A 249,467-nucleotide genomic window follows, 5' to 3' on the forward strand; every position below is an offset into this window, starting at 1 on the left:
ACCTGAAGCAGAGTCCATCTGTATTTTGCGTAGTACCCGACTGATGAGGCAGAAAGGGGGAAAGGCATAAAATAAATAGATCCCCCAGTCCAGTGCGAATGCATCTATCGCTGCTGCATCAGGGTCTGGTTCCCAAGCGACATACATTGGTACCTGGTGATTTAGTCTGGATGCAAAGAGATCGATATCTGGTGTGCCATATTGCTTTGTAATTTTAGCAAATGCTTTAGGATTTAACATCCATTCGGTGTTATCATTGAATTTGCGTGACCTGGTGTCTGCCACTGTATTTAGCTTACCTGGTAGGTAAGTTGCTGATAGCCAAATATGTTTATCGACACACCATTGCCAGATTATGTTGACCAAATTGTCACATGATATCGATTTTATTCCGCCCATATGGTTAATATAGGCCACCACCGTGGTATTATCAATCTGTAAACGAACATGCAAGTGGTGCATATTCGTAGAATATGCTTTTAAACCATAAAACGCACCCAACATTTCCAAATAATTTATGCCCAGTGTTTGTAGTAAAGATGATTCTAGGTTAGTCCATCTACCACCTGTGCTGGATATGGTATTAGTTGCTCCCCAGCCTTGAGCACTGGCATCTGTTTGTATAGTTAACGTTGGGTTATTGATGATGATAGGGCTGGAACTATGCCAAATGTTCTCTATCCACCATTGTAACTCTGATATTGCTTAAATGGGTAATTTCATGGTTCGGTCAAAGTGACCTGCATGTTGTTTTAACGCCTGCACTTTTGCCCTTTGTAGGTTTTGATAGTGCAGAGGTCCAAATTGTGTAGCTGGAAATGCTGCTACTATTTTGCCAATTACTCTTGCCACTTGTCGGATGGTTGGTTGATCGCTAACCATTAAATTGTTACACGTCTGTGCTAATTCTGCTGCTTTATCTTTTGGCAATGTTACAGACATGTGGACTGAGTTAATTGTGAATCCCAGATAGTCCATAGTTGTGGATGGCGTCAACTTAGATTTATCTGGATGCAAGACAAATCCCAGGGTTTCAAACAATTGTTTGGTAGCTAATACAGCTGATTTAGCTAATTCCATGGTTTTGCCTACTATTAAGATATCATCAAGATATGCCATGACAATATGTTTCTGTTTTCTTAATGTTGCCAAGGCTGGTTTTAATATCTTGGTAAATAGTGTTGGGGCTGATGTTTAGCCATTAGGCAACGCTTTAAACTGCCATAGTTGCCCCATCCAGGTAAATTTCAGGTATCTGCGATGATCCTTTTGAATGGGTACTGAATAGTAGGCATCTTTTAAATCGATGCTTGCCATAAAGTAGCCTTTGGAAATCAGTTGTTTGGCAGTTACAAATGTTTCCATTTTGAAATGTATATACTTAACAAAGGTATTTAGTGAGGTTAAGTCAATGATGATGCGACATCCACCATCTCTTTTGTTTTTGGTAAATATATTTGAGACAAATTCCAAAGGTTCATGTTTGGATTTCTCAATGATACCCTTTGTCAATAACCTCACCAGTTCTGCTTGACCCTCTAGTTTTTCTTTGACTGAGAGGGTAAAGACCCTTTGGGATGCATGCTGAACTGGTGGCATATTTTCTTGAATGAATTCTATTTTGTATCCACGAATACTGTTAAGTATATAACTATCATTCGTGATAGTCCTCCATGCTTCCATGAACAGGTGTAATCTCCCCCCTGTTAGTACAGTTCCCCCACTTTTTATGTGCTGGTAGGAACCAGGCCCACCTACCTCCATAGTTATGGGAGTGTTCCTTTCTTCTGTTTCTTCATCCGTCGTTGTGCTGCTGGATTTACTGCTGGTTGAGGGTGGCGCATTTTCCATGGGGTCCGCTCTGGGCCCTGGCCTAAAAAAGGCTTTCGGGGATGGTATGCGGACCCCGAGCTTTCACCAGTCCCATGAGTTTGACGTCGACTGGTGGACGCGGTGGGGTACTGCCGTCTGGGTTGTGTGGGTCTCCTCGTACCGGGGCCTGCCCTCATGAGGCCGAATACTTTGGACTCTTCCTCTAGGTTTTTTACTTGTTTTGACAAGTCCTTACCAAATAGCAGGATCTGTGGCTCTGAGGCCGGTGTTTTGCACAGTCCTGCAAATGTGGGATTGAGGGCAGGTCTTATTATCTCCTTGCAGAGGTTGTTTATTTCATATTGGGTGTTACACAGCAGAGCCAGAGTGTCTTATTGGTTGGTGGTCATGTCCACCCCATCCACGGAACGAGCATAGGATGTTATGGCTGACGTCAGGACCTTGAGGATATGCTGCAATTTTAGTTCCTGGTTTCGGATACTCTGCCCAACGTACCCCCAGATTTGGCTGTTGACAGCCAGTACGTTGAGCGAAATGCAGTTCTCCGGAGGCGAGTAGAGTTCTAGTGCCTCATTGACTACCTGTTCTTGTAGGGGTTTGAAGGACAGGTAGTCAATGTTGGCCGCCAGTTTTGGCTGCAACGGCCGCCCTGCTCGTGGTGTAGCCACGTAGCGATTCAGCACACCCAGCAGCTCTTCCTGGTCCTGTACCCCGTGCGTACTCCCGACATCTTCGGCCAGTGACCCCAGTTCCTGACCAGCCCAGTCCTGGTCGCCAACGCTGCCCTCGGCTGAGGGGGAAGCGATGGCCAGTGCATTGTAAGGCACTGGTGCGGGAGTGCCTGAACTCCCTTGGCGAGACTGCTCCAGCTCCCGAAGCAAGTCTCGCTGGAGCATTTTCTCCATGAGCCTTTCCATGCGGCTCAGGCGGCTACCTCTGCCGCTCTGAGGCAGCGAGTCTTCCTCGTCAGAGTCATCAGAGATTACCGGTCGGTTTGTTTTTCTTTTTGATTTGCCTCCAGTCCGCTGCTGTTGGTCAGGCTGCGCTAGCGGTACTGGGCTCGGCTCGGTATCAATGATTGTGGACCGCAGCGTGTGCAGTCCAGGTGCCGCCTCTCGCCCCCCACTGATGGAACGCTCCTGTTCTGTTGGAGTCGAACGGGGGGCGGTCTTTTTTCCTTGTCTTGCTTTGCTCATTTTCCAGCTTTTCTCGATCTGGAGTGTACAAAGCAGAGCAAAGTTTTGTAATTATGACCTCAGAGTAAGTACTTACCTGACGGTCTGCCTTTTTAAGCTTGTAGCGTGAGCGCCTGTACTCCCGTTCATCGCTGTTGCACTGCGTGAACGCTCATGTCGCGCATGCGTGCTGGACGGGTTCTTCACGTAGTCACTCACGTGACTCCGAAGTAAAATGATATTTTTACTCCAGCCCATTGCAATACTTGGACTTCTATTCCAAATGAAAACTTTTTAGTGGGAAACCCAAATCTTTTGCCAGGAGTAGGGTCAGTTTCATATTAGCCAGTTACTAGACCAAGTGGGACCCGGTGGGTACCGTCCCACAACGCGGGGGCGGGAGGGGGGCGTGCGGCGTCACAGGGAAGGGCTGGTCCCTTAATGCAGAGAGGGAGGGGGGGGTAGAGAGGGTGGGATGGTAGAGAGGGAGGGGTGGGAGGGGTGGGTAGAGAGGGAGGCTTGGCCACTGCCTGGGCTCCAGTCCAGGCCCAGGCTCGTCCTTGGTTCCAGCGGCAAACTCCAGCCGTCAGTTCAGCCACCGCCTGGGCTCCAGTGCAAGTCCTGACTTCACCATCCCTGTCCCTGGACCCAGGCTCGTCCTTGTTTCCACCGGCGGCTTCTTTCTCGGCCCGTCATGGCCCCATCCCAAGCTCAGGGCTTGGCCCTCACTCCAGCTCCAGGCTCGGTTCCAGTCCAGGCCCAGTCGCCGGGCTCGGCCCCGATGGTAGGGAGGTCAGAGCCAGTGATGGACTGAGCAGTCATCAGTAGTCAATTGACAAGATATTACAAAGTTGATATTACAAAGGACATTTATTGTCACATACACCAATTGGTGTAGAGAAATTTGAGTTGCCATTGCAGCACACCAATAAAAATAAAACACATTAAAGAATTTGACATTAAACATAAAAACATCCCCCCACAAAGGTTCCCACTGTGACGGAAGGCAGCAAAGTCCAGTCCTCTTCCTCTTGTTCACCCTATTTGAGGCCTCCGCAGTCGCCGCGACGGCGGCCTGATGTTTCAGGCCCTCTCGCCGGATGATTGAGCTCCGGCATCGGTAAAACACTCTCAGCGGCCTGGAGTGTCTGGAACGGCCGCTTGCTGCCAGAGACCGCGGCTCCCGAAGTCCACAGGTCGCGCTGGTCGGAGCTCCAACACTGGCGATCTCGGTGAAAGATCCCAGGCTCCGCAGTGTCTGAACTCAGCGCCACCCGCGGCTGGATGCTCCGCAACCACAGCTCTGCGATGTTGGAGTCCGCGGTCTCAGCACTCCGGCGCTGCCGCTGAAGCTGATGTTCTGGTCGGTCCCGACAGGAAAACGCCGCTTCAGTCCAGATGGTAGGCCGCGACGAGAGGGCGAAGATGCGGCTCGGAGGAAAGACGCATCTCTGACCAGGTAGGCTGAGAAAAGCAGTTTTCCCCCCACCCCCCCATATAAAAAGACTAGAAGACCTCCAACACAAAACTTTTAACACACTAAAAATAAAAAAGGGTGAAAGGATGAACAGCTGCAGGCTGAGCAGCCATTCTCGACGGCGCCCCCACTCGACTTAGTTGATATTACTTAGTTGATATTACTTAGTTAGTTTGCACACCAAGGTGCTTGGGGGTTGAAGGGAAGTTTGCTCACCTCTCAACTCCTTGTCCCAAATTTCCCTTTTAACTTTCAACCCCACCTCACCCTGGTTCTACATTTCACAGCTCTTGTCATCCAACATGAAAGAACAATCTGTGGAAATCTCTTGTTAATATTGTGTAAATGGGTGATATCTGGCAGAGATGCTGCCTCACAGCACCAGAGACCTAGATTCAATTCTGACCTCGGGTGTTGACTGTTTGGAAATTGCATATTCTCCCTGTGGTTTCCTAGTTACCTCCTACACCCCAAGGATATGTGGGTTTGTAGATTAATTGGCCTTCGAAAATTGGCCCTAATATGTAAGGAGTGGATAGGAAAGTGGGTTGACGTAGAACTGGAATGAAGAGGTAGATAGACACAAGAAGGGTCTCAACCCGAAACATCACCCATTCTTTCTCTCCAAAGATGCTGCCTATCGCACTGATTTATTTCAGCATTGTGTGTCTATCTTTGGTGTAAACAAGCATCCGCAGTTCATTTCTACACATAGAATTTCAGCACACATGTGACTCAGTGCTGAAATGCCCGCTTCCATGCTAAATCTTTCCATCAATCAAGATATCTCAATCCAAATTCTGATTTAACTTTTACTATCACATTTACTGCAAAAAATGATTAAATGTTTTGATTCCAATATTTTTGTATGCAAATATTTAAAATAACAACACAACTCTTTTAATTTTAAGACACAGTTTGTTTATGAAGGCACAACAATGCAATTCCTGGAGATACGCTTTTGTCACAAGATGAAAATTCAAACGATAGACAAATTGGTTGAATATTCAAAATGATTTGGACATTTAGAGTTCATATTTATCCGAATCAATCACCGTATCCATTTCTTTTATTTTCAGTTCTTCTGCCAATTTCTCTTTCATTTTCCTTTCACCATCCTATTGTGAAATAATTAAATGCAAAACTTCAAGTTTTAGTTATCAAAGTCAACACAACTTCATTGTCCTAGAAACAGGTGGGCAACTAGAAACAAACATGAAATTATGTAGTTCAGTACTGTACAAAGATATATAAATGTGTGTGTGAAGAATTACTTTGGTTTAAAAATGTTAGGTAACCATGATCACCAAGTTGTTCTACCATCAATAAAAATTAGAAATGCAAACTGCATTTGTACAATACCTTTCCTGTGAATTACCCTTGGGTTATTTTTCCAATGCTAAAATATACTGTATAAATGTTATAATTAGAATAAAAAATGAGGAACTAGCAACAAATAATTCCACCCCAACCCCCCCACACAATAAAACAGCTACCTTGGTTATCCCCCATGTTTGATTGGCATATTCCTCTGCATATTTGGCATCATTTGTAACAAGAAAGTTGTCAAAGATTGTACCAGACTCCACCTACGATACATAAAAACATCACAAAAAACAGCAATACAATTTCTAGGTATTTCACTTTAAAATATTTGTTTCCCTGATTCTTAACATTCTATTACCTGCCACAAATCAAGACCAAGAACTCCAATGTTATCATACTTGTACAAATTGACATCTGGTGTGTATTCAGGATTTACAGTTTTTGGATGGACCCAAATGCCTTTGAAATTAGGGTTCTTAATCTTACGAGATTTCCATTTACCCTGTTAAAAAAATGTGTTAAAATCATTTCAATATTCTCCCATCATTTGATCATTAAGAATATCTGCAGTTGATACAAATAGCAAATAAAATTAAATGAATCCATTAATATGTTATTAGTATTGATATTGCTTTATTATTGAAACATGTACCCAGTTACAATGAAAAAATTTTTTTTAACGTATTATTCGCAGATATGGAAGTATTTATCCAAGCGTAAAAGGACGCAAGCAATTTTGTAGAAATAACATCTATCATTGAATTAAACAGCACTGAAACTGGCTCTTCGGCCAAAATTGTCTATGCATATTTTGATAATTAGGCCTGACTTTCAAACTGCATCACACTAATTTAGGACAGTAATTGCCAGGTGGTGACATTTCTATCAGATCTAGTCAATGTGAATTATTTACAGAAGATGCTTTATAAGCATTTTCTCAGAAGGATTATGTGAAGGCTTAGATAAATAAAAGCTACGAAAGAATTATTAAGCCTGAAAATGTACAAATCCATCTCTGGATTGCAGATCATCAGGTCTTTGGGATTTATATATTTTCAGCCTTACTGCCACCTATTGTTCCCTATAGATCTAGATTGGTGAGTTGAGATTCAGATTATCTATCGTCATATATACCTGGGTGCAATGTAATTATTGCTCACATGAAGATTAGAGAACACAATCCAGATTATAATGATAGATATAACCATGCATACAAGGATAAATGCAAAACAGCAGATATGTGCATAAACTGTAGCACAATCTGAAATAGTGAATCATGTTTATCGTATTTCTAAATTTGCTTAGGAATGTAAATATTGCATTGGTTTTAATTGTAAGATTAACTCTACAAATATATCCTTCTCACCTCCCAAGTAATCCTCATCTTAAAATATTGTTTCCATTAAATTCCAGAGCATAAAGTTGCTTCTAATGCAAACTAAGACAATCAATGTTTGACTGATCTACAGATTTAACATTGAATGACTTCCCCACATTGGCTGATGTAACTAAATTGTTCACCTGAAGGCCGTTTATTCTCTAGTAATAAAGTATTATTGGATTGGTTCACATATCTGTATACATTTGTGGGGCTGCTACAATATTTTCTTGGATGAATATATTCCCCTGAACACCATTTTCATTTTCCCTGTGCAGGAAAGTTCTGAATGCACATAAAAAGTGTTTTCTCATTACAAATCATTTAGTTCTCTTTTGAACGCGTAGTAATTATTTATTCCCAAGAATACAAGAAAATAGGAGGAATAGTAGGCCACCTGGTCCCTGAAGCTTGCATATTCCATATGATCATGGCTGATCAATGCTGGCTTCAACTACACTTTTGGTCCAGCTCCACATAACTCTCAATTCTCCAAATCTTTCAAATATTTAGCTATTTCCTTTAATATATCTCAAGATACAATTAAATATACCCAATGACCTGACCATCACGTGGGTAGTACATTTCAGAAATTCACTACCACTGGATAAGAAATGTCTCCACTCCCCAGTTTTAAATTATTTATATTATGATCATGTTCCTCACTCTCCCACCAGTGTAAACATCCCTGTGCACCCTGAGGATCTTAAATGCTTGAACCCCTCATTCTTCAAAATGCAACTCCCTGCAATTTTTTCAAAAGGTCAGTGATCCTCTCATAAAAATATATTGATAATAAATTGTAATCTCATAAGGAAAAGACAATTCCATGTTCACCTTATACTCTATATTCTGAATCAACGGATGTTCCCATTCACCATCCATCTCAGTGTCCCAGTCATTTGGTTTTGTAGCATCAGGGTCTGGAATCTTTTCTGGTTTGTCCCAATCCTGATTACATTTTAAGAGGCAAGGCAAATTAGAACAAAGAATTAATATATTACAGAAGGCTGCGTGTTCGTATCACGTCGGGGTCACCAATGTGGTGCGTGGGTCTCGAAAGGAGGCACGAAGTCCAGAGTTTCGAGAAGCACCTTTATTATATTCCTCCCGGTTGTAGGGAGGACGAAACTAGAGGAAGATGGCACCCAAACCCCTGCCTTTTAAACCCTCCGGCTAAGGGCCGCCTCCGGACTGCACCAGTCCTGTGCCGAGGGGTTCGGCAGTATGATGGCACGACCCTTAGGAGCCGCCACAATATATTCCTTCTTCTGGGAGTGTTACCAGACTTAAGATGAAAATCTGCCTTGATTTAATTACAAAGGCTTTTGAAATTAGCTATTTTCCTGCAATAAATTTTCATTGGTCTCTAAAGCACTGATTGACATCACCAAATTCAGATGACTTACTATGGTTTATTAAATTATCAACTCCTACATTATACTCTTTCTGCTCTCTTTTGCATGTTTAAAGTATGCATACCCTGCATAAGCCAGCAATTTGTTCGAGAGATTGATTACCCAATTATCAGGTCTAGTTTAGTCTAAATTGACACATGCATCCCTTTTCTCTTCCAATTCAAATTAGAATCAACATTGCATCTCTTCAGTTACATCAAACAGAACATGGAACAATACAGCACAGTATCAGACCCTTTCGCCCACAATATCTGCACTGACCGTGATGCCAATCTAAAGATACCACTATCATCCCAATGTCGAAGAAAAGCAAGATTTCATGCCTTAACAACAACCATCCAGTGGCCTTGACATCCATCATTATGAAGTCCTTCAAGAGACCCTCGGACAATATTCAATTGAACTTTACTGGACATTATCTTGCACTAAATGTTATTCCAATTATCATGCATCTGTACACTGTGGATAGCTCGATTGGAATCTTGTAAAGTCTTTCTGCTGACTGATTAGCATGCAACAAATGTTTTTCACTGTACCTCGGTACACGTGACAATAAACTAAACTAAGTAATAACATCTGCCTGCACAAGGTGCATCTCCATCTATTCCTTGCCTGTTCATGTATCTGTCAGTGAATACTTTAATTTTGTATCCCAGTCCAACTATTGCAACATAAAGTGTTCCAAAAAGCTCAAATGCAAGGCTGAGGGATGACAATCCAGGTTCTAGCTTCAGCTTATACCACCCCGCCCCGCCCCCCCTCCACAACCCCTCTCTACTTTGGCATTTTATTTATCATGATCATTTTGTTATTCACAAGCTTTTACCACAATATTTGTTGATCAAACTTTCATGGTTCCACCCTAACACGGATCTTTCCTTATATTCTATACACCCATGCCCTTGTTTTCAACAATTTCAGGTCATCAGGCCAAATCATTAAATCAATCTACCTGCCTGACTGACCTGCTGAATGTTTTGAGCATTTTACGATTTATTTTAGCGGTCAAAAGAAAACCAGAAGAGGTATTTTGGAGGGCTAACTTGGAAGAGAAATAGTGCGTGGCATAGTATATTGAGGAGATTTTAGAGTTTGAGACTTGATAGATGATGGTATGACTGTCGATAGTAAAGTTATTAAAAGGAGGGATACACAATAATTTAAAGTGCTGATATATGGAAGGGTTGTGGTGCTGGAGATCAATAAAATAGAGAGTAGCAATGGCAGGGAGGCTGGAAGCAGGAACAAGAATTTTAAAACTGAAACACTGCTAGAAAATCATCTGAGAACCTATATGAGAGCCAATCTGAAACGTGAACTAAAGATTCAGTCCTATAATGAAGATGCTCAAGAAGTGAGTAAATCATTAACTTCTAATAACTATCATCACCCAAATTACATATTTAACAATTGAAAGGGCAAATCTATAGAAGGCTGTTACATTTCTAAAATTGATCATTATGGTAGTTTCAAGTTTGTTTTAAGCTTTGTCTGCTTACTTCCGGTTTTACATCATCAGGGTCATCAATCTGCTCTCGGTCATCCCATTCATCAGGCTTCTGAAAATTTGGGTCTTTAATCATTTTAGCAGGCAGCATGTCCCAGTCATCCTCCAGAGAACCAGATTCAACTTTTTTGTTATCCATCTTCACTTCATAAGTGTTATCAGAATTAAGTATTAGAGTGTAGAGATGAGTGTATTCGTCATCCTGTGGAGCAAAATATTAAATTTAGCATCAGAATCATAAATCCATACAGCATGGATACAGGCCCTTCAGCCCAACTCACCCATGCCGGGCAAGATGTCCCCATTTAAGCTACTCCCATAGGCCCAAATTTGGCCCATATCCTCGTAAACCTTTTCCATCCATGTACCTGTCCGAGTGTCTTTTAAATGCTGCACCTTCCTCAACTGCTTCCTCTTGCAGCTCGTTCTTTACCCACCATCCTCCGAGTGAAAAGGTTGCCCCTCAGGTTCCTATTAAATCTCTCTCTCTCATCTTAAACCTATGAATTCTGGTTCCTGATTCTCTATCCTGGGTCGGAGTTTGTTTATTCACCGTATTGATTCCTCTCATGATTTTGTACTCTTGTATAAGATCACCCTTCAGCATCCTGCGCTCCAAGGAGTAAAGTTCTATCTGCTCAACCTCTTCATACTGCTGAGGCCCTCAAGTCCTGGCAACATTCTCGGCCATTGCTTTGTCCACTTCCCCGTCGACTGCCGCCGCGTCTCCTCCTTCTCCTGTCTCTTGAAAGATGCTTCACCTTGGAACATGTTGGCAACTCCGGGGGTGGAAGAAGAGGGAGCAGCAGAATGGACAAGGCGACCAGAGGAGGAGGAAGAGGCGGTGGAGTGGACAAAGCAAAGGCTGACAGGAAGAAGCAGCAGCTGGTGAGAGGGGAGGGAGCCCCACGGCGACAAAGCGCTACCTGTCGGTAGCAGCAGCCTGAAGAAAGCACTGATGGCCAAGGGCTACAACATGAGCCGCAACAACAGCCGCGTCAACCGGACGGTGTGGCAGCTGGCGAAGAAGTTTCGCTGGTGCGGGACAGCTGCATTTTTAATTAATTTTTTACCAAAAAATAATTTTAATTAACTATTTACAAAAAATACACACTAAAATATAAACAAACCCACCACCATAATACAAAAATAAACAAATATTCTTAAATATTATATTACTATTTCCCCATCCTTATTGAGGCTACCCTTCATGCAGTGCCCAATGGTCCCAGAAATACCCAGAGGGGTGGGGGGGGGGGGGGGGGGGGGGGAGAGTTGTTACCAAACTGAACTCACTGTGGAATGAATCCATTAACGGAGCCACTCTGCTGCTGGATTGTAAGTTGTCTGCCTTCCCTCTGGAAGCCTCCTCGTCCCCATCAGATGCCGAGTTCCCAGAGCTCTGGTTAAACGCGGGGGCTGCTCACAGTTAAGTCTGTGAAAGCGGCCCCATCAGAGAATGTGAGCAGCAGCAGGGTTCACTATAGGAAGGACTATTGCGCCTTTACCCCGCCCACCCGTCGCCTTATCTCTTCTCCACTGAAGCAGGTCGGTTGGGCACAGTTGCCAGAAGCTGAAAACTAAATATCGCAGTGGGAAAGCTGCGGCTGCGGTTCTGGCAACAGCCGGCGTTCTGCGCTGTCTGGAGGGGAGAGGGTGAGTGGGGGGGAAGAGGGGGAGAGGAGAGGGAGAGGAGGTGGGAGAGGAGGGGGAGAGGAGGGAGGAAAAGGAGAGGAGGGGGAGAGGAGGGGGGAGAGGAGGGGGAGAGGAAGGGGAGGATGGGGGAGAGAGGTGATGTGGGGGGGGTTGGAGTGAGCGGGCAGGCGGGCGCGCGTTGGAGTCCAGCTGCGGGAGGCGTGGCGCGAGGGTACTTGGAGGCATACTGGAGGCAGGTGGGCCTGGATTGGTCGGCATGTGGGCATTGTGACGTCAGCAGCTGGAAAGAGCCGTTCAGATTTTAAAAATTGAGTTTTGTTTGAGTTTTGTGATCAATTTTACTCAAAATCTGGGGAAATAATTGACCAAGGAGTGGATGTGCGAATGTAAAAGTAAAATCGCGAGCGAAATGGTAAACATGTCGCCATTTTTGCGTCTGGTTTTCACGGAGTAATGAATCAAAGGCAAAATGCCTTACACCCACACACACAGAATTTTTAAAGTATATAGATTACCTTGCATTTAATATCTTTCTTAATCAAGTGATTCTTCCCTTTGTAGTTGAAAATCACATGGACTTTTTTGGTTGCTGCTCCACAAATATCTGGGCCTGATGAATATAATGGCTTGAAAGTTTATACATTTTTTCTTAAACTGTAGAGTTTCTTAATCTAAACACCACACTTTACTGAAGCTTGATGATGACCGTTTATATCTGCTCCATTAACAGCTTCAAAAATTGCACATCAACTGAATAACAAAGCTCACTGCAGCTTCTGTTCAGTCCAGTAAGTATTATAGACAAAATGTTGCATGTTCCTGACAGAATTTGCATTTCCAAATAAATACTGGGCCATGAATTTTCTATTCTTGGCCTCATACCAACCACTACACACTCTGGTAGCAATGGAAGCAACCCTATACCTACATATTTTGAAAGGCCTTGGCCAGCTATAAAAGCTGCAAGTGTTTTTAATAATTTAAATTGAAGCAAATGATTAAAACACTTCTTGTTTACTGAAAATTTGATAAATTCTTAAAAACAGAACTTGCATTCATTATCCTAATCACCAGCCCTACATACATGTAAAATTAAATTGATTTAAGGGACAATTCCCATCATAACAGGGAATCTCTGTAAGTCTGTTTTCAACTGCAAACAGGATCAGCATCCAAATCAGAGTTCTAAAAATTAATATAGGCGTGAGATTTACGGGTTTAAAAAAAAAGAGGCCCAAACTGTATGTTAGTTTTCATATTCCAAAAGGGTTATCAAATAACTTCTATATATACACAGGTCCACCTCCGGTTTTCCAGTAACTGGTGGTCTGGCATCACCATTAAGGTCATAAGTGACAGGAGTAGGATTAGGCCATTTGGCCCATCAAGTCTACTCCACCATTCAATCAAGGCTGATCTATCTCTCCTTCCTAACCCCATTCTCCTGCTTCTCCCAATAACCTCTGACACCTGTACTAATCAAGAAGTATGTATTAATCAAGACAGAATTACGAGAACGCACTTGAAATCCTCCCCAGAAGACCTCTCCAAGTGGCACCTAGACCGGTTGAGGCTGCCGATCTCGACCTCATCCAGACTTCCATGGCCAACCGGTGAGGGTTCTAGAACTCTAACAACAACCTAAAGTTCACAATATGTACTTGGTCATAGTGCAAAGGAAAATAAAGAGGGCAAGGGATAAAGTGCTTTTCCCCCCACATGCATTGGTGCAAGAGATGTTCATGGGACAACTGATGCAGATGCTTGGTGGTAAATAATAAAAGCATTTTGGCTCCTCAGCACTTCCTGCTCATTTTAAGCATGAGATTAAATTTAAAAAAGTAAAATTGACAATTAATTCTAATTACTACTTACCAAACATTATGTAGTAAGGGGAATCTCCATTCATATCCTCTTGGTTCAGATCAGTCGGAAAGAGCTTAATGTATCCTCCACCACAGTCAATATTTTGCTCATGTTTCACAGTGAACTGTGTAACCATAGTTTGTCCTTCATTATTGAACTTTTCAAATTTAATTGATCTTGCATAGAATTTTGCATCTTCACTTGTCTGAATTCCTGGGTTGGGATAGGAGTCAAAGGATGAAAAAATATACTATATATTTTATGATCTTTTGGACAGCAGACTACAATAAGCACTACAAGGAGTTTTAGCACCATTCAAGATTTCTGCCACATTAATTTACCACACTGTCAATAGCAAGCACACAATGTGATGGCAAGAATATTAGAATTAGTAGTAGTAGTTTATACAACTCCTTAAACCTGCTATGCATTTCAGCATCAATTGATCCTGAGTTTAGAGCTATTCAGATTATTCACCACACAAACCAGGCATATAAACCTACTAAAATGCAAGCAACAGACCTAACAATAGGTGAAATTCTTTAAAAGTGTAAAAAATTAAATGTTCAGTACAAGTTGTTACCTCCTGTGTGTCAAGGCAAGGGATGCCTCATTAGGGCTAGAAAACATTAAGTTAAGAATAAAAAAGTCAGGAAAAGAAAAGGTGACAAAAATGCTGGAGAAATTCAGTGGGTGAGGCAGCATCTATGGAGCGAAGGAAATAAGTAACTTTTCGGGTCGAGCCAAAACGTTGGCTATTTCCTACGCTCCATAGATGCTGCCTCACCCGCTGAGTTTCTCCAGCATTTTTGTCTACCTCCGATTTTCCAGCATCTGTAGTTACTTCTTAAACAAGAAAAGAAAAGCATAATTTTTTAATAGCACATAAATTGTTTGTAGATAAAGTTAAACATATAAATCAAAAGAAAGGACTTACAAAATTAAAGTAAAGGAATAATAACCAGAACAATATGTTTAACTTGACGAAAATGAAAGGTAATATTAAATAACAAAAATAAAATGAATGTAATATGTTTAGGATTAATTGAATGCATAGATGGAAAAGCAGTATCAGCTGGAAGTTGGGAGTGACATAAATCAGCAAGGATAGATTATAGATTTTAAAAAATTACCATGTGCAATTTTCCAAACACATGATCTTTTTTGATGGGATTGGAGAAATAGAAGTGGAGAAAAACTAAAAACTTGACACAGACAAGTTAGTGTACATTCACTTTTGCTTATCCTACAATCATTATTTACCTTTGTCCTTCTCAGAATCCCCATAAAACTTTCCAGCATTGAGTATGAATTTACCATAGTCCAACATGTGTTTTGATTCTATCCATCTGCTTTGCCAAACATCTGAAAATAAGTATTTGGATACTCATGATAATGCATCTGAAGGATGATGCGTGTATTATTACATAATCTAAAAAGTTACAAACAGATTCAACAACTAAACTATAATGAAAAATTATTTTCTCCGTGTCGCAATATGGCAGATTTATCATCATTAATGGCTGAAGAATGAAGACTATTTTCAATTTGGTTATTCAGCAAGCCCACTGCTCTAGTGTTACAACTAGCCTATTTGACTTTTTTTCCCCCTTAATTTATGGGAAAAAGTCTCATTTGATGATGATTTATTATGCATCCTTAAATCCTTTGGTTTATATTGTCACGTCTACCGAGATAGTGAAAAAATGTGTTTTGCATGCAATCCAGGTAAATCATCCCATAGGTGTACATTAGGTGGCACAAAAGAGAAAATGAGTGCAGAATATAGATTACAAGTACAGAGAAAGTGCATGTTAAAAAAATGTGCATTGGTCGCAATAATATTGGCAAATTAGGAATTCATCCGGCAAACAAGAAGTTCATTTAAGAGCATGACGACAGAAGGTTAGAAGCTGTTATTGAATCTAGTGCTGTGTTTTTCAAGGTTTTGCTCAGAGAGGGGAGAAGAGAAAATGACTGGGGAGGGGACGGGGGCGAGTGGTCCTTGATTATATTGGCTGGTTTCCTGAGGCTACCTGAATGGTATATAGAGTGGATGGGGGGGGGGGGGGGGGGCAGGGGTGTCTGGGGCAATGGCTGGTTAGCATGATGGACTGGGATGTGTTCACAACTCTCTGCAATTTATTGTGGTCTCACACAGGGCAGTTGTCATACCAAGCTGTGATGTATCCAGATAAGATATTTTCCTTGGTAGATCTGTATAAATTGGTAAGAATCATTGAAGATATTCCAAATTTTCTTAGTCTTCTGACAAAAAAAGAGGTAGTGGTGTTCTTTCTTGGCCGTAACAATGTGGTTGGACCGGGTCAATTTGTTTGTGATATGTACACCAAGGAACTTGAAGCTCTCAACCATCTCCACTTCAGCACCATTGATGTTGACAGGTGTTTGTATTCTACCTTGCTTCCTCAAGTTGATGACAATTTCCTACATTTTGTGGACATTGAGGAAGAGGTTGTTGTCTTGATAATCATGCTACTAACCTGTCTTTCTCCAACCTGTACTTCATTTCATTGTTGTTCGAGATCCGGCCCACTATAGCAGCATCACCTGCAAACTTATAAATGGAATTAGAGCAGAATTAGGCTGTACAGTCTTGAGTATCGTCTTGAAGGCAGATCTATAGTCAAAATGAGTCCAACATGAGTGCCCTCGTCATCCTGATGTTCCAGGGATGAGTGTAGGGTCTTGAAGCTGGTATATGCTGTGCACTTTTTGCGGCAGTAGGCGAATTGCGGTAGATCGTGGTTATCTGGGATGCTGGAGTTGATGTGCGCCATATCCAGCCTTTCAAAGCCTTTCATAATGCTAGTGGTCTTCTTACAGCAGGTGGGAATCTCAGATTGGAGTAAGAGAGGTTAACGACACCTATGCATACTCCTGCCAATTGGTCCAGCTGATTCTGAGAACATGGCCAGGGCTCCATTTGAGCCTTCTGTGAGTTTGCTCTCATTAAGGTGATCTGACATTAAGATAGTGAACTTGGACACAGCTGCACCCAAGGCTATTGGGGTGGGTAACGCTATTCCACTGATCTGCTGTTCAAAGTGAGCATAGAATGCATTGATCTTGTCGGGGAAAAATACATTGTCGCCAATGATTCTGATTGTAGCCCATTATTGCATGCGAGCCTAAGTTACCATTTTCACACAGTTTTCACCCAAATTGAATTGTTTTACAAGATAACAGTTTAGAGCCTACCTTATTATCACGGGTCTTAAACTCGTTCAAATCTGTATCTAATTCACATCTAAGAAGAGTCTCATCATCTTTTCAAGTCTCTCCACATAATTGGTTCTGTCATCTCTGGTTACATTTTGGGAATTTCCTAACGTAAAAGTCATTGGAGCCATGCCATATTTCCTTGGTCTTCTGAGAGAGAAGAGGCATTGGTACACTTTATTGGCCAAAGTAATGGCCTACCTGGTATTTTAGAAACAGTCCATTAAATTTCCTTGTTTCTATCCCAGCATGTTGTTTTTCCATTCTTGAAGGTTATAGGTTCAGAATTGTTTTTTATCAGCTTGCTCTATACCTTCAGAGATTTGTGTATCTGCTGTACCTAATTTCTCTGCTGTTTCACACCCTTGAAACTTTTATCATTTTGTTGCCTTATTTTTCCAATCAAACAGCCAATTTACATTTTTCGACAATTAACTTAAAGATCAATTTCTGAGGTTCATTGTTTGTTATATTTCTATATTCCAGGTCAATCACAAGCTTTGAAATACAGTAGTTCCCTATGTGCCCAAGACCAAATAATTAAAATAAAACCGTTCACTTTACTAATTATTTTCTTCACTGCGGCAACGTTGTATCCAAGCTGACGATATCTTTTTTAATACAATAGGCTTTATGTTTTAGGATTTCCCAGCTCCCGGAGAAAGTCCGGAGGCTGAACATAGCTTGAAAATATTGAAAATAAAGAAGCATCCGTAAACTTCCAAGTTATCTTTATGAGTTTTGTTAAAATTTAGGAGCCAACGCCGATAAAGTTACACATCACGAATGGAAACGTCAAGGTAATGATTGCTTTTCGCACAAATAATTGTCGGTACCTATAGATCAATAACCAAATCCGTGTTACCACCCTACATGCAGTAAAGGGGGCGACTCGCGCTTCTTACTTGTAACCTGAAGTGCAAACTTTGCGCCTTACCGCCATCCGTGAACTCTTCCTTCAAATAGATCAGGGTGTCTGCTAGCGACTGGACGACCAACAAAGCCAGCAAAAGAACTACTAGCTTCATATCACTGGGGTTAACAGATTGTTTCGTGCAGTTGTTATTCTTATCGTCAGTTTATCGTTTAGTAATTTTGGGAAACACAAAATCTTTCCAGCTACCTAACACCCAGTCTGCTGCACACTGGCAGTAAACCATTGGGTGGGCGTTAATACCTGACGGTGACCTGACAAGGCCAATGGCGAGAAACTACGCAGTGGGTGGGCTCTGTGAAGTCAGAGAGCCACACAGACCTGTCATCGTGTCTACACAGAAGATCAGGTTTAAAAAAAACTAGAGCACATTTCTAATTTGCCAATTACATTAAATTAGTAACAAAAACACTCAAATACATTTTCAAAAGACTCGACAATAAATTATAAAAGCAATAAATGGACTATTCCTTAACACCCACACGACATGTCCACATATGTCAGAATTGAGGCAACGCTAATATACCTGATTCCCACCTCTGATTTTACTGAGAAGCTATGCTGAACATGGAAATTCATTATGATCGACACAAGGAACTGCTGAAGCTGGTTTGCTAAATATAAATAAATGCTGGAGTACCTCAGCGGGCCAGCCAGCATCCCTGGAGAACATGGATAGGCACTAGTGTTCAAAAGGGAACTGCAGATGCTGGAATTCGAAGGTACACAAAATTGCTGGGGAAACTCAGCGGGTGCAGCAGCATCTATGGAGCGAAGGAAATAGGCGACGTTTGGGGTTTCAGACTGATGGGGGGTGGGAGAAAGAAGGAAAAGGGGAGGAGGGGGAGGAGCCTGAAGAAGGGTTTCGGCCCGAAACGTCGCCTATTTCCTTCGCTCCATAGATGCTGCTGCACCTGCTGAGTTTCCCCAGCAATTTTGTGTACCTATGGATAGGCACTAGTTGTCTTAGAGAAACAAGAAACCAGGAATCCCAGCAGTTCTTCCACATGAGACAGGGGTTCACGTGCACCTCCTATAACCTTAACTACTGCATCAAGTGTTCCTGATGGGGCCTCTTACATTGGCAAGACCAAGCGTAGACTTGGCGACCATTTCGCTGAACACTTATGCTCGGTCTGCCATACTGACCTTTGCGTTCTATCCCTCCGCCATTGCCAGAGTGCAACTGAAGGAACATCACCTCATATTTTGTTTTGGTAGTTTACAATGGTCTGACCATTGCCAATCAACCCTGTCTCCTCACCAGGGTGTGGGGCGAGCTGGTGTGTGGGCGGGGGGAAGGGGGTAAGAGAGCTCGGAGAAAAGACGGGGGCAGAGCCATGGGGGAGAGGGGGGTATCACGGGGGAGGGGAGGCAGGAGCCAGTGAGGGGGACCAGAGGGGAAGGGGCTGTAGCTGGCGGTACGATGGGGACTCGCAGCGGGCGCTGCTCGTTGGTCGTTCTCCTCTGCCGGGATCAGAGTCTTTGCTTTCCGTTTGGCGACATCGGCGGCATCTCCGACACCGCGCCGTTTACGGTCACTCCAAAAATTGTGTCCGATTGGAGTCCTCTGTTGGCCATCCTCAGTTCCAGTAAAGACGCGATGGCGTAGGAAGGGGCGGACCGTCCCGGTGAGTGACAGAAGATACCAATCCGCGCGCCGCTGACTGGCAGGAGAGGAGATCGATCTACGCACGCGCGGTTTTTAAGATTTTTAAACGTCGCTAACTTTTACAATATACCACCGATCGGAACTAAATTTTTTGCACTCGCAGCACAGGAGAACGGTGAGTGAGCTGGCGAAAAATCGTATCGCTATTCTGTACCATTTTTGTGCAAATGGAAATACCACGTAAACCGGAAGAGCACAAGATCAGTTTTAATTATGTATAGTTAGATATACACATTAATGTTGTCAAATTGCTGGAGTAATTTTGTGGCTCAGGCAGTATCTCTGGAGGACATGGATAGGCAACATTTTAGGTTGAGACTGAATTGATTGAGGGAAGGGGAATGGGATAGGTGGATGCAGGTGAGGTTGGTTTAATTGGCAGATGGGTGAACAAGGGCTAGAGTTGAAAGGAGGAAAAAAGGGTGTCAGAAAAGGAGAGGAATGGAATGTAAAGCCAGAGGATGAGGATATAGGTGGAAGTGATGAGGTGGGCAGGATAATGGGAGAAAATGGTGTGGCACAGGTAAGAGATGGGAGAAAAAAAAGAGAAAGTTATTGCATAAAATTGGAGGATTGAATCTTCGTGCCATTAGGCTGTAAGCCACCCATGCAGAATATGGGGTGTTGTGCCTTCAGTATCTTCTTCTCCCACTATCCTGCACCCCCCTTTCCCTTTCCCTCTAGTTCCCTTCCACCTATATCCTTCCATTAGGCTTTACATTTCACTCTTCTCTCTTAAATGTTGGGATAGTCCCTGCCTCAACGATCTCCTCTGGCAGCTTGTTCTATACATCCACCATCTTTTGTGTGAAAAGTTTACCCCTCAGATTCCTATTAAATCCTTTCCTTTTCACCTATGTCCTCTGGTCCTCAACTCACCTACTCTGGGCTAGAGACTCTGTGCATCTACCTGATCTATTCCGCTCATGATCTTATAGGGTGATTTCACGAAAGGTCACTGGAGCGTAGATCCGCACCCACGTGACTGAAAATTTTAACTGGGGGACAAGCGTCACTTCCGGTACATGTTAGTGAATGGGAAAACACGCACTTTCACACCCGTTAAAAACATCGAAAACGGCCAGGTTTTGAGCTGCAATTTACTGAGCCAGTCGGGGTGACCGTGAGGCACAGCTACCTAAATTTACAGTATAAAAAAAAGATAGAAACTAAGGTAAATACAAGAGGGAGCTGAAGGGGCAAAATAAGCGGAAGTTGTTAGCGGACATTTTTCGTGGAGATTTAAACATCCAAAATATCGGGAATTATCGCGTTTGCTCGCTGCATTTCATCAAAAGTAAGGCATTATTGGCTTTGTTATCTTTATTCATTTGTTAGATGAAAAGTATTAAAAGTTAGAAATCCTTCAGTAAAATTGCAAAATCGCCCATGGTTCTTGGGTGGGTTTTAACATGCAAAATGAAAACGCTTCTGAAGCTCCATTCACCATTTAAATATCCGTGAATCATAAATGCGTCTTGAAATAAATTTTACTCAGATGCAAGCTAAGGAATGGTATAATTGTCAGCTGTTCATTTGACAAAATCAGGATATTTCTTGGCTAATAATAAAATGTCCGCCACTCCACCGCCCTCCAGCAGCCCGCAGCCATCGCCTTACCTGCAGCCTGGACTCAGCACCGGGACTGAAGCTTCCATGCTGCAGACTCACACTCCCCTGGGTTTGACTGCGCTGGGTCCTAGTGCCAGTCCCTCCAACCCTGGTAACATCAGTGGCTGTTCCACTGGGTCTTCCCCATCCCCCTCAAACCATGTGACCGTAGCTCTTCCCCACCCACACCACAGTCCTCATACCCCCTCCTCCCTGACCACCCACCACCCCCCCACCAGACATCGCCTCGGTCTCAGTCCACTCACCTGCCTTCCTCCGGCCCCAACCCCCATCCTTGCCATGTGTTCACCATCCCCCCTGACCTCCCCCTCTCAGACACCGAACGGTCTGTCCTCAGCAGAGGCCTCACCTTTGTCCCCCTCCGTCCCCACCTCAATGAGTTCCGCGCCTGCTGCGATTTGGAGCTCTTCTTCCGTCGCCTCCGCCTCACAGCGTTCTTCCATGGGAAGGAGTCCTCGCCCCCCATTGATGATCCCTTTTCCCATCTCCAATGGGCCCCCTCCTCTCGAGCCCCCCACAATCGCCGCTACGGGCGGCCTGATGCTCAGGCCCTCTCGCCGGGATGATGGAACTCCGACGTCGGAACGGAAGAACACCCTCAGCAGCTTGGACTTCCGAATCGGCCACTTCCTACTGGAGACCGCGGCTCCCGAAGTCCACAGGCTGAGCTGGGCGGAGATTCACGCTGGCGGCCCTCGGCAAAGGGGTCCCAGGGTTCCGCGATGTTGAAATCAGCGCGGCCTGAGGCTGGGAGCTCCGCAAACCACAGCTCTGATGTTGAAGCAGCAGGCCCAACACTCCGGAGCTTCAAACGACGATCCAGGTAAGCCATCACCCACTCCGCGGTGAATCGAATATGTATTTTAAAACGTACTGTTTAATGACAACATACAATAGGTTCTAAAAGTGTCACACTGTCACTTTTGGGTAGGCATGGTCCTCTAGTTGTGGGGGTGCGGGATTGGGAGGGGGGGCCTCACACGTGAAATAGCCTAAGATCACCCCTCCAAGGAATAGTCCCAGACTACACAACATCTGCCTATAGCACGAGAACATCGTATTTATTGTCCACTCCTAATTGCATTTGAGAAGGTGTTGAATAGGGAATCCCAGAGTTTAGCCCAGGTGGATAGATGGAACAGCAATATATTTCCAAGTCATGAATATTTGTCATTTGTAAGGGATATTGTAGATGGTGGTATTTCCATGCATTTGTTGGTCGTGGCTTCTTTTGCTAGTAGAGATTGTAGGTCTAGACTATTTTTGAGTAGAATTTAAATAACAGCAGTACATTTTGTAAATGGTACAAACTTAGCCACAGTATGCTTATGTAAAGAATTCATGAAAGCGATTGATGGCTGCCAATAAAGAAGGCTGCTTTATCCAGCATAATGTCAACCCCTTGGATGTTGGTGCATCATTCATTCAGGCAAATGAACAGCAATCCATCACACCCCTGCTTTGCATTAAAACTTTGGAGAGTAAGGAGTCAGCCATTGCAGATATACTCCCTAACATAGTCATAATGCACGGAAACAGATCCTTCGGCCTAACTCATCCATGTTGTCAGAGATTATTATCTTCTGCCATCTATGTGGCAGAAATGTAACTCAATTTTAAAATCAGTATATCTAAATGTTGTCACCAAAGTTAGACACAATGTGCTGGAATAAATCAAAGAGTTAGGCAGCGTCTCTGAAGAAAAAGGATGGATGATGTTTTGAGTTCTTCAGAATCAGCCTGAAGGGTCCTGACACAAAACATCATCCATCCTTTCCCCCCCACAGAAGCTGCCTGACCCGCTGAGTTACTCGAGCACTTTGTACCTCTATTTGGTATAAACCAGCATCGCAGTTCTTTGTTTTTACATTTAAATGTTGTTAATGTATTATTGCAGACAAACATAGCCTGCTTTAACATTATTGCAGACAAACATAGCCTGCTTGGTGTACAGAATAAGGAAAGATGTTCCAATTCCGTCCATAGGTCCTCTAAAAATAGGACCTATGGACGGAATTGGAACATCTTTCCTTATTCTGTACACCAAGAAGAGTCTTAGTCATTGAACATAGAAACATGGCCTTTGTTTGATCATGTTTATGCTGACCATTAGCACCCATCCATTAATCCCTACAAGTAGTCTCTCACCTACTATGCCTTGGTGACTCAAGTACTCATCCAAATGCTTCTTAAGTGTACCTGCCTCAGATTGTACCATTCCAGATTGCAACTACCTTCTAGGTGAAAATAAATTTCTTCCTCAGATGTTCTCTGAACTTCTTGCTCCTTACCTTAATCCAATGTCATCATGGCACCTCTTCCAGGGGGAAATGTTTCTTGCTATCTTCCTATCAATGCTCTCATAATTTTGGTTGGCTATAACAGATCACCCTATCAACCTCTTCTACTCCAGTGGAAACAAACTCAGTGTCAGTAGCAGCTGTAAAATTCCATCCCAGTCAAACATCCTTGTGGATCTCTTCTGTGCCCTCTCCAGTGCAATCTTGTCCTTCTTGTAATGTAGTGACAAGAACTACATACCATATTCTAATCATGATCTGACCAATGTTTTGTGAAACCAAGTCAAAGAGCCATGACAGGAAGCCAATGTTTGGAACGTGAGTCACAGTGCCCTCCATAATGTTTGGGGCAAGCCCATCATTTACTTATTTGCCTCTGTACTCAACAATTTGAGATTTGTAATAGAAAAAAAAAAAAATCACATGTGGTTAAAGTGCACATAGTCAGATTTTAAAAAAGGCCATTTTTATACATTTTGGTTTCACCATGTAGAAATCATAGCAGTGTTTATACATAGTCCCCCCCCATTTCAGGGCATCATAATGTTAGGGACACAGCAATGTCATGTAAATGAAAGTCATGTAGTCATGTTTAGTATTTTGTTGCATATCCTTTACATGCAATAATAATAATAATAAATTTTATTTAATGGGCGCCTTTCAAACATCTCAAGGACACCTTACATAGTATATCGGAATAACATATAATCGGAATAAAACAAGTAATAAAGACATCACAGAGACACAAATTAAAAACAGGATTCAATCCAAAAACAGAAAATCAAAAACACAGTGTGAAGAGGGAGCAGCGGCAGCCAAAGCGCGCCAGCGTTCACTCTCTCTTCACGGCAGCCATCTTGGACACAGACCTACAAGACTACAATTAGACAAAAAAAATCATCCCCCCACAGTGGGTAGCACTGTGGAGGAAGGCACAATGTCCAGTCCCCACCCCATGTTCACCCCAAAGTCAGGCCTATTGAGGCCACCGCAGTTGCCTCTACGGAGGCCCGATGTCCCTGGCCGTTCTCACCGGGTGGTCTTGCCCCGGCGTCGGGAGAGTCCTTTCGGCGGCTGGGCCACCTGGAACGGCCGCTTCCTGGTTGGAGCCCGCGGCTGCCGAAGCCGACAAGGCCGCGCCGGTTTGGAGCTCCCAGGCTCCCGATGACAAAATCGGCGCCGCCTCTCCGCTCCGCAGACCCGCAGCCCGGAGTTGTTGCTCTCGGCGGTCCAGCTCGCCAAGCTCCAGCGCGTCGCTCCAGCGCGGCGACCCAGGCAAGGGATCGCCCGCTCCGCTCCAGCGCTCCAATGCTGTGCCGCCGCCGAGGCCGAGGTGCTGGGCGGTTCCCGCCAGGAAACGGCGCTCCAAGCCCGCAGGTAGGCCACGAGGACGGGTCGACGGGCAGCCCGGAGAAAAGGCTGCCACACCGACCAGGTAGGGACCTAGAAATTAAGTTTACACCTACCCCCCACATTAAAAAGACCATATCCCCTACAAACAAAAAACAGGACTCACTAAAAACTATAAAAAAAACTGATTTAAAACGGACGGCTGCTGGCTAGCAGCCGTTCACCAAGATGGCTCCTCCTCCGATGACTGCTTGAAGTCTATGATTCATGGACATCACCAGTTGCTGGGTGTCTTCTCTGGTGATGCTCTGCCAGGCATGCATTGCAGCCATCTTTAGCTTATACTTGTTTTGGGGGCTCGTCCCCTTCAGTTTACTCTTCAGCATATAAAAGACATGCTCAATTGGGTTCAGATCGAGTGATTAACTTGGCCACTCAAGAATTTACTATTTCTTAGCTTTGAAAAACTCTTTTGTTGCTTTAGCAGTATGTTTGGGATCATTGTCTTGCTGTAGAATGAACCGCCGGCCAATGAATTTTGAGGCATTTGTTTGCACTTGAGCAGATAGGATGTGTCTATACACTTCGGAATTCATTATGTTACTACCATCAGCAGTTGTATCATCAATGAAGATAAGTGAGCCAGTACCTTCAGCAGCCACACATGCCCAGGTCATAACACCCCCACGACCATGTTTTACAGATGAGGTGGTATGCTTTGGATCTTGGGCAGTTCCTTCTCTCGTCCATACTTTGCTCTTGCCATCACTATGACAAGTTTTGCTCTTTTAAGCAAAGATTATAGAGGAGCAAGATAGACCACTCCTCGAAAAACGAGTAGTATGACGTGTGTGATTGTCGACGCCATTTTATTGAGCATTTTATTGGGTTGTCATGGCGTCCTCATCTAAATCTTCATCTCACTGCTCCGCTATCAATTGTTCTAATCGTAAATCTAAACGACCAGACCTGTCATTCTTTAGGTTCCCCGATAAAAAAGAAAGGAAAGAAAATATTATTATTATTTTTTGTCGATATTCTGTCGTGAAAATGTTATTTTCTGTTCTCCCATCAACGGCCATTGTGAAACTAGGTTTGTCGGTACATTAGAAAGTTAATAGACTTATTTTTAATAGATCTTTACTTACCACTATAATAAAGACAATTTTAACACTTCTGTATGTTTTTGGTTTTGTTCTTGTAAGGGATTGGTCTCCAAAATATGGCCCGCGGGACACATTAGGCCCAGTGACCACGAGATTTTTCGAGCTCAGATTCAAGTCCGAGAACGCGGCGGCTGTTACCCGTTATAGCCCTCGAATTGTCGAGACATCACAAGCAAAGATCACAAGCCCGCCGTGAAGAAGGGTGCAATCAAAGATTATACAACTCTGCTCTATCATCTTTGGGTGCAATGGTGGGCCGTGGCGTTCGGCGGCGGTTGCAATCAAAGATACTAGAGGAGCTCTGCTCTATAATCTTTGGTCGGAATGGGACGGCTGAACGTTATAACATGCTATCGTTCCACCCTCCCTCTCCCCCTTCTCCCTCTCCCCCCTTCTCCCTCTCCCCTCTCGATCCCTCTCCCCTCTCGCTCCTCTCGCTTCTCTCGATCCCTCTTCTCTCGATCCCTCTCTCCCTCTCCCTCTCCCTCTCTTCTCTCGATCTCTCTCTCCCTCTCTTCTCTCGAATCTCTCTCTCCTCTCTTCTCTCGATCTCTCTCTCTCCCTCTCTTCTCTCAATGTCTCTCTCTCCCTCCCTTACGCTTAAAGAAATGGCGGCCGTGACGTTCCGTCACGTAATAATAATAATAATAAATTTTATATTTAATGGGCGCCTTTCATACAAAATCTCAAGGACACCTTACATAGTAATCGGTATAAAAACATATAATCGGAGTAAAACAAGTAATTAAAGACATCACAATGACACAAATTAAAAACAGAATTCAATCCAAAAACAGAAAATCAAAAACACAGTGTGAAGAGAGAGCAGCAGCAACCAAATCGTGCCAGCGTCCACTCTCTCTTCACGGCAGCCATCTTGGACACAGACCTACAAGACTACAGTTAGACAAAAAAAAATCATCCCCCCACAGTGGATAGCACTGTGGAGGAAGGCACAATGTCCAGTCCCCACCCCATGTTCACCCCAAAGTCAGGCCTATTGGGGCCACCGCAGTTGCCTCTACGGAGGCCCGATGTCCCTGGCCGTTCTCACCGGGTGGTCTTGCCCCGGCGTCGGGAGAGTCCTTTCGGCGGCTGGGCCACCTGGAACGGCCGCTTCTTGGTTGGAGCCCGCGGCTGCTGAAGCCGACAAGGCCGCGCCGGTTTGGCGCTCCTAGGCTCCAGATGAAAAAGTCGGCGCCCCGCTCTCCTCACTGCCGCCTTGCCGCCTCTACGCACGCCGTCTCTCCGCTCCGCAAACCCGCAGCCCGAAGATGTTGCTTACGGCGGTCCAGCTCGCCAGAGCTCCAGCGCGGCGACCCAGGCAAGGCATCGCCCGCTCCGCTCCGCTCCAGCGCTCCAATGCAGTGCCGCCACGCAGGCCGAGGTGCTGGGTGGTTCCCGCCAAGAAACGGCGCTCCAAGCCCGCTGGTAGGCCACGACGACGGGTCGACGGGCAGCCCGGAAAAAAGGCTGCCACACCGACCAGGTAGGGACCTATAAATAAAGTAACACCTACCCCCCCACATTAAAAGACCATATCCCCTACAAACAAAAAAACAGGACTCACTAAAAACTAAAAAAAAAACGAATTTAAGACGGACGGCTGCTGCTAGCAGCCGTTCACCAAGATGGCTCCTCCTCCTGTGGACTGACGTACTACACGTCAGTCCATTGGATTTCGGAGGAGTGGTCTATCTTGCTCTGCTATAAGATCTTTGCTTTTAAGTACTTCTTGGCAAACTGTAACCTGGCCATCCCATTTTTACTGCTAATCAATGGTTTGCATCGTGCAGTGCAACCTCTGTATTTCTGTTCATGAAGTCTTCTGCAGTGGTCATTGACAAATCCGCACACGACTCCTGAAGAGTGTTTCTGATCTGTCAGACAGGTGTTTGGGGATTTTTCTTTATTATAGAGAGAATTCTTCTTTCATCAGCTGTGGATGTCTTCCTTGGCTTGCGAGTTCCTTTGCGATTAGTAAGCTCACCAGTGCTCTCTTTCTTCCTAATGATGTTCCAAACAGTTGATTTTGGTAAGCCTAAGGTTTGGCTGATGTCTCTAACCATATTATTCTTTTTTCTCAGTCTCATAATGGTTTATTTGATTTTCATTGGAACAACTTTGGTTCTCATGTTGATAAACAGCAATAAAAGTTTCCAAAGGTGATGGAAAGACTGGAGGAAAGACCAGGTGCTGAGAGCTTTATACCTGCATGATGGAGGCAATTAAACACACCTGAACAATTACAAACACCTGTGAAGCCATGTGTCCCAAACATTATGGTGTTCTGAAATGGGGGGGAATATGTATAAACACAGCTGTAATTTCTACACAGTGAAACTAAAATGTATAAAAACTGACAATGTGCAATTTAACCACATGTGCTTTTTTTCTATTACATATCTTAAATTATGGAGTAGAGGCAAATAAATAAATGATGGGTCTTTGTCACAAACATTATGGAGGGCATGTATGAGGAAAAAGTACATATGTATTGGAAATCAGAGGAGATGCAGCCTGGAGTGCTGGGCATGATGTATCACTCTCCATTTTATGATTTTTATGTTCCTTTGTCTGTATTCCAACCATTTAACTGAACTGATTTTATGGCTATTGTTCTTTTGTTTGTCTCTAACTCCTGCCATCACTCAGATGATTTCTATAACGTGTGGCTTTGAGCAACCTCGGCCTCATCCTATCAGTGATCTTCCTTTGTCTTATCTCTCCCCACTATCTCTATAACTTAAACTAACTTGTCTTCTTTCTTTCCCACACTTGACAAAGTGGCTGAACCTCTCTTACCACATATATTACCAAACTTGCTGGGATTTCCCAATATTTTGTGGTCTTGTTTAAGATTTCCTGTATCTCGATTTTCATCTATCCTTCTTTCTTTGTCCTCCCTGAACCCAGATCCATCTACATGACAATTATTATTCTTTAAATTAATTTGTGAATCCCATATATTACACCAACATCATTAGGTTCAATGTCTTATTGTAATTGTAATTTTATCTAAACCTTTTATACATTAGTTGTAATTTTGGTCAATTTTTGGTCGTCAGAACCTCTGTACGTCTTATATAAAAATAATGAACAGATAAAAGTGTCTTTCAAGTGTTTGGGGTCCAGGACAACAACATAAACGTTGAAGTTAATAACAAAACTGTTGTTAATGTTTGAATGCCCAATGACGGTTTACTTCATTATCCACCCTGATAATGCGCACGTAGAGCCGCAGCAAGAATTGCCTTGTTTTGTTCCCGGTGCATCTGACAATTAAACACTATCAATTCAGTTATGTATAAACACAATTAAATTCTAAATAGGGGGCCCGATCGAAACGTCCTCTATTCACGTTCTCCAGAGTTGCTGCCTGACACGTTCAGTTACTCCAGCACTTTGTATATATATATATATATAAAATACTCTCTCACCAGCTGAGAGAGCAGAGCAGGTCCAATTCACTCCAAATATACAAAGTTTCATGGAGGCAGTTTAGCAACCGAGGGGTTAAGAAGGAAATAATTTGCTCACATTATAACATACATTAAAATGAGTCGGCGTTCCCGTAAATACAGATTTGTAGGTGTGTAAACCTGACCTCTTTAACAAAAAAATCCTCTAGCGATGATAACATTTGGGTCTCCTCCCCTCTACCCAGCTCCGTTCCCAATGAGCGGGCGGCGCTGACGTAACTGTGGGTTTGTTATCATTCCCTGAAGATGGCGTCGATCATGGAAGGGCCGCTGAGCAAGTGGACCAACGTTATGAAAGGATGGCAGTACCGCTGGTTCGTGCTTGACTACAACGCGGGCCTACTCTCTTACTACACGGTGAGTGTATTCGAGGTGACTTAACAAGGTCGGTGGGGGGTTGTGGTGGAAGCTGTGGTTGACTAGGTCTGTGTGCGAGGTTTATTTGGTTTCTCCCCTGTCTGCCCGCCCTCCCTCACGGCGGACTACATTCCTGCATCGTGAGCGCGGCGGGCGAGCGAGCGAGGGCCCGGGCCCGAGTGGGCGGCCACGGAGCGTGTGTGTGACGCCGCTATTGTCCAATCACATTCCCAACTCCTCAAGACGACCTGTGAATTCAGTTGGACCGGCCAATCAACGTGGTAAATGGGCGGGACCTCTAGTTAAAGGGGTAGTTAGGCTGGTAGGTGAGGTGAGGGCAGGTTCTGCTTTATGATAGCGGAGTGGGCCCATTAGGTGATGGCTTTGTGAAACAAGGATCGGGTTTTTCATACGAGTGTGCAAGTGCGCTGCAGAGTATGGTCATTCCACAAGAAAACAATATTCACCCTTTTGAAACGAATGACTTGTAGTCCAAGGATGTTATCAGATGTTCGTTATTATCGGAACCCGATATTGACGCCAAAATGTTTGCCAAACCCTGTTCCCTTTGTTTATAAATACATTATTACATATTTATCGTTTTCCTTTGGTTATGTCCATAATAAAAAAGTTGGATAAATATTTATAAAAGCAGTGTTATTATAACTTAGCGATTTATATTTTAACGTATCTCATTTGTAAACAAAATGTAATTTCACTGAATGCGAACACAATGCTCCCAACAATCCTGCAAAATACACAGCATTCTGAAAAGCTAAGGAAGAAGAGATTATTGATCAATGGAATTGTTCTTGTGATGTTGCAACAGCCTTTGTGTTGCAGATAGTCACAATAGTTGATGGATATCACAATTATCTTAACTATCACAATGGATAGTTAAGATATAAAAAGCCTGAGTTATTTAAAATTACTACATTTTCGTTTTAGGTTTTGATTAAAACGCTACATTGATTCTTTTTATCCAAACTGGTGCAAGATGAACACACAATTAGAACAAGCGATATTTCTTCATTTACAGGCGGCCAGTATTTGACATTCAGTGGAGATTCAGTTATTGCTGACTTAACTCTGAGATTGTTTGATTTCTGGATACTAAAGAAATTGATGTATATTAGCTGCTTTGATCTTGTTGAAGGCAGAGTTGCTTTGAGAAAGAAGGGGCTCCACCTGGTCCAGTTATTTGTCTCCCCTCTCCAGGAATTGTGATTATTTTGGCCTTCAATAGCTAAATGATCACGCGTTATCAATAAATCTGATTTATCCCTCTTCTTTAAAACCTTTGACTAGCAATTATTCCATGTTCTGAAAAAAAACCCACATCTATTTGGTGTTCAGCTAATTCCATATTTGTGTGTGTGTGATTAAATGTCTGAAATCTTCAGATCATTTAGTGATTATGATGATTGTAAATGATGGTGGGTATTATTTTGCATGAGTAGGTGCTACCCTCTCCTTAATTTAGTATGTTGAGTCCTAAATGGATCTATAACTAGACTAACTGAATAACTAGACTAAGTGGGACCCGTTGGGTCCCATGCTTACACGGGAGGGCTGGTCCCCTAACGCAATATTCCACTTCTCCACCAAATCCAATATTGGTGGCCTGTGGGGGGAGGGGAGGGCTTTCTGGAGTGCTAGTATGGGTGTTGTGGACCGAAGGGATTCTTGGGCTGGCGGCTCAGTCACTCAGGCCTGGTGGGCTGGCAGCTCAGTCGCTCAGGCCTGGTGGGCTGGCAGCTCAGTCGCTCAGGCCTGGTGGGCTGGCAGCTCAGTCGCTCAGGCCTGGTGGGCTGGCAGCTCAGTCGCTCAGGCCTGGTGGGCTGGCAGCTCAGTCGCTCAGGCCTGGTGGGCTGGCAGCTCAGTCGCTCAGGCCTGGTGGGCTGGCAGCTCAGTCGCTCAGGCCTGGTGGGCTGGCAGCTCAGTCGCTCAGGCCTGGTGGGCTGGCAGCTCAGTCGCTCAGGCCTGGTGGGCTGGCAGCTCAGTCGCTCAGACCTGGTGGGCTGGCTGCTCAGTCGCTTAGTTGCTTAGACCTGGTGGGCTGGCTGCTCAGTCGCTTAGTTGCTTAGGCCTGGTGGCTGGCAGCTCAGTTACTCAGGCCTGGTGGGCTGGCAGCTCAGAAACTGCCAGAAATTCTGCCCAAAACAGGTGAGAGACTCTGTGTGTGTGTGTGTGTGTGAGAGAGAGAGAGAGAGAGAAGGGGGAAAGGGTGGAGAAACATTTTTCATCCTTTTTCTGCAGATCACAGAAATGAAGGAGGAAAGTCTATCCTGACCTGGATCTCACAGGGAGCAAATGAAGGGAGGGAGAATACTGGTGTGAGGTTTAATACTTGCAGGGGAAATACTGATGGGCTGAAGGGACTCCTGGGCTAGTACAGGCCTGATGGGCCATAGGGACTCTTTTATAAAATAAATTAAAAAAAGATCTGTGAAAACGGAGTGAAATCTCAATCTTTTTCTGGACTTTTCCTGGCCTGGCACGGGCCTTTTGGGCCAAAATGCTCCTCCTGGGCTAATAAGGGCATTTTGGGCAAAAGGACTGGTTTCTCGGCTAATAGCGGCCTTAAGGGGCGAAATTAATGGTACCAGGCAGGTCAAACAACTCATTTCATTTCCAATTGCATTGCAGTTTCAAGCACAGGGCAGACCGAATAGCTCATTGCATTTTCATTTCACTTCCATTGCCATTGCAATTTCAAGCAAAGGGCAGGCCAAGCAGCTGATTGCATTTTCACTTCATTTCCATTGCACTTTCCAGCACAGGGCAGGCTCAAGCCAAACAGCTGATTGCATTTTCACTTCATTTCCATTTCACTTTCAAGCACAGGGCAGGCTCATTGCATTTTCACTTCATTTCCATTGCACTTTCAAGCACAGGGCAGGCCCAAGCCAAACAGCTTATTGCATTTTCACTTCATTCCCATTGCTATTGCAGTTTCAAGCACAGGGCAGGCCAAACAACTAATTTCATTTTCATTAAGGGTTAACAAATAATTTATTCAAGTACATTGCATACTCGGTGTTCTGTAGTTTTCCAGCTCAGAAAGAGAGTCGTGACCTCTCCTTCGCCATCTTGCAGACAGACTGAGCCACTTCCGGGTTTTATAGTCCCTCCCACCGGAAGGGGCGTGGCCTTCATGGTGGTGATTGACAGGAGAGAGATACTCAAGATTTTTTAAACACTAAAGTCTTTTATTTTTCATCCTCGGGGCCTGCGCAGCGGAGGAGGACTGAGTAAGATGCCAAAAAAATCACAGCCATTGTGGTAGCGTTTTTTCTAAAACCAAAGCACAGTGCAAAGAGGAAGTGGTTAAGATGAGACTTTTAATTATATAGATAACTTTTAATCTGAAGTATATACTGTATGTTGGAGTTGGGTTCCTTCATAGCAGTGATTTTGATAAATATTTGAAATATAATGGGTGTAAAAATGGCCGTTCTTCTAGGTCCTCAGCTGTGTGCTGGATATGCGATTGGTATAGATGGGTACTTGATGGTCAGTATGGATGTGGTGAACCCAGGGGTTTGTTGCCATTTTATGTGACATTGTTCATGTCCGAGACTAATCTATTCATGAGTGTGTAAGTGTGATATGGATTTAATATTTTGGTGGAGGATAATGACTTCACTGTCTGAGGAGGGAACTAAAACTCGCAAAGTGATGGATGCTGGCACGTGAGATGATGTAGTCAAGAATAAAAAGTCATAGTATGGCCCAAATATTTGTGCCTAAACATGCAAAATTGCCATTTGGTTCTGTTTCCTTGCTCCTGAAATGTATGATTCAATATCTCCAATGTTTCATATAGGTTTAATTAACTACTTGCTCAATTATATTACATCTTCAGTGACTCCCCACTTTAATATTGTTCATTTATTAGTCACAGAATGATATATAGTATTTCAGATGTGGTGAGAAACATTGTTCACAGAATCAGCCGTTACAGCAAGGGTGAGACCATTTGGTGTTTTTGAGTCCATACTAGTGATACGCAAAATAAATTGATTTCGTCCCTCTCACTAACTTCAATTATTTTCTTTCCAGTACCTATCCTTTTCATCAGTACAATTGAATCTGTCACACTACTACCCCTGGCTATGTATTCCAGTAGTAAATGACGAGCTCTGTTAAAAGTCAAAATTTGTCTTTCTCATGTTACTTTTGGTTCCTTTACCAATCACCTTTGTTCTGCGTGGTCTACCTTTTGATCCCTTTATCAATGGGAACTGTCTTTCTGTCTCTGCTCTACCTATATATCCTTCAAAAATCTTTATCAAATTGCCTCACAACCGTCTCTATTCCAACCGTCTCTATTCAGCACATCACTAAAATCTGAGCCTTGGAATAATTTTGATAAATCTCTTCTGCACTCTTCTACCTAACACCTTCAAATTTTCCTAAAATGAGCAGAATGTGCAGATTGTGTCAAATGCAATGACATTTTTGCTTCTCTCTTCAGCATGTATTTGTGTAAAACAGTGTACCATTTGCCTCCTATTTCTTTGTTCTATCTGCATTTGCTTCTTATGTAAAGGTTCATATTTTGCACACTAAACCCTTTTGGTTCTGCACTTGATGATATTGATGACTTGGGTTTTTTGTACACTTCTTTACAAATCGTAATATTGGTACTAATCTATCGTTGGATGATTGACACAAAGCTGGAGTAATTCAGCTGGACAGGCAGCATCTCTAGAGAGAAGGAATGGGCAACGTTTTGAGTCGTGATCCTTCCTCAGACTTTACTATCATTGGATGATGCATTCTTATTTATAACTAGACTAAGTAGGACTAGTTGGGTCCCAGTCATACGGGAGGCCTGGTCCCCCAACACAACTCATTCCCCAACGCAATATTCCAAAACTTACCCGTTCCCCCAACACAATATTCCACCACACACCCATAGCCCCTAATTGTGCAGGCACGGCTCATTTCCCCTCATCCCCCAGCACTCCCTCCCCCTCCTCTTCATAGAAACATAGAAAATAGGTGCACGTTTAGGCTATTCGGCACTTCGAGCCTGCACCTCCATTCAAAATGATCATGGCTGATCATCCAACTCAGTATCCTGTACCTGCCTTCTCTCCATACCCCATGATACCTTTAGCCACAAGGGCCATATCTAACTCCATCCTAAATATAGCCAATGAACTGGCCTCAACTACCTTCTGTGGCAGCTGTCATGTGTGGGAGGGAAGGGTGTGTGGGGTGGGAGGGGGGGAGGGAAGGGGGTGGGAGGGGAGGAAGGAGTGGGGGTATGTGTGGGCAGGGGGGTGTGGGGGGGGGGGAGAGTGTGGGGGGGAGATGTGGCGGGGAGCTGTGGGGTGGGAGGTGATCGATCTGCGCACGCGCAGTTTTTAATATTTTTTAAACCTCGCTAACCTTTACGACATTCAACCGATCGTAACAAAACTTGGTGCAATCACAGCATAGGAGAACGGTGAATGAACTGGCGAAATGTCGTAGCGCTATCGCAAACCGTTTTTGCGCAAATAGAAAGACCGCATAAACCGGAAGATAACAAGATCAGAGTTTTAGTTATGTACAGATAGATAGAAGTTGAAATATAACTTCATATACCAGGCACTAGATTCTGATGAGAGGTACCACACCCTTGCTTATCTTGTTGATAGTTTTATGCTTATTAAATGCATGGCTTTGGTACCCATTATTAAGTGGGATTTTTCATTATATCTGTCTTTGATTTTTCACCAGTACATATTCAAACTGATTTTACATCTTCCACTTCAAAACCTCCACTGCCTATATCCTGGCTCATAGTAAGCTTCAATCATTGTCACAAATCCATGTTGTATCCCAGTCCAGATTTGCATTTTTTTTAATTCTCATCATGCTTTTGCTCAAATCTGTCCAATGTTTTGTCACATCTTAACTTTGTAATTCCCTCAACTCTGCTGCTTTTTGAGAATTCTGCTTTATAATTCTCCCCATTTGCACATTCCCTGCTATCCTTTAAAAAAATCTTGTGATAGTAGCAGAATTAGGCCATTCGGCCCATCAAGTCTACTCTGACATTCAATCATGGCTGCTCTGTCTCTCCCTCCTAACACCATTTTTCTTACTTCTCCCAAAAACACCCTACACCCGTACTAATCAAAAATCTATCTCTGCCATAAAAATATCCATTGACGACCTCCACAGTGTTCTGTGACAATTAATTCCACCGATTCATCACCCTCTGAATAAAGAAATTCCACCTCATCTACTTCCTAAAGGAACATCCTTTAATTCTAAGGCTATGACCACTGGTCCTGGGCTCCCTGAAACATCCTCTCCACATCCACTCTATCCAAGCCTTTCACTTTTCGGTAAGTTTCAATGTGGTTCACCCTCATTGTACTATACTCCAGCAAGTAAAGTGCCAGTGCTGTCAAACGTACATCATATGTTAACCCATTCATTCCTGGGATTTTTCTTGTAAACCCCCTTCTGCACCCTCTCCAGAGCCAGCACATCCTTCCTTGGATATGGGCCCAAAATTGTTCACAATATTCCGAATGCGGCCTTTAGAGCCTCAGCAGTACAATCCTTTTTTTGTCTTCCAGTCCTCTTGAAATGAATGCTAGCATTGCGTTTGCCTTCCTTACTACCGATTTGACTTACAAATTAACTTTTTAGGAATCCTGCACCAGCACTCCCAAGTCCCTTTGCACCTCCAATTTCTGGATTCTCTCCCCATTTAGAAAATAATCAACGCCTTTATTCATAACACCAAAATGCATGACTGCTACACTGTATTCCATCGCCATTTCACTGCACACTCACCCAACCTGTCCAAGTCCTTCTGCAGAGTCCCTGCTTTCTCTACAATACCTGTCCCATCACCTATTTTCGTATCTTCATTATCTGATAATTAACGCTATTGGATGTATTACTATGTTAATAATGATACTCTTAGAGATGGCTGAACTTTAATTTAAGTTCAGTTTTAGAGATACAGCATGGAAACAGACCCTTCGACACCGACCAGCGATCCCCACATATTAACACTATGCTACACACATTAGGGACAATTTACACTTATACCAAGTCAATTAACCTACAAACCTGTACATCTTTGGAGTGTGGGAGGAAACCGAAGTTCTCGGAGAAGTTTATCAACTCCACCATCAACAGTGTCACCTCCCTCAAACGGATTACCACATTCCCGAATCAGAAGCCATGGATGAACAGCGAGGTCAGGCTACTGCTGAAAGCACGGGACACCGCTTTCAGGTCAGGCGATGCTCGAGCCTACAGTTCATCCAGGGCTAACCTGAAGAGGGGCATCAGGAAGGCCAAGCATTGCTACAAGCTAAGGATTGAGGAGCACTTCAATAACAACTCCGACCCCTGACGCATGTGGCAAGGCATCCAGGCCATGACGGACTATAGATCCACCAACATCACCCCCACATCCAGCGACGCCTCCTTCCTTGAGGAGCTTAACCACTTTTATGGCCGCTTTGACAGGGACAATCAAGAGATGGCCATCAAGGCTGTGCTCCCTGCTGATCACCAGCCCCTCACACTCACCCCCTACGACGTGTATGTGGCACTGAGCAGGATTAATGCATGTAAAGGCTGCTGGCCCTGATGGCATCCCCGGGCGCGTCCTCAGGGCCTGTGCTGCGCAGCTGACAGACGTCTGGACTGACATCTTCAACCTGTCACTTGCCCAAGCAGTTGTCCCCACGTGCCTTAAAACCACCTCCATCGTGCTGGTGCCAAAACACTCCACTGCGGCGAGCCTCAACGACTTCCGCCCAGTTGCACTTACTCCCATCATCACCAAGTGCTTCGAGAGGCTGGTCCTGGCACACCTCAAAGGCTGCCAACCTCCCACACTGGACCCCTATCAGTTCGCCTACTGCAAGAACAGTAGTACGGTGGATGCCATCTTAACGGCACTTCACTCCGCCCTCTCCCACCTCAACAACAGAGACACCTACGTGAGAATGCTGTTCATCGATTATAGCTCAGCATTTAACACCATTATCCCCTCAAAACTGATCACCAAACTCAGCGACCTGGGCATCGACCCCTCCCTCTGCAACTGGATACTGGACTTTCTAACTAACAGACCCCAGTCTGTTAGGTCAGACAACCACACCTCTTCAACCCTCACCCTGAACACCGGCGTTCCACAGGGATGTGTGCTGAGCCCCCTCCTCTACTCCCTCTTCACCTATAAATGGTACTAACACCATCATCAAATATGCATTATCAGCAACAACGACCTTGTTTGGAATACTTAATCCTGGGTGCAGATGCGGCGTAGACGGAGGAATTGGTAGGGGATGGAGTCCTTACAGGAAGCAGGGTGTGAAGAAGTGTAGGCCAGATAGCCATGGGAGTCAGTGGGTTTGTAGTAGATGTCGGTCAGTGGTCTGTTATCTGCGATGGAGATGGTGAGGTCTAGAAACGGTCGGGAGATGTTGGAAATGGTCCAGATGAATTTGAGTGCCGGATGGAAGTTAGTGGTGAAATGGATGAAGTCAGTGAGTTCTGCGTGAGTGCAGGAGGTCGCACCAATGCAGTCGTCAATGTAGCGGAGGTAGAGTTCGGGGATACGGCCACGGTACGTTTCGAACAAGGATTGTTCTATGTACCCTACAAAGAGGCGGAGGAGAATATTAGGACATTACCTATTGATGCATTTGAGAGAATGGACTGCGGAAAACATGTACAAAATAAAGGTCTTCTGCCAACCTGTTTCTGCTGCACAATGACCGCTTCTGACAATAAAAATCCTGGAAAATCCTGGAAATCCTGATATCCTGGAAAATATATACCACTTCACAACATGGAAGGGGTGGGGTAGGAGGCCTTTGGTATCATGAAATGTTGCATAACAAAAGCATTCATTGAGCATGAAATTCACCTTTTGGTTTCATGGGCATTGAATGAGTGTTAAATGTCATGAACGCAAACTGAATATAAAGCACATGGTTTATATGCCGCAGCAAACACGGTTGTCCTCTTTCTGAGATGTGAACTGCCTAGAGTACTGAAGAGAGAGTATAAATGTTGTCTACATATGATTCTATGCCTAGATCCATTATTTGTCTGGTAACTCGATGCCTCAAAAGAACCAATTCAAGAATGTTGGCAAATCATCTCTGAAAAAAAGGTATAACATCCCCATCAAGTGGTGTGGATCCCTGGCCCATTATAATTAAAAATGGAGGAATATTTGGGATAACTGAGTTTACTTGCTGGAGGTATGCAAAATCAAAGCAATGGGAAGAATGCACCACCTAGATATATCCTTTTTAAACAAAAAATCCTTAAAATTGCTGTTGCATACGTTTACAGAGGCTAGTAAAGTCTAAAAGTAACATAGACATGGATTATCGAATTACTGAACTCATAAATTAAGGGTATACCCTGATCTCCCAACCTACCTCAAGGCCCTTGCATTTTAATAGTTTATCTGTATTTTCTCTCTAGCTGCAGCACTGACACTGCAGCAGTATATTCTGCACTGATTATTTTTCACTTTGCACCCCTTTGCTCCTCTTGTGTGCAGCTTGATTGTACTCATAATGATGTAATTTCACTCAATAGAACACAAACAAAGTTTTTCACTTTATGCAAGTACTGATGCCAATAGTAAACCAACACCAATGCTTTGCTTGCAGTTGACAACATATTTGGATGCAGTGGTATTGCCCTTTGCTATGCCTTAGAGTCATAGAGTGATATAGTGGAAACAGGCCTTTTGGCCCAACTTGCCCACACCAGCCAACATGTCCCAGCTACACTAGCCTCGCCTGCCCACGTTTGGTCCATATCCCTCTAAACCTGTCCTATGTGATTGTGAATTTGTTTTAACTGGTACAAAGTTGCTTGCACCACAGGTTTATAACAAACTTTGCGATACATTTTTGGCAAAATTCAGATTATCTCTGAAAATCAAACGGGTGCTACAAGATATGGCAAATTGATGCTTGCTTATACCTCTATAGCACCTGAAGAGTGTTAAGCAATACTAGACCAAGTGTAGATCCGTTGGGTCTGCTCCCCCAACGCACCCGTTCCCTACCCGTAGCCTCCATCGGAGGCGTGGTCCTCCAACTCAAGCCGTTCCCGAAAGTAAGATTCCAGCACTCCCCTGCCTCCCTCAGCAGTGGGCTTGAAAAAAAATTCCATTTGCACTTCCCCTGCGTGTTGCAATAGCAATTCGCCCTCCCCTCCTGTGAGGTGAAATGTTCAGAGTGTTCCTGTGTTGCAACATTGTGTCGAAGTGTTGGAAGCTGGCAGGAATGATTTTAATGAAAAATGTGAATCAGAATATGTCTGCTCCCCAATGGTGTGGTCTCCCAATGAAATATTCCACCACTCAGCCGTTCCCCCAACACAACTTAACCCGTTCCCGAACATAAGATTCCAGCACTCCCCTGCCTCCCTCAGCAATGGACTTTTCAAAAATTCCAAATTCCAACTGCAATACCTATTGGCCCTTCCCCTCCTGTTGAAAAATCCTATTGAGGTGAAAAGTTCAGAGTGTTTCTGTCTTGCAGCTTTGTATCGAAGTGTGTTGGAAGCTGGGAGGAAGGATTTTAACAGTAAAAATCTTGTAAATGTTGGCATTTTTAAAACTTTAATTGTGAATAACATGAAATATAGGACAACATATTCAGTGAAGCTGATCACTGCTAACCGAGCCATTGTGACGTCATCAGTTGCTGGTCATTTTAAATTCAGTCTTTTGATCTTTTTAAACTTTAATCAGTAATAAGTCGAGAAATAAAGCATAAAATGTTCAGTGAAGAGGCTCTCTGCCAAGGGTAAAAATGTGAATCAGAATATGTAAAGATGTAATTGTTACCACGTAATGTTTTTGCGAAGATGTGACAACCACATATACACACATATACGCGCATACAAGATCAAAGTTTTAATAAGTATATGATCATATGATATATAATAACAGAATTTCTTAATATCATTAGATTATTCAACTGCTTTTGAAAGCTTGTGATAACTATTAAAATATGTTCTCAAAGCCTTATAAAATGTTCAAGTGTTTTGTCATATGCACGAGTATGATGAGGTATGGGCACCATTAATAATCTTGTTTGCAACAGCATGTAGATTGAGACAAACACAAAAACAAATTATACATAAATTTATATATATACTTGACCAAGTGCAGACCCGTTGGGTCTGCTCCCCCAACGCAGCCGTTCCCTACCCGTAGCCCCCACGGGAGATGTGGTCCTCCAACTCAAGCGGCTCAGGAATCAGCAGTGCGGCTGTTTTTAAATGGCATCTTTGAGGCGAGATGCGGGCGCCAGCAGCCGTTATGGTCGCTGGCCAGCAGGAGGCGACAAAATGAGTGAGTTGGTGGGGGGGGGGGGGGGTGGGTGGAGAAGGATTTTATTTAAAAATGTGTACATAAACACGACGACATTTAATGAGGAGTGGATACTTGGAATGAAAAGTGAAATCTCTACCGAAATGGAAAAAATCAGGGCGTTTGTGGGTCGGGTGTTGGCGTAGCAACGAATCAAAGGCCGGCAGCCACAAGTCAGAAACATACACAGCTACACAGCCAGACACACACAGAGTTTTAAATATAGATAGATTACACGAAATTCTAAAAAGATAGTTTAAAAAAAAAAAAAAGAAAGATTTTAGGGCAAAAACATAATTTGGAAAAAGAACAAGTCCATATTAGTTCAAAAGGTGGACTGCAGTTTTTCATTATCGAGGTAGAATTAAGATGGTGTAGATTGGTTCACGAACCTGGTGATTGTAGGAAAATAGCTGTTCCTGAATCTATGGCGTGAGTTCAGGCTTCTATATTTCTTGCCTGATGGTAGCAGTGAGAAGAGAGTATGACTGATGGTGGAGGATCCTTGATGATGGACTGCTATTTGGAAGAATGTTGGGGCATTAGGATGTGAGAAAAGGGAGATGGTGAGAGAAGTGGGAAGCAACTGTACTTTGAGTAATTTTATGGGAGTTGCAATACGTGAAATGCCTGCTGAAGCTGAACATCCAAAAGGCAAAATTTCCTTCAGGAACCTTTATTTCCGCATCAAAGAATTTCATTTGTGTTTATGAGGCACTTTAACATAGCTGTTCTTGCTCTTCTCTTTTATATAACTTGAGCTGTTCTTTGTTGCTTCAATTGGTATTAGAAACCAAGGTAAACAGTAACACAGGTACAGGGGCAGCACATTGGCGCAGCGAGAGACCTGGGTTAGATCCCCACTACAGATACAATACAATACCTTTTATTGTCATTTGAACCTCACATGAGGTTCAAACGAAATTTGGTTTCTGCAGCCATACAAGAAAAGAACCAAGACACACACCAACACAATTCAATTCACATAAACATCCATCACAGTGAGTCTCCTCCTCGCTGTGATGGAAGGCAAAACTTAAACATATCTCTCCCCTGCACTCCCCTCTCCCCCCCATGTCAGAGTCAAAGACAGTCAAAGCCCCCGGCGGGCGATGTTAAATGTCCCGCAGCCATTAAAGCCACGCCGGGTGATGCAAGGCCACGCTTGGTCTTGGTGTTGGAGCCCCGGCGGGCTCTTGGTGTTGGAGCCCCGGCGGGCGCTCACAAAGTCCCGCGGCCATTCCAAGTCGCGCGGGGCGGTGATGTAGGCCCCGCTCCAGGTAATCTTCAACCCCGCAACTCGGGCGGGAGAAGTCGCCGTTGCGGAAGCCCCGAAAAGCGGTCTCCCACCAGGGACCCACGGGCTCCCGGCATCATTGTCCACAGACCTGCGGTTGGAGCCTCCGAATCTCCGGGTGTCGGGTCACAGCAGCGCTCCACCACAGCTCCACCCGCTCCGGACTCGGCCAGCTCCGTGATGGTGAGTAAATCCGCAGCTCCGCGACTGGAGCCCCAGGTCATTCCTCCAACAGGTCATTTCTGTTGGAGGCCGCTCCACGTTGCAGCCCCAACGACAACGGAGACCCGACAAAGAAAAGGTCGGGCCATCGTGCAGGGGAAAGACCTTATGGAAAAAGACTACATGGAACAAGACAGAAAACAATAAAAAGACAGACGGACTGCAGAGGCCGCTGCTGACAAGAGTCGCGCCGCCCAATGGATGCAATCTGCGCAGAGATTGTATGTTTTCCCTGTGACCATGTGGGTTTTCTCTGTGCTCTGATTTCACCCACGTTCCAAAGATGTGCAGATTTGTAAGCTAACTGGCTTCTGTAAAATTGCCTCTTGTGTGTAAGATGCGAAAGTGGGATAACATAGAACTAGTGTACGGGTGATCTATGGTCAGCGTGGACTCGGTGGGCCAAAGGGCCTGTTACCACACTATCTCCAAACTAAAGGTACTGCATTGTGTCTGTAAACATGCAGAAAAGCAGGTAGAGAAAGCAATGTGCAGGATCTGTTTAGTACACAAATCCTGATACTTTGAATAGCAACTCCAAATCCTGCTTTTATGACAACTGAATGAGTTTTTGTTTTCAAGTCCGAACTGCTCTTTAAGGGAAGTGTTAACCAGATTGATATTAAAGTATCAGATGGAGAAATGCTTTACAGGTTATCATCTACCCATGTGCTCCACATTTCAAAAAACAATAATTGCCAACAAACATGCTGGTAAGAATTTGAATTGTGTGAATTTGATCTGCTTTATTTGTTATTGTATTTTAGAATCAGATCCGACATTATATTTGTTTTTTTCCAGTCCAAGGACAAAATGATGCGGGGTTCCCGAAGAGGCTGCGTCAGACTGAGGGTAAGTATAACAAATTTCACTGTTGGTACATCCTTGGAATCTGATTGCTAATATCTTTTTTTTAATTAATGTAATATCGTGTCCTTGTTTTTTTGCTTGTATATCTGTCATGGTTTCTCTATAATTTATTGCCCATCATTCTCCATGCTGTCTTTGGTTTCATCTTGTCTGTGAGATTCTATTTCCTTCAAAATTGTTGTCTAATTAGTTTGCCTTTGAAAGGTCAGTATCAGAAGGGGAGTTAAACTGATTAGATGCCGGGAGATCCAGTAAACCTTGGTGGACCGAGCACAAGTGTTTGGCAAAGCGGTCACCGAGCCTATGCTTGGTCTCGTCGATGTACAGGAGCCCACATCGGGTATACGGGATGAAGAAGATTAGATTAGAGGAGGTGCATGTAAATTTCAGTCACTTGGAAGGACAGCTGTGGTTCTAGATGGAGTCGAAGGAGGAGGGACAAGGACTGCTATTACACCTGTGGTTGCAGGGGAGGGGGGTGGTTTAGGTGGGAAGGGATGAATGAACCAAGGAGTTGCGGAGGGACGTCACCTATCCATTTTCTCCAGAGACGCTGCCTGACCCGCTGAGTTGCTCCAGCATTTTTGTATCTATTTAGGAATAAAACAGCGTCTATAGTTGTTATTGCATATAACAAAGCAATTGGATATCTGTAATTCTATCTACATGAGAAGTTTGCAAAAAGGATGAAATGACAAAATGATGCAGTTATTGAAGTGGTGGATAATAAAGCAAGCAATCAATTAATAGTTGCTGCAAATCGATGGAATAGTACAATGGAAGGAAATAAATTCAGTAAAATTCCAATAATGCAGTATCCAATTTTTAAAAATAAATCCAAAAGATTTGGTATCTGGTGCACTGGGTTCAGATCATCATGGACTACTTCCGTGATATTCCCCGTGATCAATAAAGCAACTCCCACATCTATCTTGCCTGCAGCACCTGTACTCTGGAACATTACACTGGCAGTCTTGTAACTGTTTCTCTGTGAGCCAGGTTTTTTGCAATAGCTATAATGTCCTGGTCAAATATATTTATCCACACTCTGTTCTACTTTACCTGTCATGCCTCTAGCATTGAAATAAATGTAGTTTAATATAACTGTCTTTCTTCGCTCCCTGCCATGCTCCTGCCGAGCCTGTCTTTGGACTTGTTATCATTGAAAATCTTCTACATAGAAACATAGAAACATAGAAATTAGGTGCAGGAGTAGGCCATTCGGCCCTTCGAGCCTGCACCGCCATTCAATATGATCATGGCTGATCATCCAACTCAGTATCCCGTACCTGCCTTCTCTCCATACCCTCTGATCCCCTTAGCCACAAGGGCCACATCTAACTCCCTCTTAAATATAGCCAATGAACTGGCCTCGACTACCCTCTGTGGCAGGGAGTTCCAGAGATTCACCACTCTCTGTGTGAAAAAAGTTCTTCTCATCTCGGTTTTAAAGGATTTCCCCCTTATCCTTAAGCTGTGACCCCTTGTCCTGGACTTCCCCAACATCGGGAGCAATCTTCCTGCATCTAGCTTGTCCAACCCCTTAAGAATTTTTTAAGTTTCTATAAGATCCCCTCTCAATCTCCTAAATTCTAGAGAGTATAAACCAAGTCTATCCAGTCTTTCTTCATAAGACAGTCCTGACATCCCAGGAATCAGTCTGGTGAACCTTCTCTGCACTCCCTCTATGGCAATAATGTCCTTCCTCAGATTTGGAGACCAAAACTGTACGCAATACTCCAGGTGTGGTCTCACCAAGACCCTGTACAACTGCAGTAGAACCTCCCTGCTCCTATACTCAAATCCTTTTGCTATGAAAGCTAACATACCATTCGCTTTCTTCACTGCCTGCTGCACCTGCATGCCCACTTTCAATGACTGGTGTACCATGACACCCAGGTCTCGCTGCATCTCCCCTTTTCCTAGTCGGCCACCATTTAGATAATAATAATAATAATACATTTTATTTATGGGCGCCTTTCAAGAGTCTCAAGGACACCTTACAAAAATTGAGCATGTATAGGAAAAACATGTAAGGGGAATGAAATAAATAGTAGAGACATGACTAGTACACAAAGTAAAGACAGAATTCAATACAAAACACAATATGAGGCAATTAATCCACAGATGAAAAGGGACGGGGACGTGGGGCTAAGGATAGGCAGAGGTGAAGAGATGGGTCTTGAGGCGGGACTGGAAGATGGAGGGAGTTCCAGAGCCTGGGAGCTGCCCTGGAGAAGGCTCTGTCCCCAAAACTGCGGAGGTTGGACTTGTGGATGGAGAGGAGACCGGCTGATGTGGATCTGAGAGACCGTGAGGGTTGGTAGGGGGAGAGGAGGTCAATGAGATATGTGGGGGCCAGATGGTGGAGGGCTTTGTAGGTGAGGACCAGGATTTTGTAGGTGATCCGGTGGGAGATGGGAAGCCAGTGAAGTTTTTTGAGGACTGGAGTGATGTGATGCCAGGATTTGGTGTGGGTGATGAGTCGGGCGGCTGCGTTCTGGACCAGTTGGAGTCGGTTGATGTAGGTGGAGCTGATGCCAAGGAGAAGTGAGTTGCAATAGTCCAGTCGGGAGGAGATGAAGGCATGGATGAGTCTTTCAGCAGCAGGCGGTGTGAGAGAGGGTCTGAGTTTGGCGATGTTGCGGAGATGAAAGAAGGAGGTAATAGTCTGCTTTCCTGTTTTTGCCACCAAAATGGATAACCTCACATTTATCCACATTATACTGCATCTGCCAAACATTTGCCCACTCACCCAGCCTATCCAAGTCACCTTGCAGTCTCCTAGCATCCTCCTCACAGCTAACACTGCCCCCCAGCTTAGTGTCATCCGCAAACTTGGAGATATTGCCTTCAATTCCCTCATCCAGATCATTAATATATATTGTAAATAGCTGGGGTCCCAGCACTGAGCCTTGCGGTACCCCACTAGTCGCTGCCTGCCATTGTGAAAAGGACCCGTTTACTCCTACTCTTTGCTTCCTGTTTGCCAGCCAGTTCTCTATCCACATCAATACTGAACCCCCAATGCCGTGTGCTTTAAGTTTGTAAACTAATCTCTTATGTGGGACCTTGTCGAAAGCCTTCTGGAAGTCCAGATACACCACATCCACTGGTTCTCCCCTATCCACGCTACTAGTTACATCCTCGAAAAATTCTATAAGATTCGTCAGACATGATTTACCTTTTGTAAATCCATGCTGACTTTGTCCAATGATTTCACCACTTTCCAAATGTGCTGCTATCCCATCTTTAATAACTGACTCTAGCAGTTTCCCCACTACCGATGTTAGACTAACTGGTCTGTAATTCCCCGTTTTCTCTCTCCCTCCCTTCTTAAAAAGTGGGGTTACGTTTGCTACCCGCCAATCCTCAGGAACTACTCCAGAATCTAAAGAGTTTTGAAAGATTATTACTAATGCATCCACTATTTCTGGAGCTACTTCCTTAAGTACTCTGGGATGCAGCCTATCTGGCCCTGGGGATTTATCGGCCTTTAATCCATTTAATTTACCCAACACCACTTCCCGGCTAACCTGGATTTCACTCAATTCCTCCAACTCCTTTGACCCGCGGTCCCCTGCTATTTCCGGCAGATTATTTATGTCTTCCTTAGTGAAGACGGAACCAAAGTAGTTATTCAATTGGTCCGCCATATCCTTGTTCCCCATGATCAACTCACCCGTTTCTGACTGCAAGGGACCTACATTTGTTTTAACTAATCTCTTTCTTTTCACATATCTATAAAAACTTTTGCAGTCAGTTTTTATGTTCCCTGCCAGTTTTCTTTCATAATCTATTTTTCCTTTCCTAATTAAGCCCTTTGTCCTCCTCTGCTGGTCTCTGAATTTCTCCCAGTCCTCCGGTATGCTGCTTTTTCTGGCTAATTTGTACGCATCATCCTTCGCTTTGATACTATCCCTGATTTCCCTTGTTATCCACGGATGCACTACCTTCCCTGATTTATTCTTTTGCCAAACTGGGATGAACAATTTTTGTAGTTCATCCATGCAGTCTTTAAATGTCTTCCATTGTATATCCACCGTCAACCCTTTTAGAATTAATTGCCAGTCAATCTTGGCCAATTCACGTCTCAGACCCTCAAAGTTACCTTTCTTTAAGTTCAGAACCATTGTTTCTGAATTAACAATGTCACTCTCCATCCTAATGAAGAACTCAACCATATTATGGTCACTCTTGCCCAAGGGGGCACGTACAACAAGACTGCTAACTAACCCTTCCTCATTACTCAATACCCAGTCTAAAATAGCCTGCTCTCTCGTTGGTTCCTCTACATGTTGATTTAGATAACTATCCCGCATACATTCCAAAAAATCCTCTTCCTCAACACCCCTGCCAATTTGATTCACCCAATCTATATGTAGATTGAAGTCACCCATTATAACGGTTTTGCCTTTGTCGCACGCATTTCTAATTTCCTGTTTGATACCATCTCCAACTTCACTACTACTGTTAGGTGGCCTGTACACAACACCCACCAGCGTTTTCTGCCCCTTAGTGTTTCGCAGCTCTACCCATACCGATTCCACATCCTGCAAACTAATGTCCTTCCTTTCCATTGCGTTAATCTCCTCTCTAATCAGCAACGCTACCCCACCTCCTTTTCCTTTCTCTCTATCCCTCCTGAATATTGAATATCCCTGGATGTTCAGCTCCCAGCCTTGGTCACCCTGGAGCCATGTCTCCGTGATCCCAACTATATCATAGTCATTAATAGCTATCTGCACATTCAACTCATCCACCTTATTACGAATGCTCCTTGCATTGAGACACAAAGCCTTCAGGCTTGTTTTTACAACACTCTTACCCCTTATACAATTTTGTTGAAAAGTGGCCCTTTTTGATTTTTGCCCTGGATTTTCCGGCCTGCCACTTTTACTTTTCACCTTGCTACCTATTGCTTTTACCCTCATTTTACACCCCTCTGTCTCTACGCTCACACATTTAAGAAACCCTTTCCCTTTAACTCCATCCTCCACTAGCCCATTCGACACCCCACCCCCCTTATTCAGTTTAAAACCACCCGTGTAGCAGTGGCAAACCTGCCTGCCAGAATGCTGGTCCCACACCTGTTAAGATGTAATCCGTCCCTTTTGTACAGTTCCCCCTTACCCCAAAACAGATCCCAGTGATCTAAGAATCTAAATCCCTGCCCCGTGCACCAGTTCCTCAGCCACACGTTCAGGTCCCGTATCTCCCTGTTCCTGCTCTCGCCAGCACGAGGAACTGGAAGCAACCCGGAGATAACAACCCTGGAGGTCCTGCTTTTCAGCATTTTTCCGAGCTCTCCAAAGTCACGCTGCAGAATATTCATCCCCTTCTTTCCGACATCGTTTGTGCCGACATGCACTACCACTTCCGGATGTTCACCTTCGCCCTTGAGGATTTTCTGCACTCTGTCCGTGACATCCTGGATCCTGGCACCAGGAAGGCAGCACACCATCCTCGCATCCCGTCTGTTGCCGCAGAAACCCCTGTCCGTACCTCTCACAATGGAGTCTCCTACTACAATGGCGTTGCCTGCCTTAGGCCTTTTTGGTTTTGGCTCAACAGCCCTATTCGCATCACAAGCCAGTCCACCGCCCAGTGTAAACACCTCTTCTGTCCCGACAGCTTCTAAGTGGGTGAACCTGTTCACAAGAGGTACAACCCCCAGGGACGTTGGCATTCCATGCTTCCCTCCCGTTCTCACTGTCTCCCACCTTCTCTCTTCCAGTACCTTAGGTGTAACAATCGTACTGTAGGACTTGTCAAGGAACGACTCCGTTTCTCGGACGAACCGGAGGTCATCCACTTGCTTCTCCAGTTCCCCAACACGGCCCTTCAGGAGCTCTACCTGGATGCACTTTTCGCATTTGTAGCAGCCAGAGGCACCAGCGGTGTCCTTGACCTCCCACATACTGCAAGCATCACACTGAATCAGCTTGCCTGACATCTCCTTCTTTCGTCTCTCCCTCTGCAGTGTTTTGCGTAGTCTCCTCTCCTCAGCCTCCAAGCCAAAGACTCACAGGGCACTTCACTCACAAGGCCGCTCACTCACTGCCGCTCCCTAAGAGCAGTCTTACTTAAATTGACTGATAAATTGCCTGATTTACCAATTTACAAACTTCTCTCCTCCCACTTGGGCTAGAGCCAATCAGTCGTATCTCTTGCTAATCTCCTCCTGCTGCTGCTGCTGTTGTTGCTCCCAAAGCTACAGCAGTTCTGAGTCAAGTCTGCCTGTCCTTGACCTGTACTTAAACTGTTTTCACTTCTCTCCTCCCACTTGGGCTAGAGCCAATCAGTCGTATCTCTTGCTAATCTCCTGCTGTTGTTGCTCCCAAAGCTACAGCAGTTCTGAGTCAAGTCTGCCTGTCCTTGACCTGTACTTAAACTGTTTTCACTTCTCTCCTCCCACTTGGGCTAGAGCCAATCAGTCGTATCTCTTGCTAATCTCCTCCTGCTGCTGCTGTTGTTGCTCCCAAAGCTACAGCAGTTCTACGGACGTCTTGCCTCCTACCTGCCTCACTACTGCCTTGGATCCCACCCCTTGCCAATCCAGTTGAACCTCCCCCCAGTGTAGCACCAAAAATAAATGCTGCCAGGATATTGGTTCCCAAACCAGTTCAGGTGCAACCAGTCTATTTTGTGCAGGTCACCTCTATACCAGGAAGATCCAATGGTCCAAAAATCTAAATCTCTGCCACCTACACCAACTCCTCAGCCATGCATTCTCCTGTCCTATCTTCCTATTCCTAATGTCATTAGCACCTGGCACCAGGAGTGATCTGGAGATTACTACCCTTTAGGTTCTGCTTTTTCATCTTTTGTCTAACTCCCAATTTACTCTGCAGGACCTTGTCCATTTCCCTACCCATATCATTGATGCCAATGTGTACCCCCTAATTAATGAGTTTTGTTTCACAATAGTCCTCTCTGATCTTTCCCAACCCCGGTTGCCACGTATCCAGGCGTGGTGCCACAGACCAGAATGCTGCTGCTTTCCCCTGAAAGTTCATCCATCCCTCCCCCCTCCCCCTCCTCCCAACAGTTTCCAAAAGAGTATGCTTGGTTTGGAGGGGAGATGACCAATCCTGCATGGTGCCTACTCTCTTTCCTGAAAGTCCACTTTCTATCTGCACCTTGAGTGTAACTTTCTCACGGTGGCGCAGCGGTAGAGTTGCTGCCTTACAGCGCTTGCAGCGCCGGAGACCCAGGTTCGATCCTGACAATGGGTGCTGCCTGTACGGAGTTTGTTCTTTCTCCCCGTGACCGCATGGGTTTTCTCAGAGATCTTCGGTTTCCTCCTACACTCCAGACGTATATGTTTGAAGGTTAATTGGCTTGGTATAATTATAAATTGTCCCATGTGTGTGTTGGATAGCGTTCATGTGCGGAGATCGCTGGTCGGTGCGGACTCGGTGGGCCAAAGGGCCTGTTTCCGCACTGTATCCGTAAACTAAGCTCCTAAGCATGATGTTCTCTTTCTCCCGGATTATCCCAAGGCCATCCAGTGCCAACTACAGTTCCTTTGTGCAGTCAGTCAGGACCTGCAGCTGGATAAACTTCCCACAGTTATCTAGTCCACCTTCAGTCTCCCTGACTTCCCTCATCCTGCAGGATAATACTAGTGCCCCAACTGCCATCTGTACTGCACTAAGACCAAGGAAGAGTTGTTCAAAGCAAAAGACGTAACCTATCTTGCCATTACCCTTGCACGCAGCTACTCCATACACGGCAGCTCCCAATAGACTGCTCCATTCGTGCCTGCCTTCCTTTTATACACCACTAGGAGCAGTCACTCCCAGATGCTCATGGTTGCTTTTAAATTTCCCGCGCGGCTCCTCCTTTCAGCTGCTCACTCGCAAGTATGGCACTCAGTCTGCAATTTGTCTTATTGTATTCAGGATGGCATTGGTTGTTTCAAAAGATTTCAGTTATGACATTACTCTCAAACTCTCCTTACAAATGCCACTTAAACTGATAGGGTGCTATTTGAGTAATGGCGAATGCAGTAGATCAAACTTCCACAGGGTGGCAGAGCAGGAGAGTGTTTTCTTGTGGGTACACAAAATTGCTGGGGAAACTCAGCGGGTGCAGCAACATCTATGGAGCGAAGGAAATAGGCGACGTTTCGGGCCGAAACCCTTCTTCAGACTGACACAAGTGTTTTCTTGTGTTCTTAGACAAATAAATTAGTAACAATTGATTCAGTCCAGTGTTTATTTCGTTCAATAAATAAAACTTTTGGCAATAGATTAAATTACATTGCAATTCTATAGATGGTCTTCCTTATTTCCGATCTCCATCTGACTTTTGGAACAGTACCTTTTCACACAGTTCTGGGTGTGAAATTCTCTGCCTCGGAGGGTGGTGGAGGCCGTTCTCTGGATGCTTTCAAGAGGGAGTTAGATAGAGCTCTTAAAGACAGAGCTGCCAACATTGAGCGCGAGACTCGTGCATTTTGCCCAGTTCTCACACTCTCAAGCTGATCACAGAACTTCTCACGCTCTGTCGTGAGAAATTCTGTGATCAACGAGAATTTCAAATCTAATATCAACTGCATGGGCAGCGGGTATTGGAGAGCCGGGGCGGAGGGAGGGATGGAAGCAGAAGCAGCGGCGGGGGCAGATGTGGATGGGGAGCCGGGGCTGGCGAGTGTTTGCCGGGATGGCGAGCCGCTCGCTGCAGCTCCGGCCATGGATCAGCCTCAGTGCAAGAGTCCCGGGCCGCCGGAGGTGTCGGAAGCGTTGCGCCGCTGCGCGAGAGTCTCTGTGCTGAATTCGCCCTGGTATCCGGCATGGATCAGGATGCTGCTCGGTGCATCCTGGAGAACAACCAGTGGCTGCTGGAAGTAGGTACCAAGCACTAGGTAGAAGCAGTGGAAGATAGTGGCCTTCAAATGGGGGTGGTCGGAGAAAGCATCTGCTTGCCTACTAGATTTTCACGTACTGCAACTGCAGGAAAAATGTTCCCGATGTTGGGGGAGTTCAGAACCGGGGTCACAGTTTAAAAATAAGGGGTAGGCCATTTAGGACTGAGATGAGGACAAACTTTCTTCACCCTGAGAGTTGTGAATCTGTGGAATTTTCTGCCACAGAAGCAAGTGGAGGCCAATTCACTGGATGTTTTCAAGAGTTACATTTAGCTCTTGGGGCTTGTGAAATCAAGGGATATGGGTGAAAAAACAGGAAAGAGGTACTGATTTTAGATGAACAGCCATGATCATATTGAATGGCAGTGCTGGCTCGAAAGGCCGAATGGCCTATTCCTGCATCTAATTTCTATGTTTCTATGCTTGAGTATATGGCAATAAAACATGACCACTTAATTTTAGCAAAATACTGAAAATATTGGGGGTGAAAATGACGTCAGGACAGTTTGTTAGGAAAATGAAGGAAATGGTAACAGAATACTTATACAGCTGATTGAGTATTATTTTATGGATGAGAAATTGTGTTCAATCAATTGATGACTTATTTGGCAAAGTAACTAGCATGTTAGATAACAAGGAAGCCAATGGATGTAGCAAATTTTGTTATTCAAAATTTGGTCCGTGAAGTGCCCCATAAATGATTACCACATTAGATAAGCACCTGTGGACTTGAATATAATAGGTTAAGTCCAGGGGGTCAGATATGGGGCTTTATGTGTGGGCCAGATATATTGTCAGTGCAGAGGGGTTAGGAGCAAGGCCAAGTGTGCAATGACAATAAACTAACTTGAACTTGAACTTGAGAGTCAAGGTCCGGAATAGTACTAGGTGTGCAGTCAAAGCTGGGACAATGGGAGTGTTCAGCATTGGGAACCTAAGCAGGTAAGCAGCTATGATCAGGGTATGAAATAATTCTCACTAGTAGGAAAAATAGAAAATAAGGTGTTTAGAATGATGGGAGAACTTTTGGTTTTTGGAGAATCCAGGATATTCTTGTGCACGTTTCACAAAGTTTGCATGCAGGTTCAGTGATTTACTTAAGCAAATGGAATAATGACTCTCTTTTATAAAGGCATAGGAATGTAAAAGTGACTGTCTTGCAGAAGTGAGCTTTAATGGGTCGACTGGGCTTGTATTCACTGGAATTTAGGATGAGAGGGGATCTTATAGAAACATATAAAATTCTCAAAGGATTGGACTGGCTAGATGCAGGAAAAATGTGCCCGATGTTGAGGGAGTCCAGAAACAAGTGTCACAGTTTAAGAATAAGGCATAGGCTATTTAGGACTGATATGAGGGAAAACTTTTTCACCCAGAGAGTTATGAATTCTTTGCCGCAGAAGGCAGTGGAGGCCAATTCACTGAATGTTTTCAAGAGTTAGATTTAGCTCTTCGGGCTTAAGGAATGAAGGGATATGGGGAGTAAGCAGGAAAGGGGTACAGATTTTAGAAGATCAGCCATGATCATATTGAATGGCGGTGCAGGCTCGAAGGAACGAATGGCCTACTCCTGCACGTATTTTCTATGTTTCTAGTGAGACCGTATCTTGAAGTTTGTGCTGACCTGAGGTCCTTGCTTAAAGAAAAATATTGAGAGAGAGTGTAACAGAATGTTCACTTGACTTATTCTTGGAATGATTGTATTGTTCTTTGAATGATACTATTCTATGAAATTAGATTAAAGAATATTTCCACACCATAGTGAAGGTTGAATGTGATATCAATGAAACATGTTAAATTCTTAGAATGAGGAAATGCTGTGAGGATATTTTTCCCAGCTGGTCGTGGGATAAGGGATAGGCCATATAATATCGAGATGGGAGCAATATGTTTATGCAAGGGATATTAGTAAACTCCTAGAATGCTGTGGCTGTTGGACATGATGGATTATTAGTCCCAAGTGCATTGGTAGATTTTTTTGGAAACTAAGGGATATGGGATACTGCACATACAGTGGCTTGCAAAAGTTTTCATACCCCTTGAACTTTTCCACATTTTGTCACGTTACAACCACAAACGTAAATGTATTTTATTGGGATTTTATGTGATAGACTAATACAAAGTGGTGCATAATTGTGAAGTGGAAGGAAAATGATACATGGTTTTCAAATTTTTTTACAAATAAAAAACTGAAAAGTGTGGCGTGCAAAAGTATTCCGCCCCCCTGAGTCAATACTTTGTAGAACCACCTTTTGCTGCAATTACAGCTGCAAGTCTTTTGGGGTATGTCTCTACCAGCTTTGCACATCTAGTGACTGAAATTTTTGCCCATTCATCTTTGCAAAATAGCTCAAGCTCAGTCAGATTGGATGGAGAGCGTCTGTGAACAGCAATTTTCAAGTCTTGCCAGAGATTCTCAATTGGATTTAGGTCTGGACTTTGACTGGGCCATTCTAACACATGAATATGCTTTGATCTAAACCATTCCATTGTAGCTCTGGCTGTATGTTTAGGGTCGTTGTCCTGCTGGAAGGTGAACCTCCGCCCCAGTCTCAAGTCTTTTGCAGACTCTAACAGGTTTTCTTCCAAGATTGCCCTGTATTTGGCTCCATCCATCTTCCCATCAACTCTGACCAGCTTCCCTGTCCCTGCTGAAGAAAAGCATCCCCACAGCATGATGCTGCCACCACCATGTTTCACAGTGGGGATGGTGTGTTCAGGGTGATGTGCAGTGTTAGTTTTCCGCCACACATAGCGTTTTGCATTTAGGCCAAAAACTTCAATTTTGGTCTCATCTGACCAGAGCACCTTCCTCCACATGTTTGCTGTGTCCCTCACATGGTTTGTGGCAAACTGCAAACGGGACTTCTTATGGCTTTTTTTCAACAATGGCTTTCTTCTTGCCACTCTTCCATAAAGGCCCGATTTGTGGAGTGCACGACTAATAGTTGTCCTGTGGACAGATTCTCCCACCTGAGGTGTGGATCTCTGCAGCTCCTCCAGAGTTACCTCTTGGCTGCTTCTCTGATCAATGCTCTCCTTGCCCGGCCTGCCAGTTTAGGTGGACGGCCATGTCTTGGTAGGTTTGCAGTTGTGCCATACTCTTTCCATTTTCGGATGATGGATTGAACAGTGCTCCGTGAGATGTTCGAAGCTTGGGATATTTTTTTATAACCTAACCCTCCTTTAAACTTCTCCACAACTTTATCCCTGACCTGTCTGGTGTGTTCCTTGGGCTTCATGATGCTGTTTGTTCACTAATGTTCTCTAACAAACCTCTGAGGCCTTCACAGAACAGCTATATTTATACTGAGATTAGATTACACACAAGTGGACTCTATTTACTAATTAGGTGACTTCTGAAGGCAATTGGTTGCACTGGATTTTATTTAGGGGTATCAGAGTAAAGGGGGCTGAATACTTTTGCACGCCACACTTTTCAGTTTTTTATTTGTAAAAAAAATTTGAAAACCATGTATCATTTTCCTTCCACTTCACAATTATTCGCCACTTTGTGTTGGTCTATCACATAAAATCCCAATAAAATACATTTACGTTTGTGGTTGTAACGTGACAAAATGTGGAAAAGTTCAAGGGGTATGAATACTTTTGCAAGCCACTGTATGTGTAGTTAAGGGAGATCAGCGATGCATTTTTGAATATAGAGAAGGCTTAGAGCAAAGTGCTCTATACCTGACCCTTTATTTAGATTCCTGCCTATGTCAATGTAACTCTCTCGTATTGTGAGCTCTATTCAACAGGCTAAATGGGTTTTAAGTACTCTCTACATGACCTGCCTCATTGATTTATATTCAATTTTGGAAGGACAGGACATGCACAGTTCATAGTAGGGGCCTGGAAAATGTTGTTGAGCAGAGAGTCCCCTAAAAATGATGACATGGGTAGATGGGGTGATAAGAAGGCTATTGATGGGGTGATAAGAAGGCTATTGAATACAGACATTGGGATTTCATATTACATCTGTGCAATACATTGGTGAGGTTACATCTGTGTACAGTTCTGGTTGTCCTGCAACAGGAAGGATGTTATTAGGTGTAGAAAAGGTTTGCAGGGATATTGGCACCACTTGAGGGCTTGAGTAAGTAGGCTGGATAGATTGACTGATTTAAAGATACAACATGAAAATAAGCCGTTCAGCCCACTGAGACCACGTCAATCATTGATCAAGCCTTCACACTCCCTATCCCTCCTCCCTGCCCCCCCTCCTCCCTGCCCCCCCTCCTCCCTGCCCCCCCTCCTCCCTGCCCCCCTCCTCCCTGCCCTCCTCAATTTAACAGCTGCTTTGTCCATGCTGTGTCTTTGTTGTATTTAAATTGTATATATTCACACCCCTATTGTGTTCGCTAGCTGAAAGGGAGGCTACAAGAAATATGTTGTTGCCAAATGTTGCAAGATGTAAGAACATCTAGGTTGTTCATTAATAATGCAATGAAAGGCAACCTCATGGCATTCCATTTTCATGAATGGATAAAACGTTAAATAATTCAATTTGAACTTTAAAAGTTCTCTTTAACCTTGTTATATAGCTTATCTTTGGTTTTCTATTGTTTTCTGGTTTATTTTTCCCTTTCTTTTGATTTTGAAGGCTGTATATATTACTACAAATAGAAAGGGAAGTGAAAGCGATCTGATTATTTTATTTACTTGTTGTTTGTTACGTATTATTAGTTTAAATAATGTGAAAAACAGTATACTTCCTTGCAATGTGAAATCAAATCATTTGTTCCACAGATACGACTTTTAGATCTGTACAAGGGCAGGTGGCATGATGTAGACCAATTATTTTCAGAAAGTCAAACACCTTGAATTATAAACTGAAATTGTGCCAGCAAGCCTGGAAGTTTCTGTTGAGATAAATTGAATATTTTGTATTAATGACCTTTGTTATTAAAGTAATCAGACTTTAAGCAATTGCAGATTCCAGGGAATGTAGAGGGAAGAAAAAGGGTTCTGTTTTAGCATGGAGGGAAGGAGAGATTGAAGTGACAAGGTTAAGAAGATACAAGATGAAGTATAAAGAATCACTAGATGGGTCGATAAGAAATGTAAATGCAAGAACCTAATCATTACCTACAGTAGTTTTCCAAGTAAATTGATTGACAATATTCATCTGAAATTGTTAGGTTAAATTCCTAATATAAGACTGTAAAAGTATCTATCTGAAAGATGAGATACTGTTCATTGAACTTCTGTTGAATATCCTTACAATGTAAAAGGGAAGGGTGGGGGAGTTCAGGGACAGGAAGGTTGACAGGAAGGATAGAGAGTTGACATGACAGGAAGCTCTGATCCAGTTTGTAGACTGAACAAAACCTGTTTCACAGTAAACGTATTATAATTAAGCTGAGAAGAGCTTAAAAGTGGAGGTGCACAGTAAAAAGTGATATATAGCAGGAAAAAGGCAATTACTAACTTGTTCATGCCAGATAAATTTAAATCATTCAGCCATTTGAGCTACTTCTGTATATTCTTGTACACATTTGAAATATGGAAGGTTTTTCTTGTTGTTGATGATGGATTTAGTTAGTCTTTGTAAATAAAGCATGAACTATACCTTTTATACAATACAAAATTTGCATAATTTCTATATGTGCTAAATTTACAGCATGGCCAAGCATGTCATTCTATCTTAAACAATCATTAAAATACAATAACACTTTTGAGATATATACTGGAGGATTTCTATTAGCACTGATCAAACTTAGGATTAGTCAATTTAGAGCGCCTGTCTGGACATAATTGCAAACTCCCCCATATTTATACACAAGAATAAATGCTAAATTGGGAAATTATCCAACTGATGGAAAAGCAGGAATCTTGCTTAAACTTTCTCAGGCGATATCTGATACTCTTTCAAATCCTCTGTGTATTCTCATGAATTTGATTGAATATTTTGATGAATTAACAAAATAGATCAATGAAAGCAGGGTGGTGGACCAGCTCGGGCTTTGTTAAGGTTCTGCGAAGTAGATTACTCTGGAAGATAAGATTGTATGTGATCCAGAGAGAGCTAACTAATTGGATACATAATTGGCCTGATGGTAGGAAGCAGAGGGTAATGGTCAAAGGTTGTTTGCAGACAGAAGGTCTGTGACTAGTGGTAAACCTTGGGTCAATGTTGGACCCATTGATATTTGTCAACTATTTTGATCATTTAAATGTGAATGTGTGAGGCATGGTTAGTAAGTTTACAGATATCTGTGAAATGGAGGTTCTTGTAGATAGTGAAAAGGGTTATCAAGTATTGCAATGGGATCTTGATTAGCTGGGTAAGTGGGCCAATGAAAGGCAAATGTAGTTTGGTACAGATAAATGTGAGGTGACGTTTTTGGTAGTCAAATCAGGGTCAAATTTTCACAATAAATAGTGTGGCCCTGGGGAGTGTTTTAGAACAGAGAAACCTAGTACATAGTTCCCTGGAGGATAGCGTGGACAGGATGGTGAAGAAGGCATTTGGCATGCTGGTCTTCATCAATAAGGGCACTGAGTAGAATTTAGGATGTTCAAGAAGGAACTGCAGATGCTGGAAAATCGAAGGTATACAAAAATGCTGGAGAAACTCAGCGGGTGCAGCAGCATCTATGGAGAGAAGGAAATAGGTAAGGTTTCGGCCCGAAACGTTACCTATTTCCTTAGCTCCATAGATGCTGCTGCACCCGCTGAGTTTCTCCAGCATTTTTGTGTACCATAGAATTTAGGATGTTCTATTGCTGCACATGAATTATTGCACAGAATATTGCGATCATTACCTGTTATACATGTGTATGGCTTGATTATACTCGTGACAGTATGATTGGTGTGGATAACGTGCAAACAAAGTTTCTCACTGCATTTTGGAATATATTTCTATAATAAATCCACACCAATTTCAGCACTGTGACTGCAGAATGGCCAAGAACGTGTTTTCCATCCAACAATTGGCTCAGTTCCTTTCTCTTCAATTACTGTTCACCATATTTAAGGCTGAATTTGTGCTCTGATTGGTTCCCCGGTTGATTTCTTCAATATCTTCAGTGCCTCTCAAACCCACAAACTTCAACTCAACAAACATTTGAATTTTTAAGCACCGTTGCTTGTCCTACAACTCTGACAATAAATGATTTAGAATGGTTTGGATGCAAATTGTTGCAAAAGCAATGGGGTTGTAATAGTTACACTATATTAATAAAAAGCTTTGCTGTCGTATTTTGGACAATAAAACATATAAGAATGTAAATTTAAAGAAAAGTTGAAGATTCTGAAAATTTAACACAAAGTACCAAACAGATATAGTGGTCAGACAATGCACATGAAGAGAATGTTTTGTTTTGGGCACGGTCTCATCAAAATTCCATCATAAACTCATTGTTAATTGTGATTTTAACCTTTCTCTTATTGTGCAATTGTTGTGAATATTTCTATATTTTCTATTTTTAGTTTAACAATGCAATATTTTAATATGTATACACACACACGCTCGCACATGCACACGCACTCGTAGGTGCACTCACTCACGCGCACTCACACTCTCGCACTCACACTCTCGCACTCACTCACACGCTCGCGCGCACGCTCACTCTCACGCACACGCACGCTCTCACTCTCACGCACTCACTCGCACACTCACTCACTCACTCACTCACTCACTCGCACACTCACTCACTCACTCGCACACTCACTCACTCGCACACTCACTCACTCGCACACACTCACTCACATGCACACACTCACTTGCACACACACTCGCACTCACTCACGCACTCACTCACTCACGCACTCACACGCACACTCACACGCACACACTCACTCACACGCATATATATATTATATATAATATATATATATATACACACACACATATATATGTGTTTAAATTTCTGCTGCTATATGTTTTGCTGATATTGATCATAATTGGATGTCTGCCAAGAGCATGATAGGGAATAAAGTTGGATGTTATTTGCAGGAATCTTGATTGATTAGGAAACATTTCACTTTCATTCTTTTTATAATAATTCAATTTTAAAATACTTGCGCATAATTGCAGGAATACTGGTTAATTTGACTGTCCAGATTTTGAATTGCGCAGATTATTATTTTATTAATTAGGAATGTGTTTGAAATCTGCAGTGGATGTGCTGCAGATGAATCTTTCAGCTTTATTGTGCATTTTCCATTTCTAAAACAAAATGCATGCAAATTTAAATTTGCGTTCGGAATTCCCTGTGAAATCTCAGGAATGGTAGCCACATGTGAAGCTTATGCCCTGCAATGTTTAGATTCTCTCTCATTCGGTTTCTTAACGTTCCTGTGCAGTAGGCTGGTGATGTCACTGCTTGCTTCACCAGGCTTTTTGGTCTCTCTTTCACAGGGAGCTGTGATTGGTATAGACGATGAGGATGACAGCACCTTCACAGTTACAGTGGATCAGAAGACATTCCATTTTCAAGGTGAGAGCAGAGCAATTTTTACTTGCATTTGAAGGGCCAAAAGCACTGATTGTGGAAATGTTGAATAAAAACCTGGGCTTGAAATTTTGTGCCTGAATGTGAATTTTGAATTTAGACTCGTGAACTGAATATCTGCTGAACATTCTAGATCTCTATTATCGAGCAGAGTAAATATTGGATATTTGACTTCACTCTGTTAAAATGTGTTAATTGAGGATTCATCTTCACCAGAATTTGGATATTATGTAAAAAATGAAGGAGGAGTTTTCAAGAGAAAATAATGCTGCTATCTGTTGACGATTTTTGTGAACTGCTGGATGCTCTTTTAACTGCTGCTATACAGCCAGAAGACTGGCAGCACAGGCAGGACAGCGACCGAGCCAAGCAGGGTTGTGCCTCTGACTACTGCAGATGTGCATTAACAAGGAAAGCTGAAAGCAGCATTTGACTTTAAGGTGGAGATTTGTGTTCTGCAAACCTACAATATCTTCCATCGGCATTATTTGTCTCTTCATTCATGTGCCATCATTGCTTTCTCTTACTGATTTTAATACTAAGTTGATCAGCTTTTTGTCATGTTTCGTCACTGTATGCTGTGGTTCACCGGTAGGAAGGGTAAGACATTGTCATTCCAATTTTCTGTTCTCACTTGAAATTTTGTTACATCATTTAACATTTTTACTGAGAAAACCAGGATTTATGGAATGAAGAAACAGTGTGGGGGAAAATATTAAGCTCGGACTAGTTTGTAATTTAGATAACAGTAGTGAATATGGACAGCTTCCTTGTGTTAAGAAAATGGGCATCAGTTGTAGTTGCTTTTCAGATATAATTACCCTTTTCATTTGCCTTAAATTTAAACCTTTATTGATCGACATTACTATGATTATACTTATCATGAAGTTAAGATATTTCTTCAGATGTACAACATATTGGACCTAAAATTTAACTGGAAAAGGATATGGTAATTGCTAATTTATTTCCAGCCACAAATATTCCATGCTTGTATGTGGAAATAGTAACAGGTCTTTGATGCTAATTTTGCAACATTTATTAGAGTGGATGTTAATATTTTGAATCTGCACCATCTAATTGTATTGAAAACTACAGTACTCAGTATGCACTGCTTTGTAAAGTCAGTGCTATAGATGCATTTAGTTTGTCTCCATTACCAAAGAAGCCTCAAGCAGAATTCTATTCTAAAATCGTTCCACACTTATTGCTAGAATGCAAGGTTGCATGGATAGTTACCTTTTCTCAGTTTTGCTGCGCTTGAAATACTTTGGAAATTGAATTTTTATTGTACAAATTGAAAACATGATCAGCTAACCATGAAAATTAAGAAACTGCCATCCACTGAGATATTGCATTAACATGGGAAGTATTCTGCAAGCTTTAACATGAATATGAAGGATGTGAATGAATTGGAAATCATGAAAAAAAAGATTTCTGTTATGGAACTGAATGTTTAATTACCCAGAAAGGTCTGACCATTGGGAAAGCCTTATTGTAAATAAGACTGCCAATCTTGCAGAGCAAGAAAAGGTATGGAAGTGTATGATAGAGTTTGCATGGATACTGGGTGTCCACCTGTGGGAAAGACATCAATATATACAAGATGCTCATTATTCTGGAGCTATTTTGCCCAAAAGAGTGCTAAATGTCTAAAATGCATTACCAAAAGGAGTATTTGGGAAATAAAAATACATGTACAGGTATTGATTTAACGAGAGATGGATTAGGGAGAAAGTAAAGGATACTAATTGTCTGGGAGAATGTTTGTGTGGTGTGTAAAAACTGACATTTTCAGTAGTATTGTAAACTACTTCATCAAGTAATTTGCCTTTATTACCTAGCTGTTGGTGATTTGTTCTGAATAACTTTCATAACTTTCTTTTCAACAACTGCTTGTGTACTAGCTCTTGTATAGGATTGGAATGTTTTGGTGCAACTTTGATTTATTCAAGTTTAGTTTTTTTTTTAAATTAGCACCAAGCATGACAAAGAATGGAATGCTGACTTCATAGCCAGCATGCAAAGGGGTGGGAGAAGTAAAACAGCATGGAAAGGCCTGGATTTATTATTTCTTTGACTGCAATGACCAGTTTTGAATGCTCCATCTTTAGGATGATTTATTGGTTTGAAGGGGCTGCACTGTGAGATATCCTGACATAAGAAACATGACGTTACCAATCTTGCCAATTGTTGTGCTTTCAGTCTATTTTTCATCCATAAATGAAGTGATGAAAAGTGTCATCAGCTGTTTTAGTGAACAGCATTTAACCTCGTTTCAAATAAAGGCAATAATCGAATTCCAGAGGCTGATTGGGAATGGGGCAGCATTTGACCAAGGCACTTTTAAGGAACCCTATATTAAAACTATAGTTCATGAAAATCAAGAGGGAAGCACTTCAGTGTTGCACGTGAGTTTATTGGAGGTCAGTTATCTTAATCCAGGATATTTACCATTTGAGATCCTCAAAGCAATATGTTATGTTTGACCAACTACGACTTCAGTCTGAAGAAGGGTTTCGGCCTGAAACATTGCCTATTTCCTTCGCTCCATAGGTGCTGCTGCACCCGCTGAGTTTCTCCAGCACTTTTGTCTACCTTTGATTTTCCAGCATCTGCAGTTCCTTCTTAAACACTTCGCAAAATAACTTCCTTGCATTTACAACAGATATTCCTCTGACATTTTCGCCACCTCCAATGGGAACCCACCACTGGCCACATCTTCCCATTTCCTCTCCTTTCGGCTTCCCACAGAAACCGCTCCCTCCGTAACTCCCTGGTCAATTCGTCCCTTCCCACCCCAATCACCCCCTCCCCTGGTACTTTCTCTTGCAACTGCAGGAAATGCTACACTTGTTGCTTTACCTCCCCCCCCCCCCCCCCCCCCCCCTTGACTCCATCCAAGGACCTTTCCAGGTGCGGCAAAGGTTCACCTGCACCTCCAACCTCATCTATTGCATCTGCTGCTCTAGGTGTCAGCTGCTCTACATCGGTGAGACCAAGCGGAGGCTTGGCGATGGCTTCGCCCATCACCTTCGCTCAGTTTGCAATAACCAACTTGATCTCCCGGTGGCTCAGCAATTCAACTCCCCCTCCCATTCCGAATCCGACCTTTCTGTCGTGGGCCTCCTCCATGGCCAGAGTGAGGCCCACTGGAGGAGCGGCACCTCCTATTTCACTTTGGTAATTTACAACCCAGTGGAATGAACGTTGACTTCTCCAATTTCAGGTAGTCCTTGCTTTCTCCCTCTTCCCCTCCCCTTCCCAGCTCTCCCACAGCCCACTGTCTCCACCTCTTCCTTTCTATTTCCCGCCCCAACCACCCCCACATCAGTCTGAAGAAGGGTCTCGACCCGAAACGTCACCTATTCCTTCGCTCGATAGATGCTGCCTCACCCGCTGAGTTCCTCCAGCATTTTTATCTACCTTCCTTGCATTATAATGTCAAATGTCAATCCCATTCTTATTTCTCCAGTAAATGAAGCAGCAAGACCTGAAAAACAGTGATGGTCTTGTAAGTGGCAGGCGATATTTGCATGGCACTACATGAATGGCAAATGGCCATTTCTAAAAAGATTATATCTAACCATCTTCTCTTAATTTACTGTAATGTTACCACCTTCTAATTCCCTCATTAACTTTCCTGGTGATTACCATTGACCAAAAACATAGTAGTCTGACTTCAAGAGTAGTCAGAGGCTGGGTATCCTATGCAAATGACTCGCCTTCTGACTGTTCAAAGTCTCATCATGTCCTTTGTTATCTTTTCATTATTTATGGGTCAAATTCTTGGCATTTCATATCTACTGAAGAAATAACGTTCACTGCAAGGACATAGAAAGCAGAGGAATTTAGATATGGGCTGCCAAACTCGTGTTCCAAGAAAGATTTTAAAAGCAAAAAATGAATGATGGATTAAAATAAAATATCTAAGTGAAGCATGCTGACTTTTAAATCTTTATGTAATTATTTATCCCCTTATTGACTTATCTAAATTTTCTGGCCTCATGTCCTTGACTCCAGCTTTATACATCCTACTCTGTTCCAAGCTTACAAGGTCCTTTTTTACTTCTTGTTGATTTGTATCCTTTAATCCATTCCACTTGCATCTTTAAACCTGTTTTATAGCATCGTCGTAAACATCAGCTCCAATTATCTGTTGAGCATGACTGTGCAGAAATATCTGCAGCTCAGGCTGATCCTCAGTTGTGCAGAGGGTGTTTTGAAGGAGGCTGATATCAACTTGTAGAGATGGTTTGTTAATTATACCCATAACAAAAACCGAGAAATTGCACTGTCAAAAAGTTGTCTTTGTTTTTGCTTTATGCCATGTTTTTTCTTAAATGTCTTTGTTTCTTTACCTTTTCCCAGAAGCAAAGGTCCAATAACATTTGGATCACCTTGACTGCATTTTTAAAAAGTGTACTGAGATTTAAATATTAAATAGCATCCTTTAAGTTGATAAATTCTGATGGCCTTGTTTCTTGAATTTTAAATTCCACCCATTAGCGTTTGATCCTGAGAGAAGTCCCAAGATGTATCTTTTCTTATGTCACAACATACTCATGCATTGGGCAATAATGATTTCAAAAAGGCATTGTAATGGATCTCTTGGTTATGGTCAGAATTTGGAAAATCTTACTTTTCCTTCCCCGCCCCCCTCCACCTCCAAATTCATTAATTTGCAAGTGTCTGTAAATTCATTGATTGTAAAAATCAGTATAATTTATTGGCAAATGTACACTTAACTGAATGCACTTAACTGAATGCAGTGCATGGTAAGGCTTGGACATAGAAGGCTTAATTATGCTGGGTGTGGTTGGTAGTTCCGAGTAGAACCAGTGGCATTAGACCATTCACATTGAAGGATGCCCCCGACTTAATGCAGACCTGTTGTAAGTTTGGAACTTAACAAATGACAGGTGCAGCTGCACTATGCTGGCCTCTCTAATCATAGGCTAGACAAACCCTTTTTCCAATAAATATCAATTTTATGCCTGGTAAGTAAGTGATTTTTAAAGTAATTTAAATTCGACAATGTTAATATCCTGTTTAAGTGTTTGTTGATTTCAATGAATACTCATTTTTAATTTTGAAATTTCCTTTAATTAAATGTTTAATACTATCTGTATGGTCAGATATTTAAGAAAAATGCTTTATTTGCTTGATCTGAGATAAAGCCATTGTCTCGGCATTAACTTCAGTGATAAGCCACAAACCTCTAGGCTGCATCTCCTGAGGTGTGGGCACCCTCCCTGTGCCCAATAAACAAGGGCCTATTGTGATTGAACCGTTCCATCCATACCCACTAAGTCCAGGCGTGTGTGACGATACTGACAAGAGGGCCCAGTCCAAGATGTCCAGTCACCCACCCACTAGTAACACCCGATCCACCTTCATCCAGTCTTCTGTTTCTCATTTTGTGTCAATTGCCATAGCATTTATCCATGACTAAGGGGATCAGCTTCAGAGCTGCTACATAATTACAGCCAAGATTATAGAATCATCCAGTTTTGAAATAGGCAGCAAGCACAGCATCCTTCACTACATTTACTGTGACATGTTTTGGGGTTTGTGTTAAATAGAGATTTTAAGTTGGATATGGAAAGCACAGAAGGCTAAAAATCAACGAAGGCTAAACAGAGACTGAGTGAAGATTGAGCAGGAAATTAAAAAGTTAGAGTATTACTTTGAAGGCCGGGGGATGAAAAATGATTAGAGAGAATTCAATAGTGACAGAATTGCATGAAGATAGATACACTAAAGGCCAGAGATCATGCGTGGAAAAACTAGAGATTGATTGTTGCAATATTTCAGAGAACTCCTTAGGCAAGCTAAGCTTTTAAAGGGGATTGGGGAATTCAAATATAAATGGAGCAAAAATATAAAGATTGATATTTAGAATATCATTTGGGAGATTTGGATTTTGTTTTGGGGATCACATGACAGCATTGAATTTTCCCTGAATATTAATTTTATTGTACTGAATAGTGTATAGGTGAGACAAATGTTAATTCTGTAGCTATTTATGATCTGTACATAATCTGGTGTTTGATGTTTTAATGTGTAATAATTTGTTACTTGGATGTAAAGTGTGCAGTACCTGTAGTTTGAAAATAAAGCTCTTTAGTCTTCAATTTTTGGTCTACGTAAACTTATTTGCATTAAATTTCTGTGTCTCCTACCTCGACAGTTAATTAATTGAAAATAAAGTAAATGCATTTTTTTCCCCTCGGGGGGGGGGGGGGGGGGGGGGGGACTGCGATTTGCCACCTTTTTTCTTCATCTTGGATGTGAGTGGCAACAACTTTTCCTTTTGGATGCTGGATTAAATACCTCACTTAACAATCTCCTTTGTGTTGGTTTGTAAATGCATAGAATTTGCACCTTGTAAACCAGTCATATACCTAAAATAGGTTGTGTCAGTGCTCATTCTCTTGATGTGCCTGTTGCTATCTAGAATTATCTAATCATATTAGCATATTCTTTTACCCCTATCTGGAATACTTTGTATAATATTCATTGAAGTATGTTGCTATGAAAAATGTGTCATATTGTGGTTCCCCAGTATAAAAGGAAGATCCCACATTTTGCCCAAAAATTAAAAACAATTAAGTAGAACAATTCTTTTGTTGGTTCTGTGAACATAACATAATTAGACAACTGTTAAATTAAATTGATTTCATCTTGGTTATTTAAAATATTTAGCAATTTAACCAGTACAATTATTAAGGACAAAAGCACATGGCAGTCATCAGTATCTACACATATGGCCGAACTTCTACACAAACATGGAGGTTATAGTACTAAAGAGCTAGATACTGTAAGTAGCTGTTGGATTATTCATTCAAACAAAATTGATTTCAAATGCTTTTAATCTGAGATTTGAGAACATTTAAAACTTTTTCAAAATTATAACAACTATAGAAAGAGTTCGCAAAATTTAATTTCCTCTTTGCTTATCACCACTCGTTAGTTGGCGACGTGATGGAAGATGGCTTTAGTGATGATTTGACATTGGAATTCCTCATCAATAGACATTGGCATCAATACCCTATTTGTTTTGCATAAAGGATTCAATTCAATTCAATTCAATTCAATACCCTATTTGTTTTGCCTGTACCACTTTGCCCCAAACCTTGGTACAAACAGGGAGGAAGTGGGGGTGATTGCTCATGACAACTGATTAAGCAGGTATCAAAGAGCATTAGTAAAACTCTTTAGCATGAGCTTGATGGGCATCAAAGGGAAAACTCTTCACTGGTTTGAGTCATTCCTCATGTTTTTGAAGGCTGTGACTGTTAAAGGTCAATCATTTCACCCCCTTGACTGCAGAAATTCATTGGGGCATTTTCCTTGGTCCAATCATCTTCAGCTGGTTCATCAATAGTTTCTATCTTAAGGTCAGAAGCAGAGATGTTCACTGATGATTGCAGTGTTCAATTTTGTCTTTTTTTACTCGGCAAATGAAGCTACTGCAGCATGACCGAGACAAAATTTGGACTCAAGCTGATAAATGGCAAGTATTATTGTAACCATAAAAGTGGTAGGCCATTGACCATATGCAACAAAAGAGGATCTAACCATGCCTGGCATTGCTATCACTGAGTCCACATTCCGATATCACAATTGGCCAGATATTTAGCTGGATAAACCGCATAAATATTTTGACTGAGTAGCTCACTGACTGTGTGTCCTGTAGCAGGTGAATCACCTACTAACACCCCAAGGCTCTTCAACTACAGTATCTGTCTCATTGTCTGGGAAAATGCAAGTCCAGCAACACTCATGAGGATTGACGCCAAAGCAGCCCACTTGATTGGTACCCCATCCACTATCCTAAGACCTTTATTCTCTTGACGACAGAGGCACAGTTTCTGCAGTGTATAACATCTACAAAATGCACTATAGGTACTCGTCTAATATGACAGCATTTTGCACACTCTGGACCCAACTGTGGAAATTCTTTTACAAGAAGATTTGCAATAGTTTAAGAAGGCAGTTCATCATCTTTTCAAGGACAATTGGGAATGAGCAATTAATGCTTTCCTTGCCAGTGATGCTCAGATCTAAAACAAAATTAAAGCCAAATACACTTTAAACATTAAAATGTATAAATAAACATAACAGCTTACGTTTTTGCATTTGTTGACAATATTTCTAATTTGCAAAAAAAAATCAAAGTGCCAGAAAACACAGGTTAGGCAGCATTGAGGAAGAAAAAGGACAGATGACACTTTGGGTTGGGACTTCTTCAGACTGATGGAGTAGAGATGAGAAAGTTGGGAGAGAGGTGAGGGGAATAGGGAGGAAAGAACTGGAAGATGCTAGAATCATTGGCGAATAAATGGAAACATAGAGCCAGGTGAAGGGTATTGGGGTGGGGTTAAGAGAGATTCAATGTTCATACCTTTATTGACTACCCAAACAGAATATGAGGTATTGTTCTCCCTGTATGAATGTGGCCTCACTCTGGCAGTGGAGGATGCCAAGGATATAAAGATGAATAGAAAGCAGAACTAAAATAGCTAGCAGACGGGAACTCCAGCAGGCTCTCGTCGACAGAGTACGACTATTTGTGAAAACAGTCACCTAGTCTACGCTTGGTCTCACCGATATGGAGGAGGCACAGCAAAAGCACTGAATGCAGTAGATAAGGTTGGAGGAGGAGCAAGTAAACTTCTGACTCACTAGGAAGGGCTTTGGGGACCCTGAATGGAGGTGAGGCAGGAAGTATAGTGATAGGTGTTGCACCTCCTGTGGTTGCAGGGAAACATACTTGGCGGGGGCGGGGGGGGGGGGGGGGGGGGGGGGTGGGGGGGGCATGTCCGTTTGGAGCATTTTGGTTATAAGGAGCAGTTGGATAGACTGGATTTCCTTTCTCTGTAGCAAAGGAAGCTGAGGAAGCTTGATGGAGGAATACAACATTTATGGGGATAGATAGGGTACATAGTAAGCAGACTATGCTGGAGAAACTTAGCGGGTGAGGCAGCATCTATGGAGCGAAGGAAATAGGCAACGTTTCGGGTCGAAACCGTTGCCTATTTCATTTGCTCCATAGATGCTGTCTCACCCGCTGAGTTTCTCCAGCATTTTTGTCTACCTTTGATTTTCCAGCATCTGCAGTTCCTTCTTATACATAGTTAGCAGTTTGTTTGTTTTTTCAAATGGTGGGGTATCTAAAACAAAATGGTGTGTGTTTAAGATAAATTGAGGAGATCAAAAAAACCCATTATTTTTCACAGAGATTGGAGTCTGGAATATAGAGTCTGGTAAGATGGTGGAGGCGGATATTCTCATGACAATTTCACAAGCATCTGGGCATGTGCTTGAGTCATCGAGGCACAAGATTGTGGACCTAAGTTGGATAAATGGGTTTAGTATAGATGGGTGCATCTTGACGGTATGGACATAGCATGCTGAAGGGCCTGTTTTTCAGCTGAAATTGTTATTGGAATCTTGCTGTACTTTGGTTTTACCACATTACCACACATATTGTGATTGTTTAAGAAGTCTGCTCACCTCTACCTTCTCGTGGCAATTAGATTCACTTGCCTGTGATTCACACACCCCATAAAGGAATTAAAAAAGTACTTTGTTGCCTGTTGTCCTTGGAAAGCCCCAAAGCTTTGTCGTGAAGGATAAGATAAATGCTTTTCTACAGAGAGTTGTGTGCCAGGTACTGAAGGGCATTTCTTCAGGGCATCGTTTGATCCATATTTAGGAGGATTATAGGCATTTTTAATCTAATACAGCATATCTCGAAGAACAAGCTGAAGTCCTTTCCTCTTGTGCAAGTTTTCTTTAACACTCACACAGAATTAAGCCATCCGGTTTTGTGCATTTCAGTTTGAAACTTCTGGAAGTGAAGATTAGCAAGCAAGGAAGGAGAAGTTGCTCAAAGTAAACCGAGAAGTGATAGAGATATGGCTAACAGACTTGGCAGAAGTTAATATCATGGTCATGGGTGATATAAGATATTCAAATGAATAATAAGGTGTACATTTTAAAACTCTCTGGAAACATCCATCCTTATTTGGTCATTGCTGAGTGTAATACGGTGAATTCAATTTGAGATTGGTGGGGGAAAATGTCAGCAATGGACTATTTATGGAAAATAAATATCCATGCTTAAAAGAGCAAAAAATAATGGGATTTAATTGCAAATACAATTAATTATTTGGCAATGTGGATGCTGGTTAATGGTAAGTTTTCCATTTCTATTGATTCTATTATTGTTTTATAAAAATTTCCAATAATGTTTATTTTCACAGCCCGTGATGCTGATGAGAGAGAGCAGTGGATTCATGCATTAGAGGAAACTATTCTGCGTCACACTCTGCAGATCAGGGTGAGTCTTTATAGTTATAAATTGCAATATGTCTATGGGAATTAATTTCTAGGTCACTTTCAGGAAAAACGGGTTTTGGCAGTTAGATGTTATAGCTAGTTCACTGCTCGTGTGCATTATCTATAGAGTATAATAACTGATGAGCACTTTATAGGTTGACCCTTTGTTATTGGAGTAATGTGAAACTCAGCAGGATATTGCACAGTGAAGGTAAAGGATTCATTTGGAATATTTTGAAGGGTGAGTTTTTATTCTTTGGTATTCAAAGTGGACAGTTCACAGAACCGACCATGTTTTCTCAAGTTGGTGATTTCTAAAGGAGAAAAAGTAAGGCTTCCATCTCACAACATTTTCAATCAATTTGGTTTTAATCTACTTGCACAAATCTGTCGTCTAATAAAAATATAGGCCTAGATAATGCTGTAAAATCTGAAATAAACAGTTAGGTGTTGGTCTTGCTTAATTTAACGGCAGTGGATTAGGAGGTCAGATGCATTCCGTTTGATTCTAGTTCCTTCCTCACCTCTACAAAGAATTGGTTCGGAAGTCGGAGAGAAGCTGATCAGCAAGGAGATCATTGCCAACACTTCTGTGGACAACTACCAACCTGAAGTAAATGAGTATCTTTGGGTAGCTAATGTACACATTGTGATTTTTGGGTACAGTTGCCTCACTCACTGCATTGGTGGGACCATTTGCTGGTATGTGCAGTCAATGCAAGGGAAGGCACATGTGTTGTGGGAAATTATGATGTCCGTCAACTGGCAAAACTGATTTGGCATCAATCCAGGCTTTTTGGAACTGGATGCTCTGGCTAAGGCTTCCGTTAACCTTGCAGTGCTGTAACAGAAAAAGTTTCTCACTCCTGCACTAGCATCATTCGCTATCCATCCCCCAACTTCCATTCACTCATCCCATTGCCATTCAAAGAGATTATCTATATGCATTGTTGTTAATTGTTGATTTATTTCTACTGATTGTATGTTTATACAAGTGTTTCTTTAAAGTTGCTGAAGTCTACAGAGAGTTGTGAGCCAGGTGCTGTAGAGCATTTATTAACTTTGTACGTCAGTTGCTTCATATTTAGGAGAATTATAGGCATTTTATGTTGAATACAGCATATCTCGAAGAACAAGCTGAAGACTTGCAGCACAGGACCAGCTGCTGGACGAGGGAGTAGGAATAGTGGGAGGTGCAGGCCATATTTTTTCAGGGAATGTGTTAGATATCTGTGCTTCAGTAAGAGTATCCTATTGAAATCTCTCCCCCCCCCCCCCCCCCCTCCAATCACATCTACAATCTCAGAGTGGGGACAGTAATGCTAGTAGCTCTTAGGTTGCCATGGCAATGAACTTTGGTGTCAGTTTTTTTGGATTGGAGCTGGAGATATGTATAAAGACTCATGATATGGTTGAGCCAGAGGTCCAAATCAGCAAGTTATAGAAAATATCACATCAGTTATTCGTTTATAATCACTTAATGGACATGGACAACATTTATGAGCATTTATCACTCATCCCAAACAAACCTCGAAGGTGAAGGTAAGCCTTCTTCCTAAGATACTGCAGTCCATGTGATGAAAGTATTCATTCAGGGAAGGGAATTCTAGTTTTGGTATCTTTGAGGGGATGACATTATATTTCCAAGTCAGATTAGTGTGTGATTCGGAGGAGAACGGGAGGTGATGGCTTTGCATGCGCTTGCTGCCTTTGCTATATGCGTTGGTCACAGTTTAATTTAGTTTAGTTTAGAAATATAGTATGGATACAAGCCCTTCGGCCCACCGATTCTGTGCTGGCCAGCTATCCCTGTACACTCGCACTATCCTACACAATAGGAACAATTAACAGAAGCCAGTTAACCTACAAACTTGTACATCTTTGGAGTATGGGAGGATATCGGAGCACCCGAGGAAAACCCACACAGTTGCGGGGAGAATGTGCAAACTCTACAAACCGTAACCTTAGTCAGGATCAAACCCGGGTTTCTGGTGCAGTAAGGCAACAACTCTACCGCTGCGGCACCGTGTCGCCCCACAGGTTTTAGAAGCCTTCATGAGTTGCAGTACATTTTGTAGACAGAACACATGATTGCACTGGTGAAGGTGGAGAGGAGATTTACCAGGATTTGTTTGGGATGAAGAAGAGCAACTAGATCATCTGAGTTTGTTTTCCTTGAAACCGAGAGGAAACTTGATTGAAGATACAAAATTGGGGGAGCATAGATAGGGTAGATGGTTGGAAACGTTTTCCCTTTAACAGAAGTACCTGAAACTATAGTTCATAGATTAGGTGAAGGGGATCTGAGGAGGTGGTTTGTATGTGGGCTGACTACCTGAGTAGTTGTTGGGGACAGGTACTCTTGCAGCATTTAAGAAGTATGTAGAGGAATATTTCAATCATCATGACAGAAAACTAAGTAGCAAGAGATAGTAAATGGAATTAGTACAGATGAATATTTGTTAGTCAGCATGGTCGTGTGGGTCAATATCCAAGAAGAGAGTGTAACTAATTATCCTTGTCATTCAGTGTTATTACTGTCACCTCATCTGTGTCCTGGAGGTTGCCATTGACCAGAAATTTACACTAAAACCACCTACTAATAATAAGAGTAACTCAAAATATTTTAATCATCTTCAAGTGGCATGTCACGTGTGTGATATGTGCAATCCAATCCTTGGGGACATTTCCAGAAATAGGGATATTTTGGCAGACTCCAACAGATCTCTGTAGTCACCATTTGCTCTTAATATACCTAAGGCAACTTTTCCATTGCACATATTCTAGTGAAACATCATATACTTTTGGGTAGATTCTAAATAGATACTCTGCTAAAATGTATTTGTCCATGGTATTTTTGTTCACCATTTAGTTTATTTCAAATCTATATTTTTGGAAGAATACATATTACCTTGCATTAAGCACAAGAGAAAATTTACAGATTTGTTACCGGAAGCCCCTTCTGAAAGTAATTGCCACATTTAAGTAATTGTCTTGCCATTATTACCTGTTACCACTAACAACACAATTTGTTAGTAATTGATTAAAACTGTATGTTCTAAATACGTAATGACTAAAGCTGTTAAAGTTCTAAATGCTAAACTAAATGAGTTAACTCTCTCACCGAATTCTATGCTGGATGGAATGTTTTGAGAGATCAGAGATACAAAGAAAACGTTTAATAAAAAAGATTAAATTTAAATTTAAAAAAATCAATTTCATGTTGAAGTTAATTTAATTTCCCATTGAGGTTGTTGTGCATAAGACTTATCACATCGCTAGAAATTCATTCGTAATTTTAACAGCCAAGGCCCTAAATTCTGGTGATAATGGGTGTGTCAGGTGGATACATTTTTTAAAGTATACATTCTTAAGATTGGATGTGTATTTCCACAGATACTTTATGATTCCAGCCTTTCTGTTGATTGCATGATGCCGGCACAAAATAAAATGCAAGTTGGGAATTAAAGACATTAGTTTTCCCTGATTAATAAGTTGGGGGCAGTTGGCGGGTACCCGCAAAGGAATTTCTGTTGACTATGATCGAAGGTCAACATAGTTGGGCATAAAGATTACATACCTTAGCCTGGCGGCATTCAAAGGTTCAAAGGTTATTTATTTGTCACATATACCATAGGTGTAGTGAAATGCTTGTTGCCAACTCAATTCCACTCAGTTACTAGTACAATACTGTAGTCTGGTTACATACAATGAAAGTACAAGATTCTAATATACTGTACCACAATTTTTTGACCCATATTTGATTTAAGATTATTTTAATATTTTTTATTCCTGAGGAATCAGAAGCACAGTGTGAAAATGCAGTAGAGAACCAAATCAATGTTAAAGAATGAAACGTCTCTAATTGTACAGCCCCTTAATGTTAGTACAGGTGCACAACCTTTTATCCGGAGTTCCGGAAACCGAAAAACTCCAAAAACCGGCCATTTTTTCCAGGATGTCGTCTGCACACCAAAGCTCGCGTTTGGCGCCAAACTTGACCCGAAACAACGCACGGTCAACCCAGGTCTGTACTACTGTAGCGGCTGCCTCCTCCCCAGAGACCGGGGAGACACTTAAACATCTGTAAATCATTGCTTAAATGTTAGTCAGTTAGTTTGGAGGGCTTTTATGTGAAGGGGGCGGGGGGTGAAGGGGGAAACTTTAATTCTTAGTCCCCTACCTGGTCGGAGAGGCGGGGAGCGGTCAATGTCTTACCGGGTCGCCGTGCAGTAAGCTCCGGAGCGCTGTGGCCGCCAACTCCCAGCTGGGGCTGCGGGCGTCCGGCCGCGGGCGGCGCCGGTTGTAGCTCCGACCCCGGCAACTCTACCCGTGGCTGCGCGGCGCTCCAAATCCAGCGCCGCCCGCGGCCGGACGCCCGCAGCCCCAGCTCCGCGATGTTGTGTGTTGGCGGCCACAGCGCTCCGGAGCTTACCGCACGGCGACCCGGTACGGCATTGCCCGCACCCCGCTGGTATCCCAGCGCTGCGACGCCGCCGACTAAGAATTAAAGTTTCCCCCTTCACCCGCTCCAGACTTTTCAAGCTGCCTGCGCTACCTACCTAATCTACGCTAAAAATCTTCCATTCGGAAATCCGAAAAATTCCGAAATCCGAAAAATTCCGAAATCCGACAAGTGTCTGGTCCCAAGGCTTTCGGATAAAAGGTTGTGCACCTGTAATTGGTTTACCGAAGGGGTAGATTCCCTGTAAATGTTCTGATATGTGTAATATTGTGCTGAATACATTATAAGAATGGGTACTTTGTAACAGTGCACAGTATTTCCCTGTGTAATGAGTGGCATGCTTTTGGTTATAGTGAAAAATAGCTTTGTAAATCAAAAAATAGATCTCAAAGAGTTGATGGTGTTATCATGAAAATTCTTAAAATGTGATAAATTGAGTTAGCTGGACATGAATATCCTGTAATGCTTTCCACACAGAGTATAAAAGTGACAGTGGACATGTCTACTAGAAAACTGGTTCCAACCCCACTCCTGACTTGCAAGGAGCACTAGCGAGTCCTTGAACCACCGAAAAAAACAACACAGATGTTGAAGAGCCCGCCCAAAACCAGGCTTTGAAAATTTCCCAATTTTAGATGCAGACCAAATATCACATGATCAGCACATGTCATTCATGAGCTTCAACCACATATGGGTGAGGCTCTCTTTAGCCAAGGAGAGAACTGCTTCTCACAATTAACCACACATGATTGCTTATATATGATAGGAGGAGAGGGGGTTGGGAGGCCTTTACACGTCAGTTGCCAAGTCCAAAATGTGCTTTATTGAATTTTATGTAAACTTGAGACAGATCCGAAACGTTGCCTATTCCTTTTCGCCAGAGATGCTGCCTGACTCGCTTAGTCACTCCAGCATTTTTTGTCTATCTTCAGTGTAAACCAGCATCTACTGTTCCTTCTTGCACATTATTTCTTATTCTGGTATCCTGATGGCTTGGCAGAGGCATACCCACGATACACAAAGAAAAAACACATTTTATTTTTGTGGAGCATATATGGGGACAAGTTTTATAGATTTGCTGTGGCATAGATCCTGTCAATCTTCATTGTTCTAGATTCACATGGAACTGAAATCAAGAGTCAAGAGTGTTTTATTGTCATATGCCCCAGATAGAACAATGAAATTCTTACTTGCTGCAGCACAACAGAATATGTAAACATAGTACACTGTAAACAATACGCAGACGCACATGCACACAGACCAATAGCAGTTCAATAATAATAATAGTCTATTGTAGTTCAGAGCTTATTTGTGGTTGTAGAGTTTAATACCCTGACGCTGGAGGGAACAAGCTGTTCCTGAACCTGGACGTTACAGTTTTCAGACTCCTGTCCCTTCTTCCCGATGGCAATGGTGAAATGAGTGTGTGGCCAGGATGGTGTGGGTCTCTGATGCTGGCTGCCTTTTTGAGGCAGCGACTCCGATAAATCCTTTCGATGGTGATGAACTGGGCAGTGTTCACAACTTTTTGCAGTCTTTTCCGCTGCCGGACATTCAGTTGCTGAACAAGCCCATGATGCAACCAATCAATATGCTCTCTACTGTACACCTGTAGAAATGTACAGTGATCCCTGGAATCACTATAATATGTTTTTATGTACACTCTGTTTACTCTACATTCGCTACTACCTTGCTAAAAAGCAGTGCTTAAAATTGAACATCATATGCTAGTTGCAGCCTAACGATTGTTTTGTTTTCCTGCTGTTATATTCTCTACCTCTATGAATAAACTGCAGGATTTTGTTTTAATTTCTGTCTAAACAGATGCAATCAGAATGTTTGCATCCATATGCTATCTCTCTGTTCTTGCACCACCTATTCTTCCAGCAAAATCTATCACTTTTCATGAAATTATATATCTTTCTTATTGTGCCTAGTGCGGCCAAATATTTAATATATAATAATAATGGATGGGATTTATATAGCGCCTTTCTAATGCTCAAGGTGCTTTACATCGCATTATTCATTCACTCCTCAGTCACACTCGGTGGTGGTAAGCTACTTCTGTAGCCACAGCTGCCCTGGGGCAGACTGACGGAAGCGTGGCTGCCAATCTGCGCCTATAGTTCAATATAGTTCAAACACCAGTTCCTGGAGCTTTAAACAAAACGCTGTCGGCCACAGCGCCATAAGCCATTGAACACAGACATCAACCTATCCACGTTCCTGGCCCCTAGTGTTCTGGACTAATCCTGGCTCAGCCCACTCTCCAAACACTGGATTTGGCCACATTTTGGACCCATGGTCACATTCTGAACTAGTGACTAAGCCTGACACTGAGCAATTAGAGATTCCAAACAATCGTTATTAATATTATCATATTTTTACTGTGTTTAGTGCTAAAGACCTTGATCAGGGTGTTGTCCGTGCAGAGTTGTACCTGTGCGGGTTTCCTCGGGTGCTCCGGTTTCCACCCACATACCAAAGACGTGCAGATTTGTACGTTAATTGGCCTCTGCAAATTGCCCTAGTGTGCAGTGAATGGATGAGAAATTAGGATAAATAGAACTAGTGTGATCGATGGTCGGCGTAGATTTGGTCAACCGAAGGGACTGTTTCTATGCTGTATAACTAAACTGAATTATAGATACCCATTCAAGTCTCACAACTTAATATGTCCAGTTATTTGCATCTAGCTAAAAGTAATAGCTATTAATTTCAATTTAGGACATGCCAGGTCTCACCTATTAAGTTTAGTTTTGAGATACAGCACGGAAACAGGCCCTTCGGCCCACTGGGTCCGAGTCGATCCCCGCATATTAACACTACCCTACACACTAGGGACAATTTTTTACATTTACCAAGCCAATTAACCTAATTGGACTGTGGGAGGAAACCGAAGATCTCGGAGAAAACCCCATGATGGTCACGGGAAGAACGTACAAACTCGGTACAGACAGCACCTGTAGTTGGGATCGAATCGGGTCTCCGGCGCTGCATTTGCTGCAACTTCACCGCTGCGCCGTTGTGCCACCCTACTAAGTGCTACAACTAGTTGAGACAGGAAGAGCTATTTAGTAACAATTAGTGTGCGGCACATTGGTGCAGCGGTAGAGTTACTGCCTTACAGCGCCAGAGACCCAGGTTTGATCTTGACTACGGGTGCTATTTGTACGGAGTTTGTACGCTCAGCTGGTGACCGCGTGGGTGTTCCCCGGGTGCTCCTGTTTCCTTCCACATTCCAAAGACGTGCAGGTTTGTAGGTTAATTGGCTCCTGTAAATTGTCCCTCGTGTGTAGGATAGAACTAGTGTACTGGTGATTGTTGGTTGGTGTAGACTCGCTGGGGTGAATTACCTGTTTCTATGCTCTCTCTCAACTAAACTGAACTAAACAGCTGTATTCACTCGTTGAATGACAGGAAATCTTTATCTTTAATTCCAGACATGTTTAAAATCAATTATTGAAGCTGCTGAGATTCTCTTTTCTGTTGGTCTAAATGTATCTTCTATTCAATTTGATAATCAGGAAAAACAGATACATTTTGATTACCCCCCCCCCCCCCCCCCCCCCCAATTACAGGGGGTTTCTGTTTTAAAAGCAGTTGACACAATTTTGCAGGTAATCTTATTTGCCGTATAATAGTCATGTTGCTTACACACTTTATGATACTGGTTTAGTTTAGTTTATTGTCTCGTGTACTGAGGTACAATGAAAAGCTTTTTTGTTGTGTGCTATCCAGTCAGCAGAAAGTCTAGACATGACTATAATCAAGTCAACCACAGTGTACAGATACAGGATAAAAGGAAAAACGTTTAGTGCAAGATAAAATCCAGTAATGTCCCATTAATGTTCCATCTTGTTGGCGATAGGATGCTTTGAGTATGTGCCTAATGACAGCTGGGAAGAAACTGTCCCTGAATCTGGAGGTATGCACTTTTACACTTCTGTACCTGTTGCTTGATGAGAGAGGGGATCATTGAGAGTGTCTGGGAAGAGACTCATCCTAGATTAAGCTGGTGGCCTTGCTGAGGCAGTGTGAAATATAGATGGAGTTCAGGTAAGGGAGGTTGGGTTGCGTGATGGTCTCAGCCGCGTCCACAACTCTGCAATTTCTTGCAGTCTGGATGGAGCTGTTCCTAAACCATGCTGTGATACACCCGATAAAATGTTTTCTACAGTGCATCTATAGATGTTGGTAAAGGTTGTTAGGGACTTGCCGAACTCTCTAAGTCTTCCAAGGAAGTAGGGACGTTGGTGTGCTTTCTTGGCCGTTGCTTCGATATGGCCGGTCCAGGACAAGTTGCTGGTGATATTTACTCCTCGGTAGACCTAATCCAGGTGGCTATATTGTTGATATCTATATTACTAAAACTCTGTTCTTGACCGGTTTTGGCGATCTGTGCTGCGATTTCCGGTTAATATAATATCAAGCGGGGTAATTAGCGTGAGTGCGGGGGGGGGGGGGCGGGTGATTGTTAGTGTGTGACGCTGCATGCCGACTCCCCCCTCCCACAACCGCACGTTGGGGGAACAGACCCAACGGGTCAGCACTTGGTCTAGTAACATATAAAACTTTGGCGACCACACATTTCACTGTACCAATTGGTACATGTGACAAATAAATGTATCTTGTAAAATATTGTGTGTAACATAACAATGCTGTTAAGGCTTTGGGCTAACAGGCATATATTATAGCGAAAGTATTCTTGTAGTGAAAGATTAACTAAAATGTTGTTTAAGATCACTCTTTAAAATATTTATTCTAAGCATGTGAATATCACCGACTAGGCAGCATTTATTGTCACCTATTCCTTTTCTCCAGAGATGCTGCCTGACCCGCTGAGTCACTCCAGCATTTAGTGTCTATCTTCAGCATTTATTGTTTATCCTATTTCGCTCTGAATAGAAGTAGCTCAATATTTCTACAGTTACCCCGGTACATTGACTAGACCAGCTCAGGTTGGTTGATTTCCGTTCCTGAAGGACAATGGTAAACCAGATGGATCTCTATGACAATCAATTTGTTTCACAGTCGCCATGCTATCAACATTTTCTTTTGAATATTTGATCATTAAATCTACTGAAATGAGTATAATAAGAACCGAAATTCCTACATTCGATATTAAGGGGTTAGCGATGTGGTGAAAAGTGGATCAGAGCTTCAGCTATGATCTAACTGCATGGCACAAGGGATTGAATGACTGTTCAAGTTCTTATGTTCTTATAAGATAAAAGATACATTTATTTGTCACATGTACCAATTGGTACAGTGAAATGTGTGGTTGTCATACAGCCATACTAAGGAAGACGCCTTAAATTTGTGGAATACATTGACAGCATGGACTGAAGTTAAAGCATCCTAGGTGCAAAAGGTGGTAACAAGCGGCAGTTGATGCTAGGGGAATTGGAAATGTGAGTTTGATGTACTGTGATAACTGGTAACCAATTGTCTTGCAGTCATCAACATTCTGTATTTGAATAAAAAGGTTAAAATGTTTATCAAATAGGACTCTGGTGTTGAGGGTTCACTTCAGGTCCTCAGCCTTTATTTTGTACTTGGTACTACAGGGACCATGATAACAGTTGTACATTGCAGAGCATATTGCTAAGTGCAGTGAAATGCATTCATACTGAGCAAGTGTGCGACTGAAATTTGAAAGCTTTTAAAAAAAATGTTTTTTTTGTTATTACATACTGATAAAATTGGTAAAATTTAGCGCGGTGCAATTTTGTTTGCAATAAGATTAGTTTTTGAAACGCTTGTTTAAACGAGAACAATGCTCGCCTCCCTAAAATGTAAACAAATAATAACATGATCTGATGGAGCGATCCTAGACCAATCAGCGCAAACTCTTATAATGTACAGGTTCTTAAACCAATCGGGAAGCTGCTGCCTGCAGATTCTTTAATTAATAGATTAGCAAATAGAGGAAGTACTGTTTTGTGTGGCCTCTAGAGCAACGGTGTTCAAAATGTTTATGCACAGAGTTCTTTGTTGAAAGAGAGCAAATAATTTTACTTTTGGAAAGACTATATAAAGGAACAAGGTAGTGTTAACTCTGGATTGAAATAGGTGAAAACATGGCTGTGAAAGGATTCACCGGTGTAAGTTGCAAAGACCTCCGACTGGGAAGTAGGCCACGTTGCTTTCTGTGTTTGATTTAGTGCCTGTGGTTATTCCACAGCGTCTAATTCTTTTGGAACTGTAAAATGGCTACAGTTTTGTTAGAGTAATAATGATTGTAGTTTTGCGTGCACCTTGCCTGTATTTGCGTGCTCTCTAAATTAAGGATGTGGCAGTGCTGTTGTGCATGTTGAAATCGCTGACTAAAGCCTTTTCTAAAGAAATGTTGTGGTTCACGGAATTTTAATCACTGTACTCTTTGTATCGGTGGGAAATAGTTGCTCTCGTCTTGCTCCTCCCACTTCTATATAGTTATTATGACACCGGTGGTGTGTATAATCTGGCTGTAATTCTATAATTTTTAAACATTTCAGTTAACTATTTATATGTAATAAATTCTAAGCGGGAATGGTGTCATCTAAGCCTTTATTTGACAGATGTGTTTTAAGCATACGTAGGTAATATTTAGTTTTGATGAATGTATTGTTCCCCTTGGAAGTATGCATTTAGGTAAGATTATTTTGAAGTTATATTTACTGATCTTCACTTACATGAATCTTTTTCTAATACTTGCATGAGAATTCTAATGAAAACACGTTTTTTCACTCCATTTGTTTGCAGTCTGCTGGGAGAACGCAACGGGTAAGGTAGCATCTACGGAGAAAATGACAGGTGACATTTTTGGTCAGGACCCTTCTTCAGATAATTCAATCTGATGAAGGGTCACTGCTGAATGTGTCTGTCTATTTCCTCCACAGATGCTGCCTGGCTCGCTGAATTCCTCCAGCACTTTTTTTTGCTCAAGATGCAGTTTCTTGTGTCTCCAACTTGTTTGTGCTTGTGGTGCAAGGGTACTATTTACTTTCAGATATCTTCCTTACTACCCATTGTCCATGTGTTGATCTTGACAATTAGTATTGAGAACAATTACTGCCATGCTTGATCCTGATTTCAGGAAATTCATAAACTGCATTTCTAGCTGGAATGACTGGTTGCTGCATAGGAACAAAAGCATGTGAATATATGAGGTAACTTTTCAGCTACTTCATCAGTGCAGTAATCTACAAGAACATCTTCCTATGTAGTTTAGAACACAATCTAATTTTCATTCCATTAAGTTTAATAAGCGAGTTTATTCCCACTGTGCATGCCCAGGTCTTAGGTCACTAGCTATAAAACAGTCTTGGCAACGGTGGTGCTGCATTGTGTGCAGGCTTGCATTTTGACTGTAGTCGGGGTCGGCTCTCCGTCGTTGTGGGTGCTGTTGGGTTGCTGTTGGGACGTCCCTGTCCGGAGGTGTCCGGGGTGGCCCTGAGCTGGCGGGGCGGTCCTGGACTTGCAGCTGCTGGTTCCAGCCCGGCTCTGCCTATGGCCGGCAGCCCTCCACCTCCACCCCCCCCCCCCTCAGTCCGACACAGAGATCCTGCTGAAGATGGGCAGCCGCCGGATTGTGGGTACTGTTGGTGATGGTGGTGCTTGCGGCAGCAGCAACCTCCTCCCCCTCCCTTGCCCAGTCCCAAGCCCAGAGTCCAAGGCCAGCTCTATCTCCAGGTCGGGGCTGAAGGTAGTCCGCAGCACGGCACAGTCGAGTGCCAGGCCGGAGGAGGCTGAGCCCAGGCTGCCGCTCTAGCGCAGGCAAGACCGAGGCCCACACCCCTCCTCGGGGTTGTGGATGAAGTGGCAGCGGGTACCCTACGGGCATAAGCCGGTGGTGTGCAAGGTACGGCTTGTACTTGGGGTAGCGGCTGAGGCCGTGGGCGAACTGGCACTTGTCGCCGTAGCAACCCATCGGAGCGGGTTCCTCTGGAGTTGGAGTGGGTTAGACGCTGGCTGTGGGTCTGGGGCCGCTGGTGTTGTCGGTCCGATCTGTCAGTTGGCCCGGTGGGAGAGGCGGAGGTGAGCTGGGGTTTGCACTTCTCCACCCTGGGCCTTGGGGCCATTGTCCTATCGGTCTGGATGCCACTGGGTGGGGATGGGACACTCGAGTGGGGGGGGGGGATTGGAACGACGACCAGGGACGGTCCAGTGGCGGTTTGGCAGCGCTTGCGGGTCTCCCTCCGCCCGGTCTCCCCCCGGCCGGCCGGCCCGGTCTTACCCCCCACCCCCCACCCCCCCGGTCTCCCACTGAAAAAAGACAAAAAAACGGACCAAAAGTATACTCACTGTATCTATAGCGCTGAGATCTATTTACCATTATAGACAATAGGTGCAGGAGTGCCCTGTACAACTGCAGAAGGACTTCTTTGCTCCTATACTCGACTCCTCTTGTTATAAAGGCCAACATGCCATTCGCTTACTTTACTGCCTGCTGTACGTGCATGCTTACTTTCATAGACTGATGAACAAGGACCCCCAGATCCCGTTGTACTTCCCCTTTTCCCAACTTGACGCCATTGAGATAGTAATCTGCCTTCCTGTTTTTGCTACCGCAGTGGATAACCTCACATTTATCCACATTAAACTTCATCTGCCATACGTCAGCTTTCGACCTTTGACAAGTCCCATGATTACTTGCGTTTTTCGGAATACCAAACTCGCTTATTGGAATGAAAAATATGTCAAATGTTCCTTTCTGCCAGAGGGTGATGAATGCAAACAAATCACTCTGTCTTTTTTTTACGCTCGCCCAGGGTCCACATGGCCCTAATAAAATGACTTATTAACTTACTAATAAACACTGAATTTTAATCCAGATTTGAAATAAAACAAAAATTATAGTTAGTTTTTCATGGTATTAATTAAACTCATTTTCAATAACAATATTTAAAATTTTTACCCAATTGACATCAGGATGCCTGTTTCACAATGAATGATTCTTGCGGTATTTAATGTTTTACTGTTTCAGTTCTGTGTGGGGTGACTGAAACAGAAGCAGTTCCAGTAAAAATAGTTTTGTTCCTGCTTTTTTATAGACAATAGGGTGCAGGAGTAGGCCATTCAGCTTTTCGAACCAGCACCGCCATTCACTGTGATCATGGCTGATCACATTATCCACAATCAGTGCCCCGTTCCTGAATTGATGATGTTGGAGGAGGTGCATGTGAACCTCTGCCGCATCTGGAAAGACTGCTGAGGCCCTTGGATGGAGTCAAGGGGGGAGGTAAAGCGACAAGTGTAGCATTTCCTGCGGTTGCAAAGGAAAGTTCCAGGGGAGGGGATGGGAAGGGAAGAATTGACCAGGGAGTTACGGAGGGAGAGGTCTCTGTGGAAAGCCGACAGGGGATGAGATGGGAAGATGTGGCCAGTGGTGGGATCCTGTTGGAAGTGGCGAAAATGTCGGCGGATTATCTGTTGTATATGACGGCTGGTAGGGTGGAAGGTGAGGACTCGCCTTCATCCCCACTCGTAACAAGGGGGACTCTGCCCTTGTTATGAGTGGGGGGGGGGGGGGGGGGATGGGGAGTGAGTGCAGAGTTACGGGGTATAGAAGAGAAATCTGCAACCAAAAGGATACAGACACAAAATGTGAGTTGCAAACAATCTGCTGGAGGAACTTGTCATGTCAAGCAGCATCTGTGGGTGGAAAGAAACATTCCTTTCCACCCACAGATGCTGCTCGACCCACTCAGTTAATTCACCGGATTGTTTGTTGCTCCAGGTTCCAGCATCTGCAGTGTGTGTCTCAAGAGAAAGTGAGTTTTCTGAAATTTATTGAATTTGATATTGAGTCTCAAAGACCACAAGGCGCCAGATGAGATGCTGTACTTAAAGCTTATGTTGTACCTTGTTGGAACACTGCAGGAGGCTACAGACAAGGTTGGAATGGAAGTGGAATCCAGACTTAAAGTGGAAGATCAGGGTAGTCCCTGCAGGCTGAATGGAGATGCTCCATAGAGTGAATGGTTCGGGAGGTGGCATTCCAAAGCCTCCGGAACTCGGCCTCAGATCTTATTATGAGCAGCAAGCCATGCCATTCTTTGAAATCTTGAATTGATGTACATATATCTGAAAACATAACAAAGACCAATGCTACTGTTGACTCAAGACTTGATGAATTGAGTGGCTGACCGATTTACAGTGGGAAGGTTGCATGTTAGTTCATTGGCCTGTGCAGAATTATATTTCAATAGAAATGATGGCTAGGCATTGTGATTGGTCTTAAGTATACCAAGTTAGAGAGATGATAATCATTCAGGTCTTTCTACATTTGGCACACGGTTTGTTTGAGCTTGGCATGTTCTGATATGGCAGACTATCTTGTTAAACCCATGATGAGGGGCAGGAAGGTGTCGGCAAAGAGTGGACCAGTGTCACATTCTGCGGGGCTCTCCCCAGAACATGCAGTCAGACTTTGACTTGAGGACAAGCATTATCTGGAGCTTTGGATTCTATCGGGCCAGTAATACAGTACAATCATATGTTGCCTTTTAAATTACAAGATATATAATTTCATTTTCTTACAAAATTTACGTTATAAAGGGTCCATTCCAATTCTTCCAAATATGTGAAAGTTCAAAGGATTTGTGTTGTCAACATGACTACTTATGTTCCTTCCTACGAATGGCAGAATTACTTTCCTCTATCTCGCTCACTCTCTGTCACTAGTTTTGTTTTGGTCATTATTCGTTCTTATCAGTCTTGTGCGCCATTTGATGCCATCATTAGAATACTGTAGAGATGTGGTTAAACTATTGAGTTTTTTTGTATGTTCTCTGATTTATGAGCATCTGTAAAAGCAGAACTCATTCATTACCCATGGATGGGAAATGGGATTAGTGTGTGCAAAAGGATTTGCATGGATGTTGTGGCCCAAAGGGCATGTTTCTGTGCTATGACACTGAGAAAGCAAAAGTTCCTGCCCTACGTGTAGGAGATTGTACCCCTGAGGTGCACAATTCTGAAAAGGGAGAATTCCAGAGCAAAGTACCTCTATTGACAATGATCTTGGACTGAATCTTAACATACTTTGAACTAAGATGATCAATTTCTGACCTCATAACTACTCCCACTCTATATTAGATTGGAGTGATGATGATCTTCCACATGATTGGTGCCTGCATGGTGCTGTACACTTTCATCACACCTCTGCTGATCCACTCCCACTGAGACAATTACAAGTCAGCAGGCAAGCAAGCACATCCACAAGTATTTGTACCTGTCAGGTCGTGCAGAGTTGATAAAATGTCTAGCTTCTCTAATAGCACCATAATAGAGGGAAAATTGTCATGTCTGTGGCTTCCAAATCATATTGTCTGTCACAGAAGGATTTGCTGATCCTTAATATTTCCAACTGTGAGGATATTACTGAGTTTATCCTCTAGCTTAAGGCTACCAATTGCAGAAATCCCTCTGAGCTCTTTGGATGAAGTGGTATATGCTTCATCTTGCTTCAGAATCTCTTGATATTCACAACCATACTTCAGGGTATCAGAGAGTTTTACCGTTATCTAATCTGCATTGTCCCATTTAAATGCCTCTTGGGTCACTGGTTTCACGTTCATCTTCTATGTCCTCCTGCCGTACATTTAACCTTCCTGCAGGTGTCAGTCAACCAGCAGGAGACTATGGACCAAGATGACTATCAGTATATGTTTATGGATCTGACTGATCAAATTTGGGCCACATGTAGAAAGGCTGTCCCGGACTGGACTAACCTATTGATCTTCACCAGGTTTATTGCCATGGTGCTTCATGTATTGAAGATGCTGCATAGCTTGATACCTTTTACTGTTTCAGTAAGTCTGGAGTTTGCTGTTGATGATGCAGTTGAAGTCACCACACAAAATGACATAGCAGGAGGTCACCAGCAACATTGGGAACCCGTGGAAGACAGACAGCCTTTTGTTCGTCAGAGCTGGACTATACATGTCCATAAACCAAAGTGGAGTGATAAGAATGTAATGTCTACTCTGATGAAACAGATATAAATGGTTGACATTTAGAAAGATCTAAAAAATTAAACTAGGCCATTGAGTTTATTAGCTCCCATCTCTGCCATTGCAATTGATATAAATCATATGTTATGGCATTTTATTCAGTGAACCTAATCTAACCGTCCATATTCTTCCCACACTGAAGAAATTATGGATGTTTTTATTTGAATAAAAAATTAATGTCAGTATTGAATAAACTATAATGGAAATAATAGGTTTTAAGAAAATAAATTATGATGATTATTTCTATTGATCTCTGATTTGGAATTTAGATGATATAATGCTGAGATTAATATAGTGGTTGGGAGTATTCTTTAAAATTGTGAATTTATGTTCTGGTCATTGGTAAAACAACTTATCTGGTTAATATTTAATTTGCAAATTATAGAACTTACTGCCTTCAGTTTGGCCACCATGTTCCTCTATGTTATAATACAATACAATACAATACAATTCAATTTATTGTCATTTGGACCCCTTGAGGTCCAAACGAAATGCCGTTTCTGCAGCCATACATTACAAACAAATAGACCCAAGACACAACATAATTTACATAAACATCCATCACATTGCTGTGATGGAAGGCCAAAAAAACTTATCTCTCCACTGCACTCCCCCACCCCGATGTCAGAGTCAAAGTCAAAGCCCCCGGCGGGCGATGGCGATTGTCCCGTGGCCATTAAAGCCACGCCGGGTGATGCAAGGTCGCACACCGGGTTCTAGATGTTAGAGCCCCCGGCGTGCGCTCGCAGTCCCGCAGCCATTCCAAACCGCGCGGGGCGGTGATGTAAGGCCCCGCTCCAGGAGCTCTTCAACCCCGCAACTCGGGCGGGAGAAGTCGCCGTTGCGGGAGCCCCGAAAAGCAGACTCCCTCCAGGGTCCCGTGGGCTCCCGGTGTCACTGTCCGCCAAACCCGCAGTTGCAGCCACCGAATCTCCGGGGGTCGGGTCGCAGCAGCGTCCACCACAGCTCCACCCGCTCTGGACTCGGCCAGCTCCGCGACGGTGAGGCGAGTAGTCGGCACCACAGCCCCCGGTCTTCCTGTTGGAGGCCGCTCCTCGTTGCAGCCCCAACGACAACGGAGGCCCGACAAAGAAAAGGTCGGGTCTCCCGTGCAGGGAGAGATTTAAAAGTTACCCCCTCCCCCCCACACCACCCCCACACCACCCCCACCCCCCCACACACATACCCCAACAAAAAATAACAAAAACTACATAAAAACATAGACATAAAATAATAAAAACGCAGACGGACTGCAGAGGCCACTGCTGACGAAAGTCGCGCCGCCCACCGAATTGATAACTAAAGAATATTTTGATTAGTTAGCTTGGTTGTAGAATACTTTGGAACATCCTGTGTTCATCAAAAATGCTATACGGCATTGTTTTATATGTAAAAGTATGATTGTCGTAAATTATGTTGTATCTTGTATTCCGTTATCTGTGCATTTTAAGTGAATATGTGGAGCTCCTGTCTCAAGATAACTTGTATTTAAAAGTCAAATCAGTTTTAAAATTAGTGGCTTGGTATTTAGAGATTTATATGCTTGAATTATACTCCACCAATGAAAAGACTAACATCGTGACTAGTGTTGATCTTATGCCTCTTACTTTAATTACATTGGCATGTTATTTTCTGCATATAATTATTATGAATTATTCTATTACTTTTGCATTGGTTCATGTCTAAAACCAAAACACAAATGGTAGTTATTACTTTATTATAAAAAAAGGTTTAATTTCCTCATCAGTAGATTAATCTGTTGGTTTATCACAGTTTCCTAAAATATGTGGATTAATTTTGTTGGCCTTTAGGATTAATCTCTGAGGGACCAGAGAAGAAAAAATAGTTAGATTGAAATAGGGACCAGAGAAGAAAAAATATGGTAGCTCAGTGGCACAGCAGTTAGTGATGTTACTTCATGCTTCTCATGCCTCAGTGACCCAGGTTCAATCCTGATCTTGTGTTGCAGTGTTGAGTTTTCAAGTTCTTTTTCTGACTGCATAAAATTCTGTTCTGTTTTCCAGTTTTCTCCCACATCCATGTACATTGATTAGTCAGAGGTTATGGGGAGAAGGCAGGAGAATGGGGTTAGGAGGGAGAGATAGGTCAGCCATGATTGAATGGCGGAGTAGACTTGATGGGCCGGATAGCCTAATTCTACTCCTATTCCTTATGACTTTATGATCACTAATGTGCTTGTAAGTTACTAAATTTTCCTTGGTGTAGGTAATTGAGAGAATAGTGCTATTAGGAGCCAGTGTGGTTGGCCTTCTGTGTGATAATAACAGCCAAGAGCAGTTTGATACATTATTCTTCTCGTTTTAATCATATTATTAAAGTGTGTTAATTATAATGATGTCAGATTTATTTTTAAAAAAAGGTTAAGCAGCGGTCTATCCACTCCTGATGCAATTTCCAGTTTTGAGTATCTGCTTGAGCAACTTTTACAAAATGATGTTTAACAGAGGAAATTATACTGCATGGCTTTTTAAGTTAAATGTTTTCTTCTACTGTCCGAAGTTGCCACACTGCTCACTATAATCTCTTTTGTAGGGTACTGATACAGGATTTGTTCCAAGTGTTCAAGATTTTGACAAGAAGCTCGCTGAAGCTGATGCCTACTTACAGATTTTAATTGATCAACTGAAGGTAAATGTTCAGTCCTGTAACCTATGGGGAAAAAAATGCACATTTCCAAAAAAGACCAATGTGATATTGCATTGTGGGGTGAAGGGCCTGTTCCAGTGCTGTACTTTTCCATTTAAGGCATAAATGTTTTTGGCAATTTGATCTGCAAGGACCAAATTCCACTCCTAGAATTGGAAATCTGCCAAATCAATTTCCTGACAGTTTTACCATAATTAGCCTCAGGTTTTTGTTAAATTTGAATACTATAAACCATCTCAGCTCTGAACACTACATGAATTAACAAAGGAGTAATCAATCATGATTCTACTATGACTTGGTTGGTAGCGCACTAACTTGTGAGTTAGAAGTTGGGTATGCATCTCATTTGAGATGCATTGATCGAAACAAGTGAGGTTGGACACCAGTACATGGGAAATATGACACTGCAAGAGGTGCAACCTCAAGTGGATGAAGTGATTCCAGAACATTATTTTGGAGATGAGAGGGTTTGTTGCTGGAAACTATTTGCCTTACAACATCACAAAGTGTATAATTAATGGATTATTATTGAATCTTGCTGTGCATAATTTGATCAGCTCATTTTCTTCTTCACTGCAGTTCTGCATTTTAAAAGTACTTCATTGGTTATAAAGCTTTTTGAAATATCCTGAGATCATGAGGTGATTTCCTTTTTTTCTTTGTCGGTTCCCCTTTCTGTTTTCCCCTACCTTTTCTTCCATAGCTCATTGATGGCAACATCTTGGTGAGTCTCTTCTGCACCCTCTGCAGCAGAATCACATCCTTCGTGTAGTGTGGCACCAGAAGTGTGCAAAATACCGTAGCTGCAGGCTTGCCAATGTTATGTAAAGTTGTAACATATCCCAACTCTTTCATGTTCTACCATGGCTTCTGAATGCAAACATCCCAAATGCCTTCCTCACCACCTTTTCCTCTTGTGCTACCAGTTGTAGGCATATATAGACTTCTACCCCAAGGTCCTTCTGTTCATCTATACTGCCCTTGTTTGCCTTCCCTAAATGCATCATCTCACACTTGAAACATAAAACATAGAAAAAACATCCACAATGAAGGAGATCCATATTGCTCCATTCCCTGCCTAACCATGTGCCTATCCAAAATCTGCCGTAATGCCTCTTTCGTATCTGCTTCCACCACCACCCCTGGCAGCACATTCCAAGCACCCACACCTACTGCGTTTATAAAAATAAAAACAAACTTTTCCCATACATCTCCTTTTAAACTTTGTCCCTCTTACCTTAAAGCTGTGTCCTCTATTCTTGGACAGTTCCACTCTGTGGAAAATAACACAATTTTCCCTATCTGTGCTTCTCATAGTTTTATATTTTTTTCAGTGTACTATGTTTACATATTCTGTTGTGCTGAAGCAAGTAAGAATTTAATTGTTCTATCTGGGACACATGACAATAAACCACTCGACTATTTATTTTCATCAGGTCTCCCCTCAACCTCTGGTATTTTGGAGAAAACAATCCAAGATATGTCCAATTTCTCCTTGTAGCTGATCCCCCATAATCCATGCACCATTCTGAAGAATCTCTTCTGCACCACTTTTCTCCCATCATTCCTGTAATGGGGTGACCAGAACTGCACAGAATAATCCAAATGCAGCCTAGCCAAAGTCTTAGTGCTGCATCATGACTTTCTGGATCTTATACATAATGCCCAGAGAAATGAAGGCAAGCATAACATGTACCTTCTTTACCTACTTGTGTTGCCACTTTCAGGGAACTTTGGACTTTGCCCCCAAGATCCCTCACTGCTGTTAAAGGTTTTGCTATTAACATATACCTCCCAAAGTGCAACAACTCAAAATTGCTTGGATCAAACTCCACCTGCCATTTCTGCCGCTTGTCAGAATAAATTCCATTTGCCATTGCTCTGCTCAATTTCCAGCTGATCATTATCAAGCAATGTATTATCTTATCACCTGCCAGCCTCTGTCTCAACATTCCAGCTTCCTCCACCTGACTCCAATTGAATTAAATTAAAATTGGGATCTGGGATGATAGGCAGATGGAACCAAGTGGGGGAGGTGTCTGTTGGACAAGGTGACCCCATGTTCTGGTCTTTCTGGTTACAGAAAGGTGCCCTTAATGAAGTTACAAAACGCTACCTGAAAATTTGAGATATAGAATAACATTTGCTCTCTCAAAATTTGAACGGGTGAAAGAGTCAATAAATCAACACTATTTTCATTTTGCGTGTCTTGACAAATGTGCAGATGACATGGCTGCACATAATGGAAAATTAGAAAACTGACCATTATCTGTAACATACCCTGCTATAACATGGGGATTGCCTGCTGTGTGCAGTAAGGACACTTGTCATTTTTCTGCCCTTTTATTATCTTTATTTCCGTTGGGGCTTTATTTATTTATTTTTGCCATATTTCTACTTAAATCCTCAAAATTCCACTTTGCTTAAATGTATTATAATTTACTTTTGTACAATTATCAAATGTTTTATCACAACCGGAATTGTGACTCAATTTAATGGATAAACTTGATATTATTTGGAAATAAGTAATTCTTCACATAATGTGCATGCATTTGTATGTTAAATGTCTAATTATTTGAGTATGCAGAAGTGGTTTAAAAAATTCAGAAAGCGTTTAACATGTGTATGAGCCTAAAGATGGAACATTTTTTCTCCCAACCCTATAATATATTCCTAATTTAGCAGTTGGTATATGTAGGAAGAGACTGCAGATGCTAGTTTAAACCGAAGATAGACACAAAATGCTGGAGTAACTCAGTGGGACAGGCAGCATCTTTGGAGAGAAGGAATGGGTGATGTTTCGGGTCTGAAGAAGGGTCTCAACCCGAAACGTCATCCATTCCTTCTCTCCAGAGATGCTGCATGTCCCGCTAAGTTACTCCAGCATTTTGTGTCTATAGCAGTTGGTGTAGATCAACAACATGATATCCACCTCAAAGCCACCTGCAAGAGCTTGTGCAAGTGTTTCTATCCTGCCACCTACCTGTGGCCCTCTGGTTCCGATCCCTGTTTCGGATTGACTGTTGTTTACCTATGGAAACCCATGGGGCTTTTCCCCTCTTATTTCTAGTCATCTACATGACCACATGACCAATTGTTTTTTTTTTCCTCTAACCTTCCACTATCTGCCTCAAGTTTCAGGCACGCTGTCCACTCAAAGATTACTGATAACACCTCCATTGTTTGGATTAAATTCTTCAATTTTCTTGGAGATTAACGTGTATTTAACGTGCTATGTTTGCACACCATTCCCAACTTTTTAACATTAATTTCTGTTCTACATTATGTTTGCTGTGTCCATAGGATTACAAGTAATTCAGTTACACCATAGGCAATAGGGTGTAATTACAAATTGAAAAATATAATTCATCAAAATAGGGACGTAATTAAAAAAGCATAAGTGCATTAAAAACAAATCAAGATCGTAAATAAACTATAACCAGATAATTTGTTTTTAATCTTGGTCTAGATACTGAAAGATAAAAAGTCTTGCATTGCTGTTGTCCTATTGCGCTTAGTTTTTATCATTTATGTTGTTCCAGTTTATCGTATTTTTCATTGTTCAAAGAAAGAAAACCTAATTATAAAACATCATTTTGTTTTTGCATTCAAATTTTTCTCTTGTGTTGAGTGGTTGGTTGAGGCATGAATGGTTGCGAAAAGGAGTAGTTATTAAAATCTGGTCTATGTTGAAGTAACTTGGATGAAGGCTCGCACTGTTGATTACTTCCGTTGTAATTGTATATTCCTTTTTTCACGCTTTCAGTTGTTTGATGAAAAAGTCAAGACTTGCAATGATGATGAGCAGAGAAGGGTAAGTTCTCAGTTATCGATGCGTTGTAACTTGAATGATTTGTACGTCAGCAACAATATGTGATAGTCATAGAGTGATACAGTGTGGAAACAGGCCCCTCGGCCCAACTCGCCCACACCGCCAACAATGTCCCAGCTACACTAGTCCCACTTGCCTGCGCTTGGTCTATAGCCCTCCAAACGTGTCCTATCGATGCACCTGTCTTAACTGTTTCCTAAACGATGGGATAGTCCCAGCCTCAACCACCTCCTCTGGCAGCTTCTTCCATACATGATGTCCAATATGATTATTTTTTTAAACAATAGAGAATGCTTTAAACAATGATTTTGAGGCTAATTGCCTTGATTTGATGCATAATTGAGAAATTAATTAACATCAATGAAATGAGGAAGAAGAAATACAGCAGCTTCAGAAAGGGGAATGTGTTTTTGAACAATGTGATGAATTGAAAAACAAGTTCATACTTTTGATTTTCATTCCCACAAAAGATGACTTTAAGTAAAGAGGAGAAATGGGAAATGCGGGTACAAAAAAAGACACACAGTGCTGGAGTAACTCAGCAGGTCTGGCAGTATCTCTGGAGAACATTGTTAAGTGATGTTTTGGGTTGGGACCCTTCTTCAAACTGATTGTGGTTGTGGGAGGGGGAAAATAATGCCTGGCGAAAGATAGGTGGATAAAGGTGAGGGAGTGTGTAGGAAGGAACTGCAGATGCCTGTTTATACCAAAGATGAACACATCTTGTGCGTATCTTAAAGGTGAGGGAGGTCCTCGATAGGTAGATCGTTGGACAAAGGCCAGAGATGAAAAGACAAAAGGTTTGAGATAATGATAGAAGAGTTTCAAATTGTGAAGCAAGAGGAAGGAATGTAGGTGGGGGGTGGGAATGGGGCGCCAGTCCAGGTGGGGGGTGGGAATGGGGCGCGAGTCCAGGTGGGGTACAGGGAAGTGGTGGGAGAAAAGGGGTATGGGCTGTAGGTCACCTAAAATTGGAGAATTCAGTATTTATGCCGTTAGGTTGTAAGCTACCCAAGCGGAATATGAGGTGCTGCTCCTCCAGTCTGTGTGACCTCACTCTGGCAATGGAGGTGTCCAAGGACAGAAAGCTGAGTATGGCAAGGGGAGTTCAAATGGTTTGATAAGTGAGAGATCCAGTGGGCCTAGGTGGACCAAGCGCATTTTGCATTCCCACACTGACTTTTCTGTCCCGGGACGCATCCATTGACACACACACGCACACACGCAGACACACACACGCAGACACACACACGCAGACACACACAGACACAGACACACACACACACACACACACACAGAGACACACACACTTCCATGTGAAAAGGGGTAGATTTTCTTTAATCATTCTGTTTCTGTATGTTCGCGATATTAAAAGGGTTTTTTCTGAAGTGACGTACTAGAACCTCCTAGCCTTCTTACATTTTTGTGCTTCAATTGTGGCTTGGGAAATTTGAGATTATTCATTTCATTGAAAGGATGGGAAAAGCAGTGCTGTAATACAGAGGCCTAGTGTCCTTGTACATGAAGTGAGCATGCATGAACAAGCAAGTAGTACATGCCACACAGAGCAGTACACCCCAGGGACAGGCCCTTAAACCCGCATTGTCTGTGCCAAATTAGAACTGTAAAGGAGTGTGGACCTTAATTTGCAAAGAGGATAATGTATAAATGTATGGTTATCCACATGTGGATAAATGTGAGGTTATCCACTTTGGTGGCAAAAACAGGAAAGCAGACTATTATCTAAATGGTGGCCGATTAGGAAAAGGGGAGATGCAGCGAGACCTGGGTGTCATGGTACACCAGTCATTGAAAGTAGGCATGCAGGTGCAGCAGGCAGTGAAGAAAGCGAATGGTATGTTAGCTTTCATAGCAAAAGGATTTGAGTATAGGAGCAGGGAGGTTCTACTGCAGTTGTACAGGGTCTTGGTGAGACCACACCTGGAGTATTGCGTACAGTTTTGGTCTCCAAATCTGAGGAAGGACATTATAGCCATAGAGGGAGTGCAGATAAGGTTCACCAGACTGATTCCTGGGATGTCAGGACTTTCATATGAAGAAAGACTGGATAGACTTGGCTTATACTCGCTAGAATTTAGGAGATTGTGAGGGGATCTTATAGAAACGTACAAAATTCTTATGGGGTTGGACAGGCTAGATGCAGGAAGATTGTTCCCGATGTTGGGGAAGTCCAGGACAAGGGGTCACAGCTTAAGGATAAGGGGGAAATCCTTTAGGACCGAGATGAGAAGAAACTTTTTCACACAGAGAGTGGTGAATCTCTGGAACTCTCTGCCACAGAGGGTAGTTGAGGCCAGTTCATTGGCTATATTTAAGAGGGAGTTAGATGTGGCCCTTGTGGCTAAAGGGATCGGGGGTATGGAGAGAAGGCAGGTACGGGATACTGAGTTGGATCATCAGCCATGATCATATTGAATGGCGGTGCAGGCTCGAAGGGCCGAATGGCCTACTCCTGCACCTATTTTCTATGTATCTATGTATCTATGTAAGAAAGTCTTGCTGCAACGGGACACACACCAGAGCTGGAGGGCTACATATGGTTTTGATCTCCTTTTTTAAGTAGAAAGTTCCATTGGAGGTAATTCCGAAAAGATTCACCAGCATGATTCCTGGCAAGAATAGATAGTCTCTGATAAATGGTTGACCGTTTACTTATTGGAATTTAGAAGAATTAAATATGGCTTTATTGAGGTATGAACCATTTTTATGGGGATTTGAGGAAATGGATGCTGAGAGAAATAAGAATTGAAAATGCTGGCAGTTCAGGCAGTAGCTGTGAAGAGGGAAAGAGTTAAGGTTTCATCGATGACCAGAGATCAATAGATAATATCCTTAGATATTAAAGGATATGAGATTAGTGTAGGGAAGAGCTGCTGATTTAAGAGATTACCCATAAATAATTATATGGTGCAGGAGGCACAAGGACTTGATGGCCTACTTTGGTTTTGATTGCTTATCGTTCATCAATGTATATTGCAGATGCATCATCTGCCATTAACATGCCTTCACCACCCACTGTTATTCAGTACCCTCAGTATTTGCATCACTCAGTTCCTTTTGCTCGCCACATTATTACAGACATTCCTTTTGTTCTTGCCACAGCTTCCCATTCTTTGCAACTAAAATGTTAACACTGTTTCCTTCTCTACATGTTGCCTATTCGAGTATTTCAATATATTTTCTACTTTTCCAGATTCTTAGCATCAGCAGTTTGTTGCCTTTTGAGATGGTGAGAGCATAGTTTTCCTCATGAGGAAATCTATAGCTATGAAGTAGTGTGTCAGAAATGTGTGTTCAGGAGAATCTTTTTTTTCTCAGTGGTTCATAAATCTTGAGAATTCTTAATCCCAGAGAATCATGGCAGTTGAATTGTTCATTATCCTCAAGGCCAAAAGATTTATAATCTTTTGAGGAATTTGAGTTATTGGAGCTGCCAGGAAAATAGAATTGAAGCCAAGATCAAGCTTTAGTGAACGGCAGAGAAGGCTCAAGGGGCCATATTCTGTACTCCTGCTCCTTCGGTGGCAACTATTCTTGCAAATTCTAAGCTCTGGAATTTTCTTTCTAAGACTCTCCTTCTCCATTAAGATAGTCAGCTAATTCAATTTTATTTTTAATATGTTTTATTATTTATTATTTATTTATTTTTATGATACTGCCTGTAAGGGAAATTCATTTTGTTGTCTCTAATTGAGACAATGACAATAAATTTGAATACAATAATACAAAATACAACAATACAATACAATAAGCTGTCCTTCTGTAATTATCTTTGGCTAGGTGTCAATAAAAAATCGTCAGTATCGCAATAAGTTGCACATTGTTTATGCTTGCATCACTGCAGATCAAAAATGGTAGTGTTTATATACTTAGAAAAGCACAGATTCCCTCCGTTTTGTGTGTATTGTATGTGGGATAAGATTTCATTGGGTCAATGTGAACTGGTACAAGTTGTGTAGGAAGGAACTGCAGATGCTGGTTTAAACCGAAGATAGATACAAAAAACTGGAATAACTCAGTGGGACAGGCAGCATCTCTGGAGAGAAGGAATTGGTGACGTTTCGGGTCGAGACCCTTTAAATTGTTTCCTATTTTAAAGTTGTGCATCTTCCCTGGTCTTTATATTTCCAATACAAGTTCCTGTGTGTGTCTTAATAAGGACTGTTTGTGCTAACACACTTCCATGCAATATTCACACTCCCCTGATGACATTGCATCACCTTTTGTGGTGGGATGATCTGAATACAACATCACAAATTTGCATTCACAGCACTTGTCATGAATAGGGACATGAACATTTCAAATCATCACTTGCAAAATTAATCTTGATAATTTGTTACGTTGATTTCACATGATGTTCCCTTTAATAAGACAAGAACATTAGTCCTGAATTTCTGCCTTGATTGATTAAAACCCTACAGTAGATCTGCCTACGTTTGAATGCAAGATTTGGATGTTTATACAATTCTTCTGCCTTTGGCATTGTTCTATGCGTTCTGCTCTTGGTTTGGCCTTTTCTGAGGCTTTTTCTTTCCAGATATCGTTCTCTATCGGTTGAGAATTGATGGATGTTATCTTAGAGAGAAGTGATGATTGGCTGCAATGGCTCGCTGGATTTTCAATAGCTAAATATTTATAAATATATTTACTTGTGTTGCGCTACTGTCTCGGCCTGTTGATTGAACTTGTAGAATAACTTCATCTTTAAGACCGTGAACTAATGAAGCTGCTGATGGAGTTTCGTGATGAACCATTGGAATATTGTGTTCTAAAACTCCAAGTGCTATGCTCATAAACTTTCCCAGTGTTTCCTAAGGGAAAAGAAGTACTTTTTAATGTTTCTGACATTTTTTTGTTCTTTTAAATATGATTGAATTAACACCTACCTCTGAATTATTTCATTTAACAAGCAGTAAAAAAAATGCTTTAACTGCACTTCGGTTTGGATTTGATTACTAAAGCTGTTGTTTGCCCAAATTTTTAGTACTTGTAAAATATTTCAAATTTATCTCCACTAGAAACTATTTTTTCCCTGAATAATAAAACATCAACAAAACCTATTTGTTACATTTTTTCCAGAAAGTTGAAAGTCTCAAGGAAGTAACAAATGTAAGTACATCCCTATGGTTATTTTTTACTTGTTCACTAATCAGAGTTAAATTTCAAAAATTAAATTTTGTATTAAACTGCGAAAAATGATTTTGACCATTGCCAGTGCTGTATGTTCTTTATTTTTGCAGAGCATGGTTGAATCTATTAAACACTGTATAGTGTTGCTGCAGATTGCCAAGGTAAGATGGCAGCCAACATCATTATTATTTTTTGTGCTTTGGTAATCAAAACCTAGTTGAGTGAACTAAGAATTTTTATTTGTGAAATATTTTAAAATAGTTTACTAGGACATTGCTGTATTATTTCTCGTATCATTATAAAATGAATGCAGCAGGGAACTTGCAAATATTAGTTCAGCAATGAGTTTGTTTTGGGCATAATTACTACAGTTTCAAAAACATTTTATGATCAATATGGCATCAGATTATAAATGGTTTGTTATCTTGAGATTGCAATGGATCACACGTATTTTTAATTGTTTGATTTATACACAGGCCTATGTGGTAGGTGACAATAATGATAAAATTGACATGACACAAATGCAACCCGGATCAATTCAGTGACAAGTTGCTGGCCTAGAATTTGTGGTCATTGCTGAAACATTGGCACTCTCTGCTGACATCAAAGAAAGAAACCCACAAAGATCTAGTCGTCTCTGTATGATATGGATTTCACCATTCATGGTGTTGCTGTAATGCTTTTGCTTTAAGAAGTCTCTGGTGTCTGGTAACTGGTGTTGTGAGCAGGCAACTCAAAATTGGAAATCCCAGAAAGTTTTTAAACTATCTTTCAAAGTACAGAGCTACAAATAAAATTGGTAGAAAGTGAAATATTAAGATTTTTTTAAAAAATACATGCAATTTTAAAATATGCAAGAGAAATCATCCAAAAAAACAAACATTTTTTTGGCAAAGCCTAAAAGATTGTTATATAATAATTGAAACATTTTAAAACCTCACCTGAATCTCTTACAACAAAGCTATACAGTTCTTTATTTCAACCTTTCAATTTGAGCTCCAAATGAAGAACAACCTGAAACATGTACTTACCCCAGTTCAGAGCAGTTGGTGGGACAGATTTTAAGGAACCATGTAGCTACTTTCAGTTACTATTTGAGCACTGTGGCTTCTTGTTTTGTTATGTAGTGCCAAGTTTGTGGCAAGATGTTATCCTGAGGGGAAAGAGAACACTTCGCTGGAAACCCTGAGCTGCAAATGTTGAAATAGAAAATTCTGTGCTGCTGGTCACATTTAGTTAGCATTGGCTGCACAAATGCTACCTCAAAGCTCCAGTGACCAGCTTGATTCAGATCTTGGCTGCTGTTGAGGTGGTGTTTGCATACTTTCCCTGTGACTACATGGGCTTTCCCTGGCATGTTTCACTTCCCTTTTGCATCCCAAAGACATGTTATGGAGTAATTGGCAACTAGATTATTGTTGGTAAAAGGCCAATAAAAGGATAGCCATGTATGAGCGACCAATTAAGTTGGTACTGGGGAAATATGGAAAGGAACAATGGGACTTGTGTGATTGCTCTACTGATGGCTGGTGTGGAACAGATGGGTGGAATGATCACCCTGTGTAATGTAAGATTTAATTTTAAATATGTTAATTTCTTTACTTGATCACTCCTCTCTTTATATCAGTTGCTATCAACATTGCTGTGTCTTTTGTTAAATCGAGATAAATTGATAACAGACACCAAGCAATTGTTTAGGGAATTGACGATTAAAACGTAGGGTTTAAAATATAGGCTTTTAATTTGTTTAATCTCATTAATTAACACAAAACACGAATAATTTTTTTATCGTGTGTACGATTTGACTTATTTTGAAGTTAAGAACAATTCTCGTGCATGACGTTTTCAACTTCATCAATCTCTTATGCATTTTTTGTCTGTTCTGGATATTTGATTAAATAGAGCCAAATCAAATTGTAGATTAAGTTACAGTTTTTACTTTTACATCTTTTAAATAATTATTTACTCAATTTGATTCTTTGCTGCATCATCGAGTTTAAAGTATTTGCATTACTTTATTCTGTACGTTTGAAATCTTGATGAACTCGTTCTTCATTTCAGTGTACTAAGCTTATGAATGTAAAGGCAAAGAATCTTTTCTGTTAAAATGCTTGTTTTCTACCTGACATTCAGCAGTTCCATTTGATTTGAGTTGAGTTCCATTAATTTTAAACTACTTTTATCTGGATGTCATTGGTGTTTAGGTTTTTTCTGTTTTTCATAACTGCCAAATTCTGTAGTTCATCAGCAAGAGGTTGTTGTTCCATGGAGCATCATGGGGATTTTTATTTCATAGATTGATGGATCGGAAATTACATTGAGATCTCTCTGATAAATAGTATCCAGTCAGAGAAGATTACACTTCTAGTTTGTATCATCCTTCTCCTAGTTTGCATTTTTCTCTTTTCTGTGCCTAACATCCTTGTTTTCATCCTTTTTATTCCTCCCCAATCAGTGCATAGTTCAGAGAATAAACAAACAAAATGCTCTTAACTCCTGACAGCATCTGGTTATAATATACTGCTGCACAAGTTTGTGGAGGCAAAAATTGCTATATTTTCACTGTTTGACCAAGTTCAGCCATGTCAGGAATCATATACTACCAGATCCTGCATTTTGTTACATTTTCTGACTCAACTGATATTCAATTGATTATTTTTGCACAAGTTTCATCTTCATGCAGAATGAACAATGTTGAGAATTCAACGGCATAGTTCATCTGGCAGAAGAAATTAGTGTCTTGATCCAAATCTCGTCATATCCCGTTTGCCTCCACGGATGCTGCTTGACCCACTGAATTATGGCAGCGGTTGGATTTTTTTAAATGTAGAAATTTGCCGCTTAAATTTCAATTCTGCATGTTCTAATAGTTCTAACAGCGAATACTGCTATAACATATATGTATTTTTTATTTGCTGTTGGGAAATACCCGATTCTGGCAACGTCTCCTTTTCTGCTTTTTCTTTGATTGTCCTCAAAAGTATGGGATGACTATTAAAGGGAAGGTGTCGGACAGAAAATGTGAAGACTTTCAGCCACCCATGATAAATAAATGGTGCTATAGGTTCCAGTCAGGAAAGGAATTGATTTGAAAGCGTTCCCACAATATTGCTATATTTGACTTTATGATGGCTTCGCCCTTCAAATAGGTACAGATTGTAGGCCAAGCTGATGCTGCATGAGGCCCCTGAGAGGGATAAACCATTCTTCTCATTCCATTGGTCGGCCATCCATTATGGAAGCCAAGTTTCAGGTTATGCCTGACTATTATCATTTTTCTGCCATCCCTTCACTACTAACAGTTGTAGTTGAGAACGTGGTTCTCTGCTTTGCTATTTGTTCTTCCTTTAGTTCTGGTCAGAATTTTCCACACTAAATGACAAGGGAGCATGTCACAACCTGCAGGTATGTTTGGTAGACAAAAATGGAGCGAAGGAATAGGTGACGTTTCGGGTCGAGACGCTTCTTCAGACTGATGTGGGGGTGGGGTGGGGGGGGGGGCGGGAAGAAGAAAGGAAGAGGTGGAGACAGTAGGGTGTTGGTAGTAGCTGGATGGATGCATCTCTTAATCACCATGACACCTTGGATAATTGTTCATTTTCACATACTTGTGATGCTCATAGTCTCTTGTTTCCAGTTCCATTGGAAATAAAATACACCCTTTGTGAGCTCCAGTTGCTGATGAAGGAGAGTGTGGAACATGGTACATCTAGTATTATTTACCTGATAATTGCTGTTAGTTCCTATTTTTGTCTCCTAAAGTAACAGATTCGCGGTCAAAATTCATGGCTACCCAAATTAGATAATTTCCCCAAGGGCTCATACTAGGCATTGCCTGAATTAAAAACAATTACCCTGCTCAAAAATCTTGAAGAACGTCCAGAGAAAACATTGCAGATTCAAGTTGGTTATATACATCTTTTGAAACTGCATTCATCACAATTGTTGGCCAGAAATTGTGCCCAATGAGGTGGAATTTTGGAATAGTGTGCAGAATATTAAAATCTCCCTGATTCTTTCACAGTGGGCTCTTTGATGATCCCATGTTTCCCATGTCTTTAGCAGTGAATGCTGACATTTTCTCTGATGCTGACATTGTTGTTGGAAGTGAGATACCAGGGTTAGCCAGCTAACCCTAAGTACAGATAGACTCAAAATGCTGGAGCAAATCAGCGGGTCAGGCAGCATCTCTGGAGAAAATGGATAAGTAATGTTTCAGGTCAGGACCCTTCTTCAGACTTATTGTCGTTGGGAGAGTGGGAAAAATTCTGGAGGCGAAAAAATAGATAGCAGGACAAATCGGGGCTGCCAACAGATGGCCTCAGGTGAGCAAGTTTGCTGATAGACAGATTGTTGGATAGAGACTGGTGTGAGCTCAAGTGGGATATATAGTTGAGAACTGTGAAGCTACATAATGGACTTTTAGTGGAGGAAGAAAATTGGTGCAGGGGAAGGGAGTGGAGGGTAGAAAGTAGGGGGGGGGGGGGGGGGGGGGGGAGGTGGAAGGGGAAGGAGGAAGGAGAAGGGAAATGTTTGTAGAAGTTACCTAAAAGTGGAGAATTCGATGTTCATACCGTTCGTTGGGTTGTAAGCTGCCCAAGTGAAATATGTTGCTGTTTCTCCAATTTGTGTGTGGCCTCGCTCGGGCAATGGAAGAGGCCCAGGTCAGAAAGGTCAGTATGGGAAGGGGAGTTAAAGTACTTAGCAACCAGGAGATCCAGTAGGCCATGACGGATTGAGCACGTGTTCAGCAAAGCGGTCGCTGAGTCTACGTTTGGTCTTGCCGATGTACAAGAGCCTACATCAGGAACACTGGATGCAGTAGATGAGGTTAGAGGAGGTGCATGTGAACCCCTTTCTCACCTGGAAGGACTGGATGGAGTCGAGGGATGAAGAATAAGGATGGGTGTTGCATCTCCTTCGGTTACAGAAGAAAGTACCTGGGGAGGGGGTGGGAAGGGATGAGTGAGCCAAGGAGTTACGGAGGGAGGAATCTGCAAAAGGCATAGAGAAGTTGATGTAGGAAGATTAGTGGTGGGATCATGTTGGATCTGATGGAAATGTTGGAGGTTGATGTCTTGGAGCTGGGGTGAAAGGTGAGGACCTGGGGAACTCTATCCTTGTTTAATCTGGAGGGAGATGGAGCAAGAGCAGATCTCCGGGACACAAGAGGCTCAGATGAGGGATCCATCTATAATCAATTATTACCATTGATTCAAGATGTGCGCAGCCTGCAGCAGCCCTCTTGCTTAGTTGCCCGGTCCAGTCATTATTCCCCGTATGCAGAGAGAAAAAGTACAGTTTTTGTACTTTTACCAATTGACACTGACCTTGAGCACACGAGGCCAGAGTAGCATTTGGTATCATTCTGATTATTCTCCCTGTGGGGTAAACACCAGAAATTCTTGCTTGTCCCGTGGCAGCACAGCAAAGAAAATGACTGCTACATGGAGAAAATATCTAAAGTACAGAAAACTGAAGCTTAAACACTATTTATCATGGTACTGTTCAGTCATAAATTTCAGCTTAAGCTGGTTGTTTCATATGTTTACTTGTTTGTCATTTAAAAAATGCAAAGTAAGATAATTTCTTCTTTCAAAACACGCTTTGTATCTGGTATAATGAACACTTTATCCTAAAAGAGATACATAGAAAAACAGTAATATGATACCTTGCTCTAAACAGTTTGACGTATTTTCAAAGCTGGTTAGAGTCAGGACTTAACTAATTGGGTGATTCATTTCAATGTAGCTATTAAATTACAGCTCCAGTTTTTTTTTGTTGAAAGTTCTTAAAATGGGAAACATTTAAATTCTGGGCACGTTTAGTTCTACGTATACTAATGATTACCAAAGCTTTAAATGGGGTATTTTAGACTTTGCCCAGTTGTTTAACGGTATCTTGAAAACATTTTTTCTTTCCAACATTTTAAGGACCAAAGTAATGAGGAGAAGCACGCAAATGGAATTATAGTAAGTTTGTAAACCAGTCTGATACTTTATTACTCTTTTTCTTTTATAGTTGGGTATACACTACAAGGAATAAATTGTGACATGCAATGCAGTTTAAAGGAAATATCTCCGTATAATTTTCTGGATGTTTGATTACTGATTTACTGCTATTTACTTTTTCCTCTGGTTGCCTCTGTCTCTCATATGTCTTCTCTAGCTTGGCATCTACAGTGATTTGTAAATGGCAAGACAATTAATGTTCCTGCCATAACATAATTGTACAGATCTATTCATGACAGATTTGAAATTGTGCCTTTAAATTAAAATTGTATAGTGTTGCTGCATTATATTGCTTCTCAGGTTTTTGGATTACAGTAATAATGCAGGCTTTCATTTTGAGATCCCTTGCCAAGGTTTAGCTTGACCTTAATCAGTTGCTGGACTGCAGTTTGCAACCAAACAGGAAATATCTGGTGCGTAAGCTTATGTAAATGCTGGGTTATGGAACTCTCAGTCTGATCTTTTTGAAAATCAGTAATGCTGGGTTTCTGGCATTTTTAATTCTCTATCCAGCTCCTGGACTTTCTTTAATATTTGCTTTATACTTGCTTGGCATTCATTTGCCTGGTTGTAGAATTAGATGCTGTTTAACTCATTAAACCCTGCTACGGTTTAAGTGTGCTGCTTGCTGGTATTTTTGTTGAATGTCGTGTAGCATCATGTAGTATACATTGCAACGTGCTGACGATGAATGAATTCACATTTCAATAAGATTCATCTGTGACATATGGTAAGTTTTACATATATGATGTTCATCTAGCTTTCAATTAATGAATGCACCAGTTTCATTTTTCAACATCAGATGTTGAAATGTTAAAGTCAGTTCACTTTATTTAAATGTAGTAAAGAAAATACTTTATGTATTACAAGCAACACTCTTGAAATATTTTACTTCTATTGGCGAATAGTAAAATGAGGATAGCATAAATGTTACCTGTAAGATGTTTTTTTAATAGTTGCAGGTACATCAATTATATAGCATATTTTCTCCTTGATGAAATCCATACTTTTACATATATTTGGGGTTATTCGCCGCTTGGCTGCGAGCCGTTTATTTCACATTGAATTCTTTCTGCAATGGACCATAGTTGTGAAAAATAGACTGCTTTTTAAAAACTCCAAAATTTGAGTATTTATTCACCTTTTAAAATTTGGATATAATGTCACAAATGCGTATTGTTTCAAGATTGTTGCCTGGCTGTTGCTTCATTAATGTTGTAACGTGACATTTTTGAGTACCTATTAAAATGTTGTATATTTTGTGTACTTGAAATTTTGCTGGTACTTCTAGCAACAATCAAACATAAAGTTGATACGTACAAATTTCTACCAATATCTTTAAGGAATTTGTATGCATTCCAAAATTGCTAATGTTCTATGAAGTTGTGTTAAAGTAAACCAGACATGGCATGTATGGGAAACTGCTTTCATAATTGAAACCACTGAACAGCAAAAATAATTCTCAAATATTGCACATCATAAACTACAAGACATGTATTAACATGGGTTTTCAAGCTGCTAAGTGCTCCAATAGCTAACAGGGTTATATAATTGATCACTGTGTTAATTCTTATAGTTTATAATATTTCCTCTTCGTTAGTTTAAATTTCTCCTCACCCTTCCCTTCTCAGGTTTCAGCTGACTTCCATTCTGGATCTGTTTCTGTACCCTGCTGATTTCCATTATAACTGTGGTGATGCAACATTTTTTTACAATTTCTCTTTTTCTGATCTCTCTAGAGTACCATCAATCCAGTGGATGGAATTTTTCTGCCTAATCCTTTGGATTCCGCTGTTATTAGCACTATGCCTACCCAGACTGTATTACCACCAGGTATCTAGTTACTTCCTCCAATTCATTCATATGATTGTAATAGTACTATTATAAGTAAGTAGTCTAATAATGAATGCATTTAGGAAAAACAAGTAAAAATCACAGAAAAAACAAAGTGCTCGAGGAACTCAGTGGATTAGACATCTTTGGAGGGAAAAGGACAGTCAATGTTTTGGTTCTGGACTCTTCTTCACACAGGAGAACTACTTCGAAGTGGGCATAGTTTGAGGAGATTTTGCAGTGGAGCAGTAAAATGGAGACATGAGATTTGTAGATGCTGTTATTTTGAGCAAAAAACAGTGCTGGAGGGACTCGCCATGCACTGTGAATAAATGACCTTGTCAAATCAATAGTGTGGCTATTGCAACGTCCTGTTATCTTTGTATAAGTACCATTCAGTGACTTCAGGCAAAGGAAGATGCATAATTGAAGTAAAAGTTGAGAAGCATCTCTCAAGTAGATAGAATAGTAAAGAAGGTGTATTTTATGCTTGCCTTTATTTGTCATAGCATTAAGTTAGGAAGTCATGTTGCAGCTTTATAAAACTTTGGTAAGACTGCATTTGGAGTATTGTGTGCAGTTCGGGTTGCCCCATTCCATGAAGGATGTTGAGGATTTGGAGAGAGTTCAGAAGTTCTAATCTCTGGATTAGAGGAAATATCCTGGATTAGAGGATATCAGCTATAAGGAGAGTTGAGCAAGCTTAAATTGTTTTGTATGTAATGTTGGAGATTGAGGGGAGACCTGGTAGGAGTTCCTAAAATTATGAGAGGCATTATATAAGGTGAGAGCATTTTCCCAGTGTGGAAATGTCAAAGACAGGTCAGAGAGGGAAAGTTTTAAGGAGATGTGCGGGGCAAGTGGTTTTGCATTGAGAACGATGGGTGCCTGACCGAGCTGCCAGTGATGGCAGCGGAGCAGATATAATAGTGGCATTTAAGAGGCTTTTGAATTGAATTTGTGCATAAATATCTGGGGAATGGAAGGATGTGTTCATGTGGCGTTATGTTCGGTGCAGACATGTGGGCCATAGGGCTTGTTTTTGTGCTGTGCTGTACCATGTTAAGACTATGTTCTATGCACTCGGGGATCATGTGCCCCTCTGTTGGCAGTAAAAATAACAACTACTGTCTGGTTCACCATTTACATTAAAGATAGAAAATAAATTTGTAATAGGAAAAATCTGGCATTTTACATCCAGCAATATAATTTTCGCAATGGTTATCTCCCCCTCATCTGTACCTGATGTATGAATGGACCCACCCACATTAACTTGAACTGTCTCCTCTGTTTATGTATTGACATTTTAACATTGCATTTCCTTGTCAGACCAAAGCTCAGTTTCTTGTTCTATTCACCCAGATTCCTGGAGTCATTTTGCTATTCCTTGGTCATCGTTGACTCGTTGAGGCCCAATCTAATTATATATCTCTAAGAGCAGCAATTTGTCTTGTGGTAATTAGTCCAAGTGAAAGTTATTGCATATGAAGCTTTATTTAAGTGCTGAAATTGGGACTGAGAACCCTGCTGCATCAGTATTGAAACTTGAAATATTGTGCATACTTCCGGTCACCACACACTAGAAAGGATGTGGTCGAGCTAGATCAGCATCTCAGTCGGCATGGACGAGTTGGGCCAAGGGGCATGTTTCTATGCTGTGCAATTCTTCGGTGCTAATGGCTGGAAAATTAAGCAAAATTTGCCTTGGTTGTTTCAGGATGATACTGTAGTGCAGTGATTATGTTAATGAACTTGTAAGCTAGAGACTAAGACTAATCTTGAAAGATGAATTTGGATCTCCCCATGTTGGCTCGAGGAAGTTAAATTCACTTGAATAGAATCTGAAAATAATAATCGAGCATTATTGGGCTAAACTACAAATCCATTTAGTTTATTAGTGTTCTTTGGGGAAGTAAATCTATCATGTTTTCTAGAGTTTTGCTGTTCAAGGAGGCAGCTCACTGCTTAGATCTGATCAAAAGCATTAGAACAGATAAATATATGTTGGGTCTTACCAGTGTTGCTATGTGAGAGTTAAGAAAAAAAAAGGTCCTTCTATGGCAGTAAAAACATTTGCAGTGGATTTCCTTTGCTGGGCAATAAATAGCATTTGCTATTGGTTAAGAGGTTTTTAAGAAGGAACTGCAGATGCAGGAAAATCGAAGGTAGACAAAAGTGCTGGAGAAACTCAGCGGGTGCAGCAGCATCTATGGAGTGAAGGAAATAGGCAACGTTTCGGGCCGAAACCCTTCTTCAGACTGATGTAGGGTTGGGGGGGGGGGGGGGTGCGGAGAAGAAAGGAGAAGGAAGAGGAGGAGCCCGAGGGCTGAGGGAGAGCTGAGAAGAGGAGGAGACAGCAAGGGCTACCGGAAATTGGAGAAATCAATGTTTATGCCGCTAGGGTACAAACTGCCCAAGCAGAATATGAGGTGCTGCTGCTTCAATTTCCGGTGGTGCTCACTCTGGCCATGGAGGAGGCCCAGGACAGAAAGGTCGGATTCGGGAATGGGAGGGGGAGTTGAAGTGCAGAGCCACAGGGAGATCAGGTTGGTTAATGCGGACCGAGCGGAGGTGTTCGGCGAAACGATCGCCAAGCCTACGCTTGGTCTCACCGATGTAGATCAGCTGACATCTAGAGCAGCGGATGCAATAGATGAGGTTGGAGGAGATGCAGGTGAACCTCTGTCGCACCTGGAACGACTGCTTGGGTCCTTGAATGGAGTCGAGGGGGGAGGTGAAGTGACAAGTGTAGCATGTCTTGCGGTTGCAAGGGAAAGTGCCCGGGGAGGGGGTGGTGTGGGTGGGAAGGGAAGAATTGACCAGGGAGTTACGGAGGGAGCGGTCTTTGCGGAAAGCAGACAGAGGGGGAGATGGGAAGATGTGGCGAGTGGTGGGGTCGCGTTGGATGTGGCGAAAATGACGGACTATTTGTTGTATGTGACGGCTAGTGGGGCGAAAGGTGAGGACTAGGAGGACTCTGCCATTGATACGGTTGGGGATGGGAAGAGAGAGCAGTGTTATGGGGTATGGAAGAGACCCTGGTGAGAACCCCCGTTCCCTGAAGAATGAGGACATTTCCGATGCCCTGGTGTGGAACACCTCATCCTGGGAGCAGATGCGGTGTAGAAGGAGGAATTGGGAGTAGGATGGAGTTCTTACTGGAAGCAGGGTGGGAAGAAGTGTAGAAGAGTTCATTGTCACATGTATATAAAGAAATATAATGGAAACAGAGTATAAGAAATTGCGGCGCAGTTGGTAGAACTGCTACTCCACAGCACCGGGGACCCGGGTTCCATCCTGAGCTCGGGCGCTGTCTGTGTGGTGTTTGCACATTCTCCCTGTGATCATGTGGGTTTCCTCCGGGACCTCCCTAAGCTGTGTGGGTTTGTAGGTTAATTGGCCTGTGTAAATTTGGCACTATTGTGTCGGGACTGGATGAGAAAGTGGGAGAACATGGAATTGGTCATGGACTCAGTGTGCCGGAAGGCCTGTTTCCATGCTGTGTCTTTAAACTCTAAACTAAAGGTTCAAAATTGGATATTGAAGGAAATCCGTAAATTAATTTCCATTGCAAAGAAAACAAACTGGCTAACTTACACTAAGGATATATTGAGGTACAATATTGTAGACATTACTGAATGGCAGCTTGTTAATGGAAGGGTTGGACAAATGGATTGTTTTCATGGAGGTTGAGGCTGGATCTGACAGAATTGTATAAAATATGAGGCACAGATAATGGTATTATGTTGTCTTTTACTTGGGTCAAAATTATACAGCAAGGGTTTAAGATGAGACAGGCAAATTTTAAAGAGGTTAACGGCCCAATTTTTTTGTTTTTAACATCAGATCAGATTCAGATTCAATCTTTATTGTCATTGTGCAGTGTACAGTACAGAGACAACGAAATGCAGTTAGCATTTCACCCAGAAGAGCGAACATAGAATAATGGAACAGTAAAATATATATATACATATGGTAGGTTTTTGTGTTGAATTATTCTATGTTCTTGAGGGGTGTTCAGGCTTTTTTCTTTTGGTAATGGAATTGGGATTGTCAGTGTTGGTTTGAAGCAAAGTTCGGAATTTATTGAAAATGTCTAGAAATTGAAGCCACGTGGATTCAAACTTAAAAACAAAAGGGGGAAAATTATACTATTGGGAGTCCCCTAAGAATGACCAAACAATAGGCAGGGTAAGAAGTAGAAACTAGAACCTGCAGATGCTGGTTTATAACAAAGGTAGACACAAAGTGCTGGAGTAACTCAGCGGGTCAGGCAGAATCTCTGGGAAAAAAACCGATGGATGACGTTTTAGTACGGGGTGAGGGGGTGGGTTGGTAAAAAGCTGGAGGTGAGAAAAGACCAGGACTAATCAGGGTTGGTCATAAATTTCCTCTGGTGATCCCATTGATGGCTAGGGAAGGTGTGATCTCCAGAGGAAAACAATATGGAGTACCGTGGAACTGGTAAAACTTCTAGGATGGAGGCAGGGGAGAAGGACAGAAATTATGGTGGGGTCTTCAAATGTATTTTGACTAACATATGTAGAAGATGCAAAATCCCTAGAATACATGAAATGCAGCTTTATCAACTTGAAGCTGTTGACTCTCTCCAGCACCCTCCCACAGATGAAGACGGGTGCATGATTCTTCGGCTTTCCCGTCCCAATGTTAGACAAGTAGAATGGGTATCATTGGGCAAAAATGGTACATTGCTACTGAGACGAAACAAGATAGAATTAGTATAGTTATGGAAAAGGACAAGTATACCAGCTATCAGATGGGGCAGAGTAACTTTTGTTTTTAAAATAAAATTATCAGGAGGCAACTATTTAATTGTAAATCCGCTTCAGACCTAAGAAGAACTACCATTAAAAAAAAATGAAAACAATGCCTTTTACAGACAGAGGGCTAGGGGATTACAAAAGAAAGCGTGGTACCTTTGAGTTCAAAAACAGTGATATTTCTCCTCAAGATAACGGTGTTGCCCCAAAGGTAAATTTACAGTTTCTCCATATATCTGCCCTCACCTCCGTTGTTATGTCATACAGTTATAAGTAAGAGGGAGCATTATTAGCCCTTTCCGTTTTATTTATTGCAGTTTTTAAAATCTGATATGACAACTAGCAGCCCCTGCAGTATTTTATTGTGCGTTGTGGACTTCAGTTAAACCAGCAGGCTGAATGATACAAGGTGTTAATATTTAATTGTCTTTCGTAAAGTTTTGCAATTGAATAAATACGAATAAGTGAAATATAAAATAAACAGAATAACTTCCAGAGAATGCAATTGGTTCTGGTCAATGCAATAGGTAGCAATGTTACAAAATTTTGAGATTTAAAAAATCAAGTCTGTAATTTATCCCATCAGATAAAGCATAAAAATAAGTTTCATTTGACACCTAATTCACTTTCATATCTCAAGTATTTAAAAATCCTCCTTTTCCCATAAGTCCAGAGGAGTTGCAATACTAATTCGTAAAGGAATACCTTTTAAGAACTCTTCAACAATAGTGGATATTGATGGTAGATATATTATATTAGTTGGAGAGTTAAATGGAGAAAAAGTGATTCTTCTTAATGTTTATGGGCCTAATTTTGATAACCCCAAGTTTTTTAATAAAACATTTAATAAAATTCCTGAATTTACACAATATAAATTAATAATTGGAGGAGACTTCAATTGTACATTAGATCCATACTTAGATAGATCATCAAGGCAAAAAAAGTAAAATCTCAATCAAGTGTATTTCTAAATTCATTTATTAATACCACTAATATTAAGGATGTCTGGAGAATAGAAAACCCAACTGGACGGGAATATTCATTTTACTCACCAGTGCACAAAACATACTCAAGAATAGATTATTTTTTAGTTGACTCTACGTTTATCCCATTTATTTATAATTCAAAATACCATAACATTATAATCTCAGATCACGCACCTGTAACATTCATGATTAAATTAAATGGAATGTCCGAGAAACAAGCATATTGGAGATTTAACCCACAAATTTTGAACGAAAGATCATGCCAGGAATATATTATTAAACAGATTCAAATATTTTTTGAGGTAAATGACAACCCTGACACACCTACCTCTCTTATGTGGGAAACGTTTAAAGCGTATGTTCGAGGTACATTAATTTCTGCTCAAGCATTTTATAATAAAGAGAACAGGATTAAGCAACAAACATTGGAAATTGAAATCAAGCAACTAGATATAGAAAATGCGAGAATGCCATCTACTTTAAAACATAATAAAATTGCTGCATTGAAATATAAATTAAATAAAATGTATTCAGAACAAGTAATAAAACTTTATCAAAAAACCAAACAACTACATTTTGAATTTGGAGACAAACCACAAAAATTATTAGCACGTCAGTTACGAAAAATGGAAGGGGAAAAAACAATTCATAAAATTAGAACAGAGACAGAATTATTAAAAATGCCCAAGGACATAAATGATAGATTTCTCCAATACTATCATAACCTTTATTCAACTAAAACCGTAGCACAATCAGAAGGAATAGCAGATTTTTTAATAAAATGTAATTTAAAAGGTTTAGATTCAAACGATAGAGAATTATTAGAAAGGGAGATAACGATAAAGGATATTGAGGAGTCTATTGGCTCTTTAAAAAATGGTAAAGCAGTAGGACCAGATGGTTTAGGTTCAGAATTTTATAAAAAATTTTATGATTTGCTTAGCCCACGTTTACAAAGACTGTATGAGTATATATATACTCAACAGAAACTTCCAGACACTTTAAATGAATCAATAATAACACTTATTAGATAAAGATCTGGAAGACCCGGGATCATACAGAGCAATTGCACTTTTAAATACAGATCAGAAAATTCTAACTAAAATACTAGCGCATAGATTAAGTACAGTGATGAATAAATTAATACACCCTGACCAAACAGGCTTTATTCAGAAACGGTACTCATATTATAATCTAAGAAGATTATTTAATATTATATATTCCAAGAGAATTATTAATGAAGATCTAGCAATAATTTCACTTGACGCTGAAAAAGCATTTGATCAGGTTGAATGGCCTTATTTATTTTCGGTGATGGAAAATATGCAGCTAGGGGAGAAATTCTGTACATGGATAAAACTGTTATATACAAATCCCACGGCTAGAATATTTACAAACCAAAGGTTGTCACCTAAATTTAGCCTATCTAGAGGTTGTAGACAAGGATGCCCATTATCTCCATTATTATTTGCGCTTGCTATTGAGCCACTGGCAGAAAGAGTTAGGGGGCATCCGGAAATACATGGGTATAACACAAAGGACACAGTGAATAAAATTTCTCTATACGCAGATGATGTATTAATTTACATTACAAAACCAGAAATTAGTATTCCAAACTTATTAAAGCTAATAACCCAATTTGGTTCACTTTCAGGATACAGAATAAATTGGAATAAAAGTGAAATTATGCCAATAAGGGAATATAACAAACAGACAATACAACAATTTCCATTTAAAATAGTAAATGAAAAATTTAAATATCTAGGTATTTATGTAACTAAGATATATACATCATTATTTAAAGCAAATTTCCCCCCATTACTGAACAAACTACATAAGAATATTCAATACTGGAAAACACTTCCTATCTCAATGGTAGGCAAAATCAATGCCATAAAAATGATTTTTTTACCGCAAATATTATATCTTTTTCAGACAATTCCGATATATCTGGCAAAAAACTTTTTTTTTAAATTGGACTCTATTGTTAATGATTTTATCTGGGATTATAAGAATCATAGGATAAACAAAAGACACTTGTGTAAATCAAAAATAAATGGAGGCTTGGTTTTACCCAATTTTTTGTTTTATTTCTGGGCAGTTAATATTAAAAATATGAATTTCTGGTTGGAAGAAATAGATCATCAACCAGACTGGTTAAAAATGGAAAAGGAAGATTGTTTACCTTTTGATATCGGTTCGATATTATTTGCTACGTCTAAATTAAACAAAAAAATTTATAGGGAAAACCCTATAATATTTAGTGCTATACGAATTTGGAAACAATTAAAAAAGACATTAAAATTAGATAATTTATCACTTTTTCTTCCAATTGTGAATAATCCTTTGTTTAAGCCTTCATGGTTGGACGGGGGTTTTACACAATGGAAGAATTATGGAATTAAAAATATGGGACAACTTTACAAGGAAGGCACTTTTCTGACATTTCAGGAATTGCAACAGACTTATGGACTTAGAGGAAATGATTATTTCAGATATCTTCAATTTAGAGATTATGTAAAATTGAACTCCCAAAATTTTCGAATTAGAAATTCAGAAATTCTTGATGAATGTTGGAACAAACATCCTAATACAGAAAAATTAATATCTTATATATATAATATCTTATTAGACAGTGACATTCCTTCGACGGACTTACACAGACAAACATGGGAAAAAGAATTAAATCAAGTAATAACGAAGGATACTTGGGAAGAAAGTTTGCAACACATACATCAGTGTTCACTAAACGCCAGACATTCTCTAATACAATTTAAAGTAATACATAGGTTACATTATTCAAAAGTATTTAAAAAGTTATGGCCATTTTCATACTCGGAAATGAGCATCTTGTTCCCTATTGATTTTCTATGGACATAACAAAAAAGTTGTGATCGTGAACAGTCAAAAGCCCATAACTTTCTTAAAAATTAAGAGAACTGAATGAAATTTTCAGTTATCATAGATTGAAGCATTCTGAAACAAATATAAAATAATCTTACTTGGATGACCTGAAATTAAAGCATATAATTAGTTAGTTACCTAATTGTAGCTAATTTCAGACTTCAATTACTAGATCTAAACATCTATCCATTTCTTAATAAATGATGAACATTTTTAAATAGCCTAAATGTCCAAATAATATTCACAAATAATTCACAATAAAACATGATTTTTAAGTCTCATTTACATTAATTTATAGGCCAAATGGAAGGAATTCAGTGTTCAATTGCTGTAAATAAATGCCCATTTAAATCAGCTTTCCAGTGGGTCTCTGTGGAACGCGCTGGTTTAGAACGTTCACATTGCGGTAGATTTGTGCCCCAAATGCCCAGAAAAATACTGCGCGATATAATGGGCCCAAAATGAGCTACTCGCAATATTAAACTTTGTATAAAGGGATCTTTAGAAGCCCTTTTTAATGTAAAAATATACAACTTACCTTCTGTGGTTTGCTTTATGAGACCCTGCGGTTGCTGGCGGTCGCGGGTTTAGAGATTGATTTTTAAACTACTATAACTATTATTCAAGGCCTTTAAACCTAATAATAGCTTTTGCGACGGGGTCTTCCAGCGATTTTTCGTTAATAATTAACTAGGCTGAACATCTTCGATTTGAACAGCCTAGAGAAAATCGCGTTTTAAACCCGCCCCCTCTAAACGGCGCCAAAATCGCGCACACCCGCAGCGGCAGATTTTCAAAGACGCTTCAGGCAGGCTTTGCAACATACCTACAATAGGTGAATGACTTCTCATTATTCATGATGCCTCGCTGCAGATGGTGTTACATGCTTACAATTTGAGCACTCATGTTGAAAATGACGCATGAATGCTTTTGTATCACAAGCCAAGTGTTACATTTGCTAATTACCGCTATGTTTTAATAGAATAGGAAATATTAACGTGAATCTTTCCAATGCTGATTCAACCATGATAAAATATTGCTTTTTAAGAATTGATCCTGTTGTTTCTAGTATTGAAATGTTGTATTACATTTTGAAATGAAAAAAAAAAACGGGATGTGTTGTAAACATTAAGTACAGTGTATACTGTTGAAGACTTTGGGTTGGTCACAAAAGAACATGCTGTACTTTCTTTTGATTCCAATCTGGAACATTGTATACCACAATGTTTATTGTTCAAGCGGCTCTGTAATCAAGAGTTTACAAGATGCTTTTTTTTTAACAGAGGCTGCCCAGTTATGCAAAGCAGAACAGCGTCCATCAACTTTGGCTGTGGGATCTAATGTTAATGCAATGGGTAATCACCAGACACCAACTCCTAACAGTACAGGTTAGATACATTTTATTTTTTCTCTTTGTTATGCAGACTATGTACTGCTGCTCAGATATAGATTACATCTTAATTTGCTTCATTAAAGTTTGACCTTTCGCAGTGAGTGGAATTAATAATATGTAATACGAAATAGGGAATCGGCATTCATGAGTGAGACTGACACATGGCCAGTTGCTCTTAGGAATCCCTGCCTTATCCTACCCTGCTCCACTCAGGAGATTTAAAGGAGTGAAAGCTGTTCAGCTTTTGCAGCGCTCCAAGAAAATTACTGAAAGCTTTCATTTGACAGGGTTTAGAGAACAGGTTCTTTCTCAGTTTGATACTTGACTGCTATAATAGGAATAAATTGATTGTTACAGTGCCCTCCACAATGTTTTGGATAGAGACCCATCATTTATTTATTTGCCTCTGCATTCCACAATTTGAGATTTGTAACAGAAAAAAAATCACATGTGGTTAAGTGCCCATTGTCAGATTTTAATAAAGGCTATTTTTATACATTTTGGTTTCACCATGTAAAAATTACGGTTGTGTTCATACATATTCCCTCCCATTTCAGGGCACCATAATGTTTGGGACACAGCAATGTCATGTAAATGAAAGTAGTCATGTTTAGTATGTTGTTGCATACCCTTTGCATGCAATGACTGCTTGAAGTCTGTGATTCATGGACATCACCAGTTGCTGGGTGTCTTCTCTGGTGATGCTCTGCCAGGCCTGTATTGCAGCCATCTTTAGCTTATGCCTGTTTTGAGGCTAGTCCCCTTCAGTTCTCTCTTCAGCATATAAAAGGCATGCTCAATTGGGTTCAGATCGGGTGCTTGACTTGGCCACTCAAGAATTGACCATTTTTTAGCTTTGAAAAACTAATTTGTTACTTTAGCAGTATGTTTGGGATCATTGTCTTACTGTAGAATGAACTGCCGGCCAATGAATTTGAGGCATTTGTTTGAACTTGAGCAGTTAGGATGTGTCTATACACTTCAGAATTCATTATGCTATTACCATCAGCAGTTGTATCGTCAATGAAGATAAGTGAGCCAGTACTTTCAGCAGTCATGCATGCCCAGGCCATAACACCCCCATCACCGTGTTTCACAGATGAGGTGATATGCTTTGGATCTTGGGCAGTTCCTTCTCTCCTCCATACTTTGCTCTCGCCATCACTCTGATGTAAGTTAATCTTCGTCTCATCTGTCCACAAGACCTTTTTCCAGAACTGTGGTTGCTCTTTGAGTACTTCTTGGCAAACTGTAACCCGGCTAAACAGTGGTTTGCATCTTGCAGTGTAGCCTCTGTATTTTTGTTCATGAAGTTTTCAGCGGACAGTGGTCATTGACAAATCCACACCTGACTCCTGAAGAGAGTTTCTGATCTGTCGGACAGGTGTTCGGGGGGTTTTCTTTATTATAGAGAGAATTCTTCTGTCATCAGCTATGGAGGTCTTCTTTGGCCTGCCAGTCCCTTTGCGATTAGTAAGCTCACCAGTGCTCTCTTTCTTCTTAATGATGTTCCAAACAGTTGATTTTAGTAAGCCTAAGGTTTGTCTCTAACAGTTTTATTCTTGTTTCTCAGTCTCATCATGGCTTCTTTGGCTTTCATTGGCACAACTTTGGTCCTCGTGTTGATAAACAGCAATAAAAGTTTCCAAATGTGATGGAAAGACTAGGTGCTGAGAGCTCCCTTATACCTGCATTAAGGAGGCAATTAAACACACCTGAGCAATTACAAACACCCGTGCAGCCATATGTCCCAAACATTATGGTGCCCTGAAATGGGGGAACTATGTATAAACACTGCGGTAATTTCTACATGGTGAAACCAAAATGTATAAAAATGGCCTTTATTAAAATCTGACAATGTGCTCTTTAACCACATGTGATTTTTTTTCTCTTAGAAATCTAAAATTGTGGAGTACAGAGGCAAATAAATAAATGACGGGTCTTTGTCCCAAACATTATGGAGGGCACTGTATAGCCTTGGAATCAGATTTAATAGTCCATATTGATGTATTGTTGCTATTTTACATTTAACATATTTATTCCCCAACTGGTTATTTTGTAGATCAAGATAGGGTTAGTATGATAGTCTAATGACTGGAACAGATGTTCATATTTGCAACATCTGCATTTAATCTGCTGGTTTTGAGAATTTCGATCCTATTGTACCTCCCTTTATGGCTTACCAAACGTGGAAATGGAAACTGTTGCTTTTCATTTAGTGGTTGGCAATTTTAGCAAACCGTGTGAATTAGCTTTTGTTTTGTCTGAAAGAACAAAATATTGATATTGGTGTCATTACCGTACTTGAATTCTGGAGATAGTGTTGGCAAAGAGCAAGATAAAAGTCAAATGTTATTAAATATGTCGTCTTGGGAGAGGGAAAAATTAAATGCTTTTGGTTTGAATTTTACGTACTCATGTTGTTAAGAAGCTAATGCGTGTACCTAGGTCTGTGAACTGCATTTTGGAATGGGTTAGGCGGTCTCTTGTTTCCCCTTTGTGTAATAGTTATCTATTTGTTTTTATAATGGCTTTTATTAAAGAACAGTAGAGCATGGGAACAGCCCCTTCAACCCATAATGTTTTGTGCCAAATATGATGCCAAGTTAAACTAATCTCCTCTGCCTGCATATTTCATATTCCTCCATTCCATGCATATTAATGCACCTATCTAAAAGCTTTTTAAACACCACTTTTGTTCCTGCTTCCACCACCACCCCAGGCAGCGCACTCTAGGCACCCACCACTCTCTGAACGTCCCGTTTCCATGCTGTGTGACTCTGACTGTCAATGTGGACCCCATGCATCTTAATTATCTGGACCAGCCTAGCATAAGGGACTTTATCCAATGCCTTACTAAAATCCATGATGACAACATCAATGACTCCATGCTCAAAAAAGTTATTAAAGATATTAAAGACATGACCTGTGACGGACAAAGACCTGCTGACTGTCCCTAAAAAACTAATTCCCAAATGCGAATAAATCCTATTCTAAAAGTTCCCGATCAGTAGGTTCCCTACCACTGACGTGTGTTTTACCCGCCTATAATTTCCTGGATTACCTCTACTTCCCTTCTTAAACAAAGGAACAACATTGGCTCCTCTCCAGTCCTCCAGGACCTTGCCTCTGGCTAGAGTGGATACAAAAATCTTTGTAAAGTCCTCTGCAATCTCCTCTCTTGCCTCTCTCAATAACCTGGGATAGATCGCATCAGGCTCTGGGGATTTATACACCTTGATGCTTTTGAAGAGGCCCAACATCATCTCTTTGTAAAATTTCTTATGTAATCTAAAAAAATCTATGTCGGGTTTAATTCAGTGCAAGTGTTTAATAGAATAGTAGAAATTGTTCGATTGACCTAGGTGTAAGTTGGGTTTGGGACAGAAAAGGTAATGTACTTTTGTTTCTATGGTTGATGAAGTTGTTTGGAAGGTAGGTGAGGACAGGTAGGACTTCCTGGGAGAACCTGCATTATAAAAGTCATGAGCATAAACAAAATATTTACATGATTTTTAAATACAATTATTATTTTTTAATTATATATTTTCCAAAACTGATTATTATCAAAAATAAATAACTTATTTTATGATTCCAATAAGGAAAACAAAAATCACCCGTCACAGTGCAGAAACAAGAAATTGCAGATGCTGGTGTACAAAAAAAGACACCGTGCTGGACTAACTCAGCGGGTCGGGTAGCACCTATGAAGAACAAGGATAGGTGACGTTTCGGGTCAGGAACCTTCTTCACATTCTAGTCTGAGCCTAAAGAAGGGTCCTGACCCGAAATGCCACCCATCCATATTCTCCAGAGATGCTGCTTGACTTGCTGAATTATGCATTTTGGATATTTTTAAACAAATGTGTGCACTGGATGAACAAATGATCTTTATCTATTGTGTGCAAAGATCTATTTGGGGACTGGTGGGGTGGTTGTTTGCTTGTTATTCCTCCAACTTGTAACCTGAAAGAAAATAATTACGTACATGGTGCACACTGCATTCCATTTGGAAAAGAGGACACATGTTTTTGTCAAATTCGCCTTAGCATTCAAGTAAAATAGCTAACTTTAGCTATAGTTGGTAACTGTTACAACAATAAAGGGAAGTAAAGTGCATGTTGCAAAGCAGCTGAATGTTTTAGATTATCCAACAATCAGCATACTATTTTTAACAAAATTGCCTATTTTATGACAAAACACAGTTTTAAAAATAACAGATCTTAACTTGCATCTTTGATATTGGGGAGGGGGAAGAAAACTCCCAGTAACCAATCTCATCCAAAGTACAATTGGGTATTTGTATTGATTAGGAAGTGGGCAGTCAGCACCAACCAGCAGCATCACCTCACCCAGCCACGTAAATCTGTCTCCAAACACCGTGCCAGATTTTTCTTATTCCAGTAGTGAGGATGAATTCTATGATGCCGATGAATTCTACCAGAGCAATTCTTCACCGAAACGTTGCTTGGAGTGAGTATATTAAAAATTACATGAGTATTTTTTAACTATTAAAAAGAGCAATGGCAAATTAAATGTTATCTTCCAAAGTTTTGTTAGCTATATTCAAAATGTTTTTTTCTTTTAAAAATGCTTGGTGTTATTGCCTTCTGTGAAAAATTTTGCAGAAGATTCAACTTTTTACTAACTGTGAAGTGGTGTGTGCTGTTCTGAGACTGGTTTAAGGTTGAAACCTGAGAGAAAATAAAAATCCATTCTGCATTTTCCCTGCTTTTCCCTGTTGGTACCGTTGTTTTTTAATATGAGAAAGCAAGTTCTAGCTTTGGATCCAATCTAGAAGAAACTCACTGAGCTAATTCCTGGAATAATAGGATTACCCTGCCACGAAGAAATTAAGAAAAAAACAAGGTATTTATTCTTTGGAGATTAGAAGAGATTAATCTTATTGAAACATACAAGATCCAAAGGAGATATGAAGGGAAGATGTTGAGATGTTTCCACTAATGGGGAAAGTTTTAAACGAGGCATTTAGTGACATAGTTACATTTAAAATTGATGTGTCAGAATTTGTCTTGCAGTGGGGGGCGTGGAATTCTCAACCCCTGAAGGTTGAGGAAGTCAGAGGAGGTGAATAATTTTATTTAAAGGTCAGGGAATTGAGGTATCTGGAAAACTGGCACAGAAGAGGAGAAGCAGCTAAGAGAAGAACAATTACTATGGCCTCGTTGAATGGTGGGGCAGGCTTCAGGGGCTGGGTGGTCTTCCCCTTGATTTGGCAGGACATGATTAAGGTTTAAATGATAAGATTTCTTCTCAGGACATGGCCTGGTTTTATTCCTGAGACTATTTATCACCCAAGTTCGCAAGTTTGAAATGTGGCCGCCCAACAATGTATTTTTAAAAAACAGGCCAAACAAGAGGTGTGTAGTTAAACCAGGGCGTTTAACTCAACCATTCAGGTACTGCCGTGATCTGAGTTCCCACATGGCAGGAGATGCTTGCACTCCGTAGTAGACGGTAAATCCATCCTGCTAATCTATCAAATGTTCCTTTGTTTGTTTGTGCTGTACGGGCTGTTCATAACCCAAGGAGGACGTGATGGTATTCTTAGGATAACGAGAAGAACATTTCCCCAACAGCCTCTTCCCAAAACTCAGCAGCATAAAACATGTTCAACAAATGCACTTCAGTCTGTCATTTCACTCCGTGTTAAATGAAAGCAGGTAGTCACTAAGCATACGTAGTTTAATGTGGGGAAATGTGAGGCCATCCTACCCTGAAAATATAAATTATCATTCCTTCGCTTTTCTAAATTCTAATTCTGATTTGTGTAATAATTTATCTAACTTTAATCCTTGGAGTATAGGTATCATTCTTGTGAACAAATGTTGCACACCCATATATCCAAGTACAATCCCAAGATCACTTGATGTTGTTCAAGTTTTTATCAATTATAGTTGTAGTGCTAAACGGCGCAGAAGCAGGCCCTTTGGCCTAACTCATGCATGCCAAATAAATTGTTAACATATCATTCCAAACCTTTCCTCCCTAAAAACTTTGTATTATTGAAGTATTACTTCTTTGCACATCTGTCCTTTTTCCAAAGAATTTGATTACTTTCTGCACCACTGTGACATGTTATTGATTGATCTACCTGTACACTCAAGTCTCTTTGGCCCTCTACTGCTTCTGGTGCGTCACCATTTAGCAAGTATTTCTATTCTAAACTTTTTGGGTGCAAAATACCCTGTATATGCTTACCCCAAAACTTATTTGCTAGACTTTTTCCTCTTCTCCTAATCTATTCATACTTTTCTGATTTACACCCAAAAGAGGACAGAACAGAATACTTTATAAAAGAGAAACTTTGACTGCTGGAAACTATTTCTGCTGGATTGATCATTCTAAGACTAAGGAACATGATTTAAACCCCAGAGCTAGGCCCTTCATGAATTAATTTATAGCTTTTATCTGCACCAGTGTCCAATTTTATCTTTCACTGTCATTTACAAGTGGATATATGGCATTTCATTCCATCATCCAAGGCATTTATACATATTGAGTATAAATGCAGCCTCAACCCTGTATTTTGCAGGACATTGTTCGTTACATTCGAGGAAAAAGCCTAGCAAATAAGTTGAGTATTTGAAACAATAGATCTCTCTCTGTCAGCTGTTGTCTATAGCAGTGGTTCACAACCTTTTTTAGTTCATGGCCTCCTTGGGCTCTTTTATGATAGATTTTTCTGAATAATTTTTCTGTGCCCTCCTCCCCGACATTATTAGCGGAAAAAAAGTGGCCCCCTTCATTGAACCTGTGGCCCCCTAAATCCCCAATTTTTTCTGTGGCCCCCCTGAAATTTGCCATGGCCCCAAATCACTGGTCTATAGCATGATAAATTAGGTCCCAAAAACTACAAGCAGATTAATGGATGCATGAAAATACGATCAAAGATGCTCATATGGATGTTCATTCTGGTAAACACAGGTATGTGCTGGATTGTCAATGCCTTGGGTGTGAACGTAAAAACAGAGCGTGCATCTCTGGAGAACATGGATAGACGATGTTTTGGGCCAGAACCATTTTTCTGACTGATTGTGGTAGGGGGAGAAAGCTGGACGAGAGGTGAGGCGGGACAGAGTTTGGCAGGTAAAAGGTGAGGGGGTTTTGGATTGGCAGATGGTTTGACAAAGGCCAGAGATGAAAAGACAAAAAATGTGAGATGAGTTAGTAGAAGCGTAAAACGTGTAGCCCAAGGAATGAACATAGATGAAAGGGGAAAGGGACACATTGGTGTACATCCAGGTTGGTGTTTGTAGGTAGAATTTAATGTTCATGCCATGTGCAGGAAGGAACTGCAGATGCTGGTTTAAACCAAAAATAGACACAAAAAACTGGAGTAACTCAGCGGGTCAGGCAGCATCTCTGGAGAAAATTAATAGGTGACGTTTTGGGTTGAGACCCTTCGCTCGACCTGAAACGTCACCTATTCCTGCTCCAACTTTTTGTCTATCAATACACACCCAGAGAGTTGTGAATCTGTAGAATTCTCTGCCACAGAAGGCAGTGGAGGCCAATTCATTGGATGTTTTCAAGAGAGGGTTAGATGTAGCTCTTAGGGTTAACGGAATCAAGGGATATGGGGAGAAAGCAGGAATGGGGTACTGATATTGGATGATCAGCCATGATCATATTAATTGGCGATGCTGGCACGAAGAGCCGAATGGCCTTCTCCTGCACCTGTTTTTTATGTTTCATACTGTCGGATTGTGAAAATGAGATTCCATTCCTCCAGTTTGCATGTGGCCTCTGGCAATGGATGAAGCCCAGGACAGTAATATCAGTATAGAAATGGGAAGGGGAGTTAAAATGATTCCTAAATCTCCTCCCTCATCACTGCAGGGATAATGTTCTAGAGAGATGCGGCCTGATCAGCTGAGTTGCTCCAGCACTTTGTCGTTTATTCAATTTAGACTCTGTTTTGTAACAGAACACATTGATATACCCTGGAAGGGCTTGTATTTATCTTGTGTTTTAAACATGCATTCATGTTTACTTTGGAATAATTGGGTTATTCCTCCTTATTATGTATCATTGTTAACAGTTCCTTCGGCTCGGGTTCTGTTCATCTCTTCTTCAAGTTTCCCCATCATAACACATGGAGAGAAGGCAGGTACAGGATACTGAGTTGGATGATCAGCCATGATCATATTGAATGGCAGTGCAGGCTCGAAGGGCCGAATGGCCTACTCCTGCACCTATTTTCTATGTTTCTCTGAAAGACCCCCTACCCTTCTTTCCCTGCAAATACCCTTGAATGCCCCACCTCGAATATCCAAATATCCACCTACACCTTGAATGTATTAAACCCTTAAAATTCACATAAATCTAATCTAGAATTTGACGTTTTAATCCCTATAATTTGCCATGATCTGAATCCAGAAATCAAGAAGACTGAGAGTATCTGAATAAGACTGCAGTGTTTCAGGAAAACAGCACACTATCATCTTTAAGTGCAAATTAGATGGTTAATAAATTAAGCAGCTTTGATGAAGGTCACTGAATCCATGTGATTGCAGCAGAGCTAATCGATTCCACAACTGCAGCTTTTGAATAGTTGACCTTTCCGTCCCACCCTCCTGTATTGCCTCTTAATTCTCATCCTGCAGAGTCGGACCACACTTGCCTTGTTATATTTGTACATTTCAAGGTTCAAGACAAGAGAATTGCCAATAAAGGTTTCTCCTGCTGCCTTAATAGTTCTTTAATGATATGAAGATAAATGCATTCACCTTCAGGTTTAAATCGAAACTTCCATATTTGTGCAGCTCAATCACTAACTTTTCTTCTCTATTGGTAGAGACATATTTTGTTTGTATGCAATATTTAAATTATAAAGTGGGGCAATCTTCATTTGTGGACTTTCAACATTATACAAGAATTATTTGCAATTTAATGAATTCCATCTTTCCAGTCATTATCATACAGCACGGAATTGGGCGCTTTAATCCGTTGTGTCTGCAAATCACCATTCACCTAACAAGACTGATTCCACACTAAATCTGCTTAATTCTCCCGCAGCTCGCCCTGCACCCTTTCTGTTTCTATCACTCACCTAACCCTAGATATAATTTATAGGAGCCAATTAACCAACCAATCCCCACATTTTTGGAATTGGGGAGGAAACCAGAGCACCCGGCTAAACCAATATGATCACGCTGAGAACAAATAAACTCCACACAGACAGCAATGGAGGCCAGGATTGAACCTGGGTCATTGAACCTAGGTCATTGGAGCTGTGAGGCAGCAGTTTTATTGCTATGGCGCCGTAAAATCAGCCTATGTTTATGAAAAATCTAGTTTGGTGCCCTATTTTTTCCAGTACGCAAACCACAAGAGTATATTATCACAAAAGAATGTTGCTATGCGAAGGTCATTCAAACATTGTGTCAAACATCACAACTTCAATGATTGTAATTGGTATTCTGGGAAAGCATTATTTTTGTAATAAATTCTAATGAACAAAATTATACCAACCTTAGGTTACACAAACTTTTTTGATAGTGCAATTTTTTTTTCACCAAGAATTTGGAACTAAAGAGTATACAATGCTTAAATTGAGATGTCTAAAATACTTTAAAAAATCAATGTGTAAATGATTATCTGAATTTCTATCGGATTTGTTTTGTTGATCTACAGTTATTATGATTTTTTTAAATTCATGGCAGAAATTAGACATTAATGAACCACTTGACAATTCCTGCTTCCATCCTTGACAATGGTTACTGGAACAACATATGCAGCACCTGTTTCCGTCAGGAGAAATTTGTAATATCTATTTTAAGGTCCTATGCCATATGATTTTGACCAGATCGATTTTGAGCATTCTGTGACTAGGTTCATTGGAGCATGTTGTCCTCAGAGTCCCTACATTCTGCCCAGGAAATACCTCATCAATAAATATGCGCTCATCTATGAGGTGGCTTTTGAAAGCTATAATTTCAGTAAAATATCCACCATTTCCAGCAGATTCGAAATGCACAATCTGATGAATGGTAATTGGGCAAACCTTTACTATTAGGTTTTTGATCTAGTTTTGATGGTCAGTTTCTCAAATATTAAATATGATTGCGGGTATTATCTGCCCCTCTTAAGTCAATGAAATGGTAAAGTGTGGGCAAAGTTAAAACATTAAAATTATAAGCTTAAAATTAAACCTAAAATTTCCAAGTATCATCCTTCGAATCTCCAACAGACCACATTATGGGTGTAGTCCTAAACACATGCACACCAAAACTAACTGTTCAGTACAGTCATCTTCCAAACCATGCAGAAAAATGCTCAATTATATGTTGCGCACTGAAAGCAGGACAAATATAATCCAGCTAATTACCACCCAATCTGTTTTATCAATCAGATATGTCTCATACATATGATTGTGGTAATTGGAGGTCAACCCTGCCACAGGAAATCACCATGGGATTTTTTCTGGGAAGTGTCTTAATCCCAACCAATGCAACGTTGAGTTCTATTAATCTTCTTCTTGCATATGGCACAGCCTAAAGTTGTAGGACAACTTGTTCTATTTGATCTTATTTGATTGTGCACGCCAGGTTGATTGTATTTGTCGAAACAGGGCAGACCATGTGAAGGTTGCAATCTTCCATCCCAGTTCTATTAATTATTTTCCCGCAACCAAAACAGTTCATGCAGTAAGACTTAGACAAATTCAGGCATGGGCTGATGTGGTATTATTTGTGCCACAAGATTACCTAGATGTGAAACAAGAAAGAGCATGCGACAACCTACCCGTATCCTCGGCGGCATTACCATCACTGAGCTCCCACCATGGCCAGAAGCCTGACTGAAATGTGAAAGAGTCAAAGGCCGGGTATTCTGTAGCAAGTAACTAGTATAGCTCTAGCTGTCTGTGGAGTCTGCATGTTTTCTCTGTGACCAAGTGGGTTTTCTCTGTGTGTTCTGGTTGTTTTCCGTATCCCAAAGACATACAGGTTGGTAGATTAACTGGCCTCTATAAATTGCCCCTGGAGTGTAGGGAGTGGATGAAAAAATGAGATAACATAGAACTAGTGTGAACAGGTCGTTGATGGTTATTGCCTAATTGCTAACCCATGTTGTGTCATTAGTAACAGTAATTGTTGATTCCTGTCTTTATGTTCATTTTCATTGTTGGCCTTGCCTTTGTAACCTAAGAAGGATGACAGGATATCTTATTGAAACATATAAGATTATTAAGGGTTTGGACACGCTAGAGGCAGGAATCATGTTCCCGATGTTGGGGGTGTCCAGAACCAGGGACCACAGTTTAAGTATAAGGGGTAAGCCATTTAGAACGGAGATGAGGAAACACTTTTTAACACAGAGAGTTGTGAGTGTGTAATTCTCTGCCTCAGAGGGCGGTGGAGGCCGGTTCTCTGGATACTTTCAAGAGAGAGCTAGATAGGGCTCTTAAAGATAGCGGACTCAAGGGATATGGGGAGAAGGTAGGAACAGGGTACTGATTGTGAATGATCAGCCATGATCACATTGAATGGTGGTGCTGGCTCGCAGGGTCCGAATGGCCTGCTCCTGCACCTATTGTCTATTGAAGGTACTCTCGTGTATGAGGGTAGACAAATCTCCAGGGCCTGATCAGATATATCCGAGGACATTGTGGAAAAGTATTGAGGAAATTACGGGAGCCCTGGTTGAAATTTAAGAGTTGTCTTTAAATACAGGACAGGTGCTGAAAGACTGGAGGGTGGCAACTGTTGCGCCTCTGTTCAAGAAGGACTGCAGGGAAAATGCTGGGAACTATAGGCCAGTGAGAGTAACACCTATGGTCGGAAAGTTACTAGAGAGTATTCTGAGGCTTGGGATATACAGGCAATTAGATGGCCAAGGGCTCATTAGTGATAGTCAGCATAATTTTGTATAATAATAATAATAATATCTTTTATTGTCATTGCACGTCAGTGCAACGAGATTTAGTATGCAACTCCAACCGATGAAAAAGAAAAGTAAAATAAATAAATAAGCTGTGTGTCATGACCATCCGAGGGAGACAGTCCAGGGGGGGGTGGGGGGGCACTCAGCAGGGCCGGTTCAGAGCCGCTATAGCTCTTGGATTAAAGCTGTTTCTGAGTCTGAAGGTACGGGCGTAGAAGGCCTTGTAACGTCTGCCGGAGGGAAGTAGTTCAAACAGTCCGTTACAGGGGTGTGATGAGTCTTTATGGATGCTGACGGCCTTCCTGAGGCACCGTGTATTGTAGATGCCCTCCAAGGCTTGTAGCTCTGTCCCAATGATCCTCTGCGCTCTGTGGACGACGCGCTGAAGAGCTCTCCTCTCCGCCTCCGTGCAGCTGAGATACCACACAGAGATGCCATACGTTAATATGCTCTCTGTGGTGCAGCGGTAGAACGTTGTCAGCAGCTGTTGGGGCAGACCAGTCTTTTTTTTAATGTCCTCAGGAAGAACAGTATGTGGGAGGTTAGGTTGTGTCTCACAAGTCTGAGTTTTTAAGACGTGACCAAAATGGTCGATTAGGGCAGAGCTGTAGATGTGGTATATGTGGACTTCAGCAAAGCACTCAACATTCTTCCTTCAGCATGGAAGGCTATTCTGGAAGGTTAGATTGCGTGGGATCCAAGGAGAGATAGCGGAATGGATAGAAAATTGGCTTCATGGAAGGATGGAGGAAGGATGGAGGGTGATGGAGGAAGGTTGCTTCCATGACTGGAGGCCTGTGACTATGGTGTGCCTCAGTGCTGAGCCCGTTACTGTTTGTCATCTATATCAATGATTTAGATGAGAACCTACAGGGCAAGATTAGCAAGTTTGCTGATGATACAAGAGTGGGTGGTTTTGCAGATAATGAAGATGGTTGTGAAAAATTGCAGCAGGATCTGGATCAATTGGACAGGTGGGTTGAGGAATGGTTGATGGAATTTAATACAGAGAAATGTGAGATGTTGAATTTTGGGAATCCTAACATAGGCAGGACCTATGCAGTGAATGGTATGGCTCTGGGTAGTGTTGTCCAGCAGAAGGATCTAGGAGTGCAGGTGCATGATTCCTTGAAGGTGGAGTTGCAGGTAGATAGGGTGGTCAAAAAGGTTTATGGCACATTGATCTTTATCAGTCGGAGTATTGAGTATAGAAATTCAGAGGTCATGTTCATAGAGTAATACACTGTGGAAAGAGGCCCTTCGGCCCATCTTGCCCACACCGGCCAATAATGTTCCATCTACCCTTGTCCCACTTGCCTGTGCTTGGTCCATAACCCTCCAAACCTGTCCGATCCATGTACTTGTCCAACTGTTTCTTAAACGATGGGATAGTCCCAGCCTCAACTACCTCCTCTGGCAGCTTCTTCCATACACCCACCACCCTCTGTGTGAGAAAGTTACCCCTCGGATTCCTATTAAATCTTTTCCCCTTCACCTTGATCCTATGTTCTCTGTTCCTTGATTCCCCTACTCTGGGTAAAAGAGTGCATCTACCCGATCTATTCCTCTCATGATTTTGTATACCTCTATAAGATCTCGCATCATCCTCCTAAGCTCCATGGAATAGAAACCCAGCCTACTCAACCTCTCCCTAGGCTCACACCCTCTGGTAACATCCTCGTAAGCCATTTAGAACGGGGATGAGGAAAAACATTTTCAACCAGAGAGTTGTGAATCTGTGGAATTCTCTGCCTCAGAAGGCAGTGGAGGCCAATTCTCTGGATGTTTTTAAGAGAGAGTTAGATAGAATATCCGTTCTGGGCACCATGTTATAGGAAAGATATAACATGGTGCCCAGAACTGATATTCTAAATGCGGTCTCACCAACGTCTTGTACAACTGCAACATGACCTCCCAACTTCTTTACTCAATAGTCTGATTGATGAAGGCCGAAGTGCCAAAAGCCTTTTTGACCACCTTATCTAGCTGCGACTCGACCTTCATGGAACCACGCACCTGTACTCCTAGATCCTTTTGCTCCACAACACTACCCAGGGCCCCACCATTTACTATGTAGGTCCTGCCCTTATTCGACATCCCAAAATGCAACACCTCACACTTCTCTGTATTAAATTCCATCAATCATTCCTCCACCCACCTGGCCAATCGATCCAGATCCTGCTGCAATCGTTCACAACCACCTTCACTATCTACAAAACCATTAATTTTTGTATCATCAGCAAACTTGCTAATTTTGCCCTGCATGTTCTCATCCAAATCATTGTAGATGACATACAGTAACGGGCCCAGCACCGATCCATTTAGCACACCACTCGTCACAGGCCTCCATTTTGAGAAGCAACCTTCCACCATCGCCCTCTGCTTCCTTCCAAGGAGCCAATTTGCTATCCATTCAGCTGTCTCCCCTTGGATCCCATGAGATGTAACCTTCCAGAGCAGCCTACCATGCGGCACCTTGTCGAACGCCTTACTAGTCCATGTACACAACATTTACAGCTCTGCCTTCAATCTTTTTGCTCGTCTTCAAAAAAAATCATCAGATTTGTGAGACGGCCCCCCACGTACAAAACCATGCTGACTGTCCCTAATCATCCCTTGCCCATCCAAACGCCTGTATATCCTATCCCTCAGAATACTCTCCAGCAACTTACCAACTACAGATGTTAAGCTTGCCCGCAGCCCTTCTTGAAAAGAGGCACAACATTTGCCACTCTCCAATCCTCTGGCACCTCTCCTGTATTTAAGGACAACATAAATTTCAACCAGGGCTCCCGCAATGTCCTCGGATATATCTGATCAGGCCCCGGAGATTTGTCTACCATCAAACACAACTGTACCTTCAATACTTCCTCGACGGTAACCCTGACTGCTCTCATGACACTTCCAGTGACTGCTTCAATTTCCTCCATCCTACTATCTTTCTCCTCGGTAAATACAGAGGAGAAATACTAATTGAGGACGTTGCCCATCTCCTGTGGCTCCACGCGGAGGTGACCGTTTTTATTTCTGAGAGGTCCCACTCTCTCTCGTTGCCCTTTTTCCCCCTAATGTATTTATAAAATCTTTTGGGATTGTCTTTTATGCTACCCGCCAGGGCTGTCTCCTGGCCCCTTTTTGCCCTTTTGATCTCCTCTTTTAGTTTGCACCTTAGTTCCGAAACTCCTTCAGGGATGCACTTGATCCCAGCTGTCTACCTGTCCCATGCATCCTTCTAGTTTTTGACTAACATCTCAATTTCCCTCGTCAGCCAAGCTTCCTTATGTTTGCCTGCTTTGCCTTTCACTCTAACGGGGATGAACGCATCCTGAGCTCTCTTCAGTACACTTGCATCCCACTTGGCCGATATTCCTTTCCCCTCGAATAACCTGCTCAGTCAACTCGAGCGAGACCTTCTCTCATACACTCAAGGTTGGCCTTACCCCAGTTGAGCATTTGAACACGTGGACCCTCTCCATCCCGATCCATAGCTATCTTAAACCTTATAAGACATTGGTGAGGCTGCATTTACAGTGTTGTGTTCAGTTCTGGGCACCATATTATAGGAAAGATGTTGTCAAGCTGGAAAAGTTACAGAGAAGATTTACGAGGATGTTGCCGGGACTAGAGGATCTGAGCTATAGGGAGAGGTTGAGTAGGCTAGGACTCTATTCCTTAGAGCGTAGGAGGATGAGGGGCGACCTTACAGAGGTGTATAAAATCGTGAGAAGAATAGATCGATAGATGTAGAGTGTCTTGCCCAGAGTAAGTGAATTGAGGACTAGAGGACATAGGTTTAAGGTGAAAGGGAAAAGATTTGATAGGAATCTGAGGGGTAACTTTTTCACAGTGTGTTGGGTGTATGGAACAAGCTGTCAGAGGACGTGGTTGAGGCTGGGACGATCCCAACGTTTAAGAAACAATTGGACAAGTACATGGTAGGACATGTTTGTAGGGACATGGACCAAACACGGGCAGGTGGGACTAGTGTAGCTGGGACATCTTGGCCGATGTGGACAAGTTGGGACGCAGGGTCTGTTTCCACACTATTACTCTACGACTATACTCCTTAAACACGCATTTACCTTCCAGAGGTGCGTGTGTTGAGTCTTTTTCTGGAAACTCCTTGGAGAGATTTACTGTATTACTATAAAAGCAAATTGTTGTTTTGTCATAAAGATGCTTCAGTGACAGGAATGTGGCTTTATGACATCGAACAAGTTTGTATGCAGTAACAATGCACAGTGATGTATTCACAACATACTGTTGTGGTATGTGACGAATTTAATAGTTTGATGATGCATTACGATTCTCAGAAGATATGTCCATGAAAAGAAAGGAGTTATACTGTTGTTTGCTGAGCATGATGATGATGATCCCTTTAATTTGTTCAAGCTAGAATGAATGGAAAAGTAAAAAAGTGAATTTAATTGTTTACAAATGAATAAGATGAAGATGGTTTAACTCAGCAGGAGAGCGTACTTACTTGCCAATGTGTGTAGAAAAACTGTAAGTTTATTAAAACACAAGTTCATTTTATTATGCAACTTATTTTGCAATTTTTAATCATTCTTACACGTCTATAATCTGCATGCAGAATATTTCATCTAGATACTTTTTTTTAAATGCATATTTTAAATGACATTTTGTGTTGCTTTAGTTGCCAGGGGATATGAATATCAAATCTAAATCATATAATTGAGATCATTATTTGCACATTCACGGACATGGCTATAGTAACTTAGCTTTGTCATGCTTATCTTTGTACAACCCAAGATCAATCATTCAGGGTATAAGGTTACATACAAATTGGGACACTGGATTTAATTTCATTAAAGTGTTAAAAGTTTGATCTTCAATTGCATCCTGATTTTCCGCATAACATTTTGTGACCTTTGTTTCTATATATTAATAACTGCTTTCACCAAAAAGGTTTCCTTTTTTTGGACATTGTGCAGATTAGAATTATTATACTGTTAACTTCGGAAACCAGTTGCCATTCATGCCTTGCATAAGGTGTGAGTATTTGGTGTTGCTTTTCATGAATGGTGTTGAGGATGTGGTGAGCACCTGTAGAGAATATGTGCAAATTGATTTATCTTGTTTAAATGCCCATGACAGTCTTGGTTTTGAAATTTAGCAGACTATTTAACCTTTAAATTGGTTTCTTGGCTGACTCCACATCCGTGAGGGTTATTTTCAGCAACATTCACTGGATAATCATCAGCTTTTCTTCCCCTACTTGTTAAAGAGGAACATCTACAATTGTCTTTGCTGAGGTCAAATAAATTAACACTTTCTTTGAACAAAACTTGATTGTCAATTTGGATCCACTTCTCAGAGCAGCATTCACCTAATTTCACTTTACTAAGAAGTAAATAGAATTGTAAATGTTCAACAGAATCTAAAAATGTGTATTAAATGATCGACTCTCGATAATGATTTTGAACATGGTTAATCATTTTAATAATGTAAAATGGAAGTGACATTTTAATTTAGTTTTTCTCATTTGAAGGTTGTTTTTGGTTGCTTTAAGCTCTGAGCAGTATTATTGTCCTTTTCAAGATGTTAAGGAACTTTTTCCCCGATTCTTCTGCAACTGTGACTTTGTGCTCACCAAGAAAATAACTAAAAGCTTTACTCATGAAATTACGTAATCTTGGAGTTTAAGTTTAGAAATCGATATTTACAATGTCACTACATGTAAGTTTTAATCTTACATATAAATATTATAGAGTTTTATTTTGTAGTGCAACATCTCCTGTGATCACACACAGCAGCACAGGCGGAAGTCTAAAGCGCCCAGACACCACAGAATCGCTGAACTCATCTATGTCTAATGGAACAAATGATGCAGGTATGGTTTTGCTAAATCATGGGTATTTCTTAAATTGAAAGGAATTAGAAACTCTTAAAGAAGGTCCCCTAATAATTATCCATTATTTAAATCAGCCGAGTTTCTTCCTTCTTGGAGGTGAAAAAATACTTCCAATCCTTTTGTCAAAAAAATACTATATTATATTTCTTCATATAAGCTTTGTAATAAAGACTAAAGTTCATTGCCTATAACATTGAATAGAGAGATTTCTTCCAGGTCATCATAGGGTGAGTTTTGTTGTGAAGACCCAGACATGCAAATCTTAGATTAATTCCTATGTTTTATTTAAATAAGCAATGGTTATGTTAGCCATAAAGTTTCTGTAAAAAAATAACCATGCTTATGTTCATGATTTTAATTTAATAGTATTTTGTTTCAATCTGCTGAATGTTTGGCAGGCTGTATGTAAATATTCACATAAATACCTTATGGATACGTAATTTTATTATGTATGCATATTTTTAATCTATATTGGTGATGCCAGTTGACAGCTAATAAATGGATCTTATCGCTTTATAGATATTTGTAGATATTAATAGCGTTGAGACTATTTCAAAATCTTTCTTTGCATGTGGGCAAAAGGCTTTGACTGCATTGTAGCTGTTGAATTTTGATCTAGCAATTTACAAAGTTAATTGGAAAGTATGACTAAAATCTTACCAACAGAATACCAGGTTTTTAGAAAGGAAATCTTTGAGCAAAGCCAGATTTTAATTTGTCTTTTAGTCATGCATGTTTAGTAACCATATAAAGTTGAAATATTTCAGTGTAACATTTTATTTGCCATATATGAACATTCTAGGCTTCATTATTCACCAGCTCATCTTGAAATTTCACACAGATCTATGACATATACGGGATATATGATTATTAATTGCTTTATATCATTCCAAGAGCTGTTTGATACGCATGATGAGAGAGATGACGAGGGTGAAGGAGAATCTGTGGAAGAGCACAAGAGCGTCATCATGCATCTCCTATCCCAGGTCCGACTGGGCATGGATCTGACAAAGGTAAGAATGGTGGTCCAATTTGTTGTAAAAGCGGGTAACAATTAATTTTCTGATAAAACTTCTTTGCTTTACCCTGTCTTTTAGGGTAGTTAATCTGTGGAACTCATTGCAACAGGGTGACTGTGTAGACCGTCAGTGGATATTTTTAAGGCAGCGATAGACAAATTCTTGATTAGAACAAGTGTCAAGGGATATGGGGAGAAGGCAGGAAAATGGGGTTAGGAGGCAGCGATCAGCCCTGATTGAATGGCGTAGTAGACTCAGTGGGCCGAAAGGCCTAATTCTACTCCTATAACATTAACTTTTATAAAATTGGGGGGGGAAATCAATGTTTAATCCTTTTCTAATATAATGAATCATCAATTTTATCCTTGTTCATTTAATTAGCAACATGCTGTTTATTAATTTTGATGCATTTTCAGATTCCCTTTTCTTTATTATATACTTTCTTATTTAGTTCCGTTGTTTTGGACACCTAATGCAGTGCCACTATTTTATTATAGTTCTGAAAATAACTGTTTGGAATTTTTGTGCCAGTTAACTTAATACAAAATGATGATCCTCTTGCAGGTGGTACTTCCCACGTTTATTTTGGAAAGGCGGTCTTTGTTAGAAATGTATGCAGACTTCTTTGCACATCCAGATTTATTTGTAAGGTAAATAATTTCCTTGTGTGTTAATCTGGAATTACTGGAAAATCTGTAATCATGCTGCTAATAATGTAACGTAGGATTGATATGTGGATTTAATTTTAAACCATTTTCTTCAGGATTGTTTCTATGTTAATTTCTCATAATCTTTTAATGTTGACATGAGCCTTCATAACAAGAGGAGTTGAGTATAGGAGCAAAGAGGTCCTTCTGCAATTGTTCAGGACTCTAGTGAGACCACACCTGGAGTATTGTGTGCAGTTTTGGTCACCAAATTTGAGAAAGGACATTCTTGTTATTGAGGGAGTGCAACGTTGGTTCACGAGGTTAATTCCTGGGATGGTGGGACTCTCATATGTTGATAGAATGGAGCGGCTGGGCTTGTATACTCTGGAAGGAGTATACTTTTGTATACTTAGAAGGATGAGAGGGGATCTTACTGAAACATATAAGATTATTAAGGAATTGAACACACTAGAGGCAGAAAACATGTTCCCGATGTTGGGGGAATCCAGAACCAGGGGCCACAATTTTGTAGGCCATTTAGAAAAGAGATGAGGAAAAACTTTTTCACACAAAGAGTTGTGAATCTGTGGAATTCTCTGCCTCAGAAGGCAGTGGAGGCCAATTCTCTGGATGCTTTCAAGAGAGAGTTAGATGGAGCTCTTAAAGATAGCAGAGTCAGGGGATATGGTGAGAAAGCAGGAACGGGGTACTGAATGTGGATGATCAGCCATGATCACAGTGAATGGTGGTGCTGGCTCGAAGGGCCGAATGGCCTACTCCTGCACCTATTGTCTATTGTCTAATCTGCATTACATCTTTGTGAAGGTAATACTCGTGAGTTTTTAAGTGATAAAGTTGAAAACTGTCATTAAAAACAGAATCAGATGATTATAAACAATTTTCTCTTGCAATGTACATTATTGCACTTCAGGATGGAAAATAATATAGACATAATGTTAACGTGAGACTAGTTGCAGTAATCTGGATCAAAATAGAAATTGCTGCCGGAACTCAGCAGGTTAAGCAGCATCTGTGGAGGCAAAGGGATAGTCAACATTTAGGGTCAAATGAGCCAAATCAAGACCCTGAATCAGGGCTGAGATTGTATAGGAGGGATAGTTTGTGTAAAGAGATGAGATGCTGCTTGACCCACTGAGTTCTTCCAGCAGTGTTTTATATCATTGCCTGTCTGAGCCCCCCAATCCTTAAATCACCTGCTAATAGGATCAGCTTCTCTCTACTTGTCCTATCTAAATTACGTGCTGCTTCTCTGTCAAAATTAAAGAGGGCATATTGTACGACTATTTACTTTTATGCACAGCAGTGCATTGGTCTGGGAGCTAAAGACAGCATTGTCATTTTTTTCCTACATTGCTCTAGTATGTGTTTGATTCATCTGCAGTTTGAATAAATATACTGAAATACATTTGTTATAAAGTATTGTAGACCAAATTGACCCAAGGGACCGAATGGTGCAGGTCGTCAAATGGTACCTCTCAGCCTTTCATGCTGGTCGCAAAGGATCTGTAGCCAAGAAACCATACAACCCTATTCTTGGAGAGATCTTCAGATGCCATTGGCTAGTGCCTGAGATTGAAACTGAAGAAAATACAGTGAGTTGCTTTTTCTAATAATTGTCTTTTTAACAATTCACTTTGCTCTGTTTTGGTTTGGTGCAATAATAACTTTCTAGTCATTGTTACCTTTTGATTGTTGTGATGTTGATCTGTTTCATCCATAATCAGTGCACCACATTGAATGATAAGGAAGGTAAACTTAATAATGAGAAAATAACACTAACTTGTAAAACTGCTGCACAAAAACTATCAATGGTTCAAATTTGCGTCTACTGTTATTTTCCTTCTCATTTTTATTCCTCATTTCCCTTTCTGTTATTTCTTTTCAATCTTCTTTCTTTTAAGGGCTTGTATCCTTTAGTCATTAATATTCTGTTGCTATTCTTGAAAATCCACGATGTGAAGAAAAAAAACACTCTGCAGCTCCTTCTCCCTTCACAATCTATCAATTTTTTGGATGAGGGGACCGCTTGTGTAATATATTCAAGTTAGGTCATGAAAATAAGCTGAGTGGCAGTGTGGGCTATGAGAATATGGTAGCGAAGTTTCAGAAACAGAGAGGCTGAATTAATGAGCACAGCAGAAGAAATGTAATGTGAAAATGTGAGTATCCATTTTGGTACAAAGAAATAAAAGCAGAGTTTTTAAAATGTTGAGGGGTTAAATTGTATTCTCAGAGATGGATTTACTTGTATCATTCAGCACAGTTACAACAGGCAGTGTTGTAGGCAAACATGTTGATCTTTATTGGAAGAAAATATAAGATCAGGAGTAAAGATGTCAGTTTCCTTGTATGGTGCCCAAATTAGACCATACCTGGAGCATTGTCTACAGATCTCGACTTTGCATAAAGCACCATATACTTGCGATAGCAGAAGTGCTATGAATATTCATCAGATTGATTCCTGGATAAAGAATTTATGCTACCAGGAGAGATGAAGCACCCTGGGCCTATACTCTCTTCATTTTAGAAGAATGAAAGGTGATCTTATTGAAACATACAACAACTAGTTTGATAAGGTAATGCAGAAGTGATTGAAAATCAAAAACCTGTAAATGCTAGAAATTTGAATTAAAAACAAAGTGCTAGACACATTTGACAAGTTTGTGGAAAATGCATTAACTTTTCAGGTTGAATGCCCTTTGTCAGAGTCTGCTGAGTTTCCAGCTATTTCTATTTTTAATGCAGAGATGATGTTTCTCCTGGCTGTGCTGTCTATAAACAAAGGTCATCTCAAGATAAGCTATCAACAATTCACAATAAAGTTTAGAATAATCCTCAACATCTGTGGAAACTATGGCATAGATTGACTGATAGATTATTGGATGCTGAGGGAATCTAAGAGCAGAATGTATTGAATTCCATCCATAACCTCAGAAAGGTTCTGGATTAGCAAGATTTTCATGCTTCAAAATAAAGAGGGCATGGGTTTAAGGTGAGAGGAAGGCGTTTTAAAGGGGTTTTGAGGAGAAAATATTTTACACAGTGAGTAGTTTAATATCTGGAACTCGCTGCTGGAGAAGGTGGTGGAACGATACATTCATTATGTTTAAGAGAAATTTAGACAGGCATTAGAATGACCAAGGCGTAGAAGAATGTTTAAGAAAGAACTGCAGATGCTGGAAAAATCGAAGGTAGACAAAAATGCTGGAGAAACTCAGCGGGTGAGGCAGCATCTATGGTGAGAAGGAATAGGCGACGTTTCGGGCCCAGACCCTTCTTCAGACTGATATCGGCGGGGGGGGAGGGGCGGGAAAAAGAAAGGAAGAGGCGGAGACAGTAGGGTTGTGGGAGAGCCGGGGAGAGGGAGGGGAAGGAGGGAGAAAGCAAGACTATCTGAAATTGGCGAAGTCAATGTTCATACCACTGGGGTGTAAACTACCCAAGTGAAAGATGAGGTGCTGTTCCTCCAATCTGCGCTGGGCCTCACTCTGACAATGGAGGAGGCCCAGGGCAGAAAGGTCGGACTCAGAATGGGAGGGGGAGATGAAGTGCTGAGCCACCGGGAGATCAGGTGGGTTATTGCGAACTCAGCGGAGGTGTTGGTCGAAGCGATTGCCAAGCCTGCGCTTGGTCTCGCCGATGCAGAGAAGTTGACACCTGGAACAGCGGATGCAGTAGATGAGGTTGGAGGAGGCACTGGTGAACCTCTGCCTCATCTGGAAAGACTGCTTGGGTCCGTGGATGGAATCGAGGGGGGAGGTAAAGCGACAAGTGTAGCATTTCCTGCAGTTGCATGGGAAAGTACCCTGGGAGGGTGTGGTTTGGGGGAGAAGGGACGAATTGACCAGGGAGTTACGGAGGGAACGGTCTCTGCGGAAAGCAGAAAGGGGAGGAAATGGGAAGATGTGGCCAGTGGGGGGATCCCATTGGTGGTGGTGAAAATGTCGGAGGATGATATGTTGTATGCGACGGCTGATAGGGTGGAAGGTGAGGACAAGGGGGGACGCGGTCCTTGTTACGAGTAGGGGGATGGGGAGTAAGAGCGGAGCTGCGGGATATTGAGGAGTCCCTGGTGAGAGCCTCATCTATAATAGAGGAGGGGAACCCCCATTCCTTATAGAATTAGGACATCTCCAATGCCCTGGTCTGGAACACCTAATCCTGGGTCCAGACGTGGCATAGACGGAGGAATTGGTAGTAGGGGGATAGAGTCCTTACAGGAAGCAGGGTGGGAAGAAGTGTAGTCCAGTCAGCCATGGTAGTCAGTGGATTTGTCGTAGATGTCGGTCAGCAGGCTGTTAACTGCGATGGGGATGGTGAGATCTAGAAATGGTTTGGAGATGTCGGAAATGGTCCAGGTGAATTTGAGTGCCAGATGGAAATTAGTGGTGAAATGGATGAAGTCAGTGAGTTCTGCATGGGTGCAGGAGGTAGCACCAATGCAGTCATCGATGCAGCGGAGGTAGAGTTCGGGGATAGGGCCATGGTACGCCTCGAACAAGGATTGTTCGACGTACCCTACAAAGAGGCAGGCATAGCTGGGGCCCATGCGCGTGCCCATGGAGCATTGGATTTGAAGGAAATGGGAGGAGTCAAAGGAAAGGTTGTTGAGGGTAAGGACCAGCTCCGCTAGACGGAGGAGAATATTAGTAGATGGAGATTGCTTGGTTCTGCGGACGGGGATGAAACGGAGGACTTTAAGACCCTCCTGGTGGGGGATGGAGGTGTAGAGTAACTGGACATCCATAGTGAAGATGAAGGAATGGAGGCTTGGAAAATGGAAGTCATGAATAAGACGAAGAGAGTGTGAGGTGTCTTGGATATAGGTGGGGAGGGATTTGACCAGGGGGGATAGGGTGGAGTCGAGGTATGTGGAAATAAGTTCGGAGGGACATGAACAAGCAGAAACAATGGGTCTGCCCGGACAATCAGGTTTGTGGATTTTGAGGAGAAGATAAAATCGGGCCGTGCGGGGCTGGGGAACTATGAGGTTGGAGGCTTGGGAGGGCAGGGAGCCGGAAGTGATGAAGCCAGTGATGGTGCTTGAGATAATGGCCTGGTGCTCCTCTGTGGGGTCATGGTTCAAGGATAAGTAGGAGGAGGTGTCTGAGAGTTTGCGCCTGGCCTCAGTCCGGTTGAGGTCAGCGCACCAGACTACCACGGCACCTCCCTTGTCGGCAGGTTTGATCACCCAATCGGGGTTGTTGCAGAGTGAGCAGAGAGCTGTACGTTGAGGGGGCGAGAGGTTATTGTGAGTAAGGGGAGTGGAGAAGTTGAGGCAGTTGATGTCCCACCGGCAGTTTAAAATGAACAGGCCTAAAGAAGGTAGATGGCCATGAGGGGGAGTCCAAGAGGATGGGGTCCATTGGAGACGGGAGAACCGGTCATCACTAGGGGTTGAGGAGTCCTTCCCATGGGGGAAAAAAGCTTGGATGCGGAGGAGAATGTGGGCAAATGCGGGCAAGTGGGATTGGTGTGGATGGGCAATAAGGTTGACATGGACATGATGGGCCAAAGGACCTGTCCTGTAAACTTTTTGTTTTATGTACAGTCAGATTTATTCTTTCTAGTGTTACATGATTCAAATAATGTACAACAGTGTTCATAAATGTATATTTCTGCCTGTGTACATTAGGAACGTTGCATTCTCGGTAAATATTTTCAAATGAACCTTCTTTCACCACAGGAACCTGTTGCGGAAGGGCCAATTCCAGAGGCCAGCCAGAACAGCGTAACCTTTGTGGCAGAACAAGTGTCGCATCACCCTCCAAGTCAGTGTAATCTCAGTAATCGTGTAGAAGATATCTGAATGTGCCATGGAATCTCTTTATTTTTGACCATTTTTCTATCTATTCTAGCGCTTCCTTGTTTGATGGTTTTGTTACCTTTGTTCACTATTTTTGGAAGGTCCACTATTTAGACTTAATGACCCGAGTAAGATAATAGCAGGGGGCACATTGAAACATTTTTAACAATGAGGACAGTGATGAGGGACTTTGGATATGTGAAAAGACAGGTGAAGCTGGAAATGCTTAGTGCAGGGAATGTTAAGATGTTCCATTTTCTAATGTTTTGATTAAACAGAGACATTTGTTTCTGCTTGTAGGAGAGTTGTAAAGTAGAGGACACAAAGTTACAGTGATTGTAAAACAGAGAGTAACAAATAATATTTTTACACACAATGGGTTATTAAGATCCGGATTGTACAGCCTAATCGGGTGATACAGGAGATTCGGTAATAATTTTTCAAACAGAATAGGATAAAAAGAATTGAAATGGAAATAATTGAAATGTTTTGAAGGAAAAAAACGTGGGGTGAAACCAGTTGATTGCACTTAATGGAACAAGCTGGAATCGTGAGGTGCGGAACGTATCAATTACAGTAATGTGAGACGAAAGAGAGTGTTTAAATTGGGCAGCATCTTTGGTGAGAGAAAAACTGAGCTAATATTTGGTACATTGGCCTTCATCAGTCAGCGAATTGAGTATGGAAATTGGGACTATGTTATGGTTGTACAAGACATTGGTGAGGCCACATCTGTCCTGTTTTGGTCGCCCTACTATAGGTAAGATTTATTTATTTATTTATTTGTTTATTTGTTCCGAACAAGTAAAGACATAAATAGGAATAAATAACAACAACAAAATCGAAATAGTCAAACATTTGGACATTCCAGGCAATATTTGCAAAGCAATGAAAAGCATAAAGCAAAATTTAAATGTCCAACACTTTTTCTTTACAAGCTCGAAAAGGAGTGAGAAGAAGAATAACTTATTTAATCTCACCCCTTCTCCCTAAACCCTTCTTCCATATTTAATAATTAAGTAATTAATAATAATAATACCCCAGACAATTTTTAGAGATGCATACAAACATATATATACATACAACTGATATACACATACAAGTAATATGTATGAAGTAACCAAAAAACATAAATAAATAATAAACAAAATAATAAACAAACATTAACCCCTGTTTGTCAACCATCTCCTTCATCCCTGTACCTTGTGAAAAAAAGTTTTTTGTATGTCATTTTGAACTGGTTCATGTTTGGACATTGCTTTAACTCCACATTCAAACTGTTCCACAATCCTACTCCACAGACCGAAATACAAAAAGCTTTTCTGGTCATGCGGACTCTTTGTACCTTAAAATTAAATATTCTTCTTAAATTATAACCCCCCACTCGCTCATTGAATAATTTTTGTATATTTCCAGGTAAGTTTTTATTTTTGGCCCTAAACATTATCTGTGCTGTTTTAAATGCAACCAAATCTGCTAATTTTAATAATTTTGACTGTAAGAATAATGGATTAGTGTGATCCAGATACCTGACATTGTGAATAATACGTATTGCTCTTTTTTGCAGAATAGTTAATGAATGTAGCGAACTTTTATAGTTATTGCCCCAGACTTCTGCACAATAATTTAAATAGGGTAAGATTAGTGAACAGTAGAGAATGCAGAGTGATTTGTGATCCAGAACCTGCTTAACTTTGTGTAATACAGAAATGCTTTTTGACAGTTTGGATTGTACATGTTTAATATGTGATTTCCAGCTGATTCTAACATCCATTATAACCCCAATAAATTTATTTTCATGAACTCGTTCAATTTCAACCCCTTTTATCTTTATATTTGCTTGTGTATTTGTTCTGCAATTACCAAATAACATTATTTTGGTTTTGCTCAAGTTTAATGATATTTTGTTCCTGTCAAACCATGTTTTCAGTTTGCCCATTTCTTTTGTTATTTTATCCAGTAGTTGTTTTAAATTCTCCCCAGAACAAAAAATATTTGTGTCGTCTGCAAACAAGACCAGCCTCAAGGCATTGGACACATTACAAATGTCGTTTATATACATGGTGAATAGTTTTGGACCCAACACTGACCCCTGGGGCACACCACAAGCAATGTCCAAGCATGTAGAACTGTAGCTGCCCAGCTTCACAAACTGTTGCCTGTTACTTAAATAGCTTTTTATCCAATCCAGTACTAGACCTCTGATGCCATACCTTTCTAATTTTTTAAATAAAATATCATGATTGATCGTATCAAATGCTTTCTTTATATCAATAAATATCCCAGCTGCATATAGTTTATTGTCAATAGCGTTTGTGATATCTTCAATTGATTCTATTATTGCAAGTGATGTTGATCTGTTTGATCTAAATCCATATTGACTTTCAGTGATTAGTTTATGCTTTTCTACAAATATGTCTAGTCTATTGTTGAACATTTTTTCTAGTATTTTGGATGGCAGTAAGCTATTTCGATTTCTATTAAGCTGCTCTAGAAGGTTAAATCCCTTGCGGTCCAGGGAGAGCTAGCCGACTGGATAGAGAATTGGCTTCATGGAATGAAACAGCGGGTACTCATGGAAGGTTTTTGTTTGGACTGGAAGTCTGTGACTAGTGGGATGCCTCAATGATCGGTACAGGGCTCATTGCTAGTTATGATTTATATCAACAATCTGGATGGGAATGTACAAGGTATGATTACTAAGTTTGCAGATGGCACTAAAGTGGTTGGTATCATAGATGGTGTAAATGGTTATTGAAAATTACAGCTCGATATGATCAGCTGGGCAGGTGGGCTGAGGAATGGTTAACAGAGTTTAATGCAGATAAGTGAGAGGAATCAAACCAGAGCAGGACCTTCACAATGAATGGCAGGGCTCTGGGGAGTGTTGTAGAACAGAGGGAGCTCAGTACACTGATACATAGTGCCCTGAAAATGGCATCCTAGTTAGATATGGTGGTCGATACATTGGCCTACATCAGTCAGGATATTGAGTATAGAAATTGGGATGTTATATTACAGTTATACAAGACATTGGTGAGGCCACATATGTAGTATTGTGTTTAGTTTAGGTCACCCTGCTATAGGATGTTATTAAGCTGGAAAAGGTTCAGAGAAGGAGATTGCCAGGACTTGAGGACCTGAGCTATAGGGAGAGGTTAAGCAGGCTAATAATGTATTCCTTGGAGTGTAGGAGGCTGAGAGATGATCTTGCAGAGGTGTATAAGATCATGAGGGAAATGGATAGGGTGAATGCACAGTTGTTTACCCAGGTTAGGGTAATCAAGAACAAAAGTACATTAATGAGAATCTGAGGGGCAACGTTTTCCAATGAGCTCCCAGAGGAAACAGTTGAGGCAATGATGACAACATTTAAAAGACATTTGGATAGGTAAATGGTAGGCATGGGCACAGGCTGACGGACCTGTTTTCATGCCGTATGACTGAAGAGTATCACGTGATTACATGACTGATCATAGAAACATAGAAATTAGGTGCAGGAGTAGGCCATTCGGCCCTTCGAGCCTGCACCGCCATTCAATATGATCATGGCTGATCATCCAACTCAGTATCCCGTACCTGCCTTCTCTCCATACCCTCTGATCCCCTTAGCCACAAGGGCCACATCTAACTCCCTCTTAAATATAGCCAATGAACTGGCCTCGACTATCCTCTGTGGCAGGGAGTTCCAGAGATTCACCACTCTCTGTGTGAAAAAAGTTCTTCTCATCTCGGTTTTAAAGGATTTCCCCCTTATCCTTAAGCTGTGACCCCTTGTCCTGGACTTCCCCAACATCGGGAGCAATCTTCCTGCATCTAGCCTGTCCAACCCCTTAAGAATTTTGTAAGTTTCTATAAGATCCCCTCTCAATCTCCTAAATTCTAGAGAGTATAAACCAAGTCTATCCAGTCTTTCTTCATAAGACAGTCCTGACATCCCAGGAATCAGTCTGGTGAACCTTCTCTGCACTCCCTCTATGGCAATAATGTCCTTCCTCAGATTTGGAGACCAAAACTGTACGCAATACTCCAGGTGTGGTCTCACCAAGACCCTGTACAACTGCAGTAGAACCTCCCTGCTCCTATACTCAAATCCTTTTGCTATGAAAGCTAACATACCATTCGCTTTCTTCACTGCCTGCTGCACCTGCATGCCCACTTTCAATGACTGGTGTACCATGACACCCAGGTCTCGCTGCATCTCCCCTTTTCCTAGTCGGCCACCATTTAGATAATAGTCTGCTTTCCTGTTTTTGCCACCAAAATGGATAACCTCACATTTATCCACATTATACTGCATCTGCCAAACATTTGCCCACTCACCCAGCCTATCCAAGTCACCTTGCAGTCTCCTAGCATCCTCCTCACAGCTAACACTGCCCCCCAGCTTAGTGTCATCCGCAAACTTGGAGATATTGCCTTCAATTCCCTCATCCAGATCATTAATATATATTGTAAATAGCTGGGGTCCCAGCACTGAGCCTTGCGGTACCCCACTAGTCACTGCCTGCCATTGTGAAAAGGACCCGTTTACTCCTACTCTTTGCTTCCTGTTTGCCAGCCAGTTCTCTATCCACATCAATACTGAACCCCCAATGCCGTGTGCTTTAAGTTTGTAAACTAATCTCTTATGTGGGACCTTGTCGAAAGCCTTCTGGAAGTCCAGATACACCACATCCACTGGTTCTCCCCTATCCACGCTACTAGTTACATCCTCGAAAAATTCTATAAGATTCGTCAGACATGATTTACCTTTTGTAAATCCATGCTGACTTTGTCCAATGATTTCACCACTTTCCAAATGTGCTGCTATCCCATCTTTAATAACTGACTCTAGCAGTTTCCCCACTACCGATGTTAGACTAACTGGTCTGTAATTCCCTGTTTTCTCTCTCCCTCCCTTCTTAAAAAGTGGGGTTACGTTTGCTACCCGCCAATCCTCAGGAACTACTCCAGAATCTAAAGAGTTTTGAAAGATTATTACTAATGCATCCACTATTTCTGGAGCTACTTCCTTAAGTACTCTGGGATGCAGCCTATCTGGCCCTGGGGATTTATCAGCCTTTAATCCATTTAATTTACCCAACACCACTTCCCGGCTAACCTGGATTTCACTCAATTCCTCCAACTCCTTTGACCCGCGGTCCCCTGCTATTTCCGGCAGATTATTTATGTCTTCCTTAGTGAAGACGGAACCAAAGTAGTTATTCAATTGGTCCGCCATATCCTTGTTCCCCATGATCAACTCACCCGTTTCTGACTGCAAGGGACCTACATTTGTTTTAACTAATCTCTTTCTTTTCACATATCTATAAAAGCTTTTGCAGTCAGTTTTTATGTTCCCTGCCAGTTTTCTTTCATAATCTATTTTTCCTTTCCTAATTAAGCCCTTTGTCCTCCTCTGCTGGTCTCTGAATTTCTCCCAGTCCTCCGGTATGCTGCTTTTTCTGGCTAATTTGTACGCATCATCCTTCGCTTTGATACTATCCCTGATTTCCCTTGTTATCCACGGATGCACTACCTTCCCTGATTTATTCTTTTGCCAAACTGGGATGAACAATTTTTGTAGTTCATCCATGCAGTCTTTAAATGTCTTCCATTGCATATGCACCGTCAACCCTTTTAGAATTAATTGCCAGTCAATCTTGGCCAATTCACGTCTCATACCCTCAAAGTTACCTTAAGTTCAGAACCATTGTTTCTGAATTAACAATGTCACTCTCCATCCTAATGAAGAACTCAACCATATTATGGTCACTCTTGCCCAAGGGGGCACGTACAACAAGACTGCTAACTAACCCTTCCTCATTACTCAATACCCAGTCTAAAATAGCCTGCTCTCTCGTTGGTTCCTCTACATGTTGATTTAGATAACTATCCCGCATACATTCCAAAAAATCCTCTTCCTCAGCACCCCTGCCAATTTGATTCACCCAATCTATATGTAGATTGAAGTCACCCATTATAACGGTTTTGCCTTTGTCGCACGCATTTCTAATTTCCTGTTTGATACCATCTCCAACTTCACTACTACTGTTAGGTGGCCTGTACACAACACCCACCAGCGTTTTCTGCCCCTTAGTGTTTCGCAGCTCTACCCATACCGATTCCACATCCTGCAAACTAATGTCCTTCCTTTCCATTGCGTTAATCTCCTCTCTAATCAGCAACGCTACCCCACCTCCTTTTCCGTTCTCTCTATCCCTCCTGAATATTGAATATCCCTGGATGTTCAGCTCCCAGCCTTGGTCACCCTGGAGCCATGTCTCCGTGATCCCAACTATATCATAGTCATTAATAGCTATCTGCACATTCAACTCATCCACCTTATTACGAATGCTCCTCGCATTGAGACACAAAGCCTTCAGGCTTGTTTTTACAACACTCTTACCCCTTATACAATTTTGTTGAAAAGTGGCCCTTTTTAATTTTTGCCCTGGATTTTCCGGCCTGCCACTTTTACTTTTCACCTTGCTACCTATTGCTTCTACCCTCATTTTACACCCCTCTGTCTCTACGCTCACACATTTAAGAAACCCTTTCCCTTTAACTCCATCCTCCACTAGCCCATTCGACACCCCACCCCCCTTATTCAGTTTAAAACCACCCGTGTAGCAGTGGCAAACCTGCCTGCCAGAATGCTGGTCCCACACCTGTTAAGATGCAATCCGTCCCTTTTGTACAGTTCCCCCTTACCCCAAAACAGATCCCAGTGATCTAAGAATCTAAATCCCTGCCCCGTGCACCAGTTCTTCAGCCACACGTTCAGGTCCCGTATCTCCCTGTTCCTGCTCTCGCCAGCACGAGGAACTGGAAGCAAACCGGAGATAACAACCCTGGAGGTCCTGCTTTTCAGCATTTTTCCGAGCTCTCTAAAGTCACGCTGCAGAATATTCATCCCCTTCTTTCCGACATCGTTTGTGCCGACATGCACTACCACTTCCGGATGTTCACCTTCGCCCTTGAGGATTTTCTGCACTCTGTCCGTGACATCCTGGATCCTGGCACCAGGAAGGCAGCACACCATCCTCACATCCCGTCTGTTGCCGCAGAAACCCCTGTCCGTACCTCTCACAATGGAGTCTCCTACTACAATGGCGTTGCCTGCCTTAGGCCTTTTTGGTTTTGGCTCAACAGCCCTATTCGCATCACAAGCCAGTCCGCCGCCCAGTGTAAACACCTCTTCTGTCCCGACAGCTTCTAAGTGGGTGAACCTGTTCACAAGAGGTACAACACCCGGGGATGTTGGCATTCCATGCTTCCCTCCCGTTCTCACTGTCTCCCACCTTCTCTCTTCCAGTGCCTTAGGTGTAACAATCGTACTGTAAGACTTGTCAAGGAACGACTCCGTTTCTCGGACGAACCGGAGGTCATCCACTTGCTTCTCCAGTTCCCCAACACGGCCCTTCAGGAGCTCTACCTGGATGCACTTTTCGCATTTGTAGCAGCCAGAGGCACCAGCGGTGTCCTTGACCTCCCACATACTGCAAGCATCACACTGAATCAGCTTGCCTGACATCTCCTTCTTTCGTCTCTCCCTCTGCAGTGTTTTGCGTAGTCTCCTCTCCTCAGCCTCCTCTCCGAAGACTCTCGAGCCAAAGACTCACACTTTGCTCTCGAGCCAAAGACTCACACTTTGCTCTCGAGCCAAAGACTCACACTTTACTCACAGGGCACTTCCCTCACAAGGCCGCTCACTCACTGCCGCTCCCTAAGAGCAGTCTTACTTAAATTGACTGATAAATTGCCTGATTTACCAATTTACAAACCAAATTCCTCAGTTTTCAGCTGTTTTCCCAGCACTGACTCACTTCTCTCCTCCCACTTGGGCTAGAGCCAATCAGTCGTATCTCTTGCTAATCTCCTCCTGCTGTTGTTGTTGCTCCCAAAGCTACAGCAGTTCTGAGATCATGTGAAATTATTGTACTCAAGTGCACTTTCACAAGATTTGTTCTTTTTTTTATGCAAACTAAAAACTAAAAGGGGCAATGCAGTGGCACAAAGATAGAGTTGCGACTATAGACCTGGGTTTGATCCTGACTACAGGTGTATCTGTGAGGAGCTTGTACGTTCTCCCTGTGACTGCATGGGTTTGCTCAGGGTGCTCCGATTTTCTCCCACACTCCAAAGACGCACAGGTTTGTAGGTTAATTGGCATCTGTTAATTGTAAATTGTTCCTAGGGTGTTGAATAATGCTAATGTACGGGATGATCGCAAGTCAACACTGACTCGGTTAGTCAAAGGGCCTGTTTCCATGCTGTATCACTAAAGTCTAAATCTTCTCTGTGAATAGTTTGAGCAAGGTACCGGATTAGCAGTTTGTTGCTTCACCATAACTTTGTAACATGTTGGGCAGTACCAAAATGAATTGTATTCTAAAATTTGTAATGGGGAGTACTGATCCTGTCCATTCTTGGTTGAGGAAACTACATGGGAAGCTGTATGGGAGCAGGAACTAGTTACTTGCAAGGCATTCAAGCATAGACTGAATAGTTTGTGCTTAATGGCCTGCTTTGGTGTTGTAACTTCTTAATTTCTTTCTGTATCTAATGCTTCATTCTACTATTAGAACATTAATTGATTAAAGTTTTCCCCCTTTGTTATAGTTTCTGCATTTTATGCTGAGTGTTTCGCAAAGAAAATCCAGTTCAATGCACACATTTGGACTAAATCTAAGTTTCTTGGAATGTCTATAGGAGTGCATAACATAGGACAAGGTGAGTTTATTTCACAAACGTCCTCCTGCACTAACATTCTATATTTCCATTGCAATAAGCCACTAGCACTACTGCATTTAAGTTTATGTTCTATACATTTTTCTCCCCGCTCCTCTGCTAATGATTTTTGTTAGCGATGCATTGGACAGGAGTCTTACTCCCTTATTTGTTGAACAGTCTGATACACTGGAATCTCTAACAACAATTGATATAACAATTGGGCTGTAGTTTCATTACTGCCATATTTGCAGTGGAGGTAATTATACATGATACCCCTGGAAGACCTCAAGGGCCTTTCTAACCAACAGACCCCAGTCTGTTAGGTTAGACAAGCACACCTCTTCAACCCTCACCCTGAACACCGGCGTTCCACAGGGCTGTGTGCTGAGCCCCCTCCTCTACTCCCTCTTCACCTATGACTGCACACCTGTACATGGTACTAACACCATCATCAAGTATGCAGATGATACAACGGTGATTGGCCTCATCAGCAATAACGATGTCGGCCTACAGGGAGGAGGTCCAGCACTTAGCAGCATGGTGCACTGACAACAACCTGGCCCTTAACTCCAAGAAGACCAAGGAGCTCATTGTAGACTTCAGGAAGTCCAGGGGCGGCACGCACACCCCCATCCACATTAACGGGACGGAGGTGGAACGTGTTTCTAGCTTCAGGTTCCTGGGAGTCAACATCTCCGATGACCTCTCTTGGACCCACAATACCTCAACTCTGATCAAGAAGGCTCACCAGCGTCTCTTCTTCCTGAGGAGACTGAAGAAGGTCCTCAGATCCTGGTGAACTTCTACCGCTGCACCATCCAGAGCATCCTTACCAACTGCATCACAGTATGGTATGGCAACTGCTCTGTCTCCGACCGGAAGGCATTGCAGAGGGTGGTGAAAATTGCCCAACACATCACCGGTTCCTCGCTCCCCTCCATTGAGTCTGTCCAAAGCAAGCATTGTCTGCGGAGGGCGCTCAGCATCGCCAAGGACTGCTCTCACCCCAACCATGGACTGTTTACCCTCCTACCATCCGGGAGGCGCTACAGGTCTCTCCGTTGCCGAACCAGCAGGTCCAGGAACAGCTTCTTCCCAGCGGCTGTCACTCTACTCAACAACGTACCTCGGTGACTGCCAATCACCCCCCCCCCCCCCCCCCCCCGGACACTTATTATTATTTATTCAAATCATTTGCTATGTCGCTCTTCCAGGGAGATGTTAAATGCATTTCGTTGTCTCTGTACTGTACACTGACAATGACAATTAAAATTGAATCTGAATCTGAAGGGCCTGACCCACTTACGCGATGTTTTCGGCGACTTGCCGGCACCCGTCGTAGCCACAGCAGGTCACCGAAAATGTTCAAAATGTCGCGGGGTGACGCCAGTATGGTCGTGAGTAGTGGCCCAGAGTCTGATCTTTTTCTGGTCGCCAATGGATTTTCAACACTTTTAAATTTTTCGGCAACCTGTTGCGACTATGACGGGTGCCAGCAAGTCGCCAAAAAAATTGCGTAAGTGGGACTGGCCCTTCACTCTCTGAAGGAGGCCAATTGTAGAACATTGATAACCAAGGCTGATTTGTAAAAGCTGATGCAGATTTGACACTGACCCTGGATCCAGGTTGGGTTGGGACTCTAATGAGTTTATCCTTGAACTGTTTGGGAAATAGTACTCTTATTTATTTATTCTTAAAAATACAGGATTATTTTTCATTGTAACTTTCACAAATATAACTCAACTTTCTCTCAAATTCAAATTTTTTGAAAAACAAACTGTTTAGTTCCTTTTAACTGGCTAGTTTAAATCGAGCTTACTCTAAATGTCAGAATTTGGACGTTTTTAACTCAATTCATTTTCACCTGGTCGTCATACTTGCCTGATTTATGTTGAACGTTCCTGTTTCACTTTGTACAATTTAATGCCTGCTGGTTTTGCATTTGTTCATTTGAGCATATTACTGTAAAGAGAAGTCAGTGGGGTTAATTTATTTTATATTTATTTATTTTTTAATTATCTGATAATATTTTCCTCACCATGACCACTTACAAATTCTGACTAATTCACCATTTGTCTGTTTCTTGTATTTTGACAGGATGCGTCTCTTTGCTCGATTATGATGAGCATTATATTCTCACTTTTCCAAATGGTTATGGAAGGCAAGTATTGTCCAATACAGTGTCACTTACCATTTCCATATTGTCAATCAGTATGTATTAAGAGAAGCTTATTATTCGAAAGACATGCTAAATATTATGATTCATTTACTTCTCAGGTCAATTCTAACAGTTCCATGGGTGGAACTAGGAGGCGAATGCAGCATAACCTGCGCAAAAACAGGATACAATGCCAGCATTATATTTCATACCAAGCCATTCTATGGAGGCAAAAAACACAGAGTAACTGCAGAAATCTTGTAGGTTTATATTACATATTTTATTGCCATTTTTCATTACCTATACTCTCAATGAAAATACCGATTAATTTATTTTGCTATTTCAGTTCTCCAAATGACAAGAAGTCCTTCACCTCAATTGAAGGGGAGTGGAATGGAGTGATGTATGCTAAATGGAGTACTGGGGTAAGTTTTGTTAACTCTCTCTCTGTGTAAAATGCTGTCTGACATGCCAACAATGCATCCATGCCAACCTTCAAGTACCCAGTTACACTAGTGCTGCACTAATGCCATCTCATTCAACCCTCATTTCGATCAACTGAATCTGCCACCCATATGACTTGGGGATCTGGGAAAAAACTGGCTCACCTGGGGAAGGCCACTAGAAATACATGCAAACTCCACGCTGACAGAACTGGTGGCAAGCAAGTACTGAACCAATTTTGCTGGAGCAAATAACAGTTCTATTATCTGCACCACTGTGCTGCCCTGCTGAGTATCTCCAGCATTGTGTTTTCATTTTTGATACCCAGCTTGCAGGTTTTTTCAAATTTTGATTAATTTTTATACATTTTCAATTCAATTGTGCTATCTTGATGTTTCTCATAAAAACTGAAGATATTGTTCAGTTTGTCAACAATCCTTTGGCTGATTTCACTAGGTAGTTAAGATAACTTAATTATTGTTAGCATTGTTGGAATTCAATGTTATTGAGATGTTAATTATAAATTTGTATAAAGTCATTATAACCTTTTTAAGATACGCCTGCCATATTTAGATGGACACCTGTGGCATCAGGCCGGTCCCATATGAGTGGCAAGTTAAAGTACAAGGAAAGTAGTGCTGGGGGTCTCTATGTGAGGAGATTTTTGAATTGTGCCTGGTATCTGATAGTAAAAGAAAGTATAGTGTGCAATTACACTGTTTTATGATTATAAAATTAACATCTGACAGTAAATGTGGTTATAATGTCTTCATGGCTTAGCTAATATTGACATGCGTTTCTAATGAAGGAGGGCAGCATATTTGTGGATACAAAGAAATTGCCCATTATCAAAAAGAAAGTGAGAAAACTGGAAGATCAAGATGACTTTGAATCTAGAAGGTAATGATCTGTAATCTTTGTATTCCAAATAAATGTGAATTTAAAAGAGATGGAAGGAGTGGGGTGACAATTGTACTTGCTTTCTATAATGATTATTATAAATTTATTGGAGTACACTGAAAGCTCATTGTATTAGATGGCTTCGAGACATCTCAATTTTCACCAATTAAATGCATTTCCCTACATTTACATCAATTTCAAGAGCTCTAGATTTATTTTAAAGTTATGAACACGAGTGCTTTCTGCACCTGTATGCACCTTGTTTTAATGCCTTCAATGCCTAAGTGAAGCATTAGATTTCTCTTAAAGAATAAAAATTACTCAAATGGAAATTGCAGCCTGTATCTTACCCTTTGCTCTATCTATTGTAATTGAGTTTGACTTGATTTATTTTTATATATAGTATTATTTGACGTGATTGGATAGTATGCAAAACAGAGCTGTTCACTGTACCTCAATACACGTGACAATAATAAACCTAAACCTAATTCATATTAGTGGGAGAATAAAATATGGCCATAATGATTAACAATGTGGTATACTGAAATGGAGAAATGACCCTAATTGTTTTCATGTAATGCGTCTAAATATGGCAAGATGAGCAAGAGCTTGCCTGTTGTTTTATTTACATGTGTTCTTGCAACAGAACCGATGGCTGTGGGCACAAAGGGTTTGGTACATGTAACTCAGACCTTGCACACTCACTAAGATTTCGCAAAAATCTACCTGTTTCCATTATCATTTTCTGCTCTTCGCTGCATGTATTCAATTAATTTTAATAATGAGAGTGAATTTCTTAAGAATTTTAGCTTCAAAATCAGTCTTGCCACTTTGTGCTCTCTTTTTAACACCCACTTCTCCAGTGAAAACACTTTGTAAATGGAATAAATATTTGATATCTTTGTAAGGTGTCTATCATGAAATGATTTCTTAGTGTTGATAGCTTGTCAAATAACATCAGGGAAGAATAAGAATTTCATTTGTGGTTTCATACAGACTTTGGAAGGACGTAACACACAACTTAAAAATAAAGGATATTGATGCTGCCACGGAGGCAAAGCACAGACTTGAAGAAAGACAAAGAGCTGAAGCAAGGGAGAGAAAAGAGAATGAAGTTCAATGGGAGACACGGGTATGTTGTTTCTGATTCCATTAAAGACGAGTGTGCAGTTAATATTGTTGGTAAAGGTGGAGACAGTGCAAATGAGAAACACTACAATTTGTTGAGGAAAGAGAAGGTGGAAATTGCAACAGTGGCCTAATTTTTCCATCCTGGGATAATCAGTAGAGGATTGGAAGTTTCAAATGGCACATCCCATTTTAAAAATCTATTTAAATCAGCCAAACTACTGTTAATGGTAGGCAAACGTTTACTCGCAATAATCCAACATTAACTAACATTGGGAAGAACATGGGTTTGCAAATCTAAAAGCAAAATGCTGCCGATTCTCAATCTGAAGAAACAATGCTGTAAATGTTCAGCAGGCCTTGGTAGCATCTTTGGAGAAACATTCCAGGTCCAGAGCTGTTCAACGTTTTAAATTGCAGAGAAAGTGAACAGGGGTGGAAAGAAATTAGAGATGATTTTTGATAGGTTGGAGACTAGGAGAGATTATCTTATGTAATGGGTGATGGTGTTGCTTAAAGAGCATCTCAGAATTACAGCTGGTAAGGGCTGGTGAAAAAGATGTCTGGAGGAGGTATAAACTAGGAGGTGGAAGATGAAATCTTAAATACCGTAAGAACGAGAGGAAATAACTGAAAGAAACAAGACCAGAATGTCTGATGATAATTTGTTGTATCCTGAAGGCTGTATTGTGCCAACTCTGAAAATGATGTACCGGTATAATAAAAATCTTGCATGCAGTAGCGGACTCTGACAATACACGAGCATATAAATTATACACAAATTATCCAACCCAGCAAAATGAAAAAGTCTATTATGATAAAAATAAGCTGGACCTTAACACAAAAAAAACAATTAGAAAATAAATCCATCCTAATCCAAGGTAGCGGTTGTGGGCGATAGTGTTCCTTTGCTGAGGTCAAATTAGGATTGGGCAGGTCAGTTCAAGTGGCTAATAGTTGTAGGATAGTGGCTGCCCCAGAACCTGATGCGGTGAAACTTCAGGCTTCCATACCTCCTGCCCAACGGTCGTGGTAAAATGAGGGTATGGCCCAGATGGTGGGAATTCCTGATACTAGATGCCGCCTTTATGAGGCAGCACCTGTGTAGATGCATTCAGTGATGGGGATGGTCCAGGCTGAGTCCACTGCCCTGCAGCTTCTTGTGTGCCTGTGCATTGGAATTGCCATACCAGGCCATGATGCAACCAGGATGCTTTCTACACTGCAGAGGTTTATTTGAGTATTCAACAACATGCTTCTAAAATTAGAGGAGTTTGCAAGCCTTCATTGTGGTTACATTATCGCCAGCCCATTAACGAAAACTGGCACCTGGTCTCCCGACTTCCCATTACTGAAGTAAATGAGTTCCTTGGTCTTGCTGACGTTGAGCAAGAGGTTGTTGTTACAGCACCACTCGACCAGGTGTTCTCTCTCCTGTACACTATATAGCTTTGCAACTAAATGTATGAGTTCTATTCCAGTCTTTCATTTCCCTAATGTCGAGGTGATGACAACAGTTATAATTAGTGGCACCATAAGATTTCAATTTGTACAATTGTAGTCTGAGAGATATAGCACAAAAATACTCCCTTCAGCCTGTCAAGTCCACGGCAACTGTCAAACATCCATTTATACTAATCCCTAACCATTTTATTCTTCTGACACGCCAATGTCCTTATTCTATCACTAACCTGTGCATTTGGGGCAATATATACATCCCGTTTTTGAGATGTGGGAGACAACTGGAGCACCAGTAAAAACCTACATAATCATAGGGAGAATGTACAAACTCCACACATACAACACAAAAAGGCAGGAACTTGAACCATGAGCTGTGAGGAAGTAGCTATATGAACTGTACCACTCTTATTGTGTGATTTTTTATGTGTTTTTCTAATTATGATGGAAATTACATTTGATCTCTTACCTCCAGGTGTTCCACGAAGATGGAGAATGCTGGATATACGATTATCCACTGCTGAAGAGGTTGGGTGGCAATAAATATTAAGATAATGCTTCAAAAATGACTGAACTGAACACATTTAAAGCCTACAATTGAAAAATACTTTCTTTTGCCTAACAGAAAATTTTGTATCAAGATTCATAATATTTAATAAAACACTATTACTTTGTGGTTACTTAAATGCATTCATTTAAGAAATGCATTGTTTAGATTTCATCCGGTAAATTTAAAGTGGTTCGTTTCTCAGGGAAATTGGACTTCAAAGAGATGTGGTTGAACAATTAACATCCTGCAAGAGTTGTGAAAATGTTCTTCCTTTTTAGTGCTGTACAATGACTTGGAATGTTTGCTCCTGCTCCACATCAGAAATTTATAATTTTTGTTGCAATTCTCCAAGTATACAATTTCATCTGCCAAATTTGTGTAATCTCTGAAAATCTCAAAAACACAGCCCGAGAAATAGATCTTGGATATCTGTACAACCTATTACACTTTAAGTGCACTGTCTGTAATGTCATTTACAGATATAACAAATGTATCACTTTCATGTATTGTGTTTTTAGGTCCTCTGTTTACAAATGTAGGGCTCTCCTAGAATGATTCATTATTGCTTGAACCTCTTTTCATTGATATGTGTACATATATATAGTATATAAATATATATATATATGGAGAATTTCATTAATATGGTGTGTTTATTAGTGAACTGGAATAAATGTTTATAGATAGCAGATATAAAATGAAGCCAATGACTGCTTTCTAATTAAACACACTTTGAGGCCTTCTTATTAATTTCAGTGTTACATTTGATTGAAATCTGTATATAATTTTATTCCAAGAATGAATGATTGCAGCTAGTTTTCATTCTGTTTATTGTAACAACATAATAAACCTTCATAATATACATCTTGCAGTGCTCATCATGAATTTGCATAAGTAAATTTGTACTGCGCTACCTGTACTGTTGAACTGTTAAAGAAAAACTTATTTTTGGGTGTAGGGCAAGGGAAAGTATAATGTGAAAATTAATCTGAAAACTTTGATTTTTAATGTCAACAATTTGAAAATGTAAAATATTTGTTAGCTCATTATTATATATTTGGATCCCTATTTTCTACTTGTTGATATTTTAGCCTCACCGTTTTATGGTTTGGGCAAAATACACTTCACTGGCTAAACCTAGATGGCCAAAATTAATGTTTCTTTGTTAATGTGCAAATACAGATTCTTGACTGTTCTCAGTTTTAAAGAAATGGTTAATTTCACATGTTTCAATTCCAAAAGCTTTAAAGTGCCCTCCTCGAGCTAGAGTAAAGGTTATCTGATCATAGTTATCTCTAACTATCAGCAATTTGTTTAAATTTTAGATTTTGGTGGTCTCTTAAAACCAACTATCACAAAAATTATTACTACAAAGGCAAGATGCTCGGAAAGAGCATCATAAGTTTTACATGCCTTTTAATTTTCAGAATTTTTGACATCTGTATTGCTCTGGAGATATTATATTTAGACTGCAGCAAATGACTTATCACCGCATCCTCAAGAACAACAAGGCAATAATTATTAGCTCGTGGAAGCAAATCCCAAATCTGTATTTCTCTAGTTTCATTAGAACGGTTGAGATCAATTTGTATGTGATTATTCATTTAAAGCAGGAAGAATTAGTAGCATTTGGCGTAATGTACAATTTTTCTTATGCTCCCTCTCCAAGTATGTGGATGTGCTGTCATAATTAGCATCTCAGAATAATTGCTCGGTGGTGTATAAAAGGAAGGCGGGCACCAGCAGAGCAGTAGGTTTGGGAGAGGTCGTGTTTGTGCAAGTGCAGTGTTTTCAAGAGAGTTTAAGGAATCAAGGGATTTGGGGAAAAAGCAGGAACGGGGTACTGATTTTAGATCAGCCATGATCATATTGAATGGCGGTGCTGGCTCGAAGGGCTGAATGGCCTACTCCTGCACCTATTTTTTCATATTTCTATATGTTTGAGGGCAAGTACTGAGCCTTTGGCTCATAAGACTTCAGCATGGAGGCTGAGGGGGGGGGGGGGGGGTGATGGCAAGATAAGGTCAACAATTTGTTTTCAACTTTTGCTTGGTCTTAGTGCAGCAGGGATGGCAGACACTGGTATGCTCCTCCTGCTGGATGTGGGAAGTCAGAGACGTGTGCCACAGTTCTATTAGCTTCAACTTGTGAACCACCCCTGTGCTTATCCATAACAATTTTAAAGTTCTAAATTGCAGTACGGATAGTTTTAATGGTATCAGACAGGAACGTGCAAAAGCTGATTAAAGTAGATTGTTGACAGGCAAAGGAACATCTGGAAAGTGGAATGCTTTTAAGGAGAGGTGCTTTAAGACCTGGAAGGTGGCTAATGCTGTGCTTCTTTTAAGGAGGGCTGCAAAGGAAAACCTGGGATCTATCGACCAGTAAACCTAACATCAATGATAGGAAAGTTACTGTAGAGGATGCTGAGGGATAAGGTGCACTCATCTAGAAAGTGTGTGAATGATTATCTCTCCTGAACTTGAGTTTTAAGAAAATGATGAGGCCAAGGTCATGGATGCTGTCCACATGAACCAGCAAGGCCTTGGGTAACTTTTCCATCCAGTAGGCTTCTCTGGAAGGTTAGATCGCATGGGATATAGGAAGAGGTTTCAGAATTGGTGGAAAGTGTTTTTTGGACTGGAGGCCTGTGACCAGTAGTGTGTCTCAAATGTTTTTAATGTTGCTTTTTAAAACAGCAATGCTGGGTCCCTTGCAGGTTGTCATCTATATTAATTATGAGAATGTGAATATTAATTTTGCTGATGTCATGAAAATAGTGGTCTTGTAGTTATCCAAACTAAAGCTGATCAATTATTGATTAACTCATCGGTAAGGTTGGCCAGTTAAGTTTATAAATGACCATTCATTCCCATTCTACTGAAGTTTTCAGTGATTTGTGAAATAGAATGTAGATTTCTTAGCTCAAACTTTCTAATACTATATTCATATACAGTTTGTGGGAGGAAAAATAAAAATTTTCAAAGAGCGTTTCCAATATGAGTGCCCAGCAGAAGCTTATATTCTCAGTCATGAATAATCAATTGAAGTAAAAAGAAACTGAACAATAAAATCCTAACCTCTGCACTTCTAGATATTGGCCATCTTTCTATGTAACCCACCCTACGATTGCAGGGTTTAATTCTGAGATATCCACACATTCCTTTTGCTGCCACCAATGCTGACCTGACCCAGAATTCTACTAGCAGTTTTTTGCTTAAAACAATCAATAGTTTGTTTATATTAATATCTACACACAATATATTTTATTATGTAAGTGCATGAGAAAACCACACAGATTTTCTGTATCAGTTATTTTTTAGAGAATCGATACTTTGCCAAATTGCTCTTCACAGAAATTCTAACCTTTTTTTCACTAACTAATTGCGCTCCTTGGCATCAGCAAATAGAACCACAATGCAAAACCTAACAGAACTTTCAACTGTCAGATAACAGTGAGCAAAGCAGCTGGTGGAATGAAAATTTGTTTCTGATGAATGTTTAAATTCATAAGGAGCCCCCTTATAAAGTCACAATCCAATATCTCAGATTAAAATGATGAATAAGATTTTCACCACCTCCATCTCCTGCAAAAAATCCCCAGTACAATCTATTTTTCATCTCAGTATTTTAAAATATAAATGATTTTGAATTAAATGTGTGGATTGTATTTATTCTGATTACAGAATCAGAAATTTACAGGAAATTTAAAATGTCCCAACTCTCCACCAAACCTATAAAGCATTAAAACAAACAATACAGGTCCATGACAATTCACTTATAGCTTTTGGGGTGGGAGATTGCAACCTTCACCTGGTTCGCCCTGTTTCGACAAATACAATCAACCCGGCGTGCACAATCAAATAAGATCAAATAGAACAAGGTGTCCTACAACTTTAAGCTGTGCACACCATACGCAAGAAGAAGAAGACTCACAGCTTTAATTAAGGATTAGTTTTTTTTATTCTTTGCACAAATATCAATTTATTTATTAAGAACACCAGTCAATTGGAGATTTAACCATGGCTCAACAAACTAATGATTACCTCTCTTGCAGAACTGGTATGTTCTAAATAGGCAGGTTTGTACATGGAGATTTTGTTTTACCTCCTCACAAAAGAATCCATTGCCAAACTGGTGACATTTTCCCCAAAAAGTGAAGTAATGGCAAACCAAAGTGCAATATAATTTAAATATTTACCGATATTTGTGGCTCAATGAATTCTGATGCAACTACATCATTATTGGATGATCAATAAAAGCACAAATCTTAAAATACACTCTCAGATAGTTATATTAGCACACTTATGGTGGAATGCCTTTTTTTTTAAAGCAGAAGCATTAATCAGGATTTCATTTTACGTGTAAATGCACATTCTTAGCAACACACTATATGTTATTGTGGGTCATTTCCAACTGACGGATGTCATTTCAAAACTTTATGGTAGGGATAAAGCTTTAGATTTGATGTGAAAGCAGAGATGTTGTTAATGGGAATTGCAGTTTTCATCAGCGGAGAGACGGCTACAAAGGAGAGCCAGAGTTCTTCCCCACACGCAGACTGATATTCATATTTGGAGCTATCGGTGACCTGATCCAGTTCGTGTTGCCCAGATCCAATCACCTATGAAACATAAGCAACAAAAAAATAATACAAATACAACAGAATCACAACCATTTCAGCATGAAAGTAAGCCATTCAACCCTTTCAATCCATACTAGCTCTATACAAGAGCAATCCAGCTAGCATTGTTTCCCTGTCAAGAGCCCTGCAATTTTATTCTTTTTCAGATTCTAACTAATGACTGCATAAAAACATTTTCATCCCATCACTGCATTATTTTCCTAATCACCTACATTCTGCAACCCCATCAATCTCAGTATCATCTGCATCTAACCAATCTAAGTTTACAGCCCAAATTATTTATCAATATCACAAACAAAGAACCCAGCATGAATCCTGGTTGAACTCCACTGGTCACAGACCTCCAGCCTGAATATTGTCCTGCTACCACAATCCTGTCTTTTATCAGTAATTTTATGAATCCATAACAATGAAAGATAATAGCAATATGTCTGCAATTTCCATTCTTCCTTCAGCAAATAAAGATAGATATAGATGTGGTAATTTAACTACTCTGTTCAGCTTTTTAAAATCTCATTCTTACTCATTTTAGCCATCAGCCTCTTCAAGATATTACAAACCTCTATCTGATACAAACACTGTTCATTGCTGAGATTCAAATGGCATTATCATCCTTGGTAAATACCAACATAAAGCATTCATTTAGCATCTTGAACATGTCCTGTGAATCAGATCTTTTTGAAAGCAGAGGTCAGAGCTAAGGTGTTTAATGAGTATGTTACATTGATTAGGAGGGGAAAGGGGAAACCCCATTTACTTAAATATAAATAGTTGTTAAATGTCTCCGAACATCAGAGCTCACAGGAGCATTGGGGTTAGGGGCAGAAGGTGCAAGACCTTTTAAGTGCACTGCTAAAATCCCATCCAGCCCATGCTGCAGGTATTCGAGCTGTATTGGACAAGGTAAACCCTCTGCGTCCAGACCAGGGAAGTTCAGGCATGGGGGAAGCAAGCCATCACAATCTACCCATTATTGATTCATGAAAGGTAATTATAATGGCAGAGGTCCAGAATGTCACATAAAATGCTCTTACCACTGATTAGACTAAAACCAAACATGAAATTCATCCTAAATCATTTCATTAACAATTCACATAGAATACTGAAAAAAAAAGACAGCAAGGGACAAGATTTCCATGAATTAAATTTGGGATTCCTCTAATTGTATAGCAGAGAAACCACTAAATTATTAGGAAAGTGGGTTTTAAAAATTTAAGATAATAAAAATTTAAATATGTTTTGCATCTCACACAAAACAATTTCATGGCAGACCTTCTACATATGAGGGAAATATCCAAGAAGTCATTTATTGTTAAGGATAAACCTACTGGGTAGGCTGTACTTACATGAATACTAAGTTTTTTACTCTTCTGCCCCTGGTGCCCTGAGAACCAAACTACCAAATCTGCTTTGGTGAATGATTTAAGGGCTTGAATCTGTTTAAAACATAATAGGTATGGTATTAACATATTTGTTGTATTTTTCTTAATGCGATAATTTTGACAAGACATCAAAAGTACAGAATAAAAAATGCATATTCTTTCTCTCCACTGTATTATAGAAAACAAGGTACCATGCAATACAAGCACGTCCAGTTACAAAATTAAATAATCAGGAGGAAAGTTCCCCACTCATCCTCAGTTTATATAGATTTGTACAAAGCATATCCACATGCTTTATCTATGATGTATATTAGAAGGATGGGCCTTCAAGGCTGTTCTGCCATTTAATAAGATCATGACTGACCATGCTGTAACTTCATTTCTGCATTCCTACCTACTTGTGGTAACCTTTTACCTTGTTGCTTAATAAGTATCTTCTGGTTCAAAGTATTCAAATACTTCACTTGAACCACAATTTCAGGAAAAGATTCAGATTCAGATTCAAGAAGTTTATTGCCATGTCAACAAGTTGATAGGAATGTGTCTTGGTTCGCTCTCAGACAGATACAATACAGTACAATACAACCACTGCATACACCACAATAAATAATACAGACAATACCGTACGAAGGACAATATATACAGGAAGGACAGTACCCAGCAGCGTCATGTTAAGCGTAAGTGCAAGTGCAAAAGAAAGTGCAGAGTGATTAGTGCAAATTCAAATATCTGATGGCTTGGAGGTAGGTTCTGTCTCTGAAGCGAGATGTTTTACTTTTAATGCTTCTATATCTCCTTCCTGATGGGAGGAGATTAAAGAGGTAATGTGCCGGGTGAAAGTGGTCTGCTATGATTTTTTTTGGCCTTTCTGGTGAGTCTTGTTGAGTAAAGTGATGTCACTGAGGGAAGTCTGCTGCAACCGATGATCTTAGAAGCTCGGCGCACTATTCTCTCCAGCCGAATTTTATCCTGCGAGGTTGTGTGACCATACCAGACAAGCATGGAGAATGTGAGTATGCTTTCTATGGTAGACCTATAGAAGTGGGTCATGGCTGGTCGACTGACCCTGAATTTTTTGAGCTGCCGCAGGAAGTAGAGTCGCTGGTGGCACTTACTGATTATGAGACTGGTGTTGAGCTCCCATGATAGGGATTGATGTATGATGGTCCCGAGGAACTTAAAGGAGGTGACCCTCTCAACCACCTCTCCATTGATGAAGAGAGGGAGGAGGGGGGTGGCCTTCTTTCTGAAATCAACAACCAGCTCCTTAGTTTTTGAGATGTTAAGTATGAGACTCTGAACCCTATGCAAGAAAAAAAGTTTCCACACCTCCATATAAATGGTGACACCTTATTTTAAAACAGCAACCTCCAGTTCCAGATTTTCCCACAAGAGGAAACATCTCCAAATCTACCCAGTTAAGTCAACTTCACTAAACTGCAGCAAATACAAGTCTAGCCTATCCAATCTTTCCCACTAAGACAATTCATCCATTTTAAATATTGGTCCGGTAAATCTTCCCTAAACTGCCTCCAATGCATTAATATTCCTCTTTAAAAACAGATTAATACTTTACACAGCACTCCAAATGTGATCTTACCAATGCTCTACAAGGCTGAAGAATAACCTTAGATAGACACAAAAAACTGGAGTAACTCAGCAGGCCAAGCAACATTACTGGAGAAAAGGAATAGGTGACGTTTTGGGCCAAGACCCTTCTTCAGACTGAGAGTCAGAGGAACAGTGGATACAGTAGATGAGGTTGGAGGTTGTACAAGTGAACCTCTACCTTACCTGAAAGGACTATCGGGGTTCCTGGACAGAGTCGAGAGAGGAGGTATAGAGACAGGTGTTGCATCTCCTGCGGTTGCAGGGGAAGGTATCTGGCGGGGGTTGATTTGCCTGGGAAGGGATGAGTTAACCAGGAAGTTACGGAGGGAATGGTCTCTGCGGAAAGGGGTGGAAATGGGAGGATGTGACTAATGGTGGGATCCCGTTGGAGGTAGAAACCTCCTTTCTGTGTTCAACTCCTCTAACATCCTGTTAACTTTACAAATTATTTGCTACACCTGCATACTATAGCCTTCTCTGGACTAAGACACCTAAATTCCTCAGCAATCTCTTCACGTTCTAATCAAAATATATAGGTCCTCATGCTGGTTTTAATACACCACTCCTATTAACATCCAGCATTTCATCCATCTATGTAAGATATATCTCACAATATTCACAAGACTAACCAATTTAGTGAAATACATGTCCAAAATAGCAGCTATTATAAATAAACTAAATGTCATATGGATAAATAAAGGTGAACAAAAAAAAAGTTTTTTTCCTTTTAAGCAGACGATAAAACAAATCACCTAATTCATCCTCCACGACTTAATGGGGTTTTATCCCTGCTTGTTGCCAGTGAATCACAATTGTGGGCTAGTTGTGGATAATATTTGTTTCTACTGCCATTCACTGGTTTATGCAGAGGTGACTCAGGCATGGGGTTCCAATCAACCACTTGTCTAAGTATGTTTTTTGATGATACTAAAATATGCAGCATATACAGAGAGACATTCTAAAACATCTGTGAGTTAAGGAATGGCCTAATGCCAGTACCTTTATTGATAGTGTTGATCTTTGAAACAGAGAGTAACAAATTACACACAGGTATATAAAAGTTGGTGTTTTTATGTCTGTCGCTGTTGGAACATTCTACAGCAGCGTAGCCTTATTTTCACGCAAATTATTCTCTTTCACATTTGCCCATCACAGCCCACTCTTAGTTCTTTTTGCCCTTAACCTACAAGCATGTTTTGTGGGACGAGAGGGGAAATAGGAGCATTTTGAAAGGAAACCTACATGGTCAAGGAAGGAATAAATGCAAACTTTGCACAGACAGCACCTGCACTAAGGATCAGACCCAAGAGGCAAACAGCATTAAATGTTGTACCATCCACCCATGACTAAATTGCATAAATGATCCTATTATCCCTCAGGTAGACACAAAATGCTGGAGTAACTCAGCGGGTCAGGCAGCATCTCTGGAGAGAAAGAATGGGTGACGTTTCGGGTCTAGAAGGGTCTGAAAAAGGGTCTCGACCCGAAGCATTTTGTGTCTACCTTCGATTTAAACCAACATCTGCAGTTCTTTCCTACACTATTGTCCCACAGTATCTGTTTCACTGCAGAAGTAGGTATTCTATACCAATTCTACCCCACTCGGAAACAAATTTATACAAGGTCATTACTGTTCCTAGTTAGATAGGGAATATGCCCAACTAAAAGTACAGCGCATTTTAAAACAGCATTATCTGACTGCAGCATACATGAGTGTGGATTTTGGTTAGGGATAAAAATTAAATTAATTGATTAAATAAAAATAATTAATTAATGTGGGTATGGCAGGATAAGGGATGTTGTAGCTTTTGTAGGAAATGATGAAAAACCATGTGTGCAGCCAAAGAAACATGGGCTCAGAATTAATGTGTTAAGAGTCTGAGATATCTTTTCTCGTGACAGATAAATTGGCCACTGTAAATTTCCCGTAGTATGTAGGCGAGCAGTAGAATCAAGGTGGTTCTGGACAGATAGAATTGAGATTAAAATGGGATCAGTAAAGCGTTAGTGCTTGTAGGTCGGTGTGGACTTGTGGGCTGAAACACCTGATAGCAGGCAGTACGACAATAACTAGATTGTATTAAATAATTTTAAAATGGTTTGGTCTTAAACAAAGATGATAGAATATTCTCACAATCATTGTTCCGATATCTTTAAACTGCAAACATTTAAACGCACTATGTATTAAAGAAAAGAAAATTCACTGCTTAGTTAAATATTGTTGCATTAGCTAGGTTGCATGGAATGTAGCATCCTCCTTTCTTATTTTTACTTAGCTTAATAATACCTCATGGGTAAGCCTGTCAAACAGGTATTGCTGTGTAAAAACTTCATCCCAGTTTCTGTCCACTTCTTCCCCTAGATGTGTGTCTTCACAAAGCTTAAGCTTAATCAATGCAGTTACCTGTTCAAGTAATAAAAATGATTAAATATTTAAAATATATTTATAAAGTAGCAAAAACCTGTCTTCGAGTACAACATTCCCCAAATCAAGTAATCATCAACATAAATGTAGTAGAATAACAACCACAGGTGTACTTTTCCTTTAATAGTTTTAATAATACATTTCATGAATATATGAATTAGTAAAGGTTCAAAGTGGCAGTATTTTAATCAGCTTCCTAAACTCAGTTACATTTACTTAAATGAAACTGAGTTTCAAAGTGCAAAATACAGCTGCTGCCAAAACCATAGTTCAGCTACAAGATGAATTTCTACAAAACAGATTTATAGCAGAAGAAAACTATTCTAACAACGCTCAACAAATTTAGAGCAATGCAGGGAGGTCCACTAAAAAAAAAAGATCAACGTATAACAAATTCACTTTGGAAAGTGGCAACTGAACATATAAACACCACACCCAGATCATAAATTACTGCATTTAAAAAAAGCTTCTTCCTCATGTCACCTCTGGATCTTTTGGTAATCTTGATCCTTCAATTGTCTAAGTCTCTTAAATAACTAATGGAAATAAAATTTCTATTTACCATATCCAAACACCATCATGATTTTGTATATTATTAAATCTCTTTTTCAGTAATGCCATAGAATAATTACCGATGGAAGTCAATTTATTTGGTATTTTCAAAAGGATTCATGCAGCAAAGCAAAATTATTTATTAATGTCATAACGGACTTGGATACAACTTGGTTCAAAGGGTCATTTGCTACCTCAGCGTTGCTTGGTTTTAAAAGGACATTATTAATTGTCCATGTGATACTGGATATCACTCCATAGCTTGTTTTACTTACTAAACAGATCTTAACCAGGCCTTGGGTTTTATGGCTTAAGTACATCTTTAAAAACAGATATATTCACAGACACATATTGGAGGAAGGGTTTAACTATATTGTGATTAGTGGTGTTCTAAATTGTTGGGTAAATTATGTCTTTAACTTGAACTCTTATAATAGATATACAGCAATGGAAACGGGTGCTTCAGCCTACTAAATCTATTCTGCCCGTGCACAAATATTTCTCATTTCATTCCATTCAACAATTGTCCTTTTGTCTATCTGCAAACTTCTGCTGAGGGTTGAAAAAAACGGAATGATTTCCAAAATAAGCTAGGGTCAATTTGTGATTATTTGTTTTCCATAGAAGTGAATATTCACTGCTGTGGTTGCTAACTGGATTTTACCTCCTTTTCTGGAAATATAATAATAATAATAATAATCTTTATTACGGACTCAAGGTCCAGACAAGGGGCAACATTACATTAAAAATGCATTGCATATCAAATATCATAAATACATATAAAATCTTGGTATATCACTTATAAAAACATCATAATTTATATATTTAAAAAAACCCCACAATACATAAGTTAAAAATCCAGTTAAAAAGATGATCAATGTCCTACAACGAGACAACGATACCAGTGTCTCCACAGCTGGGATTCGTAGCGTGTAGTACTAACCCTTATGTTTGACAAGGCCACAATAAGCACATTTTTAGAGTCATTTATCGTGCAAATGAATTTACACATGTGGTGTCTTAGGATAGCTTCTAAGGTACTGACTCCTGCAGCCACAAACATATTACTGGCACTACACCATCTAGGTTGCCTTAGCAGTGTTCTCATGGCATCGTTATATGCCACCTTTAGTCTCTGCATACTTGTCTTTAAATAGTTCGACCACAGGTGCGCAGTGTAGAGTGGTGTGCAGTATGCTCTAAATAGCGACATCTTCACCGCATCTGCACACGCACCAAATTTATGCAAGAGAATATTCGCCTGTACATACAGCATGGGTCGTTGCCTATAAATATCCTCATCATCTGTCATTTGTTCTGTAATAACATGCCCTAGATATTTTATCTTATTACAGACACTAAGATTATTGTCAGACAATTTAAAATCAGGATATTTTAGACATTTATCCTCTTTGGTTCTACAGATCATAACAGCACTCTTACTAGCATTATATTTAATGTCATGTTCCACACCATACACAGAACATATAGTAAGGAGCTGCTGGAGACCAGCGCTAGATGGACTAAAGACCACAAGATCATCTGCATACATAATATGGTTCACTAAAATATTACCAATCACGCACCCAGTGTTACAGGTTTTCAATTGTTTAGACAGATCATCAATATATAGATTAAAAAGGACTGGGGACAAAATTCCCCCTTGTCTAACACCATTGCTAACCCCAAATGGGGCTGAGACCCTATTGCCCCATTTTATTTGCATAGTCTGGTGGGTATACCAGTAGGCCAGAATTCTAACAATGTATTCAGGCACCCCTCTTTGACTCATTTTACCAAACAGCTTTCTGTGATTAACACGGTATATTCACCACCCTGCAGTGAGGTACACTACCAAAATCCTCCAGGTCCATGAAGATTTTTGATGTCTCACAGATGGTCAAATACAAAAACATATTTACTCAATGCTACTGTAAACAAATCACTCTTACAAATATTTAACACTGCGGATGCAAGGACACTTGTTTAGGATAGCTTGTTGTCAAAGGTGTGTGCCTTGCTGATCCACAATGTGTCCACAATTGGTAAAGCAATTCTGCACATGGCAGCATCCTGGATACCTTGAGATAAGCCTGTTCATCCACACCACATCATACATTGATGACAGATTTATAATCCAACCCTTTATGATAGCACGGCAAAATCTGTTCATGATGTTTGTTCGTCAATTTGGGAACAATCACTACAACTTCATTGGGGAGGGAAGGATCAGTAAATAGGGCCAATGTTATGGCATTGTAAATTAGAATAGGGACAAGAGAGCTTTGGATGATGTTGAAGTTTATGGAGGATGGAAGATGAGCAACTGATCTGCAGTACACTCAAATGTCAACATGACATAAGCAAGGATGTGTTTCATCAGCAGGGCTAAAACATTAATGACTATGAGACAGAGGCAGAACCAGTCTTTGTGGTGAACAGAACAAGGGTTTTGAATTTCAGCTCAGAATAAATAGGAAGTTCAAAAAATCTAGTTTCACACAATCTAGTTCACCATAAAACAGTGACCCGATTGAGGAGATGGAATTGGGACTGAGGTAAACGGAATATAGCCGAGGGCAATAGTATTGGGGATTTGTCAAAGTTTAATTGGAGTAAGCAAAAATCAAACAAAAAAAACTGCAGATGCTGGAAATATAAAACAAAAACAGAAAAGCTAAAAATGCTTAGCCGATAAAAAGAGTTTTAGACCTGAAACATTAACATTTGTTCCTTTCCACAGGAACTGCTGTTATTTTTATTCCAGCATTTACAGTTTTTGTTTAAGTGGAGTAAGTATATCTGTAGCAGGATAAAATGCAGTGCAAGCTGACAAAACTAAAGAGTTGTAGGTTGAAAACATAAACATACTTGTGGAATAGATGTATTTTCTAATATTTAAGCAAGAGCAAATACACTATAGAGATGTGTTTTTTGTCATTTTGCTGTGATGATTTTGTTTTCATTTAAAAAGTCCAATGGATAATGAGAACCATTAAACCATGAAGAAAACTGGTCTTCAAAGCTTTACAACAATATTTTATTTGAATTGTTTGTAATATTACTTACCTGAGTATTGAAGGAATCTTGAGTCATTGATGTTAGTTTTTTATGAAAACTGCTCAGAAATTCTTCTATTTTCTTGTCTACTACTTCGGTACTGTTAAGAATTTAAATGTAATTAACAACAATGGAATCAGAACCCAGTACATGAAACTATAAAACTTTATTAGAGGTGGAAGTTTGGGTTCCCCTCAGTCCTGATCCATCTTCAATAAGATCCTGGTTATTGCTCTACCTAAAGGCCATTTTCACCCCAATCCCCCAAATTCCATCAATTACTTGAACATACATCTGCACCCCTTTGGATTACAGATTTTCAAAGATTTGGAACCCTCCAAGTAAAGAGGTTCTCCTAACCCCACTCTAAGTAGCTGATCTCTATTCCCAAGGGTATTCCTCAAGTTCTAGACTCATCATCCAAAGATTACCATTGCTTTATCTTCATCAATTTCTTAGAATTACTAATGTTTCAATCGATAAACCATTCACTCTTCTGATTTCCATGTAGCTTAGGGCAATCCTCCTCAATATCTATTGACTGCAAAATCTCTTCAACACACAAATCAAGTGAATCTGCACTGCAACATTTCCAAGGCAAGTATATCTTCTTAGGTACTGAGACAGAAACATCTCAGAGCAAAGCAAATAAGATGTGATCACACCAAAAGCCCTGCACAATTACAGCAAGATTTACTTGCTCCTGCGTACCACCTTGTTTGTAATAAAGGCCAAGATATAATTTGACTTTCTAATTACTCTTGTTTCATGAAGCAACACACAAAGATCACGTTGTATATCCACCAATACTAACTCAAAAATAAAATACGACTAGGAGTTAAAATCTGAAATGAAAACAGAAAGTGAAGTGAATTGTCAACATCTGTTAATTTTCCAGGGCACCATCACCATAATTGGGAAAAATTAGAAGTAAAGCAAATTTTAAGAAGCAGAAAAACAAGAGTAGGGACCAAAGAATATAAAGAAAGCTAGCTGTGTGATAATGCAAGAAGATATTAATTGACAAAACAGTATGGTGGTGGAAGAAATTGGTAAAGAGATTAGTGAACAACAGGCAGGTTTAGAGAAAGTATAAATGGGAGACAGAATCACCATACAGAACAGTGGGTTTACTAAAAATTGCAGTTACTAGCTTTGGCTCTTCTGACAAAACAACTATAAGTTCACATTATATTCTAACTGCCACTTTCTTGACCTAATTATGTCCTTTTGAAAACTTTATATCTTTCCTCACATCTCACTTATTCACCTCAAATCTGGATACACTACACTCTTTCCTGCCCTGGGTATTGCATGGCCAACAACATGAGCAATGGCAGAATAATGTTCAAGATTTACTCTACAATCTCAGCCCAGCTATCAACTCAAGCCAAATGGTTACCCACACACAAAAAAAGAATAATGATAATTCAAATTCATTGTCAATTACAATAATGGGGAGATGTTTGAGATTCTTGCATATTCATCTTCAGCTACTGAATTAGCATGACACAATACACACTAGTGTATCCCTAATGTAGGGACAAAAGAAAAATGTATTAAACAGATCGTCTCTTTGTGCAAAATGTCCTACATAAATCTTGTCTGGTGCGTTTACTTGCTCACGCGTCCAGTGCAATCAGCTGCTTTTCTTAACTCTGTGATTGCTTTTAATTGATCCACCTATTAGAATTTAAAAATGTGAAAAAAAATAGAAATTGCTTGGAAATTAGATAGGTGCCAAGAATGTAAACAAATTGTGATTGGGGGAAAAAACCAGGGGAATGGGGTGTCTATATTTAAAATTAGTCAGGTGTGGGGGAGGAACAGCATCCCATTTGGTAAATAATGGAACAAACTTTGAACCAAATGAATAATCAGCATCAGTACAGTTCTCTAATGTCCAAAGCTAATTGCTACACACTTCCCTCTGCCCACCCCGAAGATTTGATAAACAGAACGAACCAAAAACAAAACATACCTAAATTTTGTTGCCTGTGTTTCCACTGTGATAGAGAATCCCAAGACTCCGGAAGTATTTCGGCAGGTAGGATACACATGGTACCTGACGTACAGAATATGAAGAAGAATATTTCAATTAATGAACTATATACTACATGTTTTGATTATTACAGTGATGGGCATTTATGGACTGAGCAGTTAATTGTATTATAATCAGAGAGCAAATTTCAAGAATCTCTCCCAAGCAACTCATGTCATTCTTTAGTTTTAACCAAAATATAAGATAAATTCAATTGGTTACAAAATGTTTTTCCATCCAATTCAATTTAATTATCACATCCAATGAGCCAACATCTCCTGTATGTTCTACGAGGCACCAAGTGGAAAGATCTTGAATGCCCAGCGATTAACAAACATATTTCTGAATTAGTACAATATTATTATGTATAGGGTGATTTCACGAAAGGTCACTGGAGCATAGATCCGCACCCACGTGACCGAAAATTTTAACTGGGGGACAAACGTCACTTCCGGTACATGTTAGTGAATGGGAAAACACGCACTTTCACACCCGTTAACAACATCGAAAACGGCCAGTTTTTGAGCTGCAATTTACTGTCCCAGTCGGGGTGACCGTGAGGCACAGCTACCTAAATTTACAGTAAAAAAAAAAGATAGAAACTAAGGTAAATACAAGAGGGAGCTGAAGGGGCAAAATAAGCGGAAGTTGATAGCGGACATTTTTCGTGGAGATTTAAAGATCCAAAATATCGGGAATTATCGCGTTTGCTCGCTGCATTTCATCAAAAGTAAGGCATTATTGGCTTTGTTATCTTTATTCATTTGTTAGATGAAAAGTATTAAAAGTTAGAAATCCTTCAGTAAAATTGCAAAATCGCCCATTGTTCTCGGGTGGGTTTTAACATGCAAAATGAAAACGCTTCTGAAGCTACATTCACCATTTAAATATCCGTGAATCATAAATGCGTCTTGAAATAAATTTTACTCAGATGCAAGCTAAGGAATGGTATAATTGTCAGCTGTTCATTTGACAAAATCAGGACATTTTATTATTAGCCAAAAAATGTCCTGATTTTGTCAAATGAACAGCTGACAATTATACCATTCCTTAGCTTGCATCTGAGTAAAATTTATTTCAAGACGCATTTATGATTCACGGATATTTAAATGGTAAATGGAGCTTCAGAAGCGTGTTCATTTTGCATGTTAAAACCCACCCGAGAACAATGGGCGATTTTGCAATTTTACTGAAGGATTTCTAACTTTTAATACTTTTCATCTAACAAATGAATAAAGATAACAAAGCCAATAATGCCTTACTTTTGATGAAATGCAGCGAGCAAACGCGATAATTCCCGATATTTTGGATCTTTAAATCTCCACGAAAAATGTCCGCTATCAACTTCCGCTTATTTTGCCCCTTCAGCTCCCTCTTGTATTTACCTTAGTTTCTATCTTTTTTTTTTAACTGTAAATTTAGGTAGCTGTGCCTCACGGTCACCCCGACAGTAAATTGCAGCTCAAAAACTGGCCGTTTTCGATGTTTTTAACGGGTGTGAAAGTGCGTGTTTTCCCATTCACTAACATGTACCGGAAGTGACGCTTGTCCCCCAGTTAAAATTTTCGGTCACGTGGGTGCGGATCTACGCTCCAGTGACCTTTCGTGAAATCACCCTATTATAAAAATAAAGTCCCCTTTCTAAATTTTAACTTTTGTTTTCCTCTTACTTATTTTCACTAAATATTTAACATTGCAGTGTTCTTTATAATCTACAATCAACACAATTGGCTACCTCTCATAAATATGGAGCCAGGACCCAAATGCATAATGGGTTTTTTTAACTAGCTAAAATGGTCTATTTCTAAATAGGTTCATTGAAATCTAACCTGTCCTTCCAATAACCAAGTTAATCTTATTACTCGAACCAGTGAAAAAAAGTCTCCCGAGGGAAATTCACAGCAGCCCAGGAGCCAAGCATGAGCATTAGTTAATCTACAGACCACCTTCAATCATGCACTCTGATCAAAATGAAGCTTTCATCTCTAATGGAATATTTTAATAAAATAAATCTAAAAATAGATAGCTATTTTGATCTTCAATTTTATTTTTGATAAACCTTCATTTCATGTCAACAAATCTTTCAGATCATTCTGGAAATGCCTCTATATTGTTAGGACAGGATTTATATTGGTTTTAGAGTTAGAGAATTCTAGTTATACAGCACGGAAACAGGCCATTTGGCCTAACCTGTCCATGTTGACCAGGGTGTCTTCCTGAGCTAGTCCCACTTGTCTGCATTTGCCCCACATCCCTCTAAACATTTACAATTCATGAACCTGTCCAAATATACTTTCTACAATCCTGCTCAACACTATGGAACTTTCCCCATTAGTACCTTCAAGTCATGTGGTCATAGAGTTATGCAGGGAAACATGTATCCAGACCAAGTCATTCATGCTGACCAAGTCACTTCACCAATCTAGTCCCACTCGTCTACACCTGGCCTATATCCCTACAGTTTCTATCCATATATCTGTCTATATAGTGTCTTTAATGTTCAAATGATGTCTTTAATAAAAATGAATCACATCACCTGCTATTCTCAGCTGTTGAAACTTTCTTTTTTTCAATTCTTACTCTGCTATAAATCCAGAGCGCAATGTCGCTCAATTATATCTATATTTACTCTTTTCAACTTTAATGAAATCCTGGTTCTATTTCACTTTATTTTCAAGAAGGATATTGCAGGGAAGGGCCTTGAATGATATATATTATTAAGGAAATGGAGAAAAATATTTACCCAAGTGTTTCTTTCGTCCTCAGATAATCAAAGCAAGGTTCTTCCATGTGCATCTGAAATCCAGGATAAAAACCTATCTCAGCATAAACAAAAATCTTGTCCCCTGCCAAGTAACAAATCGCCCCATATAGGGGATTTGTTTTAAATAACATACAATACCAAATGGTTGAAATATTTGGACCATTTTGGTTGAGATTGTGTATACTCTTGTTGTCCTTTTAAAATTCAATAGTTTCAAGACAGTTCCTCCAGAGGGAGGAAAAAAGGGAACTGTATAGGAGTTCACATGACCAATAGTAAGGAAGTTTCAAGAACCTGCCATGAAGGAATATGAAAGTTTGACAATAATAACAGAATTGAGTAGAGGGAAATGAAAGGGAATGAAAAGGAAAATGGTGTTTGACAAATGTTTAGGAATTTTCTAAGATTGTAGCTAACAAAATAGATGAGAGCACGCAAGCTGCTGTGATGCAATTGGACTTTCAGAAGGCTCCTAAAGGTACCTAACAGATACACAATACAAGGTATTGGAAGTAACATACCAGTGTACCCAGAAGATTGGTTAACAGAGAGTAGGAATAAATGAGTTATTTCAGGTTGGAAGGTTTTGACATGTGAAGTGCCATATACATTGGTTCTGGGACTGCTGCTTTTCACAATTGATATCAATAAAATGTGTGAAGGGAATCAAGCATAATTTATCCAAGTTTGAAGATGATATAAAGATAGTTGGCATTGAAGGCTCTCAGGAGAATGAAGGCTTCAGGAGGCGGGCATCAAGAGTAGGGGTCAGGGGATATAGACAAGTTAGGGGTATTGTTCATGTAACATTTTGTGAACAAAAACCATGTTAATTAGTGTACAAAGGAATAAGGATATGTAGGGTTTCCAACTTCAACAATGAAAAAAAACCTAGTTATCAAAGGAGCAAAAAAAGGAAAGCTGTTATTGGCCTGATCCACTTAGGCGATGTTTTAGGCAACTACAGGCGACTAGTTTGTCGTCACATGCTCGCCGGTGGTCGCCGGGAGTAGTCTCCTCAGTCGCGCAAAAAGTTGTAGCATCTTTCTGGTCGCCGTTAAATTTTCAACATGACTTCTCCTGTCGTAGGTTGTCGCCGTTTTTTCGGCGACCTACTACGACAGTCGCAGCAGTTGCCTAAAAGAATCACCAAGTGGGACAGGCCCTTTAGATTTGTCATCCACTAGAACAAGGAATACATTTTAAGAGGCAGGGATGTAATGTTCAGACTCTATAAGGCGCTGGTAAGGCTGAATTTGTGATATTGTGAGCCATTTTGGGCACCATATCTGAGGATGTGCTGGCTCTGAAGAGGGTCTATAGGAGGTTTACAAGAATTATCCCAGGAATGAGTAGGTTAACATATGATGAGCGTTTGACGGTACTGGGCCTGTACTCGCTGGAGAAAAATGAGGGGGGACCTCATTGAAACATACAGAATAGTGAAAGGCTTGGATAGAGTGGATATGGAGAGGATGTTTCCACTAGTCGGAGAGTCGAGGACTAGAGGTAATAGCCTGAGGATGTTCTTTTAGGAAGGAGATGAGGAGAAATTTATTTAGTCAGAGGATGATGAATCTGTTGAATTTTTTACCACAAAAGGCTGTGGAGGCCAAGTCAGTGGATATTTTTAAGGCTGAGATAGATAGATTCTTGATTAGTATAGGTATCAGAGGTTATGGGAAGAAGGCAGGAGAATGGGGTTAGGAGGGAGATATATCAACCATGACTGAATATTGGAGTAGACTTGATAGGCCAAATGGCCTAATTCTACTCCTATTCCTTATGATCTTATGATCTAGTTTAGCAGACCTTGTTCAAAAATGTAATTTGAATAGTAAGTGACAAATATAAATAGGGTTGGAATATGAGTACACTAGAGAGATAATTAATTTGTAACAGACACAAAAGGCCAAATGGATCACATCTGTGCTAAGCTTACACTACCATTATATCCACATACCATTTGCGCATACCATCAAAAATGAAGTGCAAAAATTGAGACACTGTTCAATAAGATGAAAAATTCCAAAGAACTTCAAACAAATATTAATAAATCTCAATTATTCTTTCAACAACTAGTTATTTATTAATTCTACAATTACTAATTTTGCACAAGGGTATTGTTTATCATTTACTTACAACAAGTAGTTCCAAGAGGGCATTTTCTTTTACTTTGCAACAACCTGACTAAAATGTAAAATATTAAAGTTAATTATTTATTCTTGAAAGAATATTTTACTTGTTCATAGCCAAATTAAGACACACAACAATGTTAAAAATGAATGTCAAACAACTCTGTACAATCATGTAATATAAATTACGTTTATATTTTCATAGAGTATATTCATATTATATTGTGCATTTTTAAAGTTTATGGCAAAATTAAGATGGCATTAGAAATATTCTCTGTAAAAGTTCAAGTTCCAAAAAAACATGCAAAGATTTTCATGGGCAATTTGGCCATAATCACAATTGCTTTGAGGGACAAAATAAAAAAGTTACTGAAATCTTTCTAACTCAGTTACATTAATCGTTAGAAAAAAATGATTATGATTTTCAAGGAAGAGAACTAAATATTAGGAGTCATACAGCACAGAAACAGGCACTTCAGTACATTAAATATGGATCAACCATCAAAGAAAACAACTAAAATTGGGTAAAAAGTAAATTATATTGTTGTTTGTGACCCACCTGATAGTAAACAGTGACCTCAGAATTGGGATCATTTTTGTTTAAGGACTTAATTTTGCATATATGATGCTTCTGAGGTAATTCCACAACCCTGAACTGGACAGGTACGTTCTTCACCAGTGGCTTACACTGCAGCTTCCTGTAAAGTAATTAGCATGTTTTTTTTGTGTAACAAGCAGTAACAATGTTATGATTTTTAAATAATATAGCATGAAGGCTATCTTAGTAGAGAAATCTCAGGGATTCTCAGATACTATAGTGATATTTAAGAGACTTTTAGACAATAGGCAATAGTGCAGGAGTAGGCCATTCGGCCCTTCGAGCCAGCACCGCCATTCAACGTGATCATGGCTGATCATCCACAATCAGTACCCCGTTCCTGCCTTCTCCCCATTTCCCTATCTTTAAGAGCCCTATCTAGCTCTCTCTTGAAAGTATCCAGAGAACCGGCTTCCACCGCCCTCTGAGGCAGAGAATTCCACAGACTCACCACTCTCTGTGAGAAAAAGTGTTTCCTTATCTCCGTTCTAAATGGCTTACCCCTTATTCTTAAACTGTGGCCCCTGGTTCTGGACTCCCCTAACATCGGGAACATGTTTCCTGCCTCTAGCGTGTCCAAACCCTTAACAATCTTATATGTTTCAATAAGATCCCCTCTCATCCTTCTAAACTCCAGAGTGTACAAGCCCAGCCGCTCCATTCTCTCAGCATATGACAGTCCCGCCATCTCGGGAATTAACCTTGTAAAGCTATGCTGCACTCCCTCAACAGCAAGAATGTCCTTCCTCAAATTAGGGGACCAAAACTACACACAATACTCCAGGCGTGGTCTCACTAGGGACCTGTACAACTGCAGAAGGACCTCTTTGCTCCTATACTCGACTCCTCATGTTATAAAGGCCAACTTTCTTCACTGCCTGCTGTACCTGCATGCTTACTTTCATAGACTGATGAACAAGGACCACCAGATCCCGTTGTACTTCCCCTTTTCCCAACTTGATGCCATTTAGATAGTAATCTGCCTTCCTGTTTTTGATACCAAAGTGGATAACCTCACATTTATCCACATTAAACTTCATCTGCCATGCACCTGCCCACTCCCCCAACCTGTCCAAGTCATCCTGCATTCTCATAGCATCCTCCTCACAGCTCACACTGCCACCCAACTTTTGTGTCAACTGCAAATTTGCTAATGTTACTTTGAATCCCTTCATCCAAATCATTGACGTATATTGTAAACAGCTGCGGTCCCAGCACCGAGCCTTGTGGTACCCCATTAGTCACTGCCTGCCATTCTGAAAGGGACCCGTTAATCCCTAATCTTTGTTTCCTGTCTGCCAACCAATTTTCTATCCATGTCAGCACTCTACCCCCAATACCATGTGCCCTAATTTTGCCCACTAATCTCCTATGTGGGACCTTATCAAATGCTTTCTGAAAGTCCAGGTACACTACATCCACTGGCTCTCCCTTGTCCATTTTCCTAGTTACATCCTCAAAAAATTCCAGAAGATTAGTCAGGCATGATTTCCCCTTCGTAAATCCATGCTGATTCGGACCGATCCTGCTACTGCTATCCAAATGTGCCACTATTTCATCTTTTATAATTGACTCCAGCATCTTCCCCACCACCGATGTTAGGCTAAGTGGTCTATAATTCCGTTTTCTCTCTCCCGCCTTTCTTAAAAAGTGGGATAACATTAGCTACCCTTCAATCCACAGGAACTGATCCTGAGTCTATAGAACATTGGAAAATTATCACCAATGCATCCACGATTTCAAGAGCCATTTCCTTAAGTACCCTGGGATGCAGACCATCAGGCCCTTACATAGGCACATGGATATGCAGGGAATAGAGGGATATAGATCAGGTGCAGGCAAAGGAGATTAACCTGGCATCATGTTCAGCATAGATATTGGGACCAAAGGGCCAGTTCCTGAGCTGTACATTTCTATGTCCTATGTTAGAAAGTTATATTTTATTTACCAAGGTGAATATCTTGCTTCTCTTTAGAATTCAACATCAATAAATCATTACGAATGTCCCCAAACTAAATGCTTCATATGATAAGAAGAAAGACTTACTTCACAATATAATTTAGAAATTCAACAGATTCCTTGGAAGAGGAAAAAAAAATTAGTTTCATGCCACAATTCACAATTTTTGATAAGAAATAACAAATAAAAGTAGATAGACACAAAAAGCTGGAGTAACTCAGCAGGTCAAACAGCATCCCTGGAGAAAAGGAATAGGCGACGTTTCAGGTCGAGACCCTTCTTCAGACTCAGACCCTTCTCAATCCGAAACATCAACTATTCCTTTTCTCCATAAATGCGGTCTGACCCGCTGAGTTACTCCAGCTTTTTGTGTCTATCTTCGGTTTAAACGAGCATCTGCAATTCCTTCCAAAACAAATAAAAGTAATTTGAATAAAGAAGATTTACTAATCGAACGTGTTTACATTACAACGTGTGCCCCATCAGAGGCTTTTTCCTACAATCATGTATAACTCCACATCTATACTTCTACTTGTAGTTCCTCAAACCATTTTGGCCTTAAATGCCAGATCATAATAGCATCATCAGCTATCCTTTACAAGATGTCAGTATAGAGAAAGAAAAGCAAAAGCAACAATAATAAAACTTGTATTTATATAAAACATACATTTTTAATTAAAAAAGAGATTATTTTACATAGAAAATGTTTCCAAAAACATACTGCAGATATTTGAGGCTACACCAAAAGATGACAGTGGAGGAAGGTAATTCAAAATGATTCTTCGTGATTCTAACGTGAATTTTACAAAAGGATTTTTACAAGAGCAGTAGGGTTGGAGAAATCGCGCAAACAAAACCGACCACAGTTTACATTCCCCTGAGGGAGGCAAATAAGGGAATGTACACAATGTTGGTGTAAGATAAATGAGAAGAGATTGGTAGCTTTATAGGAGTTATAGAGACAGTGAATGGCAAGTTCCTGGGTATTTGACTGTAAATAAAAGATGATTGATTTAAAAAGTGAAGTCTTAGAAATAGGTGAGATCAAAAATGAGTGAGCAAGCCTCAAATCAAGTTGAATTTTTATGAAGGGTTCAAGTCCCAACATTTAGATGAAGTGAATTGCAATTCAATACAGGAGATTTAACAACGCAGAGGCACTGGTGAGCTTGACAAAGAAAATGGGGAAGAAAAGCAGAGTACAATTATTGTTCATGTGGTGTACCCACACATATATTGATGTTATTGCTAAGGGCAAGGATGTGTTAGGAGCTTAATTGCCTCGGTGTAATGGAAATATGTGGGGGAATGGGGCTGAGGGGGACAAGGCTGAGGCATAAACTCAATGACCAGAACCGCCCCCTATATTGCGAGAACATAAATATATATTAAAAATATGGCAAAGTTGGAGCTTCATAGGCGAAGATGGCCAGCCTATAACGTGGCTAACTCAATGTCATGCCTCACTGAGAGGGTCCAGGAGGATTTCATCCATAAATTCTTCAACGTGGACACAGGCACAGTGAGGAGAAACTGTATTATCTCAACTGTAACTTCTTGATAACCTTTCACTGATTTGCTAATCACATATTGACCTACTTCTACCTTTAAATCTTTCAAAAACTACATCCATTACTCTTTAAGGAAGGGAGTTCCAAAGACTCTCAACCCTCAAAGGAAAAAAACTGCCTCACCTCTGTCTTAAATGGGCAAATCCTTTTTTTTTTTTAAAGCGACACCTGGTTGTAGATTTTATGTTATCCAGAATAATAACATGTTAGAAAATGTTTCTGCACTCTCCTCCAACATCCTTTACATTTTTGCTTTAATCTCAGAAATTTTCAATGTTAACAGAAACTATCATTTGCTGGTTAACAATTTTGCGCTAAAACATTTACTTTGCTTGTGAAATTTCCTTGCACTAATCCTTCTACAAAAAGGTTGCATTTTAAGTTCTTCACAAATGACATCAATGCTTCGATTGTGATTCCACCTTTCATCAAGGTCTGGTACTTCTGTGTCAAAGACCACCGTTCGTGTTCCAGAATCAAAAGACGTATATCTCTGCAAAAAGAGAGGCAAAATGAAAAATCATCTTGCTGATGCATGGATTTCAAATCTGCAATTTAAAATTTAACATATTCTGGTGCAATTATAGTCAGCATGCACTGGCTTTCTCAACCCCATCTTTTTGTTAGCATGAAATAAGCTCTGCAATATCCAAGTTAGGTTGCCATACAAATTTATGTTTGTAACTTTAAGGGACAGCATGGTGGCGCAGCAGTAGAGTTGCCAGAGACCTGGGTTCGATCCCGACTATGGCTGCTGACTGTATGGAGTTTGTACGTTCTCCCCGTACCCGTGTGGGTTTTCTCCGGCATCTTCGGTTTCCCCCCACACTCCAAAGAATCACAAGTTTATAGGTTAATTGGCTTGGTATAAAAATGTAAAATTGTCCCTAGTGTTTTAAGATAGTGGTATTGTGCAGGGTTCACTGGTCGGCACGAACTCGGTGAGCTGAAGGGCCTGTATCTCCAAACTAAACTAAGTAGACAATTTTTATTCATGAATAAGACAATTAATAGTCAAGGTAAAGAGGCATGGGTTCAGAAAACTCCATGATTAAACAGTGCATAATGTTTCAATTAAAAAATTTCAAAAGTATCACATGAGATCATTAAATAAATAGCAACTTTTCACATGTCATAAAGTGCTTAAGAGTTTTTTTATGTGATATCTTTGAACTAAGCAACATGTGCTGCATTTTAGATCAATTACACTGCCACTTTTACATGGTATTTGTGCTGTGATAAAACCCACTTGTGGGTGCATGGTCACACTATATATTTAAGTTAAACTCAGCAGAAATCTTTGTTAACTGGCTCCCAACTTGAATAAGTTGTTTGTGTCAGTCTTCACAGTGGAAAACACCAATAGCGTGCCAGAAATTCAAGAGTCAGAGAGCAGAAGTGAGTGCAGTCACTATTACTAAGAAGGTGCTTGGGATGCTGAAAGGTCTGAAGGTGGATAAGCCACATGGACCAGACAAACTACACCCCAGCTTTCTGGAAGAGGTAGCTGTACCGATTGTGAAGGCATTAGTAGTGATCTTTTAAGAACCTCTAGAGTGAGGAATAATTCCAGAGGGCTAGAAAATCACAAATGTAACTCCACTGTTTAAGAAGGGAGCAAGGCAAAAGAAAGGAAATTATCGGCTGGTTAGTCTGACTTTGTGGCGCCACCCAGTGGTTAGGCCACCTGAATTCGTACCCTTGGCAGTCGGGGTTAGGGTCACATGACTGGGTGATGGAGGGAAGCAGTTGTCACGAGGTTTAGGGGTGTGCCCTAGTATAAGAATGGATACCTGGGTCAGACCTCCCCCATTCACGTGTGTGTTGATCTCTTTACCTGAGCAATAAAGTTCTTTGTTTTCTCCACGCGTGGCTCGTTTATTCGCCCGCCATATTAGTGACCACGACTATCGAAAACGGTCATTTTGGATTTCAAACATATTCGCAGCCAACGACCAACCTCAACAGCCCGAGGTTGCCGACATTCCAGCCCAGCAGAACGCTGTCTCCCTGAATCCGCCCGTGTTTTGGACATCGCAGCCCCAGGTGTGGTTCCAACAAGCCAAGGCCTAGTTCCACATTCGGCGCATCACAGCTGACGACACCCGGTACTACTATGTAGTCGGCGCGTTGGATCAGGTCGGTCGCCTGGTCCCTTTCCCTCTGAGCGCCGCCAGATCAGGACAAATATGAGGGCCTTAAAGCGCTGATTTTGCAGACCTTTGGGCTCAGCCGCCGGGACCGCGCTGCGCGGCTCCTACACATGGGCGGCCTCGGCATTCGCAAGCCGTCAAGAGCTGATGAGCGAAATGCTCACCCTAATGGACGGCCATCGGCCCTGCCTGCTCTTCGAGCACGCCTTCCTGGAGCAGATGCCAGATGACATCCACCTCCTGCTCACCTGTGAGGATTTTGCAGAGCCTCTGTAGCTAGCAGAGCGAGCCGATGAGCTGTTGCAAGCCAAGCAGCAGGGCATTGGCTCGAACGATCGAGTAGCGGCGGTACCTTGGAGGGCACAGAAACCAGGCCCTGCGCCCACTGGGAGTCCCGCTGCGCTGCCCGTGAGGTGTTATTACCACCAGCGCTTGGGCACCGCAGCCTGTCAGTGCCGCCCGCCCTGCTCGTATCCGGAAACGCGAGGGCCGGCCCCCAGTAGTTGCTACGGCGGTCAGCCTAAAACATCGCCTCTACGCATGGGATGACGGTTCCTGGTTGACACGGGTGCAGAAGTTAGCGTTTTACCCCCGTCAGGGATGTACACTCGTTCCGGCAAGCGGGGGCCCTTCTCTCACTGCAGTCAACGGTTCTCGCATGATCCCGCTCATCTTTGGCCCCTGCCATTTCACCTGGACCATTACGGTGGCCAATGTCTCCCAGCCGTTGCTGGGCGCAGATTTCCTCAAGGCTCAATCCCTGTTGGTGGATGTGCAGGGGAAATGCCACGTTCGTCTACCCTTTCAGTTTTGTGCTTCGTGTTCTGGGAGGGGGGGGTCCTGTGGTGTTACCCAGTGGTTCAGCCACCTGTATTCGAACCCTTGGCAGTCGGGGGTAGGGTCACATGACTGGGTAATGGTGGGAAGCAGTTGTCACGAGGTTTAGGGGTGCGCCCTAGTATAAGTATGGAGACTTGGGTCAGCCCTCCCCATTCGCGTGTGTGTTGATCTCTTCACGTGAACAATAAAGTTCTCCTTGTTTTCACCACACGTGGCTCCTTTATTCGCCCGCGTTAACTTCAGTGGCTGGTAAGATTATAGAGTCCATTATGAAGGTTGAGGTTTTGGGTACTTGGAAGCACATGATAAAATAGGCCAAGGTCAACATGGTTTTGTTAAAGGGGAGATCTTGCCTGACAAATCTGTTGGAATTCTTTGAGGAAGTAACAAGCAGGATAGACAAAGGAGAGTCAGAGGGTGTTGTTTACTTGGATTTTCAAAAGGCCTTCGATATGGTACGGCATGCAAGACTGCTAAACAAAATAGGAGCCCATGGTATAGGAGGACAGGTACTAGCATTGACAGAAGATTGGCTGACTGGCAGAAGGCAAAGAATGGGGATAAATAAATACTCCATTTTATCTGTAGTTGTTGAATTTTAACTCCCCTTCAAAATAATTTAGCAAGCCGATCACCACACTTATTCAAGGACTTGGGTGCGGCAATAAATGATAATCATGGCAACAATATTCACATCCCATAAATCAAATAAATTTATATTGTCAATTAATTCATATTAGATACAATAAAGATTTTTCTGAAGATATGATTAAAACATTGGGAATGCAGGAAGAGGTCACATGTGCCAAACTCTTAAAAATGACAAAAATCACTCAAAACATAAATGAAATCACTTACTTTCCCAGTTTTTCAGGTTTGATTAGAACATTGAAGTAACTTTTTTTTAATTGTTCCACAATCATTCCAAACACATCTGGAGTGGTTGCAAAGTCAGCCAGATGATCAACTATGAGTTGAAACAGAATCTGGAGAGAAATAATTTAAATGATTTAGCTGTGGAATTTTGCAAATATCATGCACTTTCATGAGCAATACAATCTACTTTTGCAGTTACATTATTTGATAAATTGGAATGAAGGTTTTTCACAAAGCAAACTCCACTTGATTTGTTTATATTATACCCTTTTCCTTAGTTTACTGTCAATTCAATGCCCTTCCTCTGCAGGAAGGTTGCCACCCAAACTCAAATGAGAACTCAGGCCTCAGCAGCCAATGTCAAGATTCCAATCTTCATTATTTATATTCCATGTGCTATAACAAACCCTGTTGCATTGTTTGTCAGTTCTCAAATCTATGGAACCGCTCACATCATTCAACTTTCAAACTCCAAGTCACAATTTCCAATGCTCCTTTTCAAAGGGTGGGGGTGGGTAGTGGTGGCAAGGGAATGCAGTAATCAGTTTTTTTTGTCTGCGGTAAACTTCTGATGTTCCTAATTTTAAATCCAATTAGTACGCTATGTTAATAGACCATCAATTCCCAAATGGAAAAGCAATGAAATATTTAGTTACCAGAAATATAATATATAATAATGGTACCATAATAACTGTTGTAACTTGCTACAAGCTTGGGTGTGGTACAATATGGCATAGCACCTGAAAATATTTGGTACTCCCAAAATGTGGAGAGCATTCTGTTTCCCAACATTAACAAATTCATGAACATAAAATTCACCAAAGAATTTAAGTAATATTTGGGCAATCCTCATGTTACAGAGGGGTTGCTTTCCCAGAAAAATGACCATATCTTGATATTCTGTAAAGGGAACATCCTTAGGCCACTGAATCCCATGATATATGCAGAAGTGCACTCCAACAGGATGTATTTTCCCCATGTCAAAATGACTTACTGCCGATATTTTATAGCCGAGGCCAATGTTGGACTCGGGGGATAAATAAGGCGCATGCACATGAAACAACAAACTTAATATTTTTTTATTTTTAGTCACTCGATACAGTAGGGCAATAATATTTGAATACGACATCACTGTGTTGATTGGGTTGGCAGTCACGACTGATTCCCTCCTTTACCACACCTCTCCAGTCCGAGGAAACGTGAACAGACTCTGCAGCTCTACTATGCTCTTCATCTGTGAGGCATTTCCTCTGATATGCAAGGCTCATGAATTAGAAAAAAGTTACAAAGTGGGGATATCAGGGAAAAGAATGGGATTAGAGTTCGTAGCACAAGGGTGGTATAGGAGGAGTTCAGACCTTGGCTATTGAGGCTTCTCACAATGCTGAACACGGAAAATGTCTCATAGGTGATTAGCACGATAGTGCTATGTTCTGGGATGCCTGTTCACACATCCTGGGACTGGAGCGTGTGTGACAATGGAGAGATTCAGCTGTGATTGCCAGCACAATCGACGTGGTGACATCATACCCAAATTTGATCAGCCACACAATGCAGTGACTAAAAACAAATATTGAGAGTTTGTTCTTGCTTTCATATTTTGTGTTTATTTTTTCCTACATAAATTCTAAATGAACAAATTTTTTTCATCATCTCAAATCTCTGCAAGGGCGAATTTCCGTAACCCAATGACTAATGCAAGGGTCACCAAAACATTTACACAAACAATATTGTAGCTAAAATATCAAATTGTTATTCCTTTCACTTGCGAGTTTGTACTCAAAATAAGGAATTACAGTTGAGTGAGAAACAGTTTGTGGTTAAATAAACAATGCAATCAATGAAATTCAGATTGAACCCTACATACCCCAAGTTTGTGGTTAAATCCTTTTACTTTGATGACCAATCCATGCTCTTCAGCCACTAGTTTATACTCCAACTGAGCAACATCGGCTTCATATGCAGGTTCGGCTAAGTTGTGAGCCACTATGTTGACAAATAAGTCAAACAGCACCAAGCTATGGGCAAATAAAGGGATGTGTAGAGTTAAACAGACAGGCACAATCCACAAAATACCTTAAATCTCTAAAAATCTGTGCACAATTACTTCTGTTAGTAACCTTTTCAAATTGGCTTCTTGAGCACGTAACATTAAGCCATGAGATTGAAAATAGTTTAAACCCATGAAGCCTACTAATGTAGGGAACATAGATGCAGCATAAAATTTTCATTTGGACAATTAGGGGAAAATATTACATTCTCCAAGCAGGTACTTTGAAAGGTACTCAAGAAACGTTAAAGTGTCACCATTATGGGTAGCACAGAAACAAAACACTTAGTATTGCTGCCTCGCAATCTCAGTAACGTGAGCTCAGTCTTGACCTAGGATGCTATGTGTAGTTTCCACATTCTCCCCACGATCATAAGGGTTCCCCCAATGGTGCTATCTCACATGCCAGTCATGCTGGTTGGTAAATTAACCACCCCCTGTAAACTACCTCCCATTTAGATGGGTGGCAGAAGAATCATGATGATGGTATAATGGGAATGCAAAATAAAAAATGCAATTACTATGGGTAAGTGCGTGATGTGTCAGCATGGACATGGTGGACTAAAAGCCATCTGTGAAGCAAAGCAAATCTAACTAAATGCTTTCCACCCTAAACCTTATAGTACAGCAAGAATTATTATCATTCACCAAGTATTGATTTCATAACTATTATTCCCTTAATCTGTATATTTATTGTTCATATATTCAAACCAGAGAACTATTGAGTTAACTACACATGCCCTGCTCTTAGACTGTGGGCCAAGGTACTTTTTCATTTCGTGACCCAACTCATGTATCTACTGTATTTATAACATATTGTGTAAAATTATTATAGAAATCATATCTGAAACTCGTCAAGACCAAAACTTGCACATATTTTTAAAATGTTAGAAAAACCTCAAAGTTTCCGAGTAGTAATTGTCCAATCAATGCACATTTGACATTGAGTAGGACGCCAATTGACCAATCGCGCGCTTTGTTTCATGGTAGCTAGGGATCATGGGATCATGGCTGCCTCCTAATTACATCAAAACAATAGCAAGGTTTCGAAGGAATCTGGGGATCTGTAATAACAGTAAGCAAGCTACAGTGGATCAAGGCTGGCTGGGAGGCTAGAGTTAATGTGTACCATCAACTGTCACTCATAGCACCTCATGATGGTGGATGTCAGAGTCATTGAGCAGGAGTCATCAAGGTAAACTTCCTCACCTTCCTTAGCAGCAGAAGAATATGAGAGTGATGAGATCTACAAGATTGGAAGCTTGGAAATATGCACTGAACAGTGAAATACCTTTTTTGTATAGCTCACATATGCACAGTCGCCATACTTTGGCACCATTTACAAAAAGAAAAAGTCCAATGTCCACAGTCCTGTTCACATACTGGATGTACTGGAGCGCCCCTGATCCAAGTAAGCCCAAGTTGCTGTATGGTCTCCTCAGTCTCCCACGACCGGCTCAGTCTGTGAACCAATGTCCCTCTCCTCGCGTAACCGCCTTTGTGTCCAGGGAGCACCTCCTGCAGCCTATGTTGAAGACGCTGAAGGCAATATCCTGATCCCTCTCCCACTAGCCCACTCCTCTCGTCCATCGTTGCCATCAACTCCCTTCTCCTCGACTCTCCAGTCTGCAGGGCTGAGCTCGACTACTTCATAGCATCCCCTGCAGGCAACTGCCCGCTTGGTTCTTGGTCCTCCAAAATATTCCAAATGGAATTTAAACTGGGTCCTTCTTCGTGGCAGCGAACCAGGCCGGCCACCACACATGGCCACGGGCGGCATGCTGGGTCCATCTTCATTCTCGGCAGCTGCTAGATTAGTTTTGGCTCCCTTCATTTTGCTTTGTTTGGTGGAGAGTATCAAATGCATGGAGGAACTTGATAACAAGCATGAAGTCAACAAGCACAGATGCAAATAGTGAATACAATTGTTGTGATGCAAGGGATTTGGGGAGCACAGGTTAATAAAAAATAAAGCACAGGATTTCTAACTCATGGGTTCCAAATGCATTGGAATAATGTAGAGTAGAGTCAAGCTACCAAACCACACGTCATCCACACATGGAGTATACATTTCAATAAAATATTCTAGTTTAGATTGGGTCAGGCTGGGCTTGCCATGCTAGTTTAGTACTTTGCCCAAGTTAGCTTAATGTTTGTGCATTTTTGTTCCCCTTTTGCTCAGTATTTAATCTTCAAACCTATCAATGGCACATTTAATGTTGTTATAATTACAACTAGGAGCTAGTCATCGACTTTAGGAAACATCCCATCATGCTCTCTTCTCCCTTTTCTGGTCAGGCAGAATATATAACTTAAAAACATAGACCAACAGATTCAAGAACAGCTTCCCCTTTACCATCAGACAAATGAACAGATCTCTCACAAGCTAAGGGTGTAGTCCCGCTCCCCCAGCCTCCCTCATTGTGGCCCTTGCAATTTAAAAAAAATCTGCACTTTAAAAAAGCTTCCAACTGAAATCTAGAGAACATATATCATCCTTGAAATATACTCAACATTCATAACCTCCAGAGCAAGTTAATATTGATGGAAACTTGGAAAGAAACAGTGATATATGACAATTACATTTCAGAGAAAAAACACCTGGAATAGTCAAGACTGACACAAAGGGAACGCAGAGGATGTCAACATAGATAAGATGGCAGTAAACATGAAAACACATTTACAGTTAACGGAGATCGTTGTAATGTCACATTACAAAAATGCAGCTGTGATAGGTCCCTCCTTTTATTAACGATCTCAGTTAACTATAAATGTGTTTTCATGTTTACTTCCAATAAATCAATAATTATTGAATTATTTTCAATTAAATACATTTCTACAATATTCTGTAATTGTAAATCTTACATGATCTAATTTGTGCCGCATTTATGACAGTTTTAATGGTCACTCTTATTTCTTTAGAAGTTGTGTATATTTATACATTGGTTAAACTCTTACTTTTCTGAAGACTTATGAATGTGAGGCGATATCAAATGGAAGCGGGTGTAACCTGTAAAATAATAATCCGATCATGAAAGCAGTAATATACAAACTAATTGTTGTAACAAGCATTTCCAATGCCAGATAAATGAAAATCTAAAAAAAATACCTTTGTTATCTTCCAAAAGGTATTACTAATGAGATTATATGCTTTAAATTAATTGTTTTAACACCAAATAAAAATGACTATTTTACAATGATGTACATTATACAAAAACAATATTACAATATAACCTTGAAGATGCTTTGCAAGCAGGGACATGATTAGACAGGAAACATGAGATACTCAAATGCTGAAATCTGGAGCAAAATATACATTGCTGGAAGAAGTCAGCATCAAGGCCAAGCAGCATCTGTGGAAGCAAAGGAGTGGTTGATGTTTTGGGCCAGGATTGAGAGGAGTGTAGAGGGGAGTTAGCTAGTACATAGAAGTGAAAGGGTGAGATAGTGGTTGGTAGATGATAGTTTGAACCATAAGTTAAAACAAAAAATGGCAGGTGGGGGAGGGGAGAGAATGGAGAAAGGTAGAGACAGGAACATGTCGATGATTCGTGGAATTAAATAAGGAAGGGATGGTGAGTTGATGGGGTAGAAAATTAGAACGGTAAACCAAGGGAGAAGAAACAATGAACTTGGGTTTGATTGCAAGTGAGGGACGATGATGTTTAGGTATTGTGGGGAATAGAGATGGAAACAGCAATCAAAGGGATAGAAGCCTGGGTGGACAAGTAGGAGTGGGAAAGAAGCACTGTGGAGTAAGTTAACTGAAATTAGAAAATTCAATGTTCATACCACTGGGCCATAGGCTATCCAAGCAGTGCTCTTTTTCTAGTTTGTGTTTGGCTTCTCCGCGGCACTGGAGAAAGGCACGATCAGTGTGAGAAGGGGAAGGTGAGTGGTAATGACATTCAATCAGAAGCTCAAAATGTCCATTGCGGACAAAATGCAAGTGCCACAAAATGGTCACCCATTCTACACTTTGGGTCTCACCAATGTGGAGAAGGCCACATCCACCACATCTTAGTCTACACTCAAAGTCTAGACTGAGATGTTCTCAACCCTATGACCAGGACATATTTATTGATGCACCTTTCATTTAATATAAATTAGGAATAAAACTAAAGAGGTAACTTACCTTTAGGAATTTCAAACTTAGTATCTTTTTTGTACCACAAGCATCCACACGGATTATTTACAATTTTCGCAGGATATATAGTATCATTGCAGTCAGAGCTCTTTAGTGTAAAATCAGTTGCTGGAAAACAGGAAACCATTATTTCTACCGTTAGCTATGAGAAGGTTAATGTTTACTGGCTTAAAACTTTTCTTAAGATTTTAGTTTGTACTAGACTAAGTGGGACTCGTTGGGTCCCTGTCACAAGGGACTGGTCCCCCAACGCAACCCGTTCCCCAATGCAATATTTCACCACTCACCTGCTCCCCCAATGCAACCCATCCCCCCAACGCAATATTGCACCACTCACGCATAGCCCCCAACTGTGCAGGTACGGCTCATTTCCCCATATCCCCCCCAGTGCTCCCTCCCCCTCCTCTTCTTTCCCCTCTCCACCTCCTCTCCCCACCTCTCCCTTCTCTTACCCACAGTCACTCCCTCCACAACTCCTCTCCCCTCGCTACCCCACTATCCCCCACTCCTCACCTCCCCCTATCCCTCCACTATCCCTCCTGACCTCCCCCACGGCCCTCCTCTCCTTCTATTCCCCACTCCCTACCTTCCCCACTCTTCTCCCTCTATTCCCCCTCCTCTCCTCCACTCCCTCCCTACCCCTTCCTCTCCCTCAATCCCCCCACGCTCCCTCCTCCCCTGGATCTTTCCCCTCTCCTCCCCCACCCTTAGTGACACCCTCCATCCATGAAAAGCAGCATTTGCAGGTGTGTGTGTGTGTGTGTGTGTGTGAAACTCCTCGCAAACTGCTCAGCCACCCTGCAACTCAACTCTCCCTCTCTCCCTCCGCCCACTCCGGCTCAGCCGCCGCTCAGCCCGTCCCCACCATGCCTGCCTGCTCGCTGCTGCCGCTGCCGGGAGTGGGGGGAGATGGAGTCTGTTTTCGTCACGGTGGGCACCACAAGTTTCGATGAGCTGGTGGAGAAGATCTCCTCCGAGAAGGCCATGAGGGCAAGTTACCGCAACGGCGGCGGCAGAGGAGACGGACCTGGGGAGACGGGTAGACGGGACTGCCATTGCCGCAGAGGGCAGGCGGGGGAGAGGGGCGAGTGATGAGGGTGAGAGAGACGGGACCAGGGCCTCCACTGAACCACCCCCGCGGCCGGTGGTGGGGGAGACGATGGACAAGTTACTGTGAGGAGGGCAGAGAGGAGTTTGTGACTGAGGTGGGAGAGGCCGCCGCCGGTGATGCAGGAAGGGTCTTCGCCATCCCGGCCGTGGCATTGACTGACAGGAGAAGAGATCAATCTGCGTGGTGCTGATTGAAGGAATCTGCGCGTGCACAGTTTTTAAGTTTTTAAACCTCGATAACTTTTACAATATACCACCGATCGGAACGAAACTTGTTGCACTTGCAGCACAGAGGAACGGCGAGTAACCTGGCGAAAAATTGTAACGCTCTAACGTACCGTTTTTGTGCAAATAAAAAAAACCCACAAACCGGAAGAGCACAAGATCAGAGTTTTAGTTATGTATAGATAGAAGTTACCTGTAAATCGAAAGACAAACTTTTTTTTAAAGAAAAGACACGACTCACCTATGTATTTATTCTTTTCAGGCAGATGAAGGACAGGATTCAATTCGAAGTCACCTGCCCATGTTTTAGTCCAATCTTTGTCAATATCTATCAAATAGTGAAATGAAGATAGCTTTTAAATTAATCACTTGAGGAAAATGACTATTTTTCCCCTCAAATTCGAAAAATAAAGGACATAATTTGTGTATCCATGAGAAAATTCCCATAGCTTGCCTCAGCAATAAACCATATAGTCATACATGCAATGTTTTAATTGGTATCAAAACAGAAAATAATTTTCAATTACTTAAAATTACTCATTGGACATGTTTAGCACCATGAAATTAAATAGAACAGTCCTATCGGTATTCTAAAACAAAAGTTAACTCTCACTAAACACCTCAACGTTCGAGTCTGACACCTATCAAGTCTTTATTCTGCAGGAGTTACTAAATAGACTTCTAGTAGATGACAAGAAAACAGATATCACGAAATGCTGCTGGCAATTACACTATGGCTGCTCATGGATACCACTTCTATTAAGTTGCAGCCTTGCATTCCAGCATATGCAAGCTGAAACCAAGCAGTTCAATGGACATATTTGGACCCAGCTCTGACTGGAAACTACCCACATTTCTGATCCCAGTGTAACCAACGTCTATGTCATCTCTGGTTCCAGCTTGAAGGGCATACCTGGCCTACATCTAGGGTCCATCTGTACATTGACTGTTAATATTAATACCACTTGAACATAGATGCAGCTGTAGTTAAGCGGGCAAAAGGCATATTAGCCAAATGAGGTTGGAGCTTCGAAATAAGGATGTTTTGTTACAATTGTACAGGATGCTGGTAAAGCTGCAGTTGGAGCACTGCACTGAAAGATATGGCAGCAACGGAGGCAGTCCAAAGGATATTCCTGGGATGAGGAGATTGTCTAATCTGGAGAGGCTACACTAATTGGGTATGATTTAGTAGACTGAGGATTGACCTTATTGATCCTGAAGGGGAATGTTTTTTACTTGGGGGAAGAGTTTCAAAGCAGTTACATAGTTACCCCAAGAGGTAGGTCGTGTAAAAAGGAGGTGCATAGAAATTAGTTTTCAGAGTGAATTTCTAAAATTCTAGATCCCAGAGAGCAGCTGGGGCCAGATCATTTGAAGTATGTACGGTGAAAGTAGATACGTTTTTGAAAGATTGGGGAGATGAGGGCTCATTTCACTCATCCCTCCCCTTCCCAGGGAAGTTTCCCCTGCAACTGTAATGGTGTAACACCTGTCCCTATATCTCGTCCCTCAACTCCATCCAGGAAGCTAAACAGTCTTTCCAAGTGAAACTGTTCATCTGCTCCTCCTCCATTTTTGTTTATTGCATTCGGCGCTCTCGAAGCGGCGTCCTCTGACTCAGTAAGACTAAGTGCAGACTAAGCTACTACTTTGCCGAGCACCTGAGCTCACAGTCCGCTGTGGGTATCTAAATATTCCAGCCATTTCAATTTCCACACCACATGTCTATCCTCAGCGTCCTTCACTGTCAGGGTGAGATCAAATGCAAATTAGAGGACAAGCCCTTTAAATTGCATCTGTGTAGTTTACAACCCAATGTCAAGAACATTGAATTCTCCAATTTCAGGTAACACGCACCTCCTCTGTCCCTTTCTCTCTCTCCTCACTATAGTTCCCACCTGCCACACCCTTCATTCAGTTCCATTATTTACCTTTCTTTCTGATCAGATTCCAAAATCAACAGCCTTTTGTTTTCACCTACCAACCTCTGTTTCTATCAAAGATCATAGAGTGGAGCAAAATAGTCCACTCGTCGAAAAAGCCGTAGTAAGTCATGGGTAATCCTCAGCGCCATTTCCGTAACCGGCTTCCGTCTCCGCTCCAATCTATGATCTTTGGTCATGGCGTCTGCTTTGGAGTGGACTATCTTGCTCCGGTGTATGATCTTTGGTTTACAACGAAGATGGACACAAAAAGCTGTAGTAACTCAACGGTTCGGGCCAGGCAGCATTTCTGGAGAGAATGAATGGGTGACGTTTCGGGTTGTGACCCTTCTCACCCAGGTGTTAGATAAAGTTAATTATTTTTATTTTCTTATTTTTCTTATAATTGTGCCGTGCTCTAAAACTGCAGACGCTAGCTTCAGCTCCTAGCTCAATATGTATGAAATTGTTGCAATGCAGAACACAGTTCTGAATCGCTAAAGACCGATGCATTTCATTTGCCCAAGTGCGTGCCGCATGCAGAACTGTCGCGGTTCCTAATGGATCGTATTGCGAGTCTAAAATCAAATTATAATCCGATGTTTCTTGATACAGTTTCTTGATTGTGAATTAGGAATTTATCCACTCGGGACATTTTTCCTCGATTTTTGTTTGGGGAAAATATAATTGGTTTCTATTTCAAATGGTTTACACCGTTAACTAATCACAACTGAAGTAAACTCTTTTAAAAACACGTTGTTCCTGCAATTCATCATTTAGGCGGTTTAAAAAATATATATGAATGCCAATTAGCAGAATATAGGGTAACCAGCTATAACCATGTGTAACTATTTATTTTACAGCAAAGAAATATTTAGATTTTAAAACGCAGGCATTTTAATCGTCGGATTACAGTAACGGTGCCTCAACATTAAGTAAGATTTCTCTACAAATCTCAAATGCTACCCATAATAAAAAAATATTTCAAATTCGTGTAAACGTCTATCACTTTTATTTATTCGATCCAAAATAAAAAGACGAAATGTTAATAAAATGCTAATCATTACAAGCTTTTTTGGTTGTTTGTGGCAAGAATCTTCATGTTGTAGTAATTTGCATTTAGGCGGATTGAAACGAGTAAAGAAAATAACTCTACTGGGCTAAGTGCAGCGAGATTCGGAATTGCTGTATTTTTCACCCATTCAAACGGGCCCCAAAGCATTGTGCGCGCCGATTTTAGAAACTGTCATACAAGTAATGAAAAGAGAGGAATGAAACGTGAATTTACTGGTGATTAATACATCCCGGGATCGGTTTCAACCAGGGATGACGTTAAGTACATAAACTGGAGCCAAGTGCATTAATCATCCTTGAACACAAAGATCAGCTCCGCCTATATTATCTTTGCTTGAACACTCGCTGTTGCATTTCGATCACCAATTGTATCCTCGACCCGACAGATTGTGTGTACAAGAAGGAACTGCAGATGCTGGTTTAAACCGAAGATAGACACAAAATGCTGGAGTAACTCAGCAGGACAGGCAGCATCTCTGGCGAGAAGGAATGGGTGACGTTTCGGGAAAGGGACTTTCAGTCTGAAGAAGGGTCTCAACCCGAAATGTCACCCATTCCTTCTCTCCAGTTCCTTCCTAAGCATTGCCCTCTCCTTCATGCCATTTTTAATGTTCGAATTGCAGATAATGCACGTCATTGAAATATTGCTCTGACAGCAAGCAAACATTTGTTAAAATTAATGCCATCCTGGGCTGTAAGCCAAAGCTCTCATCCATTTGTTGCTTCGGGTGTGATAGAATTGGAGGGGCAAGAGGTGGAGGTGTTGCATTGCTTATCAGGGAAGATATTACAGCAGTGCTTTGGCAGGATAGATTAGAGGGCTCGTCTAGGGAGGCTATTTGGGTGGAACTGAGAAATGGGAAAGGGGTAGCTACACTTATAGGGGTGTATTATGGACCGCCAAATGGGGAGCGAGAATTGGAAGAGCAAATATGTAAGGAGATTGCAGATATTAGTAGTAAGCACAAGGTAGTGATTGTGGGAGATTTCAATTTTCCACACATAGACTGGGAAACACATTCTGTAAATGGGCTGGATGGGTTGGAGTTTGTAAAATGTGTGCAGGATAGTTTTTTGCAGCAATATATAGAAGTACCTACTAGAGAAGGGGCGGTGCTGGACCTCCTGTTAGGAAATGAGACGGGTCAGGTGGCAGAGGTATGCGTTGGGGACCAGTGATCACAATACCATTAGTTTCAATATAATTATGGAGAGGGTCAGAACCGGACCTAGGGTTGTGATTTTTGATTGGAGAAAGGCTAACTTTGAGGAGATGCGAAAGGATTTAAAAGGAGTAAATTGGGACATTTTGTTTTATGGGAAAGATGTGGAAGAGAAATGGAGTACATTTAAAGGGGAAATTTTAAGAGTACAGAATCTTTATGTCCCTGTTCGGTTGAAAGGAAATAGTAAAAATTGGAAAGAGCCATGGTTTTCAAGGGAAATTGGACATTTGGTTCGGAAAAAGAGGGAGATCTATGCTGCCTATACAATAATTATAGGCAGCATGGAGGAAATGAAGTGCTTGAGGAGTATAAAGAATGTAAAAAGAATCTTAAGAAAGAAATTAGAAAAGCTAAAAGAAGATATGAGGTTGCTTTGGCAAGTAAGGTGAAAGTAAATCCAAAGGGTTTCTACAGCTATATTAATAGCAAAAGGATAACAAGGGATAAAATTGGTCCATTAGAGAGTCAAAGTATACAGCTATCTGCAGAGCTAAAAGAGATGGGGGAGATATTGAACAATTTATTTTCTTCGGTATTCACCAAGGAGAAGGATATTGAATTATGTGAGGTAAGGGAAACAAATAGAGTAGCTATGGAAACTATGAGATTCAAAGAAGAGGAAGTACTGACACTTTTGAGAAATATAAAAGTGGATAAGTCTCCAGGTCCGGACAGGATATTCCCTAGGACATTGAGGGAAGTTAGTGTAGAAATAGCAGGGGCTATGACAGAAATATTTCAAATGTCATTAGAAACGGGAATAGTACCGGAGGATTGGTGTACTGCGCATGTTGTTCCATTGTTTAAAAAGGGGTCTAAGAGTAAACCTAGCAATTATAGACCTGTTAGTTTGACGTCAGTGGTGGGCAAATTAATGGAAAGGGTACTTAGAGATAATATATATAAACATCTGGATAAACAGGGTCTGATTAGGAACAGTCAACATGGATTTGTGCCTGGAAGGTCATGTTTGACTAATCTTCTTGAATTTTTTGAAGAGGTTACTCGGGAAATTGATGAGGGTAAAGCAGTGGATGTTGTATATATGGACTTCAGTAAGGCCTTTGACAAGGTTCCTCATGGAAGGTTGGTTAAGAAGGTTCAATGGTTGGGTATTAATGGTGGAGTAGCAAGATGGATTCAACAGTGGCTGAATGGGAGATGCCAGAGAGTAATGGTGGATGGTTGTTTGTCAGGTTGGACGCCAGTGACTAGTGGGGTGCCACAGGGATCTGTGTTGGGTCCACTGTTGTTTGTCATGTACATCAATGATCTGGATGATGGTGTGGTAAATTGGATTAGTAAGTATGCAGATGATACTAAGATAGGTGGGGTTGTGGATAATGAAGTAGATTTTCAAAGTCTACAGAGAGATTTATGCCAGTTGGAAGAGTGGACTGAAAGATGGCAGATGGAGTTTAATGCTGATAAGTGTGAGGTGCTACATCTTGGCAGGACAAATCAAAATAGGACGTACATGGTAAATGGTAGGGAATTGAAGAATGTAGGTGAACAGAGGGATCTGGGAATAACTGTGCACAGTTCCCTGAAAGTGGAATCTCATGTAGATAGGGTGGTAAAGAAAGCTTTTGGTGTGCTGGCCTTTATAAATCAGAGCATTGAGTATAGAAGTTGGGATGTAATGTTAAAATTGTACAAGGCATTGGTGAGGCCAATTCTGGAGTATGGGGTACAATTTTGGTCGCCTAATTATAGGAAGGATGTCAACAAAATAGAGAGAGTACAGAGGGGATTTACTAGAATGTTGCCTGGGTTTCAGCAACTAAGTTACAGAGAAAGGTTGAACAAGTTAGAGCTTTATTCTTTGGAGCGCAGAAGGTTAAGGGGGGGACTTGATAGAGGTCTTTAAAATGATGAGAGGGATAGACAGAGTTGACGTGGATAAGCTTTTCCCACTGAGAGTAGGGAAGTTTCAAACAAGGGGACATGACTTGAGAATTAAGGGACAGAAGTTTAGGGGTAACATGAGGGGGAACTTCTTTACTCAGAGAGTGGTGGCTGTGTGGAATGAGCTTCCAGTGAAGGTAGTGGAGGCAGGTTCGTTTTTATCATTTAAAAATAAATTGGATAGTTATATGGACGGGAAAGGAATGGAGGGTTATGGTCTGAGCGCAGGTATATGGGACTAGGGGAGAATACGTGTTCGGCATGGACTAGAAGGGTCGAGATGGCCTGTTTCCGTGCTGTAATTGTTATATGGTTATATGGTTATCCTCCTCAAAAAAGACAATGGTTGCATGCTCCGATTTCATTCTAAGTTAGTATTTCAGAAATTTTTCAATTACCATACCAAATCATTCCCTTGATAGTTTTCCTCATTTCTATTTTCATATAAAGAAACCAACCCAACCCGACTCCGCTCTATGATCTTTGCTGCTTACACATTCCACGGAAGTCGGGTCGGCTTTGCTAAAATGGTGGACATCCCGCCCCGTTCTGTACTACTCGTTAGTCCATTGGATTTTGCAGGAGTGGACCATCTATGATCTTTAGTTTCCATCTCCACTCTTCCCTCCTCCATCTGAGTATTATTTGCCAATCACCCCTCCTGACTTGCATCCACCTATCACTTGCAGGCTCGTCCTACCTCTTTTCTCCAACACTTTACGCTGGTCACTTCCTCTCTACACTTTGTCAAGACCAAAGGTCTTGACCCAAAATGTCAACTGCCAGTTTCTGCAGATTGTGCTTCAACTGCTGGATTCACCAGATTACCGATTAAGAAATATGTTACACTAACCAACATGCCCAGTAATACATAAACAATCTTAAGGGTACACAGACCAGTGTTAGCAAATCAGTGAATAACAAGGACTTAGTATTAACAAACAGTTGGAAATAAAGAAAATTGGCAGATTGACATATCTACCTATGGGACGACAGATGGCACAATGGGCTAAGTGTTCGGCTGGCGACCGGAAGGTAGCCGGTTCGAATCCCGCTTGGAGTGCATACTGTCGTTGTGTCCTTGGGCAAGACACTTCACCCACCTTTGCCTGTGTGTGAATGTGTGTGAGTGATTGGTGGTGGTCGGAGGGGCCGTAGGCGCAGATTGGCAGCCACGCTTCCGTCAGTCTGCCCCAGGGCAGCTGTGGCTACAGAAGTAGCTTACCACCACCGAGTGTGACTGAGGAGTGAATGAATAATGCGATGTAAAGCGCCTTGAGTATTAGAAAGGCGCTATATAAATCCCATCCATTATTATTATTACCTACTCCGAGTTGCTGTGTGACCATTTTTCATTACATAAACTAGCATCCAATATTAAGTTACAAAATTGAAATTAAGAACAATTGCAATAATGAGATGAGCTTAACAGAATGGACTTAATCAAGAAAAATTCTATTTAGATAAATCTATATCATAAATCAATGTAGAATCCAGTACACTGTCAAAATTGTGTGCAAATCAATCACCATTTTAGGAGCTTGAATTTTAGGCATATAAATTTGGTGATGATTCCCCAAAGACGCAAAAACTGGCTTCTTTCTATGTAACCAAGAACAGACATTTTTTCCCACCCCCCAGAATACACAGTTCCTTAAATATATATATTTTTTAAAGTCTGCAAAGCAAACCATAAATGTTTCACCTTAACTGCAACAGCAAGTACCACAAACCCTCAATATCAAGACCGGGAGTGGATACATAACTAAGGGGCAAAGAAAAACTGAGAGGAAGGGCAGTCAGGAATCAGATGAACAGTTGTCGTCTGGAGGAAAGCAAGAAAAGAGACAAAAACTGAAGAGAAATTTAGAGATGGTGTGTCAAGGTGGGGTAGGAATTGGGGAAAAGTGAAAAAAGAGTAGCCTTTGAAACATTGGCCCCATAGCAGACGCGTCCACGTCGCGGGGCTGGAAACTAAAAGTATCCTGAGCTACCACCATCATCTATTGCAACACGTGATGGCTCCCACTGATTACGACAGACGATGACAGTGATGTCAACATTTGAAACATGGAAGATGGACACGAAAGAAGAAGACCTGAAACATTAACTATTTCTTTCCATAGTGCTGTTGAACCTGTTGAAGGTGTCTTAAATTTTCTGTTTTTATTTAATTTTCAACATCTGCAGTTGTTTGTTCTTCATTGATCCTCAAAAAATCTATTTCCAGACTTCCCTCAGTCAAGTAGCTTGATAAATAAGAAACCCTGTGAGTAAGCAGGTCAGGTCAGTGAAACACGCACAACATCTAAGCAGGAGGAAGGAGAGGAGTGGGGTCCAAGGCCCATCATATGTTCGAGGGGCAGGTGGTGGGCGGGGGTTCCCGGAGAACCAAGCCTACATGGAGCAGGAGGAGGAAATGTGATGGGATGAATATCGTCTTGGGTGATGTTGCAAACAGTGGAGGAAGAAAGACCATAAAACACTTCAATATAACATGGTCTATCTTTTTAGACTCGTCAAAAATAAATTGGGTTACACACTAATTGATGATATACCTGATTTTTCTAAAATATTTCCTATTTCACTGGTTCAAATCGTACTGCCTCCAATTACACATGCAATAAGTAGACTTCAGATAGCCCTTGCTTTCTCCCTCCATCCCCTTCCCAGCTCTCCCACGAGTCTTACTCTCCGACTACATTCAATCTTTGTCCCGCTCCCTCCAGACATCAGTCTGAAGAAGGGTCTCGACCTGAAACGCCACCCATTCCATTTCTCCAGAGATACTGCCTCACTCGCTGAGTTAGACAATGTGTCTACCTTCAATGTAGCCTATTTCCTTACTGATTTCTAGCCTTCGTCATGGTACTGAATATTTACTGAGCTACATTACTTTCATTAGCCATTTTACCTTCAACGTCATACAACGTCCCAAACCACCGCTCTGTTTGACGACATTTTCCTTCATTGTTGGGAGAAAGGAGAATCAAATTTGCGTTCTGTGGGGCCAGTTGGTTTAAAGCAGCAGCAATAACCTGAAAAGAAAAGATTTAAACAGACACTTTCCAACAAAGAGAGACCAGATCTACTGTATAATTAAGAAAATGCACACTATATTACAACAATATGATGTCAAATTAATTGAAACAAAGCGGTTTGTTTTGAGAGAAAAGCCAAAATGGTTCTTTTTTTTATAATTCTTCCAACATTAAATTTATTGGAAAACTTTCATAAAAATGTGTTCTTTCCAATTTTTCTGTTGACTTTTTCAAAATGGAAATTGACTCACCATTCTCTATGTGCACTTACAATAAATGCTATTTTGAAATAAAACATACACTCTATAAGTTTTGAAATACTTGTGAGGTCCTGGCACAGCAATCAGCACACTTGGACATCAATCTAATAGGGATGATAACCCCAATTCTTTAAACAACTTAGACGGGTAAAGAGCAACAACACAAAGTAAAGACAAAAGATGTCTCAAAGTAACAAAAAGATCTCCCCCTCTCTCCAATCTCAAGCTGTAACACATTAATATTGTACTCTTACATAATGTGCAAATGACAACTATATTACAATTATTGAAGGAGTTCTTCAGCAAATAGAAACAATTTATAGTAGCTCTGCAAGGAAAGCACTTTACTTAAGGTGTCTCCCAACAGATAGATGAAGTCACAGAAACACTCAGTGAGACATTTTCCTGAACAAATTTAAACCTTCAGCCTCAGAAGAGCAAACATACTGTATACACCAATTAAACTAATCTTTCTGCAAAATTATTTCTGATATTTCCAAGAAAATTGGAAAATAATTTTACTCATAATGGGTGTTAAGAAAATCATTTTACTCAGTGGGCATTAAGAAAAATTCTGATTGGTGCAAACAAAATATATCCTTCATGATAAACAGTGTATAGGTCACAATCAATTACTTAACCTGAACCACATATCTTCTGTGTATTAACATAATTGATATATTAATTTGAGTCTGCCAGATGGAGGAAAAATATTGCCTTATCCCATAACAACAATGTTAATCTCACAGAAAGTTCTCCCAATAGTTCAGTCCTGCATTATTATCGAATAATCAACTTCATAATATTTACCTCTGGCTTGTACTCAAACAGCAATTGGTCTCCAGTGAGAAAATCTTCTTTTTTAAAAAGCTGCATATTTTCACAAACATTTTCAACAAAATCAATGGGATCAGTCTAAGGAAAAAATATCAAAGATGAGGGATATTATCTCTATTACTAACTAATTAGCAAAAACAAAGATTGTGAGGAAGAGAAATGGCACACGCTATTACCTGCTCCAGGTAATGGAATTCATTATCTTCAATCTTCTGAATCTCTTTATAAATTCTGGTTAGAAAAATACAAATAATCAGGTATTTATCAAATTATTTATTATTCCAAAGAAAATAAAGTAAAAGAATTCCAAATGTTTAGTAGATAAAGACAGCTCGAAATGTGTTACTGAAGTATGTAGACAGAACATTTGAGACAGTCCTTTACCTTCACTGAGTTAAAACTGGACCAGGGAAGAGGGTAGCAATCATGGTTCTTGATTGCTACCCTCTGCTAAAAGGTCGTACAAAGGCAAATACATATTCAGGCTCAGAAAAGATAACCAATATCAGAGCTTTAAATTACAAGAAGTCTGGTTATTTTATTCTAGAAGGCTATGGACAGTAAATTTCGGATGCATTCAATAAAGTAATGTGGAGGGAAGGTAATTCTAGAATAGTTTCAAATTAAAACTGGGACAACAAAGAGTGTGACAAAATGCTCTTAGAGTAATAAACGCCCTTAGATTCCTAAAAAGCCTAGTAGATCTCACTCACTCTGATATTATTCAATGGACTATAATATTGGAAGTGAGTGGCGCACAGCTTAGTGCTTGGAATGGTAGATTAACAATTTTCTACAAGCTAGGATAGGGTACAGGACTTGATTGTTCAAGTGATTGAGACTTTATTGTTATGTTCTCTGTTTTGCATACACTACACAAGTACGCAAAGAGTTGCCTCAAATAGGGTGCCGACAAAGTTACAACAGTATTCAATATAGTCCCGATGGTCCCTCTTCCTTTCTAGCCTCCCTCACACCTCCGACCAGTCCCTCTTTGTTCTAGGTGGCTCCCCCACGCTGGGTCCCTTTTGGTTTTCTCGAAGGCCCCTCCACACCAGGTTCCTCTTTGTTCTTGACGGCACATCCCTGAACTACCGCCGCGACTCATACGGCCCGTCCTCGACCAACCATCAGTAATGTTTGTAACTACTGCAGTTCTCTCCTCTTGCACGCATGAGCATTGCATCTATGTTTGCCATAAAGATTGACACATTAAGGGTCATTTGAAAGAATAAAGGGGTTACCAGCAATGACAAATGGCACTGCAATGTTATTTTCAGGAAGGACAGTCTAAGATTAGTGGGGACGAAATAATATTTTTCTACCCTTTGATAATAAATCAAGGTTAATTTTCATACTGCATAGATTTTTTTTTCCGTATATGGAAGAACATTAGAAATGGCATGCAGAGCTTTCCGTGCTTGTATAATGAGCTTAAATATAAAAAATATACAAAATAAATATCACCTCTCCTGAGGGCCAAGGTTTTGTAACATTTTCATATACTGAAACACAATATGTGCAACCTATAATTTAAAAAAAACCAGATATCATCATAAAGGAAACCAAAGGTCCAAAATTTGTGACTGGATGAAATTCTCAAGACATCTCTATTACAACTGACCTCAACTTCCACACAGTTAAATGCCAAAATCTGGAAATTGTAGTCAGACTCTCTTACTTTACAGGTGAGCAACTACATGAACTGTTTCTGTAATCAACGTGGAATTAATTTGATGAGCACAAACATTATCAAGAAATACTGAAAACATTGACTGTAAAACATTGAAGGAATGAAACCAATTTTTTAACAAACAGCAAACAAAACCATTATCACTGCAGAACACCCCATCTGACCTGAAGACCTAACTTTCCACCTGTGGTATGGAATTTTTTTCAAAATATTGTTAAAAATATATCAATTTTCGTTCATTATTCCTTATGCATCTCCCATTCACTAGTGTGCTTTCTGTCAAGTGATTTAAAATGTGAATTATATTCTATGGTTTTTAATTCCAACTTTACAGTCTTCAATCACATCGATTGATCAGTTGGTACAATTTCTTCACTACTGTCGGATGCTGTAGATGGTGTCAAATTGAAAGGTGATTTTGATGAAATAATCCTCCAGACCTTCCAAATCTATCTGGCCAGCTTCTCCCAATATGCACCACACCCCTAACCCATGCCTACCCTCAAAAAGATAGAAGTAAGGAACAAGCTAATCACAAAACATGGGCAGTGTTCATAGATTGACAATGAGAATAATTTGACTTGGATTTGAGAAAATTAGGAGACTACTCAAAATAAATTCAACAAGAAAAGACAAAGAGATTTTGCATGTGATATTAACCGGAATAGAAGTTAATAGTTAATGGATTACCACTGTCCTTACCTCATAGAACTGCCGATAGCCATCATCAGTTAATGTAATTGAGATGTTGAACACAGAATATGTTGCATTTTGTTCAAATCCAGTTTCACCATTTCCTCCAAATAAGGCAAGAGCTAAATACCTAGAAGAAACACCAGTTAAGTATATGGAGACTGAAGATATAACTAAAACTATTTGAACAAGGGATTGAAACAAATAGATTAGGATGCTTGTCAAGTATGGCTTTGTTTGCTTAATTCACAGGACTATATATAACCAGACATGGAGATTAGTATTCTAAGGTCTCCAGTTTCCACTGGGCCAAGATGTTAGAAGGGAACTGCAGTTTGAGACATGACATCCTAATGCCTCCTGAATCAATCTTCAGTCCCTAAACCTGTAGAGTGTTGAACATGTAGTTCAAAGTTGCTTTAACTTTGTAGGAGCTGTCCTAATTCACTCATTTGCCTTTACTTTTTTTTAAGATAGATAAAATGTTGTTAAAAACATACATGACACAACATTGGCTCTAAAGTTTAAGGATGAATGTAATCCTTGGTTTTGCATCTTGAAGCAACAAAGTAACAAAACCATCAGGATTATTGGAATAGACGGAGAATGAATCATTGGCAGCAGATTTGGGCTATCATAGGAAGAGAACTAAAAAAAAGATAGATAATTGGTTGATTCGCTAGAATATTTCCAAAGATTAGGGACCTTCTCTCAGGTTACCCTCTTCTTTTTAATGTAGATACACTAAACCTTGTGATGAATAAAACCGTATTGTATTGTATTGTATTGATTGTCTTTAATCTGAAATGGCTTTGGGAAGTTGGATTAAAGAAAATCCCACAATTTTTTATACCCACATTAAAAACAAGAAGATAACCAGGGAGAAGGTAGGACCACTCAAGAATAAAGGAGGGAATTTGTACCCGGAGTCAGAGGATGTAGGCGAGGTACTAAATGAGCACTTTGCATCTGTTTTCGCCATGGAGAAGGACATGGAGCGCAACAAGATCAGTGTGGAGAATACTAGTATGCAAGGGCAGTTTGAGATTACAAAGGAGCTGGTGCTGGGGCTCTCAAAGAGCATTAAGGTGGATAAATCACCAGGATCTATCTGATGGAATCTAACCCAGATGATTGAGAGAAGCAAGAGGAGTTTGCAGGAGCCTTGACGAATATCTCTGTCTCTTCTCTAGTTAAGGCAAGGTCCTGGAGAACAAGATAGCAGGTAATGTTGTGCCTTTGTTTACGAAGGGAAAGAGAAAAAAAAACAGGCTAATATAAGCCGGTGAGCTTCAGATCAGTAGTATGGGAGGTATTGGAGAGGATTCTTTGGGAAGGATCGAATTGCATTTGGAAAAGAATAGATTAATTAGGGGCAGTCAGAAAGGCTTTGTATGCGGCATGTTATGACTTACTAAGTTGATAAAGTTTTTTGAAGAGTTGACTGATTGATGAGGGTAAAGCAGTGAATGTTGTCTACATGAATTTTAGTAAGGCATTTGATTAAATCCCCCATGGTAGGATGATCCAGATGCACGGGATTAACAGTGACCTGGTCACATGAATTCCGACCTGGCTTAATGATAGAAGACAGAGGGATGTGGTGGAAGGACAATATTCAGGCCGGAGGACTGTGACCAGTGGAGTTCCGGGGGATTCTGCCCTGGGATCCATTGTTTGGGATATATATACATGACTTGGATTTGAATGTAGATGAGTTGTTCAGTAAGCTTGCAGAAGACACCCAAATTGCCGAGGTCACGGACTGCAAGGATGGCTGTCAAAATATACAGCAGGAAACAAATCAGCAATAGAAATAGGTGGAGAAATGGCGGATGAAATTTAACCCGAGCAAACAGTTGGGAAGTCAAACACAAAGGGAAAATACACAATTAATGGCAAGACCCTTGACAGCATTGATGTACAGAGAGATCTTTGGTTCCAAGTTCATAACTCCCTGAAAGTGGCAACACTACTTAAGTGGAGTACTAAAGGTATGCTTGCCTTAATTTGTTTGGGCATTGAGTATAAGAGTCAGGGAGACATGATGAAGCTTTTTAGGCTTTGGTTAGGCCAAATTTGGAGCATTGTGTGCAGTTCTGGTCACCCCTATACAGGAAGGATGTGGAGACATTGGAGAGAGTGCAGAGGAGATTTACCAGAATGATGCCTGGATTAGCTACAGGGAGAGGTTGGACAGACTTGGATTGTTTTCTATGGAACACCAGAGGTTGCTGGGACACCTGATTGAAGTATATAAAACAAGAGAAATAGATAGGGTAGGCAGTCAGAACCTTTATCACCAGGATGAAAATATCAAATGTCAGAGGGCATAGCTTTAAGATGAGAGGGGCAAAGTTTAAAGGAGACGTGCAAGGCAAATTGTCTTTCTTTTTCCCAACACAGAGCCTGTGTGTGCCTGGAATATGCTGCCAGGGGTTGTGGTGAAGGCATAGACTAGTGGCATTTAAGAGATTTGCATACAGGGAATGGTGGAATCTGTATTATGTGCAGACAGAGAAGAGTGGTCTTGGCATTATGTTCAGCACAGATGTTGTGGGCCGAAGGGCCTGTTCATGTGCTGTGTTGCTCTATGTTTTCATTGGTGATTACAATTATAATATAGTTGTTTACTATAAAGATTAAGGGCTGACCAATTAAAAAATCTTTAAAGTTACGCGAGATGTGGCAATAAATTGTTTCAAAGTTGCAAGGGAGCACACAATTTAAGGTAAACAAGAAAGGAGAGATCAGAAAAAAGCTAGTTGCCTAGAGAGTAATTCAAAAGTGCAATTCTCTGTATTTTAAGAGTACTTTACACAGTGCACAGTATAAAATTATCTCTTTAATTACGCGTTTAAGAAGTTTCAACTAAAAATTCAATTGTAATCACCATGATTCTACTGGCTTCATTGGAACTATTCTGCAACAACTGCAACTCCTCAGATAATGAAGCAGTCCACAACCAAATGCAACAAGACTTAGACAATTGGCAGGCCTGGGCTTATAAGTGGCAAACAACATTCGCGCCACACAAGGACGATATCCAACTAGAGAAAATCCAGCAATCACCCTTAACATTCATTGGCATTACCATCACTGAATCATCCACTATAAATATCCTGGGAGTTTGCCAGTGATCCAAACTAAACTGAAGTAGCCACAGACCCAATGTCTGGATGAGTGCAGGTTCAACAAGACTCAAGAAGCTTGACACCACACAGGAAGCATTACCCCCCATGAGAAGCATTCAATCCACTGCCATTCCCTCACTCCATCACCAACACATCAGCAGCATTTTGTACCGTAATAATAACAATACACTTTATTGTCATTGTAAATACATACAACTAAATTTCAGGTGCGCTGTCCAACGTATCAGATAAATAATAACGACAATGGAAACAAAAACGGCAAGAAAAATGTCAAGTCAAGTCAGAATGTGCAATATCTACAGTATAGTGTTGTAGCAGTACAAAATATTGGCTATGGGGGGGGGGGGGGGAAGAGTGTTCAGTGCAGAGTTCAGAGTGCTGATGGCCTTGGGGTAGACACTGGTTGTTAATCTTGTGGTGTGTGATTTGATGGACCTGTAACACTTTCCTGAGGGCAGAAGGGATGTGCGGGATGAGATGAGTCCTTTAGTATGCGTGATGCCATCTACAGGCAACATAGAAGCATAGAAACATAGAAAATAGGTGCAGGAGTAGGCCATTCGGCCCTTCGAGCCTGCACCGCCATTCCATATGACCTTATGATCATGGCTGATCATCCAACTCAGTATCCCATCCCTGGCTTCTCTCCATACCCTCTGATCCCTTTAGCCACAAGGGCCACATCTAACTCCCTCTTAAATATAGCCAATGAACTGGCCTCAACTACCTTCTGTGGCAGAGAATTCCACAGATTCACCACTGTAAAAATGATTTTCTCATCTCGGTCCTAAAAGACTTCCCTCTTATCCTTAAACTGTGACCCCTAGTTCTGGACTTCCCCAACATCGGGAATAATCTTCCTGCATCTAGCCTGTCCAACCCCTTAAGAATTTAGTAAGTTTCTATAAGAGAGCTATAGATCTCTTCTAGGGCAGGCAGATGTGTGTTGGTGATCTTCTGGGCGGTATTGATGACTCTCTGCAGAGCCTTCTTGTCAGCCCCAGAACTGTTGCCATACCACACCAGGATGCCATGTGTCAGGAAACTCTCTATACGCGATGGGAGTCTGAGTTGTTTAAGTGACTCGATCTTTCGCTTATAGGCTGCTTTGGCATTCTTGATGCCCCTCTTCAGGTCGGACCTGGCCGCACTATACAGCTCTGTGCTGCCGCACCGAAAAGCCATATTGCGGGCTTTTAAAAGGAGTCGGACGCCTTTGGTCATCCATGGTTTGTTGTTGGGAGGGATACGGATGCGTTTAGTGTTAGTGACATTGTCTACACAGCTTTTTATGTAAAAAAGTAGTGGAGTTATAGGTGTCACTGTCCTCATCCTGAAATCTACAGGATGCACAGCAGCAACTCACTAAACTCCTTTATCCGCAACTTCCAATCATGTGACTCTGCCAGCTTGAAGGCCAAGGGCAGCAGAAATGAAAGAACATCACTCTGTGGAAGTTATCCTTCGCGCCACACACCATCCTGACTTGGAAAGATTATTCCTTCACCGTAGCTGGGAAATAATCCCAGAACTCTCTTTCTAACAATTTACCAGCACCAATTGAAGGGCAACCAGGGGTAGGCAATTAAGTGCTGGCTCAGCCTGCGAAGCTCAAATTGTTTCAATGAACATATTAAAAAGAAACCATTTCAGAAGTGGAATACGGCATACAAACTCAACTCTTGTAATGTAGGCCTTAAACAAAGGAACAACATTGGCTACTCTCCAATCTTCCTGGACCTCTTCTTTGCCTAGAGAAGTTGCAATAATTTTTATCGAGGCCACTTTAATCTCCTTTCTTGTTTCCCTTAATAACCTGGGATAGATCCCATCAGGCCCTGGGGGATCTATGCACCTTAATGCTCTTCAAGAGCCAACACCACCTCTTGACCACTGCTTGATCTCAAACCGCCCTTGCATATTATTATTCTCCACACTGATTTCACAATAACCCTTTCTGGCTTAAGCCCTCCCTTCACCACCTCCAGTTTAAATTCCATTTGGAATATTTTGGAGGACCAAGAAACCAAGAACCAAGAACTGTCCAAGTGTTTCTCATTTGAGAATACAGATGTAAAGTTTTCCTTTGGTACCTCAGCTGCATCCTCTGACTCAAAGCACAAATTCTTACCTTATCTTTGAGTGGTCCTACATTCTGCCTCGTTACATGTTCATTTGATATTACTCAAGTGCTCTTCCCCCATCGTTGATCTGAATCATCAAAACCTGCTTATATTTTGTTAAAACTCGAAAAGCATATTTTATGCTTGTGACCAGAAATGAGTCTCTTTTTTTCAAATCACTTCTTCCAAACCCATTTCAGGATTATATCACAGTATCTTGTGATGCAGAGCAATGGTTTATTAATTTTGATATGGGAACCAAAAGCATTCTGAACCACGTGACATATGGGTAGATTTACCGTTCCACAGCAGTAGGTATGAGAGCAATAACATTTAATTATCCACCAAGCATCATTAATCATCTATACTAGTGCAATGCCTCACAATGCCTAATACTTACTTTGAGCGAAGCAGGGACAGGATACTGCCTTTACCTTCATGTCCTATTAGCCATGATATATAATGGAGTGGCTTTATCCTGAAAATAAATTTTTTTAAACTGTAAATGTTATAATAGAGGAAAGCATATTACCAAAACATGGCATAAGTAGCAGATATTCCCAGGTGCAAGATTTTCAGATAAAATAGTGACGATTAAAAAAAGATGGCAATACTGATTAAATATATAATTCAAACAATGAGAAGAATTGTTAGAATAATAATCTAATGAACTATATGGATTGAACTGGCAGTGAAAGCCCACTAGTCTCAATAATCAGCCCCATATAATATAGGAAGTATAATAAGATGATTTACAGAAGATAAAAAACAGCCATAATGTGAATTAGAATCTAAAGCTTTAAACTCCAGGAAGATATAGTTGATCATAAGAACACAAGGTTTTCACTGCAGATACTCTAAGGTACTCAGCTATATCAGATAAATGAACCACCATAATGTAATACAAAAATGAATATTACAAGTTTTAGTTTATTCATCTCATTACACCAACGCTGCATTGAACAATGCATTAAAAAGGATATAAAATACAAGCTATAAAAATTGAAAACCATAAATGCTAAAAATCTGAAATAAAAGTAGAACACATCAAAAATAAACAAGCCATCATTTAGTATCTAAGTCATAGGAGCAGAATTGGGCCAGTCAGCCCATCGAGTCGACTCCGCTATTCCATCATGGCTAATCTATCTTTTCCTCTCAACCCCAATCTCCTGCCTTCGCCCCATAACCCTTACTAATCAAGAATCTCCATCTTAAAAATACCCAATGACATACTACAGCCATCCATGGCAATGAATTACAGTTTCACTGCCTCCGACTAAAGAAATTCCTCCTCATCTTCTTTCTAAAGGCAAGTCCTTTTATTCTGAGGCTGTGCCCTCTGGTCCTAGGCTCTTCCACTTTTGGAAACATCCTCTCCACATCCACTCTATCCAGGCTTTTCATTGTTCGGTAAGTTTCAATGAGGTCCCCTCCTCATCCCTCTAAACTCTAACAAGTACAGGCCTTGTGCCATCAAACGCTCATCATATGTTTACCTAAGCATCCCCGGGATCATTCTTGTAAACCTCCTTTGAACCCTTCTCCAATGCCAGCACATCCTTCCTCAGATATGGGGCCCAATACGCCAAATGCAGTCTGACCAGTGCCTTATAAAGTCACAGTATTACATCCCTGTTATTATATTCCAGTCCTCTCAAAATAATTGCTAACATTTCATTTGCCTTCCTTACTACCAATTCAACTTGCAAATTAACCATTTGGAAATCCTGCACCAGCACTCAGATGTCCTTTTGCGCCTCCGATTTCTATATCCTCTCCCCAATTAGAAAATAGTCTATGCCTTTATTCCTACTACCAAAGTGCATGGCTGCACACTTTGCTATGCTGTATTCCATTTACCCAGTTTCCCAACCTGTCCAAGTGTCTTAAAGAAAATTGGCAGGTTTATAAATTTCAGGCAGATGCAAGTCCTCAGAAATATGTAAATAAATTCAGGTACAGGTATTCTATAATGCAATTGTTGCATTCCTAAGAAACCTCATGTTATTTTAATAAATGCACTATAAAAACAATTGTTTCAATGGGGATCAGGCTGTATGTTACTCCCTGGTCAACTTGTTCCTTCCCACCCAAACCACCCCCTCCCCAGATACTTTCCCCTGCAACCGCAGGAGATGCAACACCTGTCCCTTTACCATCCCCTCGACTCCATCCAAGAACCCAAACAGTCTTTCTAGGTGATGTAGAGGTTCACTTGCACCTCCTCCAACCTCATCTACTGTATCCGCTGTTCCAGGTGTCATCTTCTCTACATCGGCAAGACCAAGCGCAAGCTCAGCGATCGTTTCGCTGAACACCTCCCCTCCGTCTTAACCTACCTGATCTTCCGATGGCTCAGCACTTCAATTCCCCCTCCCATTCCCAATCTGACCTTTCTGTCCTTTGTCAGAGTGAGGCCCAGTGCAATTTGGACAAACAGCACCTCATATTTCGCTTGGGTAATTTAATAATAATGATAATAATGGATGGGATTTATATAGCGCCTTTCTAATACTCAAGGCGCTTTACATCGCATTATTCATTCACTCCTCAGTCACACTCGGTGGTGGTAAGCTACTTCTGTAGCCACAGCTGCCCTGGGGCAGACTGACGGAAGCGTGGCTGCCAATCTGCGCCTACGGCCCCTCCGACCACCGCCAATCACTCACACACATTCACACACATTCACACACAGGCAAAGGTGGGTGAAGTGTCTTGCCCAAGGACACAACGACAGTATGCACTCCAAGCGGGATTCGAACCGGCTACCTTCCGATCGCCAGCCGAACACTTAGCCAATTGTGCCATCTGTCGTCCCGTGAACACCCCAGCGGTATGAACATTGACTTCTCTAACTTCAGATAGCCCTTGCTTTCTCTCTCCATCCCCTCCCCCTTCCCAGTTCTCCCACTAGACTTACTGTCTACATTCTATCTTTGTCCCATTGTAATTTTATACCTGTAATACTGCTTCTGAGGTGGAAGTGCCCAAGTTATATTCAGAGAGTGAACATTCTTCACAGGGATAACTGTAAAATAAAATGGTGGTGATGTTTTTTCTAAATAAAATCATGTTTTGCATAAAACCTTAAACATTTATTTCTACTGCATCAAAGGGATACACTTGCTGTGTGATTGAGCATATCACCACATTAAGATTTGTAGCTATTTAACAATTGCTTTTTGAATACAGGTTCAATGAAAGCCTTCAAAATAGAACAAGCTCATTAGTATGGAAAAATAAATTCTGTAAGGCATCAAAACTTAAAAATGTGTTTCAAATGTAACTTCAAGTTAATTTGTTGTAAAATTTATGAATTATTCTTAATTTTTGCTTCCTCTTGAAATGGCCCCCTTAAGCAAATTCAAACGCATCAACTACGATGTTAATACCATAGAACACAAGCCAAAGGACACAATGCACAGCATTTTGGTGTACAACACTTTTTGTCATGCCTGGAAAACACTGCCAGGGATAGTAATGGCAAATGGAACTAGTTAGATTAGCATCACGTGTTTAAGAAGGAACTGCAGATGCTGGAAAATCGAAGGTAGACAAAAGTGCCGGAGGAACTCAGCGGGTGCAGCAGCATTTATGGAGCGAAGGAAATAGTAGGAAATAGGCAACTATTCGGGCCGAAACCCTTCTTCAGACTCATGGAGCATAGGAGGATGAGGGGAGATCTTATAGAGGTATACAATGAGAGGACTAGATCGGGTAGATGCAGAGTCTTTTTCCCCAGAGTTGGGGAATCGAGGACCAGAAAACATAGATTCAAGGTGAAGGGGAAAAGATTTATTAGGAATCCGAGAGGTAAAGTTTTCACACAGAGGGTATGGAACAAGCTGCCAGAGGAGGTAGTTGAGGCTGTGACTATCCCATCTTTTAAGAAACAGTTAGACAGGTACATGGATAGGACAGGTTTGGAGGGTTATGGACCATGCGCAGGCAAGTGGGACTAATGTAGCGGGGACATTGTAGGCTGTTGTGGGCGAGTTGGGCCGAAGGGCCTTTTTCCACACTATTAATCCATGACTCAATAACTCTATGATAAAAGAACAGTAAATTAGTTTCCAATAGTGCACATACCTCTGTAAAGTTTATTAAAAGCAGGTGTATCAAAGGGATCCCTGACATCGGAAAAATCTGGTTTGGATAAACCACTTCATGCAGAAAATAAAGATAAGAAAATATTTCAGAAATCTGCACAAATAATTACATTTGTCTGCTTTACAAATACAGTTCAAAACCAAAAATTAATTTATTTTACCAATATGTAACTAATAATACTATAACACAATAATATGATAAAGATAAATCAAGAGCTTTGGATAGGAAAGGTTTTGAGGAAAATGGGGCCCAATGGAACTAGCTTAGATGGGGCATCTTGGTCGGCATGGATGAAATGGGCTGAAGGGTCTGTTTCCATACTGTATGACTTTAGAGCTTAAGCCATTCTGTAAACTAACATAAATGTTTTATTAGGCTTTCCAAAATAGCTCATCAAATCCAATGACAAAGCAAATGATGCATACCAGGAAAATCTCTGATTCGGTAATTAATAACATTGATTTTGCTAATCTCATCCCAGGTGATGTTAAACTAAAGCTGCACAACATCCCGGATGAATCAGACCAAATTGCTTCAGTGTGTACCAAACAGCAGGCTGTACATGATCACCATTTCCCTACCCACAATAACCTATACACAGCCCTTTCATCAAAAGTCACGTCAAGGAAATAACCACAGAACAGTAGATAAAATTAACATTGAACCAATGGATTATTCAGCTACTATTTAAAAGACACTGTGAGGTCTGTTTTTTTTTTTTTAAATAGTGTGCTATTCCTGGATACATGGGTACTGAGATAATCCCATATTGTCCAGAGTCTTGACAACAAAAATGCACACCCTGCCCCTTGAAATACTCAACATTCAGTGAAGGGACACTCCAGTCACCAAAAGTTGTGCCAAAAGCGAATAGCAGTGGTGAGACTTCTCAAGAAGTTGAGGACTTTTGCATTTGTGCAAAGTGGGGAGAAAAAAGAGAACCGTAAGCAACGTTCCTTTTACTGATCATGTATTGACCCATTCATCAAGAATGTCCACAAGCAAGTAGCTAGAATAAGGTCACTATCAATGTTCATGCATAAATATAAACCATGTGACTAAAATATTAAAGGGTGACTATTACCCAAATGCTGTCGGAGAGCGGCCTTGTCGAGGGAAGTGCTTTGTGAGTCTTTGGCTCGAGAGTCATGGGCTCGAGAGTCTTTGGTGAGGAGGCCGAGGTGAGAAGACTATGCCAAAAGTTGAAGAGGGTGAGACGCAGTGAAGAAATGACAGGCACGCCAATTCAGTGTGATGCTTGCAGGATGTTGGACGTCAGGGACACTGATGGTACCTCTGGCTGCTACAACTGTGGAAAGTGTGTCCAGGTTCAGCTCCTGAAGTACCGTGTTAGGGTACTGGAGAGGCAACTGGATGACCTCAGGATCACCTGGGAAAATTAGAGATTCCTGGACAGGACCTACAGCGAGGTAGTTACACCGAAGTTACCGGAAGAGAGAAGGTGGGTGACGATGAGGAAGGGAAGGAAGCTTGGAGTGCAGGAGACCCCAGGGGTTGTACCCTCTTGGAAGCCGTCGGGACAGAAGACACTGCCAGTCTGAGCGGTGGACAGCTCTGCGAGTCAAAACATGGCGCTGAGGCAAAGCCGAAGAGACAGACGTCAGGCAGAGCTGTGGTAGTAGGGGACTCCATAGTGAGAGGTACAGACAGAGGTTTCTGTGGCAACAGGTGGGATTCAAGGATGGTGTGTTGCCTCCCTGGTGCCAGGGTCCAGGACCGATTGCAGAGCATCCTCAAGGGGGAAGGAGGGCAGCCGGAAGTGGTAGTGCATGTTGGCACAAATGTCGTCAGGAAAAAGTGGAAAGAGATTCTGCAGCGTTACTTTAGAGCTCAGAAGAAGGCTGAAAAGCAGGACCTCCAGCGTGGTTATCTCCAGTTTGCTTCCAGTTCCTCGTGCTGGTGAGGGCACAAACAGGGAGATAGAGGATCTGAATGTGTGGCTGAAGAGCTGGTGTAGGGGGCAGGGATTTCGATTCTTAGATCAGTAGGATCTGTTTTGGGATAAGGGTGAATTGTACAAAAGGGATGGGTTGCACCTTAACAGGCAGGAGACCAGCATTCTGGCAGGCAGGTTTGCCACTGCTACACGGATGGGTTTGAACTAAATAGTGGGGGGGGGGAGGGGGTGGAGGCAAATTGGAAATACAAGGACAGAGTTAAACGGAAAGAGAAAATAGGAAAAGTTAAGAAATACACCAGAAAGCTCACAAAGGCATAGGAGAGTAAAGCCAAGTGAAGTAGGAATCGATGTGAAAGGCGAGGCGAGTAATGGATTAAAGGTATGAATGTCCCAAGTAGAAGAAGTAAAGTGGATGAGATTGAGGCTCAGTTAGAGTTTGGTAGATATGACATTGTGGGGATTACAGAGACATGGCTGCAGGAGGATTGGGTCTGAGAACTGAATATTCAGCGTTATACAGTGCCCTCCATAATGTTTGGGACAAAGACCCATCATTTATTTATTTGCCTCTGTACTCCACAATTTGAGATTTGTAAAAGAAAAAATTCACGTGATTAAAGTGCACTTTGTCAGATTTTAATAAAAGCCATTTTTATACATTTTGGTTTCACCATGTAGAAATTACCGCAGTGTTTATACATAATCTCCCCATTTCAGGGCACCATAATGCTTGGTACACAGCAATGTCATGTCAATGAAAGTAGTCATGTTTAGTATTTTGTTGCATATCCTTTGCATGCAATGGCTGCTTTGAAGACCGATTCAGGGACATCACAGTTGCTGGGTGTCTTCCCTGGTGATGCTCTGCCAGGCCTGTATTGCAGCCATTTTTTAGCTTGGAAAAACTCTTTTGTTGCTTTAGCAGTATGTTTGGGATCATTGTCTTGCTAAAGAATGAACCTCCAGCCAATGAGTTTTGAGGTATTTGTTTGAACCCGAGCAGACAGGATGTGTCTATATACTTCAGAATTCATTATGCTACTACCATCAGCAGTTGTATTATCAATTAAGATAAGATAAGCCATAACATTCCCACCACCGTGTTCCAAGATGATGCGGTATACTTTGGATCTTGGGCAGTTCCTTCTCTCCTCAATATTTTTCTCTTGCCATCACTCTGATATAAGTTAATCTTCGTCTCATCTGTCCACAATACCTTTTTCCAGAACTGTGGTTGCTCGTTTAAGTACTTCTTGGCAAACTGTAACCCCGCCATCCTATTTTTGCGACTATTCAATGGTTTGCATCTTGCAGTGTAGCCTCTGTATTTCTGTTCATGAAGTCTTCTGCAGACAGTGGTCATTGACAAATCTACACCTGAAAAGTGTTTCTGATCTGTCGGACAGGTGTTTGGCGGTTTTCCTTTTATTATACAGAGAATCTTCTGTTATCAGCTGTGGAGGTCTTCCTTGGCCTGCCAGTCCCTTTGCGTTTAGTAAGCTCACCAATGCTCTTTTTCTTCTTAATGATGTTCCAAACAGTTGATTTTGGTAAGCCTAAGATTTGGCTGATGTCTCTAACAGTTTTATGCTGGTTTCAGTTTCATAATAGGTTATTTGACTTTGGCACAACTTTGGTCCTCATGTTGAGAAACAGCAATAAAAGTTTCCAACGGTGATGGAAAGACTGGAGGAAAGTCTAGGTGCTGAGAGCTCTCTTATACTTGCATTAAGGAGGTAATTAAACACACCTGAACAATTACAAACACCTGTGAAGCCATGTGTCCCAAACATCATGGTGCCCTGAAATGGGGGGGGGGGGGGGGGGGACGGACGGACGGACTATGCATAAACAGATTATGGAGTACAGAGGCAAATAAATAAATGATGAGTCTTTGTCCCAAACATTATGGAGAGCACTGTACGTCCTATAGAAAGGACAGACAGGTGGGCAGAGGTGGGGTAGCTCTGTTGGTGAGGGAAGAAATTCAGTCCCTTGCGAGGGGTGACATAGGGACTGGCGATGTAGAGTCGCTGTGGATAGAATTGAGGAATTGTAAAGGTAAGAACACACTAATGGAAGTTATCTACAGGCCCGCAAACAGTAGCCTGGATATAGGGTGCAGGTTGCAGCAGGAGTTAACAAAGGTAATGCCACTGTGGGAGGTTTTAATATGCAGGTAGACTGGGAAAATAAGGTTTCTTCTGGACCCCAGGAAAGGGAGTTTGTAGAGTGCCTCTGAGATGGATTCTCTGAGCAAAGAGAAGGCAATTCTGGATTTAGTGTTGTCTAATGAACCAGATTTAATAAGGGAACTCAAGGTATAGGAACCCCTAAGAGATAGTGACCATAGTATGATAAGTTTTAATCTGCAATTTGAAAGGGAGAAGGTTAAACCAGAAGTGTCAGTGATGCAGTTGAACAAAGGGGACTATGAAGGCATGAGAGAGGAGTTGGCCAAGGTTGACTGGAAAAAGATCCTAGCAGGAATGATGGTGGAACAGCAATGGCAGGAATTTCTGGGCATAATCCAGAAGATGCAGGATCATTTCATTCCAAAGAGGAAGAAAGATTCTAAGGGGAGTAAGAGGCAACTGTGGCTGACAATGGAAGTTAGGGACGGTATAAAACTAAAAGAAAAAGTGTATAACTTAGCAAAGAGTGGGGGGAAGTCAGAGGATTGGGAAACTTTCAAAGGACATCAAAAGGTAGCAAAAAGGGCAATACGGGGTGAAAAGATGAAGTATGAAGGTAAGCACGCCAAGAATATAAAGAAGGATAGTAACAGCTTCTTAAGGTATGTTAAGAGAAAAAGATTAGTAAAGACAAATATGGGTCCCTTGAAGGCAGAAACAGGTGAAATTATTATGGGGAACAAGGAAATGGTAGAAGAGTTGAACAGGTACTTTGGTTCTGTCTTCACTAAGGAAGACACAAACAATTTCCCAAATGTACTAGAGGACAGAGGATCTGGGGTGACGGAGGAACTGAAGGAAATACACATTAGGCAGGAAATGGTGTTGGGTAGACTGATGGGACTGAAGCCTGATAAATCCCCAGGGCCTGATGGTCTGCATCCCAGGCTACTCAAGGAGGTGTCTCTAGAAATCATGGACACATTGGAGATCATTTTCCAATGTTCTATAGATTCAGGATCAGTTCCTGTAGATTGGAGGGTAGCTAATGTTATCCCACTTTTCAAGAACGAAGCGAGAGAGAAAATGGCGAATTACAGACAAGGTAGCCAGACATCGGTGGTGGGGAAGATGCTGGCGCCAATTATTAAAGTAATAACAGCGCATTTGGATAACAGTAAAAGGATTGGTCCGTCAACATGGATTTACGAAGGGGAAATCCTGCTTGACTAATCTTCTGGAATTTTTTGAGGATGTGACATGTAAATTGCATGAAGGAGAGCCAGTGAATGTAGTGTATCTGGCCTTTCAGAAAGCCTTTGATAAGATCCCACACAGGAGATTAGTGGGCAAAATTAGAGAACATGGTATTGGGGGTAGGGTATTGACATGGATAGAGAATTGGTTGATAGACAGGAAACGGGTTCCTGTCAGGATGGCAGGCAGTTGGCGAGTGGAGTGCCACAAGGCTCGGTGCTGGGGCCTCAATTATTTACAATATATATTAATGATTTAGATGATGGAATTAAAAGTAACACAAGCAAATTTGCAGATGACACAAAGCTGAGTGGCAGTATGAAATGCGAATAGGATGCTAGGAGGTTGCAGGGCGACTTGGACAGGTTGAGCTAGTGGGCAGATGCATGGCAGATGCAGTATAATGTGGATAAATGTGAGGTTATCCATTTTGGCGGCAAGAATAAGGAGGCAGATTATTATCTCAATGGTGTCAGATTAGGAAAAAGGTAAGGGCAACGAGACCTGGGTGTCCTTGTACACCAATCACTGGCAGTGAAGAAAGCTAATGGCATGTTAGCCTTCATAACGAGAGGATTTGAGTAAAAAGGTCCTTCTGCAGTTGTACAGGGCCCAGGTGAGACCACATCAGGAGTACTGTGTGCAGTTTTGGTCTCCTGATTTGTGGAAGGACATCCTTGCTATTGAGGCAGTGCAGCGTAGGTTCACGAGGTTAATTCCCGGGATGGTGGGACTGTCATATGCGGAAAGATTGGAAAGACTGGGCTTGTATTCACTGGAATTTTGAAGGATGAGAGGATATCTTATAGAAATATAAAATGACTGGACAAGCTAGATGCAGGAAAAATGTTCCCAAAGTTGGGGGAGTCCAGAACCAGGAACCACAGTCTAAGAATAAAGGGAAGGCCATTTAAAACTGAGTTGAGAAAAAAAAAAACGTTTTCATCAGAGTGTTGTGAATTTGTGGAATTCTCTGCCCCAGAAGGCAGTGGAGGCCATTTAACTGGACAAATTTTAAAAGAGAGTTTGATAGAGCTCTTGGGGCTAGCGGAATCAAGGGGTATGGAGAGAAGGCAGGCACGGGTTCCTGATTATGGATGATCAGCCATGATGGCCTCCTCCTGCACATATTTTCTATGTTTCTATGAACCACACTTCATCAAGAAGCCAATATCTTCAGAAAAATACAAAAAATACATGCAAAAATGCATATTTTTCTCTTTAAATTATTAGCAGTAGATTAATGTTGCTTGAAATAATAATATATAGAACGTCCTACTTGTTTGGTATTTGAGAAAATATTTCTTTCACCCATGCTTCTAAGGTATCCAAGGTTTCTGCAATTGTTAGAAGGAAATAAGTATTACATCAACCAATCTCATCCTATATTGACCTAAACTATCTGAAACAAAAGTTTACATTGAACATTCAAAATTACTGATATACCCATGACATTTATAAATGTACATTATTAATTTTTTTAATAATTAACAAGCAATTCTTTTTTTTAAACTACTTCCATTCATGTTGCATTGAACATTATAAAATCACATGGTACTTCCATTAATAGTCAAATAATCACTATTGTAGGATCCAAAATCGAGTAAGCAATGAATATTCACCTTTTGACTGGACAGTCAGAGTCATGTAATGAGCAGAATAATGGCGCTTCCAAAACTCTTTAAGTCTAGCATAGGTATCAATGTTCTTCTCTTTTGGTGTATGCTTCAGAGTCTGAGAATTTCCTGTTAATATTACAAATAGATATGAATCATTGGAATGTAAAAGCAAAATTTACATATTCTTGATGGATAAGCAAGGTAATGCGAAAACGGACATCTTACCCCAAAAGAATTTTCCCATAGGATGGCCAGGTCTAGCAAGACTTCCAAATAATAATTCTTTCCTGCTCGAGTCAGAAGGTGTAGCAAGCTGAAACTCTACAAAAAGATTAGTAATGGTATTACATTATTAGTACACACATTGAAAGAAAATTCCTAACAATGGCACATATAGTCATTGCGTCTTGCAGCAGTCATAGATTCGTACAGCACGGAAAAAACTTCAGCCCACCTTGCCTATGTTGACCAAGATTCCCCATCTATATTAATCTCATATGTGGTACATGTCCCTCTAAATCTTTCCTATCCATGAACCTGTCCAAATGTATTCTGAAAAAATTGTTTTCCATATACACAGAAAAAGCTGCGCCTCAGATTCCTATTAAATTTTTCCCCATTTCAACTTTAACCTACATCCTCTGGTTGGTGATTACCTAATACTGGATAAAAGACTGTCCATTTACCCTATCTACTCACATCATGATCTTATATACCTCTAGGCTCACCCTTCCTCCAGTGATCCAGCACCTCATCCGTGTCTAATGATGATTAATACATGTCAACCAGGGCACCTGCAATTTATTTTCTAGTTTCAAACAGTATCCTTGGATATACCAGCTCAGAGCCATGAGATTTATCTACTTTCATGCACCTTAGGACATCCGGCACATCCTGGACTGTAATACTTAATGAGACTTTGTTCGACTTAAGACTTAAGGGCAGGTTATAGTTAAACCTTACTTTTAACTCTATGAATTAACATAAGGTACTAGAAAAAACATGTACATTGAAATGGTACTTTACCACTGTCCACAGCCTCCACTTCCCGATCAATGGTATCTTGGATCATTAAGGGGCCAATGAAGAATTGTGCCCATCTGAAAAAAATGGACATTGAGACAGAATTCTTAGTAACGATGCTGAACAATACTAGAATTGTTAGTGCTCACTGTCATTTTCCATGAAACTTACACCAAAATCAAGATTTTCACTAGCATGAAAATCAACAATTTCTGGCAGCAATTTGCCACTAACCAACAAGCTATGCGAAAGCCTCTCTCATTGCTCCCCCTCTCCATCTCTACGAACATGTTTCACGCTGGACTTGTGCCTCCAGCTCTTCACCCTCCTCTCCTCATCCCCTACTTTCAGTCGGAAAGGGTCCCGACCCGCAACGCCATTCATCGTCTTTATCCGGAGATACTGCCTGACCCGCTGAGTTACTCCAGCATTATGTGTCTATCCTCATGAAGCTTACCCTGACATACATAACGTAGATTAAATTTGCATACTTGAATTACGAATTTGGTAGAGTACTGTATAGCAGGTCCAATGAGGTACAAGAAATGTTCTATTGATTGAAGGGAACAATTGAACAAAAGCTTAGGTAAAAAAAAAAGATTTGTGATTTAGAAATTCTGTAGATAGGTTTTTAGTTGAAAAATACTTCCAACTCTTCCCAACAAGGTTTAAAAATATTTAATGTCTTTTAATTTTAATGTTTAAATGTTTTAAAATTGTTTTAGAGCAGCTTTTACATCCTTCATGGTTAATATTTTTATTTACATTTTTCAAAGTTTTTGATTTGTTCAGAATAATTCAAATTGCTTTAAAATATTTTAAATTTTTGGTTATCTGAGGCTGTTGCTCAGATATCAAACTTTTACTGTTTGCAGAAAGAGACTGCGTTGGCCACTCCATGCATGGCATGCCTTATGGCACGTAGAATTTCTCCTACATATTTTATTAAGAGTGCTGTATTTTTTTCAGTCCTCTCTTTGGATATTTAAAATGATTTCATGTTAAAATGATTCAGGCAACAGCCAGCTACAACAAGAAAATGCAAACCAAATCTCTGGTGCTGTTTCAATGAGAAGTCACACAGCGTGACACAACACACCACCAGTTTAAACCCCAAAATCCAGGAAGAACAAATACCAATTTCAACCCAATTCTATCCAAGAAGAAATCTTTGTGGATATAGACACGCCAAATCCGAATATGCAGGACCAGTCCAGTATGTAATTTAATCTCCCTTTTATAGATGAAACTGGTCTAGCATAACAAATGAAATTTAATACTGATAATGCATTTTGCATAACTGAAAATTTGAGATACAAATACACAGACTAGAGTTGAATTACAATAGTGAGATTTATTTTTTAATGGAATCAATGAGTTACAATAAAACTTCTGATAAATAGGAAATGTAAAAAAGCAAATAAAAATGAGTGCAATACAGATTAAAACAAATCCGACAATGGTGCTACCATGATCCATTTTGATCAACATGCCATAAAGTATAGTTTTTGGACCGATAAGATTATGAGGTAGCTAACAAAAGAAAAGTTTTGCAGATGCTGAAAATCTAAAATAAAAACATAAATGCAAGGAATATACAGTGGGTCAGGTGGAATCTGTGATTAGAGATCATTGTTCAGGTTGTTGACCTTTGATCAAAATCTTGTTGATCAGAACGATCATCTCCGATTCTCATTCCACGCACAATGTCAGTGTTTCCCCCCCCCCCCCCAGAAATAGATCTAAACTGATCCCAAAATGAACAGGATTATTTCAATTGTGAAAAGATAAAACTAAAATCTACCACCATCTTCCAATATCCAATTCCTTGGGCAAAAAAAACCCCAAAACCTTTTCTGCAATTTAAAGCTAACTTCTTCTCTCATTTTCCAACTCTGATGGAAGGTCTTCAAATCAAAACATAATTTTTCTACATGTGTCGTCCGATCTGCTGACTGCTTGCTTACAGCATTTAGTTTTTGAGTTAGTTTTGAGGTAGAACGGAAAAATGCCCTTCGGCCCACCAAGTCCATGCTGACCAGCAATCCCTGCACACTAACACTATCCTACATACACTAGGGACAATTTACAATAATACCAAGCCAGTTAACCAAACAAACCTGCAAACATTAACTTTGGAATGTGGGAGGAAACCAGAGATCTTGAAGAAAACCCACGCGGGTCACAGGGAGAACGTACAAACTCCGTACAGACAAGCACCCGTATTCAGGATCGAACCTGGATCTCTGTTGGTTTAAGGCAGCTACTCTACCGCTGCGCCACCATGCCACCCTAAGCATTTATTTTTTACATTTCAGATGTTATCGCATCTGTGATTTTTCAATTACATCTGTGCCTAACAATAAGACAGTAAATCAAAAAAGCTTATAAGTTATAGAATATATGCTTACCTTTCAAGGGAAGCCTTGAAGTACTTTCTCTGGATGTCAAACTGAAATACAGTGCGCTCACAATCAGTTGATGCATTATCACTACCACCATGTTTTTTCAGGAAGGCATCAAAACCATTTTCATCGGGATATTTTTCACTCCCCATAAAGACCACTGCAAAAAACAAAAATGCATACAGAAAACAAGATAGTCATAAAAATACAACTAAAAATGAATACAATTGATTCAAATTATAAAGTAACATTCTTGATAAAGAAATAAAATTTCAAAGCAGAACCGAATTAAATCCTCTCTAGCTTACTTTGACATTCAGACTTTATAATATCCACTGTAAAAGAAGCAACATCTATATATTAAAAGCACTTGGCAAAGTGAGGTAGTCTGAATGGCTATATGGTGCTGATAATATGTTGCTCAAAAGCTAAATTACTTTTTCACTGCTGTCAATGCAATATGTCAGAAATTAATGTAAAGTATCAATGTACAAAAGATGCAAGATCAATATGCCATATAGGACAGAGAAATTAAGTATTCAGCATACCATAATTTACATCAGGAACATTTTTTCTACTATCTGTGTTTCATAATGACTTGCACAAAAATGACACTTTTACAGAAAATGCCTTAAGGTTCTTAATGAAAATAACAGAATAATGAACAACAATAGAATGACAGGTGATTAGGATCAAAAATGAGGATTGAAGAGGTAAATTTCGAAGATGGAACAGAAGAAACAAAGAAACAGAAACACAGAAAATAGGTGCAGGAGCCAGCACCACCATTCAATATGATCATGGCTGATCATCCTAAATCAGTACCCCGTTCCTGCTTTCTCCCCAAATCCCATGATTCTGCTAGCCCCAAGAGCTACATCTAACTCCCTTTTGAAAACATCCAGTGAATTGGCCTCAACTGCCTTCTGTAGCAGAGAATTCCACAGATTCACAACTCTCTGGGTGAAAAAAAATGTCCTCATCTCAGTCCTAAATGGCCTACCCTTTATTTTTAAACTGTGACCCGTGGTTCTGGACTCCCCCAATATCGGGAACATTTTTCCTGCATCTAGCCTGAAGAATTGTATATGTTTCTATAAGATCCAATATAAGACAGGTGATTCTAAAATGCATGATAGCTACAGGTGGAGAAAATGTTGTTCTAACACGGAAATCTGGGAGAGTTTCAGTTAACGGCAAGCGACAATGGGGCTATTCTGCAGCTCAAAATCACCATTCCAGCAAGACAAAAGGCAAGTTGGGCAAGAGGTTGACAGATCAACAAACATGTATTCAAGTACTTAGTTTCAAACTTCATGTTTGCACTGCAAATGTTAGCAAGCTGCAGAAAATAGAAAATAATTAACTGAAGTCCCCCCACCAGTTGAATATTAGCAATTAATTATAAATCATATTTCCTCTATTTTTCCAAATATACCAGTAAGATTCATCCAGATTCACTAACATCTAAAGTTAACTTTGCACAAAAGAATCAAGTTGCTTCAGTTCATGATATATCAAGTACAACACAACACAAATTTCAGTATTGACTATAATAGAAATCACAAGAATACACAATGTGAATGACATTTAAGGATTTACTCTCACATTTACCAAAGCTAAATTATAAAACAGTCTTAACTCACTGTGTTCCAAAAAGTGTGCCAATCCTGGAAGGTCATCAGGATCGCTAAAACTTCCAATCCCCACACAAAGGGCAGCTGCTGACTACAAACAATGAAATACATTAGAAATGTTTTCTATTCCCTAGTGTCAAAGATTCTCCTACATTGTGGATAATAATAAGTAAACAATCAATCAACTGATATTCTATATATTGCTGCTACAATACATGGATATCTCACATTTTCTACCAAAGCCTGATGACTTAGAGACTTCCTCCAGTTTCAGATTCAACTTTAATTGTCATTGTCAGTGTACAGTACACAGACAACGAAATGCAGTTAGCATCTCCCTGGAAGAGCGACATAGAATATGATTTCAATAAATAAATCTGTTTACATGCATACAGTCATAGACTTCTTTTTTCCTGTGGGAGGAGTGTCCGGGGGGGGGGGGGGGGGGGGGGGGGGAACAAAGAGACCTGTAGCGCCTCCCGGATGGTAGGAGGGTAAACAATCCATGGTTGGGGTGAGAGCAGTCCTTGGCGATGCTGAGCGCTCTCCGCAGACAACGCTTGCTTTGGACAGACTCAATGGAGGGGAGCGAGGAACCGGTGATGCGTTGGGCAATTTTCACCACCCTCTGCAGTGCTTTCCGGTCGGAGACAGAGCAGTTGTTTGGTTTAACACTGAAACAAAAATTTATCTCAAAAATAAAGGTTTTCAGGCTAATAAAATATCTCCATGTCAATGGTACTCATTTGAATTCCCAGAACCTTAATCCAATGACAATTAAACAATGGTGTGCCAAGTAAAAACAATGTACCCTGTTTTATGGGGTGAATGAAGAAAACAATTCTATAAATCAAAGAATACACATATTAAGCAATGACTTAACTCCAAGAAGACCAAGGAGCTCATTGTAGACTTCAGAAGCTCTAGGGGCGGCACGCACATCCCCATCCATATTAACTGGACGGAGGTGGAACGTGTCTCCAGCTTCAGGTTTCTGGGGGTCAACATCTCAGATGACCTCTCTTGGACCCACAATACCTCAACACTGGTCAAGAAGGCTCACCAGCGTCTCTTCTTCCTGAGGAGACTAAAGAAGGTCCATCTATCTCCTCAGATTCTGGTGAACTTCTACTGCTGCACCATCGAGAGCATCCTTACCAACTGTATCACAGTATAGTATGGAAACTGCTCTGTTTCCGACCGGAGAGCACTGCAGAGGATGGTGAAAACTGCCCAACGCATCACCGGTTCCTCACTCCGCTCCATTGAGTCTGTCCAAAGCAAGCGATGTCTGCGAAGGGCGTGCAGCATCATCAAGGACTGCTCTCACCCCAGCCACAGTCTGTTTACTGTCCTCCCATCCGGGGGGCGCTACAGGTCTCTCCGTTGCCGGTCCAGCAGGTCCAGGAACAGCTTCTTCCCTGCAGCTGTTACATTACTTAACTCTGCACCCCCCCCTATACTGTACACTGCACAATGACAATAAAGTTTGAATCTGAATCTGACTTTCAAGCTGAAGAAAGGCATGAGGCAGGCAATTGAGACAAGTGTTTTTGCAGCAAACATTTAATAGACTAGTAAAAGATTCATTACCTGCTTTTCTGATCTCTTTTTCCCACTGCAATAGTGCTGTGCATCATCATCGTCTTCATAATCATCAGATGAATATTCATTGGAATCATCATTCGACATACTCTCAGAATCATCATCATCACTCTCACTTTCCTCTTCCTCAACCTGCATTTCCACTTCAGACTTACCAATGGACATATCCGAGATTAAGAGTGCATTTAAACCATTTCCTAGTTTGATATATCTGAAAAACATTGAGAGCATTTTTAACAAATTACTTTTTATATAAAATGTACTTCATGTTACAAGGATAAGCTATGTAAAAATGGTAAAATGTCAATAAATATATTGTATAGTTTTAAAATATTTATTCTTATTTATTTATTCTGAATCATCACATTTATAATTGTTACAGCCTTTTCTATTCATGTGCTGAAACCTTACGCTTAACCAGACAAGACAGAATTGCACGAGCATGGAGATGGGATTTTGAAAGCAAGAATAAGGTTTTTTTTTTATTTGGATGATGCTTGAAGATCATAGAATATATTATTTCAGTCTGAAAAAGGGCCCCAACCCAACGCATTGCCTACCCACGCTCTACAAAGATGCTAGCTAACCTCCTTGAGTTACTCCAGCACTCTTGTGTGTTTTTTAGTAAGCCAGCATCTGTAGTTCCTGGTGTTTAATAATTTTCCACACTGGCATCAAATAAATACATGACTTGATATAATTTATATTATAATATTAAAATATATTTATTTAGGATAGGCAACTTTTGCAGATGTGTAAATAGCAATCTAGCTAAGCACACAACTTCTACAACCTTCAAATATCAATGTTTATTTCAATATTTCCGTAGATATTTTACTCATGCAGTTTCTCTCAAAAGGTCTTGCTGATAATCCGAGTTTCTAAATAATTTCTGGATCTCATTTTGGCTAAATACACTTCCACACGGCAGAGTTGATAATTGTCACATCTGTGGAATCTTTTAGGTTCCTGGGACCTTAAGTGGGAGGCTACCATCGACTCCACAGTCAAAAAGGCACAACAGAGGTACTTCCTGCGGCAGCTGAGGAAGCACAATCTGCCACAGGCAATAGCGGTCCAATTCTATACAGCCATCGTAGAGTCTGTCCTCACCTTCTCCATCATGGTCTGGTTTGGCTCACCCACCAAGCACGACATCCAGAGGCTACAGCGAATCGTCCGATCAGCTGAGAAGGTTATTGGCTGCAACCTTCCCTGCATTGCCGAACTGTACACTGCAAGGGCCAGGAAGCGAGCAGGTAAGATCATCTCTGACCCCTCTCACCCTGGCCACAAATTCTTTGAATCACTTCCCTCTAGGAAGGCGACTCCAGACTGTCAAAGCTGCCACAGCCAGACATAAAAACAGCTTTTTTCCACGAGTAGTAGCTCTACTCAATAACCAAAAATCTGTAGCCTCCTTTTGCTCTGGTATTTTATTTAATGCACTAGTTTAACCAATAATGTTTTATTATTAATGTTTAATGTTTTATGTATCATTCTTAATTGTCACTATATGTCATGTTGTCACTTGCGGGCAGAGCACCAAGGCAAATTCCTTGTATGTGAATATTTAGCCAATAAACGTATTCATTCATTCATTCATTCATTCATTCATTGTTAACACAAAGTCTTTATCATACTAAATAAAAATGCCACTTTGGCTCACCGGTGCCGAATGGGACTGAATTGGTACCAATACATATATGGAAATATTGATACAGATAATTGATGTCTGTGAAAAAGAATTTATATTTCTCATCCCAGTTCAGGATCACTATTTGGAAATCACATTGTGATTACTTACACGACAGTCCCTGTGTCTCAGTGTTTTCACGATTCTTAAATGTTCTGAGGTCACAAATTCATTAATGAATGAATCCATTAATGAATGGAACAAAATCTGAATGAAACATTTTCTGGAAGGAATCAGCAAAATGCAGTTTTTTTGCTGTCCTAAATAATAAAACTTCCCCATGAGAACTATCTACCAAAGAAAAGGGGAAGAAGGCGCTTCTCAGTCTTATTATTGTAACCTCCATCATCAAGTCGGTCAATAGACAACAGACAATAGGTGCAGGAGTAGGCCATTCGGCCCTTCGAGTATTCAACGTGATCATTGCTGATCATCCACAATCAGTACCCCGTTCCTGCTTTCTCTCCATATCCCTTGACTCCGCTATCTTTAAGAGCTCTATCTAACTCTCTTAAAAGCATCCAGAGAACCGGCCTCCACCGCCCTCTGAGGCAGAGAATGTGAAAAAGTATTTCCTCATCTCTATTCTAAATGGCTTACCCCTTGTTCTTAAACTGTGGCCCGTGGTTCTGGACTCCCCCAACATCGGGAACATGTTTCCTGCCTCTAGCGTATCCAAATCCTTAATAATTTTATATGTTTCAATAAGATCTCCTCTGATCCTTCTAAATTCCAGATTATACAAGCTCAGCCACTCCATTCTCTCAGGATATGACAGCCCCACCATCCCAGGAATTAACCTTGTCAACCGACGCAGCACTCCCTCAATAGCAAGAATGTACTTCCTCAAATTTGGAGACTAAACTGCCACACAATACTCCAGGTGTGGTCTCATTAGGGCTCTGTACAACTGCAGGACCTCTTTGCTCCTATACTCAACTCCTCTTGTTATGAAGGCCAACATGCGATTCGCTTTCTTCTGCTGTACCTGCATGCTTACTTTCAGTGACTGATGAACAAGGACCCCCAGATCCCTTTACCCAACGTGACACCATTTTGATAATAATCTGCCTTCCTGTTTTCGTCACCAAAGTGGATAACCTCACATTTATCCACATTAAACTGCATCTGCCATGCATCTGCCCATTCACCCAACCTGTCCAAGTCACCCTGCATCCTCATAGCATCCTCCTTACATTTCACACTGCCACCCAGCTTTGTGTCATCTGCAAATTTGCTAGTTACTTTTAATCCTTTCATCTAAATTATTATCATCATTATCATTATCATCCTATATTGTCATCTTGCAAAGCAACAGTTGTACAGTGCAAAATGAGAAGACGTTTCCCAGGGAATACCGGAGCATCGCACATAAAAACGTAAACATTTCACGCATAAAATAAAAACGATTAAAAAACAATCCAATTCCTGATAAAACAGTACGAATAGTTAAAAAATAAAAATAAATAAATTAATATATATTATAAATAGCTGCAGTCCCAGCACCGAGCCTTGCGGTACCCCACTATTCACTACCTGCCATTCTGAAATGGACCCTTTAATCCCTATTATTTGTCTGCCAACTTTTTTTCTATCCATGCCAGCACCCTACCCCCTATACCATGTGCTCTCATTTTGCCCTCTAATCTCCTATGTGGGACCGTATCAAATGCTTTCTGAGTCCAGGTACACTACATCCACTGGCTCTCCCTTGTCCATTTTCCTAGTTACATCCTCAAAAAATTCCAGATTAGTTAAGCTTGATTTCCCTTTCGTAAATTTATTGCTCGTATTCTATGTCGCTCTTCTAAGGAGATGCTAACTGCATTTCGTTGTCTCTGTACTGTACACTGCACAATGACAATAAAGTTTGAATCTGAATCTGAATCTGTAAATCCAAGCTGACTCGGACCGATCCTGCTACCGCTATCCAAATATGCCACTATTTCATCTTTTATAATTGACTCTGAGGATTCGGATTCTTTTAAGTCAATCTTTAGTTTAATAAAAATCAATACAAACACTTGTTACAACGTAACAATTTCTATTACAGCGCTGTAGAGTTCTTAGCACTCGCCACACAAGCCAACAGCTCCGAGGTTCAAGTTCTAAGAACTGACTAACAGTCCAGAAATGCAAAGATTATATAGTGCTTAATAATAATAATACATTTTATTTATGGGCGCCTTTCAAGAGTCTCAAGGACACCTTACAAAATTTAGCAGATAGAGTAAAAACATGTAAGCGGAATGAAATAAATAGTAAAGACATCACCAGTACACAAGTTAAAGACAGAATTCAATCCAAAGACAAAAATCAAAAACACAATATGAAGAGAGAGCAACGGCAGCTAAAGCGCGCCAGCGTACACTCTCCCTTCCGGCAGCCATCTTGGACACAGAATAAAATAATCATTTACACACAAAAAAACATCCCCCCACAATGGTTACCACCGTGGGGGAAGGCACAATGTCCAGTCCCCATCCCCAGTTCACCCATAGTCAGGCCTATTGAGGCCTCCACAGTTGCCTCTACGGAGGCCCGATGTTCCTGGCCGTTCTCGCCGGGTGGTGTTGCTCCGGCGTCGGGAGAGTCCTCACAGCGGCTGGGACGGCTGGAACGGCCGATTCCCTACCGGAGTCTGTGGCATTCCGAAGCCGACAGGGCCGCGTCGGTTGGTGCTCCGAGGCTCCCGATATTAAAGTCGGCGGCGCCGCCGACCGCGGCTGGCCGCCGACCGCGGCTGGCCGCTCCACAGTCCCGCAGCTCGACGGTGTTGATCACGGCGGTCTCAGCATACCGGAGCTCCAGCGCGGCGACCCAGGCAAGGCATCGCCCGCTCCGCGATAGCGCTCCAGCGCTGAGCCGCCACCGAAACTGAAGGTGCTGGGCGGTCCCCGCCAGGAAAACGCCGCTCCACTCCCGCTGGTAGGCCGCAAGGACGGGTTGACGGTGCAGCCCGGGGAAAAAGCTGCCTCACCGACCAGGTAGGACCTAGAAAATAGTTTCCCCCTTCCACCCCACATAAAAAAGTCAAATTCCCCAACAAACATAGGACAAAATTCCTCAAAACTAATAAAAAAAGTGAATTGAACGGACAGCTGCTGGTTAGCAGCCGTTCCCCAGGATGGCTCCTCCTCCTTAAGCATCCGTATACAATATTACAATATGGTACGACACATTCTATCCTATCAGCATTGTCATTAGGCACAGCTTATTAGCATCATCCAATCACCTAAATTAACAAATATAATTTATGTATTTGTTATCATACACATGCAATTTGTACAAACAGTTGTACAACTTCGTTTATCTAGGTAGTGAATCATTTTGCAGTTTGGGTGTTACTCAGGTACAGGCAAGATGCGTCCTACACAGCATTCATCACTGTGGTGGAAGGCACAGAAATTGGCCAGTCCTCCTCCATTTTCCCCCGTGGTCGGGACCTCAACCCTCCGCAGCCGTCGCTGCGGGCGTCCAGATGATGAAGGACAAGGTAAAAGTCCAGGTAAGTCCAGGATCGGCTCTTCCCCACCGGAGACCGCGGCTTCAGGCTGGTGTAGGTCGCAAGACGGCGGTCGAAGATTTAAAGTTCCCGCCGCAGCCAGAAGCACCGCAGACCCGACAGACGAAGCTCCCCTCCAGGGACGATGGTAAGTTCACGCCGGGCCCGCGGTAGAAGTTGGCCGCGGGCCGGCATTCGGAGCTTCTTCTTCCCCCCGGGTCCCCCACAATGGATCCCGGGCTGTAGACGCCGCGCCAGCTGGAGTTGTGCAGACCGCGGCTTCAGGCTGCCGGCTGACGCGGGCCAGCGAAACGGAGCGCTCCTCTCCGGCGAACCCCAGCGAGGGCTCACCCGCTCCACGCCGAGAGTCCACGCTGCGCCCGCCGCTGAAGTCCCGGGCCCGTCTCTGGGAAAGGCCGCGCCGATCCTTGTTGTTAGGCCACGGGGGAGGCGACCTGGAAAAAGTCGCCTCTCCGTGGAGGAGGCGACCAAAGCGGTTTCCCCCTCACCCCCCCACACCACCCCCCACACAAAACACACAAAGAAACATTAAAAACATACATTAAAACATACTAAAAAAACAAAAAAAGTAGAAAAAAACGGACACGCTGCTGACAGGGCGCCGGCTTGCAGCGCCCCCACTGTTTTATTCTTAATACCACAACTCCAGCATCTTCTCCACCACCAATGTCAGGCTAACTGGTCTATAATTCCCTGTTTTCTCTCTCCCGCCTTTCTTAAAAAGTGTGATTACATTAGCTACCCTCCAATCCACAGGAACTGATCCTGAACCTATAGAACATTGGAAAATGATCACCAATGTATCCACAATTTCTAGAGCCACTTCCTTAAGTACCCTGGGATGCAGACCATCATGATTTGGGGATATATCATCCTTCAGTCCCATCAGTCTACCCAACACCATTTCCTGCTTAATGTGAATTTCCTTCAGTTCCTCCATCACCCTAAATCCCCTGGCCACTGGTATATCAGGGAGATTGTTTGTGCCCTCCTTAGTGAAGATGGATCCAAGGTACCTGTTCAACTCATCTGCCATTTCTTGTTCCCCATAATAAATTCGTCCTTTTCAGTTTTCAAGGGTCTAATTTTGGTGTTAACTAATTTTTCCCTCTTCACATACCTAAAGAAGCTTTTATTATCCTCCTCGTCTTTTCTCCCTGTATTGCCTTTTTAGTTATCTTCTGTTGCTCTTTAAAAGTTACTCAATCCTCTGGCTTCCCGCTCATCTTTGCTATGTTATACTTCTTCTCTTTTATATTAATACTGTCCTTGACTTCCTTGTCAGCCACGGTTACCCCTTACTCCCCTTGGAATCTTTCTTCCTCTTTGGAATGAACTGATCCTGCACCTTCTGTATTATTCCCAGAAATACCTGCCATTGTTGTTCCGCTGTCATCCCTGCCAGGGTATCTTTCCAGCCAACTTTGGCCAGCTCAAATTGTAGAATAAAACTTATCATATTATGATTACTACCTCCGAATGGCTCCTTTACCTCGCGTTCCCTTATCAAATCCAGTTCACAACTCGCGTTCCCTTATCAAATTACACAACACTAAACCAAAATTGCCTTCTCCCTGGGAGGCTCCAGTACCAGCTGTTCTAAGAATCCATCACAGAGGCACTCCACAAACTCCCTTTCTTGGGGTCCAGTACCAACCTGATTTTCCCAGTCTACCTGCATATTGAAATCTCCCATAACAACCGTAGCATTACCTTTACGACGTGCCAATTTTAACTCTGGATTCAACTTGCACCCTATATCCAGGCTACTGTTTGTGGGCCTGTAGATAATTCCCATTAGAGTATCTTCACCCTTACAATTTCTCAGTTCTATCCATACTGACTCTACATCTCCTGATTCTATGTCACCCCTCACAAGGGACTGAATTTCATTCCTCTCCGGCAACAGAGCTACCGCACCCTCTCTGCCCACCTGTCTGTTTTTTCGATAGAATGTAAACCCTTGAATATTGGGTTAATTGGGTATAAGCTACACCCGGTAAATAGTTAGATTTAACCCGTTCTTCATGTGAATTTCCCATCCTCCTAGAGGGGGAAATGCTCTGGAACTTCATCAGGCCACCCTCTCCCCATCCTTGCTCCGGCCGAGACAGCCCCTGACATGTGACTACATGGCCGCTGCCTCTCTTTACCTGTACTCTTTAGGGTCACTGGGAGATTTGACAATGTCCGGATCGCCTCGGTTATTGTTGGGTTTAGAATCCTCTTCCTCCTCCGATCCATGATCCACCTTCTGGCCCGAATCCCTGGCGGCCGTTTTGGATTTATTCCTGACAGGCATTGCCAGGCCACGCCAGCCAACCCGGCGAGAGATGGTGGATGCGCTCGCCGCGGCCCGCTGCCACCCGCTGCAACTCCCCGCCCAACCAAACCTGCAAGCGGCGTAAATACTGCAAAAGGCCCTTTAAACAATCGAATCAGCTCCGCTGCGGTGAACAGATAAATGCCGAGTGTGCAGGGAAGGGGATGTGGCGTGGATGGGGATCTCTAGCTGGAGAGGGCGCTTGCTGACCCCTGGCTGACCCCACCGTCTTCATGAATCGCCAAACCGTCGGCAGCTCTCACTCAAACCGACCGAGCAGGAGCCGCCTGGTCCCGCCCACCTCGTTCCGATTGGCGCTTTTGTATAAAGCGCCAGATCCGTGCGGTTATCTCGCCCGTCAATCATTAATGGTAACCATGAAGTTAGGTTGCAACGGGCAACCGGAGCTCAGTGACTCCAATGGGAAACGGCATCGTGGCGCACAGTTTAAAGGTAGGCCGGGTGGCCGGGCAGGCAGTCAGGCTAATTGGCCTGTGCAGCACTTTACGCAGAACAAGAACCTCACTCTGCTGACTTCACGTCCCCAGTGTCATTCAATACACCCTCGCATCTGTAACATTTAAGATGGGACCAGGTTCCTTGCGCGGTTTACAACTTTCTCATTAAATTGTTTCCTCTGGCCCCACGTGCAAAATGGGTGACTAATGGAAGAGATAAGCAAAATGAGAAAGGAGGCAAACCCACTGGATGTTTTCAAGAGAACTCTTTTAGCGCTTTAGGACTTAAGGAATCAAGGGATATTGGAGAAAAAGCAGGAACGGGGTAATGATTTAAGATGATCAGCCATAATCATATTGAATGGCTGTGCTGACTCGAAGGGCCGAATGGCCTACTCCTGCACCTATGTTTCTATGTTTACGGGAAAAGAGCGCCTGTCGGCATTAATATAAGACCCTGAGTTTTTGGAAAAAATATTTATCAAGTAGTGAACATTTTGAATTTTCCACGCATTTTCACCTTTTTATTCACCTTCATAAAACGCTGATCTGGAGTACTATGTGCAGCTCACATCTTCAGTTTCTCGTCTCATTATCGGAGGGAAATCAAGCATTAGAGCGGGTACAGAAAAGGTACACAAGAACGGTCTTCAAGAAAGGGCCAACCCTAAACGTCTCGGTGTAGGAAGGGACTGCAGAAGCTGGAGTAACTCAGCGGGTCTCTAAACGTCTCTGTCCATTTCCTTCCACGGATGATGCCTGACCCGCTGCGTCCCTCCAACATAGAAACATAGAAATTAGGTGCAGGAGTAGGCCATTCGGCCCTTCGAGCCTGCACCGCCATTCAATATGATCATGGCTGATCATCCAACTCAGTATCCCGTACCTGCCTTCTCTCCATACCCTCTGATCCCCTTAGCCACAAGGGCCACATCTAACTCCCTCTTAAATATAGCCAATGAACTGGCCTCGACTACCCTCTGTGGCAGGGAGTTCCAGAGATTCACCACTCTCTGTGTGAAAAAAGTTCTTCTCATCTCGGTTTTAAAGGATTTCCCCCTTATCCTTAAGCTGTGACCCCTTGTCCTGGACTTCCCCAACATCGGGAGCAATCTTCCTGCATCTAGCCTGTCCAACCCCTTAAGAATTTTGTAAGTTTCTATAAGATCCCCTCTCAATCTCCTAAATTCTAGAGAGTATAAACCAAGTCTATCCAGTCTTTCTTCATAAGACAGTCCTGACATCCCAGGAATCAGTCTGGTGAACCTTCTCTGCACTCCCTCTATGGCAATAATGTCCTTCCTCAGATTTGGAGACCAAAACTGTACGCAATACTCTAGGTGTGGTCTCACCAAGACCCTGTACAACTGCAGTAGAACCTCCCTGCTCCTATACTCAAATCCCTTTGCTATGAAAGCTAACATACCATTCGCTTTCTTCACTGCCTGCTGCACCTGCATGCCCACTTTCAATGACTGGTGTACCATGACACCCAGGTCTCGCTGCATCTCCCCTTTTCCTAGTCGGCCACCATTTAGATAATAGTCTGCTTTCCTGTTTTTGCCACCAAAATGGATAACCTCACATTTATCCACATTATACTGCATCTGCCAAACATTTGCCCACTCACCCAGCCTATCCAAGTCACCTTGCAGTCTCCTAGCATCCTCCTCACAGCTAACACTGCCCCCCAGCTTAGTGTCATCCGCAAACTTGGAGATATTGCCTTCAATTCCCTCATCCAGATCATTAATATATATTGTAAATAGCTGGGGTCCCAGCACTGAGCCTTGCGGTACCCCACTAGTCACTGCCTGCCATTGTGAAAAGGACCCGTTTACTCCTACTCTTTGCTTCCTGTTTGCCAGCCAGTTCTCTATCCACATCAATACTGAACCCCCAATGCCGTGTGCTTTAAGTTTGTAAACTAATCTCTTATGTGGGACCTTGTCGAAAGCCTTCTGGAAGTCCAGATACACCACATCCACTGGTTCTCCCCTATCCACGCTACTAGTTACATCCTCGAAAAATTCTATAAGATTCGTCAGACATGATTTACCTTTTGTAAATCCATGCTGACTTTGTCCAATGATTTCACCACTTTCCAGATGTGCTGCTATCCCATCTTTAATAACTGACTCTAGCAGTTTCCCCACTACCGATGTTAGACTAACTGGTCTGTAATTCCCCGTTTTCTCTCTCCCTCCCTTCTTAAAAAGTGGGGTTACGTTTGCTACCCGCCAATCCTCAGGAACTACTCCAGAATCTAAAGAGTTTTGAAAGATTATTACTAATGCATCCACTATTTCTGGAGCTACTTCCTTAAGTACTCTGGGATGCAGCCTATCTGGCCCTGGGGATTTATCGGCCTTTAATCCATTTAATTTACCCAACACCACTTCCCGGCTAACCTGGATTTCACTCAATTCCTCCAACTCCTTTGACCCGCGGTCCCCTGCTATTTCCGGCAGATTATTTATGTCTTCCTTAGTGAAGACGGAACCAAAGTAGTTATTCAATTGGTCCGCCATATCCTTGTTCCCCATGATCAACTCACCCGTTTCTGACTGCAAGGGACCTACATTTGTTTTAACTAATCTCTTTCTTTTCACATATCTATAAAAACTTTTGCAGTCAGTTTTTATGTTCCCTGCCAGTTTTCTTTCATAATCTATTTTTCCTTTCCTAATTAAGCCCTTTGTCCTCCTCTGCTGGTCTCTGAATTTCTCCCAGTCCTCCGGTATGCTGCTTTTTCTGGCTAATTTGTACGCATCATCCTTCGCTTTGATACTATCCCTGATTTCCCTTGTTATCCACGGATGCACTACCTTCCCTGATTTATTCTTTTGCCAAACTGGGATGAACAATTTCTGTAGTTCATCCATGCAGTCTTTAAATGTCTTCCATTGCATATCCACCGTCAACCCTTTTAGAATTAATTGCCAGTCAATCTTGGCCAATTCACGTCTCATACCCTCAAAGTTACCTTTCTTTAAGTTCAGAACCATTGTTTCTGAATTAACAATGTCACTCTCCATCCTAATGAAGAACTCAACCATATTATGGTCACTCTTGCCCAAGGGGGCACGTACAACAAGACTGCTAACTAACCCTTCCTCATTACTCAATACCCAGTCTAAAATAGCCTGCTCTCTCGTTGGTTCCTCTACATGTTGATTTAGATAACTATCCCGCATACATTCCAAAAAATCCTCTTCCTCAGCACCCCTGCCAATTTGATTCACCCAATCTATATGTAGATTGAAGTCACCCATTATAACGGTTTTGCCTTTGTCGCACGCATTTCTAATTTCCTGTTTGATACCATCTCCAACTTCACTACTACTGTTAGGTGGCCTGTACACAACACCCACCAGCGTTTTCTGCCCCTTAGTGTTTCGCAGCTCTACCCATACCGATTCCACATCCTGCAAACTAATGTCCTTCCTTTCCATTGCGTTAATCTCCTCTCTAATCAGCAACGCTACCCCACCTCCTTTTCCTTTCTCTCTATCCCTCCTGAATATTGAATATCCCTGGATGTTCAGCTCCCAGCCTTGGTCACCCTGGAGCCATGTCTCCGTGATCCCAACTATATCATAGTCATTAATAACAGTTCGTGTTTTTCGTTCAAGATTCCGGCATCTACGGTCTCTTAATGTAATCACAACAAGAATGGTTTCTGGGGTGAGAAAGCTGAGAGGGGTAGACAAAAGTGCTGGAGAAACTCAGCGGGTGCAGCAGCATCCATGGAGCGAAGGAAATGGGCAACATTTTGGGCCGAAACCCTTCTTCAGACTGATGGGGTGGTGGTGGGGGGCGGGAGAAGAAAGGAAAAAGGAGGAGGAGGAGCCCGAGGGCTGAGGGAGAGGAATACAGCAAGGGCTAACGGAATTGGGAGAATTCAATGTTTATACCACTAGGGTGCAGACTGCCCAAGCGGAATATGAGGTGCTGTTCCACCAATTTACGGTGGTGCTCACTCTGGCCATGGAGGAGGCCCAGGACAGAGAGGTCGGATGCGGAATGGGAGTTGAAGTGCTGAGCCACCGGGAGGTCAGGTTGGTTAATGCGGACCGAGCGGAGGTGTTCCGCGAAACGATCGCCAAGCCTACGCTTGGTCTCACCGATGTAGATCAGCTGACATCTAGAGCAGCGGATGCAGTAGATGAGGTTGGAGGAGATGCAGGTGAAACTCTGTCGCACCTGGAACTACTGCTTGGGTCCTTGAATGGAGTCGAGGGGGGAGGTAAAGCAACAAGTGTAGCATCTCTTGCGGTTGCAAGGGAAAGTGCCCGGGCAGGAGGTGGTGTGGGACGGAAGGGAAGAATTGACAAGGGAGTTACGGAGGGAGCGGTCTTTGCGGAAAGCAGGCAGGGGGGAGATGAGAAGATGTGGCGAGTGGTGGGTTCACGTTGGAGGTGGCAAAACTGATGGAGGACTATTTGTTATATGTGACGGCTAGTGAGGTGAAAGGTGAGGACTAGGGGGACTCTGCCCTTGTTGCGAGTGGGGGGGATGGGGAGAGAGAGCAGTGTTACGGGGTATGGAAGAGACCCTGGTGCGAGCCTCATCTATAGTGGGGGAGGGGAACCCCCGTTCCCTGAAGAATGAAGACATTTCCGATGGGGATTTGATAGAAGTAGCAATGATGAGGGACCTGGACAGAGTTTTCCTGTTGGTAGTGTTTTAACATTAAAGAGAGAATTATTAGTGACATAAGCAAAAACAGCTTTATGCAACATGTGAATGGATTTCAGATTGCATTGTCTGCAGTTGTCATTGAAACGCATTCCACTCTGGCCTGAAGAGGAAATTGGATAAATAAATGTTGAATAAGGGTCAGGATGTTGAAATAGCAAACCTATGGAGAAAAAACTAGAAAGGTGGAATGTCAGTTGTTCTGCAACAGATAGATCACATGGCCACCTATTGAAAAAGTAAGTAAAAGTAAATGACAAAAGAGTTAGTAGATGTTGTTTTGCTTAATTTTTCAGAAAGCCTCTGTTAGGATGCTTAAGAAGACAAGAGCTCACAGTATCAAAGGGCAGATATTTGCATGGATAGCAGCAGGTTGGCTGGATGGCAGAAGACAAAGAGTGGCAATAAAGGGGGCTTTTTCTGGTTGGCTGCCAATGACTAGTGGAGTTCCGTAAGGGTCGGTGCTGGCGCTGCTACTCTTCACGTTGTGTATTAATGATTTGGATGAGGGGATTGAATGCTTTGTGACAAAGCTTAAGGATGATACGAAAATAGGTGGAGGAGCAGGTAGTGTGGAGAAAGCATGTATTCTGCAGAAGGACTTGGACACGTTGGGAGTGGGCAGAGAAGTGGCAGATGGAAGAAGTGTGGTGTCATGCATTTTGGTAGTAGGAATAAAGGTGTAGACTATTTTCTAAATGGGGTGAGAATCCAGAATTCGGAGGTGCAAAGGGAATTGGGAGTGCTGGAGCAGGATTCCCAAAAAGTTAATCTGTAAATCGAATCGGTAGTAAAGAAAGCAAACTCAATGCTAGCATTTATTTCCAGAGGGCTTTTATACAAAACAGGGACTGGTGAGGCTGCATTTGGAATATTGAGAGCAATTTTGGGCACTATATCTGAGAAAAGATGTGCTGGCACTGGAGAGGGTCCAGAGGATGTTTACAAGAATGATCCCAGGAATGAGTAGGTTAACCTATGATCAGCATTTGATAATACCATAGATATTAAATTTAAATACACATTATGAAAACTTGAAAGTAGGATCCAGTGGTCTGATCATTGAAGAGGTGATGGATAGGGTGGGCCTTCACTTGTCTACACGATCCTATCACTAGCTTTGTTGAGAAAACTGAGGTGCATAGCATGGTAGGGTTGGCATAGGAATCAGACTTATCCTAGCTGTTGGCAGAATGGGAAATTACTACAATCTTGTTTTTGGTAAATAAGAAGCATTGGAAAATTAGTCATGTTTAGAGACACAGCATGGATGAAGGCCCTTGGATCACTGAGTCCATTCCGACCATCGATTCACACCAGTTTTATGTAATCCCATTTTCTTACCTACTCCCTACACATCAGGGTCACTTACCATACAAACCCTCACTCCTTTGGGATGTGGAAGGAAACTGGAGCACTTGGAGGAAACCCACGCAGTCACAGGGAGAATGTGCAACCAGTCACAGACAATACCTGAGATCCAGATCGAATCCGTGTCTCTGACACTGAGGCAGCAGTTCTACCTGCTGTGCTACAGTGCTTCCTGTGGTTGGAACAGCAGAATTATGTTCGGGAAGGAAGTCCAAAATGATCAAGGCTTGAAACTTTTTATCATTTGTCATGGATGTCACATTTTGTTAAGGATAAATGAAAGGTATCAATGCATGTGGGACAAAGGTGCGAAATGTCGTTAAGATGCCAAGGTAAATGACGAATGCAAGAATGAGACTTGGTTCATTATCCAAATTGAACAACCTAATGATTTTTAAACATTGTCTTCAAGTGAAAGTCGTCAAATAAATTAAATTTACTCAAACAAAAAAGTGTTTTTTTTAATCATTTATAGGGACAAAATGATATCTTTAAAACTAATTTGGAAGTACAATTCATTCTTCAGCTGCCTGCTCTCCTTTGATGTCTGTTGCTTTTATTTCCTGCTCCAAAAATTGAAAAAGGGCAGAAAAAAATTAATGAAACAATAAATGAAAATAAAGAATAAAGCTGTAGAACAAGAATCAGAAATTATATACCCTGTACTGAAAATAGAATGAATTGGAGAAGGAAATATAGTTAAATATAATTAGTCCTGTATTGCTCATATTAATAAACATGGAAAGAACCAACTAGATTAATAGTGGAAAAATAAAAATGTATTTATCTTTTGCAATTATATTTAATTATCTATTAAATAGAGAAAAGGATCTTTCAAAAATTAAATGGAAGGATGTCGCAAATTGGATTGCATATACTGTTGAAAAACAGTATATGCAGGACTGATGGAATAATGTAGTTTGGTCATGTTTTTATTTTGGCTCTGATGAAATAACTTGGTTAGCTACTAAATTTGTTTCACTGAGAACTAAAACTGAAACCATTTACTATGGGACTGCCTAATGAGGATTGTGATTGCTGTACAGCTAGAAAATCTAGCCAGAAATTGTGGTGCTCCTGAAAATAAATTGAAATTTGTCCAGATAATGGATAAGCAAATGACACAAGGAACTGCAGTTACTAGCTTACAAAAAAGAGACACAAGGTGCTGGAATAACACCGCAGCATCACTTGAGAACGTGGATGGACGATGTTTCTGACTGAAGAAGTGCCCCAACATAAAACATCACTTTTTCATGTTTTTGAGAGATGCTGCCTGACCTACTGAGTTATTCCAGCACTTTGTCTTTTTTTGATAGCAAATGATGTTTTTAATTAGTGATGCTACTGCTGGATAATTGAGATAAATAGTTTACAGGAGCCCATGCTTAATCCTCGACAACAAACCATTACATTTTCATTGAAAATCTGACAAAAATTGCTGAAGTAGAGGTCACAAATAAAGGATTTTTGCGACAAACGTTTTCTCAAAGATCTCATAAATTTCAGAGTTCTGAGGAAGAAAACAGGTCTAAGAATTCCAGTACACTATCCAGACTTTGTTCATATCTTTTATATTTTATTTTTAAAAATACACATAAAAAGTTAAAAACATGATCACTTTCCAAGCATTTCAAGCAATTTTTAAAGATGAAACTATTCATAAAGCAAACATCTCGTATTCTTACACTTTTACATTCTTAAACAAAAAACATGAGTATGATATGAATTTTCCCTTTAAGCATAGTAAAACTACAAATATCAACAGAAGCATGACTCAATATTTCAAATATTTATCACTAATGTACAACATTCAGATCTATACCTCTAGACACTGTTAAGGTATTGTTTAAATTTAGTGTTATACTAAAATATAATAAATATTTTAATAACACGTGTAATATGGGTGGCTGCTGTTTAAATGAAAATTTTCAACACCTAACTTTTTTATACATGAATAAATGCAAATCCAATTTTATGATCTTGATTTTATATAAAACAATTAATTGGCTTTCCTTATGAGCTTGATCTCATGTCCTTCTGAAGAGGATATCTTATTCTTTTACTCTATCTTTGAACTGTAAAACAATATATTTCCATCATCTACCAGGAAGAGATTCTTATGCAATATGGAGAAAAGCAATATGTCTAAAGTACATCATTCTTTGGTTATATAAGAGTTATCAAACCTGAGAGGTTAGCATTAGGATTCCTATCTGCATTTATAATATGTTGTACAGCCAGAAAGTGTTTGTGTAACATAATGGATACAAGGGTAGAGAAATTAGTGGAATATAGATCTGTGTCAATAGTTCCTCGTTTAACCATTTAATATAATTTCCTAAATTGTGGATAATGGTCTGTGTAAAAAAAAACAGCAGCAGTAAGCAGAGAGAATTAAAATCAGCCCAGACAAAACTTGTTCGGGTTAGACAGTTTGTACTGCAGATATCCTCCTGCATAAATAGTTCCCTGCCAGCTATTTGCAATTTACATCATCAATATCTGTGTCCATTGTCTAATTTTTGGTATCAGCAAAACTCGCAGATAGAACTAAATATAATGATTAATGTTAAAATTGATTGTAATATTAATCGCTTTTCTGATGTTCATGACATACAAATCTTTAACAATTACTTCAATTGAATCGTGAGGTATAACAGGGTTTGTTTACAACTAATTGGGGTTTTTTAGGTCTCTAATTCTATTTGAGGCATTTTCTAAAATATGCCAGGCTTGTAGGGTGGTAAAGGGTGGAGAAAGTGGGAATAACAGGAAAATTGTTGGAAATTGAAGATTGAGGTTTAATGGAAAAACAGTGGTGTAGAATGAATTTGGGGTAATAATGGGTTAAAGCACAATGACTTAGTAGAGATTGTGTAAATGCTGAGCCATGACTACTGCTGCTCACAATAATGCAATGCATCAGAGAAAAATATCTCGCAGAAGCTGAATGCAGCAACGTTTTCCACATCGGACTGGATATGGCATTGTGAAGAGGGGACGGATGTGATTGCCAACCTACCGAATTGATTATGTCGAATCCAAAGCACAACACTACACAGTGTTGTGTGACTAAAAGTAGAAATTAATAAATTTATTTCGCATTTTATGTTTGTTTATTCTTGCCTCCATAAATTCTGTAAGAGTAAATTTCTGTAACCTGAACATAGGGGATGCCTCTACCAGGCACCATGCTGGAGAAAAATAATGAAAGTACATTTCTGAGCTTGACTGATCTTGGTAGCTTATCCTTGTGAATGGGAATCAAATACAAATGGCCTACATAAAGAAAAGGAAGGAACTATGTGAAATAAAACAGTTGATCATAAAGACAATGCAGACACTCCTTGTCTATTATATTCTTGTTTAAATCAAAGAAAATTAACACCAATTTAGATGAGGATAAACTATTGTTATATCTGCCTTTTTCCATATTTTGTCTGCAGGCAAGGATGAATTAAAGTAATGTACAACGCTTATCGACAACAAAGAAAAAACTGCTCAAAATATTAACAAAGCAAACTCTAGAATAATTAGATCCTGTCGTCAATGTTAATCTGCATCCAAATGTGACCACCCTTACTGAAACATGCTGTGGTGCTGCATTCCAGTGCACTTTGTTATTGTACTTTACTTGGCTAGAAACTGCCTATGTTCATTATCGCTGACTAATGCAACAATATGTTTAGTTTGGATTTTCCAAAACCAGAAACAGCCATGTTACAATAAAGTTATGCGGACCTAACCAACCCAATACTTCAATATCCAGGCGTTAAGGTCACATAAATATACAATTTGAAAGCTTTTGTTCACTTGGTAAACAAAAAGGGAAAGGTACCAGCTTTTCACAATCTTCATTAATGATTTTGGCTGGGGAAGCAAACGTCATATTACCAACTTTACTGATGAATCAAAACTAGGTGGAATTGTGAGCAGGAAGGACTTAAATGGGCTTCAAGGGAATATGGATATGCGAAGGAAGTGGCTAAGAACATAGCAGATGGAACATAATTAGAAAAAATGTAAGGTTATCAACTTCTAAAATAAAAATAATCAATGAACTGCACACGTAGAGTAAGCTTCACCAAAGAGTATATATTGAGTAAAGAGATGTCAAAGGTAAGTGAAATCTGCCTGTCAGTTGCTGATCACATCATCATTTGGAAATAGAATGCATTTGCAAATGTCCTATTCCCAGCTCACTAAAGCAGGCTTAAGTGGATCACAGAAGATGTCATTGGGACTTCAGTGGATAGGTCCAAGGGTGCTTTCGAACTGCTTTGATCCATTGGGATTAGGAGAAGTGGCCAGTGTTAAAACTATTTGTGCATTTCTTTGTTTAATGAGGTTGAGCAGAAGACATTAAGGGTAAGTTGAAGTGTTGCAGCGGGGCACAAATGATTAGAGGGAATGATGTTTCACTTGCATGCTACAAAGGCAACCTTGGAGTAGGCCATGTGATTCTCTATAAGGGATTCAGACAAAAGAACAGATAGAAAGCCGACCGAGAAATTGGTTTAAAACATTTTGGTTAAAGGGAAAATGAAAAGTATTTACAAGATAATGATAATTCAAAAATAGGAATAAACAGAGGAGCCCTCCATTTGAAGTGCATGAAACCAATTTGTAACGGTAAAGTTAGGAGCAAACCCATCCAGGCTTCCTTTAGAAGTTAATTAATTCCCTTTTTTATAAACAAATCTCACTGCATTTCCCAACTCAAAAGGAGACAAAAAAGTGAAAGGTGATACTTAATCATTTGGATTGCTTTACAACTCTCAAACATTTCTACCGAATAGTAACAAAGTTAGAAGAGGCAAGAATTGTGTATTGTTCAATGTGTTAATAGCTTTTAGCAGGAGAAACCATATTGGGTATATTATCACTGCCGAGCATTTACCACATTACCACAATATCTAAATCTATTAACACAAAATAGTTTGCATGCTTTCTTATCAATCATTGTACATTTATCAATCTATCTATCTATCTTCTATCTATCTATATATTACTAAAACTCATCTTGTTAGTCCCTATATTTGTTTGTAAATTTGTGCATTGTACCCTACAATTTTTGGCCTAACTTGCTCACCATTGTCCTGTGATGTAAATGAAATGAGTTTCGTTCCGTTTGATGGTATATTTTACGTTATTCACATTTGAAACTTTACAAAACGGGACATCTGCCGTCACAACGGGAACCCGTCAGCCGCACCTGCGCAGTTGGGGGCTATGGGTTAGTGGTGGAATATTGCCTTGAGCCTAACGGGTCTGCACCTGGTCCAGTATATATCTATATATATTACTAAACCTTTCATCTTGTTTGTTTTTACCTACCTATCTATCTACCTATCTATCTTTCTACCTATCTACGCGTGCGTATGTATGTGATCCCGGAACTATGATAGTGCTAAAACATTTGCATCACCTTACTCACAATTGTCCTGTGGTGGTTTGCTCAGATTGGTGTTATATTTCACAAGTTATTAACATTTAAACATTTACAAAAGCCCACTTTGAGATCAATAACTTGACAGATGCTGTGGCAGTTGCTGGCAGATTTTGGCAGTTAGCAGCTATGACGTCACAATGGGATCTAATTTACATGGGTGCTCCACCTGACAATGACATCACAATGAGGTCTCATATATATAAGCTGCCAATCAAGTGTTCCACCCAGTGCAATGAGAGATTTGTTACATTGTTGT

At 41.1% G+C, this 249,467-nt stretch overlaps 3 protein-coding genes and 1 long non-coding RNA gene across 12 annotated transcripts; 2 read left to right on the plus strand and 2 right to left on the minus strand.

Moving 5' to 3' along the window:
* Positions 1-5,381: 5,381 nt before the first annotated feature.
* On the minus strand, positions 5,382-29,671 carry LOC116977813 (calreticulin-like). Of its 3 annotated transcripts, none has more exons than XM_033028592.1 (9): positions 17,817-18,026; positions 14,900-15,001; positions 13,646-13,849; positions 12,286-12,380; positions 10,107-10,316; positions 8,027-8,140; positions 6,170-6,313; positions 5,982-6,074; positions 5,382-5,603 (listed from the first exon to the last, which is right to left on the minus strand). In XM_033028592.1, exons 1-9 carry the CDS (start codon positions 17,905-17,907, stop codon positions 5,511-5,513), a joined length of 1,146 nt encoding a protein of 381 aa, XP_032884483.1. In that variant the 5' UTR covers positions 17,908-18,026; the 3' UTR covers positions 5,382-5,510. The 3 variants fall into 3 exon arrangements, with proteins under 3 accessions (XP_032884483.1, XP_032884485.1, XP_032884486.1); XM_033028594.1 differs by lacking the exon at positions 17,817-18,026 and adding an exon at positions 29,541-29,671 and having other exon boundaries at positions 5,397-5,603; XM_033028595.1 differs by lacking the exon at positions 17,817-18,026 and adding an exon at positions 21,106-21,205 and having other exon boundaries at positions 5,397-5,603.
* Positions 29,642-158,751, plus strand: osbpl9 (oxysterol binding protein like 9). Of its 7 annotated transcripts, none has more exons than XM_033028585.1 (24): positions 29,642-29,772; positions 43,476-43,526; positions 60,788-60,866; positions 71,153-71,229; positions 90,249-90,344; positions 94,129-94,176; positions 99,295-99,324; positions 99,456-99,506; positions 105,279-105,317; positions 107,096-107,189; positions 117,144-117,248; positions 121,567-121,726; positions 134,896-135,017; positions 135,933-136,051; positions 136,622-136,707; positions 138,146-138,320; positions 142,415-142,499; positions 151,142-151,252; positions 153,350-153,413; positions 153,530-153,670; positions 153,757-153,835; positions 154,663-154,754; positions 155,751-155,886; positions 157,816-158,749. In XM_033028585.1, the coding sequence occupies exons 1-24, from the start codon at positions 29,662-29,664 to the stop codon at positions 157,888-157,890; spliced, it is 2,226 nt and encodes a 741-aa protein (XP_032884476.1). In that variant the 5' UTR covers positions 29,642-29,661; the 3' UTR covers positions 157,891-158,749. The 7 variants fall into 7 exon arrangements, with proteins under 7 accessions (XP_032884476.1, XP_032884477.1, XP_032884478.1 ...); XM_033028586.1 differs by having other exon boundaries at positions 134,911-135,017; XM_033028587.1 differs by lacking the exon at positions 105,279-105,317.
* A 3,075-nt stretch (positions 158,752-161,826) lies between these two features.
* nrdc (nardilysin convertase) lies at positions 161,827-237,529 on the minus strand. Its single transcript, XM_033028584.1, has 31 exons — positions 237,057-237,529; positions 229,670-229,892; positions 228,086-228,167; positions 226,446-226,599; positions 224,038-224,111; positions 223,237-223,332; positions 223,015-223,137; positions 222,672-222,729; positions 216,059-216,132; positions 214,928-214,997; positions 212,367-212,444; positions 206,698-206,818; positions 205,770-205,828; positions 204,479-204,533; positions 204,276-204,380; positions 203,079-203,202; positions 194,273-194,359; positions 192,685-192,804; positions 191,508-191,559; positions 188,367-188,517; positions 186,482-186,609; positions 182,958-183,123; positions 181,147-181,178; positions 179,062-179,200; positions 178,510-178,557; positions 176,347-176,399; positions 173,544-173,627; positions 171,572-171,662; positions 167,813-167,929; positions 163,879-163,968; positions 161,827-162,511 (listed from the first exon to the last, which is right to left on the minus strand). Exons 1-31 carry the CDS (start codon positions 237,203-237,205, stop codon positions 162,314-162,316), a joined length of 3,201 nt encoding a protein of 1,066 aa, XP_032884475.1. The 5' UTR covers positions 237,206-237,529; the 3' UTR covers positions 161,827-162,313.
* Positions 182,325-193,453, plus strand: LOC116977814. The gene is made up of 3 exons (XR_004413310.1): positions 182,325-182,359; positions 189,919-189,922; positions 193,443-193,453. It is a non-coding gene; the product is annotated as an uncharacterized LOC116977814 (long non-coding RNA).
* Positions 237,530-249,467: the final 11,938 nt, after the last annotated feature.

Source organism: Amblyraja radiata, chromosome 10 (genome assembly GCF_010909765.2).
Source record: "Amblyraja radiata isolate CabotCenter1 chromosome 10, sAmbRad1.1.pri, whole genome shotgun sequence".
Lineage (NCBI taxonomy): Eukaryota > Metazoa > Chordata > Chondrichthyes > Rajiformes > Rajidae > Amblyraja > Amblyraja radiata.

Excerpts from the sequence above, each read along its gene's own strand:
- LOC116977813 (XM_033028592.1), bottom strand. The coding sequence starts at position 17,907 with ATGAAGCTAGTAGTTCTTTTGCTGGCTTTGTTGGTCGTCCAGTCGCTA. Across the intron at positions 10,317-12,285 it reads AGAAAGATATTAAATGCAAG|GATGACGAATACACTCATCT; the intron begins GTAATCTATATA and ends TTTGCTCCACAG. Across the intron at positions 6,075-6,169 it reads TTGGTCTTGATTTGTGGCAG|GTGGAGTCTGGTACAATCTT; the intron begins GTAATAGAATGT and ends TATGTATCGTAG.
- osbpl9 (XM_033028585.1), top strand. The coding sequence starts at position 29,662 with ATGGCGTCGATCATGGAAGGGCCGCTGAGCAAGTGGACCAACGTTATG. Across the intron at positions 136,052-136,621 it reads TGGGCATGGATCTGACAAAG|GTGGTACTTCCCACGTTTAT; the intron begins GTAAGAATGGTG and ends ATCCTCTTGCAG. Across the intron at positions 136,708-138,145 it reads CATCCAGATTTATTTGTAAG|TATTGTAGACCAAATTGACC; the intron begins GTAAATAATTTC and ends TTTGTTATAAAG.
- nrdc (XM_033028584.1), bottom strand. The coding sequence starts at position 237,205 with ATGCCTGTCAGGAATAAATCCAAAACGGCCGCCAGGGATTCGGGCCAG. Across the intron at positions 229,893-237,056 it reads AGTGACCCTAAAGAGTACAG|ATATATCAAACTAGGAAATG; the intron begins GTAAAGAGAGGC and ends AATGTTTTTCAG. Across the intron at positions 212,445-214,927 it reads CCTCAGAAGCAGTATTACAG|GATAAAGCCACTCCATTATA; the intron begins GTATAAAATTAC and ends ATTTATTTTCAG.